Source organism: Zootoca vivipara, chromosome 4 (assembly GCF_963506605.1).
Source record: "Zootoca vivipara chromosome 4, rZooViv1.1, whole genome shotgun sequence".
Taxonomy (NCBI): Eukaryota; Metazoa; Chordata; class Lepidosauria; order Squamata; family Lacertidae; genus Zootoca; species Zootoca vivipara.
The window spans coordinates 81,543,146-81,805,096 of record NC_083279.1 but is presented as its reverse complement, the minus strand read 5'-3'; the positions used below and the strand labels follow the sequence as shown (position 1 = coordinate 81,805,096).

Genomic DNA, 261,951 nt, shown 5'->3' with positions numbered 1-261,951 from the left:
AACATTTTTGCTTAAACAAGCCTACCCAGCATGACTCTTCCCTTTGGATGTTGTATTGCTGGAATCATTCTCTGGCATCAATCGCTGGCTTAGCATCTTGGTTTGGGTAAGCATGATGAAGTGAATTGGTTTTTCCAAGTCCTGCTCCTGTAGAGGCTGTTTCCAGCTTGCTTTGAAGTGGTTCATGAACTGCAGAATCGTCATTTTAAAAATGCCATCTCCTCTGATGCCCTACAGTGAAACTTATTCATCCAGAGACAGTATTCCTTAAGGACTTCTGCTTTTAAAACTCCCCCCCCCTCCCAAAACAAGCTGACTACTAACATGTTTGGATATATTTCCCAGACTCATTTAGACACATAAACATGAGTGGTCATTTTGATTTCACTTGTATTCTGTCAAGCAACAAAGACGCTCTTTTGTGTGTCATGCATAAAGTCTCTGCACCTGGCCAAAAAGAAGGGGGGGGGAAGCCTGACTGGGATGGTTACCACAGCCATAATTTAATGTTGCTGGTGGCAAGTCCTGCTGACACATATAGTTTTAATGAATGGGAAGATGTGAGAAGTTCTTCAGCTACCACTTTGTTACGTTGCTCGCATGTTCACATACAGTGCTATAGCGTGGGATACTTTAAACCCCCTAATTCTCAACGAGTGTTTTCAAAGTTGTTTTTTTAAAAAAAAACAAGCTAGAAGGTATGTTTAAAAAATTAAGGCAGAGTACAGGAAAGTGTTCCAAAATAATCGGCAGGATCTTGCAGCAATTAGCCCAGAGGCGCTGAAGAACTGTAGGATCAAGTCTGTTCCTGTTTGAATTAATTGCTATATGAGATGAACTGTGAAGATTAGCAGGTATTATGCCAGGCAAGTTTAATTAAACCCATGCATTAAATTAGATGGGAGAAAATCACGCTGTGGTGCGGATGTAAATACAAAGCATTTCCTCTGGATTGGTGTGCTCAGCTGTGAATTGGAATGAATTTATACGGACTTTCCCCCACCTCTAATAACTAGCTCATGCCAGGGGAGAGGGTGTTCAAATAGTAGTAATAATAATAATTATTCATGTGTTCAAATAGTAGTAATAATAATAATTATTCATGTGTTCAAATAGTAGTAATAATAATAATAGTTTGGATTTGATATCCCGCTTTATCACTACCCGAAGGAGTCTCAAAGTGGCTAACATTCTCCTTTCCCTCCCTCCCCCACAACAAACACTCTGTGAGGTGAGTGAGGCTGAGAGACTTCAGAGAAGTGTGAGTGTGACTAGCCCAAGATCACCCAGCAGCTGCATGTGGAGGAGCGGGGATGCAAACCCAGTTCACCAGATTACAAGTCCATCACTCTTAACCACACCACCACACTGGTGTGGTGCAGCGCAGAGGGGCCAGGGGGTTGCACATGCCCCACCTCCAACATACCTCTCTCTCTGTCTGCTGCATCCTCACCTTCCTGCATTAACAGGCTTCCCAGGAAGGCCTCGAAGCACATTCAGCCAAACTTGCTTAGAAATCCCCTTTTCAATGTGAGAAGGTCCGTATTGGAGTGAGTGGGGATGGGGAATTGGGGGTGTTGGACAGATTCAGGGCTCTGCTCCTGAGCTATATTGGGAGCTGCCCAGAGTGGCTGGGGAGACTCAGCCAGATGGGCGGGGTACAAATAATAAATTATTATTATGTTATTACTTTTAACTATGATAGAACCCTCACTAACACCTATATACTTGGTGGAACAACTGGAATGGACTGAGTCATGGGCTGGTGAGGCTCGAACCCACAACCCTGAGATTAAGAGTCTCATGCTCTAACAACTGAGGCAGGCATGCCCAAAGTCCATTTTGGGTGCCTAATCTGTTCCGCTGGTCGGTTTAATCTGGCCCCTGCGGTAGTCTATTTCCTGGAGTAAAATCCTAAAAAAAAAAGGTAAACAACTTTGGGGTAAAATCATAAAAAAGGTCAACAACTTCAATCCAACAACTTTGGTCGGCCCTCATGCATGTTCACTTCATCAAATCTGGCCCTCTTTGAAAAAAGTTTGGACAACCCTGACTGAGGTACCTCAGCTTGTCCATGGGTAAATAGCCCTTGCCTTGCCCTAAAAAAAGTTTAGCCAATATGATCTAAAATGTCCGAAAGCAATTGGAATTCCAGGGAAGGGCAAAGTTTCAGCAGGTACCAGCCCAGCCTTTGTTGATGCCAAATCACAAAAGACAGAGTTGAAATGTAGGTCATTAAAAAAAAAAAATGATGGCCTCTGAAGAACATTCTGATCTGCTGGATCACGAGGTAGGCAAAAACAGCATTGTGGAAAAATTAATTAATTGGATGTATTACTACAATGATATATGAAATGCAACACAGCCCACAGCTGGTCCAATCATTACTCCAACCAGGAAAAAAAATCCAATTTGTATGTATCCTCTCATATCTGATGAATGTAAACATTGCAATGGAACCTACTGAAGAGGCCGACCAGGTGGGTGGGTGGGTGGAGGATGTCAATACTCCACATCTGATAATAATTATTCCTAAAGTCACAATAATTATAACTCCCACTATTAACAGAAAACAGTTTGTGCTCCCAGCTGAGTTCTGTGTAGGCGTTTGCCTCTATGCACTCTCAGAAAACATGCACTGGTTAATCCTGCTGTCCATTCTGGCTTGACTCCCAGCTTCTGCATATTCTTCTGAAAGCAGAATTTTCACTCTGTCTAGCTGAATGCATTTCAAAACAACACTTATCTGGTACCCACCCACATCCACACTTTGTTGTGAATGTATTGTATTCATTTTGAGATGAAATGATTTTTTTCCCCATTTAAAAATTGGTACCACGGTTTCCTGAGAAATCTCTATGTGGGACAAAAAGCTACAGTTAGAACTGGATATGGAATAACTGATTGGTTCAAAATTGGGAAAGTAGTACGACAAGGTTGTATATTGTCTCCCTGCTTATTTAACTTATATGCAGAATTCATCATGCGAAAGGCTGGACTGGATGAATCCCAAGCTGGAATTAAGATTGCTGGAAGAAATATTAACAACCTCAGATATGCTGATGACACAACCTTGATGGCAGAAAGTGAGGAGGAGAACCTTTTAATGAGGGTGAAAGAGGAGAGCGCAAAATATGGTCTGAAGCTCAACATCAAAAAAACCAAGATCATGGCCACTGGTCCCATCACCTCCTGGCAAATAGAAGGGGAAGAAATGGAGGCAGTGAGAGTTTTTACTTTATTGGGTTCCATGATCACTGCAGATGGTGACAGCAGTCACGAAATTAAAAGATGCCTAATTCTTGGGAGAAAAGCAATGACAAACCTAGACAGCATCTTAAAAAGCAGAGGCATCTCCTTGCCGACAAAGGTCCGTATAGTTAAAGCTAGGGTTTTCCCAGTAGTGAGAGCTGGACCATAAAGAAGGCTGGTCGCCAAAGAATTGATGCTTTTGAATGATAGTGCTGGAGGAGACTCTTCAGAGTCCCATGGACTGCAAGAAGATCAAACCTATCCATTCTGAAGGAAATCAGCCCTGAGTGCTCACTGGAAGGACAGATCCTGAAGCTGAGGCTCCAATAATTTGGCCACCTCATGAGAAGAGAAGACTCCCTGGAAAATACCCTGATGCTGGGCAGGGCTGTCTCAAGCAGGTCGGGCGCCCTGGCGTCGTGGTGCGGAGATTGCTCTGGCGCCCCCACCCTGGTGGGCGGACGCAGCACGGCTTCTGCACAGATGATGAGATGGTTGGATAGTGTTCTAAGCTACCAACATGAGTTTGACCAAACTGCGGGAGGCAGTGGAAGACAGGAGTGCCTGGCGTGCTCTGGTCCATAGGGTCAAGAAGAGTCGGACATGACTAGACGACTAAACAACAACAACAACAAGTCAGGAATTTGTCCTCTCAGTTTTACCCTGGCCAGAGCCACAATAGACTCATGGATCATTATCTTATGATATTTATTGCCAATCCCCACAGTGCAAGAAGGACATTTGAATGGATGTAGATTTTCTGCAAGAGAAAGATCAAGCGAGCAAGAATAAAAGGCGATAGCTTTCCAGTGCCAAGTCTGGCAATACAGTTCTGTTACCAGCAATTGTAAATATTTGACGTGGGCCACCTATGACTGCTGACTACCAGAAAGGCAAATATTTAAGAAATCCTTGGTATACATTAGCAGTGACTAAACTACGACAAGCCTTCTGATGTATATTTTGCTATAGGAGTCTTGGTTTGAGTACCCAAATGAAATGAGTACAGTGGTACCTCGGGATGAGTAACCAATCAGTTCCGGGGTGCCGTTCGCACCCCGAAAAATACTCAACCTGAGCGGCGTTTTAGCACCTGCGCAAAGAACAATTCTGTGCATGCGTGAAGCACACAGAACGCTTCTGTGCATGTGCGCGCGGCGGAACCCGGAAGTAAACACTTCCGGGTTTGCCGTGTACGCAACCCAAAAGTACGCCACCCGCAGCATACTCAACCCGAGGTATGACTGTATACACTTCCAGAGTTAACACTAAATGCATTACTTCTGGTAAATGAACCACCATACCTGCTAGAGCAGGCATCCCCAAACTGCAGCCCTCCAGATTTTTGGCCTACAACTCCCATGATCCCTAGCTAACAGCACCAGTGGTCGGGGAAGATGGGAACTGTAGTCGAATACATCTGGAGGGCCGAAGTTTGGGGGTGCCTGTGCTAGAGGGTCCCGGAAATTTGTGCCCCTGGCTTTTTAGACTCGTCTACCCATGTACTATCTGAAACCAAAGGGGCACATTGGTGCCAAATGTGTATTTTATTCCAGTTCTCCTGTCACTGCCCATGAGTTCTAGCAAAGGAGCAATTGGGAGCTCACTTTAAGCTCCTGATTGGTGTTTTGTAGCCACTTAGATTACCTGCTACACACCTGGTGCCACATATGATGATGTCAGGTGTAACGCAGGTGGGTTTGGTTTGCAAGGAATGAGCCAGAGGTTCCCCACTCCTTGTTTACATGGCATTTCCCATTCTTGTTTACAGAAAGGTGAGTTCCATCACAGTTACAATGAGGGTCCAAATACTGCTCTCATTCATTTCCCTAAGGATACGATAGAAAATAACTGAATGGAAGAATACCCTTTTCCCATTTGGTCACAGAGAAGTGGTCTCGGGCATATTTCCCACCTGCAAAACCCACCATTTATTTATTTTTTTGATAAGTATCTATCAACATTATTGATTGTATACCAGTTTATCTGCCATGGAATTGTGAGTTTCACAGACTGGTAAGGGTGCTGAGATTATCTGAAATAAATCACTATCTCCTCCACAGAACTACGATTCCCAGGGTTCCCTGGGAAGAGGGACTGACTTAAATAGGTTCTCGCCTCTTCTCGTTCAACTTTCTTCCTCACCACTCTTTTGACATTACTGGTTTGCATCTTTTTGCAGCTCTTGCTCTGTTAGTGAGGCACAACCATAGTTTGCACCTAGCCAAAGGAGGTAAAAAAAAAAAGTTGTGTAATAGGCTCAAATCTGGAATGAACTGAAGAAACAGGAACCCAAAACAATGGGTTGGTTCAGGCTAAGGCTATATTACTGCTGGCACTTAATTGTAAGCCTACCTACATATATCTGTTGAACAACAAGTTCCATTGAGTTAATTAAACCCAGATGAGTGAGTACAGGATTTCAGCTTAAGACTGCAACCACACTGAACCCCATGGGGCTTGCTTTTGAGTAGGCACTAATTTATTTCTTTATTTAAATTGTACAAACCTGCCCTTTATCAGTTGATCTCAGGGCAGGATACATATTGCATGAAGCAACAATTCAGCACATAAATACTGCTTTGCGGTCATAACTAATCCGGGATAAAGCCCTAAATGTGCCAAACAGATAAAACAATACTGCACTGTAGTCAACAATCCCCATTGCCTGAGTAAACAACCAGGACTTAGCCTGGCATTGAAATGAACTCACCCACAGGCACCAGGCGGGCATCCAAGGGGCGGGCATTTCAGAGCTGCGACACCACAGCAAAGAAGACCCTCTCTCTCATTGTCATGTAATGGCTGGGCAGGACAACAGAGGAAGATATGCTCCCTCAAATATCAAGTTCCCAAGTCATTCAAACTTTAGGGCTTTATAGGCAATTACGAACAGCTTGGAATTGGACTGGAAGTATACAGTATTGGGAGCCAGCATACTTGCTTTAGAACTGGTGTTATACATTCCTCTTAGCAACCTAGCCACAGTATTCTGCACTAGCTGCAGTTTCTGGGTCATCTTCAAGGGCAGATCTAGATACAGCACAGTATGGTATTCCAGTCAGGTTTCCAGAGTATGGACTACTGTGGCTAGGTTCACCCTGTCCAGGAATGGTCATAGCTTGAGGGCCAACCAAAGTCAATGAAATACAAACTCTGCCAGTTACAAGGTTGGATCTCACCATACTCTCCCGTTCCACACTATGCACCCGTTCCTTTAGTGGGAGTGCAACCCAGCCATTAACAGATGGCCTTTCTCATTACTGGACACGGGAACTACCAACTCTTGTGTGCTCTTGTGTGACCAGGATTCAATATCTGTTTATTGGCCCTTGATCCAGCTAATTACAGTTTCCAGGCAGCTGTCAAGGACTTGCATTGCATCACATGCGTAAGATTCCACCACAACTGAGTTCCATTTATTTGGTGGGAACCAAATTGTTGTGACTAGGCTGTCCCACTGACTCCAAGGAGATCTGGCAAAGCCCTCTAAACCCTGATCCACCATACAGATGGAGTGAAGGTGTCCCTCTGCCCAGCCCTGCCTGGCTGTGCCATCGCAAGGAAGCCCTGCTGGCGAGGGGTACCCCAATGGGCCTACACAGATGGGGAAGGGAGGGGGTGCAGAAGCTACTGCCGTAAGCATCTCCCAAAGCAAATGACAATGGGTCTGTGCTGGGAGTTGGCACAGTAAATGGGCATTTTTTTGCTCTGCAACTTCTGATCTGGCTGGTGTGAGTGACAGGGCTGCATAGCTCCATCAAGCTCACCCCTGTTGCCCAGAGGTTAGGACTGTAGCCAAAATTCAACTAAGTTACAGCACAATCCTATACAAGTTTTATCCAAAGTGTAATTGAATGAAGTTTGTTCCCAGATAAATGAATCTTAGTTGCAACCCTAGTTCTGGATGCAACCCAATATGTTTCCCCTGAGAGTAAATTTACCTATCCCAGGAGCTGTATCTCTGCTTCCAAACACAAGCTTTTTTTAAATTACTGGTTAGATCCAATTAAGTTCTACTCAGGGTAAATACACTGAAATTAGTGGAGCTAAGCAGTGTCCATTAATTTCATCGGGTCTCCTCTGAATAGGACTGAAACTGGATGCAACCCTAAATTTTCCGTGATGAAGAACTGGCTTGGGAGTTGGGTGTTAACTGGCATGTTTTAAGAGTTGGTTTCCTGTCTCCCTTCCTCCCATTCCAATCAACTCCATTTCGAACAAGTGTCAACTGATGAGAAAAAACGCAGGACCTATGCTGCTAAAGGTACAGGAGCCCTGTTCTCTTTTTCCCAGCTAGCTAGCCTAATCTAGGACAAGACTGCCATTGTCTGCTGTAGTCTAACTGGTATACATAGCTTTGCCAAGTCTCCTGCAAATGCTCTCACTAGCCTTGCTTGCTACCTGATCACCTTTTTAAACTGGGGATGCTGAGCATGGTATGTGCTTTAACCACCTTTCGTTTCATTTTTTCAGAAATGTCTATTGGCTTGGATCATGGATGTACTCAGTACTACCCTGATGTTCCTGGGTTTCTATGCAACATTATCAGCTTTCATGGACAAACTAGCACATTACCTATACACTCCTTGCCTTTCAATATTGCAGCTAAGCACACACCTCCGTTTTGCATACTCCGCCAAACCCTTCCCTAATGTGGGTTGGTTGGTGGCATGGATGTAAGATTGTTGTTTATGTATTCACAGACAGAACAATTCAAAACAACCAAATTCCCCGAAACTGTAGCAAAGAACAAATGACCAGACAACACACTGTACTGTACCAACAAACTGGATGGCCGTAAGCAGCGCTTACTTCGTTTATTTAATTTTGAAACTGCAAATCCAACTGCTCAGTCTCCAAAACAATTAAATTATACTGAATTTTGGTATCATATATTTGACAGTATCAGAGGAACTAATGTGTAAAACACACACAGCCAAGCGCTATGGCAGTAAAGATCAATTCATTCTTGTTTAATGGACCCAGGACGGCTTTACTTTTTAAACAGGTCAACTTGCAACTTCTGGTTCAAGGTACTGCCACCCAGCAATGACATCTTCCATTATATTAAAAACTAGCATATGGTAGGTAGCTGAAATATATTAATTGTGCGGTAGTGACTATCCAAAGAAGAAGAGGACGACTAAGAAAGGCCATGAGATTTAATGATCTGAGCCCTCTTCAGAGAATACCATATAATTTCAATACCTCTAATTGCCATCAGGTTGCAAAGCATGAAGAACAATTGCTAAATTAACCACACCAGCCAATGCAGTTGCTTAACCACAAAATCCTGAATGGCATCTGAGAACAAACCAATGTGGGCTGCTGGTCAAACACCAAAGAGAAAATAATGTAGATAATATTTGCTACACCTAAGCCACGTTTTGGAGGGGGAGGCATAGCTCAGTGGCCAAATCCATATTTGGCATCTAGGAGACCCCAGATTCAGTCCTTAGGATTGCTACTCAAAACATTTTAGGGAAGGCCAGGAAATAGGCATTCTTAACAACCTGGAGAGCTGGGTCTAATCAGATCATCCTGGCCTAAATAGATTAATGACTCAGTACAAAGCAGGTTCATCTATATATATCAGCTGAAATATCAACATAATATTTAAGTGTATCTCAAAGGAGGAGACTTAATTTCAATTGCTGGACCTCATGGCTGCAAGAATATGATTATCACCGTTTTTGAAACTTCCAATGGATTTATTTTAGGGTCTGACTTTTATTTTCCTATAACCAGCTAGTGCCTCCTCAACCTACAAAGCAAATATTCCTACTTTCTAGTACTTATCCAGTCTTAACCCAGCTTCTTAGTTTCTGGAGGATACATTAGAAAAGGAACTAGAACAAACCTTTCTCTGTCTTTTGTGAACATCCAGAAATCAAATTGCAGAAGTCAAGTTGGGTCTTCTCTGTACTCCTTTCCCCATCAGATAGATATCCATAGCGAGTATGTCTGCCATCAATATTCAGCTCTTCTTGGCATGATTTAAAAGCTGAAACTATTGAATTAAAGAGACTCTCAAACAGGAAGTATTAAGAGACATGGGAGAGAAAGTACTGGGCGGAGCAACACCCTAAGACAATGCAAAAGTAGGTCATTGTAAGAATGGCAATTAGGAGATGAATCAATGGGTTTGGCTTCAAGTTCTGCCACTGTGGAAAATATGATTAAGGAAACAGATCTGTGTTTTGATAAAGTGGCACTTGATTCTGTTGTTGCTTCTTGAGAATATTTAAGAAGCAGAACGTAGACGTTCATTTCAGGTTAGTCCAGCTTTTTCAGCATCATGCGTTAAGTTTCTACCAGCTCTTTCAAGTTTTATTTGCAATTAATGTCATGTCATGCCACTTTCAGAGCTTTTATGAGTTTTTGAATGATAGAATGTGCTCTAGCCATTCATTTCTAACCTGCAGGCTCAGGTGTATTAGAGGAGAGAGGAACCCGTGGTCCCCCAAATGAACCCCCAGCTTGGTTCTTTCCCAGTCAGCATAGACAGTGTGGCCAAACCTGGATTTCTAGAGCAATTTCGCAATAAGGAATAGGTGAATCACTGTCCCTAAATACTGGTAGCTCACATCAGGTCATCTTGAACAATTCGAAGGTAAACCATACAGTGGAACCTCTGTTTACGAACGCAATCCGTTCTACGGAGGCGTTCATAAACGGAGGCATTCGCTCCCCGAAGGCACGCTTTTGCGCGATCTGCGCATCCGAAAGCTTTTACCATATTGTTTTTCCTAATTTTTATATTATCTTTTTTTAAATTATATTTATTAACATTTTCAACTTAAAATTTCCATTCACATCACCGTCTTACATCATATCATAAACGAACATCAAAAAAGAAAAAGGAAAAAAATACAAAAAGGCAAAAAACAAAACAGAAAAAATAAAAAGAAGGGAAAAAAACAAAGAAAAAAGACATAAAAAGAACCAATCTAATGTTCATAACTCTATAACTTTGACTTCCTCGCTCCTCCCTTCCCGAATCTAATTATAACCTCTGTTTAGCAATTTTTCATAATTAACCAATTCCAAACATCTCCATTTAATTCTTAAAATAATACCTTATATAAAAATTACTTATACCACATAACAAATTTCTTATTACTCTAATTATTCCCTTCAGCCTCTTAATTGTTCACTAAAATTATTCTAACTTATACAATTAACATTCTAGCATCTCACTTATCCACTGTTCTAAAGTCCCCCCTCCTCCGCCCGGTGACCAGCCTCTGGAAATCCCAAACCAACTCCTGTATGCAGTCCAATTCCAAACCGTTTTATCCATCCCTTATTTGCACTACATCTCAACCCACTCCATCTCTCACCCACTCCAACCCAACTTCTTCCATCCAGCACCCCCTCTGCCAACCCCGTCTATTTTTTCTTTTTCTTGTCCCCCCATTTAACAAGTCCTTCGCCTGGATCTCGCCTCCCTTCTCTCACTAAGGAGGTTCGAATCCAGGCCACCTCTTTGTTCTTTGACACAGCTTGGTTGTTGTTACCAGGAACCCGCTCTCCCTCTCTCACTGAGAGAAGCAGTTCCTGGAAATCTAAGTCCAATACAGCTCTTTTATCATGGCGCAGGTCCCGTGCAGCCTCTCCCACCGGTTGCACTTTGTTCAAAATATAGAGCTCCTCTTGATCATCTTCTTCTAATAAGTTTAAGTTTTGGTCCTCTAAAGTTTCAGGCTGTGTCTCAAAGCTGTCAGTTGGAAAGAGTTGGTGCTGGGGTTCAGTCAGTAACTTTGTAAGTCTTTGGTATTCCTTTACTCCCGTCCATACTTCTTGAACTTTTTCCCAGACACTTTGTATCTCATTCTCACACATCTTGTCAAATTGTTTTGTCTATCTATATCCTTTGTCTTCTCAAGTTACAATATGGCGAATAGGCTGTTGTGTCAGAGACGGAATCCAAGCTAAGCTGGCCAGTGCCTCCAGGTTCCTGTCACCGGGCTACCGGAGAGCTCGTTAATAGTCAATTCCAAATTTTGCAGAAATCCACACAATAAATCCTTCACCTCCCCTTGGTTCCGCTACCCCAGGGAGAGATTCATTTTTTTTTCTTTTAGCAAAGTTCAGAGTCCCATTCCAGCATAATGGCTGCAGGCTCGGCAATTGCGTCTTAGTTTCTCGGTAAGGGGGGGGGGGAACAACCTCCGTTATCTTTTAAATTCCCCTCCCAGGTCCAAATTCTTTCCAAATTGTTAAGATATCTTACTTGGTAATCCAGATCATTTCTTTAAAAGGTATCTAGCGCATGATGTCGCCGGCACGGAGCTTTATACCTCAGAGTTAGTGAATTATCCCACGGCTCCGTCCCGCTCTGCCTGCGCACGTCACCCCTAAAAAAAAGGGTTAACAGGCGGCGAACGGGGCTCAAAGGAGCGCTGCTGGGTAGCCACGTCCCCGAAAAGCACAATTCGGGGGTTCTCCGGGTGGCCGCTTCGCCCAAGCGGCTCTACCCCACTTCTGAGGTGCCGGGAACCTTGGACATCGAGAATTCCCCGCCGGCTTCCAATGGCGCCAGACCGGAAGGTCCCTGATTGTAAAGCAAGTATGTCTTGTTGTGTCTATTTTTATGTGTATAAGAGCTTAAAGCTGAAATAAATCTATCTATCTATCATTTGAAATGCCTCCCTTTGATTAGGTTATCCCTACCTTTTCCTCCCTGCAGCTAAAATGAAGAAGGATGATCTTTACAGTGGTGCCTCGCAAGACGAAATAAATTCGTTCCGTGAGTCACTTTGTCTTGCAATAATTTCGGCTTGCAAAGCGCAAAAAAAAACCCATCTCGCAAAGCACAGCCATAGAAAACTTCGTCTTGTGAGTCACCAAAAACATCACAAAACGCTTTCGTCTTGTGAGTTTTTCATTGCGCGAGGCATTCGTCTTGCGAGGTACCACTATACTGTGATCTTGCTCCACACCCACCCACATCCACTTCGGTTTTCAAATGGACACACTTCAGGCATGGGCGGAACCAATATTCATGGGGGGGGGGGGTCCAGGACACCCACCTGTCATCATCCTCTGTCTGGAAGATTCGGAATGAAATGTCTCAAAAACAGTTATTTTAAATTACTTTCTTTTGATCCCAGAAAAATCTGTCAAAATCTTTCTACAATTTCTTAGGTGTTTCCTGCTTGGCAGGGGGTTGGACTGGATGGCCCTTGTGGTCTCTTCCAACTCTATGATTCTATGATTCTAAGTGCTTAAGAAGCACTTTTCAGAGCCAGAAATATGCAATAAAAATAAAAATAATTAATAACAATAACAATAATAATAATACATTTTTATTTATACCCCGCCCTTCCTGGTTCAGAAACCTGGGCTCAGGGCAGCTAACAACAAATTTAAAACACTTAATTGTTGTTGTTGTTGTTGTTGTTTAGTCGTTTAGTCGTGTCCGACTCTTCGTGACCCCATGGACCAGAGCACGCCAGGCACTCCTGTCTTGCACTGCCTCCCGCAGTTTGGTCAAACTCATGTTCGTAGCTTCGAGAACACTGTCCAACCATCTTGTCCTCTGTCGTCCCCTTCTCCTAGTGCCCTCAATCTTTCCCAACATCAGGGTCTTTTCCAAGGATTCTTCTCTTCTCATGAGGTGGCCAAAGTATTGGAGCCTCAGCTTCACGATCTGTCCTTCCAGGGAGCACTCAGGGCTGATTTCCTTAAGAATGGATAGGTTTGATCTTCTTGCAGTCCATGGGACTCTCAAGAGTCTCCTCCAGCACCATAATTCAAAAGCATCAATTCTTCGGCGATCAGCCTTCTTTATGGTCCAACTCTCACTTCCATACATCACTACTGGGAAAACCATAGCTTTAACTATACGGACCTTTGTCGGCAAGGTGATGTCTCTGCTTTTTAAGATGCTGTCTAGGTTTGTCATTGCTTTTCTCCCAAGAAGCAGGCGTCTTTTAATTTCGTGACTGCTGTCACCATCTGCAGTGATCAAGGAGCCCAAGAAAGTAAAATCTCTCACTGCCTCCATTTCTTCCCCTTCTATTTGCCAGGAGGTGATGGGACCAGTGGCCATGATCTTGGTTTTTTTGATGTTGAGCTTTAGACCATATTTTGCGCTCTCCTCTTTCACCCTCATTAAAAGGTTCTTTAATTCCTCCTCGCTTTCTGCCATCAAGGTTGTGTCATCTGCATATCTGAGGTTGTTGATATTTCTTCCAGCAATCTTAATTCCGGCTTGGGATTCATCTAGTCCAGCCTTTCGCATGATGAATTCTGCATATAAGTTAAATAAGCAGGGAGACAATATACAACCTTGTCGTACTCCTTTCCCAATTTTGAACCACTCAGTTGTTCCATATCCAGTTCTAACTGTAGCTTCTTGTCCCACATAGAGATTTCTCAGGAGACAGATGAGGTGATCAGGCACTCCCATTTCTTTAAGAACTTGCCATAGTTTGCTGTGGTCGACACAGTCAAAGGCTTTTGCATAGTCAATGAAGCAGAAGTAGACGTTTTTCTGGAACTCTCTAGCTTTCTCCATAATCCAGCGCATGTTTGCTATTTGGTCTCTGGTTCCTCTGCCCTTTCGAAATCCAGCTTGCACTTCTGGGAGTTCTCGGTCCACATACTGCCTAAGCCTGCCTTGTAGAATTTTAAGCATAACCTTGCTAGCGTGTGAAATGAGCGCAATTGTGCGGTAGTTGCAGCATTCTTTGGCACTGCCCTTCTTTGGAATTGGGATGTAGACTGATCTTCTCCAATCCTCTGGCCATTGCTGAGTTTTCCAAACTTGCTGGCATATTGGGTGTAGCACCTTAACAGCATCATCTTTTAAAATTTTAAACAGTTCAGCTGGAATATCATCACTTCCACTGGCCTTGTTATTAGCAATGCTTTCTAAGGCCCATTTGACTTCACTCTCCAAGATGTCTGGCTCAAGGTCAGCAACCACACTACCTGAGGTGTACGAGACCTCCATATCTTTCTGGTATAATTCCTCTGTGTATTCTTGCCACCTCTTCTTGATGTCTTCTGCTTCTGTTAGGTCCTTACCACTTTTGTCCTTGATTATGGTAATCTTTGTACGAAATGTTCCTTTCATATCTCCAATTTTCTTGAACACATCTCTGGTTTTCCCCATTCTATTGTTTTCCTCTATTTCTTTGCATTGCTCATTTAAGAAGACCCTCTTGTCTCTCCTTGCTGTTTTTTGGAAATCTGCATTCAGTTTCCTGTATCTTTCCCTATCTCCCTTGCATTTTGCTTGCCTCCTCTCCTCCGCTATTTGTAAGGCCTCGTTGGACAGCCATTTTGCTTTCTTGCATTTCCTTTTCCTTGGGATGGTTTTCATTGCTGCCTCCTGTATAATGTTACGAGCCTCCATCCATAGTTCTTCAGGCACTCTGTCCACCAAATCTAAATCCTTAAACCTGTTCCTCACTTCCACTGTGTATTCATAAGGGATTTGATTCAGATTGTATCTTACTGGCCCAGTGGTTTTTCCTACTTTCTTCAGTTTAAGCTGGAATTTTGCTATAAGAAGCTGATGATCTGAGTTACAGTCAGCTCCAGGTCTTGTTTTTGCTGACTGTATAGAGCTTCTCCATCTTTGGCTGCAGAGAATATAATCAATCTGATTTCGATGCTGTCCATTTGGTGATATCCATGTGTAGAGTCGTCTCTTGTGTTGTTGGAATAGAGTGTTTGTGATGACCAGCTTGTTCTCTTGACAGAACTCTATTAGCCTTTGCCCTGCTTCATTTTGAACTCCAAGGCCAAACTTGCCAGTTGTTCCTTTTATCTCTTGATTCCCTACTTTAGCATTCCAGTCCCCTGTAATGAGAAGAACATCCTTCTTTGGTGTCATTTCTAGAAGGTGTTGTAGGTCTTCATAGAATTGGTCAATTTCACTTTCTTCAGCACCGGTAGTTGGTGCATAAACTTGGATTACTGTGATGTTAAAAGGTCTGCCTTGGATTCGTATCGAGATCATTCTGTCATTTTTGAGATTGCATCCCATTACAGCTTTTGCCACTCTTTTGTTGACTATGAGGGCCACTCCATTTCTACTACGGGATTCTTGCCCACAGTAGTAGATATGATAGAAGGATGAAGAAGGATGATCTTTACAGTGGTGCCTCGCAAGACGAAATAAATTCGTTCCGTGAGTCACTTTGTCTTGCAATAATTTCGGCTTGCAAAGCGCAAAAAATTCGTTCCGTGAGTCACTTTGTCTTGCAATAATTTCGGCTTGCAAAGCGCAAAAAAAAACCCATCTCGCAAAGCACAGCCATAGAAAACTTCGTCTTGTGAGTCACCAAAAACATCACAAAACGCTTTCGTCTTGTGAGTTTTTCATTGCGCGAGGCATTCGTCTTGCGAGGTACCACTATACTGTGATCTTGCTCCACACCCACCCACATCCACTTCGGTTTTCAAATGGACACACTTCAGGCATGGGCGGAACCAATATTCATGGGGGGGGGGGTCCAGGACACCCACCTGTCATCATCCTCTGTCTGGAAGATTCGGAATGAAATGTCTCAAAAACAGTTATTTTAAATTACTTTCTTTTGATCCCAGAAAAATCTGTCAAAATCTTTCTACAATTTCTTAGGTGTTTCCTGCTTGGCAGGGGGTTGGACTGGATGGCCCTTGTGGTCTCTTCCAACTCTATGATTCTATGATTCTAAGTGCTTAAGAAGCACTTTTCAGAGCCAGAAATATGCAATAAAAATAAAAATAATTAATAACAATAACAATAATAATAATACATTTTTATTTATACCCCGCCCTTCCTGGTTCAGAAACCTGGGCTCAGGGCAGCTAACAACAAATTTAAAACACTTAATTGTAATACAACATAAAAGCAGCATAAAATACAGTATAAAAGCATGAATAACAATAAAATTCAAAAATCAATTTGGGGGAAGTCCATCCAATAAACATTAGATAGTCACCAGGGCTAGCTGGCTAAATCAGTCCTACTTGGGCCAGTGAGGAGGCCAGGGGAGAATTAGTTGTGGGGTCCCAGAGCGGGTAATCTTCATAAAGGGGGGGGGGGAGAGAACGGAAATAAAAAATCAGGCTGAGTTCAAATTAAAGGCCAGGCGGAATAGCTCTGTCTTACAGGCCCGGCGGAAGGAGGTTAAATCCTGTAGGGCCCTAGTCTCATGGGACAGAGCATTCCACCAGCTCGGAATCATCACTGAAAAGGCCCTGGTGGAGGATAGTCTGACTTCCTTAGGGTCCAGGACCTCTAAACTATGGTTATTTATGGACCTTAAGGTCCTCTGCGGGGCAATAGATCTAGATGGTGTGAGTACTACATAAAAAACACACCCACGTACTCGGTTTCCGTTGGTTCTATAATAAAATGCATGTACAGAGCCTTGGATTCCCATCTGGAAGTAAGTTTAGTTAAATACAGTGTAACTTTCTGCACTGTAAGAAAGGCTGGATCTAGACCAGGCATCCCCAAACTGCAGCCCTCCATATGTTTTGGCCTACAACTGCCATGATCCCTAGCTAACAGGACCAGTGGTCGGGGAAGATGGGAATTGTAGTCCCAAACATCTGGAGGGCCATCTGAACTAGACACATGAAAAAAAGTGTTTCAGGAAAACGCTTGTAAGCTTCATAAAGGGAAATCATGTTGGCAAAAGACGGGACTCCCCAGCGCCATCTGGTGTCACAGTGTTATAACGCATATAAAGCGCTTTTTCTTTACAGTACTAATGTAGCTGAAAGCCCCGATCAGAACCATGCAAATGTGATCCCCCATGGTCCACAATAGCCCCCATTGGTTTCTCTGGAACAAAATTTATCTTTATTATTATATATGGCGCCTTCAGAGCCCATGATGGAAAAAAGTTTATAAATAGTTTTCTTCTGGATTTCAGGTACTAGGATCTCAGCAGTTCTTGATACTTTATGCATGCTATCATGGGCTTTCCCATAAAATAATGAGCATGATCAGCTGATGTTTTCCTTCTCTGTGTGCATGGGGGAAGCTTAACGGGCAACCTTTCTAAGAGTGCAAGGATGAATTGGGATGAGCTGTGCAGGAAAGGCGCTCTGCACATGTACAGAAATACTCTTTGTCATCCTATACTGTATGCTCCAAACTTCAACTCAGGTTTTGGAAACTCAAAGCTCAAGTCACTTCTGTCAGCTATTATGCCTGTTCCACATTCATGAGTACAGTATTACTGTATACACATATGCAAGAGTTACGACCTCTAGTGGTTTTTACCGCACAAACGTAACTTAAGCTCAAAGGTAAACCTGATCGAACAGCAACAATCGTCCAGGCAATCTGCGGGGGGCAATCCATATGTTGCTGGCTTTATTTCAAAACGCGAAGCAGGCAGTCTCCTCTTTATTAACGCTACACATCCCCACAGGGATGAGCTCAAACCACTTTGAGGTTGCCCCCCCCCCCCAAATAAAGCAGCAGTGTATAAATTTTGTGAAAGCAGGTTTGGATTGGATAGCCCAAGTCACGAGGGCACAAGACTCTTAATTTCAGGGTCGTGGGTTCGAGCCCTACGTTGAGCAAAAGATTGCAGTTTCCCAAACTTGGGTCTCCCGTTGGACTACAACTCCCATTATCCCTAGCGACCGGGACTAGTGGTCAGGGGATTTGTAGTCCCCAAAACAGCTGGCGACCCAAGTTTGGGAAACCCTGAACTAGGTGACCCTGAACATGATGATTCCAGGGGGCGGGGGGCGGGCAAAAAAAGCAAAAAATAAGGTTCGGATGAAGCCTCGCTCTGCTGCCTGTCCAATAATTTCTCTTTCTGCCCCAGCCACCCCCGCTCCCTGTTCTCACGGCTTTTAGCAAGCGGCTGCATAGAAATATACCGCACATTTTTAATATAAGTTATCCAGCGCAAAGACAACCATTTGGAACGAATCAATGGACGCATTGAAATCAATGGACGAATCAAAGGATGCATTAAGCCCACGCGGGGCAGATTCCCTCGCAGATCTGGGGATCTGCGGGGAGCTTCCCGTAGGGCAGGCTCCTCTCCCGCCCGCGGAGGGGTTGGGCTTTTCCTTCCCGTGGGGCGGAGACGGTGAGGCTGACGCGCTCTCCGTGCGCCCAGCTCCTCCTCCGGCCGCCGCGCGTTACGCTGCCAGGAAGCGTGTTTGCCGTCTCTCCCCACGCCGGCTGTTTCCGAGGTGGGATGGAGAAAAGCCGGGGGACCTTCGGTGGGCCCGGCCCGGACCCGGTGCGCAACTTCGAGCGCTGGAAGAAGAACTACGCCAAGCGCAAGGACCGGCTGCGCCAGCAGCGCCAAAAGCAGAAGCGCCCCGCTTGGGAAGTGGAAAAGGAAGGCATCGCCAGACTGCAGCAGAGCTACTCGCAGGTAAGGGCAGAAACCCACCCACCCCGGTTCGGTTCCATTCCCAGTAGAGCTGGGAGAGACCCCTGGAGAGGCGCTGGCAGTCAGTGCAAGCAGTACGGAGCTAGATGGACGAATGGTCTGAGCCGCGAGAGAGAAAGAGAAGGGTGCTTTGAAAGCGCACCCCTTCCTTCAAAGGATTCTGGCCCCTCGCGGTGTTTAAGAACTACAGCACCCAGGATCCTTTGAGGGAAGGAGGGCGCTTACTCCAAATGTGTTTTGGAGTGGTTCTCAAACTTACCCCCCTCCTCCGGCCACACTTTCAGAATAAAAAAATGCCTTGGGGATCGAAAAGAAACAACAACTTGATTTGGAAAAAAGACATCTATCTATATTCTGCAAATAAAATTATTTTGATACTAGTATACTACACTGAAATGTTCAAGTGTTCCAGAAGAGGCGGGGGGGGGGACCAGCAACCAATAAACGCTCCTCCTCCAACAGCAATATAAATGTAAAAAGCTACATTTTAGCAGTTACTGGAAGGCATATGCTGATGTTGGGGGCCAGGCGGACTTCCCTGGGGAGGGCATCTAGTGCTAGTACCAACCTGGCTTGCCTCCATTGGAAGGCAGACTCAAAACCGGATGTCCGATTACATGAAGTGTAGAGGGTTGGAAAAGGTGTTCCTTAGGGTTCTCAGGCCTTGTTTCTAATGAGGGTGCAGAAGGATGGAGTGTAGTTCCTAATAGGGAAGTAGAAATACAGATTGGATCACATACATTCGTTTTTTGAGGGTACTGCTTGGTACCAGTGTTTGAAACTCCCGTTGTTGCAGGCCAGGCATCCCCAAACTTCAGCCCTCCAGATATTTTGGACTACAATTCCCATCATCCCTGACCACTGGTTCTGTTAGCTAGGGATCATGGGAGTTGTAGGCCAAAACCTCTGGAGGGCCGCAGTTTGGGGATGCCTGTTCTAGGCGCATTTTGCAGCAGGGAATTTCATTAGCGCAAGCAGTTTCTGAGCTTTGGGTGCAGTACTGCGCTTAAGATTTCGGATTAAAACTGCAAAGTGGAAGGAAATGAGAACCTTTTTCTGCCTCCCCACTCCCCAGCTACTCTCTGAAGACTGGAGAATAGACCCTCTTAAGAATATTAAGGGGGTGGGCAGGAGAAAGACACTAGACCATGTGAAAAATGAACATATTTTAGCTGCAGTTCATTCATTTTCAGCTTTGTATTCTTGTTATTAAAAAGTGTGCCTAGACATTCCGTTGTTGCACCCTAACCTAGGCGTAAGGTGCCATTTAGCTCCTAGCTTTCATATCTCAGTTTGTAACACTGCTTGATACTGCTGGGGAAACCCAGTCAGATGGGCAGGGTATAAATAAATAAAAAAATATTATTATTAGGTGCCTGGAACCCCTGGATTCTTGTGTCGCTCGGAGATTGGAGTTGGGTACAACATTATAAAAATGTGATAGAGCACTCTGTGTTCCTTGCATGCCTTCATGTTGTGAACCAAGAAGGTCTATGTACACATGCAAATACTTTGAACAAATACAGTTGTGCAATTTCTTTGTGAAAGGTGTTAGTGTTTAACAGTAGTGGCCAGTCTTCTATAACACGTGAGCGAAATCTAAAGCACAGGGTTGTATCTAATATATATATTTTCCTCTTGCCTCATTTGCTGATGTCATGTGGTGTGGAATCCACCCCCTCCCCCGAAACCTATGTTTCAATCAATACATCATTTTATTTGTATGCCACCTTTCCATAGTTAAAGGCATGCTTGAGGCAACTTACTACATGGGAAAAAAACATAATTTAAAAGATAACGAAAGTAGTCATAAACAATAATAACACACCGATAAACTATACCACCAAATTGAACAACATAAATCATACCATAGATACAAACAATTAATATCTTTTAACAACAACCCCCACCAACAAACCCCCTAAGCAGCGCCTCAGCCCAAGAGTCTGTTCGGCAGCCTCAGCTAATAATTAATAATAATAATAATAATAATAATAATAATAATATGATCTATGGGTCCTCCTGCACTTTCCTCTCTTTCAACTACAAATCTCTCCTACCTGTAGCATGTGAAGTGGATGGAGTTCGACTTTTCCTCTAGACTAGAGGAAGGAGATTTTGCTGCTGGGTCATGTTCACCTGGCTCTCGCTTTTCCTGTCCTGTGTGCATGATAGAAAGCCCGTTTGCTGGCTCCCCATGCCTGCTGGCTCCCTTTTACAGCGATTTTATTTAATTATTTACCATACAGGGGTACCTCGGGTTACAGACACTTCAGGTTACAAACGCTTCAGGTTACAGACTCCGCTAACCCAGAAATAGTACCTCGGGTTAAGGACTTTGCTTCAGGATGAGAACAAATTGCGCGGTGGTGGCAACAGCAGTAGACCCCATTAGCTAAAGTGGTACCTCAGGTTAAGAACAGACCTCCAGAACAAATTAAGTTCTTAACCCAAGGTACCACTGTATTACTGTTTTGCCCAATAACAAGAGTTCTCTGCGCAGCTTCCAGTAACGTTGAAAGCATTAAAATGCAATTCTGCACCATAAAACAAATAAAAATGCAGCATATAGCTGCAGCAGCAGCATCAGGGAATGAAATCGTTCAGTAACAAAACTCTCAAAACGCCACAGCCAACACATTACAGTGGTGCCTCGCAAGACGAAATTAATTCGTGCCACGAGTCGCTTCGTCTAGCAATAATATCGTGTTGCGAAGCATGGGTTGCCGCTCCAAAAAAACAAAAACAAAAAATAATAATAAAAAACCGCCGAAAAACTTCGTCTTGCGAAGCGCGGCCATTGAAAACTTTGTCTTGCGAGTCACCAAAAGCATCGCAAGACGCTTTCGTCTAGCAAGTTTTTCGTTGCGTGAGGCATTCGTCTTGTGAGGTACCACTGTATTTAATTTAGCTCAATTTTAAAATGAAAAATCTGGGTCTTTAATAAAGTTCATATCTTGTTGCTATACAGACCACAAATCTTTTCCCACTCTTTTTTTCATGGGAGGCTGCTGATATACTCAAAGCACCCTATGTTTACCATGAACTAATGCTACTGTCATTTCAAATACCAGTACATTAAGTTTTTTTAAATTATTGAGTTATATTGCAAATACATACAAATCAAAACTTTTAAACGTGAAAAGAAGAAAAAAGATTTAAAAAGGTTACAAAGAACAAAAGAAGAAAGAAAAGAAAAGCAGAAATCTAAATAAATTACATAAAGTAATACAATTAAATCTTAATGAAGATAAGAAAAAATCATAGATGGGACAGCGTTCATTCATTATTAAATTAAGACTTTAATAATGTACAAACAGTTACCTTTTACATACCGTCTGTTTTCCTAAGAAGCTGACACTTCTTAGGTATTTCATTTTTCATATTATTTTGTTCTTTGGGCTTCCGTCAGTCTCATGACAGTTCATTATTCCTAATTAATCCCAACTTATCTGTTTTTCAGTACATCTTCATATTGGTATCAGGGAGTTTTTTTTTTTACCTTTGCAGGGTTATTCTAGACACAACCAGATCCTCACTGCTGGATCTTGACTCATCAGATATTTATTTAGGTACTCCCATTCTTTCTTAACTGTCTTATTTGACTTGTCTCTTTTTTCATCTGTCAGCTTTGCGAGTTCCAAGTTCTTGCTCAGCTTACACAACCATTCCTCTTTGGTGGGTATGTGTTCCTCCTTCCAATATTTAGCCACCTTCTTGCTGCTGATGTAGCATAGAGAAATAGTCTTATTTTATCTTTAGGGAAATTGTTTGTCAAAATTCCCAGAAGAAATGCTTTGGGGTTTTTGTAAAATGTGGTTCTTAATAATTTTTTCAATTCCTTGTAGGTCATGTCCCAGAATTTCTTTATCTCTTAGCATGCCCACCACATATGGTAGCAGGTTCCTACTTGTTTTTTGCATCTCCAGCACTTATTGCATTTTCATAAAATTCTCAAAATTCTATCTTATTCAATAACAAGCTGTAAATTTTAAGTTTTAAGATCTAGTTTCCACCACTCTTCATGTACAGAGTTATTCAAGCCAGTATGTTCTCAGCCAATGGTTCTGAAATATCCCTTCCCTTAACCCAGCCCCTCTTTTTTTGAGACAAACTTTTTTTAAAAAAAAATTCTCCCACTGAAATGAAAGCTATGTGACTAATTTCCATTTTGATGATTGCTCTGCATGCCAATAAACCAGTTTTGAAACTGTGGCATCATGAGAGATGCTGAGAGAAACCTGTGGAGTGCAAAAACAGCAGCCGCTTTTATATATATATATCCTTATCCCAAGAGTTAGAAATGATTAGGCAAATTTGTAATGAAGATATAGATGTGCCCGTCAAGAGTTCTAAGCGAGGCAGGTCTGTAATCAACTTTTTTTTAATCTCTGCAGATAGACTCCTAATGCAAATTAGACGCCTCATTTCGGGGGAGGGAAGTAGCAGGTTGAAAAATGTGGAGATAGCATCGCTTCCTCTTCATATTAAAAAATCACACATAAGACGTGCACCCTCTCATCTCATTACTTTCAGGGAAGCTGTGAATATTAGAGTAGGGTGCAGTTACTGTAGGTATATTTAGATGATGGCTTTGATTGAAGTGAGATCTCTGGGTTGTATGTACAAACCAGGAACAGGTGGCCTCTGGGTACATGGCAAGAGCTATATAGTATTCCTTCTGATTGCCATATTTCCCCCCCCCCCAAAAAATGTTGGCTTTACATTTCCAAGTGTCCTTTCACAGCCATTAAATAGGGAGCTGTAATTTTGGGCTGGCCTAAGAAGCAGGAATTCGAAAACCAATGACAGACTGACTAGCAGGCTGCTTGTTCCCAAATAAACTGTGACAAACCAGCAACGCTTTTTTCAACTCTGATGTGAGAATCTTTCTCACAGCAGCTAATTCTGTGTAATTAAGAAATTTGAGAGGGGAGTGAGTTGACAGATCCTCTTGTTCAATCATCTAAATGAGATCCTTTCAGATTTCACTTTTCTTTGCTTGTTTTCAGATAAATGCAAATGAGGTTGTAAGATTTTCGGATTTTCCATTATCTAAGAAAACACTGAAAGGTAAGCACAATACTTTAGCAAGAATCTCTATGGCAGTTATTAGCCTACAACCTTATGCCAGGCATTTTCTGCTCCCAAAAATATTTTATAAACGTTCCTTTCTTAGTTGCATAGGGGTGATTTTTTTTTACTTGCCTATAAGTAACCTGGCAGCAGTTATGTACAAGCCTGCATGATTAGCTGGTTGAAGAAAGCATATTAAGAGCAAAATAAGAAATGCTGGCTCAGTCCAGAATGAAATTTCCTGTGTGCAAGTCTCTTCTGAATAGGGTAGAAACCTCCAACCCACAAAAGGGTCCTAATTAGGCCTGCAAGCCTGTTTTCCCCAAGCCACTGCCATCTGCCATCATAAGTGGCATCAGGTATGTGTCAGGAAAAGACGTCGTTGCAAAAATCTTCGGGCTGAAGGAAGACTCCACGCAGTGATGGAAAAGGAAAGGTGTTTATTTAGTGCTAGCTAGCAGAATGTGTCAGAGGAATTATTTCCAAAGTCTGAGCCCAGAACACAGGGCTAAAATACCTTTTATAGTTCACTATGTATCAATTAAATCATGCCGTACATTATCCAACGAATCACTACCTGCCCAGTAATACCTTAACTGTTACTTTCCAACTAGGTATCACTTTTCCAACAGTTTTCCTAACATGTGGTACCCTTATTTGGTGTCCTAGGGTACGTGTCAACTTCATATAATTGCCGTATATTCCGGCGTATAAGGCGACTGGGCGTATAAGACGACCCCTAACTTTTCCAGTTAAAATATAGAGTTTGGAATAGACTCGCCGTATAAGAAATACGACCCGGCGTAAAAGACGACCCCCAACTTTTGAGAAGATTTTCCTGGGTTAAAAAGTAGTCTTATTCGCAGGAAAATACAGTATATATTCTGCACTAATATTCTCAACTTGTTAATAACTTTAAGTGATATCGCTGCCTCAATGTGACTAGGATCAACTGCATGTGGAGAGGTACAGTTGGACAATGGGACAGATCCAGTTTCCCACCCCCCGGTGTAGCACCTTGCAAGAATCCCATGTGGAGTTTGCCGTGTGTGACAAATGCGCACATCTAAGGTGCACATGTGGGGTGAATTGGGCCCTTGCACATTGATTACACATGGTGAACCATGTGCGAGATCTAGTGAATGTTCTTTGCCTTCAACTATAGCCATATTTGATACACAGGCTTGCAAAGCAGTTCACATAAATGTTTACCAGTATGCATGCCCTTCAGTTATTTTTAACATCCTGAAACCCCGAAACTGCAGCCACCCACCTCTCAGGTCTTTTTTCAGTTTATAAATCGTCCCTTGCCTTAGTTGTTAAGAGATCATTCTTTACTCATCTCAGGTCATTGGAGGATGGGAAATTCAGATGAACCTTCTCACATGTTGGGTAGAGGTTGAAGTGCCCTTCAGATGTTGTGGACTGTAACACTCATGATCTGCAGCCAGGAGTGATGGGAGTTGTAGTCCACAACATCTGGAGGCAACCATGTTGGCTACCCTTGTGTTAAAATAACAGGCTAGGGCAGTGGTCCTCAAACTTCTTTCTCTGGGCCACTTTGTTATCTTAAAGGTAAAGGTAAAGGGACCCCTGACCATTAGGTCCAGTCGTGACCGACTCTGGGGTTGCAGCACTCATCTCGCGTTATTGGCCGAGGGAGCCGGCATACAGCTTCCGGGTCATGTGGCCAGCATGACAAAGCCACTTCTGGTGAACCAGAGCAGCACACGGAAACGCCGTTTACCTTCCCGACAGAGCAGTACCTATTTATCTACTTGCACTTTGATGTGCTTTCGAATTGCTAGGTTGGGAGGAGCTGGGACCGAGCAACGGGAGCTCATCCCGTCGCGGGGATTTGAACCGCTGACCTTCTGATCGGCAAGCCCTAGGCTCTGTGGTTTAACCCACAGTGCCACCCGCGTCCCATCGTTATCTTGTACCACACCAAATTACCGGTACTGTACAATAAATACACTATACCTATCGGATCTATCCATATTCTGAAAATAAAGAAATATTTTGATTTTAATACAATACTGCACTGAAATGTTTTAATGTTTCTTTGATTGTCCTTGAATCTTCCCGCCACCCTTGCCATCGTCTCCTGCCACATCCTTGTGGTGTGCCTCACCCTTTGAGAACCACCAAGGGCTTGTGGGGTTACAAGGAGTAGCCCCGGAACCCCATCAGCAATTGTGAGAATGGTCCTTTAGCTGTGTACATTGGGCTTCTCCATTTCAGAGCTGGGGTGGCGGTGGGGGGCTTTAGGTCAACCAGAGTCCCCTCCTTGCACAGAAGAGCAATATTAGTACTTCTCACAGCGGCTGAATGCAGTCAGTGGTGGCGGCACTAGGTCGCTTTTAACATGAGGATTCCCCCCTCCCCATGAATGGTTGATTCCAAGCATGTTGATATATATGGTCTTCCTCACACCAGGATTGCAGGAAGCTCAGTATCGCATGGTGACTGAAATCCAGAGGCAGACCATAGGTTTGGCCTTGCAAGGTAAAGACGTATTGGGAGCTGCGAAGACTGGATCTGGCAAAACTTTGGCTTTCATTGTACCTGTAAGTAATGTATCTCATAATTTCATATTCTACTTTCGGCCCAGGGGGAGCCAATATGACGAAATTTATAGGGCTTCTAACTGGCATTTTTGTCAACTGTCCAGGCTCTGGAAATCTTATACCGTCAACAGTGGACTCCCATGGATGGACTGGGAGTTCTGATCATATCGCCTACCCGAGAGCTGGCATACCAAACGTTTGAGGTTCTGCGTAAGGTGGGGAAGAATCACGAGTTCTCGGCCGGCCTTATCATTGGTGGAAAGGTTTGTTCCCTCCTTTAAAAAAAATAAAAACAAAAACACAGGATCTCCCCCCCCCCCACCGCTCCCTCTATCTAACCCATGATTGCTTATGGTTTGAAAATTATCCTGGGGTGTTGTACGAAGTGACTGGGAAGTAATTTTCTTAGAACTCGGTGCGACATATTTCCAAGGAAATGGGTTCCAAGGAAACAGTAGCACATACATACCTCCATTTAAAAGGCATGAGCCACCTGATGACTGAAGTATGCAGCCTTTCAAGAAAGCTCTGTATTGATTTTCCGCCATAATGGCACATATTGCCCATTGAAAGCTGTCCCAGTCAAGTGAGTTGTCACAGGCTTGCCTGAGAATGCTTTGATTCTGATTTCGGTGTCCCTCTGGGTGATGGATGTCCCACAGAGACTTGATGCGTGTAAGCAAGCTTTGATGGAGTCACTGAAAATGTCCCAAATAGAGGCAGTGATTTGGTTTTACTGGAAAACTCTGGATTTGAAAAAGTTCAGTCTGTATCGGAAACAATTCTGATGCCTTAGAGAACGACCTAAACATGTTCATTTACTTGGGAGGGGTGGCTAATACCCCAGAGGACAGGATCACACTTCAAAATGACCTTAACAGAGTAGAGAACTGGGCCAAAGCAAACAAGATGAATTTTAACAAGGAGAAATGTAAAGTACTACACTTGGGCAAAAAATAAAAAAATGAAAGGCACAAATACAGGATGGGAGACACCTGGCTTGAGAGCAGTACATGTGAAAAGGATCTAGGAGTCTTGGTAGACCACAAACTTGACATGAGTCAACAGTGTGATGCAGCAGCTAAAAAAGCCAATGCAATTCTGGGCTGCATCAATAGGAGTGTAGCATCTAGATCAAGGGAAGTAATAGTACCACTGTATTCTGCTCTTGTCGGACCTCACCTGGAGTACTGTGTCCAGTTCTGGGCACCACAGTTCAGGAAAGATACTGAGAAGCTGGAACGTGTCCGGAAGAGGGCAACCAAAATGGTCAAAGGCCTGGAAAAGATGCCTAGGGAGCTGGGTATGTTTAGCCTGGAGAAGAGAAGGTTAAGGGGTGATATGATAGCCATGTTCAAATATCATGTTCAAATATATAAAAAGATGTCATATAGAAGAGGGTGAAAGGTTGTTTTCTGCTGCTCCAGAGAAGTGGACACGGAGCAATGGATTCAAGCTACAAGAAAGAAGATTCCACCTAAACATTAGGAAGAACTTCCTGACAGTAAGAGCTGTTCGGCAGTGGAACTTGCTGCCAAGGAGTGTGGTGGAGTCTCCTTCTTTGGAGGTCTTTAAGCAGAGGCTTGACAGGCATATGTCAAGAATGCTTTGATGGTGTTTCCTGCTTGGCAGGGGGTTGGACTGGATGGCCCTTGTGGTCTCTTCCAACTCTATGATTCTATGATTGTACTTAAACAAATCGAAGCATTTTGAAGCTGCCACTTTCGCCTAATAATGTATTTGCAATTGGCGTTCATTCCCAGTTACTTGCAGACTTGTGAACTGGAAAAATAAAGCACTGGGAAATTTTCTTCCTTGAATTGTTAGCTAGAGGCTGCTACATCTCTAAAGGTGCCTCTGGGTTGTGGCTTGTCGTGTCGATAGAGTTTTTCTGTGTGCCACAAGACACATAAATACACAGTTTGAAATCGCTTGGGGGGCAGGGGAAATGGTTAGATCATACTGCGATCTGCTACACCTGAATGGGCTTGGAGAGGAGCTCCCTGCTTCATAACCATGTATTCTGAAATCATGCCCTCAAACCTGCCTGATATTTCAGGACCTGAAACAAGAATCGGAAAGAATCCACAATATAAACATACTGATATGTACTCCGGGACGGCTCTTACAGCACATGGACGAAACATCCTATTTCCATGCCTCCAATCTGCACATGTTGAGTAAGTGAAATGCTTCAATTTATCTTTTTTTTGCTTTTACTGAATAGGCTTAATCTGAAATCTGAATTTGGTCCAAAATGCTTGCATTGGAAGCCACTGCCCAGAGCTGAAGCTCCATTAAAGCACACAGAGGATGAAGTGGGGTTGTCGCTTCAGTGCTTGGTCTTTGTAACATACAAAAGCCTTTCCATGAATTGGAAGTGAATGGGAAGAACCTGTTTGTGCTCCATTATTTGGTTCCATTTTTCTTGATCCGCAGACAGGACTTCTACTAAATGCATTGCAAATAAAGACATTAAACATTGAAAAAGTGTTTGGTTGGTGGGCAGTGGAGAGGTGAGCAGGCAAGAAGACCAAATCAATGCTCAGATATGGTTTGGTGCACTTGGATAAGCTAGTCCTAATTTATTTATTGCTTTTGTAGTCTGCTTCTTCGCCAGCGTGTCAGAGTTGGCCTGTCGTTTTAGAATACAAAAAAATGAACAAGTTCAATAAAAGCAGCAGAACAATAGGTCAGGCTGCTGTAAGGTTCCCCGCCTTGGGAGCAGGTAATCTTAAGTTATTGTTCTAGGCAGGCACGCACATACTTAGAGCTCTTGGAACAGCCAAGCATATGAAGCTTCTAAGATCACTGCCCCATTGAACCCAGTACTGTCTACTCTGATCGGCAGCAGCTTTCCAGGGTCTCAGGCCCTCCCTTACCCTGGAGATGCCAGGGATTAAACCTGGGACCTTATGCTTGCCAAGGATGTGCTGTGCCACATCGCTGAGGCCCTTTGTCTCTGTCTGTTACAGATTAATAATAATAATTTATTATTTATACCCTCCCCATCTGGCTGGGTTTCCCCAGCCACTCTGGGCGGCTCCCAACAGAATATTAAAAACATGATAAAACATCAAACATTCAAAACTTCCCTAAACAGGGTAACCTTCAGATGTCTTCTAAAAGTCAGATAGTTGTTTATTTCCTTGACATCTGATGGGAGGGCGTTCCACAGGGTGGGCACCACTACCGAGAAGGCCCTCTGCCTGGTTCCCTTTAAGTGAGGGAACTGCCAGAAGGCCCTCGGAGCTGGACTTCAGTGTCTGGGCTGAACGATGGGGGTGGAAACACTCCTTCAGGTATACTGGGCCAAGGCCGTTTAGGGCTTTAAAGGTCAGCACTGGCACTTTGAATTGTCTTCGGAAAATTACTGGGAGCCAATGTAGGTCTTTCAGGACCGGTGTTGTATGGTCTCGGCAGCCCCTCCCAGTCACCAGTCTAGTTGCCGCATTCTGAATTAGTTGTAGTTTCCGGGTCACCTTCAAAGGTTGCGCCACATAGAGCACATTATAGTAGTCCAAGCGGGAGATGACTAGAGCATGCACCACTCTGGCAAGACAGTTCGCGGGCAGGTAGGGTCTCAGCCTGTGTACCAGATGGAGCTGGTAGACAGCTGCTCTGGAAACAGAATTGACCTGCACCTCCATGGACAGCTGTGAGTCCAGAATGACTCCCAGGGGCGCAGTTACCCCATTCAGGACCAAGGAGTCATCTGCACCTGCCCGCCCCCTGTCCCCCCAAAAAACAATACTTCTGTCTTGTCAGGATTCAACCTCAATCTGTTAGCCACCATCCATCCTCCAGCCACCTCCAGCCACTCACACAGGAAAGCTATGATACGTGAATGAATTTTCAGATGTGGAAGTAGGCTTGACTGGGGATATTTGAACAGTGGCTGGACGGTCTTCTGTCAGGGATGCTGTAGTTTGCATCCTGCGTTGTAGATCGTGTATTGAGCAGCGGGTTTGATTAGGTGACCTCCCAAGGCCCCGTCTGTGAAGGCTGAGCCCAACAAATCCCTTCTTGTGTGTATTTTGGAGCAATGCCTTTCATGCGGCTAAGCCCCTGCTATCAAGTGTGGAAATTAGTCTCACACTCTTTCTGAAGGTTAGAAGCTTGGGGGGGGGGGGAATCCAATTCCCTTCAGCTGGCCTTTCTCATTCCAGTACTTGATGAAGCTGACAGAATTCTGGACATGGGTTTTGCTGATACGATGAACGCAATCATAGAAAACCTTCCCGAGATGCGCCAGACTCTGCTTTTCTCAGCCACGCAAACCAAATCGGTGAAGGACCTGGCCCGGCTGAGCTTGAAAGATCCAGAATATATCTGGGTACACGAGAAGGCAAAGTTCAGGTAGGAAAATTCTTCTTTGTCTAGACTTCGAAGGAAATAAAGGGTAGCTCTTTTTTACTCCATTATGTGCCTGTTTTTTAGAAGGGGGCGGGATGGAGAGTCATGTTATTCAACCTGAGGCCTTGGGGTAACACAGGCTAGAAAATTGAAGGCACACACACACACACACACAGAGAGAGAGAGAGAGAGAGAGAGAGAGAGAGAGAGAGAGAGAGAGAGAAATTAATTGGGTCAGTGGAAGTGTGGTTGTAGAATTCTTTGCTTCAACTCCTGTTCTGTCATTTTAAGTACTATGTGTGCTACAAATCACTGTGATCTATAACTTTTTGGCCCTGCGGCAGGGAGCTGTAAGCTGAAGTAAGTATATAAAATAGCCAATTTAAAATAGATGAAACTGGCTTAACTGTGTGACTGTCAAAAGCCAGCCTTAAGTAATTCTTGATTTGATACTCATCTCTCTCCATCACCAAGGCTTCAACAGGTGACCAGAAAATTTAAAGATGCAGGATTCAGTTTGTAATTGAATTAAAGAATTATAGTGGAACCTCGGTTTATGAACACCTTGGTTTACGAATTTTCGGTTTACGAACGCCGCGGACCCATCTGGAACGGATTAATTCACTTTCCATTACTTTCAATGGGAAAGTTCGCTTCAGTTTATGAACGCTTCAGTTTATGAACAGACTTCCAGAACCAATTGTGTTCATAAACCGAGGTACCACTGTAATTGAATTAAAGACCAGCCCGGCAGGTGAAAGCAATAATGCATACTTATGCATGCTTAGGACTACAATCTGTGTTCCGTGGCTTTCAATAAATCAGGGGTGGGGAACCATGTTTGTTTATTTTTTGCCAGAGGGCCGCATTCCCTCCTGTGTAAACCTTTGAGGGCCACGTGGCAGAGGTGGTTGGGATCAGAGGCAAAATGGGCAGAGCAACAAATTTATTACTGTTGTTATTTATTACATTTCTGTACTGCCTGAGGTTCACAGGGCAATTTACAATATAAAAACATGAAAATACATAGCATAGCAACAAACAAAAACAGTGCCCCCCCCCCAATTTAAAATGCCAATGATAGCTCAGTTGGGCAAAGGCCTGGGAGAAGAGGAATGTTTTTGCTTGACATCTAAAGATAGGTAACAAAGGCAACAGGTGAGCCTCCAGGGGGGGGGGAGCATTCCACAAGCAGGGAGCCACTGCAGAAAAGGCCTGTTCTTGTGTTGCCACCCTCTGGACCTCTCATGGCGGAGGCACATGAAGATTGAAGCATCGAGGCCAGTTGTTAAGGGGAGAGGCGGTTCTTGAGGCATGTGGTCCTGAGCCGTTTAAGACTTTACAGGTCAAAAGTAGTACTTAGAAATGGGCCTGGAAACTAATTGGCGGCCAGTGCAGTTGGGCCTAGATTGGCATTCTATATACCCCCAAGCTACATACCTGCTCCTTCCTGTGGGAGTGTAGCCTCATGAAGAGCAGGTCACCTCCCATCCATTCTAGTCCATGACCACCCACAAAGAGTGCTTCAGTCTTATCCTTCAGTTTGTTGGCTCTCATCCAGTCCGTTACGCAGGCAAGACAACGGTCCAGCACTTCCACTGCCGCACCTGCGGGATGTAAAGGAGAAATAGCTGTGCGTCATCAGCATATTGCCTACAGCGTACTCCAAAAGTCTGGGTTACCCCACTCCGGTGAAACAGCATGGGGGGATAAAACTGAACCCTGAGGAACTCTACATTGAAGGCTCCCTGGGGAACTACTGCAAAGCAGTGGAAAAACGTATATTTTACCATTGTACACTAGGCTAGTTTCTACACACATTCAGAGACCCCTTTCTAAACTCCATCCAGACAAGCATGAGGTGCTTTTCATAGATTTCACAGAATTGCAGAGCTGGAAGTATTACCTTGAGTGTCATCTAGTCGAACCTTAGTCTGATTTAATGTGCACTCTTGCAGGGTAACGCCTTTGTGATGACACTTCCGTACTCTTTGGAAAAACCCAAGCAGCTTGAATTGGGACGATAAAACAAAGCACGGATATTTTTAAACAGGAATTACTGCTTTGAGAAATAGTATTTCACAGTTTACCAGAATGAGGGGGCGGGGATTCCGAGCAAGATGACAAGGCAGCGATGTCAGCTGTGTAATTTACGGAGCAATGGGCTGGATCAAATTATTACAGATCACTGCAATTTCGGCAGAGCAACAGCCATCTTCAAATAAAACACCGGGGATTTTTTTTTTTAAGGTTTCAGGTTCAACCATGGCCAGTGTATAATGAAGTATTTTGCATAAGCTTTGAGCGTGCTGGGGGAGCATTAATTTAAGGCACCTGTATCTCAGCAGTGCACAATCTGATTGGAAGGTACCCTTGCATAGGTTCACTGTGAGTTGTATTGATTCTTTCTGCCAGAGATCAGTGAGAGAGGGTATGATTTGTGCGAAGGAAACCCCTGACCTTTCCAGTTAGAAAAGCATCTCTAGAAAAGACTTCTGTTCCAGACGCTGAAGAGCAGGGGGCAGCAAACTTTTTCAGCAGGGGGCTGGTCCACTGTTCCTCAGACCTTGTGGGGGGCCGGACTATATTTTGGGGGGCGGAAATTATGAACAAATCCCTATGCCCCACAAATAACTGAGAGATGCATTTTAAATAAAAGCACATCTTCTACTCATGTAAAAACACCAGGCAGGCCCCACAAATAACCCAGAGATGCATTTTAAATAAAAGGACAGATTCTACTCATGTAAAAACACGCTGATTCCCGGACCATCCGCTGGCCAGATTTAGAATGCAATTGGGCCGGATCCGGCCCCCGGGCCTTACCGGTAGTTTGCCTACCCATGCTGAAGGGCACTGCCGGGTGGAGTAGACAAGCCTTCTCCATCCTGGTGCCCACCACATGTTTTGGACTATAACTCCCAGGCACCACATGAATAGATCTATATGATTTAATATTATTTATTTCATTTGTACGCTGACCTCTACATACCTTCTTTGGTTTTAAGTTCTTTGGTTTTAATGACTTATGCCTTGTTTATCTACCGTATATTTTGTTCTCCTGTAGTTAATTTATGGGTTGTGACTGAGATAGATAGGGTTGTGTATGTGTGTTCATATACGCACTCACATTTATACATAAACATACATATTTCATTTTCTACTTGTATTGGCCACCTTGTGCACCATTTGGTAGAAAGGCAGGATGATAAATTGTGCCCAATAATAATGATGATAAATATGTGATTATTATTATTTTTTAGTACTCCAGCAACTTTGGAACAGAACTACGTTGTTTGTGAACTGCACCAGAAAATCAATATGTTGTACTCCTTTTTGAGAAGTCATCTGAATAAGAAAAGTATTGTATTTTTTGCAAGCTGTAAAGAGGTATTGAATATCTATAATTCTGTCTCTTAACCATTTATAAAAAAATGCTTTCACTTTTTCTTTTCTTTTCAAATATCAAGTTAATACCATTCCTGCCAGGACTTCAGGCAAGGGTCTTGCATCATAAATTAAAGCACCTGTGAAATATTCTCCTGTGCCCAGCAAGCAGGAATATGTTAATAAATACTTTAAAACAGGAGATATTAAAAGTTTGCTATAGCGGGTAAAGGTTTGTGCAGAAGTCCAGCGAAATTTCTTCCTGTTTGAGTCCTGAAGCTGAACATGCAGTTCTACTAGAGATTACACTTAAGTGTCCTCAAGCCAGTGTTTTTCTCTCTGTGTGTCTCTATATATACCTATCTAAACTTTAGGCCTAGTTCATTTACAAGCAGAAGATGGAATGGTAAATATGCATCCCAAACAGGTACAGCAGGGATTCTCAAACTTCTGTTGTCATAGCCCACTTGAGACGGCTGAGAATTACAGTGGTACCTCAGTTTACGAACTTAATCCGTTCCGGAAGTCCATTCTTAAACCAAGGTGCGCTTTCCCACCGCCGGTGCCCTTCCACCGTTCAGATTCTGTTCGTAGACCGAGGTAAAGTTTGCAAACCCGGACACTACTTCCGGTTTTGTAAGTTCATAAACTGAATAGTTCATAAACAGGGCTGTTCATAAACTGAGGTTCCACTGTACTGAGGTCCATCGGTTAAAAATAGTGCTGTGCAGGCGCATAGCCAGGTATAAAATGGTAACCGCTGCAGGCAGAGTTTGGCATAAGCATTTACTGACTACAGTGGTACCTCGACTTACGAACGACTCGACAACCGAAATTTTTGACTTATGAATGAGGCAAATGGCCGCACGCTTACGATTTTTTCGACATCCGAATGGAAACCGCGGCGGTTTTAGATAGGGTCTTTTCGACTTACGAATTTTTCGACCTACAAAGGTGCCTTCGGAACTGATTAAATTCGTACGTCGAGGCACCACTGTACTTTCTACTGATAGGTTTTTTTACCACAGCATTTTCCTTGTGGTGTTTTCTTTGTGTCGAGCTTTCCTCACAATGAATACAGACCTTTGCAATGGAGGTATTGTGACTCAGCCTACCTGCTGTTTCAAATAAGTGTTGAACACACAAACACACCAAATGCCCCTGGGTTAAAAGAGTTTTGGAAAAAGATACTGCTGTTTTTGTAATTACGAAGAGGTAGGATCCTCTTCCTCTGATACAGTATTGTTGAACTTAAAGAAAATAATTTTTTAAAAAAATCACAGCACCTCTGATGTCCGTAACTGTAAATCTGTTCGTGACACTGGATTGTGATTAAAAGCCTGGAAAATTTGTTAAAAACATGAGAAGAATTCTGCTGCATCATACCAAAGGCCCTTCTAGACCTGAATTCTGTTCTCACAATGGCCAGCCAGATGGCCATGGGAAGTTTGCAAACAGGGCAGGATTCCTCAGGGATTCCTCATGAACCTTAGCAGCTGAGTTTGAAATTTCTATTCAAACTGCTCCCTGGTAGATCGGGATGCCTTTTTTGGTCATTTGGAATATTTTAGTTAATCAATCAAACTGAATAATTGAAGTAAGGACAAACGAACTATTTAAGCTGCAACTTTATAGTAATAGTGATTGCTATTTCTGAATTCACTCATCCCTTCCCCCTCAGCGTAGAGCTACCACAGCTTTGATGATAAGATTGGAAGGAATGGCATGTCAGCGGCAATGGGCTTGAACACCCTCCCCTCCCCACCCAACCCCAGTGCCTGGCTAATGTTTTTCAGATGCAGAGCCCTTTGCTGCAGCTAATAAATTAAACACTGGAAGAGTCAGTCAGGGTTCTCCTCCATCATGTACAGTTTGGTCCTATCGCCCCATTATTGTACATGGCACGTTATAGAGCAGCATAAGCATAAAACAAGTCCCTGCCCCAAAGAACTTACAGTCTGAATTGTTACTGGTTTCTAGGTCCAGTATTTGTTTAGAGTCTTCTGCCGTCTTCGACCCGGGCTCCCTATACTGGCTCTTCATGGCAAGCAGCAGCAGATGAAGAGAATGGAAGTCTACACTGACTTTGTGCGCAAGAAATCGGCAGTTCTCTTTGCTACGGATCTTGCGGCTCGGGGCCTTGGTAAGCACTCTCAAGTTCTTCCACCTTTATATAAAGTTGCAGAACTACCTGTACCGAGGGCAGGTGCCCCTGATTGTGAACTTACATTATATTAAAAAGAAAAGAGCCTATAGTTTGCTAGAAAGAAATGTATAGAGCAAAATGTGCTGGTACCTCCTAAACAATGCCCGTGAAATGAGAGTTGCAAGATTACATTGCATATTTTTTCCGTATACTGAGGATTGTTCCCAGTTTCACTAGACAGCAACAGCATCTATGTTTGTGTTTGTGTCTGCGATCTCCATAATCAGCAGGACATAGCTGACCTTCCATGGTAAACATAAGGTTGTTGAGGAATGGTTGCTTCTCTTAAGTTTGTGTTCTGCCATGCTCCCCATGGCAGCCATTTGTGTTATGCCACACCCCTCCATGGCAGCCATTTTGTGACTGGTGCCCCAGCACTCTCAAAATTCAAAATGCACCCAATCGTCCGAAAAGTTTGGTGACGCCTATTTTAGCCTGATGCTTAAAAGTAGATAACGATGGTGGGAGGCATTCTTCAAAGGTGAATGCAATAAGGATATGCAAGGGGAGGAATTCAACATGGCGCTGAGGAGATTTGCTGCATCAGTGCAAACATTTTTGCTTGCTTGATCGAAAAATTTTCTCTTTCCACCCCCTCACCTTGTTCTGGGAGTTTTCCAACCCCATCCCTGAGGCGACTTGTGAGGGGAGGGCAGGAGGGGAAACCCCATTGCACCAGAAGAAGTCCTTGTGCTGGCTTTCATTAGTAGGACTCACTATTTGAAACCAGCCCAAGATAAACAATTAAAAAGTAGGCTCAGGTGGCACATTTGGGTTAAGGGTGGTTTCTGGCTATTGAAGGGTTGAAAGCCAGTGTTTTAAATCGTGAAAGATTTAACACTGCTTTTGAATTTGAAACAAGCAAATTATCTGCCTGTCCATGTTCAGGTATAAAATTACACTGTCATTACTTAGGAAATAAATATGCTATTAATTTTATTCCTATCTTGACAAATAAATGAAGGTGATTGATTCAGCTTTGAACAGGCTCTGCTAATACAGCACAATAAAGCAGAACTGAATTTGTAGCAAATTATACAGCCATTTTCTCTGTGGATGGATTTTCAGTGTTTCCTGAACTCAAGGTCTGTCCCTTTCTCACTTCTTTGCAGATTTCCCTGCTGTGAATTGGGTCATTCAGTTTGACTGTCCGGAGGATGCAAATACTTACATTCACAGAGTTGGCAGAACAGCCAGGTATGTTCTTCAGTGTTCTGGGATTCTGTGTGAAAGCAGAACTGTTAATGGCTGTAGAAAAGATGACAGGCCCCGTGTTAGGTTAGGTTAAAGGTAAGGTAAAGGGACCCCTGACCATTAGGTCCAGTCGTGACCGATTCTGGGGTTGCAGGGTTCATCTCTCTCTATTGGCTGAGAGAGGAAGCGTACAGCTTCCAGGTCATGTGGCCAGCATGACAAAGCCGCTTCTGGCGAACCAGAGCAGCACACGGAAACACCGTTTACCTTCCCTCTGTAGCGGTACCTATTTATCTACTTGCACTTTGACGTGCTTTTGAACTGCTAGGTTGGCAGGAGCTGGGACCGAGCAACGGGAGCTCACCCCGTTGCAGGGATTCGAACCGCCAACCTTCTGATCAGCAAGCCCTAGGCTCTGTGGTTTAACCCACAGCACCACCTGGGTCCCTAGATTAGGTTAGGTTAGATTAAATGTCATGTCTCTGTCTCTCTTTTGGTCCAGTACCCCAACCAAGATTATATATTTTATTGAGGAAAGGCTACACAATGCCTGTGTTGGACCTTCACTGTTGGAGGCAATATATCCCTTCAATAAATCCCTCTGAGCACCAGGTGCTGGGAGTTGCAAGTGGAGAGTTTTCTTGCACTTTGGTCCTGTTTTTGTGGGCATGCCATAGGTCAGCCACTGTGATAACAGGATGCTGGTATAGATGTAATAGGGATGTTCTTCTCATAGAATCATAGAGTTGGAAAGGACACTGTTTTTGGACTACAGCTCCCATCATCCCTAGCTAGCAAGACCAGAGGTCAGGGATGATGGGAATTATAGTCCAGAAATAGCTAGAGACCCATGTTTGGGAAACAATGATCTAGTCTACACCCCTGCAAAGCAGGAATATGCAGCTGGCCCTTCCGGGGATTGAACCTGCAACCTTGGCGTTGTCAGCACTGTGCTCAAATTAACTGTGCTACCGTGTTTCTCCGAAAATAAGACACCGTCTTATATTTATTTTTCCTAAAAAAACCACACATACACATGGTGGGTTATTTTCAGGGGATGCTTTATTTTTTAATTACATGTCCAGCCTAGCCTTTTCCTTGGCGCCCTCCAGAACTGCGCCTATCACTATGTCTTATTTTCAGGGTATGGCTTATATTGTGCAAATGCTTAGAAATCCTGCTACGGCTTATTTTATGTGTATGTCTTATTATCGGAGAAACAGGGTATCCAGCAGTTCGTATATTCTTAAAGCCATGGATTAAATTACAGTCAAACCTCGGTTTACACCTATCTCGGCAAGCGACTGCCACGGACCCGGAAGTGTTTACATCTGTGTTCCGCGGCGTCGGATGCGCAGACGCGATCTGTGCAGCTCGTGCATGCGCAGAAGCGATATGCACAGCATGCATGTGCGCAGAAGCGCTATATCGGTGCTTCGCGCACACGCAGAAGCATGCCTTCAGCGAGCGACCGCTTTGGTGAGCGACCGTCTCTGTGGAGCAGATTGCTGTCGCAGACCGAGGTACCACTGTACAGGAACTTTCACAGCTCATGGGGGCACAGCTGATTCCAATGTTCAGGTCTCAGAATCCCCTGCTCTGGCTATATTAAATTTGGCTGAAAATCTGATATGTTAGTATACCTTAATATAGCACATTCCCCTTCATGGATCAATGCCTTGTCGTGGCGAAGGGGCTTGAATAACTCGGAGAAGCTATGAGCTATGCCATGCAGGGCCACCCAAGATGGACAGGTCATAGTGGAGAGTTTTGACTAAACGTGATCCACCTGGAGAAGGAACTGGCAAGCCACTCCAGTATCCCTGCCAAGAAAACTCCATGGACAAAGACAACAGGCATATAAAAGTTATGACGCTGGAAGATGAGCCCCTCAGGTCGGAAGGCGTCCAACATGCTACTGAGGAAGAGCGGAGGACAAGTACAAGTAGGTTCAGAGCTGATGAAGCGGCTGGGCCAAAGCCGAAAGGACGCTCAGTTGCGGATATGCCTGGAAGCGAAAGGAAAGTCCGATGCTGTAAAGAAAAATATTGCATAGGAACCTGGAATGTAAGAACCATGGATGGAGGTAAGCTGGATGTGGTCAAAAATGAGATGACAAGAATAAATATCGACATCCTGGGCATCAGTGAACTAAAATGGAAGGGAATGGGCGAATTCAGTTCGGGTGACTATCATATCTACTACTGTGGGCAAGAATCCTGTAGAAGAAATGGAGTGGCCCTCATAGTCAACAAAAGAGTGGCAAAAGCTGTAATGGGATGCAATCTCAAAAATGACAGAATGATCTCGATACGAATCCAAGGCAGACCTTTTAACATCACAGTAATCCAAGTTTATGCACCAACTACCGGTGCTGAAGAAAGTGAAATTGACCAATTCTATGAAGACCTACAACACCTTCTAGAAATGACACCAAAGAAGGATGTTCTTCTCATTACAGGGGATTGGAATGCTAAAGTAGGGAATCAAGAGATAAAAGGAACAACTGGCAAGTTTGGCCTTGGAGTTCAAAATGAAGCAGGGCAAAGGCTAATAGAGTTCTGTCAAGAGAACAAGCTGGTCATCACAAACACTCTATTCCAACAACACAAGAGACGACTCTACACATGGATATCACCAAATGGGCAGCATCGAAATCAGATTGATTATATTCTCTGCAGCCAAAGATGGAAAAGCTCTATACAGTCAGCAAAAACAAGACCTGGAGCTGACTGTAACTCAGATCATCAGCTTCTTATAGCAAAATTCCAGCTTAAACTGAAGAAAGTAGGAAAAACCACTGGGCCAGTAAGATACAATCTGAATCAAATCCCTTATGAATACACAGTGGAAGTGAGGAACAGGTTTAAGGATTTAGATTTGGTGGACAGAGTGCCTGAAGAACTATGGATGGAGGCTCGTAACATTATACAGGAGGCAGCAACGAAAACCATCCCAAGGAAAAGGAAATGCAAGAAAGCAAAATGGCTGTCCAACGAGGCCTTACAAATAGCGGAGGAGAGGAGGCAAGCAAAATGCAAGGGAGATAGGGAAAGATACAGGAAACTGAATGCAGATTTCCAAAAAGCAGCAAGGAGAGACAAGAGGGTCTTCTTAAATGAGCAATGCAAAGAAATAGAGGAAAACAATAGAATGGGGAAAACCAGAGATCTGTGCAAGAAAATTGGAGATATGAAAGGAACATTTCGTACAAAGATTACCATAATCAAGGACAAAAGTGGTAAGGACCTAACAGAAGCAGAAGACATCAAGAAGAGGTGGCAAGAATACACAGAGGAATTATACCAGAAAGATATGGAGGTCTCGTACACCCCAGGTAGTGTGGTTGCTGACCTGAGCCAGACATCTTGGAGAGTGAAGTCAAATGGGCCTTAGAAAGCACTGCTAATAACAAGGCCAGTGGAAGTGATGATATTCCAGCTGAACTATTTAAAATTTTAAAAGATGACGCTGTTAAGGTGCTACACCCAATATGCCAGCAAGTTTGGAAAACTCAGCAATGGCCAGAGGATTGGAGAAGATCAGTCTACATCCCAATTCCAAAGAAGGGAAGTGCCAAAGAATGCTCCAACTACCGCACAATTGCGCTCATTTCACACGCTAGCAAGGTTATGCTCAAAATTCTACAAGGCAGGCTTAGGCAGTATGTGGACCGAGAACTCCCAGAAGTGCAAGCTGGATTTCGAAAGGGCAGAGGAACCAGAGACCAAATAGCAAACATGCGCTGGATTATGGAGAAAGCTAGAGAGTTCCAGAAAAACGTCTACTTCTGCTTCATTGACTATGCAAAAGCCTTTGACTGTGTCGACCACAGCAAACTATGGCAAGTTCTTAAAGAAATGGGAGTGCCTGATCACCTTATCTGTCTCCTGAGAAATCTCTATGTGGGACAAGAAGCTACAGTTAGAACTGGATATGGAACAACTGATTGGTTCAAAATTGGGAAAGGAGTACGACAAGGTTGTATATTGTCTCCCTGCTTATTTAACTTATATGCAGAATTCATCATGCGAAAGGCTGGACTAGATGAATCCCAAGCCGGAATTAAGATTGCCGGAAGAAATATCAACAACCTCAGATATGCAGATGACACAACCTTGATGGCAGAAAGCGAGGAGAAATTAAAGAACCTTTTAATGAGGGTGAAAGAGGAGAGCGCAAGATATGGTCTGAAGCTCAACATCAAAAAAACCAAGATCATGGCCACCGGTCCCATCACCTCCTGGCAAATAGAAGGGGAAGAAATGGAGGCAGTGAGAGATTTTACTTTCTTGGGCTCCTTGATCACTGCAGATGGTGACAGCAGTCACGAAATTAAAAGACGCCTGCTTCTTGGGATAAAAGCAATGACAAACCTAGACAGCATCTTAAAAAGCAGAGACATCACCTTGCCGACAAAGGTCCGTATAGTTAAAGCTATGGTTTTCCCAGTAGTGATGTATGGAAGTGAGAGCTGGACCATAAAGAAGGCTGATCGCCGAAGAATTGATGCTTTTGAATTATGGTGCTGGAGGAGACTCTTGAGAGTCCCATGGACTGCTAGAAGATCAAACCTATCCATTCTTAAGGAAATCAGCCCTGAGTGCTCCCTGGAAGGACAGATCCTGAAGCTGAGGCTCCAATACTTTGGCCACCTCATGAGAAGAGAAGAATCCTTGGAAAAGACCCTGATGTTGGGAAAGATTGAGGGCACTAGGAGAAGGGGACGACAGAGGACAAGATGGTTGGACAGTGTTCTCGAAGCTACGAACATGAGTTTGACCAAACTGCGGGAGGCAGTGGAAGACAGGAGTGCCTGGCGTGCTATGGTCCATGGGGTCACGAAGAGTCGGACACGACTAAACGACTAAACAACAACAATATAGCACATTAGTAGCAAAAGTATACTTTTTGCCTGGATTTTTAATTATTTATTGCTCCTGCGAGAGAGACTGTTGCCTGCCATTTGGATTACTGTGCAGGTTCCTGGCTGCTTAGCTTCAGTAAACATTGCTTCTGAATCTTGTTTCCAGACCCTTCAGTGGGTCCATTATTAGTATCTGCTTTGCATTTAAATATTGTGTTCATCATTGTTTGCTCTTTCATAGCTAATTAGAAACAAGTCGGTTCAGTTTACAGCGCAATATTCCAAATGCCTACTCACGTGTCAGCTTAGTCCACAAGTAAGTGGGCACAGGATTGCAGCCGTAGGCTCTTATTTTTGTTAACATTATTCCTGAAGGTTGTCTGCAGGGATAAATAAGCAGCTGCAGTTTCTTAAGCACTCTGCGGTTGCTTGTTAGGATACTGAGAATCTTGTATTTAATTTATTAAGCTTCTAGTGCTTGTGACAGCAGAGCAGAGTGACAGCAGAGGCTCCCCGGAGAATTTGGAAAACTAGGCTAGAGGTGTGAAATTGAATTTCTAAAGGCATCATTAAACTATGTTGTTGGGTATTTTGTAAGAAGACGAAAATTTTCAGCGAAAAGCGCAGACACCTGCAGTATTTATTGGTCTATCCATATCAAATATAGTCTTGTTACTTGGGCTCCAAAACAGCACATGATATAGACCAGACCTGACCTGGCATTTATTGTGGGTTGTGCAAAAGAATACAGAGAATCGTTTGGGAAATATTTTATACACTCTGATGCATTTAATTTACTCATTCTTGCTTCTTTCCTCATCGTACGCAAAAGGTCCTAGGAGGCTCATATTATAGACCTCTTTCTTTTGGTGCTTTTTAAAAAATACTATTAACAAAATACAAAAAAAGCAGGTAGGTAGCCGTGTTGGTCTGGGTCGAAGTAAAATAAAAAAATTCCTTCAGTAGCTTATTAACTTAGTTGGTCTTTAAGGTGCTACTGAAGGATTTTTTTTATTTTACAAAAAAAGCAGACAATCATTTTTCTGTGCACCACCCTGAGATCTACGGATGGAGGGTGGTGTACAAATGCAATAAATATATACACCATCCTGCACCAGCCATTCCAAATGAGAGTTATATTCAATTATGGGAGTTATACCCTGTGATACAAAAAAAGCTTGAAACTAATCATGTAACAACAACGATAAACTGCTGGGCTACTTGACGGAAGGGCATTACGGGAAGGAACAAGGCACAGAGTTACAGAACAAATCATACAATCTGTCACAAATAGCAGAACCATAAAAATGTCAGAAGCAAATACGAAAAGCCATAAAGAGGAATTACCATCAATGTCAGCAAAACGGCAATACTTTCGGAGGCTTTTTCCTCCCCCACCCCCAATGCCTCTCTGTAACCCAGGAAGGAAATCAAGAGGTATGGCTTAATTGTGGCCTTGATGGATGTGAAAGTATCTTGAAAGTAACAGATTGAGGTTGAATCCTGACGAGACAGAAGTGCTGTTTTTGGGGGACAGGAGGCGGGCAGGTGTGGAGGACTTCCTGGTCCTGAATGGGGTAGCTGTGCCCCTGAAGGACCAGGTGTGCAGCCTGGGAGTCATTTTGGACTCACAGCTGTCCATGGAGGCACAGGTCAATTCTGTGTCCAGGGCAGCTGTCTATCAGCTCCATCTGGCACACAGGCTGAGACCCTACCTGCCCACAGACTGTCTAGCCAGAGTGGTACATGCTCTAGTTCTCTCTCGCTTGGAGTACTGCAATGCGCTCTACGTGGGGCTACCTCTGAAGGTGACCCGGAAACTACAACTAATCCAGAATGCGGCAGCTAGACTGGTGACTGGGAGGGGCCGCCGAGACCACATAACACCGGTCTTGAAAGATCTACATTGGCTCCCAGTACGTTTCCGAGCACAGTTCAAAGTGTTAGTGCTGACCTTTAAAGCCCTAAATGGCCTCGGTCCAGTATACCTGAAGGAGCATCTCCACCCCCATTGTTCTGCCCGGACACGGAGGTCCAGTACTGAGGGCCTTCTGGCGGTTCCCTCGTTGCGAGAAGCCAAGTTGCAGGGAACCAGGCAGAGGGCCTTCTCAGTGGTGGTGCCCGCCCTGTGGAACGCCCTCCCATCAGATGTCAAAGAAAAAACAGCTACCAGAGTTTTAGAAGACATCTGAAGGCAGCCCTGTTTAGGGAGGCTTTTAATGTTTAATCGATTATTTTATTTCATTTTTCTGCTGTAAGCCGCCTAGAGTGTGTGCCAGTTCGCTCAGTATGCTCCGTGGCATTTTCCTCTGCTAAAACTTCAGAAACCTTTATTTCCAGTTCTAATTTGCAGAGCTTGATGCGCAGCTAGAAAAGTAATTCAGCTTCAGTGTCTAGAAATTACTTTTGGTGACTTCTCATTAAAACTCAGATGTTTATTTTAAGGTAAACTCCCCAGCCGAGAGATGCTTCCTCTCGGCTGTAAGAGCCACGGCACACAGATACAGACATAGTAAGGACGTTTCATATTACAGAGAATTACAGCAGCAACCGAGCACATCGCATTCCTGAATGAAACGTCATTGGCCTGCGATTGCAGGGCGAACGCTGGGCTGGCTATCTCCCACAGCTCACAATGGATCATTGCCCTCTCTCTGCTAACATCATGTTTTAGGCATCAGCCTTACTTCCCATGCCTTCCCTGGGTCAGATACTGTATTTTTGTCCATGCCAATCTATTTATATACCGCAAAGTCCGTAAGCAAATCTGTGCTCAAAGTGCTTTGCAGAAAAATTGTAGTCTTAACACATTATTCATTAACAATTAATGTAACACATATTTTTATTTATTAATTTGTTATTTTATTTATTGAATGTCCATACCAGCCTTCAGCCGAGGAACACAGGAGTCTTTTACAAGATGGCAGTCACAACACCTAAAAAACCCCTACCCAGAGTAATAACCATAAAATTCCAGACATATCAGACCTTGGGACAAATGATTGACATTGCAACCAAATAAATAAAAATAAAAAACGATGCAGATTTTTTGCAGCTGGAGAATGTCGAATTCTCCGGTATGGTGTTTACAAAGTACCCCTGCCTCTTCCATATCATCCGTAATGGGAAAGTCGAATGTGGGCTGTGGCATGAGTCCTAATTTGGCCTGTGAAGCTGTTCCCAGGCTGATGTCAGGTCTGTCTGTGGCAGGTAAAGATGGGGCTCCCTGCTAACAGTGGAGTTTGCAGACTGATTAGCTGATTGGCCATGCTTGTTACAGGTAGGTAGCCGTGTTGGTCTGATGTAGTCGAAACAAAAAATAAATAAATAAATTCCTTCCAGTAGCACCTTAGAGACCAACTAAGTTTGTCATAGGTATGAGCTTTTGTGTGCATGCACACTTCTTCAGATACCACACCATGCTTGCGAGCCGCTGGGCCTTTGCACAAATGTTTTTGGTTTCAGAAACCCCCAGGCAGAGAAAGGTGTTTCACCTGCTGTCCTGATGACGTTAGGTGACTTGTGGTTTGGTGGGTCTGCTCACCTGTCAAAATGGCCCTGGGGGTTGGAAGAGGTCAGCTAAATCCAGTTCCCCATCCCAGAGCTCCCACCATCCCTGTATTACAGAATCCACTTCTGTCAAAGAAAACTGCTTTTGATTTCCTTCGACCTCATGTTTCTGACCTCTGAATTGCATTTGAAAAGAAATACTGAGAAATATATTCACGCAGTGCTGCTGTGGTATGTGTTTGCTGCTGTTCTTTGATTGTAGGTGTGTGTGTGTGTGTGTGTGTGTGTGTGTGTGTGTGTGTGTGTGTGTGTGTCTAAAACGGGTTGACAAGAGGATCAAACAAGCTTTCTAAGTATCAGAATTTTGATGGAAAGGAGTGCGTTTGAGACTTTCAGATTTTATTTCCAGAGACATAGCTAGGTTAGTCCCCATGCATCAAATACAAGAAAATTCCTTGCAGCACCTTAAAGACCCACACATTTATTATGGCGTAAGTGTGGATTCAAGCACACAGATGAGCCCATGAAAGCATATCACATAATAGCTCCAGCTTTTAAAAAAGAAATTCTCTTTATTATATATATTTTTAACAAGTTTCAATACATATTACTTATACCATTACGTTTTAGAGCAGAGTTTCCCAAACTTTGGTCTCCAGCTGTTTTCTGGACTACGACTCCCATCTGGCAGGACCCAGTGGTCAGGGATGATGGGAATTGTAGTCCAAAAACAGCTGGAGGCCCAAGTTTGGGGAACCCTGTTTCACAGCAAAAAGTAGAAGAAAATTTGAAAGAAAAAGAGGAAAACATGCCCCAAAGAATCGACAAGTACATGGATTTACAAAATCAAAACAAAGCTACATTTTATCTTTTTCATTATATAAAGACATATCAGTCATAAGCCACAGAAAGATTTACAGTATAATTGACTTAAGCAGGTAGAAGAAAGCTTATGAGTTGTTCCATATACATAAATGATGTATCGGGATACAGTTTTTGTGTGAATCACTTATCATATGATTGATAAAAGGCCACCAAACATGAGTTGCTGCCTTTGTGAGCTGAAATGGCCTTGGGGGGACAAGACCATTTAAAGGAAGCGGCCTATTGAAAAATATGGTCACAACTTCACAGTGTTGATTTGCATGCATACATCAGTCCCTGTTCAATATGGAGCCATTTTAAAACATCTGTGTGAATGTGACAAAAATTTTGGATTACTTTATTTCTCCATCTTTTTTTAAATTTACGAACTCCATTGACAATTTTAAAAACAATTACCAAACATAAAGTGTAGTATTGCAGGAGAAATACATGGACATATGTTTGAGTCTTGTAAGCAGTCATCTACATGGCATCTGTAATGTTTGGACGATTTCCCCATTTTTTGAGGTGGCCGGGTTGGAATCTATAACAGTAGTATATTTTTATTAGGACCAACTAAATGAAAAATAGCGAACAAACTATTTGTAGAAATGCTTCGTCAGATGGGATGTTGAGAAGAACAGAGCAAATCAATGGCAAAGGATGGTAGTAAGGAAGTTGAGAAAGCCCTAATTGATGTTGTAATATTTAAATAGAATTGGTGTGGTTAGTTATAGACTTAATTGGATTAAGCTGTGCTTGGAGGGTGGGGGTGGGGAGGTGGGAGCTTAGGTTACAACAAAGATTCCAGCAGGGATGGGGTGTCTGTGGCCATCCAGATGTTGTTGGACTACCATGGGAGTTTGTAGTCCCACAACCATAGCTGCCAAGTCTCCCGTTGAAAAATCCGGGATCAGCAGCGGCGCAGCACCGGAAGTTGCTTCTACGCATGGCTGGACATGCGTAGAAGCGACTTCCGGTGCCGCTCTGCCCAATTTCCGGTGCCCAGACATGGGCAGAGGAGCACCCGAAATCGGTTCTGCGCATGTCCAGACATGTGCAGAAGGAGCCTCCCTGGCAGGTAGGAAATCGGGGGATTTACGGGATTTTTTTCTATTCGGGATAGCAGAGGGAAACAGATTAAAATCTGGGGGTTTCCCGCGAAAAACGGGAGACTTGGCAGCTATGGTAGTCCCACAACATCTAGAGCAGGCATAGGCAACCTTGGCTCTCCAGATGTTTTGGAACTACAACTCCCATGATCCCCGACCACTGGCCCTGTTAGCTAGGGATCATGGGAGTCGTAGTTCCAAAACATCTGGAGAGCCAAGGTTGCCTATGCCTGCTCTAGAGGCTGCCGATTTGCCAGTACTGGTCTATGGAGAAGAAACGTGACTACTTTTGCTTTGAAATGATGAAATACAATCTAGTCATTGTCCTAGATCTTATTTTGTTGACTTGATAATGATTGTGCAACAAATCCCCATGGTCAGCAGCTAATCAGGGGTGATAAACCAGAGTTTTCCCCTCCAATCCCTCATCAGGCACAGAACATGGGCACAGCTACAACTTCTTCAGTAAATTTCCCCTTGCTTCAGAGTTGGCAGCTGAACACCAGATTTGGCTCAGTGCAGCCCGTTGCCGCACCCTAGGCCAGTTTTTGGCTTTTTTTATGTCTTTGTGTTCCAATACTGACACTCTTCACTCCCCGACAGGGCTCGAGACAAGATGAACTCTAAAATAAATGAGAGTATGCTTGGCTTCCCCCTCTCCATATTTTCCTATGCATATGGGTTTTCAATTAAAAGCATGATGTCAGAGAGGTTAATTGCTCAACAGAAGCCAAATAATATTAAACATCCTTAAGTGTCATTGAAATATTGAGCAGCCTGGATTGCACCTCTTCATTTATTTTGCAGGGTAGGGTTGGGGGGCGGGGCGGGCTCTTCATCCGAGTCTAAATGCTCCAAATACCAGACTGCATCTCTTTAATCCACTAGAAATTAGTGAGCGAGGTTGTGGTGTAGACTTTCAAAAACTTCATAAAAATTATATCGACAGTTTTAGTGGCCGTTAATGAGGTTAGAGATAATTAGAAAGTTTCGAGAGCCGTGAGAGTGCATAACTGCGTAGAACGAAAGCCAAGTTAAATACCTTACCTAATTAGGAACCTGCGTGCTCGCAGTAATTAAAATAGAATGGACAGATACTATTCTAAGTCTGAAATCAAATTATTAGTGCTGTGTGAAAACTTGGCTAAAATAGAAAATGTCCTAAACATTTCCTGAAGGAGTAGTGTTTGGCATTTGTATCCCACCTTTCTCAGAAGGGAGCTCAGGAAAGCGTACACTGGCCTCTCATTTAATCTTCTCCAAAACCTCATGGGACGAATTCTTCTTTTCCCTCTTTTGCAGCGCCCAACGTCCATCTTTGGATATACAGTGGTGCCTTGGTTCTTGAACTTAATCCGTTCCGGGAGTCCGTTTGACTCCCGAAACCGTTAGAAAACCAAGGCACGGCTTCTGATTGGCTGCAGGAGCTTCCTGCACTCAAGCGGAAGCTGCATTGGATGTTCGGCTTCCAAAAAATGTTCGCAAACCGGAACACTTACTTCTGGGTTTGCGGCGTTCGGCAGCCGATTTGTTCGGGAGCCAAGACGTTCTACTGTAGTACCAAGGTACCACTGTATACTTCTTCAGGTTCTCACTAATAATAATAATAATAATAATAATAATAATAATAATAATAAATATCCATCCAGCTGACTGGATTGCCCCAGCCACTCTGGGTGACTTCCTTCATCCATGTAAACTCCACTGTTAGTTTTAAATTGTCCACCCATCGCACAGGTGGTCGTCCACCTGGTCTTTTACAGTTGTAGGGTCTGAGTGCCACATGTCCTGCACATGTCCGTTTTGACTTCACAGCCTTTTCCACTGCATCCATGACTCATGCTATGTTGTTCTTAAGCTGTTTGTGTTTCTGTGTTATGGTCCAGTTCTCTGCTCACAGGCACTATGCACACTTTGAATACTTTAGTTTTCAAATCTAAGGAAATACTTTTCTTTTTCTTTATGATATGGATAATGGGTTGATCAAAAAAATCGTGGCTCTATTCAGACATCAGCCTGACCACGTTTTGTGCTAAACATGGTTTAAAAACCCAAACCATGGTTATGGCTTGCATTAGGTACAGCACGCAAATAGTGCTTGTTGGCTTTTGTGTTGTCTCAGTAGTAGTAATTTTTGCCACACACCAAAGGATAGTCTACAAATGTAGGCAAGGGTTATTGATCATATATATATATATATATATATATATATATATATATATATATATATATATATATATACAGTCATACCTCTGGTTACGTTCGCTGCGGGTTGCGTACATCACGGGATACGAACGCACGGAACCCAGGAGTACCAGAACGGCTTACTTCCGGGTTCGGTGATTCGCGCATGCGCAGAATTGTGCAGCAAGCATGCACAGATTCAGCGCTTCAGGTTGCGCACTGCTCAGGTTGCGAACGGGGCTCCAGAATGGATCCCGTTCGCATCCAGAGGTACCACTGTACACCCCAAAGAGCAGCCGGACATCGTTTGATGCCTAACCTGTTTAGATTAGCATGGCTGCAATCCTGTTCCGAAAGCCTGTCCACTTCAAAGGTGAACAAAGCTCTGTCATAATATGATTGGTCCAAAATGATAAAAGTAGGGAAAAAGTGAACCTTTTTTTGCTTGCATTCCATACTCATTCTGGTTTGGGGCTAGTTTGAAAGCTATGTCACAGCTTCAGTCGTTGGGGAATAATTCTGCTTTAAAAATGGTAGCAAAATTTCCGCCTAGCCTTCTGACATTTTAAAGAAAATGAGAATGCTAGGTAGTGTTTAAAAATAAAATCCCCCAATAAGGTTTCCACTGAGTTCTTATAAATATTCATAGATTTCGACCATTTTTCTCTAGACAAGTTACCATTAACATTCTGTGGAGTGTCTTCATGCAGAAACATCTTTAAAGATACACTCGTCACCCCAAATCTGATTATCTTGTTGCTCATGTGCCTTCCTCCAGCCCATGAAGCCTATTTTGATCATGTGTGATATAATATAATATAATATAATATAATATAATATAATATAATATAATATAATATAATATAATGGAATACAATGCCACTAGAGGACAGCAGTAGTTAGCTTTCATTTTTGGAAAGTTATGCTAATGTATTTTTGTCCAACTGTTTCAGGGCTTCCTCACACATTCTATATTTTTAATGCATACTTTAAGGGGAGACTTAAAGCTCAAATGTGTGGATGCAGCAGCTGATATTTGAAATGCTGTGTAGCATAAAATGCATTGTCCTTATGGTGGTTCTGAATGTTTGTGCGATTCAGTTGCACACTTGCCTTTATTGCTTTATTTCCATAATTTTGTTGGGTGCATATGAGAGTTCATGGTTGTTGGTGTTCACATTTTAAAAGTTATGCTGTGGGCTGGAATCGACTGCTCACTCTTCCATGAACACTTATGGCAAATTTTAGATCGCTGCTCTGTAATGTGTGAAATGATCCTCAAAGACCGAGGTCTGATTCGAAAGTAGCCACAAATAATAAAATACATAATTGTAAGAATGAACAGGTACAAGCCTCAAGCGTGTATGGTTCTTGCCTGCCTCCACTTACCAGGTTATGGTGTAGCTTGGTAGCAAACTATACTTGAAAATGGTTAGGCTCACCGCCTGCTGCTTAACGGATAGGACAATTACTCAATTTTACATACACATATTTTGCATATATCAAAACTTCGCTAACAGCAATTTTTGAAGAATTTTGAATGAAGAGAATCTGGGGCATGAGATCTAAACTTGTAAAAATCAAAAGCTGCTGCTCTTTTGCACAAAGAGTGGGAAGTTGTCTATAGGTTATTTCTGTAAAATAGTGGTGGGGGGACCTGTGACTCTCCAGGTGTTGTCGCACTTTCAACTCACAGCAGACCTTAGTCAGCATGGCTAGTGGTCAAAGAGGATGGGAGTTGTAGTCCAGCAACTTCTGAAAGGCCACAAGTTCCCCATCTCTGTAGGAAGCCGTGTCCCTAATCTCTTTGGTTTGTGAGTTTTTAATGGGTGGTTTTGGAAGGCATCATTCCTAATTGTCCTGTATTCTTCAGTCACAAATGTGGTCCCCAGCTTGCCCCTAGCAAGCATATATTTTGGAGATTTGCTGTTTTCCATACCTCAAAAAATGCTGTTTTGTTGTGCAAAGCCTTGGGTAGCAGCAAGGTATTTTGCTGTTTTCCCAGTCCCAGTTTGGTAAGGAGGGAATGGATGGTCATGTGACAAGGAGGAAAAGGGGGAGCTTGGGGGAGTTGGAGGAGGCCAAACCAGGAAAAGGTCCTTCTGGGTTGGAGGTGGTGAGAACTAGGGAACCCCAGAAGGAGACCAACCTAGGGGAGGGTCCCAGCGGATGGGGAGCCAGGAGATCTGGAAACAGGGCGTAGTGGTTTGTCAGAAGAATGTCTCATCTCTGCAATACCAGACACCCCAAGTGCTATGTAACCATAGTCTAGATGACTTCATTGTCTCCCGCTATAAGAATCCAAATCTTTTACATTTCCATTATATCTAACATTGAACATTAAACGATATGATACGATACGGTACGATAATCTTTATTGTCACCGTCCCATGCAGAACAACGAAATTGAAAATCTACATCAAACTTACAACAACCACCAGCCTTCTATCCAAAAAATGCATATTGACTTACTTCCCATCCCGCTATACATAATTAACCCCCTAAAAACTCTTAATACCCCTCCTGATTTACCCCCTAAAACTCAGATGCCCCACAACTGAATACAGACCCTCCCTCACAGACTGCCTTTCGCTGCGTTCAAAACCGAAATCACTCTTGGATAGAAGCTATTTCTCAGATGGCTTGTTCTGGTCTTTATAACCCTATACCTCCTTCCAGAAAGCAGAAACTGAAAGAGATCATTTCCAGGGTGCACACTATCCTGCACAATATCTGCAGCTTTCTTATAGCACCTGGAGGCATAGATTTGATCCAAAGCAGGAAGAGAAACTACAAGTGTTCTTCTAATTCTACTAATGATTTTAGCTGTTTACAATGGTTTTTAAGATAAAATATAGATTTCCCCCATTCCCTATTAAAATTTTGGTCTTCCTGATTTCTGATTCTTCTGGTCATTTTTGCCAGTTCGGCATAATCCATCAACTTAATCTGCCATTCTTCCCTGGTAGGGACATTGTCTTCTTTCCATCTCTGAGCCATTAACATCTGAGCAGTTGTGGTCGCATACATAAATAGCCTTTTCTGCTCCATTGGGATTTTGGCACCTAAAATTCTGAAAAGAAAAGCTTCGGGGTATTTTTTATAGAAAAGGTTAATTTAAACATTGTTTTCAATTCATTATATATCATTTCTCAAAATTCCCACTATCGGCGGAGAGCCTTCCCTTTCAGGGGAAGCATTTGGGGATAATTCCACCTCTGTCTCCAAGGACATGGAAGCAACAGTGTGAGCAAACTGTGTGTGCCTTTTATGGAGGAATACCCTGTTGCTTGTTGTTGTTGTTGTTTAGTCGTTTAGTCATGTCCGACTCTTCGTGACCCCATGGACCATAGCACGCCAGGCACTCCTGTCTTCTACTGCCTCCCCTGTTGCTTGCCCAATCCCAAAGCTCGGGATGTAACTTGCGAGAATAGTCATTCCAGCTCGGCTCTTCAAAAGGTGTGTGCCTGATGTTTGATAGGCTTAACTAAGACACTGATCCGTGTCTCTTGGGTCTCTGTCATGCTTTACCTGCCTGTAGCCTGTAAACTCATGTTGGGATGCAAATAGCTTCTGCTGGCCAGGGTGGAAAACTCTGGGGATCCCAGCTGGTGTGATGGAGGAATTGAATGCTTTCTTCTTCTGCCACCACCTTGAGAAAAAGCCCCTTTTTTGCATTTTAAAGAAAAACAGCAACCTGCACATTAGATGTGAAGATGCAATTAATGCCACGTTTGGTTTGGCCCTTAGAAGAGTCTGTCAGTTTTTATTTACCATCTGGAAACCTAATCAGGAAACATTTTGTTTTCTAATTCCTTTCTTAGGTACAAAGAAGGTGGGGAAGCTCTCCTTGTGCTGCTTTCTTCGGAGGAAAAGGGAATGATGCAGCAGCTGTCACAGAAGAAAGTTCCCATCAACAACATCAAGTAAATTCTTCAGCTCTTTTTTTAATAAAAAAAATCAGTGCTTTTTTTGTGAAAACGAGGTGCCAGTACTCATTTATTGATAAAGGTGCCAAGGGGGCCTGCACAAAATAGCAGCCATGGACAGCAAAAGGGGGGGAAAGTTGCTGCTATTATGCATTATTGTCTTATTTATTGCATTTACACAACACTTTTCTGCCAAGGCACCCAAGGCAGTTTACAATTTTAAAATGCTTACATTCTGTAAAATGTAGAGTGGCAGAGTCCTCTCAGGCCCACTGATGATATGTGGTCTGGATTCCTTTGCTTCTACCTTCCCTGGGAGCACACAGGTCTTTCTTAAGCAGCCCCAGGGAAGGTGTTGTACTGGTGAGTACTGTCACAAAAAGGCCCTGGTTGTTGTTGTTATTAACTATGTGGCTTGAATTAGACTTCCTTCCACCCCCCCCCCCAAAAAAAACACCATAATTAAGATTAACCACGGTTCACTGGGTGTGGTCAACACAGTAAACTGCGGTTAATCTAAAGCAGACTCTTCCTATGCAGGCAGGTAAGCCTCCTCCATTCTCTGCATCAGATGTGAATGGAACGTCCAATCTATTCCAATACATAGATGTGATAGAATTGCCCATCCACAGAAAAGACTTCCTGTTGCACCTCCTGCATGGATTGCTACCCTGCTTCATTCTCGCAGAATGAATGTGGGACGCTTCCTTTAAGCCAGGCTAGATCACTGGCCCATCTAGGTCCATACTGTCTGTGGCAGGGGCAGAGAAGCTGTTTGCTTCAAACGCCACAACAGCTTTCTTTTCGGATGCCTTTCTAATGTTCACTAGTGAAAATAAAGGGCGAAAAGGAACAGAGAAGACTCTATCCCGTGCTAAACTCCCCCATAGCGACCTTCCAACATTTCCCCCTCCCTCCTTTTGAAAAATTGCAGAAACTTCCCATCCTTCTGGTGAATTTAGGACTTAGGCAAAATGCCCAATTCTTCAAAGAAAGGAAAAAGGAAGTGTGCTTCTGGTTTTAATTCAGGACAAAAGCATCTCGGAGTTCACAAGTTTGAGGAACACTGCTTCTAATACACAGATTCCTGCGTTGCTGTATTAAAATGCTAATCTGAAACATGGCAGTGCTAAGTCTGTAGTATTAGTTACAGGTAGGTAGCCGTGTTGGTCTGGATCGAAGTAAAATAAAAAAATTCCTTCAGTAGCACCTTAAAGACCAACTAAGTTTTTATTTTGGTATGAGCTTTCGTGTGCATGCACACTTCTTCAGATACTGAAGTATCTGAAGAAGTGTGCATGCACACGAAAGCTCATACCAAAATAAAAACTTAGTTGGTCTTTAAGGTGCTACTGAAGGAATTTTTTTATTCTGTAGTATTAGTTCTGTTTCCAGCCCTTTTCCTCTGAGGAAGGTTCAACTGAGTGCACTGATAGTTTCCTTTCTGTACTTGTAATGACATCTGTTTCATACCTTCATGCATACAGACCTAATTACCATTTGGTGCCTAATATCTCAGTCACTCAATATGCGTTGAAATCGGTTCACATGCTCCACTGAAGTAGTTATAGGCTTTCAGTAATGCTGTTTACAATACTGTTCTAAATCATGGGTGATAATGTGGGGATGCAGTAAAGCTTGCAAATCCTTGTAAATGGCCCTTTTTAGCCTTTGTTTTTCTCTCTCTCTTAAAGGGATATAATGACTTGCCAAGGTGGTTTAAATGGTTTACTGTGGAGAGGAGCTCATTTTTGCTGTGGAACTGATGAGCCGTGGAAAACACTGTGGGGGTGGAATGGGGAGAAAAATACAGATCATATTTAGTGTTGGTTGCAGATCTCATTTGCTTTGAGAGAGAAGCTTCTGGTCTATGTGGCTGTGAAGAGATAGGCATAAGAATGTTCAAGTCAAGTTTGGGGAAATCTCAGAAACCGGAAGAGAGCTCAATAGGATTTCCAGGGGTCAGTGCTCCACATAACTCATTGCTAGCAGGAGGAGATGTAAATTGACTTAGCTTGCAATATTTATATGGGTAACAGGCAAAGTTCAACCTGTACAGGAGCCCTATGGGCCAACCTGTCCACTTGGCATCTCACCACATAGGACACCTGTGCACTGAGATGTGAATTTCTGGTTCAGGTGTGCAGTTGGCTGCTAAGGGAGGCAGGAGTTTCTTCCTGTTCCATCCTTTTGTCTTGCACCAGGAGCTAGGCTGGAATACCCAGCCTCCTTTCCCAGTTTATGCCTTGACAAGAAGGAGATCCTAGCTCTTCTCAGCCAGCTTTTCCTTTGTTGAACAACTCTTAACAGAACATGCCCCCAATATTTAACCAAGATCTACCTTGGTGTGATTTTAAGCATAACTTTCAGCTGGCTCGCATGTGATGCTCAGCCAAACCATGCCTTTCCGCAAATGGGAGAGTTTCTGGAGGAAGATTTTGAAGCTGTTGTGCTCCTGCCCCTGGTCCTTCTGCAGCTGCACTGGTGTGAACAAAGCTACCCAAACCTGGTCTAATAGTTTGCCCAAACAATGTTTGGTTACAGTTCATGGTTTGTCTGGAGTGAGACAAACCATGATTCCGGGTTTGGACACCATGCTTAGCTTAGCTCACAGCAACATGGCAGGAGGGAAGAGGACCATAGCAGCCACAAATTCCTTTCTGGGAGCCCACATGTTCATACTAAGCTGTAGTTTGGCTGAGCGTTGCTTGCAAACTGGCTGTATGTGGCCTATTCAGAGCATGTTGGGTGGAAACACTCCCTCCTCCACCTTCTTTCTGATAGTTTTCCAAAATCTGAAAAGGATATTGGCATCTCCATCTCTGCTGCCTGCGCCAGTAAATAATGTTTCCTCCTCTCTAGGCTAAATGCACATAGCTTTCTTTTTCTTTATTTCTTAGCTACATAGGATTTCCGTCTCAGCCTTTGCATCGTCCTTGTACCTCTCTGCTGAATCTTTTCCTGCTTGCCAGTATCTTTTGAGACACCTGGTGCCCAGAACTCACAGCAGCATTCCAATCAGGTCACACTAATGCTGAATAAAATGTCATTATTATTCCCCAGTTCTTGGCAACCATTCTCCGGCTGATAAAACCTAAAAATGGCACTGGCCTTTCCAGCCACAACATCACATTGCTGACTCATATTCAATTTGTTTATGTACACTGTAGATTCTGAATGCTTCTGCCGCCTAGCCAGTTATTTCTCCTTTTGGGTATTTTGTTCCCCTTCCTGTATTCATTACATTTAGCCTTGCTGGATACCATTGCGCTGCTGCTTTCTCCTCACTTCTCCAACTTATTAAGAAAGAGCAGAGTTCTTTTGAGCAGCAGTGGGGAAACATTTTGAGCCACAAAATGCCTTCTGGGCAATTTTCTGAGGGCAATGCCTTCTGGGCAATTTTCTGAGGGCCTCATGCCAGCAGTGATTGGGGCCAGAGGCAAAAGTGGGTGGAACAGCAAATGCAGTAGTCGTTTCTACACATGTTTACAAACACCTCTCTGTCCTCCATGTATACAAACAAGAGGCATTGTCCAGTCCACCACTGGATCCAGGCATTTGTCCCGGGCTTGTACAGCCTCTTCTGCCTCAGATGTACTAGGGAAAAAGAGCTGGGTCTCATCAGTGTACTGTACTGATGACACCTTGCTCCAAAACTCCTAATGACTGGCTCCCAGTGCCTTCATATAGACTAGGGCAGGCATCCCCAAACTGCGGCCCTACAGATGTTTTGGCCTACAACTCCCATGATCCCTAGCTAAGAGGACCAGTGGTCAGGGATGATGGGAATTGTAGTCCAAAACATCTGGAGGGCCGAAGTTTGGGGATGCCTGGACTAGGGTTTCCCAAACTTGGGTCTCCAGCTGTTTTTGGACTACCACTCCTATCATCCCTTGCTAGCAGGACCAGTGATCAGGGATGATGGGACTTGTAGTCCAAAAACAGCTGGAGACCCAAGTTTGGGAAATACTGATACAGACGTACCTTGGAAGTTGAACGGAATCCGTTCTGGAATGTTTGGCCGGATGTTTGGCTTCTGAAAATCATTCAAAAACCAGAACAACCACTTCCAGTTTTCGATTGTTCGGGAGCCGAAACGTTTGATTTTACAGGCATTTGGCTTCCGAGGTTCCACTGTAAAGATGCTGAATATCACTGGGGACAAAATAGTGCCATGTGGCACTCCTAATGCTAATCTGTGGACACCACATTGCTTTTTTTAGGGGAGCCACAGTTGTTCAGCTTCTTTTGGGGGAGCCAATGATCTACCAGAGATCTACCGCAGACGTCCAGTGATCTACCGGTAGATCACGATCTACCTGTTGGACATGCCTGTTCTATAGCTTTTTAAACGTGTTTGTGGGAGGGGGGATGGTTGTCTTGTTGTTTTGTTTTATTTGTGGTTTTACCATGTATTTCTTTCTTGTGAATTGCCCTGAGATCTTGTGAAGAAAGGTGGTATAATAATAATAATAATAGATAATGGCACATGGTGGGGAAGAGGCAGGATGAGCAAACACAGCCCCTCTCTCCTCCCTCATGCAATTATTGTTGGGTATTATTATTTTTTGAATAATACAGCTTTAATCTCCACATCAGTTGGTGTACTACCTATCTGCGAAGCCACAGTTCTGCAGAAATGCCTCAGGCTCTGGAAATTCCCAGCAAGAGTCTTATTTAAGTGCTGGGGGGGGGGTTTGAACCCTCATACTGTTTTCTCATGAGAGATACCGTGTCAATGTGAGGTATTGTTGCTGTATATTTTGCTCCCCCCCTCCTTCAGTATGAGCTCAATTTTCCACCTTTTTATAAGCTCAAGAAGCAATTTAATGTTAATTGTGTGGCTTTACCTTGAAAAATCGTTGGCTCTTCCAGTTTAAACTGTTCTCTAGATAAAAGGCCTGAGCTTCTGTTTGCTTTCCCTGCATTATTCATGGGAGGAGAACGGTCTTCATGCCTGACATAATTTCAGCTGAGTTTTGTTCAGATGGGCAGTACCTTTTAACTATTTTGAAGTAATGCTTTTAAAAAAATAAAAATGAAATGAATTTTTTTTTGAACCTGTTGAACAGGAGTCTGTGACCCTTTAGGAGGAGATATTTATTCATTTGAAACTGTTTTATACCATCTTTCAACAAAACTACCATCAATTAAAAAGCAGAATGAAACTTTGTTTAAAAATAGTCTGGAATGAAGCCAAGCAGAAGGTCTGCCACAGGGATGGGGCCATGATAGAGAAAATCCTGCCACTTATATCAATCTGATCTCCCTCTCCCTCTCTCTCCCCCCTCCATCTCCCCCAACCCTCTAGAATCAATCCTGAAAAGCTTATGGACATTCAGAAAAAGATGCAGTCCTTCTTGGCTCAAGATCAAGAGTTGAAAGAGAGAGCACAACGGGTAAGCTGTCTATTATGAAACTTTCTTAGTATACACCTTTGAAGGTGACCTGGAAGCTACAACTAATCCAGAATGCAACAGCAAGACTGGTGACTGGAAGCGACCGCCAGGACCGCATAGCACCTCCTGTCCTAAAGGATCTTCACTGGATTCCAGTGCATTTCTGAGCACAATTCAAAGTGTTGCTGCTGACCTTTAAAGCCCTAAACCCAGGGGTCAGCAATCTTTTTCAGCTGTGGGCCGGTCCACTGTCCCTCAGACCATGTGGTGGGCCGGACTATATATTTTTTTAGGAGGGGGGGAATGAACAAATTCCTATGTCCCATAAATAACCCAGAGATGCATTTTAAATAAAAGGACACATTCTACTCATGTAAAAACACGCTGATTGCCGGACCGTCCACAGGCCGGATTGAGAAGACAATTGGGCCGCATCCGGCACCTGGGCCTTAGGTTGCCTACCCCTGCTAAACGGCCTCGGCCCAGTACAGTCATACCTCGGTTTAAGTACGCCTCGGTTTGAGTATTTTCAGTTTAAGTACTCTGCAGAAATGTCTGGAACGGATTAATCCACTTTCCATTACTTTCAATGGGAAAGTTCGCTTCAGGTTAAGTACGCTTCAGGTTAAGTACGGACTTCCGGAACCAATTGCACTCATACCTCGGGTTAAGTGTGCTTCAGGTTGAATACTCCGCGGACCCGTCTGGAACAGATTAATCCACTTTCCATTACTTTCAATGGGAAAGTTCACTTCAGGTTAAGTACACATCAGTTTAAGTACAGACTTCTGGAACCAATTGTGTTTGTAAACCGAGGTACCATTGTATACCTGAAGGAGCATCTCCATCCCCATTGCTTAGCCTGGACACTGAGGTCCTACTCCGAGGATCTACCGATGGTTCCCTCACTGTGAGAAGCAAAGTTACAGGGAACCAGGCAGAGGGCCTCCTCGGTAGTGGCGCCCTCCCACTGGAAAGCTCTCCCTTCATATGTCCAGAGGATAAAGAACTGCACAACCTTTAGAATACATCTGAAGGCAGCTCTGTATCAGGAGGTTTTTAATGCCTGGTGTTTTTTATTATGTTTTTAGACATGCTATAAGCCGCCCAGAGTGCCTGGGGAAACCCAGCCAGATGGGTGGGCTATAAGGGAGCCTGTTGTCCTCCAGATATGGTTGGAGCTTTCATCACCCCTGACCATTGACCATGCTGCCTGAGGCTGGAGAAACTTACAGGCCAACAGCATGTTGGTATCTCAACTATGGTGTAGAACAGGCATCCCCAAACTGCGGCCCTACAGATGTTTTGGCCTACAACTCCCATGATCCCTAGCTCACAGGACCAGTGGTCACAGAAGATGGGAATTGTAGTCCAAAACATCTGGAGGGCCGAAGTTTGGGGATGCCTGGTGTAGAAAATCCCACGCAATTTTCTATCTATGTCAGTTCTGCCACGCCACGGGAGGTTCTGCGTGAACCTGGGCAGTCAGGGTCTTCTGTGTATTAAATTGGACTTTTATCAAGCTTCCTAGTTTCCGTGGAACATCTGCTAGAGATGAAGAGAGGGATTTTTCATGAACTTTAAATAAGCTTAAAAATACGGAGGAGCATTCAGAACCTGCAGCCCCTTTGGCTGCTGTTTATTTTAAACTTTTTGCCTGGGTTTCTGCAGAGCCAGGAATTCTGGAATGAGCTACAGTGCTGGTGGGTAGTAATAGTGATCAGGAACGCCAGCATCCTCTCAGCTAGTACCAGCTGCCAATTTTAGTGGTATAAATCCAGCTCTTTTGGTGGCAATACCTTATCTGTCAACAGCCAAGGTAAAAGAGGTGAAGAGGGCTAACATCTAATACAGTAACCGCTATGCCACACTGCCTTTTTCTGAGGAATAATGAATGGGCAGTGCAGAAGTTCAAAGAAATAAAATTAAATGCCTCTAGTTCCCAAGCCTAGAAAGCTAGATTAATGATGTGGTGATAACTGAGAAATAGGAACATATAGTGCCTGAACAGCTCATTATGTAAAATGACAATACTTTTCAAGATAATTTTGCCTTTGTGGAATGTGCCAGATTGCTCACTGGCTGGAAAACCCTTTGTTTATTACCTTATTATAATTTACCGTGTTTCTCATATTATAAGACATGTCTTATATTAATTTTTCCTCAAAAAAACACGACATGGCTTATTTTCAAGGGATGTCTTATTTTTTAATAAAGTGCACGCGGGCGCTGTTTGCCGGGCTTGTCAAGCCCAGCAAACAGCGCCCGCCGATCTTCGGTGACAGGCGGGGGTGGGCGGAGAGCGGAGAACGATCTCCGCTTCCCCCCCACCCCCGCCTGTCACACAGCACAGGGCTGAAGATCGGCGGGCGCTGTTTGCCGGGCTTGTCAAGCCCAGCAAACAGCGCCTGCCGATCTTCGGTGACAGGCGGGGGTGGGCGGAGAGCGGAGAACGATCTCCGCTTCCCCCCACCCCCGCCTGTCACACAGCACAGGTCCGAAGATCGGCGGGCGCTGTTTGCCGGGCTTGTCAAGCCCAGCAAGGAGCGCCCGCCGATCTTCGGTGACAGGCGGGGGTGGGGGGAGAGCGGAGCACGATCTCCGCTTCCCCCCCACCCCCGCCTGTCACACAGCACAGGTCCGAAGATCGGAGGGCGCTGTTTGCCGGGCTTGTCAAGCCCAGCAAGGAGCGCCCGCCGATCTTCGGTGACAGGCGGGGGTGGGGGGAGAGCAGAGAACGATCTCCGCTTCCCCCCCACCCCGCCTGTCACACAGCACAGGTCCGAAGATCGGAGGGCGCTGTTTGCCGGGCTTGTCAAGCCCAGCAAACAGCGCCCGCCGATCTTCGGTGACAGGCGGGGGTGGGGGGAGAGCGGAGCACGATCTCCGCTTCCCCCCCACCCCCGCCTGTCACACAGCACAGGTCCGAAGATCGGCGGGCGCTGTTTGCCGGGCTTGTCAAGCCCAGCAAACAGCGCCCGCCGATCTTCGGTGACAGGCGGGGGTGGGGGGAGAGCGGAGCACGATCTCCGCTTCCCCCCCACCCCCGCCTGTCACACAGCACAGGTCCGAAGATCGGCGGGCGCTGTTTCCCGGGCTTGTCAAGCCCAGCAAGGAGCGCCCGCCGATCTTCGGCTCTGTCCCCCGATGCGCTACGGCTTGGGGAAGCAGGCAGGGAGCTCCTGCTGGGTCCCGCGCCTTCGCCTCTCGCTCGGTCGGGGCTTTGCGATAGTGCTTATTTTCGGGGTATGTCTTATTTTTCACCAACCCTTTGAAATCCTGTCATGGCTTATTTTTTGGGGATGCCTTAAAATATGAGAAACACGGTATTACGGATAGCACCTGCTTTCTTCGCAATATTTTCTTGTTGAGGTTCAAACCAGGAGTGCTTAGCTATGTCGTGTAAAAGCACGTAGCTGTGTATTTTTGATTTTTGTCAACTATATAAGACAGGATCATAAGTGTGTAGCAACAACAGGAAAATGTGAATGGAAGAACGGAATAGAATACTTTGGTTTGTGCTGAAAAAAAGAAGCAGCAATAGCCTTTTCTCATTTAACAGCTTTTGTGTAGCCATTTTTTAAAAACCCTTCTAAAAAGATAGATAAAATTAAATTGAGTGGAGTGAAATAATCTTGGAGTTTTGGGATAGCAATGGAAGGAGCTCAAACAAGAGCTTTTGTCACAGCTGACAGATCCAGTGATGAACCTGCCTTGTAAATCCAATTTTTATTGTTTTATTTAAACTGCTTTTTGCTGCTGCATAGCACTGCGAAACATAGGGATGCGAGTGGCGCTGTGGGTTAAACCACAGAGCCTAGGGCTTGCTGATCAGAAGGTCGGTGGTTCGAATCCCCGTGATGGGGTGAGCTCCCGTTGCTTGGTCCCAGCTCCTGCCCACCTAGCAGTTCGAAAGCACGTCAAAGTGCAAGTAGATAAATAGGTACCGCTCCGGCGGGAAGGTAAATGGCGTTTCTGTGTGCTGCTCTGGTTCGCCAGAAGCAGTTTTGTCATGCTGGCCACATGACCTGGAAGCTGTACGCCGGCTCCCTCGACCAATAATGCGAGATAAGCGCCGCAACCCCAGAGTCGGCCACAAATGGACCTAGCACTGCGAAAATATAGTCTGTTCTTCCATTCTGTTGAAGGCTTGTGGTCAGTTTCAAATGGCTTAAATGAAGGCAGAGGGGAGGGGAGGGGAGGGGATGGTTATGATAAATGCCGTGAAGGCACCTGCTTGATATCAATAGGCAGGGAGTTCCAAAGTGCCGCATCAAATGATTTGTGTTCTTACTACAACTCCCACTATCCCTGCCATTGCCCGTGCTTTCTGGGGCTGATGGGAGTTGTAGTTCAGCAACACCTGCCTTATGACCTTGTGCCTACTTCACAGGAGTGAATTCTCCCCGTCCTCCTTTAATTGTGTTTAAAGACTTCATACATACACGCTGGCACTAACTGCAGTTAAGTTTGACGAGGTTTCCCTGTTAACCGGACTTTGGTTGAAAGAGTCCTGGTTAAAGCAGAGCGTTTATCTACTTATCTAGCTATAGTTAATGTTGGTTCCCATAGCTGCAGCTAAGGCTGTAGGAGTAGGAGCAGCAGCCCTGTTAAAAAAAATCTTTTAACTGTGGTTAAAAGTGGCCTGATGGTATATCTCTGCAGCAGCCCACAGAGGAGTAACTTTTATATTATCTCCAACTCAAAATGTCTCTCCTGCGCAGGAGTGGATTGCTATATTTACTGCCTCTTCTGAGTCTGTTCTGTCTGTGGGAGCCTTCGGTAGTCGAGTAGCATGTATCCATCACTTTGTCATCAAGCCCTGCGGCACTGTTAGAGATATTGCGGTGGAATAGCCAAATTGGATTTTGAATTCAATCAAGCTTTATTGCTTCAACTTTGGTTATAGCAACCACATTAAAAGAAAAAGCAGCACGTTGTTGCGTAAGTGCATAAAATATATATATTAAGTGCATCATCCCATGAAAATATAAACACTTTCCTCTTCTTTAAATACTGCAATAGTATTTTCCCTTTTTAACCATTATATACCAGTTGACTGTATGGGGTTCATGTTTAATACCAGCATTTTCAGCAATGAACTTCTGCCTACCATGGTATAGAACGCATCAAAATTCAATCTGGCAATGCTGTAGGGAATGGTTAGAGTTGTAGTCCAAATATGGTATCTGGAGGGACCACTGGTTCTCATTCCTGATCTAGCAAGCAGAGGCCCTTCCCAGTAATCTGTTATCTGGAGTTTAAGGGATTGAACAGAAGACTTTATGCCAGGGGTCCCCAGACTACGGCCCGGGGGCCGGATGCGGCCCAATTGGCCTGCCAATCTGGCCCGCGACGACGCCCGCCGCGCTCTTATGGCGCGCAGCGTGGCAGCTCTCTTCTGGGTCGGGAAAAAAGCGCCGAAAATCCTTTGTGCGCATGCGTATGGGCCTCTCCCGACCTGGAAGAGGTCATTTCTGGTGCACTTCCGGGTCGGGGGAGGCCCATACGCATGCGCACAACGGATTTTCGGCGCTTTTTCCACCCTGGAAGCACGCCGCCGCGCCAGTAAGCGCCCGTACGCATGCGCACGGGCGCGCACTCCCCCGCCCGCTGGCCCGCACAGGCACGCGCTCCCCCATCCTCCAGCCCGCTGCGCGATCGGCGCGGTGGGAACCGGCCCAAACGCCGGTAAGTCTGGGGACCCCTGCTTTATGCATATGCAGGAGATGTAGCCCGTTCTGTAAAACTGCTCCTGCTGGTATCCTTGTGTGTCACTAAGGGAAGACAGTGCTAATTGGATGGAGACACTCTGCTTGACTTCCCAGTCCTCAGGGCCAGCTCGTGCATGAGGCAAGGTGAAGCGACCGCCTCAGGCGGCAGGACCACAGGGGCAGCAGACCCGGCCTCCAATGAATGCTGCTGCCACACGTTCCTTGACAGGAGGGTCTGCCTCCTCCTCAGCAGACACCTGTCCATGCCACCTCTAGAGCGCCCCCCCCCCTGATTCCTACTTCAACCATTGGATAAGGTTGACTTGATTTGATTCCCTCACTTGTTTCCAATGTAGATCTTCACTCACCCTGGTGAGAGAGGAGCACCGTTTTGTGGTTTTCCTTGGGTACCAAAATGCTGGGCCTGCCAACCCTTAAATGCATAAGTTTATATAACTTATAAATAAGTTATAAGGTGGGGATGAGAGGCGATGAAGAAGGAAGGAATTTTGACGGGGTAAAAGAATGGAGCAGCTTCAGGGGACTTTGGAAGGTGCATAAGATGAGGCTGGGGGCTGTAAACAGGATGTAGCCACCGGCACTAATGGTTGTTACATAAAAGCAAAACTGCATCAATTTAATTTGACCGATACTCTGCAAAATGCAAGCAGAAAGGTGGTTGTAGTGCAGGATTTTTGTATAGTGTAGATCAAGGTTCATGTGTGAGAGAGATGGCGATTGAGTAAACAAACAGCAGTGAGCTATTGTAAATAATAATTTAATAAATCTATTGGGTGTTGTTAAGATTGGAAAAATTCAGCAGCAGTTTGCAGGCAGTGCAAGAGCAAATGAGGATTCCGTACGTGAGCCAGTGAATATATCTGTAAAATGGTTTCCCGCCCCCCTCTCCTTTCCCAAACAAAAATTACAGAACAGTTCTGTGGAAACATAAACAGTATGATTTAATGAATGATACACTTGAGTTACCAGCCAAACGAAAGGGCATGCTGGTAGCAGCAGGTTATTCGGTTTTATAGAAGTGATTTTCCAGTGTTTTATTGCAGTCTGGGTAACATGAAACTACAAGCAAAATCTGTTACTACAATTCTTCTTGTTGTTGCTTCAAAAGATGGGTTTTAACGGCAAAGGCATCCCATACCACAAGTTCTATTAGCAGTTTAAAAGGGGGTTTCAAGGACGGAACAGATACCTTCAATTTTAAGAAATACAGGAGAGGAAAAGGTTATTTTGAAAGGCAAGGAAAGAAGCCTGCTATAAGGCCAGTGGGCATTGAGTGAGAGGTGGATGAGAACATAAAAATGTGCAGAGACACTGAAAAAGAGAATTGAGGTTTGAAATGTCAGCTAGCGGCTGGGAGTAAGTTCCAGTGGGGCTTACTCCCAAGTTACTGTGTTTAAGGTTGCAGCCATAGTTAAGCTTACCTTTCAGTAATTTAATTGGTGTTTTCTTAAAATTGCATTTATATCTGTACCTTTGATGGGCTCTGAGCACACGGAATCCATGATAATTCACTTGGCTGTCTCCTTGCCTTCAAATTCTTAGGTTCACAGTCTGAGTCCACAAGCCCTTGATGTTGGCCTCCTGATTTTCCATGTACTCTTTAGGTTCCTGTGATTATGTTTTCATATTTAATATGTAGATACCATAACCACTGAGAGAAGTTTGGAAATGCAACACTCCCCAAAGCTCAAAACGCATATAAAGCATAATTGAAAAAAGAAACAAACTCTTAACTTTGGGACTCATAATGCAATAAAGAATAATCTGTTTTTATAAGACTAATTAGTTTTAGCTGAAATGCAGTGTGCTAATTTTGGTTCTTTAACATTTTGGATCTCTTTTTAGATGGGGAGTGTATCTGTGTGCCTTTTTTTTTTTTACTGTTTTTAAACAAAAACCTCTTTTCTCTTTTTCTGGTAGTGTTTTGTTTCCTATCTGCGATCGGTCTACCTAATGAAGAACAAGGAAGTGTTTGATGTATTCAAGTTGCCCATTGCTGAATATGCCCTGTAAGTGCTATTATCCCTAATCATTACGAAAAATGCTAATTTAAAAAATTGGATTGGGTGGTGCTGGGAGGGAGTGTGTGATTTCTTTTGAACTGCACAAACCAATTTTCATTCCGTGTTTTGAATTAGGAATGAAAGATTGAGATGCATACATTTTATTTATTTCATTTTGAAATAGATATATGCCACCTCTCATTAGAATAATATGAAAGCTGCGCTTATGAGTGCGACACTTGTATAAATATATTTTATGGAATACGAACCCTGCCTACTCCCATTCCCTTTGTACCTGACCAATGCTCCCCTCCCTTTACATCTCTCCACCCTATCTCTGTGACTCAACAACTGGGCTGCTTCCCTGCTCACATCTCCATCCTTCAGTTCCCCATTCCTCACCTTGCCTGGGTGCTGCTCTCTTGCCTGTATCTCCTGGTTCCCTCCCTAAATTGCCTGGGCTGCATCTCTTTCCTCTGGATCCCTTCTCCTCTCCTTGCCTGCCCACCAGAGAATTTCATTGATTCCGTATATGTGCTCATAATATGGCCCTTTTGGCTAACTCTCCTATCAGGGTTGCAGTTGGGATCATTTTTCATGCCTTTTTATCAGCAATCCTTAAGGTGGCCTTCTAAAGAAGGTCACTGTTGTCCCCATACTGCAAGTAGGACATGTGTGCTCAGAAAATAGTATGAATTTGTGGATTAAGACAAAATTGAATTGGAAAATCTCTGGCTCTGAGGTCACACCATCTACATCACACGTATGACCATGGTATTGGAAGTTTCCTGGTTCCTTTTTGTTAAGAATCATGACCTTTCATTTGCCTGCTTGGTGGGAAGCTGCCCAAAATGCTAGAATCTGTGTTGCTTGGGCGCAATCATGGCTGCGGCAGTTGTATTGCCAATTGTGCCTTCATATAGTTTGTTCATGGGCATTTCCATGTTCAGCCCAGATCAGAGGAAGCACGGAGGAAATCTCACATTAAGAATGGTCTCTTGTTTTCTGGTTCCAGAGGAAAGGGACTGCACATTAAGAGCCATTCTACTTGAACAGCATAAATATGTACCTGTGGCTAAGGCAAAAAAAATGTGCTTCTTTCATTGTAACCACAGCCCCCATTCTACATAATGAATCCTAATGGCTCAGTCAGTTCAGAAATCTAGGTCTGAAGTCAATGGGCTTCCTCTCTCTACGAGCTTTATCAGAACTGCTTACTAGGTCGATTTTTTTTGCATACAGTAGGTATTAAAGCAAAGCCTGCGTCCACCTTTAAACCCTGCCGTGCCGTTCCTGAATACCAATGTGAATCTTTACCATTACATTGTCATTAATAAGTCTGAAACCTGGCTATGAGAGACACTTTGGAGGAATTGGGATTATTATAGCAAATTGCTTTCATGCAAAGAACATTTGTTAAGCGTTTTTAAGGCAGGGTGGTAGAAGGGCAATATCTACAAACTGCCAAGAAGAAAACATAGTGGACACATCAGATGGCATTTCAAGATACGATGCGAATCAGATTATTCTCGGAAACCAGAATTAAAATTTTGCCCTTCAAAAGACTCGTCCATTATTCTGGTGTTGACATGCCAGATAAGGATGCTTGATGTAAGCTTGCTTCCTACAACTCAGCAGTTAGCACTTTGAAAATGCAGCTGCTTGAGGGACAGATTTCAGAGGTATCTGTTACAAGATAGTTTTATGGTGTCTTAAACTGAAACACACAAACACACACACACACCAGACTCTCCCTTGTGTCTAGCAATATGTGTGCATAGATAAGAGGGACCAGTCTGGAAAACCTCTTGCACGCAAGATCGTGTGAACCATGGGATGGATATTGAAAGGCACAGGATTGGGTCCTTAGGCCCAGTTCAGATGTAACATTCCTAGTTTGCTGAACCACAGCATAGTTTGGAGAAGATAAGCTTAAGGAGAGATGCGAGAGCTGCATTTAGATATCTGAAGGCTGTTGCATAGAGAAGATGCAGAATTTTTTTCCCCTGTTGCTCCAGAGGGCAGGACTACAAGCACAGGTGGAAATTGTAGGGAAGCAGATTTCGGCTAAATGCCAGAATAAACTTCCTAATGGTAAGAGGTGTTAGATAGCAGGAAAGATTGCCTCCAGATATGTTGGGTGTTCTTTCACTGGAAGTATTCAAGCAGAGGCTGAAGGGCCTTCTGTCAGGAATGGTGTAGTTGCATTGCAGATCCTGCCTAAAGCAGAGGGTTTGATTAGACAACCTCCCAAGGTTCCGTCCAACTTTGTGATTCTGAATCTGGAATGAGAACTATCTTCTCGTTCCTCAATTCATGCACAGGTTTCTGTCCCAGCGTAGATTAAAAACTCTGGGTGGAATTCAACACCACACTCTTCCAGTCGTTCTGTCTGCACAAGCGTCGCAACATCTAGATGGAACGGCTGATAGGGCAGGAAAAGTCAATCTCGCCCTTTGGTTTCCCATTGTGTTCGAAGTAAGGAACAGTGATTTGATGTTGGTTTACTAACTAGGAACTTAAAAGCACAGTTTTGACAGAATGCACTCCAGTTACTGAAAACAGACACGTAAATAATGTTTTTCTAAATATTTTGAATTTGGGTCATAGAATCATAGAGTTGGAAGAGACCACAAGGGCCATCCAGTCCAACCCCCTGCCAAGCAGGAAACACCATCAAAGCATACTTGACATATGCCTGTCAAGCCTCTGCTTAAAGACCTCCAAAGAAGGAGACTCCACCACACTCCTTGGTAGCAAATTCCACTGCCGAACAGCTCTCTCTCTCTCTCTCTCTCTCTCTCTCTCTCTCTCTCTCTCTCTCTCTCTCTCTCTCTCTCTCTCTCTCTCTCTCTCTCTGCCTGTTTGTTCCTGCAGCTGCACCCACCTGTTCCCGGCCCCCCACACAGATGAGTGCTCAGTGATATTTAGACACAGACCGTATGTGTGCAACTTACTGTTCTATTCAATGCATAAGTCGAATGCTGGCACAGGAGAAAGAATAAAGTAGGGCGTGTCTAATGCTCTCCTAAACATAAACTTAGATCTAAGCATTAGTCATGGGTGGGGAGTGTTTGGCCCTCCCAGATAAGGTGGGCTCCAACTCCCATCAGCCCCAGCCAATGTGGCCAATGATCAGGGGTGATGGGGTCCAGCAACATAAAAAAGCCACAGGTTCCCTACTGTTGCCTCAGGTCTCATGGAGGAAGACATCTCCCAGTCACCCCAGAATTGTCTCCTTCCCAGGAATTTCACACCTCACATCCAGGTGGTTTTCACTCCAAGATGTGGGTGCCATCTTCCTCAGTGGTGGGAACACCACAAGGGAGAGCAATGGTGTTAACTCAGCATAAGTCAGTTCCCTAATACCCTTGCTCTCCCTTGTTCCTTATTGTTTGTACTGTCTGGGAGCTGCTTTGTATGGTTTCAGACATTTTGAGATTCTGGGAACTGAACTCGGAATCTTTTGCATGCAAAGCATGAGATCTGCCACAGAGCTACAGCCCCCCAAACCTAGAGCACACTATATATTGGTCCAGAACATATGAGGTTTGTGTCAAAAGGTAATACTGTCAAATTCTCCCGGCTATGTGAATCCCTTGTTCTAAAAAGTAATGTGTGACCATTTTATTATCAGCTAATATTCTTTTGCCTGCCAGTGTCCACATTTAAATTCTGTATAACCTCATACTCGGTTCTAATCATTACGCTCTTGGGGATTAGCAAGAGTTTATCTTTTGATATTAAAATGGTTCCAAATTCATTGTCTTGTCTCCATTTCCTGAAAGGGTGATGGTTTCAGTTGCCCATATGTGTTCTCTCTCTCTCTCTCTCTCTCTCTCTCTCTCTCTCTCTCTCTCTCTCTCTCTCTCTCTCTCTCTCTCTCTCTCCTGAAATAGCGAGCACAGTTCTATCAAATTGTGCAGAGACTATATGCAGTTCTGCAGTAATTAATTTGAGAGTGGAGCCGGAGAGAGACCAATAGGTCTGTGGCAGATAAGTGCCTGACGAAACATTTCAGGATTCTTCTCATAGAAATCTAATTTTGAACTCCCTCACCCTTTTCTTTGGTTTGAAAGCATCTTGCTATTTTCCATCTCAGTTTACAAATGAAATGCTTAAAAAATGTGCCCAGTAGCGCTTGAAAAGATTGTGCACATAGCAAAGCGCAGTTTCATTCATGACTATTTTACACGATTCTTCCACTAGAGGGGAATGGGAAGCTATGCTCCATAATTATTGAATTAAATGGTGTCTGGAATATAAAATAAAGATCCTAAAGAAATTTTGCTCTGGCCTTTTCCTTTTGTTAAAAGGGAGAGCTGAAGGGAGAAAATTAGGTTGGGATTCCAAAGCATTCACTGGTCCATTAGAGTTCAGGAAATCAGTATGGCGCCTCCCACAGTTCTCCCCAGCTGTGTATGGCCTTGAGCATTGTGGTGTCAGTCTGAAACAGCCATCTGGTTATAGTTTATTATAGGATTAAGCTGATGCAGGAGCTAGTTTCCCTATCCTGAAGCTTGTATGCCAGCTGCGGACCCTGCTCCGTGAGAGAGGTTTCCTGGCCACAGTTATCCATGCTCTGGTGACTTCCAGGTCAGGTGTCCACCTTTTCAGACCCAGGATCAGATTTTAACCCAAACATGCCTTTGGGGTCCCATCTCTTAATCTTTTAGATGCATGTATTTGCGTGGTGGTAGTGCTCCTGCTGCAACCCACCTTGGAAGAGCCAGCTATTGAGTCGCGACCGACCAGTTGAAAGCCAGTGCCAGGTGCTACTGTGATGTGTTCTACACTGGGCTGCTTTTGAAGGTTGCTCAGTTCCAAATAAAGCTGCTAGGCTACAATTCCCATTATCCCTGACCACTGGTCCTGCTAGCTAGGGATGATAGTTGTAGTCCAGAAACAGCTGGAGACCCAAGTTTGGGAAGTCCTGCTGTAATGTAGAGGAATGCATTTTAAGCTTAAGGTAGGGAGCCCCGTTCTTAAGTATCATGCATCTCTGTTTTCTAGCTCCCTCGGGCTTGCAGTGGCCCCTCGTGTACGATTTCTTCAGAAGTTGCAGAAGAAAACGCCTGAGAATGAGCCTGAAAAAGAAGGACCATTGCAGCAAACAGATGAGCCCCAAAATGCCCCCTTTTCTGTAACCAACGATGATGTAGAGAGATGCAGAGCACTCTTCAGCAAAACGGCTGTGTTGGGCGGAGATGAGGACATAGAACTCTCCAGCAAAGATAGTGAAACTGAGGACGATGCATCGCAGGCTCAGACTGAGACTGAAGAGGAGCCCATAGCGGTCAAGGGTTCGGAAGCTGAACGCCTGCAGTTCTTTGAAGAGAGCAATAGTGATGACGATGACACTAAGGACCTCGATGTGCTGACGGTGAAACGGCGGAATGTCTTTGGCTTGGAACCAGGAGAAAAAATAGCACCAGTAAGTTTTCCCCCCTTTCCTTAAAAGTTCGATTTTGTTGCTATTGTTGTTGATGTAACTCAGAGTTGATGTAACTCAGCATGGTGCCCTCCTTACATCTGCCATCATTCCTGACGATTGGCTGGGCTAATGGGAGTTGTAGGCCAAAACAGGGAAGTGTCTCCCATGCCTGTTTTTGGGTGTGTAAAGGAAACCACAGAAATAATTGGAAGGACCATTCAACAGGTTATTAGGGCTGGAGGACAATTTAATTTGGTCCGCATTTGAAAGCAGACTGACCAAATTTGCGTTCACCGGACTAGAAGATACACAGCTATCCTTCAGATTGCCTACACCTCTGGGTTTTGTGGTGCAAGCCCATCTCCCCCCCCCCCATTAAAGTTCCTTGAAACATCACTGAATGAACTTATAATTGGAAACATGCAAAGCAGACATTGCTGTGTCCATCTCTACATATTATAAATTGAGAATGATGCTCATGGGCCTTTCCCCCCAACACCTCCAGAAGTGCTTGTTCAAAATCTTTGTTCAAAATGCTTTCTGTGAACACATGAACTGTGTGTGTGTAAGACAACTCAGATTTTTCTCTGTGAAAATCTGGATTTGGTGACCTATATAAATCATTCAGACTAGTAAGATTTGCATATATTTTCTCATTTTGGTGACTTCATTCTGCATGTGCTAATCAGAGTGGCAAAGGCTACAGCATCACCTACTGCTTTCAAGTCAAACCTCATTGCTTTAGTGGGCTAGAAACTCCCTTTTCCCTGCCCCACCTCAAAAAATATCAGGTTCCTCACAAAGTTATGGTGTGACATTTTCTGGTTTAGGAACTCTGGGAGCATTCCACCCTGGAAGCACATTATCTAAGCCCCTTCCCATCCAGGTCGTTGGCTGATATGGCTCTAAACATAATTTCTCTAATCTCTGATATGGCAGCCAGCCAACCAGCCCCTAGCAAAACTTAATCACTGAGCCCTCCTAGGGAAACACTACTTGCATGTAATCCATATTATCCAGCATTTGGCTATGACAGTTCCCAGTGGCCAAGAGGAAGAGTCGTGAGGAAGCTCATAAGAACAGCTTGTTGATCCAAGGCTAGTGGTCAATCTAGTACAGTCATACCTCGTGTTGCGTCCGCTTCATGTTACGTCTTTTCGCGTTACGTCCCGCAGCAACTCAGAAGTACTGAAACCAGTTATTTCCGGTTTTCGATGCTCGTGCATGAGCTAAATCGTGCTTCGCGTATGCGCAGAAGTGCCAAGTCGTGACGCGCACCTGTGCAGACACCGCGCTTCGAGTTGCGGGCATTTCACGTTACGGATGGGCTTCCAGAACGGATCCCGTCCATGAAACGAGGTACCACTGTACAGCATCCTGTTCTCACAGTGGCCAACCAGATAACTGTGGGGAGCCGGCAAGCAGGACATGAGAGCAGCAGTACTCTCCCCTTCTGCCACTTCCAAAAACTGGTACTCACTGTCCCTTGGACAGTGGAAGTAAAACACAACCGTCATGATTAGTAGCCACTGATAGAATTGCCCTCCATAAATTTGCCTAATCCTCTTTTAAAGCCATCCAAGTTGGGGACCATCAGTGCCTTATGGGGTACTTTTTAAAAAAAACTCTTTCCAACAGCTCAATTCTGTGGCATAACATCTCAAAATCTTATTTGTGTTAATATAAGTATTCATCATAGACTTTGTTTTTTCCAAGACTTTCGCTTTCAGGAATTCTTCCAATAACTGGGTGGGATATTGCTTTTTAAAGCACAGTGTTAATAAAGGTTTATATTCTCCTATTTCAGCATTCTCATAGATATTTGGATCTTGGTATTGCTTTAAGAATGAAGAGATGATACAGCTTTTATTTCATTAGAGAGAAATAGGCACTATAAGATTTGATGCGTAAAAAGCATACAACGTAAGTTATACTTTGTGCTTTCAACTTATGATTATTTTTCCCTTTTGAAATGTTTTAATTGGCGGTATGTATTGGTGAGAACATTGACCCACTTTATTTTTCTTGAGGTAGATGATTGCATGGAATCATATTCGCTGAGAAAAAATAATTGTCTAAATGGGGAAAATACGTATTATGAAATACATAAAAGGCCAGAAAAAGGTTCGGCTCATGAGCTTTCACTGAAGGATTAAGGAAGAAACTCACGCTCTTTATGGCTTTTTACTATGGGAGAGTTTGGCTTAGCTTTTGGGTGCTCGCCTCCTAGGAATGAGAGCAAGGAAAGAAGGAAGGTTCAAAATGGTACTGAAAATAAATAAGTGCAACTTTAATGATGCAACAGGCTCAACATGTGTCCCTGGAAATGTTTCAGTTACTTGAGTTCCAGAAAACCAGCATCTAATAAGCTTGAGAGAGTTTTTCAGTGGAAATCACACAATAAATTGATATTTTTTGTGCACCTGGGGAACGCTTCATTGAAACTTGCTGGACATTTTACCATAGGATCATTTTGCGGCTTGCAGCTTTGAGGGGGGGGGTTATACTTGGTATCTCCCACCCTCTTTTCCCTCTCCCTTTTTCATATGAATGACACAGTCATCTGAACCTATGCCTATCTAAGGTAGGGGTGAGAAATTGAGAATACAGATATTTGGGGGAGCCTATTTACCTTATTGAACAGGGATGGGGAATCTTCATCTCAATCCTGTAGCCTACATTTGCCCCACCAGCCTTCCCCATTTGACCCGTGAGACTGTTTCCCCTAAACCAGGCACCCCCAAACTGCGGCCCTCCAGGATGTTTTGGCCTACGATTCCCATGATCCCTAGCTAACAGGACCAATGGTCGGGGAAGATGGGAACTGTAGTCCAAAACATCTGGAGGGCCGACGTTTGGGGGTGCCTGCCCTAAACCATACCTGCCTCCCTTGCATCTGATATCATGTTGGGTATCACGCTTGGTCGCCATCTTCCCCTCATCCCCAAGGGCCAGCTTTAACAGGTGGCTAGGATGACTTACCTGTCAATCACCTGATCTCATTATAATACCAGTTGATTGGCAGGTGAGCGGTTCCACCAGTTTGTCAAATCTGGCCAAGTAGTGGGAGGTAAAGATCTGGTCTGCTGGGCTAGAAACATTTCCCGCCCCCTGAATTAAAACTTCAGAACAGGGAAACAGAACAAGGTAAAAATTCGATATCTTCCTCAATGATTTTTCACGAAATGTCTGGCCCATGAGGTAGAATCATAGAATCATAGAGTTGGAAGAGGCCACAAGGGTCATCCAGTCCAACCCCCTGCCAAGCAGGAAATACCATCAAAGCATTCTTAATTTTTACATTGCAGAGTGGGGTCAGGTGGAGAGCCTTGACATTTCTTTCAGAAGTAAGAGAAATTGCAGAGATACGCTGCATGTCAAAACTAGCTTTTTCTAATTTTAGCCTTTAAGAAAAATCAGTTCCATTGGGCACATCTTTTTCTTACATTGACAACTCATTTACTAAGTTGTCATGGAAGCAACAAGTTGCTTTATTTATTTTGAGGGGTTTTAAAAAGTCTGCACTATCTTTCCCCACCCAACAATCTGTTGGAATTGGTCTTGAAGTCAACACTATTATGGGTTGCCATTGTTCTGATAGTCTGCTGAGAAAAGCATAATTTTGTCTCTATATGGATTTGGAAGGTGCTTCTTTGTTAAAGGGACCCAGGTGGCGCTGTGGGCTAAACCAACAGAGTCTAGGGCTTGCTGATCAGAAGGTTGGCGGTTCGAATCCCTGCAATGGGGTGAGCTCCCGTTGCTCGGTCCCAGCTCCTGCCCACCTAGCAGTTTGAAAGCACATCAAAGTGCAAGTAGATAAATAGGGACCGCTCCGGCGGGAAGGTAAACGGCGTTTCCGTGCGCTGCTCTGGTTCGCCAGAAGCAGCTTTGTCATGCTGGCCACATGACCCGGAAGCTGTCTGCGGACAAACGCTTGCTCCCTCGGCCTATAGAGCGAGATGAGTGCCACAACCCCAGAGTCGGACACAACTGGGGTTTTCTTTCTTTCTTTACCTTTTTTTATTTGTTAAAAGGAGAGCTATTTCCTCTGTTTCATGTTGGTTGTTATGTGTCAGGAAGCTCTACAGTTGGCCAGCTTATTTACAAAGAGCCCTTAAAAGTGTTCCAGTTCAATTTTAAGTAGTTGTGATAGTGTATTGGTTAATTTACATAATATTAAAAGGTAGAACCAACAAGTAAACAAAGAAACAAAATAAACGCCAAACCCCATATCATAGTTTTTCTGAAGGAAGCATGAGGCAGCCAGAAGGAAAATTCCCCACCTTCCTTGCCAGCTCCAAGCTGGGCCCTCTAATCACCCCTGGTTTTCAGGCTGTGGATCTTTACAGCATTAGTTATGTCCGTTCTTCAAAATTTAGGTAATAATGACCCTAGGAATCGCTTACATCAGTTTCATTTCCCCTCATCTGAAAATATCCACTTTCTTCTATAGTGGATTTATCTCAAGGACTTTGCCTTTAGATCGCAGTGCTGACTGACTTCATTTTCCTGTAATAAGGGAAATGTGATTACTTAAACTGCACTGTCCAAGTCTATCACAAATTGGAGTTGGGTATGTGACTTTCTTAGAACTACTTGTCTGTGTTATTGAATGTTGAATTTATGTAAGTTGACAGCTAAGGTTAGAATGCATATGGAAAGAGACAGTTCAAATAAAATGAACTATTTTATTAGTCACAGAGCTTCAGCCAGTCCTTTAAATTTAGCTATTGTATGCCCTTTCCCCTCTTTTTTGCATTCCCTCTCTCCCTTTTTTTGAAATAACAAACGAAGACCAGAACTGTGGCTCTCCCTGTTGGAGCAGAGACCCATGACTGAAGCGAGAAGGGTCTGAAGTCTTGGGGGACAGGTTTAAAGCTGAGATTGAATGCTGTAAGTGGGGGGATCAGCTACATCTGTCTTAAATGACATAGTAAGGCAGTAAAGTGGTTTGGATGTAACACCAACCCATAGTTTAGTGCAGGGGTCGGCAAAGTTTTAGTGGCTTGGGCCGGTTCACGGTCCCGCAGATGCCGCGGTGGGCTGGAGTGTGTGCGCGCATGTGCCAACGTTATTTTCGGCGTGGAGGAGGTGTGCACAGCTTCCCAGCCAATGGGAAGCCGGCCAGCGTAGTGGAAGGCGGTCCCCGCTCTGCTCCACACCAGTTTAGCGCAGCGCACGGGAGCCGACCAAGCGGGCGGCGGGGGTCCCCGAGCGGGTGTCAGGCGTCCATGGGCCGGTTAAACGGCCCCCATGGGCCGCTTAGGTTGCTGACCCCTGGTTTAGTGCCACAAGGATGAGTTGCAAGGAACTCTTAGTTTTTTCACTCTCCTCGAGGAAGAGGAGGAGTTCAGAAGCTTTTGCTTCTATTTTACATTACCTGTAGGTTGCCTTGTTACCTGAATCTGACAAATTGTATTTAATCTTTAAATGAACAAACTACAAACCATAGTTCAAGAAGCTGACAACAAACCACAATTAAGATTAATATTACATCCTAACCTCAACTGTAGTTAATCGAAAACAGAAGGATAAGTTTCTGATTTCCTTGAGTTTTGGCTTGGCTCATCCTTGTAATGTTAATTCATAGTTTACCATTTTGTGGAAACTGTGCTGATGTCTTGCTTGGACATCAACAGGAACATCAACTTGATAACTATACAGAATGATTGGTTGTTAATTGTGTCTGAGGTGGAATGGAGAGGTGTTACTTTTGGGAAGGCCAATTCACACAATGCCAGTTAACACTGATTGAGAACGAAGTGATGAAAAGACAGGTGTTGGTGTTCAGTAGTTTGCTTGGAAATGCTGCTTATAACTTTACATTTAATGATTCCTAATGGACCTATTTGTTTCCTCTTTTGAAAACTTTACAAGAACACACAAGTTCCATAAAAGTGTTATGTGGGCTTTGCAAATAGGAGAACTCGTTCTTTTGAAAAGGTGGCTCTGCGGCTGTGCTGTTTTAATTAGAGGACTTATTGCATTGCTGAAAATCTACAGAGTGTTTTTGTTGTTGTTGTCATGCTTTTTATGCTAAATAGAAATTATAATGGAGTGGTTTATTTCCTAAAAAGTACAAATCACTCAAACAGTAAAATGTTAGCAAAAAGAATCTGTCTTGGATTTTTTGTGGCCTCGTAGTTAGATGCAGTTACAGCTGAGCATCAGGAGGGGTCTAAGGCTCCAGGCAGATATCCTCAGCTCAGTTTCAGGCTCTTGAGAGGGATGGAGGAGCATGTTAATAGTCTTCCAAGACTAGTAAATTGTGGAGGTCGCCAGCTAGTAACAAAAGTAAGCTTTCAGAATGGTGGTGGTTGTATAGAACGTAGTTTGCACCCAGAAGATATATGGTCTGAAGCGAAAGCGCTGAGGGTTACTCATCTGAATAAGATGGATAATCAAATAAAAAAGGAGTCATGCTCTCCTCTTTGATGTGGTTCCACCCCCCTACCCTGCCATGTGGGAATCCCTTGCAGACAACCGTATTGCCTAGAGACAGCCAGCCAGGTTGTGTATCCATAGCAGTGACCAGATCAGAAATGACTGCTAGGAAGAGTGCAGAGAGAAGAAACACCATGGTGTGTCTGCACCAGCAAAATCAGGTGCCTTCATCTGCCCCGGCTGCAACAAAGCATGTCTCTCCCATATCAGCCTCTACAGCCACAGCAGGTGCTGTAATTCTCGCAACAGTGTGACTTAACTCCCAATGGCTATTCCATTGTCTCTCGAGACAGACGGATGCTGGCAATACTCCCTTGAGTTCATTTTTTTGGAGGCCGTATGTGTAGGAACCTGGCCCATCAGGCTCAGCATCCTGTTCTCACTGTGGTCAATCAGAATGAACTAATGAACTGAATTACTTTTAAAGCCACGTAAAGTCCCTCCCCGACTTTGGTTCATCCTGATGCCGTTTTGGCATACCATGCAAGTTGCACCAAGCCCTTTCAGAATTCTGCTACTTGGATTGTATATAAAAACTGCCAGAACCAAACACACAGCCTCCTTGACCAGCATCACAACAACCTTGGACACAGCAGCACCCATACAGCTGATGATAAGTGTAAGCCGGGCCTAAGTTTCTGGATAAGTGGTAAATCTTAGGATTTGTCCTCACTTGTGGAGGACCTTAATGCTATTTATATTAGAGTCTTTTGGTAAAAGTATAACAATGGTGGTGAATTTTTAAAATGGCAAGGGAAATTACTAGGAAGAAGTAAAGATAGGAATGCAAAGCCTTACGGCCTTTTAAATAGGCCGTGAGTGGGGCAAAGGATGCAACAACAGTATGTAGGAGGAATGCGTAGGACTCGAACAAGAGGAGCAACTAATTGAAATGTTGAATGGGGAAGATGTGATGAAGACAGCCCTAACAATTAAATAAAGCTTTAAAAAACTTATGAAACACGTATTTCCTTGACAGACTTTCTATAACTCTATTAAATATGGGAAAGAGAGAGTAGGAGTTGGTGATGTATTTTGATGGAATAATGAAAAGAGGGAAATTGTTGGCTTAAATATTGGGCATACAATCTAACAGGCAAGTGATTTTAATTTTTTTAAGCAGGCAGAATCTCAGCCTGCCACATCAGCGTGTGGCTTCTAAACCTCAGGTTGTACACAGCAATCTATTGGCATCCGTCTGTGTTAAGAGACAGTGGAAGAGTGTACAAGGAAAATTGAAATTTGTATATAGGGAATGAAAGTAGGATTAGAACCTGCGATGTTTGATATGCAATGAACCGTTAGAGGGGGGCCCTGTGGAGGTCCATTATAGATACTATAGAAATTTTGAAGTATGATGTATTGTTTAGTTTTTTTTGTTTTTTCTTTCTTTCTTTTTTTACTTATTTTTTTATTGTTATTATTATTTGTAAATTGGATGTGGTAATGGGACATGGAATTTGAAGTGTATTGGTGTGTGTTCATTTTTTGTTGATTCTTTGTTTTTGTATTTTTTGTATTTAAATTTCAAAAATCTTAATAAAAATTAATTTTAAAAAAAAGAGACAGTGGAAGAGTGTGCCTTCAGGGGTGAAGTCAAACTGTTGGAGAATCCCAGCGCCTGCTGTGGCTGCAGAGACCAATATGGGAGAGACATGTTTTATTGCAGCTGGAGCAGATGAAGGTGTCCGATTTCGCTAGTGCAGATGCATCATATTGTTTCTTTTCTCTGCGCTCGTCCCGGCAGTCATTTCTCCTCTGGTCATTGCTGTGGATACACAGCAAACAACCTGTCTCCAGGCACTGTGGTCATCTGCAAGGCAGAGTTAATGTTGCTAGCCTTCGGGTCATGTTTGCAGACATCGTTATAACACAGAGTTGGTCTGCCAACAGGCCTGGTGCCCGGAGCCAGCTTCCTATAAAGCCCACCCTTGGGGATCCTGCCATCTTCCATTCTATGTACATGACCAAGCCAGCCGAGACATCATTGAGATGGAATTGTGAACATGCTGGGAAGGTGGGCTTGTTTGAGACCCTGTCCTGCCATGTGATGCCTCAAATCTTCCCGACACAGTGCAGATGGAAGTCATTGAGGGTTCGCTTATGGCGGGTGTAAGTTGCCCATGACTCACTTCCATAAAGCAGCATTCTCAACTCACAAGCCTGGCAGACCTTCATCTTGGTATTGGTCATCAGCATCACATTCTACCATATTGTTCTGATTGCTGCCTCCTGCGTTGTTTCTGCTGCATTAGAAGCACCAAAGTGAACTCTCCTAGGTGCAAGCCTGGGCAGTGAGCCCAGATGACAAGGCACACACCCCGTTTCGGCCTTGTTGATGTAATCCGAAGGAAAGCAAAACAGAACATTTGGCACCAGCTTGTCTGTAGGAGTTGCCGGAAGGAGGTGAACAAGGCACCATCCAACTGCTTCATGCACTCCACTCCAGATTTAATAATAATTTTGATCAGTTTTCAATTGCAATCCAATAATATCCTTTTGTAACAATACCAATTTATAATAAAATTATTAATACCAATCGCTCAAATACCGAATTACGTAATTTAGATAAAGTTGCCCCCCCACGTGCTAGATTTGATGGATTGATTATTTGATTTATTTCTGCATTCCAAAATATTATCAATTTCCATTACATTCCAGTCAATAATAATCCCTCATACAACAGCTGCAATATTAATAGCTTCTATTCGTGTTGACACATTAAATGATTTATAAAGCTACAACTGAGAAACTCAAACTATATCCTTGTTCTTCCTCTGTGTGGCAATTATTCTGTCCATGGTGTTTATTCCTGTCCTTGTAAGATCTTATGTCTTTCTTTCCCCTGGTTGTTGCTGTTATCCGTCATGCCTTGGGCGGAGCTGATATCCCATTGTTGTTCCAGAAATTTCTCCATCGCTCCATCTGGTGCTTCGTGGTTTTGCAACTTTAACAATAGCTGCAAAAGTCACTCTGTCCCAATATCCTCTGCAGATTTATGTAGTGTTTACTCCTCGGCCTTTTATTCTCCCAAAGATGTCCTGCAAGGCAGTGGATAGAGATTATTCCTCTGGATTTACTCCCAAAGCCTTTCCTACAAATGCAGATAGCTGCAAGATAGTGGGGGGGTTTAAGGTCAGAGTTTTCATTCTCCTAGGTGGGCTACCTTTCCAGGTAAATGAGCCCCATCTACAGGGAAATAAATTCCCTCTACTTCAAGAAAAAACCCTCCTTAGAATGAATCTCCATCTTTCAAACCATCTGTGTTGGTCCCCCCTTTCATTTTTGATCAAATATTTTAGGCACTCCTGCTTCATCTTTCTCAAGAAAGGGAGCTTGTTAAAGTTGGCTGCTTTGAACCCTGCTACCTGCAAAAAGTTTGTAGAAATAGATGGATGGATTGGTAGATGGTTTAGAGGTTTATTTTTCTCTCTCCTCCATGCTGTTAGATGCTTGGTTTGGCCAGCAATGTTAATTGATCTTACAATCAGCCTAGCTTTTCTTGCCTCTTATGATGTGGAAAGAATAATTCATATTTATTTCATTTCATTTTTTGATATCTTTATCAAAGTATTTCTCAAGCTGTGTAGTGTCCTTTGTAGAGAGGTTCAGTTCCTACTGTGGAGCAGATACTTGCTGTCAGATTAGATAAAGCTTTAAGAATGTTATCTGCAAGCTGATGGAAAAAAAGATTATTTCAGGCAATAATTCATCAGGTGTTTTTGTATGTGTGAGAGAGAGACTGAAAGAGAGTGGTACGTCTAGACATCGTTAAAACATAAGAATGTGACTTCTTAACGAGTGAGGTTTTGAAAAATAGTTCAAAATTACAGGAAACTCCATGTATTCTGGGTCATCGTTCATCAGCAGTCGCGCATAAGCCCATTCTGCCCCTGCCCCATTCCTCTGCCTTCTGTGGCCGAAAACAGCTTACACATGGTGATGGTGTGCAAAATGGTTGTTCCCTGTATGACAGATTGCATCCAATGTTAGCTTATGGACATGACTAACTTAGGTACCGTACAATGATTTCAGTGGATCTAGCTCTGAGTAGAACTTAGTTGGAAAAATCATTGTATCTTGTAGATGGAATCATAATTAGCTTGGAACAACCTGTTTACGACCACAGTTGGGATTTAAGGAATAAGAATGTATAAGTTGCCTTACTGCGTTTGATGAAGGCCTATCTAGTCAGGCATTAATCTTCTGCCGTTGGTCCGTCATTTGCTTCCAGAAGCTGAAAGCAAATCACAATATGGGATCCCAGTGGTATGGGATCCCATTCTGTTATTTAGTCTTCTCTTAATACTTTGCAAATGTGTCCAAGATACTACAAAAAACTGTATTCTCTCAAAGGCCTTAAGGTGTGATACTTCCATTTCACTAAATCCATATACTGTAGTGAAATCAGCTGTCATCGTTGTTCAGAGAGGCCAAGTACTGTAGGGAGATGTGGGTTGGGACATCAAACTCAAAAGAACAACTCTTGTTGTTCAATTAATTTGTATTTTTGATACTGTTTTGACATGAATTTAGCTTTGACTTGAGAGAGAGAGAGACTTCTCATATTTTGTATTAATTGAGTTGCTTTGGTTGAATTGCTTTCTGTTAGCATATTTGGACTTCCCTTGCAAAGGAAAAGCAGGATATAAGCAATGAATGAAATGAAATATATAGACTTGATTTAGGTTGCTCACAAGTAGTATATACAATCTGCTTTGTTGTTTAGTCACTTAGTCGTGTCCGACTCTTCGTGACCCCATGGACCATAGCACGCCAGGCACTCCTGTCTTCCACTGCCTCTCGCAGTTTGGTCAAACTCATGTTCGTAGCTTCGAAAACACTGTCCAACCATCTCGTCCTCTGTCGTCCCCTTCTCCTAGTGCCCTCCATCTTTCCCAACGTCAGGGTCTTTTCCAGGGAGTTTTCTCTTCTCATGAGGTGGCCAAAGTATTGGAGCCTCAGCTTCAGGATCTGTCCTTCCAGTGAGCCCTCAGGGCTGATTTCCTTCAGAATGGAGAGGTTTGATCTTCTTGCAGTCCATGGGACTCTCAAGAGTCTCCTCCAGCACCATAATTCAATTTGCTAGGTTGTTTCAAATGTATTACTATTGTCTAATTATATTTAGATGGTCGTGAAAGGAACAAATGAGGATCCTCTCTCTCTCTCCCCCCCCCCCCACTTTGGGGACCTAGGTTTTAATATGTGTTCTTGTTCTCACTTTTAATGTGGCACTGCAGCTGAATCGTGTTAATGTCTCAGTAAATTACTGTAGCGAGTGCATCACACCATAACACAAGAGGACAATTAATGTGCTACTTTTTAATTGCTTAGTGATGATTAATGGGACGCCTATATATTGTACTTGGCTTGTTCTGTAGTTGGGGGCAATGCAATTCTGCTTACTCCTGCCTCCAGAAACCCACTAGTTCATAATGCAGTGTCACATCTCCCACCAGGCTAAAATTGGGCAGCTGTTTAAGCCTTCCATCATAAGGAAGATAGCCTACCCTCCCTATCAGAGGGGAAAGCACCAGAAGTTCTGAGTAATGGGACTAGGATTTGACTGGCCAAGGGGGAAGCCACATACTGTGGGATTGCTACTGAAAATGTTTCCCCAGACACTCTGGGCGGCTTCCAACCAAATATTAAAAACAGTACAGCATCAAACATTAAAAACTTCCCTAAACAGGGCCGCCTTCAGTTGTCTTCTAAAAGTAAAATAGTTACTTATTGCCTTGACATCTGCTGGGAGGGCGTTCCACAGGGCGGGTGCCACTACCGAGAAGGCCCTCTGTCTGGTTCCCTGCAACTTGGCTTCTCGCAACGAGGGAACCGCCAGAAGGCCCTCGGTGCTGGATCTCAGTGTCCGGGCTGAATGGTGGGGGTGGAGACGCTCCTTCAGGTATACAGGACTGAGGCCGTTTAGGGCTTTAAAGGTCAGTACCAACACTTTGAATTGTGCTCGGAAACGTACTGGGAGCCAGTGTAGATCTCTCAGGACCGGTGTTATGTGGTCCTGGCGGCCAGTCACTAGTCTAGCTGCCGCATTCTGGATTAATTGCAGTTTCCGGGTCACCTTCAAAGGTAGCCCCACGTAGAGCGCATTGCAGTAGTCCAAGCGGGAGATAACCAGAGCATGTACCACTCTGGAGACATTCTGTGGGCAGGTAGGGTCTCACTCTATATGGGGGAAGAGGGGTGCTGGTTTGCAACACGTGACTTTACTCCAAAACTGATTTAACTGTGTGCAGATAGCGGGGTTTCTGCTGTAATAGATATTTCCTTCCCCTGTGGTTTGTTCTTTCCCAATGTTTTTGAGAATGCCACTGAGTCAGTATGCCTTTGAAATCTGCAGCTTGTTTATTAAGTCGTTTTAAAAGCAGATCTGCTTTAACCTTGCAAATATACTTAGCGAAATGTCCTTGCTTACGTATCGTTTTTAATAAGCTCAGCCACAGCAGCAAGGAATAAATAGGTATGATGGAAATAAACTGTGCTCTGTTCTTAGACATCTTCCTTGCTCACCCTCAGTGATTTTGGGGGGCAGAAAAAGTAGAAGTGTGGTTGACCTTGTGTGCCTGCAGTTCACACAGAAATTTCTGACCTAGGCCAAAGCATGCTAAAAGCATTTCTTCTGCAAAACCAGCTTCATAAAATGACAAATGAGGCACTCGGTATTTTCATCCGGCACTCATAACTGGGCCTTTTATCTGATTGTAATCTCCCCTGATTTTTCGGTTCTGGTAGTCAAGCTACCCTTGCATCAGTTTCCTGGATGACACCCCCCCCCCAAAGTGATATTTGTGAGTGAAGCAGATGCATTATTGCATTCTAGTGCCGCCTCAAACGTGCACCGGTTTTTAGATTGGTGTACAGTCATACCTCGGTTTAAGTACGCTTCAGTTTGAGTACTTTCAGTTTAAGTACTCCGCGGACCCGTCTGGAACGGATTAATCCACTTTCCATTACTTTCAATGGGAAAGTTCGCTTCAGGTTAAGTACGCTTCAGGTTAAGTACTCTTCAGGTTAAGTACAGATTTCCGGAACCAATTGTGTACTTAAACCGAGGTACCACTGTATCATTGAGAGAGAGAGAGAATGCTCATCCTTTTCTTTGGAATAAAGATACATCGAGTCTCTTACTAGTTTTATTTAAAATATATAACCGGCTGAACCTAGTCCCACCAGGCTCCTGAATTAGTTTACAACAGATGCCTTAGGGTCGCATCCAACGTTGTCATTCTACTTGTGCAACAGACTTCTGCTTGCACAATGGAGGTTTCCCCTCCTTTTCTCCTGCAGCTCCCCCATGCCTTCTCAAAATCTACTCAAGAGGGTTGGAGAACCCTCAGGAACATACTGTACTTTTGGGGGGGGCATGTAGGAAGAGTAAGGGGAACTCCCATGGCACAACTGGAACATAACTCATGCAGCATTGGATTCTACCCAATTTTTTTTAGTGCATTGCTGCCCTACCCCCAAATCATTTTTTTCCATTTCATTTTCATTTAACTTTTAATTTGTATACAGTCAAACCTCGGTTTACGTCTACCTCTGTTTGCAACTGCTTCGGCGAGCGACCGCCGTGGACCCGGAAGTGTTTACATGCGCAGAAGCAATCTGGGCAGCGTGCGCAGAAGCGTGCGTTCGGGGAGCGACCGCTTCCGCGAGCGACCGCCTCTGCGGAACGGATTGCGGTCGCAAACCGAGGTACCACTGTACTGCCTTTTTACATTACTGTACACAAGGTGGTTTGCAAGCTGAAGAAACAGCAAAACTTACAACAACACGCACCTTATAACAATCTGATCTAATACAAAAAAGTCAAAAACATAACTTTAAAATAAACAACATACTATATATAAGATACAACAACAACAACAATTTATTATTTATACCCCACCCATTTGGCTGGGTTTCCCTAGCCACTCTGGGCAGCTTCCAACAAAATATTAAAATACAATAGTCTATTAAACATTAAAAGCTTCTTTAAACAGGGCTGCCTTCAGATGTCTTCTAAAAGTCTGGTAGTTGCTTTTCTCTTTTGACATCTGATGGGAGGGCGTTCCACAGGGCGGGCGCCACCACCAAGAAGGTCCTCTGCCTGGTTCCCTGTAACTTGGCTTCTCGCAGCGAGGGAACTGCCAGAAGGCCCTCGGCACTGGATCTCAGTGTCTGGGCAGAACGATGGGGGTGGAGATGCTCCTTCAATAATATTTAATACTCCATTAGAACACAATAAAATAAAAATATCAGCATATAATAATTAAACAGAAATTCATAAACCTCCACAATACACACAAAACCATGTAAAAGGAGCAAATTGAGAAACAAGGACAAACAACTTATAAAATTATTTTTAAAAGTCATTAGACAATATCTATGCAGGAAAAATGTATACTATTGTGTCATAAGCCTTTATTTTGCATTAAGTACATAGATTGGGTTTCCTGAGAGGATGACAAAATAAACTCAGTGTAGGAACAAGCTTGTGTATGAAAGAGTCTATTTTGCTTCCCGAATTGCAAATTGAAGTAACCTATATGCAGAGTCAAGTGGGGGCAGTTAATAAGAAATTATTGATGCCATTTTTATAAAGTGCTTTTAAAAAAACACTTCCATATTTACATTTCCCTTTGACCCTTGTCTTTCATCCTTGGGCTTCGTTTTCTTAAAGCATGAGCCATGTATGTCAGTTACATTTAAGATTTCACACATCATATAACTAGCAACTTTGTGGAAGTGCTCCCATCAGAAGACACAGCTATTTAAAACTGTGAAGTAGAAAATTGGGTTTAGCTTTATACTTTTAAGCCACTCTGTTGCTTGGATTAGCATTCATCAAGTTAATATTGGAGCAAAACCATTTGGCAAATGTCTCCAGCATAACAGTGGCAGGAAAAAGAGGGCATATCTCCAAGAGCCCTTTCCCAGATGTGTTGGGCCTGGAAGAAATCTTACTGCAAGGGCTTGAAGATTTTTCTTCCACACCTCGCCAGTCAGTGGTGTGTTCCTACTTTTGCGGTTAGAAACATAATATTTGCCACAAACGTTCAGTTCCAGCTCCCTGGTTAGTGGAACTGGGAAGTGTTACAGGGGCATAAGTTCTTAGTTTAATATAATTAATGTTGAAAACAAGAAGCTGAAATCTGTCTTGATACTTGGAGTAGAATCTGGCTCTTCCACATAGCAAGCACATCATTGTCTGTTTGTTTTGCAGGTTAGTCATACCTAAAAAATATTAAATACATAAGTTTTTGTTTGTAAAAAAATTGCTCGCCCCTTTACTTCGACTTCACTTAACCACAGCTCTATCCTTGACTTGCAGTGAGAGTTCACACAGGATAATTTAAGGGTCAGCTGTCTAATGCAGCCCAAGTTGTGGTTACGTTATTAGGCAGCCTCGGGTAAATTCTGTCGCTTTGAGCTTTTGTAGGGCAGCTATTTAAATTTTGCAGAACATTGCCACTTTGACACTTGGCCATGGAGAAAATCTAAATTGAGCTGCACTTTTGGGAAATGAGCAGTTCTGAAACTCCCTCTTGAACGAAGGCATCCTTCCTTAATAAGAGAACCCTTTCCCAAGTATTCTCATTTTTGGTATGTAAAGGTTCCTAGTCTAACTAAACAAAATGGGCTTGCAGTTGTTTTGCTTTTATCATAGATACCTAGAGGTGATAGAGATAGCCTTTACTAACAAAATAATCTACCAAATGGTGAGATTGCAATGTGAAATAACAGTTCTTGTACCCCTTTGTCTCTGCTTCCATCTGTGTTAAGGTTGTCAGTAGCCTGGTTCACACACAACACTAGGCCGCTGTTTGTTTAACAAACAACAACAACATCAACAATTATCATCATCATCATCATCATCATCATCATCATCACCATCACCATCACTATCATTATTATTTCTGTTGTAAAAAAGCAAGGTGCTTAGACATTGTGGCAGCCATAACCTAGGTTTAAGGTGCTGTTTGACTATTAGGTTATTTATCTGAGTTTCTAACACTGCTTCTTAGTCATAATTTCACCGCCCCCCCCCTGACCCATTTCATTGTACCATGACAGTCCCTACCTTGAAAACCATGACATTGGGGGGGGGACCTCTGGTCCTCCATATCCTGTTGGACTACAACTACCATAATCCCTCATCATTGGCCAAGCTGGCCGGAGCTGATGGTTGTTGTAGTCCAACAATATCTGGGGAGCTCTAGGTTACCACCTCTACGTTATGATCATCTGAGCTTCATTTTGTGGGTGTGCTCTGTGTGGGGCTGTCTTTGAAGGTGATTCAGAACTACAACTAATCCCAGAATGCAGCTGCCAAACTGGCAACAGGTAGCAAACTCCGGAACCATATAACAACAGTCTTAAAAGATCTACATTAGCTCCCAGTATGTTTCTGAGCACGATTCAAAGTGTTGGTGGTGTCCTTTAAAGCCCTAAATGACTTCAGCTCTGTATACCTGAAGGTACACCTTCACTCCCATCGTTCTGCTCAGACACTGAGATTTAGCTCCGAGGGCCTTCTGGCAGTTCCCTTCCTGCGAGAAGTGAAGTTACAGAGAACCAAGAAGAAGACCTTCTTGGTAGTCACACCTGCCCTGTGGAACACCCTGCTAGCAGACGGCAAGGAAATAAACAACTCTCTGACATTAAGAAGACACCTGAAAGTGGCTGTGTATAGGGAAGTTTTTAATGTTGTATATTTTAGTGTGGTATTATAATTTGTTTTATAATTTGTTGGAAGCTGTCCAAAGTGGCTGGGGCATTCCAGTCAGATGGGTAGCATATAAATAGTAAATAATTGTTGTTGTTTTGTACCAGCAAAAACATATAGCCCCAACAGTTTTTTCTTCTAACTATTGGCCTTCAAGGCAAGAAAAGATGCTTAACTTTCATGGACCATAATTGTATAATCCATTTTCCTTCTCTGAAATTCCATCAACATATAGTGCTACTAAGCTTTTGAATGTCCAGAGCTTAAAATGGCTTCAGTGCAAAATTGAAATTCTGCGCTTGTGCCGTGAGACGTGGGGCACCTGAATGTCACATTGCACACGAGGAAATTGTGTCCTTCCACTTCAGTAGGATTGTGGGGATAATAAAGTTGCGATTTATAGTTGTCACAAGGAGAAGGTCAGCAGGTTGCTCAGAGATGAATTGAAACTGACCCTGTTTCCTCATCTGTTTGAATTAATTTGCTGGCCTGTCGGATTACTTAGCCTTTCCAAAGAACCACATTCACTTACAAATTTAGAACTTTTCAAGTTGCCATGAAATCCAATTTTGGGGGGAAACCAAGATTGTCTTAGGTAAGTCTATGCTCAGTAGCCAGCTTTCCATAGTATCATTCAGCATTCTATTTCCCTATGAAAACCTAATGCTAGATGCATACATTTCTATATATATATGGATTTTTTGAAATACAAAATACAAAAATTTTGCATCGCCAATGATTGCAGAAAAAAGGACAAAAAAGAAAGACAAAAAAGACAGAGCAAAAATAAAATGAAAATGAAAATGAAAATAAAATAAAAAGAAAAAATAATAAAAAAGAAAAATACTCATTCTAATTAATATCACTTAATTATAACCATTCCGACCTCCCCGTCCCATCCTTCCTGAGTAATTTAATCCCCAAATGCACAGCTTCCATGTTGCTATAAAAAACAACTTTTAACACATCATTATTCATCTCTATCACATCAATATTCCACCTCTTCTTATATAATCATTTTAATCTTACTTATCTATTATTTTTCCCCTTAGCCTCTAATTTCTCCTCAAAAATGTTCCACTTATTATCAATTCTCATTTTACTTCCCTCGTTTTTTTCTCTATGTCCAATCCCCCCCATCCCTGGTTTTGGTTTCCCCAGATGCCTCGACTAGCTCCTTAGAATTTTCCAATTTCAAACCTGTTTAATCCGTCCACAAATTAATCAGAGATCATTTTCATCCTATCCCTGCTCTGGCCCATTCCAGTCCAGTCTGTTTCCCCCCCAACCCCTTTTTCTTCATCCCATTCATCTTTATTACATATTTTCCAACTTTCCAGACTCCCCCCCCCCGATATATTGTCCGCTGCCAGAACTGAGCTCCTCCTCCTCTCACTGAAGGAGTGCAGCTCCCAGCCATCTCATTTTCGGCTTCTGGAGCTCCTTGAATTCCGCTTCTAACCTGAGCTCCCCCTCTCACGGGCAGCTAGATGCATAAATTTCTACAGCAGGCTGTTCAGTACTTTCTCCCATCTGTCCGACTATGAATAAGGGGAGGTGGGGGGGAGTGATGTAGATAGAATTGAGTAGGTAAAGTCTATTCCCCATCAGAATCAGAATGTGTGTCCCCTCCTGCATGTCTTTGTGGGAGAATGGGTCATTGAGAGCAGAGAGATGGATCTTGCTCCTTCCTTCCTTTCTCCATCAGCAGAACTCACACTCTGCTCTTCATCTGTTTCTTCATAAGAAGTTAGACTGCAAAAAGAATAGCTGGGGAATTGCTAACCAGCAGGGTTAACAAACTCACTTGCTTAACCCTCATAACAATGGACCTCCTCTGGCATTTTGCTTTGAACAAAGATGGCGCCATTCGCTTTACAATCCTAAGGCTCACATTTCTGATACTAGGAGGGAAAGTGTAGGGTGGTTGTTGTTTTTTAAAAAACAAAACCCCACACATGTCACATTTAATGCTATGCTGTACTGCAGGGGCGACAACCTTTTTGGCTCCATGGGCAAAAATGGCTAGAGAGAAGTTCACACTCCCCCTCAATTATACTAGACCCAAGGTCATACTGAATGTGGCAATATTTGGTTAGACAAAAGGAGGCACACAGCACATAGTTAAACTAAGGAGCTGACTGTCACAAGATTCATCAATGGTCACCAACTTGGATGGTCCCAAAAGGGGTTGTAGATGACTTCATGCTAGCCACGACTTCATGCTAGCCATCCCCGCTGCCTCTGAATACTAGTTGCTAGGAATCCCAGAATGCTAGACTAGATGGCTTTGGTCTGATCCAGCACATCTTCCTTATGTTTATAATGGTTGTAGCTGCCTTGGGGCATGGGGAATCTTTCTCACGTAAAGGCAAGGTGATTTTTTTTTTAAAAAAGGAAGTGAAATAAAACATTTTTTGAACTGTCAAGATAGTGAGATTTTAAAATGGAGCAAATCTTTTTCGTCATTACTTTCTGTGCTGGCATTTCCCCTTCATATAGTTAGAAACCTAGCCTTTAGAACCTCCACCTTTTGTCGGTAATAAAACATTATATCCTTAACTTCTTTGAATTGGCAAAAAAAGTACATTCCATGAGATGATAAAAGCTTTTTGAATTTGCTCCAACTGTCGTGTGGGAGATGGGCTGGGCAAAAGCTGCAAAAAGGTCAGTTAACTTTCAGAATGTTGCAGCCCTAGACTGATGATCAGAAGCTTCAAATTCTATCACAGGGCTGAAGAGATATTTTTCTTGCTTCTGAAAAATGCTTTTTTGGAGGGAGGGGAAAAAAACCAAAGCAAGTTTTCTCTTTGGGCTTCTGATTGAAAACAAAAAACCAAAAACGCTGGGAGGCCCAGCTGTGTATTAAAGTGTAACTTTAACAGCTGTCCTAAAATTGAGTTTGACAGCTGATTTGCTACAGGCTTGTCTGAGGCAGCAGGGTAGGCAAGCAGACAAGGAATAGTTTTCTATACTGTTTTTTCCCCTCCCTGAGGTCATTCAGAACAGATTGATAGGGGGGAAAGCAAGGATTGCATCTTGCACCAGTGGTGCAAATGATGTGCATTGTGATGATGGTGGGAATAATAATAGTAAACAAAGTTCTTTTTATGGTGCTTGCTACATATTTTAAAATCCCTTAGACAACCGCCATAAACATAAAGCAGCATATATGGTGATCTGGTTTTCCTTCCTCTTGTAATGTCAGTTGCACTTCTCGGTTCTTATTTAATATATCTCTGTATCTTTTCAAGTGTCTCGCAGTTTTGAGGCTTCACTGGTAGGAGAAAGCACAGCAGAACTGAGGCAATGGAGGTCCAATGAATGTTATATTGGTACAGAAGAGACATGTGAAGTGGCGGGATGGAGGGAAAATCACCTTGACATGTGGGAAGACTAGGGTTATTGCAGAGCATAATGGTTGAAGACAGGAATGGGGGGGAGGAAAGAAAATGGCTTAATGCTAGATGACCTCACGGGGAAACGAGTAAGAAAGTACTATGGGAAGATGAGATTAAATTGTAGTCAGACAAATAAGAAGAGAGCCTAAAAGTGCAATCCTGTATGTATGTGCTCAGCAACAAGTTCCTTTTGGGTTTCTATGGGGCTTGCTTTGAGTTAAACAAGTACAGTGGTACCTCGCAAGATGAATGCCCTGCAAGACGAATTTTTTGCAAGACGAATGCATCTTGCGATCTGATGGTGACTCGCAAGACGAATTCGTTTTGTGAAAAATTCGTCTTGCGAATCGCGGTTTCCCATAGGAATGCATTGAAATTTAATTAATGCGTTCCTATGGGCAAAAAATAAATAAATTTCAATGCATTCCTATAGGAAACCGTGATTTGCAAGACGAAATTTTCGCAAAACAAATTGACTCGCGGAACGAATTAAATTCATCTTGCGAGGCACCACTGTATAGGACTGCAGGCACACATGCGAGTCCTAGGATTCTAATGATGAAACTGAAAGAAACAGGGAGTTCACAAGAATTCATGGAAATTCATGATGCTCGGCTCTGATCATGACACCCAAATGTATTTGTTGCAGCAGCGTCTTCTTAGAATGTTATGTATTCTCCGCTCCTTTTCGTTTTAATTAAAATGTCAGGGAAGCATTAGCCTATTGATTGAAGGCTTTATGGTGCAATTCTTACAGCTGGAAACCCCAAAGGTGCTCGAACACGTATGTGCAATGCCAAGGGGTGTCCAAGTGAAAAATTCCTCACATCACAGCGTGAAGGTTATCGTTATAAATGAAGAGAGGAGGCTGCAGGCTGAGGAAGAAGTATGCAGAAGCAGTGGCTAGTGGCTATTGCTGTTTGTTTAGTGAGTCTGTAGCTGCTACAGCTGTGCTATTTTGTGATGGATGCAGTTGTGTTTCTCGGATAATCACATATTTATTGCTGCATTTGCTTTTCTTCCACCAGTAAGAAGTTATTCTGCATAAATGCTGAAATGCTCAGTGATAAAAATGTTCAGGTCTGTTGGGAAGTACGTAACATACTTCAGAGTTTCAAACGTCCCTTGTTTGCCTACCTGTATGCCTGATGAGATAGCAGTGCTGCAAGCAGCCATATCTGTTTCATCGAGCTTCAGTGTCTCCTGTGTTTAGTGAGTGCCTGGACTCTAAATTAGTTCATTGATTTCTAATATTTTTAGTTTAATCAATGCATGTAACTTTGTACTGCTTGAAATACTGGGGAGATGTTGCAGATGCCGTAAAATGATGAGCATGGGTACCTGAAAAATGAATCATAGTAGACCAAGCAACCATTATTAACGTAGCTCAGTTGGTTAGAGTGTGGTGCTAGTAACGCCAAGGTTGCAGGTTTGATCCCCATATGGGACAGCTGCCTATTCCTGCATGGCTAGATAATCCTCAGGGTCCCTTCCAACTCTACAATTCTAGGATTCTAACATACAAAGTTTAGAACTTTTAAAGGCATGCCCTTTCAAATGGATAAGGAAATAGACAGGTAACAAGTACGGCTCTTGAAAGGACTGGCAAATGTGTTCCTTGCTGGCCTACTTGGCAAGTTTCTCTTAGAGGTTCTGGCTGGCCTGTGTTGGAAACAAGACTCTGGACTCCAGTGACCTTTGGTCTAGGAAAGGGCTGTAGTTCAGAGGTAGAGCATCTGCTTTGCATGCAGAAGGCCCTGCCCTGGTTCAATTTCTGGCATTTTAAGGTTGAGTTGGGAATGTTCTCTGCCCAAAACCTTGGAGAGTTGCTGCTGGTCAGTGTGGGCAGCCCTGAGCTAGATGGACCATGATCTGACTCTGTATAAGGCATCTTCCTATGTTGATCCAACATGACTTTTACGTTCTTAAGTGTCTGCAACAAATTCTCTTGAGCTCATTTTTTGTCTGAAGAAGCTCCTTCGTATTTTTGAAGGCGCCAGGGAAAAGAGGCTACCGGAAGCCATCATTTTCTTTGGAAAGTTGTAATTAAATTTAGGTGATTAGAATTCCATGCAGTGGGTGGCATTAGGAATCCTTGGCTAGATGACCTTCATCAAAGGACTCCAGGGCAACTTACAGATTTGTGAACCATTTTTCCCCACACACAATGTACAATACAAAAACCCAACAAATAAGCACAACAAAGGGACAGGCTGAAAATCTATAAAGAGGCAAAATCTGGACTATAATATCTAAAATGACATTGAGCATGCAGTGTTATGGGCACTGGTTGTGCCACAAAAGCTTTGTAAATATGCCCACAAAAATTACTGGCATGCACAAATAAATAAATAAGTCATTGGCTTGCCATAAGTGGTTTGTAGCCTGCTTTTTTCTGAACACAGAAATGAAGCAGGCTGGCATAGGAGGGTGAGAGCAATCCGTCAGTCTCTGACAGCTTGCTTGCTCGCCTTCATGGAATTCATGGAATTGGCTATGGCTACCAGGCAAGTTGTTAAATACAAGGCTGCTGTGCAAATAAATTAAGGTTAAACCGTTATTTCCCTAAAATGTGAATCAGTTCTTTTTTTAATAGCTCTGTTCCAAATCCAGCGGAGAATATAGCAAATCCCATTTCATACATAGATGGAAATAAATTTACTTGATCATAATGGAAGCATTAAAATTTGTTTCTACATTGGAGTATATTATGTACGCCTATTCAGACTGATTTAAAAACATGCAAAGCAATGTTTGTGCATCTGGTCCAGATATAAATTGACAGATGCTACTGTAAGAGGCCTCAGGAAGCCAATATGGATTTTTTTCCTTTTTGGCAAGCAAAATTAAATGCTCATACCATAAGTAAGAGGATAAATACAACTTAGAATCTTCCACCAGGCTCTTGAATAATTATTATTATGCTTGATCTAAAATTACCCAGTGTATCTTCCTTTTGATAGAAAGTGCAGCTTAAAAAAATCTGTAGTATGGAATTGTTCAAAGTGGAGATAGAATCATATATTAGCATTTCAGTGAAATAATTTGAAACAATAGTTTCAAGTGCACTTTTTAATTTAAAATCTAAGCTGTGCAGTTTGATGCTATTTAAAATGAAATTCTTTTAATTCAGTAAGTTGTCATGCAAAGCCTTAGCTTTATTACAGCTGAAAGCATAGAATGGGAAGTCACTTTCTGCATTTATCCTGCTGCAAATGTTCCAGGAATATTGGTGAAACTCATGGCAGCAGGTGGGAAAAGCTGTGCAACAAGTCAAATAAATGTGTTGGAGGAATGGAAGGACAGAGATTTTGTTTGAAAAGTTTTACATTCAAACGTTTCACAAATGTGTAGAATTGTGCAGCTCTACTCATTTTAACAGCTCTTCCAACGCTTAACAGCTCGGAACACTCCTATGTTCATAACATTTCAGTTCTTATACTGGTGACACCACACTCAGGCTCACACTCTCCTTGGATGCTGGTACACATTGCTGAATGCTTTCCTCAACTTGCTGAATACCATTGTCATCTACTCTGTAGTAGCTTACCCTGCACCGATCTAAAAGTAGAAAGGGTTCGTGTGTGCATTTTCAGCTATATATATTTAAAAAACAAACCAACATGGTATCTTAACACCTGAATGGGTCTTATGTCTGTAACAAAGGTATTGTCTTGTGTCTTCTCACAGTGTTCTAAGTGTTTTACTTAGAAATTGCTCTTATTGGAATACTTGCATGGCAACCCAATAGTGTACACTTCCCTTATAATATACTAGCTGGCCCGGCCACGCATTGCTGTGCGTCAGTCTGTTAAATGGACCCTCAGAGTGCCCCTTCAGATTCCTGTGACCTCCAGAGCCCCCCTTCATTTTGTTGAAATGTTTTACGTGTGTTCTGTTTACACAGGCTCATACCTGTGACCCCCCCCCACCCTGTCCCGAACCATGAACTACCTAAATATTAGGAAGAACTTCCTGACAGTAATAGCTGTTCGGCAGTGGAATTTGCTGCCAAGGAGTGTGGTGGAGTCTCCTTCTTTGGAGGTCTTTAAGCAGAGGCTTGACAGGCATATGCCAAGAATGCTTTGATGGTGTTTCCTGCTTGGCAGGGGGATGGACTGGATGGCCCTTGTGGTCTCTTCCAACTCTATGATTCTATGAAATGAGAAAGAGCCAGCAGGAAAGCTTTTTTTTAAATAGATATTTATTGATTTTCACAGTAAAAAAAAGGGTTTACAGAAAATTAGAAAGGGTGGGGGAGATATGAATACAAAAAAGCAAAAATACACAATACAAAAAACAGGAAAAACAGAAAAAAACCACAAAGTAAAAAAGTGAAAAACTGTATAACTTATCTTTATCACAGTGTATATTGGGACCTCCTCGGGTTCCCGTCCCTGTGTTTCTCAAACACACTTCTAATTTAGCAAGTTCTACCTCTAATTATTCACTTTTAATACTAAATTTCTTATTTTCTATTCTAAAATAACCTCTTTTACCTAATCCACAGATTTATTTACCACTTAATTTCTATTCTTAAAATATTACTTTAGCATAATTTTTTAAATACAATTTAAAATCTTTCCAGTCTTCTTCAATTGCTTGTTCTCCCTGGTTGCGGATTCGTCCGGTCATCTCTGCCAGTTCCATAAATTCCATCATCTTCATCTGCCATTCATCAATCGTTGGTAACGTTTGCTGCTTCCAATATTTAGCAATCAAAAGTCTCGCTGCTGCGGTGGCATACATGAAAAAAGATACCTTTCTCTTGGGAATCTCCTTCCCTACAATGCCCACTAGGAATGCCTCTGGTTTCTTCACAAATGTGCCTTTTAGCACTTTCTTAAGTTCATTATAAATCTTATTCCAGAAGTCATTCACCAGTGGACATGTCCACCACATGTGGTTAAAATGAACCTATTTCTTTCTTGCATTTCCAACATTTATTATCGTTGTTGTGGTAAATCTTTGCTAGCTTTTCTGGTGTAAGATACCATCTATACATCATTTTCATTATATTCTCCTTTAATAAACTACACGCAGTAAACTTAATATTTTCCTTCCACAACTTCTCCCAATCCTGTATCATAATATCATGTCCCACATCCTTTGCCCACAAAATCATAGCATTTTTAGTTTGTTCATCTTTTGTATGCCATTCTAGCAGCAATTTGTACATTCTCGAAAGTATTTTCGTCTTAGGTTCTAGCAATTCTGTTTCCACCTTTGACCTCTCAATTTGGAAACCAATTACTCTATCCATTTTAAACACTTCATTTATCTGATGGTATTGGAGCCAATCATCCAATTTACCTTTCAACTCCTCATATGTTTTTAATTTAAATTGGTCTCCATCTTGAATCAACAAATCTCTATATTTCAACCAACCGGTCTCCATATTTAATCTTTTACGAACCTTGGCCTCCAAAGGCGAAAGCCAATTTGGCGTTTTTCTTTCTAATAAATCTTTATATCTGGACCAAACCTTGAACAATGAATTTCTAACAATGTGTCTTTTAAAACTTCCATGGGCCTTAACCTTATCGTACCACACGTATGCATGCCAACCATGGACATTATCATAACCTTCTAAATCCAAAATATTAGCATTTTCCAGTGTAAACCACTCTTTCAACCAGCAAAAGGCAGCTGCTTCATAATAAATTTTAAGATCAGGTAGAGAGAAGCCTCCTCTTTGTTTGTCATCAGTCAATATCTTATATTTAATTCTTGGCTTCTTCCCTTGCCATATAAATTTTGATAGCACCTTTTGCCATTCCTTAAAACAAGTCAGCTTTTCAATTATTGGCAGTGATTGAAATAGAAACAACATCTTTGGCAATACATTCATCTTAATCGTTGCTATACGGCCCAACAATGACAATTTCAGGTTGGTCCACATTTCTAAATCCTTCTTAACTTCATTCCATAATTTCACATAATTGTCCTTAAACAAATTTAAATTTTTTGCAGTCATATACACACCAAGGTATTTCACTTTTTTAACAAAAGATAAACCAGTTGTTTCTTGCAATTTCTCTCTCTCTTCCTTATTCAAATTTTTATCTAGTACTTTAGTTTTTGATTTATTCAGTTTGAAACCTGCTACCCTTCCAAACTCTTGAATAACTTCCAGAGCCCTCTGTACACTGGACTCTGGATCTTGTAAAGTTAACACCAAATCATCCGCAAAGGCTTTAAGTTTATATTGTCTCTTCCCTACGGTCACACCTTTTATTTCATCATCTTTTCTAATCCTTTCAAGTAGGACTTCCAGGACCGATATAAAAAGCAAAGGAGAGAGAGGGCACCCTTGTCTTGTACCTTTCTCAATTCTAATCTCATCTGACACCATATTATTCACGATTATCTTAGCTTTTTGATCTGAATAGATTGCTTTTACTCCATTCAAAAATCCACTGCCCATTCCCATTTTTTCTAAATTTCTTTTTAGAAATAGCCAAGAAATATTGTCAAACGCCTTTTCCGCATCTATAAACATAAAAATGGCTTTTTTGTTTATCTTCTGCTCCAGCATTTCCAGCATGTCAACTATATTCCTAAAGTTGTCTTTCAAATGTCTCCCCGGAAGGAAGCCGGCTTGATCTTGATGAATAAAGTCTTTCAAAACCCTTTTCAATCTGGAGGCTAAAATGTTTGCAAATATTTTATAATCCACATTAAGTAATGATATTGGGCGATAGTTCTTAACTTGCGTTCTATCCGTGTCCGGTTTTGGTATCAGAGTGATGTAGGCCTCTTTCCAAGATTCGGGGGCCTCTCCTCCATTCAAAATTTCATTGCATAAATCTTTCAAAGGTTGTACTAACCAGTCTTTCATTGTCTTATAATATGCATCTGTCAAACCATCCGGTCCTGGGGTCTTGCCCGACTGCATTTGTTGTATAGCATATTCCACTTCTTGCGTTGATATCTGTTGGGAAAGTAGGGATTTATTCTCTTCTGGGATTTTATGCAGCCCAAATTTGTCCAAAAATTGCTCCACTTCCTCTTTATTTTGATTTTCTTGTTTGTACAATTGTTTAAAATACTTCTGAAAAGATTTTTGTATCTCTGTCGGATGTTCCAGATGCTTTCCATCTTGCACTAGACTTACAATAGTGTTCAGTTTCTGCCTCTTCTTCAATTGCCATGCCAGTAACTTTCCACATTTATTTGCTGACTCAAAGGATTTCTGTTTCATCCATTTAATTTTGGATTCGATTTCTTGATTCATCAATTTAGAAAATTGGACTTGCAATGCCTTAATTTTTTTCTGCACCTGTTGATTTTTAGGGTTTTCCCTCAATTTCCTTTCTTTTTCTTTCATTTGATTTAGAATCTTTTCTTTATTCGCATTAGATTCTTTTTTCTTTATTGCATTCTGTTGAATTAGAAATCCTCTCATCACTGCTTTACTGGCATCCCAAACAATTTTTTTCTCAGTTGTAGTCCTTAAATTTATCTCAAAATAATTTTTCAAAACTTTTTGAGCTTTCTCCACTATTTTCTCATTTCTTACTAACGCATCATTCATTCTCCATCTGAAAGTTCCCTGGAGAGATATCCTTAAGTCTAATAGTACAGCATTGTGATCAGAGCAAGTTCTTGGGCAAATCTCAACATTATTTATTCTTGGTCCTAGCTCTCTTGTAATCCATATGTAATCGAGACGACTCCACGATTGTTGAGAATTTGAAAAAAAAGTCTGGTCTTTTTCCAATGGATTTTTCAATCTCCAAGTATCAATCAGATCAAAATTTTCAATCAAATCAAAGAAAGACTTTGGCAGTCTTCCTTCTTTGGTACAGGACTGTCTTTGTGATCTGTCCATTAATGTAGAGACCACTCCATTCATGTCTCCCATTAAGCATAATTTGTAATCCAAATAGTCCAAGAGTTTATTATGTAGCTTCTTAAAAAATTCCGATTTTCCATCATTTGGTGCATAGACTCCCAGAATTAAAATTTTTTCGCCTTGCGATGAAATTTCCACAGCGACGTATCTCCCTTCTTCATCTTTAAATATTAACTTTGGCTTTAATTTTTCTTTCACATAAATCACCACACCTCTCTTTTTAACATCATCCGAAGAGATGAATTCTTCACCAAACTTGTTGTTCTTTAAAAGTCTTTGATGTGCTCTTGTAATATGAGTTTCCTGGAGACATATTATGTCTAATCTTTGTTTTGCTAAAATATGATAAACTTCATTCCTTTTCCGTTTCGAATTCAAGCCATTCGAATTCCATGACAAAATCCTCAGTGACATCTTCAAATTGCTGCCGCAGCTCCTGCTCCCAAGAAAGAATCTGAGTCTAACTCAATCGGGTGTCCTGGTTGGCCTGGAGTGGAGGTTGCTAAGCCAACTCTTAACAACTCTCTCTCGTGGTTCTGAAGGAATTCTCTCTTCTGCTGATCTGACCTGATCTTTATCTTCTTCTGTTGAAATTGAAAATTCAAGCCCTCCGGTAATTCCCACTTGTAATTAATCCCTTGCCTCTTCAAGATGGCTACCAAATCAGAATATTGGGATCTCAGGTCCAAAAAGAATTTTGGTAAGTCTTTAAAAATTATTATTGGCGTTCCTTGGACCTTTAAGGTCTTCTCGTAGTGTAGGCCCAAAATTCTATCTCTTTGTTCTCTTGTTTGAAATGACACCAAGCAGTCACTAACCAATTTCTTATCTCCTTTTGATTTTGCTCCAAATCTGAAAGCTTTTATCATTTGTCCTTCCAGCTCTTCCTTTGATAGATTCCAGGCCTTCACAAATTCTTCAATTATTGCCTCTTTCAGGTCACTCTTCTCAATGTTAGGGAATGCTCTTATCCTGAGATTTCCTTCTCTTTGACGTAGTTGTACAAAGGCTAAAGCCACCTGGGTCTGATAGGCTTGCTTCTCTAAGTCAGGTACTTTTTCCTCCTCGAGATGGTCCAGTCTCTTCTCCACACCAGTCACCTGTGCTCTCACCTGCGCAATATCCTTAGATATTGCTCCCACTTCCTCCCGCAGTTGCCGAAGTTCCTGAGTAGTCCGTTGTTGTTCTTTCGTGTTTCGATCAAGAGCACTTAAGATTTGCTCCTCCAAAGTAGCAGAGATGGATGATTTTTTCTTTCCTTTGCCAGTCTCTTTGCCAGTCTCTGTTCCAGCCATACTTCCAGTCAATTCAATCTCAAAGCACACAGTTCAGTAAAAGTTTCCACTCAGATGCTAATCCCAACTTAGGCCTTAAGCCCTCTGTCTCAGCCAGTAGTTCAGATGTCTTTTAATCAAAGCAACAAAGTAAAATATAAACCATTCAGTCTAGTGAAAGAGCAAGCCGTTCAGCGGAAAATTCCACTCAATAGATTGCTTCAAGTCAGTCAGTGAGAGCTCTTTCACCGCCAGTAGTCCAGATGTCTTTTTATCAGTGGAAAGGTATAAACAAGTGTAAGCTAGCAGTCTTTTCAAGGTCAATGCTGGCATGAGACTTCCGAACTGCTAACTTATAATACAGTCTCTGTATGCTTGCCTCAATATTGAAACTGAAACTGGCTTATTAAAATAGTCCAAGGCAAAGGAACAATATTTCACGCAATCACTTTATAACTCAAAAGTCGATACGTAGCATAGTCTATAGAAGAAGAAACATCCTTAAATCCTCAAAGGAAGGTTGCAGGCAAATCAAAGCCTGTCAAGGGGCAAGCAGAAGTTCATATGGAAATTTCTTATATGCCGTCACAATGGCGATCGGCTAGAGAGATCAGAGCGAAATCCCGCTTCCAGATTGAGCAAGCAGTCTCAGATATAGATATTGCTGTCAACTGCAGGGTATTTTCCAGAGCCCTGCTCTCCTTTAGATAATACTAAGTCCAAGAAATAAAGTTACAAAGCTTTATATTTAAAAATGCTGCGGAGACTGTCTTTGCTTTCAATCTTCCACAGGGGGGAGGGAAGAACCCGACCTCCGTATTTTTAGGTTCCCCTTTGGCCAAATCCGTCCAAATTGGAAATTTTAGAAGCTTTTTAAGTTCACTACTCACAATGGCCAGATGGTTCCATGTTGATATTGTAGATTTTGAAGGAAATTGGTTGCTGTTCCGCCGCCAGTAAACGGAGCTTCTCCTTTAAGGGAAAGCGCTGTACCCGCTGTGCCGTGCCTTCCACCTTCCCGCTCTCGCGCTCTTATTAGAGCTCTTCGGGGGGAAGGGAGGCAAAAAAAAGACATCTGCCGGGTTCCCCAAGTCTTCGGAACTCTCTATCCGAAGTTTCGGGGGGCTGCGCGCTCTGCAGACCCCCCAGAACCCCTCAAAGGACCGGGAGGAATCTCTCCCGCAGCCGCCGGCGCTCGCAACCAACCCGAAAGCTATTACATATGTGCATACAATTTTTTCCATAGGATATATTGACAATAAACCAGTATTAGTTGCTGGACTATCAATGAGATCAATTTAGCAGAATGCATTAAACACTGGGCAAGCCCACCACATATTGTAAATTCCATTTCATATTGCATCCCCTCCAACAGGTATATGGCAAGTTATTATTGATTTAATGTAGCTTTACCGACATGAAATACGCACCGGTAAACAATTTCCAGCATAGTCTCTTGCAGGCATCCCCAAACTTCGGCCCTCCAGATGTTTTGGACTACAACTCCCATTTTCCCCAACCACTGGTCCTGTTAGATAGGGATCATGGGAGTTGTAGGCCAAAACATCTGGAGGGCTGCAGTTTGGGGATGCCTGGTCTCTTGGATACAAGCAGAGGTGGTTTTGACCACACCAGCCTCCATTGGGTACCATCAATGTGCACAGACAGGTCCCCTTCTTGGTCTCCCTACCCCAAAAGATTTTGTTGTACTTCTGCAAACCTCAGATTTCTTCCAAGCCTGCTAATATCTCCCTCTTGACGGTGCTCATTTGGCTTCATAACAGTCCATGCTCTGAGAATGCATTTGCAATTAGTTTATAGGTTTTGGAACCAAGTTTTGAAGCTACTTTGCAAAATATTATTAGTGTTAGTGCAGATGTCACGCTGCACTGTGTGGTTAATGCTCAGGAGTGAACAGGGCATGAAAGGTTCACAGTGAACAGCAGCCAGATAGCTTGGAGCATGTTTGCATTCGGCTGAACTAAACAGGTACTCCTGCCTGGAGCTTTCTGTTGTCACCCTGATGCTCAAACCCACAGCTTGCTCCTGCCTGTGCAGATTACTAATTTTTATTTAGTATTTGATTCAAACACGAATGCAGATGAGGGATTTATTTTGGTGGCATGATTGCTGTGACAATATGTTTAAAATACTTATTGGATTGAGTCTTCAGGGTAGATTCAGAACTTAAGAAATAGTGTGCATGTGTGGACAATCTGCCACATTTAAACTTATAGATGCTGTGTTAGTTTCTGCATTCTGAGCATTTTGCAAACTCCCAGATTTCACGAAGCTTTGCACAGACAAATCTTTATCAAATAATTGGATTTATAATTTGTCAGTTTAGGAGAAGGGCCACGAGTATCATTATTTTATATGTGTGCCTCGAGAGACACTTCGGTTATGTACTGGATGAATATAAATATCTGTACTCTTCATAGCCATACTAAGTGCATTAAAAAAAACCACACAACAACCACCACCACCCATTGCTGCTATTGACAGCTTGTTCTGTTTTGCTTTGGTTAGGGCTGTAAATAAAAGGTGCTTAATTTACATAAGCCTGTTAAGTGGTATCCCCAGGAGAGGAAGTACTAATAATTTCAAATGCTGTATGCAGTGTTTTGACAGCTTGATCCATTTACAAATTAGATTGCCCGGGAGTAGGTAGTGGAGGGCATGGCATGTTCTGAGTATGCAAATAATTCTTAAACTTTCGGAGTTGCCAAAACGGACAGCTCTGAACAAGAGAGGTGGTGATGAGATTTTGGAAAAAGGAAATGTGAAAACTGTTGGAATGCACCTCTGCAAGGAGTTTTGATGCGTTTTATCCATTCTTATTTACTTTGCAAAAGAAAAGCAAGGTGGTCCCAATGCAACAAAAAAGAGGCAGGAACAAACATGTTTGTTGAGCCCAGCATGTTTTGAATAGAAATCCTCATTCAGGTGGCACAGCCAACCTGAGTTTCTGGTTTCCAGTCTGCGTACCTGGAGCCTTCCTTCTTTATTCCTTCCTCCTATGGGAATCATGCAGGCTCACACAACTTGCGGCCCACCAAGCAGAACTAATTCCTTTTCTCTCCGTAAACAACTGGGAAAATCAAAATGCCATTTTTTTCCAGGGGAACACAATCCGGCAGACACATATATTTGGACAATGGCAGCTGATCTGGATGCAGGGACAAACATTGGTGAGACTTCTTAGTGTTTTTAAGTGTCAGGTGTAACTTCAGCCTGAACACAGCAGAGTTTGCGCAGGTGTTTCCGGAAGCTTCTGGCGGTAACTTAAATGACTAGACATCTGGACGCAGAGTAAACTATATACAGGGTTTATTAAAATAAAAGAAATCCAGAGTTTCTATGTACAACTTTAGAACTCAAAAACAAAGTAAAATAAATCCTTTCCTCTCTGTCTCTCTCTCACAACCGATACAGCACCTCTCCTCCTACACTGACCACACTCACCACACCACGTACTGTGCTGATATCAACAGGTCTCAGTGCTGATATCAACCAATGAGAGCGCAGTTACTATGGCAGAAGTAGACCTTGGCTTTCCTAGAGTTGCTTGTCCTAGAGTTGATTGTGTGAAGAAGCAATCTGGTGGTTTCTCACGCTACTAATTTAGCAAAAACCCGAACAAGGCTGAGGAGGCAGAGCAGCTGGGCTAGGTGGAGGAAGAGAGCCATGGGTGAAGCAAGCAATAGGAGCATGCAAATTATAGCACTTGAAAAGCTAGATCAGCAATGGGGAACATTGGCTCCCTCCAGACCTTTCTGTCTGGCCCTTGGGATTCTGTTCAGGCCATGTCTCCTCCTTTGATTTATCTCCCCCCCCCCGCTGCCCCCACAAAAAATGCTGACCTTGCTCTGTGATTCTGGCTAGCTAGAATGTACACTTATACTGTGATGATGCGTGATGCTGTTGATCAGGGTGTGCTGTTAGCAGGTAGCAGGTGGCTGAACCAAATCTTCCAGTCCTTGCCACAACAACAACAACAACTTTATTATTTATACCCTGCCCATCTGGCTGGGTTTCCCCAGCCACTCTGGGCAGCTTACAGCATATATAAAAACACAGGAAAACATCAAACACTAAAAACTAAATAAAGATTAAACCAGGAGTAGGCAACCTAAGGCCTGTGGGCTGGATGCAGCCCATTCGCCAGATCTTTTTAATTATTATTAATTTTTGTTAAAGGACTTTATTGATTACTTTCCAAACAGAAATATAAAACATACGTAACATAAATATACACGAAAATCAAATGTAAATCATATATACACTGAAAAATCAAATCAAAAAACATATACAGTATAGACATTTTGAAGCAAAGAGAGGAAAAAAAGAAAAGGAAAAAAAGAAAAGAGAAAAAATATTTTAAAATATAAGATAATCTCATTTGCAATACAGACATGAGAGATATAGCAATGAAAAGACGAAAACTAACTATATACAACAAATAAAAAAAATTGAACCCTCCACCCCACCCCCTCCACCACTTGTGACTTCCAGCCTCTCCTATATTCTGGTTTTAATATCCTTGACAGACTGCATACTTTTTACTATATTTCTTTTCCTTTATGCATAAATAGAGAAAGAAAGACAAAAGAAGAAGAAAGAAATGCATAAAAAATGCAAAATGCCCAATCGCCTTCTCAATCCGGCCCACGGACGCTCTGGGAATCAGTGTGTTTTTACATGAGTAGAAAGTGTCCTTTTATTTAAAATGCATCTCTGGGTTATTTGTGGGGCATAGGAATTCGTTCTCCCCCCCCCCCAAATATAGTCCGGCCCACCACATGGTCTGAGGGACAGTGGACCGGCTCACGGCTGAAAAAGGTTGCTGACCCCTGGATTAAACTATTTACAATCTGCTGTTTAAGGCTTACACCATAAGAGTTAATCTTCCACCACAATTGTTTCTAATTCAGAGTTAGAGAGGTTGACCAGCTATCTCAAACAGGCATGGCACGAGCACAGGTTTATCCCTCACTTTGTTTCTTGCTAGTTCACAACCAAGAGGAAACTCTGGACTTCTAAGTCACAGAGTGCCTTAGTGTTCGGTAGGCTTACTGAAAAAGGGTTGCATGCTGTGAAAATTTATTGATTGATGGTCTCACTCAAGGCAAGAGAGAAGAACCGCTTTTGTCACCAGCAACCTAATGTAGAGCTATGCTGGCTGTGAAGACTTTGACACTATGCAAAGTTGTTATCATTGCAGTGCCATTTCCGTGTGAGTCTATCTCTAGGGTACATAAGAACTCCGGAGAGGTTTCACTTGTCTCACTTAGAGCTGTCCATGGTCTCTGTCTCCTGGGCTCCTTCTCCGGACCAGAGCAGAATAGTTAGCCCTCGGCTAGCCTGTTGCGCTTCCTGTCACTGATTCCACATACCAACAGGTATGAGATGAAAAGGAGAATTAAGTATCATTAGAATGTGGATGACAATGTACCCCAAATATGCAGATGATTTGTACTAGAGGGTCAATGTAGGGGGGCAGGACTCATCCCTGCAAAACACTGCAGGCCAGTGGCCAAGGTTCTGACCAGGAGGTTGCCCAGTGTGCCGGAGGCAAATCCCTGGAGAAATGTGAGGCACAGAAGCAGGACTGTCGGGAGCCATGCTGTGTTGCTGGAGCTGCAAAATTGATTCCATGCCCTTACCCCCGACACAGATTATTGTCCAGAAAAGCAAGGACAACAGTTGCAGACCTCAGAACACACCGAGGTTGTTGTGGACGGTGCAGTATACAGAATGATTCCTGCCGCTCCCCAGAGGAGGAAGAGACTAAACATCGGGAAGACGTTTCTGATGGCAAGAGCTATTCAGCAACGGAGTGAACTGCTTTGGAAAGTGGTGGACTCTCATTCCTTGGCACTTTTGAAGCATTGGTTGGATGGCCACGTGTCAAGGATGCTTTAGTTGAGATTCCTGTATCACAAGAGTTTGTACTAGACCAACAGGTAGATCGTGATCTACCATTAGTTCAGTGAATGTCTGTGGTAGATCACTGGTAGATCACTGGCTCCCCACAAAGAAGCTTTACAACTTTGGCTCCCGCTCAACATTTTCACCCTGCACCCCAGGGTTACAGGGTTTTCCTTCCCAGAAAAAGCTCAACAACTTTGACATGAACCCCCCAAAAGAGGGTAGATCACTGCCAGTTTTAAACTCTGTGAGTAGATAGCAGTCTCTTGGGAGTTGGCCACTCCTGTACAGTCATACCTCAGGATATGTCCACTTCATGTTGCATCTTTTCAGGTTACGGACGTGCCGAACCCAGAAGTCCCGGAACGGGTTACTTCCAGGTTCGGTGCGTCTGTGACCTGTGCGCATGCGCAGAAGCGCTGCATTGTGGCATGTGCAGATGCGGCGCTTCATGTTGCGGCCCTTTCATGTTGTGAACGGGCCGCTGGAACGGATCCCGTTTGCAACATGAGGTACCACTGTACTAGATAATCCTTGGGTCCCTTCCAACTCTACAATTCTGATTCTGTGATTCTATTATTCTAAGATTCTTACATGTTTACTCAGAATTAATCTTCGTTGACACAGAGATCAATGGGACTTCATCCCATTAAATGTGTATAGCACTGTGGTCTTAGGACATGATATATGCACCCTTAGTAAATGATATATGAAAACCGAAAGCCTAGGAGGAATAAGAGAAACCAGAACAAAAAGCAAACAAACAAAAATCTTCATATAGGCTATGAAAAATTTATTAGATGTTTAAAAATATAAAACCTTATTTGCAACTGGGGTTACGATTGGGGGTGGGGTTGAGAATATTGTTGGAATGGTACTGTGCGATGAATTCAAATGATTGCATAACGCTTTAAAATATTGTTTCTGAGAAGTGAGAATTGCAAATGAAAACTAGAGCGGAGGCAAGGGAATAGTTCTGGAGGAAGAGTTATTTCATATCGCTTGAATGAATACCTCTAACCTTTCAGCAGAAGCAACAGCTAAATGTAGTAAAAATATATTTTAAAAATAAAGGATTTAAATGGGGTTATGTGTAATCTGCAGTGAAGGATGCGTACACAAGCAGTGCAAATTCTGCAACATCTTTAAATGGGGCTAATTATGCAGATATGTATTCCCAGTTGCTGGGAATGCCAAGTGGAGGAAGTTGCACTCGAGTCCTGCTTGCAGGATTCCCGCTGGCATCTGGTTGGCCACTGTGAGAACAGGATGTTGGACTAGGTAGGACTTTGGTCTGATCCAGCAGGGCTGTTATCATGTTCTTCTGCATGGTTTATGTTGCTTTGCATAATTCATTGCAAAACATTTTGCTGTTTTGTATCTTTCTGGTTTTGCAAGTTATGGGGAAGAACAAGGAGATATGTTGAGGTGCAGCCCCAACCCCAAACAGAGAAAATAAATTGTGGGCACTTCTGCCTGGTTCGTTCAATCTCTGCACAACTCATTCCTCAGCTCCTTTTCATTCCTACAAACACTCACCTTCCTGCCTACACATTCACCCTGCCTATCCTGGTATTGAGCTGATAGTAGAGTCTTGAACCCTCGTCCCGCACTTTAGAAAAGCTCGTCCCTTATCTGTCTTAAATCCTAATGCAAAATGTTTGTGCCAGCCTGCTGGTACCGCATTTACCTCTACTCTTTAATTCTGCTTTCATTGTTTGGATAACATAGCAATTTATCATTTTCTTGATTTTTGCTTCAATAATACATTGTGCAAATCCTCATCCTGGTTTCCAAGGGTATAGTTTTTCAGATCTTCGCCAAATTGCCTTGAAGATGGATTTTAAAAAATAAATCTAGCACTTATATCTGCTGCACACAACCGATTCCTTCTGAAGCATTTGCTGAAACAGTGGCATTGACACTTACCGATGTTTTCAAATTATCATAATTGTTTAGCGTTGTGTTGAACAAGCAGGAATTTCTGTAAAAACGCATTCCTCTGGATCTGCTTATGGCAGCTTTAACATGCTAGGATAACTCGCTTGAAATGAGAAAAAGATCAGCGTGTTTTGAACTTGCTGCCTATTCATCTGGTTTTTAATGAAAGAGTGTGAAACTGCAGTTGAATGAATATTGAATTGTGTGTGTGCGTGCACACACATCTCTTTGTGTGGGGAACAGCTATACACTAGAGTTTGTTACTTTGATCATAAGACAGGATTTTCTGTCCAGCATCTACCTGATTAATTCACACCAAAAAGTGAAATTTAGCCCCGACCCTCAATCCTATAGAGCACCAATAGGAAACCTGTGACCCCGCAGGTGGAATTTGTTGGACTCCCAGCTCCCATAAGCCACAGCCAGTATAGCTAATGGCAAGGAATGGTAGCCCAACAATGGCTGGAGGGGGTACAGGTTCACCATCCCTGCAGTAGGGATTCTCTGCTGTGTGAAAAGCTCCCTTCTTTTAGAATACAGTCGTACCTTGGAAGCCGAACAAAATCTGTTCCGGAAGTCCATTCGACAAGCAAAGCGTGGCTTCCAATTGGCTGCACGTTTGGCTTCTAAAGAACGTTCGCAAACCGGAACACTCAATTCCGGGTTTGCGGCGTTCGGGAGCCAAAACGTTCGACTCACAAGGTGTTTGGCTTCTGAGGTACGACTGTACTAGCATGTGAGGGAGAAAGGGTTGAGTGTAACCTTCTCTGTGATGTGCTGCTTCCTATGTGAAGTCATTGGGGCACGAAAGGCTCAGTTATATTTTGCATGCAGCATTATACAGTATTTTTCAGGCAGTTGGTTGCATGTTGAATCCCTGGCATCTACAGGTAGGACTGATAGAGACTCCCTTCTCAAACACTGGAGAGCTACTGCCTGCCAGTGTAGACCAGGGATAGCTAATGTGGTGCCCAGGGCTGGGCGATACCTGCTTTTCAACATTGTGATATATCACCAGTTAAACATTGCAATATACTGATATATTACAATGTTTGAAATAAGGATGGAGCTATGTTGAGGTATTGGCTGGCTTCATGGTTTCCCCCACACACAGAGACACAACACGATTCACAATATATTGCCAGGTCAAAAATTATGAAACCAATACGGTATCATGATATGTACTTGAAACCACTTTGGGATGATATTCCGTGTTTCTCCGAAAATAAGACACCGTCTTATATTTATTTTTCCTCAAAATAACACACACTATGGCTTGTTTTCAGGAGATGTCTTTTTTCCCCCTCCTCCTGCCGCAGCCGGCATTGCTGCTGCGTCTATCACTGCATCTTATTTTCGGGGTATGGCTTATATTCCTTGAATGCTTAAAAATCCTGCTACGGCTTATTTTATGGATACGTCTTAAAATAGGAGAAACAGGGTATCGCCCAGCCCTAACATACACCATGATTCGCGATATATTGCCAGGTCAAAAACTATGAAACTGATATCACAATATGGACTTCAAACCAGTTTGGGATGATATATCAGTACAGTAGTACCTCTACTTACGAATTTAATGCGTTCCAAACGCACATTTGTAAGTAGAAAAAATTTGCAAGTTGAATCCCATAGGAATGCATTGGGAGAAAAAAATCGTAAGTAGAAGCAACCCTATCTAAAAATTTGTAAGTAGAAAAAATCCTATCTAAACCGCATCCAAGATGGCGGACGGAGCTCCATTCGTAAGTAGAAACATTTGTAAGTAGAGTTATTCGTAAGTAGAGGTACCACTGTATATCATCCAGCCCTAGTGGAGCCCCCCAGATTTTTTTGGATGGCCTGTCCCAGCATACCTTGCTGGCTGGAACTGAGGTTGGTAGTAGTCCAACAGCATATGGAGGGCACTCTGTTGGCTATCCAAGGTGTAGGCAGAACTGAGCTAGATGGACCAATGTTCTGCCTTAATATAAGGCAGTTTCTTATGTTCCTATATGCATTGGGGAGCTTTCAAGCATGTACACTTACATCTGAATTGTGAAGCAGTACAGTCCTAGGAGGTCTGTACAGATGGCTGCCCCCCCCCCCCCCCGCTTCAAACTTTTTAATTTTATTCCTTTTTTTGATAACAGTAGAGAGTAACAATACCCATAACCAACTGAGAACATAGTTGTGCTTTCTTTAGAGACACTGGGCTCTTTATCATGACAGTGTTGTCATATCTGACTGGCCTATTCACATATGGGCATAGATTGTTCCAAAATAACTTCTTTGCGCTCAGTGGAATGTGCCTGGGGGACAATGAAGATATCTTTTGCTTTTAAGAAATGGGGATAAAATAGCTGAAAGTAGCAATAACCTGGGAACTTTAAGTAAATTGATCATGTGAAAGAGGTAATTATGAAAAAGTAATCTTGCAATGTCTGTATATTCAGGTGCCTTTAGAAGTTTTTATAGCTGCTTTATTTTGCCCCGTGAACCTTGCATTTAAATTGTATGTATGGTACTTGATGAAGAATCTTCAAAATACAAGTTACTTCCACATCTTGAAGCTTCTGAATTGGGGTAGTAAGTTTGTATATTTAATTGGTAGTAATCTCAGGAGAACAGAAAATATACGAAATAGCCTTCAGTTTTTGTTTTGAAATATTTATTTTTTACAAGCTTCGGCTGTGAAGCTGAATTGAGATTTCATATCCGTAATAATATGAAAAAAACCAAGATCATGGCCACTGGTCCCATCACCTCCTGGCAAATAGAAGGGGAAGAAATGGAGGCAGTGAGAGATTTTACTTTCTTGGGCTCCTTGATCACTGCAGATGGTGACAGCAGTCACGAAATTAAAAGACGCCTGCTTCTTGGGAGAAAAGCAATGACAAACCTAGACAGCATCTTAAAAAGCAGAGACATCACTTTGCCGACAAAGGTCCGTATAGTTAAAGCTATGGTTTTCCCAGTAGCGATGTATGGAAGTGAGAGCTGGACCATAAAGAAGGCTGATCGTCGAAGAATTGACGCTTTTGAATTATGGTGCTGGAGGAGACTCTTGAGAGTCCCATGGACTGCTAGAAGATCAAACCTATCCATTCTTAAGGAAATCAGCCCTGAGTGCTCCCTGGAAGGACAGATCGTGAAGCTGAGGCTCCAATACTTTGGCCACCTCATGAGAAGAGAAGAATCCTTGGAAAAGACCCTGATGTTGGGAAAGATTGAGGGCACTAGGAGAAGGGGACGACAGAGGACAAGATGGTTGGACAGTGTTCTCGAAACTACGAACATGAGTTTGACCAAACTGCGGGAGGCAGTGCAAGACAGGAGTGCCTGGCGTGCTATGGTCCATGGGGTCACGAAGAGTCGGACACGACTAAACGACTAAACAACAACAACAACAACATCCGTAATAATAGGAAATTCATTTTGTGTAGTGTATCTGTGGCTGGGCAAGAAATGAGAATTCTTAAATTATAAATGTTACCCCTCTAATTGAATAATGCTCAGGTAGGTAAAGTAAATCGAGCTTTCAAGGTTAAGTGCTTGATTTAAATGCTTGACACAGGGCAGCAGTTTGCTTGCTTTAAGAGGCCACAGTGAAAAGCTGAGTAGATGTTCCTAAGGCTTTATAGAACATTACAACAGCAGAGCTATTATTACTGCATGAGTTTTATTGCTCATTTTCTTTTTCCCACTAGCTAAGCATTTTAGCAATGAAAGTTATTGACAAAATGATAGGGTAATGCCAAAGGCCAGGATTCAAATACTCATGCTACAAGATTGTTCTTTGGACTGGTGTTTTTTGAACAGTAGCTCTTCTTCAACACATTTCCCACCTGTCAGGATGATGGGCAGATTGCTATTAAATCGTGAAAAGGTTTTTGGAGGATGCCTTTTGAACTACACTCCCCCCCCCCACCTCCTGGCATGACTCCCTGTGTTTTTATTTGTTTTCATTTAATGCCTTTTGTTCCTGTCTTAGCAGCCGACAAAACCAAAACGATAAAAATGTGTAAAACCAAAAAAACAAACTCAAAAGTATCCACATTTCTCATTATCGTCTTCCTATGCAGAATTTTCTGCATGAACATTCCTTCTCCTTCATATCTTGGTTGCAGACAGCGATGCTCAGTGTTCCCTCCTTAGCTTCCTTCAAGTGCCCCCCCCGCCCCCGTTCCATTTTTTTTGTCACTTCTGACATGCTCGACAGCCTGACTAGCTGTGTGAGTGGATGATGATTTCTGTATAACCATTCTGGAATGAAAGACATCGTTTTTAATATCCTTTTATTTTTCAGTGTTTTAACTGTTTTTAACTGGGTTTTGTCAGGGACCCAGGTGGCGCTCTGGGTTAAACCACTGAGCCTAGGGCTTGCTGATCAGAAGGTCGGCGGTTCGAATCCCTGTGATGGGGTGAGCTCCCGTTGCTCGGTCCCAGCTCCTGCTAACCTAGCAGTTCGAAAGCACGTCAAAATGCAAGTAGATAAATAGGAACCGCTATAGCGGGAAGGTAAACAGCGTTTCCATGTGCTGCTCTGGTTTGCCAGAAGCGGCTTTGTCATGCTGGCCACATGACCTGGAAGCTATACACCGGCTCCCTCGGCCAATAATGCGAGATGAGCGCGCAACCCCAGAGTCGATCACGACTGGACCTAATGGTCAGGGGTCCCTTTACCTATAACTGGGTTGTAAGGGCACTTTGTGTGGGATGTGCCTGGGAGGAGAGGAGTGGGGGATGGCAGGGGGAGACCCAATTACAGTGGTTCTGTGGGCAGGGGGAGGTATGGTGTGGGAAGTGGGGCAGACCAGGCAAGGGGCACACGGCACAGGCAGTTTAGTGTCTGTGTCGTGCGCCAGCCCCTCCTGCAACCTGGGGAATTGTGGCTGTACTATCAGCCAGCCCTTGGGTCTGTGTACTGCTGCTGTTAAATGCCAGGTCGGCCCAGAATAAAATCTCCCTCATCCATGATCTGATTATGAATGAGGAGGCTGATCTGGCATGTATCACTGAAACCTAGGTGGGTGAACAGGGTGGTGGTGTTCTCACCCAGCTGTGCCCACCTGGGTACTCAGTGCAGCATCAGGCCAAACTTGAGGGTTGGGGAGGGAGAGTTGCTGTGGTCTATAGAGATTCTATCTTCAGGCTCTCTGTCCAGTTGAGGGGTGGGTGGGAATCTAGAGTGTATGTTCCTGGCGTTGGGCGATCGGGACAGACTAGGGATTCTGCTGGTTTACCACCCACCTCGCTGCCCAGCAGTCTCCCTGCCTGAGCTGGCAGAGCTGGTCTCGGAGGCGGTGTTCTGGGAGACTTCAACATCTTTGCTGAGGCAGCTGGCTCAGGGGCGGCTCAGGACTTCATGGCCGCCATGACAACCATGAGGCTGTCCCAACATGTCACCGACCCAACGCACATGCTCCGGACCTTGTTTTCTCAACTGGGCACAAAGAGGATGATTTGAAGGTGGGGGACATTGACATTAGTCTGCTGTCATGGTCAGATCACTTCCTGTTGAGATTTAGGCTGTTGGCACATTTTCCCCCTCCACAGAGGCGGGGGAGCTATTAGGCAGGTCCACCCGTGGAGGGTGTTGGATCCAGTGGGATTCCAAATAGCGCTGGGTGGGTGTTCTGGCTGATATGATGGTGCCCCTGTCGAAGCCCTGACTGACCTCTGGAATGCCCGAATGGCTCGGGCTATTGACACAATCACCCCTGAGTGCCCTCTCCTACTTTGTGGAGCCTGTTTGGCCCCTGGCGTACTACGGAGTTTAGGGCAAGGAAAGTAGATGGGAGACAGCTTGAACACAAGTGGAGGAAAGATCTGAATGAATGCAACCGAACACTGGTAAGGGCTCATTATTGAGTCTACCTAGTAGCATTGAAGGCAGCCAAGAAGGCATGCGTTGCTGCCTCCATTGCATCCTCATTATGTCATCCGGCAGAGCTTTTTTGGGTTGTATGGGGCCTTTTACAGGCTGGCCCAAAGAAGGTGGAAATACATCAGATGTGCTTGCAGAGCAAGTAGTTCCAGGTGACTCAAGCAAGCAAATCCAATGCTTACAGAGCAAAAGTGTAAAGCAAACTGGCATGGGATGTAAGATTCCAAAATCCTACCTCAATAGATCTGCCCTTTTGCAACTCTTTATGACAAATAGTTTGGAAAGCTTGCAATATTGCAAGGGCTACTCAAAAATGGACAACCTTTTATCTGCCGAGGGGGTAATTTGTCAGGGGCTGCATGTCAGTGATGGGAAGTGAGATTTCTTTGTATAGAATTGTAGAGTTGGAAGGGACCTCAAGGGTCATGCAGGAATCTCAGAGCTAAAGGATCCATGACAGATGGTCATCCAACTGCTGCTTAAAAACCTCCAAGGAGAGTCCACCACCTTCTGATGGAGTCTGTTCTTCTGTCAAACAGCTCTTACTGTCAGAATGTTCTTCCTGATATTAAATCAGAATCTCCGTTCTTGTAACTTGAATCCATTGGTATGGGCGCTGCCCTCCAGAGCAGGAGAAAGCAAGCTTGCTCCATCCTCCATGCCATGTGACAGCTGGGCGACATGGATCATATTCTTGAATTGTGTATGGCTAATTACGAATGATTGCATTCCAGATTATGCTCTTTCCTCAAAAGAAATTTTCACTTAACGTTTTTGAAAGCTTCTTGTCCAGTTACCATTCGAATCAATATCATAGCCTAGCTGAGAAACCTGAATATGATTAATGTAATTTTAAGGTCAAATTGGAATTGGCTGTGTTAAAGGCTGCTCTTAGAGGTAGACAGCAGGAGGATGCAGTTAATTAACTGCGGTGGCTTATTAAATTCAAGAGAAATTACTCTCTTCACATTTGACGGGAACTTTTATATTATTATTAAACTTCATCCCATTTGCTTGGTTTGGACATACCACTTAATCACAGCTTAGTGTTACACACACAAGGTTTGCACACTACTTCTCTTCCCTTGTGCACACAAGAGGAGGAGATGAAAAACCTCCATTTTTAATATTTAAACTAACCAGACTTCCTTGATGCATCTGAACTTGGGGAGCTCTGGTTGGTTTACTGTCTAGTTAGTTCAAACAAACCAGGGTTAAAGTGTGTGTTTTAGATTCTGTCTTGTTCACTGTCTGTATCAAATAGGCACAAACTGCTTATGATGGTTGAGGTCTATCCATGCAGGTCCCTGTCAGCAGTGGACAGTGTGCTGGGGCTGTGCTGCTCACCTGACCTTCCTCTACCTGAGTTGCTGCTACATACTGGGACATTGAGAGGGTGGAGTAAGATGAACGTGCTGGTAGGAGCACCCAGTTAGTTGTATCTGCTGATGCGTTTACACAGTGCCAACTTTGCAGCAACCGTGGCCCTCCCACTCTGTTTCCTACTGTGCAGCAGCGACTCAGCCAGAGGGAAGTCAGGTGAGCAGTACAGCTCCCAGTGTCATCCATTGCTATCCCCCTATGCCAGAGCTTTCCAAACTGTGTGTTGCGACACGTTAAGCGTGTCGGTTGCAGTGTGTAGGTGTGCTGCACGATATGTGTCCATATCTCTTATAAAGGGGTAGTTTAACCTCTGGTTTGCAAGTAAAACTGAAATACTGTGTCGCAAAATGATGCAAATCTAAAAAGTATGTCACCAACACGAAAAGTTTGGAAAGCTCTGCTCTGTGCAAATATACTTCCCAGTAATCAGTCCTGGAGACAATATGTCACCTGCATATATACAAATAACTGCACAGTGCTTTCTTATAGGCTGTGTGCAGCCTGAGCTTGCCCAGTTTCCACTGAGCCTCTCTTAGAAATAGTATAATCTACACGGGCCAGTAGCATCTCTTTTGGATTTCAGACAAATCTGGAGGGCTATAGATTCCCTGCAGATTAAGAGGACAGGAAGGAATCAATCAAGTTTGAGCCTACCATGGTTTTTTCATGGGCAGGGGGAATTGTCTAAACATTGCCAATGCACTTCTTGCTTTGGCTTTCAGAAAGCAGTTCTTTTTTAAGAGGCAGCCACCCTCAGTTTTAAGAAACAAGCATCTCTAAATGCGGGTGAAACAAAACAATGCTGCCCAGCCTTTCCAGGACTAACAAAGCGTCTGTCTTGGTGAAACAGAAGATTGTTTTCTGCATAAATATGCTCAGCATGTATATGTTAACCAAAGTAAATACACTCTCAAGATCCTTCGTGAAAGCCTGCAGAATTCCCAGGGCAATCAAATCGAAGGCTAACTGCAGATTTCCCTTTTACCTTATGTGGAAGATTTAGACTGCTTACAAAGCAATTTAATGTCAATTATTTTACCAAATCAGCTAATACGCTGATATATTCTTTGCTTAAAGAGTCCATTAAATGCCACAGTGACAAAGTTAATTGCATAGTTACATGCTATGAAATCTCACAATAAAGCCCTTGACTAAAAGACCTTTTATTGCCAGCTGTACCCAAGGCTGTGTGTACTCTGTGCCAAGGAAACGCAAATTGTGTGCTGTCATAAATTATGCACATTTGCATCTCGTTACTCCGTCTCTTTATTTAGCGTACTCTGTCTTGCTTCCAAGGTTCAGATTTTTAGACCAGCATAGGCTGGTTTGGTAGAGGAGGAAGGGAAGGCATGTTGATTGGGATACCAAATATGTGGGCCCACTGGAAACCCTCTCAATGCATGGGCATTGCTTTGCTCATGTTCCTGTCCCATCTTCCTTCCATGACAAAGCTCAAAATGAAAATCATGGGCACCATGTTGGCAGGGGCTGATGAGGGTTGTAGTCCAGAACACATGGGGAGCCCCAGGTTGGTGATTGCAGCCGCCACCTTGCACTGGAGCCCTTTAAAGTTAGCAACTCCTTGCTTGTTTGGGCTGGAGAAGCTTTGTCTTCTGCAACAGCACCCCTGTTTTGCTCCTGCCTTTATTTGAGAAATCAAATTCTCTCAGAATCTCCATTTCCAGGTATGCCATTGTACAGTGTCTGGAAGAAGGATAATGAGGAAGTGTGAAGTAGTGCGATTTTTTCTGAATTAATGATGTGACACCATTCAGGTGTGCTTTAATACCACAGTCTCGCACATACGCAAGCCGAAACGTTAGCAGCTCTGCTCCCTTCAATGTAACTTAATTCAAAAAGGCATACATTTGCATTTGGGACTGTATAGATAATTATTTCCCCTGCCCGTTGTTTTTCATAATTCACAATTTGCATTTGTCAGCTCGACAGTATAATAAACTAAAATCCTAGCAGGCCACCTTTGTCAAACTAATAGCAGTTGTACAGCAATTCAAACTACAGTGGTGCCTCGCTTAACGAATGCCCTGCTTAATGAAATTTCCGCTTAACGAAAGGATTTTTCGAGCGGAGGTTGCCTCGCTAGACGAATTCGTTTTATGAAAAATTCGTCTAGCGAATCGCGGCTTCCCATAGGAATGCATTGAAATTCTATTAATGCGTTCCTATGGGCAAAAGAAATTCAAAAAAATTCAATGCATTCCTATGGGATTCGCTAGACGAATTTTTCGTTATAAGAAAAGACCCATGGAACGAATTAAATTAGTCTAGCGAGGCACCACTGTATTCAATTAAACCCTTCTTGGCAATGTCCTCCCAGATATTTCATCCGCATGCCACCATCCGTACTCACTTTCATCTATCTTTCCTGGTTGTATCATGCTTTCTAAAGTTCTCCCTTTATCCTTGGGGGCATCTGCTCCATGAAACCTCTTGAGACCTACCATCTTACCTATTATTATTATTATTATTATTATTATTATTATTATTATTATTAATACCCTACCCATCTGGCTGGGTTCCCCCAGCCACTCTGGGTGGCTTCCAACAAAATATTAAAATACAGAAATCCTATACTATGTAAGATTATGTACCTTCTGAACCACAGTGCGGGAGATTGGGGGCCGAGGGTGTGTGTGATATTTATGAGGGCCTAGGGGAGCGGCACTTGCCGGAATTACCCCTATTGTCTTCGCCCACTGTGAACTTTCACATCTTCAGGCAAATTCTTCTGCATGCCGTGTGTGTGTGGGCGCGCGTCTGTGTCTGTGTATCGCAGTTCTACTAATTTTGCGAGTGGAAATGAACTTGTCAGCATTAATTGGCATTACATATAGCTTGCAGCCTTTCATCTCATCATAGAGATGCCCTTTCTCCCATCAAAAGTACTTTCCCCACAACTTCGAAAGCAAAGGTTTCTGAGGGTTGTGGGGCAGAAAGAAACATTTTGTTAATGTCAGCAAAATAATGTTCTTAGTTCAGCATCAAAGCTCATACCTGCCCTTGGTAAACGCTTTTCTTCTTTTAACTGGAGGCACAACTCTTTAAAAAAAGAAAGAAAAAGAAGATGAAACATCAAAACAGCTGCTTCGTATTTTTCTCCCAGCCGTTTTTATGTCACACGTACTGGAAACACAGACCCTAAAACAGATTTTTCTGCAGTATTATCCCTCACAGAGGCTGTTTTGTGTGGGTGTGGAGCGGATGAGGGAACCATTGCCACGGTAAGACATTGGTCAGGCACATCCACTGCCTCACCTGCAGATGTAAAGGAAAAGTAGAGCTGTGTGTCACCAGCATATTGCTGACATTGTACTCCAAAACTCCAGATGACCCCACTTGGCGGTTTCATGTAGATGTTAAATAGCATAAGGCAGTGGTTTTCAACCAGTGTGCCATGGCACCCTGGGGTGCCTTGAATGATGGTTAGCGGTGCCAAAGGCAACAATGGCCTCTTTCCTCCTTTCCTTCCCTCCCTTCCTCTGTAGCCCTCTTGCGTCTCTGCCTCCCAAAGGTTTGCACAGCTGTTTGTTGCAGCAGCCCTGGCTACAAGCTCCCCAGGCGAATGGTGCCTCTGGGGCTGGCCAGGGGGTGCTTCCCAGGCCCCTGTGGAGGAGTGTGATAAGGCACCTCTCTTGGGGTCAGGAGGAGGGCAGTTCAGAGACCAGGGATGATAGCCGAGAGGATTCCCAAGGAGGGGGAGAGGAGAGGAACACTCCACAAGGGAGAGGGTTCAAAAAGGGGTGAGGGGCTGCCGGCTCTGCAGGCAACAGGTGACATAACTGGGCTCCTGAGCTTCACAGGGGTACCACAGAAAGAAGGTAGTTGGTCAAGGGAACCGTGTACCAAAAAAAGGTTGAAAACCTCTGGCATAAGGGATAACATTGAGCCCTGAAGAACTCCACATTGAAGGCTCCACAGACCTGAAAAAGACCCCCAAAGCATCACCCTCTGGGAGTGGCCATCCAAGTAGGACCGGAACCACAACGAAGTAGTGCCACCAACCCCAAACTCAGAAAGCTGCTCCAGATGAATACCATGGTTAATGGTATCAAAAGCTGCAGAGTGGTTGAGGAGAATTAACACGGATATATTTCCCCCGTCTCCCTCTTGATGAAGGTCATCATACAGGGTGACTAAGGCAGTTTCTGTGCCAAAACCGAGCCTAAACCCTGATTGAAATGGATCTGGAGAATCAGTTTCCTCCAAGAGCACCCGGGTCTGGTCCATAACCACCCACCCAAGAACCTTGCCCAAGAAACGGAGATGAGCAACTGCCCAGTAGTTGCTTAAGTTTTTTTGAGTCCATGGAGGGTTTCTTAAGGAGTGGTTTTAGCACTGCCTCCTTCAAACAGGCAGGAACCAACCCCTCTTGTACGGAGGCATTGATCACCTTCCTGGCCCAGCCAGCTGTCCCCTCCCTGCAAGTTTTTTTCAGCCTCAAGGGTCAAGAGCGCAAGTGGTTGTCCTGACCGATCCAAGCACCTTGTCCACATCCTCGAGCCTTACCAACTGAAACCCATCCAACACAGCAGGACTGTACTAGGATGTGAAGTGCTATAAAGTAGAACCTCTACTTACAACCGCCTCCACTCGCGGACGTTCCAAGTTGCGACCACGGCAAACCCGGAAGTAACTGGTGGGTTTGCTGCCATTCGCACATGTGCAGGAGCGGCGATCGCTGTTCACGCATGCGCAGGAGCAGGCAATTGCCGCCCACTCCTGCGAACAACAGCGCCTCTCCCAGCGACCCATTTCGCCATAAGGACAGGCCTCTGGAACGGATTGTGGTTGTGCGTAGAGGTTCCATTGTAGATGCTGAAATGTTCCTGGAACAGTTGAAATAAGCCACTGACTCCCTGCTCACCTGTTTCTGGAAGGCAGCAGAGTCTCTTCCAAAATGTTCAAAATGGAATCAATATTGCCCTTGCTGAAGACCTGGATGAAATCTGAATCAGTTTTAAACCCTCCCCGCCGAGTTGCCTCCGGCTGCCTGTTTTCCTAATGTTAGAGGTAGTTATTGAAAGTGGCAGGTTAAAAATTGGATTCCAGAGGGCAAGATATGATTGACTATGTAATTTTCATTAAAGCCCACAAGGAAATGTATATTCATGCCTTCATTTCTCTTCGCCCCTTATTTTGGATGGAAATCATTGTGGAGAGCACACTTAACGATATCCATTTCTTGCTTACTAAGATGGAAGCAATAGAACAGGAAATAAGGAACAATTTTCTCTCCTTGTTTAATTTCATTGCTCTTGGCCTGGGGGCATGCTATGCATCTATTTCAAATGATTCCAGCAAAAAAGGGTTTGGCATGCAAGATACCTATGCTAAGTTTGTTTGGTACCTTTTAGTGTTAAATTTTTCTTCATCTTTCTTCTTCTTCTTAGTTTTACTTTGAATATTTTGTGTTTTAGTGGTCTGTAAGAAACTTTAAAAGAGTGGACACTTTCCATGCCATACAGGTGTCCCATAGCACAAACTTTTCTTCACATTTCAGTAGTGGAGCTGCTACTTGAACGTGAAGGCAGTTTTTCACTGCCTCTGTAGTGTCTTAGAGGGGTTCTTTTGGCAACAGAGGGCTGCTTGGCAAAGTTATAAAACTTTACTCTGAAGGCGATTCTGATGTGTGCACATCAGGCAGTCTTCAACACCTTTGGAAGCTGTGTCCAGTTGTGAAATCCCAAACCCAAACATATAAGACGTGGCAATCAATTCTTGGTTTACGTATTAATTCTTTTATGTTAAAGGCAGCATCTGAAGATATATTCAGAATTCCTTTCCCCCCACAAGGTTCACTAAAGGCTGAGCCTGAGCGTCTTCTCAAAGCAATGTAGCTTCTTGTTTTATGGGTTGGGCATCAGCCGGTGGGAATAAATGTGAGGTGATTTAGACTTATTTTTGCTGCAGTTTTTAAATGTATTTGTGGGAGGGGGGGTTATTGGTTTGTGTTTGTTTTTGTCTTATTATGTATTTTGTGTTCTTAACTTTTTTACGTTGTGAACCATTGTGTGATCTTTGGGTGAAGGGCGGTATAAAAATTCAACAAATTAATTAATACAACAACAACAACAACACACCTGCTCTTTGTAGCACAGATGTGCCTTTTGGTTGGTGACAGCAGCGTTGTATTTTCATCCTTGTCCTGGAATCCCTCTTTACGAAATGTTAACCACGCTGTCTTTCTTCTGCTCTTCTTTTATAGAGTACATCAGATTCAAAGCCGAAGAAGAAAATAACTAAAACAAAAGAAGCTAAAAAAGTATTGAAGAGAAAATTTAAAGTAAACACAAAAATTGTGTTTACTGAAGATGGGGAGGTAAGATCTAAGAAAACTGGCTGGCTTATACTGAGAAGAGCCTGTGTGTGTGTTGGTGTTGGGCCTAGAATACTAGCTTTCAAATTTTGGCACACACTTCCCACCTTGGGGTCTGCCAATAAATTCTGATCTGGCTTTGGAATACTGAGACCTTGCAAAGGATTTTGGTCATATTCAGTTGATACTGTCCTTGCCGATTAGAATTCCACCGGTGTTCTCTGCACACTGTAGGGAAGATGGATAATGGTTGTCAGGCTCTTTTTCAGATATATTTGTCATTAGTGATCTTATTCTCGTTGAACGCCCCCAAAGAAAGTTCCCAAGAGGAACCCCAGAGTTCATCACGGTTTTGAAAACTATCAGTTTAGCAAAAAAATATCTATTGTTCTTCATGAGCCTGAGCAGTGTGTTTTCACTGGAAATATAAAAAAATATAGCCTAGTCTTCATTATCAGGCACTTGGATGTGTGATTTGTAAACTGTTAATTACCAGGAATGTGCTTTACAGGGGTCTGCAAAACCACAATAAAACTAAGAGGAAGAAATACTGGTGGCCTTTTCCATAGCAGATGGTGACAATTGTCAGTTTCAATTCCTTCTGCAATCTAATGTGACTATACAGTAACATGTAGAGTGGAAGGAAAGAGGAAGTGTTGCTAGGTTGCAGGTAAAGGTAAATGGACCCCTAACCCATTAGGTCCAGTTGTGACCGACTCTGGGGTTGTGGCACTCACTCATCTCGCTCTATTGGCTGAGGGAGCCGGCGTACAGCTTCCAGGTCATGTGGCCAGCATGACTAAGCCGCTTCTGGCAAACCAGAGCAGCGCATGGAAATGCCGTTTACCTTCCCGCTGTAGTGGTACCTATTTATTTGCACTTTGATGTGCTTTCGAACTGCTCGGTGGGCAGGAGCTGGGACCAAGCAACGGGAGCTCACCCCGTGGCAGGGATTTGAACCGCCAACCTTCTGATCAGCAAGCCCTAGGCTCTGTGGTTTAGACCAGAGCGCCACCTGCGTCCCATAGGTGTTGCTAAATTTGCACATGTTCCTTACCAGTGAAATAGTGGTTAGTCACAGTATGGTTTGGAACAGAGGCCCACCTCTCCCTTCCTGCATGCAACAGCTTTTGACCCCCTTCTATAGTCTCAAGGGCACAATGGGCCAAATGCAGTCTTTGAGACTACACTGACCGATGGATTATCACTGTGGCCATGTTTGTGGTACTGAATTTCTATGGAAATGTATCGCAAGCAAATTACAATGGCCCATGATTTCTTGCCTGAAAACGAAGCATTTAGTTTGGCTGCACAGAAGGCTACGACAAACGCTCTGATTAAGCTGAAGTCGTAATGCTTTGCTTCTTAAAATAAATATAGCGCATTGCTGTTTCAAAGGCTAATTTGAAACTGCAGACGATGGATAAGTGAGTATAGTAGCTTCATAAAAAGTTGCCAAGGTTTTCCCCCTTCTTTTTAGGAAGCCCTATAATGTGTTTCTGTGGCAGCCATGGATGCTGAACTGTCAGTTTCTATAATTAGGTCGATGTATTAAGAGTGGTTTTTATGAATTTGTGTGAGGAATGATCGTGTTGGGTGCGACGCTGCGTTCAGAATGTGAAGTAGCAATATGGGCTTTGGTGATATATTCTGAGCTGATCTCAGAGGGAGAGAAATATGAAAAAAAAAGACTTTAAAGACACAAGGATGGCCTTTTCAGAAGCCTCTGCAGTTGAGATTATCAGTTTGTATAATGCTTGTATAACTCAACACATACTTTAGACAACACATACTATATGCAGCACCTAGTTGTTGTAGGTGCTTAGGAAGTACGGTATGAGATATCTTATGTCCATGTGTGCATTTCTGCGTGCCAGCTCAGTGCATGCTGCATTGCAGATCCTTCACTGAGGAGCGGGGCTGGACTAGCTGATTTTCAATTACTCTTCCAGGTCTATAATCCTATTGTTCCAATGTGCCTGAGAGACCTTGCATTCACCATTGCACATCCATTGGTTCTTCCTTCCCCACTCTCTCTCTCTCTCTCCATGCAGTAGACCTTGAGACTTTTGATTCTCCAAACTAACTCACCATTTCCCAATGATTCCAAGAAGCTCATCATCCTGCTGCGCCCACTTTGCCATCCCTCCATGCTGCAAAATCCTTTTGCAATTAAATGTTCAATTACATTGAATTGAATTTACCAGTGGGACCTGCAACAAACCTGCAGTATGGTGTGCTCCTGTCCATTGTTATCTACAGTGGTACCTCGGTTTATGAACACAATTGGTTCTGGAAGTCTGTTCATAAACTGAAGCGTTCATAAACTGAAGCGAACTTTCCCATTGAAAGTAATGGAAAGTGGATTAATCTGTTCCAGACGGTCCGCGGAGTACTTAAACTGAAGTGTTCATAAACTGAAGCGAACTTTCCCATTGAAAGTAATGGAAAGTGGATTAATCCATTCCAGACGGGTCCGCGGAGTACTCAACCTGAAGCGTACTTAACCCGAAGCATAGGTGTAATTGGTTCCGGAATCTGTTCATAAACTGAAGCGTTCATAAACTGAAGCGAACTTTCCCATTGAAAGTAATGGAAAGAAATTAATCTGTTCCAGATGGGTCTGCGGCGTTCGTAAACCGAAAATTCATAAACCGAGGTGTTCGTAAACCGAGGTTCCACTGTACTGCCCCAACTATCTAGGGTTTTTTGGGGGGTGGGTGGGAGGCATTTGGTCATTATTCTATGGCCATTGAGGACACTCAGTGCTCACAGGGCTATTTTCAGGGTCCCCCAGGTTAGATTTCCTAATTCATTTTACTTCTGGACCTTGAGGTTACTCCAGCTCTGTTGACACCTCTCTTGCTGTGTTGTGGCTGTTCCTGTTTTGGCTACATAAGTGACAGCACTTGTGTACATCAAGCCTGATTCAAGTCTTGAATCAGAATTAGAATGTAGGGTGATGCAATGATATTTTTCATTGTTCTTTTTAAATCCAGTTAATTCAGCAGTGGCCACCCGCACAAAAATCTGTCCACGATGAAGCAGAAGATGACGACGACAGTGGTGGAATCAGTCTCAACAAAGCAAAAGAGAGGCTGCAGGAAGAGGACAAATTTGACAAAGAAGAATATAGGAAGAAGATTAAAGAAAAACACAGGGTAAGTTGATTTCCCTCCATTTGTCAGAATATTTGAGACAAAACACTGTGAAATGCTGACATGTGTACCCTGGGGAATGAAGGATTTTGCACGACATTTATCCATTTCAAACATTTGGATTTTTAAAGCATTTTATAGAGTCTGGGTGATGTTTTCCTGTGCTTCTCCACTGTATGAACTGGGGAGATGAGGCAGTAGAAGTGGGCAACATGACTGCTTCTCACACCACCATTGCTATTCCCTGGGGACAGGAACCATGGCTGACAAGTGACTGTGTTGGCCTGCCACTCGCATTTGACCTTCTAGCTTCAATTATTACAAGTGACACGGAAGCCAATATGCAACCAAACCACGCTGGTTAGTTGCCTAACAAACCCTTACTCTATTTCAGAAATGAGGAAACTGTGTCCCTTCCAACTGTCATTGAGCTACAACTCCCATATCCATACTGACTTGAGGCTGAGGAGAGTTGTAGTCCAACAAATTCTAGAGAGCCAAGGTTTCCATATTCTGACAATGTTAAATTTTGGTTTCTTGGTGCTCATAGGCAGAAAGCAGGGCAATGTTTGAAGGGTCATTATAGCAGAGGACATGATATTGTAAACCACCAAGAAGAGACCACTAGAGAGTCCTGTATCAATGAGGCCTTCGGCATAATACATTTTATTTAAATGCCTACATTTTTCATAGATGTGATTGAAACTCTAATGAATTATTCAGGAAGTGTCATAGCTATAGTGTGATTGATTTCAGCTATAATGTAAAGCTTTAATGTCGGTACTTTAAACTCCATTTTTGGCATTGAAAAAAAAAAGTAAACGGTAGGTCATAAAAATGCAAAGATTGTTTCTGGACCATTTATTTGTCATAAACCAGAGCTGAAGGTTTGTGAACTTGACAGCAGAGAATAGTTACAAAGGTTACTCTATCTCTATAATGCTCATTGATCATTCTCCTCATTATTGTTATTTATAGCATTTCTGTTGATAGGGCTTAAAAATCTATAACAGGTCAGAGCCCTGTTCAAGATAGATACAAGAACAAATAATCCATGTTTCAAAGAATCTAAGGAACTATTAAAAGTTTACTGAAAGGTTCCTGACAAGGAGAGGCTGAAGAGATGGTAGCAGAATGTTTTATTATTTGCCAGGGGGTGGAAATAGCATGCCTACTTTTCTCTTCTGTAATTAGGCAAGGTACATCAGCTGCAATTTAACATTGCATGTTGGTGTTGTGCATGTGGGGCTTAAGGCTAATACAGTATATCATTTTTTATTTTGCTCAAGCTAGCCCCACACCCCAAGCTCTTGAACTGCAGAGTTAACATAATTTTTATTTTCCTTGATTCCTCATTTATTTTACTCACATCTTCCTGCTTGCCTCTGCTCCCTAAGTAGCCATGGACCAGTGCACGTCCAGTGTTGGGATCCTTGTTGACTACAGTTTTATCATATCAGGAGCCAGGCTCCTCCTTGCACTCTCTCCCAAAAATGAATTTACCCTCTCTCACATTTATACATTTATAGAAATGTATGATGATATCACCTCATTTTATGTTCCTTCTCCCCTCTGCCCCTGTAGAGGCAGTCAGTAATGTGGGGTATTAGTGGGAAAACTGAGAATGTGATAGTGGCCTATCTTCATAACTATACATTAGGGAAACAGGAGGAGAATTTGACATGAAGTTGCCATTCTTGGCAGCAACCCCATGTATTGCTGTCTAGAATCCTGGTAATCTCTGCTGGCAGAGATTATGTGAACTATATCTCCTGTCATCTCTGACCGTTGACTGTATCATTGGAGTTGATGGGAGTTGAAGTCTAGAGGACACCATTTTGGCTGCCTCGGCTGTTGGGTCTTAGTACCTCCTCAGGTCTTTCCCCTTTACTTGCAGACTGCTCTGTAATTGGCTGGGGGCATATGACACATTCCCCTGGGACTTAGTGATCACTTTCTCAGAAGCAAGTTCCTTGGACTTTTGTGAGACTCCCAAGTACATATGTAAGGTTTCATAATGAATCACAAAATTGCTTAGCAGAATTGTCGGATGAGAACATGAAAATGCAGCCCACAAGTTCTCCAGAAGGAATACTTCTGCATCTCTTTGAAACAGAAGTAAATTGTCTGATCTGTATGTAAAAGCTGCAATTATACAGGAATCCTCAAATGCAGTATAAAAATTGCAGTCGTATTCTAAATCAAGAGTCACTTAGATTCTTTTGTCAATACTCCTGCTAATACTATTTCATTACCGTTTCAAGTTCCTTTCATTTCATGAAGGATAATGAAGTCCATTGTATAAAAATAAATACCCTTTGAATCCAATAATAAGGGTGCTAATAACTTTGATTTTTTTTTAAAAAAAAATGCTTTTCATTGTGAAGAATGTACTATAACACCATTCTTCCAATGTAACTATTAGCTGGTTTTATTTTTTTAAATAAATGTCAGATTAATGTGGGTTGTTCACTTATGCATTTTTAAAAGTCTGAAGGAGTGGCTGATAAAGTATTTTGTAACTTGGCAATAAAAGTACAAAAAACTAATTTTCAGAGTTCATGAATTTGTCAGTGAACTGGTTCATTGATTTATAATACTGCAGTCATTCACCTCACACTTCTTAATTACCTCTTATCCTTGGAGTTTAATTGCTTTACTTGTATTTTCAAATGATTTTTTTATGAATTGGGAGTTTGTATTTTAATGAATTATATTGTTCTCGGATTCCCCATGCTTGGAAAACTGCGTAATTGGCCCATTTTCCATACCACAGCTGCATGCATAAAGCTATGAGCAAACTAATACTTGACATACCAAAGTGCTAGAAATTAAGAGATAGTTACACTGTGTAGGAGACATTCAATTATGTGCAATAGAAATCCTTCAAAATTATCCCCAAATAGTAGATGTTAAACAAAAAGGCGTCAAATACTGAATTTCCTGGTTTTAAACCCAGATATATAAAGTTGGAAAAAAAACCAAGCAGCTCTTTTACCAAGCTCTGAAGAGAAGGAAAATGGAACTTGTATGCAAATCTGGTGTCTCGAATTACTTAACCTTGAAAGAAGAGTTAATAGATTTGACTTAGGTACTTAAAATTATGAAGAGCATAATAAAACGCAGATCGATCTTGCTTTCCGTACTTTCACAGCATTCAAACAAGAGGGAGCTGAAAGTTAATGGCAAATGCCTTGTATCAAAAGGGAAGGATGAAACTATTTTACCCAGCAAGGCACTGTCTGCAGTGGGGGGTGGTTGACTTTAATATTATGCAGTTGTAAGTTTTACAACACCCTTACCAGGCTTACCAACAACAGGAATGCTTTTTAAAAGATTAACGGTATATATATATGATACCTTTTTGAGTGCCCAGAGTACTTCACACACATCTCATTAATCTTTACAACAACCTTGCAAAGTAGGTCAGTATTAATTCCCCATTATTGCAGATGGGGAGTGAGGGTAGAGGCTGCAATTTGATGGCAGAGGTGAAATTTGAGCGGAGTTGCTTTGCCGTTCTAATGCAGGTAGTATGTATTTATAGTACCATTCTGATCCCACCCTAATGTTGGTTGGTCCCCTGAAGGCAGAAATGTTCCTCATTTAAAGTAGGTAAAGGTATAGTTAAATTGGGGAAAGTGAGATTTTTCCTTCTGAATCATTGAAAGTTTTTCTATAGAAGTTACTCATTAGAATTGCTTCGCCACGCACTTGCCTCTAAATTACTTCCTTAGAACTTGAAATGGTCCGATAGTTAGGTGAATATTTCTCTTGGTCTCCTTTAAGTATTTGACTGATTTGGATATAAATTCGAACTGGGATTAATTAAAAACAAACACTTTTGCTCAACAAGAACTTGGAAAACCACTGTTTTGGAAGATCTGTCTTTAAACAGCACCTAGTATATAGAGTGGACTCTTCGTGACCCCATGGACCAGAGCACGCAGAGACAGGAATGCCTGGCGTGCTCTGGTCCATGGAGTCACGAAGAGTCGGACACGACTAAACGACTAAACAACAACAGCATATAGAGTAATAATGTACAGCTGCATTCTCCTACCTGGGATCTTCCAGACATTTTGGACTACGACTCCTATCACCCTTAGCCAGGATGGCCAATAGTCACAGGGGAGTTCTGGTCCAAAAAGTCTGGAGGACATGAGGTTGGGGATGGCTGGCATGCAATGATGCAAGGATATATGTTTGTCTGAAAATTGCTGCCGTTCTAGGCAGCAGTCCTACATGCACTTACTTTGGAGTAGTAGGCCCCATTAGACATACGGTTGTTGTTGTTTAGTCGTTTAGTCGTGTCCGACTCTTCGTGACCCCATGGACCATAGCACGCCAGGCACTCCTGTCTTCCACTGCCTCCCGCAGTTTGGTCAGACTCATGTTGGTGGCTTCAACAACACTGTCCAACCATCTCATCCTCTGTCGTCCCCTTCTCCTTGTGCCCTCAATCTTTCCCAACACCAGGGCCTTTTCCAGGGAGTCTTCTCTTCTCGTGAGGTGGCCAAAGTATTGGAGCTTCAGCTTCACGATCTGTCCTTCCAGTGAGCACTCAGGGCTGATTTCCTTCAGAATGGATAGGTTTGATCTTCTTGCAGTCCATGGGACTCTCAAGAGTCTCCTCCAGCACCATAATTCAAAAGCATCAATTCTTCGGCGATCAGCCTTCTTTATGGTCCAGCTCTCACTTCCATACATCACTACTGGGAAAACCATAGCTTTAACTATACGGACCTTTGTCGGCAAGGTGGTGTCTCTGCTTTTTAAGATGCTGTCTAGGTTTGTCATTGCTTTTCTCCCAAGAAGCAGGCGTCTTTTAATTTCGTGACTGCTGTCACCATCTGCAGTGATCAAGGAGCCCAAGAAAGTAAAATCTCTCACTGCCTCCATTTCTTCCCCTTCTATTTGCCAGGAGGTGATGGGACCAGTGGCCATGATCTTGGTTTTTTTGATGTTGAGCTTCAGGCCATATTTTGCGCTCTCCTCTTTCACCCTCATTAAAAGGTTCTTTAATTCCTCCTCAGTTTCTGCCATCAAGGTTGTGTCATCTGCATATCTGAGGTTGTTGATATTTCTTCCGGCAATCTTAATTCCGGCTTGGGATTCATCTAGTCCAGCCTTTCGCATGATGAATTCTGCATATAAGTTAAAAAAGCAGGGAGACAATATACAACCTTGCCGTACTCCTTTCCCAATTTTGAACCAAAATTGACATACGGTAGCTGAACTTAATTCTTCTGAGTGTGTTGGCCATAAAAACAGGTGCAGCTCTTGCATATTAACTGATGTGGCTATACATAATGTGTGCAAAATGCTCAGAGCAGAACGTTCGCACTGTTGTTCATTACTGCAGTAAATAGAATAACCTCCTTCATAACTGTCAATATGTCTTTTCCTTCCAAACAATGCAGGAGCAGCTGCAATTTTCATTTTCTCATGCACATATTCATAATCTTTCCTGTAATACTTTTCACCCACTTACTCTGGTTATTTCTTCCTCTGTCGTCTTAAGGTTCTCCCCCCCCCCCCACTTTTGACAGTGCCCCAAATGTGACATCTTGGCAGGCATATTAAAATACTTAGGAAGTACAGTATGTCTTCAAAGTATTGACTGTCAAGAGTCTGGAGGTTTGTCTGAATCCCACTTGCCTGTAGAGTTTTGACATTATGATAAATGTCCCAACCTACAGCAGCCTTTCAGTGAATAAATCTCATACTCTTTATTTAGGAGGAGACTTTGGCCTTTTCTCCCCACCCCCCACCCCTTTATGACAAGAAAATTAAACACATTTTAAAAGTAATACTGTTCCCCCACACGCACATACCTTATTTCACACAGAGATTTTTAAGATTCTCCCCTCCCTCTTTTTAATGGAAAGCTAAGGTTGACAAATCTGTAGGCTGCCTAATTTGCAGGTACGGTCTGACAAATATCCCCAGGCAAACAGTAAGGTCATATATTAATTATGATTAGAAAATTACATTTTCCCTCTCTTCAAATAGTGAAAATTTACTATGTGCATACAAGAGAACATTTATTTTTAAAAAAATTCAGTGGACGGGTAATTTATTTTGCATCGCAAACATCCACCAATTTGCCCTTAGGCTACAACGTCTACATATAATGGAAAAGGTTCTGCAAGTCATTCCCCATGTGAGTTGATACAGAGCTAGTTATGTAATGTGTGAAAGTCACTCTAGAGAATTCTGCAGCTGAAATGCTCAGCCAATTCAGTGCAGAATGTTACTCTGAGAACGAAAGGTGGACCTGGAAGCAGTAGCTTGTTCCCTGTAGTACCTCTATAATCCCCACACCCTGCGATTCCAATGCCTGCTAGTTTGGCTAGTCTTAGCTAAAATGCTATGCCATTCTGATCATGGAATTAGCACCTGTGTTTTTATATATGTAGAATCTAAGCTTAAACTTTGAGATCCAAGGCTGGATTCTAGCCTATCCAACTGCACTAGCTACCGACTAGTTTCTGGGCCCAATTCAAAGTGCTGGTTTTGACCTATAAAGCCTTAAACATCTCAGGACTGTGATACCTAAAGGACAACCTCTTTTCGTACCCTGAGATCATCTTCTGAGGTCCTTTTTTGTGTGCTGCCTCCTCGAGAGGTCTGGAGGGTGGCAGCATGAGAACGGGCCTTCTCTGCAGTGGCTCCCCATTTGTAGAATGCTCTCCCCAGGGCGGTTTGCCTGGTGCCTTCATTATATACCTTTAGGCCCCAGGCAAAAATGTTCCTCTTTAACATACCCTTCGGCTGATTGTCATCCAAAGCTCTTTTAAAATGTGTTTCTTTTGGGGGGATATTATACGGTTGTTTCTGTTTTTGTTTTTATTTTGATTGTGTATTGTTTTTTATATTGTGATTTTACCCTGTGAACAGCCCTGAGGCCTGCAGGTGTAGGGCACAACAACAACAACAACAACAACAACAACAACAACAACAACAACAACAACAACATGATAAGGTCTTACCGACCTCTTCAGCCCAGCAGGATATTGCAGTGCCTTACAGTTAGTTGCTGCTTTGAATCTTTCCTCAAAACTGACCTTCATTTGGCAATGCCACAATTTCACCTATGTTGCACCAATGCTACTTCACATTTGTCTTGCCAGTCTTACTTGGCTCCCAGCCAGAAATTTCACAGTCTTGTGCCATATTCATGTTCTGCTAAGTACCTAGCTAACATTTTTTGCTGTGGAGAAATATCTAGTTCAGCTGTTTGGCTGGGTTCCCCTGATTTTGAGCTGAGTGGTTTCTTCTTAACAGTCATGTTGTTGTTGTTTAGTCGTTTAGTCATGTCCGACTCTTCGTGACCCCATGGACCAGAGCACGCCAGGCACTCCTGTCTTCCACTGCCTCCCGCAGTTTGGTCAAACTCATGTTGGTAGCTTCGAGAACACTGTCCAACCACCTCGTCCTCTGTCGTCTTCTCCTTGTGCCCTCCATCTTTCCCAACATCAGGGTCTTTTCCAGGGAGTCTTCTCTTCTCATGAGGTGGCCAAAGTATTGGAGCCTCACTTAACAGTCATAGGAACGAAGGAACTTCTTGTTGGCTAATTAGTTGCCATCAATTGTGAAGACATCAGTCAGATACAGCCTTTAAAAGCAAAATATAATACTTGGCCAAAAAAAGAGCAGTGTGGGTTTAAAAACCACCTCCTTGCTTCTGCTATCTGGCCAGGTGGCTTCTGGTGCAATGTGGTCATGTGTTGTGTGCTCATTGAAAGCCTAGAACGAATGCAAATGTGAACATAGAAGAAGTGATCCGTGGGAAGGCCCCCCACAGAAAAGAGTTGATGGCCCAAGCGAGGGGGGATCAATAGTTCCTGGTTCCCCAGAAAGGCAGGAGAGAGAGACAGAGAGGGGCATTATCCACACAATCTATTGAGGGTTATGGACTTACAATGGGGACGGGTGTGGAAATGAAAGCAGGCAGAGCTCGTGGTGAGTAAAGGGTAAGTTGTGAATGAGATATTTGACACAGAAAAAAGAGCTTTCAAGAATTAGCAGAAGTGGCAGAGATGACCCATCACACTAATCCATTTTACTGAGGGGACATTTCATTAGTTGCAATATAATGGGGGGGATATAATTTGGGTTGCTTTTTGCAAATTGTGAAACATAACAAGGTTTTAATAACCAACCGAAAACGTGGTGTTTATAAAATTTACTGTTTGTATTTTGACATTGTTACATATTTGCAACGGGCATGCAATGCCCCCCAAAATGAATTACTTACAGGGACTTTGTTGTTGTTGCTTTTTTCCCATTAGAGATGTGTAACATGAAAAGTAGAACTGCGTATCAGAGGACATTAGCATGCCTAGCGTCGTTTCAGAATAAAACACAGTGCTTCCCTTTAAGGCACAATAGCTCTATTTTTCAAGCGTACAAGTCATTTGATTTTAATCACCAATTCTTTCCATGTAAATGGCTTATGGTGAAGCAAAAGCAAATGATACAATCTCATATTCTTAATGTGAAATATGGACACGCAGCCTCCCAGAAAGCACTGCCTCTTGAATAAGTTATGACGGTTTAGCAAAATCTGAAAATCTGAGTGATAATCGAGCATTGTGAAAGCCTGCAGATAAAAGCCGAGTCGTAAAATAAGAGCTACCCATTGAAGCAAAAATAGTATGATTATGATTAGTGTTGTTTCTTCATTGTGTTTCCCCCATTTTTGTTTCTGGCACCACACAGCTCTGATTTTCACTTAGGAGCTTCTGCATAACTTCCATCACACAAATTGCAGTTTCAGTTGCTTGGAGTCCAATCTTGCCGAGGCGGATTTCATGGGTGCTCCCTTGAATAAGGAAGCTGAATAAAAGAAAGCCATGTTATTTTCTGTTTCGAAGCGTTATTCATTCTTTACCTTTTGCCCCACAAATTACATCCGTCTCACACGAACTGGGACCTGGTGGCAGTGCCTGTCCTTGCATAAACCTTTCCTCTGAAATGCCACTTGCTATAAGTTTCTTCAAAAAGCCTTCTGCTCCCTTACAAGCAGGCACATAACCCGATTTCTATTAAGCCTGCACCATCCCTTTGTGTCTCCCAATCTTTCCCCCCTATAAATTATTCCATATATTATGTTGCCATCTGTCCTCCTATCTAATACATTGCCCTGGTTCTGCATGTGTTGCTACCACTCTTCCATGAAATGTGATTCCATCTCCCTTTCCCCATCAACCATCTTCTCTGGGTAGTATTGCATCTTGATGGATAAAATCTACAAGAGGCTCCTGCTTTGTAACTTCTACGCAATTCAGTGGGATTTGCACCTGAGCTTGCAGAGGAGCAATGCCAGTTAACTTGCTCCCTGCCATTTCCATATGACTCAATTATATTTGGTTGACATGAAATGGGAGACAAATGAGTGTCGCCAAAATAGCAAAGGATAACAAAATAACCCGGTGCCTAGAAGAATCTTTCCTCTGTTGAATTTTTCATGTTGTCCTCTTTCAAATCTGTTTTCAGCTTGTTCTGGTTTGTCAGCTGTCTGAGTTCTTCTTCTTCTTCTTCTTCTTCTTCTTCTTCTTCTTCTTCTTCTTCTTCTTCTTCTTCTTCTTCTTCTTCTTCTTCTTCTTCTTCTTCTTCTCCTCCTCCTCCTCCTCCCCCCCCCCAGGTCACTGTTAATGTAGCTTGACTCCCCCTCCCCCCCCGCTCCTTTTTCAAAGGTAGCACTTTGACAGAGAGCAGGTAGTTTTTCAGAGAAATGGCCAAGTGACACAGGTTGACGAGCTACAGCAAAGCAGGTCACGACAAAGTAGTTTGGAAATTGGATTGGAGGAGGTAGAAAATTGAGTCCTGCCTTATAGAGGGGCCAGGATCGTGTACAAAATGCACCAGAATTGAACAAGTCACAGTTGGGTTGCTGGGGCAGTAAGAAATGACCTACATCGTGGGAACACATTGGTGGAGAGGCAGGGAGGAATGAGTGGGTTTGCTGCTTGTATTTGCCGTTTATTCTCAGTTTGTTTCCTCCTGCTGCTGCGTTATCGAAACAAACACGATCTTCTTAGAATAACTTAGATGAATTGGGTGTTCCAGGCAGTGATCGCTTAGGCATGTGCATGGATGTGTCCATATACATTAGACAGGTATAATGTCTCTTCTTCATTGCACAGCCGCAGAAGAGGGGTTTTTGTAGTTACATTATGGAGTTCCACAGCATTATCTCTGGCTCAAAATGGGCAGCATTTTTTGCAGACCAAGGATGGGGAACCTATGGTTCTGCAGCCGCTATCAACTCAGACCAGTGGCCTTGCTGGCAGGGGTTGATAGGAATTGTAGTTAAGCAACACCCAGAGGGCCAAAGGTTCCCCACACTTGCTGTAAATCAAGGACAGGGAACCTATGGCCCTCCATAGGTTGTTGGGTCATGGCTCCTGTCAACTCTGTTCATTGGGCACGCTGGCTGGGAGTTGATGGGAGTTGGAGTCCAGGATTTTGCACGGTTACAAATTGTGACAACTTTGCTCTGTTCAGAGGACAAATCTACGCTTGATTTCAATGTAGCGGAAACGGAGTCCGGCAGTTAAGTTTTGCACCTTAGTTGCCTCTGCAACGACTGCCATGTCGAGGGTGGATGGGAATTTAGTGTTCAAGGATGAGTCTTCGGGCATATACATTTCCTTTACTTAACTTAAAAGTAACTTAAGCATTACAAAAAGAAGATAAATAAGGTGAATAACATTAAAAAAACCTTATAAAATGCTAGTATTACAAATCTAAAATACTGATTATTGATATACAGTTGAGTAGCTCTAATTAAATCATAATTATTTGAATCAGCAATGCAAAAATTGGGCTGCAAGCAAAAGGTGATATGAAAGGGTGATATACGCTGAGAGAAAGGGATATTTATACCCAGTTTTTCCTTTGGGAGAAAGATACTTTTCTAACCTTTCTCGGTTAGCAAAGAAAACCAAGACTACATTCCACAAAATATCCAACTTCATGAAAAGGTTTGGTAAATCAGATGCCCAAAATACATACACTGCAACTTCTGCAATAATTTTGATTAAACATAATTTACTATCATCAAAGCAAAATAATTTCAGCAGCATCTTATAAAACTGCATCAATTGCAGACAATTTCTGTTTTTTTAAAAAACCTACCTGGGTAGAGGTTACACAGACCTGAATTATACAAGGATGCGTTTGGCTCACATCTGTGCATACTTGAAGTATAAATGTATAAAAATAGCATTTGCCTTGAACACCACTTGCTTAACTAACCTATAAAGGCTGATTGATTAAGCCAGCCAAATTCAAGGTTTTCTTTTTATAAAAGGCAACAGAAGCAAGATAGGGAATGGAGAAGTCGTGATGTGTTGCATTGGAGTAAGGAAAAATCAGCAATAGGGCCTGTTCCTAGCCAAAATGGATGCATAAGTGGGAATATGTCAGGGTCCTCATCACTGTCATACTTAGTATGCAGAGGTTAATAATAGACTGCTGTAGACTTTCCAAGATGTCAAATATGGGATCTGCCCTGCTAGAGCTGCAGCTTATCAGTTTAAACTTCTGTAGCTGAAATAGACTAATAGGAGAACATTGAAGAAGATTTTCCTCCATTTCTGCCTTGCTTGGTGATATGCATTGAAGTATCCATGAAAGTCTCACCCCTGTCCTCTTGTCCCTCCAGTGTCCAACTTGAGTTTATAATCTCTTGATGCACCTATTTTAGCATCCCCTGCTGAGCAATGGTGCAGGGGGTCTTTGAAAGATCTACATTGGCTACCAGTACGTTTCCGAGCACAATTCATAGTGTTGGTGCTGACCTTTAAAGCCCTAAATGGCCTCGGTCCAGTATACCTGAAGGAGCGTCTCCACCCCCATCGTTCTGCCCGGACACTGAGGTCCAGCGCCAAGGGCCTTCTGGTGGTTCCCTCGATGCGAGAAGCCAACTTGCAGGGAACCAGGCAGAGGCCCTTCTTGGTAGTGGCGCCCACCCTGTGGAATGCCCTCCCATCAGAGGTCAGAGAGAAAAACAGCTACCAGATTTTTAGAAGACATCTGAAGGCAGCCCTGTTTAGGGAGGCTTTTAATGTTTTATCGATTATTTTATTTTTCTGTTGTAAGCCGCCCAGAGTGGCTGGGGAAACCCAGCCAGATGGGCGGGGTATAAATAATAAATTATTATTATTATTTCATCTGCAGGTTTGTCACCTGAACATGTGCACAAGTGAAAATTCCATCACCAATGGAAGCAGCACAGGCAGAGCTTGTTTATAAAAAAGAAAAGTTGGCATTGGGATGGGAGAGTCTTGTTTAAATGCCTTAGTTAGACATCATGTAGGCTTTGGAATCGCTGCTGCCGCAAGATCATAGACTTGTAGAGTTGGAAGAGACCACGAGGGTCATCTGGTCCAAACCCTTGCCATGCAGGACTCCTCCACCCAACAAACTCATGACCCTGAGCTTAAGAGTCTCATGTTCTACTGACTGAAATGTCCCAGCTCACAGACATACTAAGTTGCTGTTGGTTGTGTATGGTGGTGGGCAACTACCGGTATGTGTTGAGAAGGCAGGGCAGCTGCAGTGTTTGGGAAAAGTGAGCTTTTGTTAAGGTGAAAATACCAGAGACAACAAAGCTGAGTTGATGGGAGGAACTGAATTGCTCATAAAGCATCAGTCTGGCTAAATCCATCGTAGAGTGTAATTTTTATATAAACACAGGAGGTTTTGCAGTTCCATAGTGACTGTTCTTCCATTTTAAAAGTTGAATGTGTAATTTGCTCTACAGGACATACTTGCTGATGTTGAAACCGCTTAAGCTGCTCCATTATATACTTACTCTTCCCCATATAAACCAACCTGGACCCTGAAGGCCCACCTGAGGTCCTTCTCAGTGTCTCCCCTCCACAGATGGTATGGAGGATAGAAACACAAAAACAGGCCTTCTCAGTGGTGGCTCACTGCTTATGGAATGTTCCGCCCAGGAAGATTTGCCTGGCATTATCTTTATCTATTTTTAAGTGCCTGGCAACAAATTTTCATTTTATTTGAACTTTTATTTGGCCTAAATTTGAAGGGTTTCCAGTACTTCTGGCCTTTTAGAGTGGCAGGACGTGCAAGACTTGCCTTTTATCTCATTATTATGATTATGATTATGATTATTATTATTATTTCTATGCCGCCCATCTGACTAGGTTGCACTAGCCACTCTGGGCGGCTCCCAACAGAATATTAAAAACATGATAAAACATCAAATCTTAAAAATTTCCCTAAGGAAGGCTGCCTTCAGATGTCTTCTTTTTTTTAAGGTTTAAAATAAGCTTTATTGAAGTTCATATTAAAATACACTTTCTTAAATTCATACATACCCAAGCAAAACAATAATATAAATAAAGAAATCATAACACACAAAATCATATATAATGAAATAATATTGAAAGTATAACATATAATGAAATAATAATGAAAATATAACATAAAAATTAACCTCACACCACGTCAAACTTAGGTTAAACTTAAATAATCACAATACTCATGATCGTGGCGAAATCAGGATAACAAAAGGGAAAGAAAAAAGAACAAAAAAACAAAGAGAAATTACACTCAAATACTCATTCATTCCCATAATATAACATAACACAAAGGAACGTAAAAAGGGGGAAGAAATGTAAGAAAAAAGAAAGAAAGAAAGAAAGAAAGAACAAAACAAAAGCATTTAAAATTAAACTATAAAAAACTTCCGATTGTCGACTTAACGCTTATTCATCCTTTTCCTCCTTTACTTGTTTTCGCCTAATTCCCTAGAAATAATACCTCTTCTCCTTAACTTTAATGATTCACTCTCTTCATGCATTCTTTAAATTAAGCAAATCACCAACTCTGTTTTAATGCCTTCTTTTTTAAAATAATCTTCCACTAATTGCCATGGTCTGCAAGAAGATCAAACCTATCCATTCTTAAGGAAATCAGCCCTGAGTGCTCCCTGGAAGGACGGATCGTGAAGCTGAGGCTCCAATACTTTGGCCACCTCATGAGAAGAGAAGAATCCTTGGAAAAGACCCTGATGTTGGGAAAGATTGAGGGCACTAGGAGAAGGGGACGACAGAGGACAAGATGGTTGGACAGTGTTCTCGAAGCTACGAACATGAGTTTGACCAAACTGCGGGAGGCAGTGCAAGACAGGAGTGCCTGGCGTGCTATGGTCCATAGGGTCACGAAGAGTCGGACACGACTAAACGACAAAACAACAACAACAATTGCCATTCGTTTTGGGTCTTTTGTCTAGGTACATTTCTAATTGCTGCCATCATTTTGGCCAGATTCATGTATCCCACCATTTTAATTTGCCATTCCTCCACCCCTGGTAATTCTTCACCCTTCCATTTTTGTGCTAGCAATACCCGGGCTGCCGCCCCACCATACATCCGTCTTCTAAAAGTCAAATAGCTGTTTATCTCCTTGGCATCTGGTGGGAGGGCGTTCCACAGGGCGGGTGCCACTACTGAGAAGGCCTTCTGCCTGGTTCCCTGTAACCTCACTTTTCGCAATGAGGGAACTGTCAGAAGGCCCTCAGTGCTCGATCTCAGTGTCTGGGTTGAACAATGTTTTTTTTTTTCCTTAAGAAATGTTTCTATTTGTTGTTATTGGTTTTAGTGTTAATAATGTGTTCATCAGTCACTTTGGGTCACTTTTGTGAGGAAAGCAACTAATAACTATTGGTAATAATCATAATCATATTTAATTTTTCACCCACAGGAAAAACGACTGAAAGAAAAGGCAGCAAGAAGAGAAGCCAGAAAGAAAAATTCAAAAGTAAGGCTATTTTTCATTCTTTCACAGAAAATTTATGACCTCTGCATACTATGAAGTGTAAGAGGAAACTATCTTATTTTAGGAATCTAAATAGGCAGTATGTATCCTGGAAAAGAGATCATTGTAGAAAGTTCACTGAAGATGTCAACTAAGTGTTCTGCCATGGTGAAAGCGGGAGAAGTTCAATGCTGAGAATTGCTGGAGAAGGCGCTGGAAGCAAAACAGCAGATATAATAACATGAATTGGCAAAACAATACAGAACTATACAAAACTGCATGGTAATACACTGTTAGAACCAGCATATGAAGATCTCCCATCCTTCCGCGCCAGTCATAATTGTGTTTAAGTGTTGGTTAAGTGTTGGCTTCTACATTAACTGCAGCCATCACTAATGAAAGTTTCCTCTTAACCTGGTTTTGAAGCTAGGTAGCGTTCCCGGATTGAGAACCTTCAAGACAACTTGGAAACTTCACCTGGTTTAAAATGCAGTGGCCAGTGTTCCATTTAGAACTCTGGAGCCAGCTGCACTGGTGACCAGTTCATTTCCAAGCCCAAACCGAGTTGTTCACATGAATGATGGGAGTCCTAAATTGCTTAGGCCCCCAAATATCTAAAAGACCTCCTCAGACCCTTTCAGGTGTTAAGATTGACAGAGGGGGCCCTCTTTGTAGTTCCACTGCCCTTGTGTCAGGGGGAGACAGACAGACAGACAGACAGAAAGAAAGAACTCTATTAGGGCATTTTATTTTATTTTTTGTTATTTTGCCATTAGTACTGCTTCATTATTTCTATCTTCCTTTGTACATTATTTCTATGTTCTTTGCACGACATGGGTTTTGTCTCTCCCCCCCCCCCCCCCCAGAGTGTAAATTTTCATTTCCCTTGGATTATGTATGAACCCATTTGAATGTAATGTAGCCATGACTAAAGGAAGTGCAGTGCAACGTTACTGATTTAGTGTTCAGGAAGAGTTTTCTTCTAAGTGAAGTTTGGAATCCTTATGCCACACATAATTCCCAGGAGCCAGCCTTCCAAAGAAGATGTGAATGCAAACCGCATGTTTAGCTGTTAATTTTGCATTGGCATATTTATTGGGGCAAGATGTTCATCCTGTTCAAGGGACATACTGATTTTTTTCCAGGACGAAGGTCCAATTGTGTGTGTCATTTCGTTTACCTGAATAACCGTGATTTGTACTTGACACTTAGCAAAGATTAGTTTCCTCTGAGAACAGAATCAAGGTGCTGCTGTGCTGAATCCCCTTTCTGCATTCTCTTCATATTGTCAGTGGAACTTGGAGAACTGGACTGGGAAAATGACTTGCATTGTAGTCTAGAAGTTGAGAAACCAGTGCTCTTCTTTAAGAAACAAAGACAGGCTGTGATGAGTAACTCTTTATTAAAATGTAGCTTTCGGAAATAGCATATTGCAGCATGGCGTACAAATCATGTCTGGGGTTGTGGGTACTGGTCCTATAAGCTAGATCTCAAATATGTTTCTATTGTCCAGCCCAGGGCCCTCACAGTCAGGAATTGAAGCCTGATTATAGCAAGATGTTTCTCTGTGCTGACCAGGAATGGGCAGAAGGCCAAACTTATAGTATTTACACTTCACCTGGCTAATTCAAGCACTTCAGGTAGTGCAGAATAGTGACCTATGTATTAACAGGGACCAGCCACAGAGGGCCTTCGAAACCTATGTTAGGGGAAGGGCCATAGCTCAGTGCTAGATCGCATGGTTTGCTGGGCAAAGGTCCCAGATTTAATCTCTGGCATCTCTAGGTAGGACTGGGAAAGACTCTTGACTGAAACCCCAAAGAGCTATTGACATTTAGTGTACACCAAGGATGGGGAATGTCCTTGACTCGATGGACCAGATTCTTACCAGCATCGGCCTTGTTGGCCAAGTGACATCAGGTGGAAGATGCTTTGATTTAACCCTCTGGCCCATCAGCTGATGTCGCAAGTGGTTGCCTGATGGGCCCAAGGACTCGAGGCTCCCTACCCTTCTTATAGACCAGGGGTAGGCAACCACATGGACACAAGTACAACTCCCATCAGCCCTAGCTGGGATGATGGACAGTCAGGGATTATGGGGAGTTGCTGTTTACCAACTTCTGAAGGATTACAAGTTCCCCTCTCATAACCCTCTCTTTGGGAACTGTTCCTCTGTTGGCATCTTCTGCCAGCACCATTTTTTCCTAGTAATTTATATACCACCTGATTTTAGTGAAGCCTTTACTGAAACCTTCAAGCAGTATTTAAAAACAACACATTAAAATGATCGATAAAAGACAGTTAAAGCAGGTATTCCATTCCTAATTAAAATGAACAGTAAACCATGCACAGGTTAAAACACATGTAACTTCTGCATGTCCAAATGTGCTTGTTTTAAATGCACATTGAACGGAGTATTGAACTGCGAAGGCGCCTGCCTGACGTCAGTAGACGGAGAGTGTAGCCCACAAGGTCAGTTTTTTATCATTTATATCTTGTAAGTTTATATTTCTTTCTCTCCTGTTGGAATGTTGACGGAATGGGGTCAGGGCGCTTGCTGGGAAGTTGACCTCACTGTGGCCAAGTTCCAGAAATGCCTCAAAAGCACTTCTTCTTTACCTTCTTTTTCTTGATCAGATCCCAATCCCTACCTCTAGCTTAACAAAGACTGTTTAGCAGTGGCTCACGGTGCAGTGACTGGCATATTGTTTTTTTGAGGTGTTTCCCACTCCCTGCAGAGCCCTAAAAAGAAACACCACCTTCATCTTTGGTTAGGCGTGAAAGAGAGAGCACAAGAATGGTCAGCCCTTAGTCAAGAGATTTTGACAGCTTGGAACCAAGAGTCAAATTCTTGTGAGATTCCTGGGGAGCCAACAGTGATGTGTAGAGAAGGCAGTCCCAAACTGACAGGAGCCCGAGGGATTCTTTTAGAGCTTATCCTTGCATCAGAAATCAGTCTAGTTTCAGCACCAGTGCCTGAAGACTTTCACAAGTTCACCCAGGGTCAGGATCAAGGAGTCCCATGTGGGCTTTCATATTTAACGCTCCGGAAAGAAGCTATAAAACCAGCACTGACTCTTACAAAAGAAACTGCTGCTGCTGAATCAAAAATACAGGTTTTCTCTTTGCACCTCAGAACTCTAAACCTTTGTTACATATCTTTAGGTGCCAGGCAAAAAAAAAAATCCTCTTCTCCCAAGCCTTTGGCTAATTAAACTTTTAAACTGGGGAGCAGAGGACGGTATTGTTTTGTTTGTTAGTTACTATGTTGCACGTTTTTGTGTTTTTATATTGTAAAACGCCCTGTGATCCTTGGATGAAGGGTGGTATAGAATAATAATAATAATAATAATAATAATAATAATAATAATAATAATAATATCATCCAATCATCCACAAACAACAAAACATTGGTTAGTGCAAATGATTAAGCAATCACTGCTGTATAAGGTTGTGGGCACACATCCCATTCTGTGTAATTTGTTAATTTGGAACAATTTCAAAGGAAGGATGCTTGAATATTTTTTTAAGTTTACATGGCCGTCCATCAATCATATTCTCTAGGCAGCTTACACAATAAAAATAAACATTTATGCAGTGTTTAAAAATACAAAATACGACAATTGAAACAAAAAAGATAATGTAACAACATAACAAAATTCCCTAATTGAGACATAAAGAATTTGCAGCTCTGTTTAAAACTATGCTAAATGAGTGAGAGCATAAAGTTTTAAATCTGAAAACAGATTAAAACAGAAAATAAGCCTAGGGTTTGTTTGGAGACACAAGTGTAAAATGGCCTTCAGCTTAAATCGAGTTTAGTGCAATTTCAGTTTCGTAGCAATGAAGGAGTCGTGCCTAAGTACAGTGGTACCTCTACTTACGAATTTAATGTGTTCCGAACACACATTTGTAAGTCGAAAAAAATTGTAAGTCGAATCCCATAGGAATGCATTGGGAGAAAAAATTTGTAAGTCGAAGCAGCCCTATCTAAAAATTCGTAAGTAGAAAAAATCCTATCTAAACCGCATCCAAGATGGCGGACAGAGCTCCATTCGTAAGTAGAAACATTTGTAAGTAGAGTTATTTGTAAGTAGAGGTACCACTGTACCAAATGTGTCCTAGGTACCATTTCCTTTCTTTGCAACCCTAGTGGACTGCAGAGTGTCTTCTGCATCCAGGAATCCTTATCTGGATGAAAACATATTTGGGCATAAAGCGCCACAGCATTACAAGATGTTTTTGAAATGGCTTCTGTGAATAGCTGGCTCTGTAGGTCTGCTTATCACCACTTTGTGATTTGTGAAAGCATGCACAGTTAGGGCTAGGATCCATGCCCTTATCTTGAACTTCTTTCAGACATTTTGCATATCACGAAAGATAACATTGCACACAGAATACAAATCATGGCGGTCTTATTAGAGTTGGTGGTATAATAAAGAGGAAAGAGATTATCCCAGCTCAGTGTGAAACTGGAGGCGAAAAGTTATATTAGGTTCAAGCCAACAAAGAGAAATAATAGAGATCTCAGAGTCTGTTTTTATGCCACTGTGTATATAAAAAAATTGTGCTTAATCTGCATTGACTTCCATAAATGATCATCGGTTTACATTTTCCTTTCAGGCTCATGGCTCTGAAATGTTCCACATTACCTATTTGGTGTGTGTGATGATATACCACAAGGGAGAAATGCAAAAATATATTGGGGTGGGGGGTGTCAAGTTGGTCCAGTCCTATTATCATACCTTTTGAAAGAGGACAGATTTGTGGAAATTGCATTAGGGCAACACAATAAAGAAGAATGGGAGTGGAGAAAGGGTAGGGAAAAGCTTAATCTTTCTGCCTCTGCAGCTGCTATTTAAAGTTTAAAAACCAGTCACATTACTTGCACTCACACAATTCACATCAAACCTAGCTTGTTTCTTTGATATTGCTGGGATATGCAACAGGCTTCTCCCTGATGCTCAAAAACTTTCTGTAGTTATATAACACTTCCAGATATTCAAAGCATTTTGCATTCATTATCACGTTGCATTCTTTAGAACAACCTGTAAAGGTTGGTCAGTTGCCCAAACCTTAGTGTTGTGTTATTGGGGTTCTCATTGAAAGTGTGGGCCTGAGTTAGACTTGATGCTGAATGAGTTAATGGAAACGGTGATTTCAAAACCAATGACTTTCTGAATCATAGCTCAAGCCATTATCCTACACCAGCTCTCACCACTGAAAACAATGACTTTCTTCAGCCCCTTTTTCATTTGGTAGAATATGAATGGAGTGACCTAATCTTATATTCCAGGTCTTTCAAATATTATTATGTCCCTTTTCATCAAGCTGTTATTATTCCCCTGCCCCATGCTCTTTGTTACATTGCCCATTTCAAAAGCATTTCTTAATTTATTACCTGCCACTTAGTGTTCATGGTTCATCCATGCAAATCAATATTCCTGGTTCTTGTTTGGTTATCTCATTAATTTTGGAAGATGCAACTGTCTCAAGCAGCTTCTGTGTTTTTAAAAATTTTCAGTACTCGTTGGCCTGAGAAACTACTCTCTCTCTCTCTCTCTCTCTCTCTCTCTCTCTCTCTCTCTCTCTCTCTCTCTCTCTCTCTCTCTCTCTCTCTCTCTCTCTCTCTGTGTGTGTGTGTGTGTGTGTGTTAAAAGTTAATCAAACTCCCAAGTCAAAGGCTTCCAGCATTGGCTACCAACCTTCAGGGCTGCTTTGTAGTAGTCCATCTCTCACATGAAAGGTGTAGGGTCTTCTTCCCTGATCATAACAAGTTCTGTTTGGACATAGTCTGCACTGCCCCTACCCACTTCTGCTCAGGGATCGAAGGAATGAATGGGAAGGGGGCCAGGCTTGGGTCAAAATGGTCACCACCAGTTTACAGATGGAAAACTGGGGGAAGCCATTTTGATTCTGCTCCAGGGGCTCACAATTCATGTTCTGAAACTGTTTTGGATGGGAAGGTTCTAGCATCCAGAAATAATGATAGTGACCAAAGCTCCACAGTGGCAGTCATGTGTGGTATCAGCATGCCCTGTCAGTACAATTATTTCCACTTGAGCAACAGGACTGTTCACATACACCAGGCACCCCCCAAACTCGGCCCTCCAGATGTTTTGGGACTACAACTCCCATCATTCCTAGCTAACACCCAGTGGCCAGGGATGATGGGAATTGTAGTCCCAAAACATCTGGCGGGCCGAGTTTGGAGATACCTGACATACACCCTCTTGCGTGCCCTGCACCCTCTCCAAATCTGCTCCAGAGGTTTGGAAAATTTAAAGGAAGGAAAGGGGAAGAACATTCCATTGTGCAAGCAAAAATCCTTGCTTTGGCAGAACATTGACATAGTAGTACTCTGGATACAAATCCAGCAGCTTTGAAAATGATTTTATTTTATTTTATTATGAAAAAAGGGTTGGGAGAAAGGGGGAGCCTCGCCATGCCACAACTCTAAACCCATTATCTTCCATTTTGCTTGGGGTGGGGGGTTATCTTAATGACATCGGCCCCCAGAAAATTGAGGCAAATCTGCCAGAACCAAGGGAGAGTGGTCCTAGTTGTCATTAGCCCATTTCAGATGACTAATGTGGGTGGGTGTGATGATCATGGCTGTTAGCCCTGACCAACAAGCATCTATTGAAATGTCCCAGCTGATCCTATGTGTGTATGCATGTGTAGATTCTGTTTAAGAGGATAGGAGACCTGTGACCCCCAGCTTGCATCAGCCACGGCAAGTACATAGCCATTGGTCGAGTATTGAGCCCAGCAACATTGTGTGTGTGGGGGGGGGAATGTGACAGAGGCACAGATGTCCCATTCCTTGTTTACACAGATAGCTGAATGCATGTAGGTTGTTGGTGTGTCTGGTTGCCATGACGTACACAGAATTGGTACACAACATGATGGTTGCCATAGTTCGGTATTCCCAATTAAGGTTGTCTGAAAAGGGCTGCAAGTGGTCTTGTCCTTGAAGGAGCAAGACCCTTCTCCCCCCCCGCTCTCTCCAGCCGCTGGTCAGATCTGTGGCTATTGAGCAAATCAGTGTTTGGGGGAACTTTATTTAGCAGCCTTTAAGAATCCGAGCTCTAAATCTTTCAGTGAAGTCCAAGAGAGGATTTGAGAATTAACTTGCCTTGAATGAGCCTCACGATCTCTCCTCTCTAGCTATTTTTCTTTGGCTGTGTTCAGCAGTTTTGTAGATCAAAGAGCCTTCAAGTTTTAAAGCAGAACACTCCACTTACTGCTCTTTTCCCTCCTACCCCAAAGTTGTTTGTGGCTTACATTTCTACATGACCTACTGCCAGCACGCCTCCCTATGCCATCATCGATGCCTCAGAAAAAGTAATAATAGTTACAATCAGCAATCAGAAAAACATTGTCTCTGTGTTGGTTAATTATTTTAGGAACGATTATTCAATTTAATTAAGGCTGTGAGGATCATTAAGATTCCAGCTGCAGGAAGGGTTTGCTGCTGAACCTTTAAGCTTCTCCTTTTGAAATATGTTAGGGTTGTTTCAAAGATTTTGAAAGCACAAAGCACCCTCGTTTCTTCACCATTATGCCCCATTCAAGAAGCAGTACACAACTGCTTGGTGGTTCAATCACAGTGGTTTAGTGCCTAAGTATAGAACAAAAGAACCAGAACTTGGGAAACCCTGAGAAGATTTTGTTGAAGATTTATTAAGGTTGCAATCTTCACACCACTTGCCTGGGAGTAAGCCCTATTGAATTCAGTAGGAGTTGCTTCTGAGTAGTTACGGTTAGGTTTGCGCTGTAACCTGTTACTCAAAACTTCCGTTTCACCTACAGCAGGGGTCCCAACCTAAGGCCCGGGGGCCGGATGCGGCCCAATCGCCTTCTAAATCTGGCCCGTGGACAGTCCGGGAATCAGTATGTTTTTACATGAGTAGAATGTGTCCTTTTATTTAAAATGCATTTCTGGGTTATTTGTGGGGCCTGCCTGGTGTTTTTACATGAGTAGAATGTGTCCTTTTATTTAAAATGCATCTCTGGGTTATTTGTGGGGCATAGGAATTCGTTCATTATTATTTTTTCAAAATATAGTCCGGCCCCCCACAAAGTCTGAGGGACAGTAGACCGGCCCCCTGCTGAAAAAGTTTGCTGACCCCTGACCTACAGTATGCAACACTCACCAAAACCTTTTTTGTTTTTGGACCTCTTTTGTCCTATCCATCAGTTTTCTCTCCCCCCTCCCTCACCCCCCCCCCATAATGCTTTTTCTTGCGAGATTCTTTTCTTTTAGAGGTGAGCTATACAATCAGCAGAATTATATGGCAAGCTCTTTCTAGACTGTCCTGCTTCAGCTTGTAAAGTGGGGTGGGAGCTTCCCCCCACCACCACCATAAAAGTGTCTGGTGCATAAAACGACTCCTTAATAAACTACAAATTGTGATGAAGGCAGATTTTTAAAGCAGTGTTTTTTATAACAAAAAAGAAACTGTTACAATTATAATTAGTACCCAGAAAAACCAGCCATCGCCTCCCTTCTTCTAGTTGGTATAAAATGCTTCAGAAACATTTCAGATCGCAACTTGAATATTCAACATCTGAATAATTTTTTACATGTTCTTCTAAGGCTGTGGTGCTCACTGCTTGGTGCAGAGCTCCTTAAAGAGGTAAATCATTTTGAGCTCTAATGAGTGTAAGCATGGCATATGAAGTGGGATTGAAGTAAGGCCTGTCCTTGGCCCCTCATTCTGCCGTTTGTGAGCTTTTCACTGGATGTTCCATTGTTAATATAACACATTCTGTTTTCAGTGGTCTTCCTGCCCATCTCCTTTCCTTATGAATGGCGAAGTTGTTTGCATATTTGTACTGCAGCATCATTAAATATGGGTACGCTTGGGAGCTTCTTTGACTTAAATGACTGGTTGTTTGTGCAGGGCCGTTTGAAGTTGTGTCAGCAAAGCAGATCACCTATAGATAAGAAAGAATGATCACTAATTGTAGCCTGAGTCAACTCATGCTTATACAATTGATTTACCATTTAGCTGCTCTTTGAGATGGAAATCCATAAAGAACATTAAGTTTCTTTTTAAAAGCTCTCACACAGTATCATTTTCTCGGTAATGAATGTTAATTGCGTGATACGGGGGGGGGGGGGAACGTACAACTGTTGTTTTTAAATAACCCTTTCCTGAGTCTTTTAAATGGGGGACATTTGCAGTGAGGGTGATTTTTGCTGTTCACCCTTGACATTAGTTGTTTTGGTCATGTGTCGATGTACCCCGGTCCAGATTCTGCAAGGAACTGCCACAAATGCCTACAACCCAATGTTCAGGTCCATCTTCCACACACTTACCTCTAGGCATTTCGGTAGTAGTAATAGTAAACAAATTTTGAGAGTAGGCTGAATACTACAACCAGTAACCTGTAATCCAAACCTCCACCATCATTTTTCATTTTTTTTGCCGGGGAGGGTAATGAATGTAGCTTGTAAGCAATCTTAGCAGGGAACCCCCCACCCCCCTTGGTTTTCCCTCGGAGTCAGAATATGTGGCAGAGTCCACTGACGTACTATTTGTTTTTCAATGGGAAAGTGGCATCTGCTTATTTGGAAACATAATACCCCTGGCTGTTTGGTTTCCTTCAAATACATTTCTAAGCAGCTAAACTGCTTTGAGTCACAACTTTTTTTTGTTTTTGATTAAACAGCCATATGCTTCCGAATGGAACAGTCTCAGTTGTTATATTAAATTTGTAGATGACTCGCTACCTTACCAAACTCAATTACCTCACATCCCCCCATCAGCCCTTTTAGGAGGGAACAGATGGAAGAGTTCTGCTGCCCTGTCATGTTTTTCTTGACTTACGATCAGAATTTCTAAAGATAATGTGTCACTCGCATGTTTTGTATTTCTCCCCTCTGAAGATATGCTTTTGATTGCTCTCTTCCTTAGCCTGCAGATTTTACGCAGCTGGGGTGCCTTCTGGCTTATGATATGTAGCTGAAACCAGCATCAGTTCAAGACTGGAGAAAATGGATCTTAAGTTGGCTCTTTCTGAGACTGATCACCCCAACAGTAATTAAGCCCCCCCTACCCACCCACTGGGCTCTTTGGCTGGTGGCTTTTGCTCTCATCTCCATGTCAGGGCCACGTAAATAAAAATAAGATATGCAGGCAGAGGAAGGCCTGTTGAATTTGGCTGGGGCTCTTCACACATTCTGCATTCAGGGCACACATTCTGTGTTAACCATTCTGTGGAGGAGCCTCTACCCAGCACATCATGGTGGTTCCTGCATTCTAAAACACGAGTAGGCAGACTTTAGGCTTGCGGGATCTACTTTTTTAAAAAACCCATCGGATCCTGAGATCCACCAGTCAGAGCCAAGGGCAAAATAGTAACTCAGGAAGGTGACGATTATCCTAATACAGTGGTACCTCGACTTACGAAGGCGATCGGTTCCGCGGCGCTCTTCATAAGTCGAAACCTTCGGATGTCGAAGCGTCCATTTTGCGCATGCGCGAAGTGAAAATACTTCCGGGTTTGCCGACTTTGTAAGTCGAAACTTTTGGAAGTCGAGGCATTTGTAAGTCGAGGTACCACTGTATTAGTAGAGGGAGCTCTCTTGGCACTTCCACCACCACCAGAAGTTCAGGAATGGTGGCAGCTGGGGAGTGGAATCTCCAAGGTTGTGGAATTCCTTCCCTACAATGGTACATATGTCTTGCATATGTACTTGTTGTACATGTAGTTTTCACCTTGCTTTGGACATCTGAGTTGTGTTCAGGTCCCACTCACACAATTATTTTGTTGAATACTGCCTGTTGTTGTTGTTCAGGTACTGATGAGCACATGCTCAGCCCAGGACAAAAAGAATGTGTCCCACTGATGCTTCTTAATATAGTTCCTAAACAGTGGTGCAAATGTGACCACTGAACCAGCTGTATAGAGTGTTACTTACACTGTTGTTTCAGTCTTAAAACCAGCCCCCCCCTTGCATCTCTTTGTCACATAATATATATATTTTGAGTGCTTTCTTTTTCACATATAGAGGAGATGCCTTTGAAATAATTTCCATATAGAGTCTTTCCTTCAGCACTCAACATAGGTAGACCTTTCCACAATATTATCCCACTCAAAAGATGAGAGCCGCCAAGGAGAACACCTCTCCTTTCTGGTGTTCCTAAGTTCACTATGGCGACATGCACGAGCAACATAACACGCATGCAGTTTGGTGGAGGCACCTTCCCTCGAGGTGAGCAATATCCTTAAATAGTCATGATAGGAAACGACTAAAAATAAAAATGCAAAGTTCCCCGGTTTCCACGATTTGGAATTGCTAATGCTACTCTCAAAACTAAAAATAAGTATTTGCGTAGAACTTAGTTTTGTCAGGTGATGCCTATGACTCACTAACACACATTTTACAAGTTTGAACTATTGCAACCTTTTCTGCTGCTTTTCATAGAATGGATACGCCATATTGAATTGTAGCTTCAGAGAGGGAGGCAAAGGGTCACCCAGTCCAACCTCTCCCCCCCCCAATAGTCCAACATCCCTGACAGATGGCCGCCCAACCTCTGTTTAAAAAACCTCCAATGAAGGAGGGGAAAGTGAAAGGTATGAAATAAAATTGGTTGGAGGGAGATCTCCCCCCCCCCATTTCATGGTTTGAGGCAGATAAATACTTTGGCTTTTCTGGTTCTTACCTGCCCAGTTCCCTCTTGATACACAGAGCTGCAATGAATGCTGTCCTGTGTCATCTTTATTGCTCTTAAGGGTATAGGAAGCTGCCTTATATGAAGTAAGTCCATTGGTACATCTAATTTGGTAAGATCTACACCAGGCATCCCCAAACTTCGGCCCTCCAGATGTTTTGGACTACAATTCCCATCATCCCTGACCACTGGTCCTCTTAGCTAGGGATCATGGGAGTTGTAGGCCAAAACATCTGGAGGGCCGCTGTTTGGGGATGCCTGATCTACACTGATGAGCAGCAGCTCTCCGGGGTGTTCAGCAGAGACTTCCCCCAGCAATTTCCTAGAGATGACAGGGATTGAGCTACATTTCCCCCCTGCCAGGTTGATCTGCTGCCACTGAAGTTGTCCTGGGGCATAAAACAGAATATTTTTTGACATTAAAGAAATATGGCCTAATGGCGGTGGCAGAGTTTGGGTGGTTCTCTGTAGGTACATGTACTGTTGGGTGGTTGGAAATAATTTAAAGATCTGTTTTATTTTACAGTGGTACCTCGGGTTACAAACGCTTCGGGTTACAAATGCTTCAGGTTACAAACTCCGCTAACCCAGAAATAGTACCTCAGGTTAAGAACTTTGCTTCAGGATGAGAACAGAAATTGTGCTCTGGCACCACGGCGGCAGCAGGAGGCCCCATTAGCTAAAGTGGTACCTCAGGTTAAGAACAGTTTCAAGTTAAGAACTTAATTCATTCCGGAGGTCCGTTCTTAACGAATTAAGTTCCGGAACAAATTAAGTTCTTAACCAGAGGTACCACTGTATTTGCAATGTGCTGCTTAAAACAGTTTTCTCCTAACTGAAAGTCCACCCTACAGAGTTAATCAACTAAGATTCAAAGGGTCTGGGATATGACTTTATAAGAAATGCATGAAAAGGCCGTATAGTTCCAAGTCTGCTCAGGAAAATATGCTATATTGTATTTTTTCATATGCATTTGAAAGACAATTCCCAGTGCCATTAATTAAACATTGCCTTTCCAAGTAACCTTCACTTAATATTTTTCATATTCTTGCACATTGCTAATTGCATTTGACTGTCAGTCTTTCTGGTGAATTAAATTTCTGAAAGCCATCTTGGTAGGAATACAGAAGGGAATTAAGAAGATAAATGCAAACCTGTATAAATGTTAGAATGGTCTGAGACGGTATCAAAATAATTCAAAATTCTTGGCATGATATCTCTTCTCTTTACTAACTAGTAAATTTGACGGAAGATTATTATCTGCATATAGGAGATAAAAAGACAAATGAGCAGTGTTACAGACTAATGCAATGTTTAACCAGAGATAATTCTCTCCCAATGTTCCTATCCAACTTGGTCGTGATTTATCACCTAAGCCAGGCATGAGGAACCTATAGCCCTCCAGATACTGCTGGACTCCAGTTCCCTTCAACCCCAGCCAGCAGAGTTAATGGGTATGAAGCAGAGCCAGTTAGGGATGTGGCCTGGGGAGAGGAATGGTAATCTAGTAAAAGTGTTGAGGGCCAGATAGACCTGGAGGGGCCACATTTGTCCCTCAGACCTTAGAGTCCCCGACCCTGCCCCAAGCTAAGGAGCTAATGTCCCTCGAGTGTAATGAAAGATCTATCATATCTCCAGTGTTGAAATAAGGATTACCTGCAAGTCTGGTCAATTTCTGTACATGGTTGTGTGTGTGTGTGTGTGTGTGTGTGTGTGTGTGTGTGTGTGTGTGTGTGTGTGCACGCACACACACACACACACACACACACAATCTTGTCCTTTGTCTGGACCACCTCTGTTCCTAGTCTTAGACTGACTAGCTAATCGCTACACAATACTGGCTATGTCACCATATGAAAATTAGGATAAGTTATGAATGGAGACTGCCATTGTGCAAGCTGTTAATATTTGTCACTTTTTACTGTAACTAATAAAGGGTGAAATACACCATCTTGCATAATCCTGCAGGTCTAAAAATAAAACAATTAGCCAGTGTGGTTGAGTCATAAACCATTCATATTAAAATCTGGATGTTGGTAGCTAGCCAGACAGTGTTGGCTACTCTGCTGATGACTGCATTGTGATTTTTTTTTTAAAAAAACAACTATCCAGCAAAAACTCAGACAGTCTGTCCAATTACAAATGTTACTGCTCATAAAATCTATTCAGAAACCTTTTAAAAATGTGCTGTGTTTGGCTTTAATGTTTTGCTGCTCATGAAGAAAAGTATAGCTAATGTGATAGCAACTTTTTACTAGACCAGCTTCTGTGGGTTTAATTACAATGTTTGAGTTGCGTGCTATTGACAATGAAATGGGAAGGAAGGAATGGAGCGGAAAGGCAATTCTCACCTCTATACTGATGCAACTCCTGTCTGCTACATCAAACCAGATAATAGCCTAGTTGAACTATAAGGTGTCTCCCTGCACCCGGGGTGCCGCGGGGGCGGGCGGAGAGATAATTTTTTTTAATGGCAGTACAATATGGAGTCTTCCCATAAATACATGCGCTACAGACTCCTATTTCACAAGTCACAAAAATGTTGCTACAGATGCAACCTGGCAACACATTTTTGAGGGGGCAGGTTGTGTTCACATCAATTGCTATAGCACAGGGGTGGCCAACTCCCAAGAGACTGCGATCTACTCACAGAGTTAAAAATTGGCAGTGATCTACCCCTTTTGGGGGGGTTCAGGTCAAGGTTGTTGAGCTTTTTTTAAGGGGAGCCAAAGTTGTTGAGCTTCTTGGGGGAGCCAGTGATCTACCAGTGATCTACCACAGATGTCCAGTGATCTACCAGTAGATCACGATCTACCTGTTGGACGTGCCTGCTATACCATGTTCAGGGAGCTTGAAAAATGAGTAGTGGTTCTTGTGGGAACCCATCCCTAGGAAGCTAGGGCTGAATCTCTGACATGATTAATCCACACGTTACAGTTTTCAATGTCACTGGGTCCTTGGGAACTCTGAGCTTTGGTGTTTGCAGAATGGGAGAGGTGATGCCTGCGAGTGCTTTTGCCAGCATACATTTCTGTTTGCTAAGCCTCTGAAGAAGAGTGTGGCACAGTTAATAAAGGTTGGTGCTGGTGATGTTCAGTAAACATGACCGACTGCTTTGCTTATTAGGTCTGCAAATCTTTGTTTATTTGTGCTCACATTACCTGTATTCAGTACATTCACGTGTACCAGAACAGTCATACATCTCACTGCTCTTATTGAATCTGTTTCTCTTCTCCTTGAATTACTGATGATTTAGTGCAGGACTTTCCAAACTGTGTGTTACGACATGTGGGTGTGTCAGCTGCAGTGTGTAGGTGTGTCGTGCGAACGCTCTCCGCACTGCTCCTGGGGCTGGAAAGGGCTTAGTTCTACCTTTGGTTTGCTAGTAAAACTGAATTACTGTATCACGAAATGATGCATGTCTAAAAAGTGTGTCATCAGCATGAAAAGTTTGGAAAGCTCTGATTTAGTGTGTCAAAGTGACCTGCACCAGGCACGTTTATTCATTCCAACTTACAATTGACCCACAGAAGTATGGTTGAGTTTCCCCCATTAATTCTTATATCTTCTGTTACTTCTAAACAGCTGTTTGTTGCTGAAGCATGGGTATGGAGAGATCAATCACATCTTTCAAATTTTAGTGAAAGGATGAAGACCCATCTCACAGCTGCAAAAAAAGAAAAGCTAAGAAGAAATAAATGCTTCTTAGCTATTTATGAGCAAGCCTAAGTAGGACAAAAATGATTAGATTGAGGATGTAAATCTAAGCATAATTGTATGAAAATAGATTCCATTCAAATAGATGGGATTTCTCTCCCATGGGACTTACGTTCATACACACACACACACACACACACACACACTAGCTGGCCGACCACGCGTTGCTGTGGCTCATCCGTGTGATTCCCCCCACTCTGTGCTGATCCATGATGTATCCCTCCACCTCCCCCCACCCCGGCTTTTCCCTGTGATACCCCCCACCCTGTCCTGATCCATGACGTATCACACCCCCTCTTCCCCCACCCGGCTCATCCCTGTGACTGTTCCCACTGTGTCCTGACCTATCCTGTCCCCTCCTCCCCCCAATCCCCATCCAGGCGAGTCAGTACCTCCATTCGGCCTAGTCTGTAAAGGCTTCGGCCTAGTACAGTATGTAAACAGGAGCTGAGGTGCTGTTGAGAGGGAAGGTTTTATGGGTGCAGTACCAGTGTAGCCGCTAGAGGGCGATGGTTTGCAACCTGGTTCTTTTCCCAGCATGCATTTTCATCTGAGTGGTGTGTTTTGAAACACGGATTTTGGTTTTTTTAACCTGGCACAGGTGTGACATCTGTCTTTGAAAACGGTATGGGGTCACTCTCATATTCACATGCGGCATTGTGTCAAAATTCGAATGCAATCAGTCAAGCGGTTTTGGTGAAAAGTGGATACTAACGGACATGGCCAGTTTACATTTTTATATATATAGATGAATAAAAATGACATATTGTTCACAATGACAGCTAAGATTTCCTTTGCATTTCATGCTCCTCCCTCAGCAATTCACCCTTTAAGCAAACTGCAGACTTTGTGCCTTCCAAAATGTTCAAAAACCAAGGTGCGGCTTCCGATTGGCTGAAGGAGCTCCTGCAGCCGGTCGGAAGCCGCATCGGACATTCGGGTTCCCAAAAACGTTTGCAAACCGGAACGGTCACTTCTGGGAGCCAAAATGTTAGACTTGCAAGGCGTTCGGGACCCAAGTTACAACTGTACATAACTTATGATGTATGTACCTTAATAAAGTGTTTTTTTTTTTTACAATGGCTTCACTCAGCACTTGTCAGAGAAAAGGCACGTCTTTATTAGGTCTCTTTCTCTGCTCAACACAGAATTTGGGCCCTCCCTAAGAGGTTTATGTCTCCGAGTTGCATGTGGAAGCCAAAAAACTTGTATGTTCACTGTGACTCAGTGCTAACTGAAAAATTTCCTCTCATGAAGAGAAGTTCAGGGCTGTTTTCTCCATCTGCCAATTTTGTTTCATTATGGGAAATCTACACAGAGCCTTCAGTTATGTCAAGCGTTTCAGTTAAACCAATTGATTTAATATGGTCAGACAACAATGATACAAATTGACCTACCAGAATTACTCTCCGTGTTTCACTGTGTGTATTATTTATTTACTTACAAAGCTTATTTATTGCCTTTCTGCCTGTGGAAGACTCAAGGCATTGTACAGTAACAGTTGAAATTGGAGTTCTTGGTGAAGTCCAGAAATAAACAGTAAATGGTCATACTTGGTACACTCTGACCATTAAAACATTGCTGATGAAGAATTAGCAAAATAGGGCCTTGTCCTGGGATTTTTTTCACTGGAATTAATTTTTATTTGCCTCTCTATCATACTGGAATTGATTCCTATTTGAATTCATCCTATCATTGCATAAATTAAATCTTTTGAAGACTTACTTGAAATTCATCTTCCTCCTGGCCCGAGTTCTTGCATTGTACAATAACAGCCTACCATGTGTCTCCTGCACAGGGTTGTCTTCTGCACACAGAAACACAACATTAAATAAAATTATGGTTGTCTAATGGTATAGGCAGGCTAGGCCTTGATTTGGTCCCCTGGACTATATCACTCTCCACTTGTGTACTTTGAACTTCTGTTGGGCTTTCCCCTTTGATAAAGCAGGCTCCTTCCTGAAATAGTATGTCTGTGGCCTTGTGTCACCTTTGGCAAAAGCATAAAAATATTTGTATAGTAGCTCACAGTAGATTTGTAATGCATAAATGATGCCGTGTGTCAACTTGAGGGTTTTGTTTCCGTGCTAGAATAATAATGTTTTTGTAATTCTAGCAATTGTTACAGATAAAATTGGTACTTACAGTTGCCTGTGCATTAAATTAAAATGGCCTCCAATCTTATTGTTGAATCTAGCATTACAATGCAATTAAACCAAAATGGTAAGTAGCAGCAACACTGCCTTTGCTCAGGGGTAGTCTTGGCTTCTTTCCCAGAAACTATATTTGACATAATTCTAGATGGGCCTTTCCACTCCACTGTAATTTTATAAAGTCTGATTGCTAAAAGTAATATATATATATATTGAAACCTCAGGTGTTGATTACCTTTGCAAACTTCCTTTCTCTGCCCACTGAAGTGACTGGTTTATATATCATAGGATTTCTGCCCATTTCTTTGGCGTATGTGGGAGAATATTTGATCACAGGCATCCATTCCATTTCCTATGTAATTGTAGAACTAAATAATACTTTGGCTTTGCCAGTTGTACAGCCATCCGCGTCCACAGGTGTTGCGGCATCTCTCCCAATGCAGGGAAGCAGGAAGTGGAGTCCCCCAAGAATCAGCATTGGGATCTATTAATTCTAACTTTTTCATAAATGATCTAGAGCAGTGTTTCCCAACCTTGTGCCTCCAGCTGTTTTCGGACTACAATTCCCATCATTCCTGACCACTGGTCTCGCTAGCTAGGGATGATGGGAGTTGTAGTCCCAAAACATCTGGAGGCACAAGGTTGGGAAACACTGATCTAGAGCTAGGGGTAAGCAGTGAGGTGGTTGTTCATGGTGGTTTAAAAAAAGGAAAAGATAATGAGGCGCATCAAAAGGCTCTTTCCAAAAAATGGTAAACATGCAGTAAAATGGCAAATGCAATTCAGTTTAAGCAAGTGTAATGTGATGCATATTGGGAACAAAAACCCAAATTTTATATATATGCTCATGTTGTCTGAACTTGCAGTGATTGCCTATTCACCCAATGGCCTTACTCAGTATAATTATTGCAACTTCTTGTGTTTTATGAGCTGCTGTGTTGTAGGCTGAAATTATTTAGACCCTTTCAATGAAACCTTGCCTAGATTGTTTTCTGTTTTAATTCCCCCCAATGCACTTTCATTGATATCTAATTGACCTCAAATGCCATTTTAGCTAATTACCCCACATTAAAAACAACCAACAAGAGTGGAGATTTGGGTGTGTGGAGGGTTGAAATGGCACAGAGCAGTTGAACCACCTCCTAAAGAAAAAAAATAGATGGAATATGAAAGTGCTCACCTTGGAGTGAGATTTCCAAGGTTTTTCTCTTATCATTTTGTGATTGCCCTTAAGTCTAAATATCAGCTTAAGAAAAATCATTGCTTGGTATGAATAGTAATTGTAAAACCAGACTTTTCTGTAGGAGGTGTTTTCAACAACGTTGTGCTTATCCGCTCTCTGAAAATCAATGCATTTCCAATGAAGAGAATATACTTTAAAATCTTTCCATCTTCCTATGCAATGTGGTTAGCACATAATTAAGGAAAGTGCAACTAAAAAATAGCAAACTGTCCTCCTCCTGAGAAAATAAATGTGTGACTTTTGTTATGCAGACACTAATAGAAAGCACCCAAGCAAGTTGAATAATAAAATAACTGTTAATTAAAAACAATAAAGAAACACAGTTCCTGGCAAAAAATAATTTGATTCCCAACAGGTAAATGCCGTAGATCAAATCTAGTTACACTGCTATAAAACCTTTTCTAATTTACTGCACCATGATAGTTAATTCTTCTGATTTAGTGCTCCATATTAGTTAATTTTATACAAGGTGGATACTTGGGTCAGTCTGTCTGAGCATATCTACTAACTAGAATAAAATTACCATTGAGAGAAATTGCTATTAAAACCTCATCTCTTTTTTAATTGTTGCTGAAATAAAAATTGTGTGGTACTGGGATGAGTTTCTTGTGTTCGGGGGTAGCGGAGATAGATGTTCATTAGATTACAGCAAGAGACCATTTTTCATGTGTGAGCAAACTGACTGGTTCTTTTTTGTTTTTTTGTTTTTTACGACTGATCACTTAAAGTGTTCATTTTGCCACAAAGATATTCTGAACAAGGAGAAAGGTACACAAGTTACTTTGACTCCAGCGACTTGATGTATTTGCAGTAGTTTTCCGGCAAAGGGGGGGGGGGGTCCCTTCTAAAACTATTATGTACTTTAAGGATTTTGTGGCAAGGCTATGCTGACTAGGGCCAATAGAGAGTTGTACTCCAAAACATCTGAAGGGCAGCAGATTGGTGAAGGCTGCGCATGAAATATTTTATTACAAAGTACTGATGGATTATAATGGTAACGAGGGTTTTTTTTTGTTTTGGTTCATAGAGTACTCTGTATTTTTATGTAACAGTAGCGTACTGATGTCCTCACAGTGGGGAGGGAATACCTTTCAGTGAAGACTGTGTTGCCTAGCATATTTGGGGAAAGGGGAGAGTTTTCGCTCACAAGGACAGTGCTTGAAATTTCCTCTATTCAGTCATTCCATATCAAGTGATCCAACTTTTTTTTACTTCCAATTTTCATAATATTTTGTACACTTGTTGAATGATCAAAACTAAGTTCAAATCTAAAATTTTATCTCATCCCTTTTTTGAGTTATGAGGGTTTGATTTATTTATTTTTTAATGACAATTTTGGTCTTCGGTCTACACAAAACCTTTACAAGCTCAGCCCATGATTAGGATACGTCAAAACAAAAAACACCAATCTCTTTAGGACTTCATGGCCTTTCATATGATATGTCACATAATAAACCTACACTAAAATTTAAATTTAAGTTATAAAATTTAAAAAGTGGTCAAAAATTAATATGATTTAAAAATTCCAAAAAATTTATTGATTATTTAATATTTTAAAGAGCTACCTGCAAAATTTCATCTTAGGATCTCAATGGGATCCCATTTAAAAAATATTTTGTACATACATGTCTGCCTTATTGGTTTCTATGTAGGATAAATGGGTCTTCATGGAGTAAAAGAACAACCAAAACTTTGATTATAATATAAGTTGCTTCAGGCATTTCTTTAGAAAGTTACTCAATTAAAGGAGGTCTGAAAAGCTAGTCAGGCTTTTCTTTTAAAAATGTGTTCCAAAGTCGAGTAATAGCTTGCTATTGCTTTCAATGAATTCTTGTTAGTACGTACTTCATTTCATGAACGTTATACCAAATGCATAGCAAACAAAATTATTTTTTGGGGGGGGAACCTTACACGTGAAATTGAGCCCAATAAGTTAGGGTTGCCATATTTCAAAAAGTAATATGTTAAAAGGAAATATGTTAAAAGGAAATAATATGTTTAAAGGAAACCACCAAAATTTTTGAGCTCCCCCCCCCCACCAAAAACCCCCCAGTTTTTTTATTGACTTGCCTAAGATCCAGGACAAGGTGCCACCTTTCTGAAATTCTACCTGGACGTCAATTCCGCCTTTGAAATCCCAGTAATATCCACAAAAATCTGGACGTATGGCCTAAATATGTTATATGCTTCAAGCGTGATTTCAGGGGAGGAATTAATTATTGGTACACACAGCAGTTATAATGATCATTGAATAATCATATATGAGAGACATTCCTCCCCCCCTTTCCTTTTTAAATGAAGCTGAGATTTTCAAGGGCAAGGGTTTGGTTTCTTCAATGCCTGAAGAAGAGATTTAAGACTGGTTAGGTGATAAAAGCTCACCAGATTTATTCCAGGGTGTTTATTTTTGCATAGTGCATATCTTTATAAAATTACAAGTTATCTTTAAAACATTCTCCTCTTTAAAACGTTCTCAACTTTATTCCAGACACCGGAATTGCTGCTACGTAAAAGGAGCCAGTGCCAGGGATAAATGTTTACCCCAAATTTAGTTTTTGCTTAAGTTCAGTGGCCATGTTTAAAATGCAGGAAGGTTATTTCATTTCGGTTCTCATTATTTCCAAACCTTACAGTCTGCAATTTGGATATGTACCCGCCAAATAAAACATCCTTTGGCAAATCAAAACCTTCCCCAGTATTTCTTATGCAAACTAATGCAAGTTTTGGGATTGAAAAAGGTTGGGGGATAGAGAGGGAGTATGAGAAATGGACATAATGATTATCCTGGAGAGGGAAAGTTGCATATTCTCCAAATACAAACACGCCACATTGTTAACAGTGCTATAAAAAAACCCAGTTTGAAAAATATTGCAGGGAAAATGAGATCTGACTACAGTTCTGTGTCTTTATCAAGCTTTTTTATATGTAGCAATATGGCAGGACGTCTTAGGAAAGTATAGATAGAGGAGCTACAATCTCCTATTTACTATTTATCCCAGTGCAGCATAATATGAAGGCTACTGGGATACCGGTAGTTCAGTCAGAAGAGCACGAGACTCTTAGTCTCAGGGCCATGGACTCAAGCCCCACTTTGGGCAAAAGATTCCTACATTGTAGGGGGTTGCACTAAATGACTAGCCTCTTTCAGCGTATGATTAATGCATGAAAGGGACTTCTGCCATGCCATCTTGTTGACTCTGCCAGTCTTTCTCAGCTAGTAGCAGTCAGCACAGTGCTTTGGTCCTATTTTTCACTTGGGTGCTAAGATTGGCAGAACTCTTGGTAGTTGCACCCCCTCAGAAACATTCTCTGTGGCCGCCCCTAAGTCGTAGAACTTCCTCCCCACAGAGGTGCAACTGGAAACTTCACTATTCAATTTTTAGAAAATGCTGAAGACTTATCTCTTTACCCTGGTCATTAAACACCTGAACTGTATATTTTCAGGACCATCCCAATTTTTCACAATCGCATGTTTAGTAATGTTGCGTCTCTTAAAACTGTTTTTAATGTTGTATTTTATATTGTTGTAACCTGCCCTGGGACCTTAAGATGATGGGCAGTTAATAAATTGAACTAAAAATGATAAGCACATTTGCACGTAAGTTTAAGCCAATGTGTGTGGTCTGTTGCAACCATGAGAACCCACCTTGGCTTTGCATTGTGGTTTGTTTGGAAAGAAACAAGCCAGGAGTGATGGCTAAAACACATGATTTGTTGTTGCTGGTTGAATGAAGGGAGGAGCAAAATGGAAGCACTTTGGTTGCATATACTTGTGGTTTGTGCCACATTATAGTTTAATTGCCCGGCTAGCTCAGAACTGCCCGGCTAGCTCAGTCGGTAGAGTATGAGACTCTTAATCTCAGGGTCGTGGGTTCGAGCCCCACATTGGACGCACACTTTAGGGCACTGCGAGTTAAACCACAGAGCCTAGGGCTTGCCGATCAGAAGGCCGGCGGTTCAAATCCCTGCGACGGGATGAGCTCCCGTTCCTTGGTCCCAGCTCCTGCCAACCTAGCAGTTTGAAAGCAAGTCAAAGTGCAAGTAGATAAATAGGTACCGCTACAGCGGGAAGGTAAACGGCGTTTCCGTGCGCTGCTCTGGTTCACCAGAAGCGGCTTTGTCATGCTGACCACATGACCCGGAAGCTGTATGCCGGCTCCCTCAGCCAATAAAGCGAGATGAGCGCCACAACCCCAGAGTTTGTCGCAACTGGACCTAATGGTCAGGGGTCCCTTTACCTTTACCTTTACAGTTTAATTAAACCATTACCTTGCCTCCGCAGTGCATGCAAATAGAGCCACTGAGTTGAGGGAGACCTCTAGGTGCGCAAGAATTTAAATTATTATTATTTTAAGGAGCCCAATGTATCAGGCATGCTAAACCTGCAGAAACATCCCTCTAGAAGCACCGTATCTGTTTACCTTTTGAGGCCAAGTCTGTTGTTCATACAACAGCATCTGTTCTTGTAACTAGTTAAGAACATAAGAAGAGGCTGCTGGATTAGGCCATTATCCCATCTAGTCCAGCACCCTGTGGCCAACCAGATGCCTGTAGGAAACCCATAAGCAGGTCTGGAGCGCAAGGGCACTCTCCCCCTACTTCTTCCGACCGTAGAGGTAGTTGATAGTCTAGTAGTTTAAGCACCCACGTGTGTTTGTCCATGCAGTTCCAAGATAAATTTCAGTTCATCACCCAGTTTTAGAAAGTTCACTTTCATTTTTTAAAGGAGAGAAAAAGATCTTTTTGTGGTGAATAGTTATTAACAAAATTATGGGCATTCAGTAACTGATGATGAAAACACAACTCAAAAGAATGCTCTTCCTCGGCTCTTTACTTTGTCACAATATATAAACATTGTTTTGGGTAGGTATTGGATTATTCAGAAGATCCATACTGAATATTTCCCATTTTGTGGGAGGGGAAGAGTTTTTGGCTTGCTTAATTTTTGTTGTTGTTGTTGTTAACTTAAATAGGCTTTTTTCAGCTTAGCTCACCAACACCTCCCAGGTGGGCACTATTGCCATTCTAAGAGAACAAGGGAGAAGTTCTTGGTGAGCTCCAGCACCTCTTTTTCTAGAAAAATAGCACTGGTGTTAGCTATTCCATGATCATTTCATCCCACACTCAAGAGAACCAAGCTGTTGTTTACTTCCACTTTGGGCATCCTTTTCTTTTTTTGACAGTCCTGTACCAGCCCACATATACCCCTTTCAAGTAAGAAATGTTTGAGATGACTTTAACAAGTCAGTGTTGAAATGTGGTTCAATTCCCAAGTGACTTTCTGTTGGGAAATCTAAATCTCCCAGACACTTATTAAATTGTTCTTTTTCCCCCAGCTGTCGCTGAATCTCCACACTGTTTCTTTGGGTTGAACAACAACAGTAAAAAGCGATATAAGATACCATTCAGGATGGATTTTGTTTGGTCTTTTTCCAGTTTCGACTGCCTCCCACTTTTCAACTGCAGTAAGAAGCCACTACGTAATAAGATCTGAGTTAATGGTAAAATCAAGATTAATACTGAGAATTAATTAGGTGGATCTATGATCATAATTTCATGCTATCCTCCTGCCTTTTGGAGATTATAGTTGAGTTCTCATGTAAACCACAAATGGTTAGGTTTTTGACCTCAGTATTTTCTTTCCTGCATGGATAAAAACTTTTTGGGAACACTATTTCATTTTGTTAAAATAAGAAAAGAAAAGAATTCTGTGCTCAATTACTCAGAACAAAGCTACTTGTTAGCTAGTAATGCGCACACTTATACAAGTAGTCCAACCTAGATATTTCAGGAAATGACTGCGATTTTAAAAAGCAACAAAAGCAAAAACAACCAACAGCTGATTAGGTTGGAGACATCTAATTTAGATGGACATGTTATCATACTTATGTGTGTTACCATTCTCTGCTGAGCACAAACAAATGCAAGCCTAGTTACATTGGGACGGTGGTTATAAATTGACTTTAAAGAAAAACAAGTTTCACTCCTGGCTCTTCTGAAGGCATAATTCCAACCTGGGGGGAAATGCCACCCATGCTGGTTTAACACAGATCACACTCACTGGATCTCTGGTCTGAGTTGCGCTCCACAAGAGGGTCCTGCCTAGACCTTAGTGCCTCATATTTGTGTGTTTGCATGTGCAAGGACATGTGCGTATTTATTTGATTTGTTGGGTGTTCATCCTATTCTAAAAAGAGCACAGTGAAGGCAGCTGCTTGATCTCAATAGGCAGTGTAAGTTCCCTACTGTAAGCGCTGCCATCCTAAATGGTCAAGTTCTTACAAATGCGAAACAGGTATTATGTGGCCACCTTTAGTAGTGCCAATTCCGCTGACCAAAGTGGGCACGTGTAGAATAAGGTGGCCTCGTAGGTTGTGGGACAGCCACTGAAAATACATATATTTAAGTGCCCTTGCTGTTCAGAATTGATGTGTCTATGGCAGTGTTTCCTAACCTTGGGTCTCCAGCTGTTTTCAGACTACAATTCCCATCATCCCTGACCACTGGTCTTGGTAGCTAGAGATGATGGGAGTTGTAGTCTAAAACAGCTGGAGGCCCATGGTTTGGGAACACTGATCTACCGTATAGTGAAGAAGGCACCTTTCAGGTAATCCTAGATGTTGTGATGGTACAAAGGAGATGGTGGAGCACCAATGTATTCTCCAAGACCTACCTGAGAAAATAGCCCCAGGTGGCCAAAGAATGGCAGAGGCCAGACTGGTACATAATAGTTTGCATTTTCCATTTCCCCTACCAAATTGAGACAAATGTTTACTCATTTTCCATCTGTAAGAGATTTCCTTGGCACGCTTGACAGATAACTACAGGGAAGGGATATGAACAATAAAACAAAGTCTTGTATCAGATATCATTACTTTTCACTAAATTAATTTAAGATGTTTCAATTGCATAAGACTTGAAGTATAATATATAGCATTAATAACTGCAGCCTCAACAGCCCTTTGGTTTGATCACTCTTATCCGCATTGTCCCCAAATGTAATCTTCTAGGAGTTGAGAAGCCTTGTTTCCTATTTTTATGAAAGCTAGACACAAGTCATCAATCACAGAATGTATTTCATCTTGCTTGCTGTAGATAAGTTACACTCTTTACACAGTATAAGGATTTGTCAAGTATTCCTGTAATAAAGAGACAAATGAATGAGCAGCTTGGAAACGTAATGTGCTAGCAGATGAAAAATTGGTGTTTCATAGACTACCGTATTCTGCAGAGACAACTTTTAATACCTGCATTAAAAAGAGAGATATGAAACTGACCTTCTGTAAATGTGGGGACGGTTCACATGTTACAAGAGGGTCATATTTGCATGGAGAACTGTAATATGTGGACTATGCTATGCACAAAAACAGCTTTCCGGCAGCAGTTTTTACACTGGCTGAAAAAAATGCAATATGACCTCTAAATGAGAGTTTACTACGGTTGTTAGAGGAATTCCAAATGGGACATTTCAATGGTTGCTGTGGAAGGCTTGGTTTTCAAGCTAAAGTGGTCCAGGCAAGTGCATTCCATGGAAACATTTAGGGAACCCTGTGAGCAATGCTTCCTGCTCATACATTTCTTATTGGGGATTCAGGAAGGTCACATGCAAACCAAAGACTTGGATCTCACACATATATCAGATACAGGAATGTTTGTCCGAATATGTTTGGAGTGTTGATCTTGTCAGCTTGCTTTTCTCCATAGTAAAACAGATATTCTTGTTATACAGGCATGTAACAACGGTTGCATGCGAATTGATCGCGTGTAAAAGGGCAGAACGCCTGTATATTCAGAATTATAAATTACTATATCCTCCAGGTGTCTTTGGCTCAATTTTTGAAGATTTTGTTCTGCTGAGGTTTGAAGGCTGCAGGGGAAAAGTGGATGCCTTGAAAGTCTCCTGGGTAAACAGGGTTACCTATCAGGTCACATCTTTTTAAGCATGTGTCTTATTAAGTCAAAACCAGCGGAAGTTCCTTGTGGGTCTTGCTGTCTGGAACTCTTTCTCCTGCAAACATAGAAAGTTGCTTTACACTGAGTTGGGCCCTTGGCCCGTACAGCTCAGTATTGTCCAGACTGACTGGCAGCAGCTCTGCAGAGAAAAGTGTGTTTCAGCCCTACGTGAAGATGTCAGGGGCTAAACCTGGGACTTAGCTGTGCTAAGACTTTTCCCCAGCGCAGCTGTAAAGAGATGTTGCTTCAGCAAAGAGCTTGAAGTCTTATTACACTGACAAGGGATGTGTTGTCGTTGACCTTGCCTTGTTGCAGGAACCAGCTGTGTGTTTGTAAGTGGCACTACCTGGTTTTGTATCCATCAGCTCCTGCAAGGTTGGGGAGGCTCAGGTGCTGTTGGGGGCTCATATTCTGAGTCCGAGGACAAGGGTAAGGATATGGGAGAACATACTGAAGGTTCTCCCCTGTATGGAGTAGCCTCTACCCTATATCCTTGTGGTATTGCAGCCCCTACTGAGGTTAGGCGCCATGACACTGGCCCGTAACGAATCAGTACTGGTATCTGGAAGTGTGCTATTTGAATATCCAGGAGCTTAGTTTATTACTTCCAAAATCTTTTGGGGGGAAATGTTTTGGGACCTCCAGTATATAACACATAGCACGCCACACTAAACTTTAAATTTCATGTTGCGTGTGACATTTTCAGTATCTATGATGAGCCATCCTTATTTTATGTTCAGGGCCAACATAGGAGGAGTGTGGGCGGAGGGGGAAAACCCTCATTTTTTAATACCAAAGGTCAAAACCATAGTGTGAAATTAGATATTTAAACTTTATGTTGTTGAGGTTTTTTTAAATTGAATTTTATTTTCCTTGGTTTAAGGACTTTGAAAAGTCAAGTGTGTTTTCCAAGTCACAAGGGGTCAGAAAACTACATATCTGTTGAAAATAAAACTCAGCTGTATAAAACACAAGATAGTTGATTTATGTGCCACACACAGAGTAAAGTAATACACACAAGGATAAAAGAAAGAGAATAAAATCTTAAAGCAGATTAAGATTTTGTCAGATGCAGTGAATTAAAATCTATTGAAATATCCAGATACAGAAAAACGTTTTGCCCTGTATCTAAACTATTGCAACACTGCTGCTAAATAAACCTCTTTGGAGAATAATCAGGGCACAAATAAATCTGAGGAACAAGGTACATGGAGAAGCGCCTTGGCAGAAGATATTAGAATATAAGCAAGTTGATTTGGGAATAGGCACTACTGCAGGTGTTTGGTATGCAAACTGTTTAAGGTTTTAAAGATACACATCACCTTTTGCAATTGATGAGAGCTGTAAGTTTGTCATATGGCATAGGGAATTTGTTGTATAAGGAAAAAAAGCAGTTTTTTAAAAATATCCACCGGCTAACATAAGTCCTTTTAAAAGTAGCTGTTCCCAGATATTGTTTATCCATATAGTATTCCTTAATGGGTTTTCTTAGCACTGAAAAAGAGAGGGAAATGTGGCATTTTCTGCATCATTTTCCTTCCAACTGCAATGTAAGCAAAGTTACTGAGAAGTTCCATAGAAGTTACATAAACCCATTTCTCTTGTGCACACATTTCCCCAGGGGGCAGATATTGAGCTCCCTCCCTGAAGGAGGCTGATGTGTTGAAATGTTTGAACGCAAGAGACTACTTTTGAGAATTACGTTCTGTACATGGGCTGACAGCCGTGACCGCCGTGACCCCTGAAAGTGACAAAAGGGTGTGTGAGATAAGAGAATGTAGGCATGTCAAGTACATTTTGTGTAATGTGGAAGAAGAATAAGAATAAGAAAGATTTAGGCTCTGGGTGGTTGTGCTTTTCTGCCTTAAAAGGAAGATAATTTCTCTCTGCATTTGTTTCCATGTCTTTACTTGTCAGTTTTGTCATATTTTATGTTTCCCTAATCTTACTGAATCTCATCAGAATGAGGCACAGAGAAGAGAGAGCTTTGTTTTTCAGCATCCTGTATTTTGGTATACAATAGATTGGGAAGGTCCTCATAAAACTTAGACTTATTACTCTGATCATGTTTATTTGAACGTAGACTCCACTGAAGTCAGTGCAAATTAGTTTTCAAAACAGGGTGTCAACATTGCAAAGGTTCTGAATTGCAGAGTAAAAGTATTTTGTCAACTCTTTATTGAAGAGACCTGCAATGGCTTTTCAGCTATCCTATTTTTTTTTTAAGCAGTGCTTCCTGAAGATACCAGAATATTTTCTCCAATTTCTTTTAAAAACAACACCTTAAAATATGTAAATGCTAACACACATCATTCCTCCCTGCTCCCCATATCAGCTTTAGAGTTTCTATGGTCTTCCAGCGGTGATCCCAGCCAGTCAGGAATTATTTGGTGACATGCTCCAGAGCCCATCGCAATTGGCTGTTGCTAATGTCACTGAGGGCAAGCGAAAATTATTTGACTAGAGCAAGGTCAATGCTTTGTGATCTAGTCATAGAATCATAGAGTTGGAAGAGACCACAAGGGCCATCCAGTCCAACCCCCTGCCAAGCAGGAAACACCATCAAAGCATTCTTGACATATGCCTGTCAAGCCTCTGCTTAAAGACCTCCAAAGAAGGAGACTCCACCACACTCCTTGGTAGCAAATTCCACTGTCGAACAGCTCTTACTGTCAGGAAGTTCTTCCTGATGTTTAGGTGGAATCTTCTTTCTTGTAGTTTGAATCCATTGCTCCGTGTCCGCTTCTCTGGAGCAGCAGAAAACAACCTTTCTCCCTCCTCTATATGACATCCTTTTATATATTTGAACATGGCTATCATATCACCCCTTAACCTTCCCTTCCCCAGGGTAAACATACCCAGCTCCCTAAGCCGTTCCTCATAAGGCATCGTTTCCAGGCCTTTTGGTTGCCCTCTTCTGGACACATTCCAGCTTGTCAGTATCCTTGAACTGTGATGCCCAGAACTGGACACAGTACTCCAGGTGAGGTCTGACCAGAGCAGAATACAGTGGTACTATTACTTCCCTTGATCTAGATGCTATACTCCTATTGATGCAGCCCAGAATTGCATTGGCTTTTTTAGCTGCTGCATCACACTGCTGACTCATGTCAAGTCTGTGGTCTACCAAGACTCCTAGATCCTTTTCACATGTACTGCTCTCAAGCCAGGTGTCTCCCATCCTGTATTTGTGCCTTCCATTTCTTTTGCCCAAGTGTAGTACTTTACATTTCTCCTTGTTAAAATTCATCTTGTTTGCTTTGGCCCACTTATCTAATCTGTTAAAAGTCATTTTGAAGTGTGATCCTGTCCTCTGGGGTATTAGCCACCCCTCCCAATTTGGTGTCATCTGCAAACTTGCTCAGGATGCCCTCAAGCCCATCATCCAAGTCATTGATAAAGATGTTGAATAAGGCTGGGCCCAAGACAGAACCCTGTGGCACCCCACTAGTCACTACTCTCCAGGATGAGGAGGAGCCATTGATGAGCACCCTTTGGGTTCGGTCAGTCAGCCAGTTACAAATCCACTGAATGGTAGCATTGTCTAGCCCACATTTTACCAGCTTCTTTACAAGAATATCATGTCACGAGGGTCATGTAGTGATATTGTGATAGCATCACACAGGGCAACTAAAACCTACTCCGAGTGATCTTGAAAAACCATGAGGGCCGGGGGATTATGCCATACAGATGATGATGATGATCATCATCAGGTGTAAAGAAATAGCAATATGGAGAAAAACAGAATAAATACAAAAGTCTCTTTCTACTATACAGTAGCCTCTGCCAACCCAGTAGGACTGTTTTGGCTGGTCCTGATGGGAGTTTTACTCCCAAATGTCTGGTGAACATATGTTGGCGAAGGCTGAACTATAGGTTATATAGCCATAATGAACCCGCCGTACTAAACCTGCCATATTTCAGGCAGTATCTTCCCCTCTTGTTGTGTTCTGCTGGGCAAAATATTCATTCAACAGAAGCGACTTTGAGGTGAACGAATATCTCACCTCTATAAATCTTTGTCGTTTTGTCTGCAGAGTTCTGTCTTGGGTGCATTTCCCTCTTTGCACATTGCTCTTCCTTTTCTTTTTAAACTCTCTCTCTGCGTTTTGTGGTGAGGTGGAGGTAGGAAGTGTGACACTTCATCACACCAGTGGGAAAGCAGATGGCTTCGCTTGCTTTGCACCTGTACTGTAACCAGAATGCCGGGTGACAAAATTAGCTGTGGTGTTGTACTTCACACGTTCACCTCTACGTGTGAGGTTGGTAGGGAAGAAGGAAAAAGGCCAAGCAACCAATCTGTCAAGCTGCCCTCAGTAAGGCATCTGTCTGTTTTGTTCCCCTGCCCCCACTCCTCCCTCCCTCCTCTTTTTGGTAGTTTGCTGTGTAGAGTGAATCTATCTCTTGGTTTTATTGATCGTTATGAGCCATGGTTTACTGTTCTTTGTTGAGAGTGAACGTTCCAGGCTTAACTGCCCCCCACCCAACTTTATATATTGGCTTTTTATAATAAATCTGATTTCCTCCTCCTTCTCCTCTTTCTCTGTGACCTTTAAAATAGCACAAGAGAGGGGTTTTTTGGGGGGGGGAGCAATAAGGGACTCTTGCAGGAGTGTCAAAACCATAATTCACCTCCATGTCCCCTTGCGCTCTCCATGACTCCAAAGGTCAACCAGAGGAACTTTGCAAGAAAAGCACAAAATTACTGTATTGTTGGCTCTGCTTGTTCATAATGTAGAAGCAGAGGGAAGAACACATTTTTATTGTACTGTCTTGCTGTTTTATTGGGCTGCTTTGGAAGGATAGAAAACTAGTAAATAAAAACAAGTTGATTGAAATGAAGTTTTCTCTTAAAAAAAGATTTTGTAATCAGAGATTAAGGCCATTGGAAAGAGATAGTTATCGTAAAAAAATAAAATAAAAAGTTTTTTTAAATATTAAGAGATGTAGGTGAAACACTCTTCTTTTTAACGTTAGAGTATGCTCGCAAAGTGCCCATCATAACTGTTAGTGGTAGATTTGGACAAACATCTTGTCTTCTTCAAGGATCCCCGAGGGGAGTAGCGGTGAGTACATAATGGGCTGGTTTGCACATAGTGCTAAACCATGCTTTAGTGCTATGTGAATGAGCAGGATGGAGGCTGTAGCACCCAACCGAACCATGGCTTGGTGCAAACGTGAGGTCTTTGCTCCTCTTGGGTCCTTTTAGCTCAGCACAGCAACTAAGTCAAGGTTTGGCTGAGCCTGTCAACCACACCCGGACTGGTGGTTAAGCTCTCCTCTGATGCATCACCAGCTGTAGCCAAGTCTTGGGTTAATTGCTGGGCTGAACTAAAATGACCAGGGAGGAAGAAACACACCGACACACACATTTTTGAAGGAACATGAAATATGGAGGTGTCTAATTCTGTACATTGTTTGTTTCACTCAGGTGGAAGAGGAATGTGTCGCCTTTCTGGATCGCAGTGAAAGTGATGATGACTTTGACCCAAGCATCCTTCCAGACCCTGACAGATATACAGACTCGGACCAAGAGGCTGATCCAGAAAGCCATGAGTACGTGTTGCATCTTGATAATATGGTCTCTCTCTCCCTCCCTTTGTCTTCACCCTCCATGTTATCAAAACCCTTAACCCAGTGTTTCCCAACAGGTGGTCCGTGGACCCCCAGGGGTCCGCGAGCTATGCCAGAGGGGTCCGCACCGCTGCCCAGCGCTGCCTGGGGCTGCTTCCCGCATCCGCAGGGAGGGCGTAGTTCAGCACGGCTACTGATTGGCTGCAGGAAGTGCCAATCAGAAGGGGCAGCCAATCAGAAGGGGCAGGAAAGAAGTCTCCGCCCAGGCGAGGGAGGGGAAGGCTGGCCGGCAGGAAGAGCGAACCGGAGCGTGGGAGTGTGCGGAGGAATACAGCGCCGCGCCCCGCCGCGCTCCAGAGGACATTTCCTGGCGCGCGCCTCCGTCCTGGCTCCCTTGGGGATGATGGGGACGAGGGAGCGCCCTTCCCCGCCAGGGCCTGCGGGAGCTGCGTGCCGGTTCGGCTGCCTTTGGTCCTCGCAGAGGCTGCAATGCACGGCCTGGCGCGCGCGGCGGCGGCTCCGCAGCCTCCCTCCCACCCGCCAGCTGCGTGCCTCAGCTCCCGCCAGTAGCAGACAGAGCGCAAAGCTCTTCCCGGCCCCGCATCACTCTCCTCTTCCCTGGTAGCTCCCGACCCTCTGCAGGAGACTCTCCCGAAGGGGCAGGAGGAGCAAAAGGGAGCCCAGCGCCCCACTTTCCTGGGAATGGAAGAAGATGAGTTCGCCTTCAAAGTGAGCACTTCTTCCATCTTCCATTGCTGCTCCTGAGCCGTACAGAAAAAGTTTGAACGCCAAGAAGGTTTAAAAAATGTATTCTGTGTTTTTACTTGTAACCAGGCAGTTTATATTTTCTTCTGTGGCTGTTCTCCTATGACAGGGTGTTTTTATGTTAATTTGCACATGCATTTCCACCAACTATGAAAACTATTTACTGTATGATATCATAAATACTAATGTCGATCTGATTCTCAGGGAGCTGTACCACTACAGGAGAGTTATGAGCTGCCTTGCTGAAATCTAAGTAAAAAAATTCCTTCCAGCAGCTCATACCAAAATAAAAAACTTAGTTGGTCTTTAAGGTGCTGCTGGAAGGAATTTTTTTTATTTTGTTTCGACTACGTCAGACCAACACGGCTACCTACCTGAAATCTAAGGTTTGTAGGTGCACAAAAATATTTTGAAAACAGCTGCCTTGGGGTTAGAATCATAGAGTTGGAAGAGACCACAAGGGTCATCTAGTCCAACCCCCTGCAGTGCAGGAACCATCTCTAAACAAATTAATGGGGGTCCTTGTCACAATAACAGCTCGGTGTGGGGTCCTTGAGAAAATTTTGTTGGGAACCCCTGCCTTAACCAATCAAAGGCTACCCGTGGCGAATAACTATTCTGCCACAATCAAATAAACCCATGATCTGAAGTTCCTTCAGGTTTGCTGCCGTTTGGATGTTCAGCTGGTTTCATTCATGTATCTTTATGAGAATATGAAAACGGCAGAGAGCAATTTTGTGGTGTTGGACCCTTGAAGAGGTTGTGGAACCTAAACTGTGCACCTTGCTTGACTAATCATGATGGTGTCTTCAGCACCAATACTGGTTCATTTGGTTTATGTGCTGCTATGGCAATTTACCATGTATTTGGGGATCAGGTTTGGAAAATCCCAATTGGCACCTTATGCTAACTGTTACTTATTTGCTTCTGTCCCACTCTTCTCTTAGAGCAGCTTATAAAAATGGTTTTGTGCCAAGTAGCCTAGCTTGAAAAATAAGATGAGCAGCATAGCTTATCTGTCCATTGTTCCACAAAAGCATGTTTTCCTGTCCATCTTGCATGTCCCTAAAGAACAGAAATTTTGCTCAACCGGAACCATTGTCAATTTCCATCCTTAAACCATGCAATGTATCAGTCGGCCACTATGTTCTTTCCTACCAAGTTCCTAGCTATTTAGTAAGCAAGTCAGATTTAAAATCCCTGCAGCATAGCAGTGCTTTCATGGTCTTGGTAAGGATTTGCTTGTTCATATATTTATATTTATTTATGACATTTCTACACAGTGCTGCCCATTCAACGAAGTCCTCTGGATGGTGAAAAAGCCAATACACTTTTCAGCTTTGTTTAGTTAACTTTCATCATATTGAGCACCACATCACTGACTGCTGGTTTGGGCTCTACCCCACCCCCTGCAAAAACCCTTCAGAAAAGGCTTACAGTGTCAATTTTTGCCCTTATTTTTTGTTCATTACCATACCATGGAGATCAAGAAAGACCTGCAGGCCAGTGGCATGCTGTCATTTCTGAGGCTTTCTGCTTTCTGTAGCTGTGGGAACAAGGGATTACAAGTGGACCTTGCACGGTTCAGGAATTTGCTGCTACTAAGAGCCCAGTGGAGTCTGTTGGCAGGCTCCATGGCACAGCATAAAAGCCTTGTGGTTGGCTGGGCTATTGATTAACTGTAGAATAAGAGGGAGTAAGTCCACATCAAGTGCTTCTTCTCTTCTGTGTGAAATATAATTGGGTCACACATTTCTTTTTTGCACACACCATGTTGCACCGAATCGTTTGTGTGGAAGCTCAATCGGAGATATTCGAGATATCCAGTTTGTCATTATTTTCACAAAGCTTGAGGACCTACTCTTGGAAAGAGTTTGCCTCCTGGTTAGGAGAATGCATATATGTAATAAAAAAAGGGGGGAGATTATAATGTATTCACTTCCTGTCCATCTTCACAATTGAACTAAGATGTAAGATACAAGCACACCATCAGTCTTGATACATCTAGCCTACCTCTTCCCCCCTGTGGTACTACTGCCGCCATGGTTTCCTCCCTCCTGCCCTGGTCAAAGAAAAGTAATATAATTTCCTGCATACAAATGCCTGAATCCAAGACAAACCTATTCCAAGAGTCCCATTCCTTTATGTTAAATTAAAGGTAAAGGTACCCCTGACCATTAGGTCCAGTCACGGACAACTTTAGGGTTGCGGCGCTCATCTCACTCTATAGGCCGAGGGAGCCGGCGTTTGTCCGCAAACAGCTTCCGGGTCATGTGGCCAGCATGATCAAGCCACTTCTGGTGAACTAGAGAAGTGCATGGAAACGCTGTTTATCTTCCCACCAGAGCGGTACCTATTTATCTACTTGCACTTTGATGTGCTTTCGAACTGCTAGGTGGGCAGGAGCTGGGACCGAACAACAGGAGCTCACCCCGTTGCAGGGATTCGAACCGCCAACCTTCTGATCGGCAAGCCCTAGGCTCTGTGGTTTAGACCACAGCGCCACCCGCGTCCCATTACGTTAAATTAAGACAACTTAAATTTCCCCCTTTCCGCACTCTGCTCAGGAGCAAGGCTGCTACCAGAGAAGAGGAAAACAACCCTTGAAAACAGAATTTGACTTATGCCACCCTTTTCCCTGACCCAAGTTTTGTCATGCTGCCAGGTCATGAGACCAAGCGGAACAGAGTTCGGATCCAGCAGAAGTCCTCCCTGCCCTACCCTGCCCTGCCCTGCCACTCCCCTGAAACACCCATATGCAGGGCTTATGCCAGTATAAGATCTACTGATCTCTGGCTGAACCAGGACATGGGGCCTATGTCAGCATAGTCCAGCTGCATCAGGAATCATCTGGTTGAGCCAGGAATCAACTGGACCCTAACTTGCCCACCCTTGTAGATCTTGGATACGGATTGCTTCCTTAGAAGCTTTGTATGAAAGAAATAGCAAAAGGTAAATGATCTGTCTCTGGTTGTGGAAAGCTTTCTGTTCTTTCCTTTAAATTGCTAATTTTTTCAGCCATACTCCTCTCCCCACCACCACCTCCTGCGAGGGAAGCTATATACAACCCACTCTCTTAAATTTGCCTTTAAATGAAAACGCCTTCGAGCCATTCCCTCCACCAGATGAGTAATTAAAGAATCCAAGCATGTAATGTAAGATGAATTTTTGGTATATCTAGGAACATTTATCATATTTCTGTTTAAGGCTATCATAATGTTAAATAGTTAATGAGACAAAGCATTTGTCGGGGGTCGAGTAGGGTATGGAAGCAGTAGGTGAGTGCCCTAAATATTCATTAGGCAGCCAGATTGAATTCTTAATAGATCCAGTTCCTCAGCTATTTTTGAAAAGAAATTTTGAATTAGAACGAAGTTGTGATTGGACTTTGCATCACCTTCTTATGTATAGGACTATTCATCTCAGCATTCACTTTTAAATGTGACCGCCATGGTCTAGGCCTCAGATTTGTCAGTTCTTTTAGGGTGAATTCGCATTCCTGACTATCACTAACTATGTGGTTTTAATTGTGAGCAGTTAGAGGAGTTATTATATAAACCAGGATTATTATTTTTTTACAAGCTACAGTTTGAGAGCTGTTATCCTATGGCACTCATATGCAGATTGCGCCATAATCCCTGTTCATTCTCAGAATGGACTGGTGAAGTGGTCCTCTGCTGTTTTCCTACAGTGGAGGAGGGAGGATTTCCTCCCCTAAATTACTTCTTCCACTTGCTGCAGAAGGTAGGGCCTGAAACCAAGGAAGGAAGGCTAGAGGAGGTAGGTGCTCCCTTCTCCTAGAATCTGGAAGCTCTGGGTGGCCTTCTCTGACAGGACACCTCAGGGAGCATCTGTGGGGTCCAGGGAGGGCATTGACCCAACTGCTGGGGGTGTAAGAAGCAAAGTCAGAAGGACAGAGTGCTGCCAAACCACCCAAGACTCTGCAGCTCTTCTGCCACTGGGAGTAGACCCATTTTCCTCAACATAATGCATATCTGAATGCTAAGCATTCCAGTAAAGCACAGGAGACTAACAAAGGAAATTTGCTTCACCTTGCCTTTCAAAGCTTGGCAGGCAGGTGTGTCAACCTGTTGGGACTGCTCCATTGCTTGCAAGCAGTCCTGATCTTGGACTGCTGCTTCTAATCTAGCTAGTCCGACCTTTCCTGTTGCTTAGTCTGAGCTTTGGGGCTGCTCTGACTCTCTACCCATTGCTGAGCTTGTACTTTTAATCTGCCTCAATAAGGACCTCTTCCTTACTCTCATTGTGGTCTGAGTGGGAGACAGAACGCTGAGCTTCTTTGTTTTCTCCATTTATCCCATGTCTTGTCTGTTGCTTTGTTTATTTATGGTGAAGCTACGTCCAATAGGCAAGGTGCAAGGGAGCAGAGGCTCAGGAGGCCAGTGTTAGAAATGCTCTGGCCTCGTTACAAGTTGGTTTCAAACATGGCCTCCATCCTAACACCTTGAAACAGGGTCCCTTCCAACTCTACAATTCTATGATTCTATGCTCTACCAACTGAGCCATCCCAGTATATCTGCCTTCCTCTAGCTGCACTGATTAAGAAGAAAGGTGAAGGCAAACCTGCTTCCAAGCCATGCCCAGTAGCATTTTCCAAAAAACGTGTGAATAAAGGCATATGAGGACTGTGGATTGAGCCCCATGCTCAACACAGAATGCAGAAGCCCTGCAATGGAGTATATTATTTTTATTTATTAAATTTGTATGCCGCCCGATTCCAGCAGGCCTCAGGGCAGTTCACATAGTACTTCACTTATCTCTAGTGCCTTTTGTAGTTGGGGCCCACGTTTTTTAAGTGTGCTTAGCCCAGAAGTAGGCACTGCTCCAAAACAAGCAAAGGCCAGTTTTGCTGCCTAGATTGCGCTGAGATACTGAGATCCTTTCTGATAGGATGTAAAGGCCTTCTTTTCTAAAAGGCCTATGCTGGCTCAGTTTTTATGAAGCTAGCTAGCTAGCTTATTTATTTATTTATTTTTGCAATTGCCCTTTTGCAAATGTTACTAGTATTGGGTCTTTTGTTTTAATAGGGTCCCATTGCAAGCCACTTTGAGCTTCAGAGATGTGACACAGATCTATCTGTTTAAATATATAAAGTAAATGCTCCGTGATGGTTCAGAATAAGGCAGGGAGGAGGGAGGGAAGAAAAACAAGAGACGTAGCAGAGAAGACAGGAGGAGGAGGAGGAGGGTGGGTCCTAGGAATGGGTAGAGGTGGTTTGAGGTCTTTTAAAACATAGGCTGCTGAAGGACGTTTTAATCTCGTGTGCAGCGCGGTGGAGAGGGCACAAACTGCGTAGCAGTGAATGATGAAGAACGAAGACAGTTTTGGCAGCTGCAGTTTCAGTGGGCTGGAGATGAAGTTTAGTGCCTGAAGGAATTGGGAGATGAAGGTTTGGTGACCAAAGCAGAAGGTGATTGGTTACTGGCCTCATTATGAGCTAGTGGCACATTATGGTTTAGGTTTCAGTATGTTTGCTGCTGCTTCTTTTTTGTGGGCCATTGTTTTTATTCAGCCTTGATTTTTTTGAACATATGCTATATGTGGGCTTTGCTATTTTTAAAGGTTTAAAACCAGATAGACCTTTAGTTTCTAAAATAATGAGATCTGTTGCTGGAAGAGATTATCAAAGGGTGAGGAGCATGGTTATTTAGTAAGTCTTGGTGTAAGTAACATCTAGAAGTTCACGAAAGGTAAGTTTTCCATCTTCTACTCTCCCACACCTCATCCCACGTTATTTAGGTGAGGACCCCCCTTAAAAGGAAGAAGCACTTCCTTTTAACCCCCCCCCAAATTTCCAGCAACATCTAAATTTGGGGGGTTCTGAGCTAACCACAGTTCAAACTAACCAAGCAGGTCAGAATCAACCTGAGCTTTATGGACCTGACTTGTACATACCTGCCATGTTGTATATGGCTATTCATTCGTCTAATTTTAGTTTAGAATTAAGGGAGGTTGCCCTCCATTAAGCGGTAGATGTTGAAGCGTTTCCCCAGCCTCAGAGTGCTAAGAGAGTATACTTGAGATGGCTGAGAAGCAAATTTGCTTCTGATCCATTCTTGCTTGGCTTTGAGGCTGAAAGACTTTATACATTACCAGTGATGACTGTGTGCTTGCTCCTGCGCCCCTCCAATATCTGCTCAACCTGTGCAAAGGAACAAATGATTGCAAATACACTTCATGTCTCCGGTGCTTTCCTCCAAAGGAAACTAATCTCGTAAAGGCTGCCCTGAACTTTAGACCAAGCAGGAATGAGAGAAGGAGAGAACGAAGCACAACTTTAGGGATCCCACTCTGACTTTTGCCTGGGACTAGCAATGCAAGCTGGCAGATGACAACAAGATTGCTGATGCTGAAATAACTAGGTTTGGTATTGCAGAGGAGCCCATTTGAGAGCAGCTAGAGTGAAAGCAGACATAAAACAGCCACGGTTTAGCACAATCTAGGTACTCAAATACCCATTGATTCTCAGTGGGCTTAATTTGTCAGATTGTGCTCATTAAATCCATTTTAACATGCCATTCTGATGCAATAAGCATTGCAAACTACAGTGGTGCCTCGCTTAACAAACGCCCCGTAAGACAAAATTTCCGCTTAAAGAAAGGATTTTTCTAGCGGAGGTTGCCTCGCTAGACAAATTCGTTTTGCGAAAAATTCGTCTAGCGAATCGCGGTTTCCCATAGGAATGCATTGAAATTCAATTAATGCGTTCCTATGGGCAATTTTTTTTAAAAAAAAATATTCAATGCATTCCTATGGGATTTGCTAGACAAATTTTTCGTTATAAGAATAGACCCGTGGAACGAATTAAATTCGTCTAGTGAGGCACCACTGTATTTTAAACAGTCACTGATAATAAGAGTGTAATAATGTGACATCACCTGTGCAACTGAATCATACTGGTAGGCGAGTAGAATTTGTTGTTGGCCGTTTAATCCATTAAAGGAGAAACAACCTTCATTTTGCCCAGATTAATTTAATTTAATTTCCATTTTAATTGACTTTGGCTCGTCCTGTGTTCTTGTTACTTGAGTTTGCCCAAAACAGCCTCATTGAGTCTTCTGAATTCTGGGGTACTTGAACCCAGGCAAGATCAATCTTATTCCTTGCTTCCTTCATAAACCTCATTTTAGAACTTTTTCAGTGTGCGTTAGGGAGAATGGCTGGGGGGAAAAAGAGAATAACACAACACACAGTGTATTTTCATTACTACCGCGGTGTGCAGTCAACATTCTGACACTGAGTGAGGAAGAAGCAGCGCAGGGGCTCTGCAGAAGGGTCTGCATTAATTAATCTTCATTAGAATTCTTGCCGTGGCCTTGCAAATTAAAATGTATGTGTGTGGCTTGCCGCCCAGTGTCCTTGATTAGCAAGACGGCAGTTCTTAAGGGACCGGCTATCCCTAAACTCCCTGTTCTGCGTGCTGCTGGCAGATCAGCTTCCTTAAGAACCAGAGGAGTAGCCATGTTAGCCTTTTGCAGTGAGAAACAATGGAAACTCCTGTGGCACCTTATAAACCAACAAAAGTATTATGGCATAATCTTTTGTTAATTACAGCCCACCTCATCAGATGCATGAAGCGTTATCCTGAGTTGCAGGTACCCCTATGCATAGTTGGGATGTAAAGAGTGAGGTCATAGGGAAATGAAATGCACAGAAGGGAGCGGAAATTGCATTTCATTTCCCTGTGATCTCACTTTTTGCAATCCACACGCACACACCTTCCCCCATGTGTATGCATATCTGCAGTTCAGGATATCATTTCACGCATCTTATTAAGCGGACTGTTGTCCAAGGAAGCTCACAAAATAATAAATCTGCTATTCCTTAAGGTGCCACAAGACTCATTGTTACTTATGAAACTAAGGGATATCAGGCCGGAAAGTGCATGACTAGTGTTACACGTAAACGAGGCTGTCTTTTGCAATGCTGCCTTTTACTGGTTTATTGTATTTGTTTGGGTTTGTTTGGTTTTTTTAAAACAACAACAACAACTGTCCCATGAATCCAGGAGGAAAGTTTGAGGGACCATTATCTATATATGTGCTGGAAAGAAATTTTGGTTTTGATTTAAAAACCAACAACACAACACAGCTCAGGAGGAGGTCAGAGCTTCACTGGTGGTGCCTATATTTTCACCCTGCCTTGCAGACAACAATTGTCTCCCAAAGCAGCTCACATCAGTTAAAAGAAAGAGAGAAGAGAGAGAGAAATGGACCCTGCCATCAGGTTTACAAACCCTAAGTGATGTCTCCTCATTCTCATCATCCCTGTCACTGCTCACACACTTGGAGAAGGACAGCAGGTGGACAGGCAGGAAGAGTGAGGAGAAGCAGGACCTGGGCTCCAGGGCAGAGATTTGCTAGATGGGCCTGATGGGAGTTGTAGTCTAAAATGTCTGGAAGGAACCAGGCTGAGAACAGCTGCTCCAAACTATGCAGTTGAGGATTGTCTGTGCTTGTGGATTTTGCTGCTCCACTGTTCGCTACACAGCCTTGAAAGCTCTTTTCCCTCGCTCTTTGGTTCTGTCATCTTGCTAGTGCTTAAAACCTTTTCTTCCAGATTCTTCCATTCACCTCTTTTTCACTTCAAACGCTAAGCACTGTGCTCTGGGCCCAGGACTTCTCAAAGCACGTCTGTTCTGAGACATGCCAGAAAGGCTGATGGACTTGCTATTCATTCACTATATTTTCATCCCGCTTTTCAGGCAGTGATTGGAGAGGGGAGGGGAAAGGCAGAGGAGGGAGCGAGCAGTGTTTCAAAGCAGTGAGCCATAAGAGGGCATTGATTCCCAGTTCAGCCCTGCTTCATCTTTCCTTTGCTGCTGCTGCTGCTTGAATAATGGTTGGTGGCTCTTGTTACTCCACCCAAATGCCCTCTTCCTTCTGCAGCCCCAAGGCAACTGTCCGTTGGAAAGGAGTGTTCTTTTAGGCAGCAAGAAGCAAGTTCCTCCCTTGGTTTATGGATGGGAGACAGCTTGGTCTTCCTGCGGGGCAGGGGGAGCCGACACCCAGTGGCCTTGGTCCCCTGACTGGTGGCAGAGATAACAAGCCCTGGTCATTCTCTAAACAAGCCAAGTTATGGGCGAGGACAATAACCTTCTTTTATAAACCACAATGTCTGGTTCATCTGGTTGGACCTTGCCCTGGGACTAGTCGGATGCACTGCTCCCTGGGCTCCGCAAATGACTACAGTTTGACCCTCTCTTGCAAGTGGCTGCAGCAGCAACTTAGCACAAGTAGGGAAGGGAATCAGGCTTCCCATCTTGTGGAGGGTTGTTTCCTTTTCAAAAAGTGGCTACAGCAGCCATAGGAGGAACCTGTTGTGATCCTCTAGTGGCGGGGGGTGGGGTGCGTGTTGTACTCTGCAAATTGCTGTTTGAGTGCCTGGCTTGGACCAGTAAGTAAGTATTCTGTCTGCATGCATGGTGTTAGAGTAGCAGCCAGGTTGCTTCTGTTGCCACTCAGGGCCGGTCCTACCATTAGGCAACCACCTCACGCTGTTACCCCCAAATCTCTTAGGCATTTTATTCTATTGCCACACAACCTGCCCTGTCAATCCTCCACTACCTTAGGTGCAGTGGAGGATGCTATCACATCACCTGTGTTCAAGGAAAGTTCATCTGCAATTCCATGTGGCTTCTGTACCTGGAATGGAGAGGGTGCCACCTTGTCCTTTGTCTAAGGTAGTAAAATGTCTTCAGCTGGCCCTTCCACCCTCTCCTGATACTCTCCAACTCATCAGCAGCACCCAGTGGTAGGAACTGTAGCAGTTGCCACAAGAGCTGCCACTAATGTCTGGTCTTCACGCAGCTTCATTATGTGAACCTCTCAACCCCAGAGTCCCAGCAGTAATGTAGGGATAGCAGATACTTTGATTGATGTGCAGACAATCTCAAGAGCTGGGTGTAAAAAGTCTGCATGTCTCAGTTTTTCCTCTTAAAAAAATGTCAACATTAGATCAGTGATATATTAATAACAATCTTCTTATCATTTTGCCACCCATCCTCTGCAAAGATGAGGTTCTGGGCTTGCACAGAGATCTTTCTTTAGTTTACTAGAATATGATACGATGTGGTCTTGTCGACAAAAACAGCTCAGGTAGGCAGAGCATATGGAATGCCCACCTGCAATCCCACTGCAAAACAGATAGGTCTAATTTTATCTTTTTTGACAGAGACAGCAAAATGAAAATATTTTCCCCCAATTTTGTTTATTTGGGGAATGGGAAGTTTTACTGTGCTGATACTGCTTCGCAAATTCACATTTTAATATGCTGTGTTATTATTGTTAAAGCCCTGCTAGGTGTTACATAATAGTGGGCACTCTGTTGCCCCTGCAATTATTTGTGCTTGCAATAAAGTCAGTATAAACAGTGCTGACCTAAAGAAAACACATTTTAAATTTTGGTTTTATAAGGCAGGCAGGAGGATGCTTCTCTTAAAAACAAAAACCTACCTATACACCAATGAATGGTTTTCAGATCAGACTGGGAGTGAATTGCCCGTGCTGATAGCATAACCAGACCTTCTTTTTTTTTTTGAAAGATTACCAACCCATGATAGACAGTTGCCCTCCAAAAATCCAGAGAAAATTCGACCAGCTTCCTATTAATTGATTGCTGTCCCCCTCCACTGTGCTTACTGAATTATTACAGCAGAATATCATCCCTAATATAGATGTTGGTGCTGGAGGAGACTCTTGAGAGTCCCATGGTCTGCAAGAAGGTCCAACCTATCCATTCTGAAGGAAATCAGCCCTGAGTGCTCACTGGAAGCACAGATCCTGAAGCTGAGGCTCCAATACTTTGGCCACCTCATGAGAAGAGAAGACTCCCTGGAAAAGACCCTGATTTTGGGAAAGATGGAGGGCACAAGGAGAAGGGGATGACAGAGGATGAGATGGTTGGACAGTGTTCTCGAAGCTACCAACATGAGTCTGACCAAACTGCGGGAGGCAGTGCAAGACAGGAGTGCCTGGCGTGCTATGGTCCATGGGGTCACGAAGAGTCGGACATGACTAAATGACTAAACAACAACAACAAATATAGATGTTAAAATATTAAAAGCAGTGTTTGTCAATAGAATCCAGGCAGGAGCAAAAACAATAGTCCTTCTGGACCATGGGGTTTTTATTCACAAGGAGTGGATAATTTAAGAATTTAAGATTGGTTGCCAATGTTTGACAAGGTTATTGCCAATTTGCTTTTGTTATTTTGTAGAAATTTAAATTTGGAAAGTTGGGAATAGACAAATTCAGAGGCTAGTTCTATCACTTGGTGATAGCTGTGATGGTTGTGTGGAGCCTGTATGTTTGAAAATGGTATATCACGTAGCAACTGGTTGCTTAGAGGAGGAAGAGTGGCCAAGGACTACTACATTTTAGCTCTACTTATGGATTTCTCGAGGGCACCTGGTTGTCTACTGTGGACTAGATGTTGCTTTGCTGTGATTGACCAGAGCTCTTCTTAGTCGAAGTCACACGAGTCACAACGCATATCTGATTACGAGGAGCAAGACATGTTTAGTCCACAATATTAGCGAGCGTTTAAATTTACACGTGTTCATATTTGTTGCTTGCCAACAACAAACAGTAATAGTAAATCTGTGTTTCTTGCAACTAATTACACATTTTCCTTGGTCAGCGGAATTGGTCTCAACTTTTGAGCTCTTCAATCTACGGTTCCTCTTTTTACAGCCATCAACGTGCTTGTCCCTTATCTGTGCATAAACCTGCCTCTGTTAAAAATGAATTGTGTGCTTGCATGATGCTTAATTGGTTTAAATGCACTTATTAAAAGGGTGATTTATTTGTTTCTACAGTGGCCCTGGGATGGACAAACAACGTTCTGGTGGAAGCACATCAGCGGTAGAAACAGTGCCAAGAAGAAAGAAGATCAAACTCAGCAAAGAGGACTCGTTTGCAACATTAGATACAGGCCTTTCCCTTGCGGAAGATGAAGCACTAGTATTACATCTGCTCAACAACCAAAGCTAATTTCCCCCCTCCCACTCTTATTTCAAAGCTATTTTTGTCTTTGTATCAGAAAGGCACCTGGCCAATTTGGTTGCCAATAAATAAATATTGCTGCAAACATTTCTGAGTTCATGGTCTTTCCAGCGAGTGGCTCTTGTCCAGGTTTGTTAAATAATAATAATAATAATAATAATAATAATAATAATAATAATAATAATAATAATAATAAATTATTTATACCCTGCCCACTCTGGACGGCTTCCAACTGAATATTAAAAACAGTACAGCATCAAACATTAAAAACCTCCCTAAACAGGGCCGCCTTCAGTTGTCTTCTAAAAGTAGAATAGATGCTTATTGCCTTGACATCTGCTGGGAGGGTGTTCCACAGGGCGGGCGCCACTACCGAGAAGGCCCTCTGTCTGGTTCCCTGTAACCTCACTTCTCGCAATGAGGGAACCGCCAGAAGGCCCTCGGTGCTGGATCTCAGTGTCCGGGCTGAATAATTGTCTTACTTTAAATGTTGTGAGGATCCTATCCCCCTTTAAAATGTGTTTTTTTGGGGGGGGGTTATAGGGTTGTTTTTATTTTGATTATATATTTTGTGCTTTTCTATTTTGGTTTTATTCTATGAACTGCCCTGAGACCTCCAGGTATAGGGCAGTATATAAATTCAAATAATAATAAGAAGAGTTTGGATTTCATATCCCACTTTATCACTACCTGAAGGAGTCTCAAAGTGGCTAACATTCTCCTTTCTCCTTTCCCTTCCTCCCCCACAACAAACACTCTGTGAGGTGAGTGGGGCTGAGAGACTTCAGAGAAGTGTGACTAGACCAAGGTCAACCAGCAGCTGCATGTGGAGGAGCGGAGACATGAACCCGATTCCCCAGATTAGGAGTCTACCGGTCTTAACCACTACACCACACCACACCACACCACACCACACCACATAATAATAATAATAATAATAATAATAATAATAATAATCTTCTGATATTTCCTAAACAACCATGCATGGCGCTTTGAAGATGAGAGGGACATAATTGCAAAGCAGCTTTCCCCTAACCTGGTGGCCGCCAGATGTTTCGGACTGCAATTCTTGGGCCCAGCCAGTTTCCATTATCCCCAGCTGTGCTGGCTGTAGCTGATGGGAGTTGTAGTCCAAAACATCTGGGCATGTCAGCTTGGGGAAAGGTGAAGTGCAATGCTGGTTTGCGCATGGAGACCCATCAGAACAACAAGACTGCTCCATGCCAGACAGCTTTTTCAGAAGGTAGAGAGACCAGAAAGGGCTTCATGAACGAGCGAATATTTTTGTAAAATTTTAATTGTAATGAGCAATACCATTTTGTTCTTTTGCAAAATAAAACCAGGTATGGGTTCCGTGTGCTGATTTGCCTTATAGGCCTTTGATTTGAAATTCTGAAACTTTGGAATAATGTTTTCACTCTCTTCACTCTATTTAATATTCTCCATCATTTTAAGACATTGCATCTTAAACTGTGGGCCCTTTCACAGTGGCATAGACCACCTGGAAAAGATGCATGTTAGAAGTTCCAAGGAATCCTGAGGAAGGCCATGTCAATATCTGGGTGGTTAGAATGCCCCACCGGAGGGTCTTCACTGATCCACCTTGGATTTGGTGGTTGTGGGCACAATGGCACCGTCCCATTTATCCCAAAGTTTTTTTTTTTTTGAAGAAAGGAAGCTCAGAAAGTCCTGCCGGTTTCTCCTAATAATGCTTCCATGTGTGTGATTTCCCCCCTATTCTTTTTCTAGTGCCACTGTTGGGATTAGTTCTCCAGTCCATAGATGCTTGTATGTTGCAACAGGCTCTGTTCATTCACTGGTGTGCAAATATCTCTACATTCTCAGAGGTAAACATAGATGGTGGGTTGGGAGACTACAATGGTATTTGCATGCCAAAATTCCTGCTTACTGTGTGTGTGTGTGTGTGTGTGTGTGTGTGTGTGTGTGTGTGTGAGAGAGAGAGAGAGAGAGAGAGAGAGAGAGAGAGAGAGAGAGAGAGATACTCAGGTGCAAAAATATTTAAAACAGCAGAGAGTAGAGATTGAATTTTCATAGCCCCAACTAATCCCTCTCAGCCACTGGCTGAAAGGTTGGGGTTAACAAAGATCAGAAACTTCCAGAATCACTGTAGTTTGTCCTGTTCTCATCCTGCCTAGAGGACTTAAGTTTATTAATTAGAGCATTTGAAATTTGAAATACAGGTAGAGGATAAGCAGGTGTATTTGGATAGTGGCGACAGCCTTGGTGATTTTCTACTGAAGCTTATATTTTCCTGTAAGCCTCCTGAAGTCCTTAAAAGTTAGGGATCTGGAAGCGGGGATGCAAGTGTTAACAGCATCCTAAGGTGGCATTTCAGAGGCCTGGCTTTGATGCCCTGTTGATTGGAGTGAGCTGCTGAGCTTATCCCTGGGTCTGTCGCACTTTTAACAAGCCCTATTAGGTTTGATGATCCACACCATGAACACGAACAGCTGCTGTCTCTCTGAATCAAGCTGCTGCCCGCTACACTTCTGTGAGCACAGAAGATGCGACCAGAAAAAGAAAGGAAGGAAATGCAAACAGTAAAGGAGGTCGTAGATGCAAAGACTTGCTGGTGGAGGGAATAACAATTACCATCCTATTCCGTTTCGCACCTCTACAGTGCATCATTTTTCTTACTGGTTAAAAATAAAAAGAGTCTCCTGGAGCCTTTCCTCAGAAGATCGGCTGCTGATGATAAGGGAGCAAATTTGCAATTTTGGAGGAAGATGGAGCTTAGAATGTATTTATCATTTACATATACAGTGGTGCCTCGCTTAACGAATGCCCTGCTTAACGAAATTTCCGCTTAACGAAAGGATTTTTCGAGCGGAGATTGCCTCGCTAGACGAATTCGTTTTATGAAAAATTCGTCTAGCGACTCGCGGTTTCCCATAGGAATGCATTGAAATTCAATAAATGTGTTCCTATGGGATTCGCTAGACGAATTTTTCGTTATAAGAAAAGACCCGTGGAACGAATTAAATTCATCTAGCGAGGCACCACTGTATATCCCGCCTTTCCTGCAAGGAGCTGTTAAAGGAGGTTTGGTTGAGAGAGTGTGTCTGCCTCAAGGTCACGCAGTGAGTTTCATGGAGGACTGGGGTTTTGAACCTGCTCTAATTCAACACCCTCGCCAACATACCGCGGCATCCGAATATGCACCAGCTATTCCACCCCCTCACTTAACAGGGGGCTGCTTAACAAAAACATCCTGAAGCTTATCAAAACTGTGTTGTAAAAGGGATTGCTAAAAGGGATGGATTTGAGCCTTTCATATCCTGTGTCAACAAAGATGGGATGTCTGTTGCAGCCTCCAGCAAGCCAAATCACGATGTGGAGGGGTTATATCAACAGACTACGTTCTGAGACATGATTTATGAAGTCCCCTTTAGTGCTTCTCTGCTCAATATTGTCATGAATGGTGCGGTAGGGTACTTTGTCAATTTTGCTTTTCTGTTTTATTGTTTTGACATGTGACCAAACCAGGCTAAGGAAGAAATTATCCCCTTGCACCTATATGCCCTGGGTATCCTGAAACCCAAAGTGGCCCTGCATAACTGTATAATGGACATGCTTGCAAACATGGATTGGCCAGCTGCACTCTCCCATCTTTGTTTCTTTACATATCTGCCCATTCTCTTCTAAAACAGGAGGTGTTGGGGATAGACTTCAAACCAATGAAGCACTTGAGCAAAGTGAACTGAACCCAACAGGTAAAGGGCCTTCTCGGTAGTGGCGCCCGCCCTGTGGAACGCCCTTCCATCAGATGTCAAAGAAATAAACAACTATCTGATGTGTAGAAGAGATCTGAAGGCAGCCCTGTTTAGGGAAGTTTTTAATGACTTATGTTCATGTATTTTAAATCTTTTGTTGGAAGCTGCCCAGAGTGCCTGGGAAAACCGATTATTATTATTATTATTATTATTATTATTATTATTATTATTATTATTATTTCCCTGATCTCAATTCCTGCAATCGTTTTGGAGTTGTGCTATTGAGAAAAGTGTCTGAAGTAAGGATGCAAGTTCCCCTTTGCTGTAAATAATTTTTTAAAAAAACCATCCTCAATTTGCTGGGGGTTTTTTTTAGAAAAAGAGGGGCCAGACTCAACAGGAACACCTCCCTTGTACTCTTATAATGACAATGGTGCCTACCTGAGAGGTGCTGGAACTGAGTTCCGGCTGAAAAAAAAATGCCCTGCTTGGTAAAAAAGAAAGATATAGACCCTTGGATGGTTAAGTCCAGTCAAAGGAGACTATGGGGTTGCGACGCTCATCTCACTTTCAGGCAAAGGAAGCCGGCATTCGTCCACAGACAGCTTTCCGGGTCATGTGGCCAGCATAACTAAACCACTTCTTGTGCAACGGGACACCATGACGAGTGCCAGAGCACACGGAAATGCCGTTTACCTTCCCGCCGCAGCGGTACCTATTTATCTACTTGCACTGGTATGCTTTCGAACTGCTAGGTTGGCAGGAGCTGGGACAGAGCAACAGGAGCTCACCTCATCACGCGGATTCAAACTGCCGACCTTCTGATCAACAAGCCCAAGAGGCTCAGTGGTTGAGACCACAGCACCACCCACTCCCTGCTTATAACAACCCAGTGAGGTAGGTTAGACAGAAACAGTGACAGACCCAAGGTCACCCAGTGAGCTTCATGGCTGAGGGGCAGGATTTGAACCTTGGTCTCCCAGGTCCTGCTCCAACACTTTATCCACTACAGCATATGTTGTTGCGATTGTAATTTGGTATAGATTTTTTTTAAAAAAACTATTATTAATCATGGAATTGTAGAGTTGGAAGGGACCCCAAGGTTCATCTAGTCCAGCCCCTTGCAGTGTGGAAATATGTAGGGGGAAGCAAACCTGCGACATTGGCCATTATCAGCGCCATGCTTTAACCAACTGAGCTAACTGGAAAATCAAGTTTGTATTTGCTTTATTTCTGCACACTGCCTTGTGTAAAGTGAAGGGCATTATATAAATCTCCTTCCCCTCTCTCTCTCTCTCTCTCTCTCTCTCTCTCTCTCTCTCTCTCTCTCTCTCTCTCTCTCTCTCACACACACACACACACACACACACACACACACAGCCTGGGTGTTCCCCAGGATTGAACCCAGACCCTCCGGCATTCAAAGCATGCGCTCTACCACTGAGCCTGTCTTCCAGGAATACTATGTTTTGCTACTACATATGGACTGTTTACTTCATTTCAACCCGCTGTTTGCCATTTTTGGATTACAGCTCAACTATGCCTTTATCCTGCTAGCATCTGATATCAAGGGACGCTGCATGAGTGACTGCAGTAGAAATTCTTCTTTTGTCAGATATTGAGTGTTCTTTAAAAAGCAAAAATACCCTCTGGCTTGCAAAACGATCTACATGCATACATACATAGCTGAAAGCTTAACACTCTTATAATTTTTCTCCATTTAATACCTTTCCCTGCAAGGGTGATTTGACAGATGACAACAATGTGGATGAGAGCTGGACAGGGTGGGGTGGGTGGGGGTAGCTGATGCTCTTCCTCGATCGATCTTCTGGGATTTAAGTCCCTTCAAACTGGGTAGGGTTGCCAGGATGATGAAAGGACGTTGCAATCCTTGACAACAACAGCAAGAACCAGCCAAAGGCAGAAATAAACTAATCTATAAATTAACAGCGTGATCATTGACTGCTCACCCAGCCGAGCCCAAATACTATGATCTAGTGAGAAATAGAGCAGCTTCTGGATATATTGGCTGAAAACACCCTTTTGCTCATATAATAAGGCTTACCTTTCAAATGACAGAACTTGGTTTATACGCAGGACAGGAAAAAATGATTCACCATCAGGTACAAGCCGACACTATTTTGAACAGTTTATTCTGAACACAACCCTTAGTTCAATCTGGCATTTTATGCACACACAGCACTGGTTCACAATTGGCTATCCAAATTCAATTTGCCAGGCATCAAAATGGCTAGTGAATGTCATTCTTTCCCACCTCTGAAGCTTCCTAGTCACGTGAACGTCCTCTCTGCCTATTTTCCTTCTTGCTAGGCATTGCATTGTGGTGCACAAAAGGGGGGGATCACAGTTGAGCAGAACCCAACACTGTCTGGCTCCATTTTTCTGATGCCATGTCCTGAACCTCGGCATACCTGACAGCAACCTGGTCATGACATGGCAGCACTGCTACCCTGGGTACCAGCTGGCCCAGAGCAAGAGACCAGCCGTGGCTGCTCAGCAGTTACAATAAGAGAGTGGAGCCACTATTTACAATATGGGTTGGGGCCTGGGAAAGGTTGTTGCTGGGTGGGACCTACCAGTGGCATTAGTTTGCCTGTCTTCCCAAGTGATGTGTAAAATTTTTCAGAGACATCGCTGATGGAATCTTTTGAGAAGTTGGAGGTGGTGTTGATAAATGGTCTATGCTTCACAAGCATAGACTTGCTCTCTAAGGTGCTACTGGGAGGAATTTTTAAAATTTTGTTCCAACTACGGCAAACCAACACGGCTACCTACTTGTCACAAGCATACAGTAAGGTTGGTAGTACAATAGCTTTGTAAACAAGCATTCTGGCTTCCCTGCAAATGTCCTGGTCCTCAAGCCCTGTGGACTTCAATCGGGAGGAAGCTGAGGCGATGCTGGATTTCGGCATCAACGTTAGCCCTTGTGGGAAGATAACTGCCCAGGTAGGAGAAGTGATTGACATTTTCCAACGTTACACCATTGAGTTGGATTTGTGGCACTGCAGAGGCCAACCAGATGCCTCTTCTGGGAAACCTACAAGCATGGCCTGAGCACAAGGGCCGTCTCCCATCCCATGGTTTGCAGCAGCTGGCATTCAGAGACATTGCTACCAACTGAGGACGCAGAGTAGCCTTTGATAGCCCCCTCATCCATGAATTTGTTTAATGCTCTTTTAAAGCCATCAGAGTTTGTGGCCATCGCTGCATCCTGTCAGAGTGAGTGCCATAGTTTAACTATGTGCTGCGCTAACTTTATTTTTCCTCTGTCTTGGGGTCTTCCAACATTCAGCTTCATTGGCTGTCTGTGAGTTCCAGTCGGAACAAAAGAAAAAAAATTCCTTCCAGCAGCACCTTAGAGACCAACTAAGTTTGTCATTGGTATGAGCTTTCGTGTGCAGGCACACTTCTTCAGAGGTGAGTTCCAGTGTTATGAGAGATGGAGAAACTTTATGCATCTCTTACTTGCCTTCTCTCATAACTAAAAAGTCCCAAAATGCTGCAACCTTTTCTTGTAGGGGGGTCGTTTCACATCAGCGTTACTTGAAGTCTCTCCCCCAGGCTCCTCTGAGCTTTCTTCCTCACGAAATCCCATGAGATCTCAGTGGAACCCACTATTGCTGCCACTGCTTTGTGGGTGTCACCACACAACCCAAATAAGAGAGGCTTCGGTGACGGGTGGGGGGTGCAGCACATTCCTGTTTCACCTCAGATGATGAAATGGGACGCACCACCCCTGCCTTGTCCTTTATGATGTCATAACATTTCTTGGTGATAACTCCCTAACAGTGGTCGGTGCCTCAAGTTTATTATTCTAACATCCAGAGTTTGTGCAGCAATAAAAAATCTCAGCAAAAAGAGTTTTGGAGCATGATGAACATTTGCAGAAGATTTTTTTTCTTCAGAGCTGATAAAAGCTATCTAATCATTAATGCCATTAAAACTGCTGTATCGATCCCTATGTCAGGAAAATAAATTGGTCAGAGGCCTGCATGATACAAGCCTATTGATTCCATGGACGTTGATGAGATGGATGCTTTCATCACAAGATAGTATGTTTATACTTTAATTGATATAATCTGTAATTTAATTATAGAGCTGTTGGGTTGGTTGAGGGGGCAATATTTCTTTTTGTTGTTGATGAGCGCACCAGAATACAAAGACATATAGTTGTGAACGATTCAAAGTTGGGGGGGGGGGGTAAAAAAAGAGCCCACTACTTCAGCGGTCTGTCAGACCTTTGCGATTTCCTTCATTAAATCTACCCGGCAACAAAATACAAAATTGTAAGTTCACTGCTGCCGTCTCCAGGAAAACTTTCTGTGGCACTCTTTCCAATCTCCAGAAAGTTTATCACATAGCTGTTTAACCAACCTGCACTCAAGTATGGCCTCTGCAGTTGTGAATGCTTTGGAAAAGCGATGATAGCAAACTTCTTAGGATAGCAAACACAGAAGGTGAGTGCCATGAGGATTTCAAGCAAATTGGTGAATGTTTTTTTGGAAGTCAAACATCTAGCACAGCTTCCAAATGAGTGCAGGACGCTCCTGCAGCCAACCGGAAGCAGCGCCTTGGTTTTCGAACTGTTTCAGGAGTCAAATGGACTCCCGGAACGGATTAGTTCGAAAACCAAGGTACCACTGTAAATAACAAAGTTGTTGTTGTTGTTGTTGTTCCCCTGGTCAGGCTCTCTCCCAGTCCTCCACCTTGTACAAAATCAGTCATAGTGACTTTTTATGAAGTTATGAAGTAGGGGTTCCAATACTCTCATTTTGTCTTTTCTTATGTATCACACACACGCCAAGTGTTGAACTCCAGCATCAGATTTAGGGCGTTGCAGGCAGTTCTTCTGCACAGGTTGCTGAGCCGAGGGGCTACAAAATCGAGAAAAAAACATAACTGAGTTGGGGGTTGCCAAATTTTGGGCTTTGCTCCGGGCACCATATTACCAAAGACTACCGAAGTCCACCCTTGCATGCATGCATCTAGAAAAAAGAAGCACGTATCTCACAAACAGCCTCTGGATAAGATTCTGATTCAGAACCTATATAGATCCAACCCTCCCCGCACCCACCTCAATATTGCAAACACTATTTCACAAAAGTCTTTTCTTGACCGCCCATCAAGTAAAGTGTGTTCTTCTCTCTTCTGCTTTGCCGCTTTTGAATTCTGTCCACAGAGGATTGTTGGACAAAAGCCTTGCTAGATCTCTGTGCAGAGACCCCTCTCCTTTGTCTCTCTCAAACGCAGTTGCGTGTCTCTTTGTCTCTCTTAAACGCAGTTACTCTCTTAATCTTTTACATGTCCAACCCTGGAGAGGCTCTGATGGATGACATACAATTCAAGAGCTGATGTACGTATAAGGTCCCTCCAGAGCTTTCTGTGCTTCCTGGCAAAAAAAGAAAATGAAACCCTGCATCTTCATCTCTCTGCATTCCAACTCCCGCCCTCCTTTTAACAGAAACAATTCTTCCCCACTGCCAATACTTCTTTGAGCATTCCACAAGAGGATTTTCTTTTTCTGCCCTGGCGCTGTGTATGCTACTGGCTGACAACGCTGCTCTTTATGACCGTTGAAGGTCCTGACCTTTCTTTTCCATTTTCTTTCATCGGCAGCAGGTACCAGCCCTATCTCGTTTGCTATAATTGATTCCTGCTCTGATCTTTGCCTTTAAATTAGCTCTCGCAGCTTGCCCATTCCTGCACTCCAAGGAATTTGCCCATAGCTGCTGCTTTTCTGGCTGGCAGGATTTCCCCAGTTGTTTACTTGTGATTCTTCAAGGATATATGTATATTGGGGTGTCCCTTGGTGATGTCATGGGGTTGGGCCCTGATGATGTCACTAACATACCCTGCAACAATTTTCCAATGAAAATAGAGACGTCCTATTCCACCACCACCACCACCACCACCATCGTATTATTATTATCATTATCATCATCATCATCATCATCATCATCATCATCATTATCATTACTACTACTCCACCCATCTGACAAGCTCGCCCCAGTCACTCTGGGTGGCTTCCAACATATATAAAAAAATAAAACATTAAGCATTTCAAAAAACTTCCCTATATGGGGCTATCTTCAGATGTCTTCTAAAGGTTGTATAGTTACTTTATCTCTTTGGCTTGGGGGTCACATAACTCCATACTCTCCAACTTTTCTCCAACAGAATTAGAGACGTCCTATCATACCCACCGACACTTCTCTGATGAAAATAGGGCTGTCCTAAGGAAAAGCAGGACATTCTGGGATCAGCCCCCTGCAACGCAAGAATCTGATCCATGAAACCTCCAAGAAATGAGAGTCCGCAACCTCCCAAGGGTGTCTGTTCCACTGTCGAACAGCTCTTACTGTCAGAAAGGTCTTCCTGATGTTTAATCAGAATCTCTTTTCTTGTAACTTGAAGCCATTGGTTCACATCCTACCAGGAGAAAACAAGCTTGCCCCATCTTCCACACGACAGCCCTATAGATATTTGAATATGGCTGTCATGTCTCCTCTCTGTCTTCTTCTCTTCCAGGCTAAGCATACTCAGTTCCCTCAACTGTTACTCATAAGGCTTGGTTTCCAGCAGACCCTTGGTCATCTTGGTCACCGTCCTCTGCACACGTTCCAGCTTGTCAACATCCTTCTTAAACTGTGGTGCCCAGAAATGGGTGCAGTACCCCAGGTGTGATGACATATGATGTCAGGGGTATGACAATTAAACCTTCAGGGTCTCGGACAGACAAGCTTCTTTTCTGTGCCGTATTATCCTGAGATCTTTATCGGGAAACACACAAGGTACTCCAGTTTTCCCCTTGGAGCCCTTTTGCAAATAATCCACCAGGAGGCTGAAATGGGATCTGTCTTCATGTTTATATTAAGTCTCTAATCGGGCTTAAGTCCCTTATTAATAATGTAAAAAGCCCCCTGCTCCTCGAACATATGAAATTGTCTTTTTCACAGGGGAACCAAAGACGCAAAATCGCTCTGATAGAAATCTTGACTTGCCCAAGCAACTGCTCTTGATACATTCCATTAGCAGGGCCTGGCCCTACCATTAGTCATGCTGAACAGCTGACTCTGGGTGCCCTGAAAGCTCAGCGACTTGTGTATCACATTTCATTCCGACATCCCAAGGTTCAGAGGATTTATCACAGCACAAAGTTGCAGTCAGGATGCCAAACAGAGCAGCACATAGAAACATAAGGCATTGCCTTCTACTGAGTCAGGCTGTTGGCCCATTTAGCTCAATATTGTCTACACTGACTGGCAGCAGCTCTCCGGGGACTTCATGCAGAGAGTCTCTCCTGGCCCTTCCTGGAGAAATTTTGGGATTGAACCCCAGACCTTCTGTCGCTGAGCTACGGCTCAGCCCCCAAAGCAAGGCCAGTTAAAGAATGCAACCCTCAGCCATGTGGGGATGTGCAGAGCCCAGACAGAGAAGAGGGGAATTGAGGGTTACCAGACTCAATAGACAGACCTCATCTGTCTCCTGAGAAATCTCTATGTGGGACAAGAAGCTACAGTTAGAACTGGATATGGAACAACTGAGTGGTTCAAAATTGGGAAAGGAGTACGACAAGGTTGTATATTGTCTCCCTGCTTATTTAACTTATATGCAGAATTCATCATGCGAAAGGCTGGACTAGATGAATCCCTAGCCGGAATTAAGATTGCCGGAAGAAATATCAACAACCTCAGATATGCAGATGACACAACCTTGATGGCAGAAAGCGAGGAGGAATTAAAGAACCTTTTAATGAGGGTGAAAGAGGAGAGCGCAAAATATGGTCTGAAGCTCAACATCAAAAAAACCAAGATCATGGCCACTGGTCCCATCACCTCCTGGCAAATAGAAGGGGAAGAAATGGAGGCAGTGAGAGATTTTACTTTCTTGGGCTCCTTGATCACTGCAGATGGTGACAGCAGTCACGAAATTAAAAGACGCCTGCTTCTTGGGAGAAAAGCAATGACAAACCTAGACAGCATCTTAAAAAGCAGAGACATCACCTTGCCGACAAAGGTCCGTATAGTTAAAGCTATGGTTTTCCCCAGTAGTGATGTATGGAAGTGAGAGCTGGACCATAAAGAAGGCTGATCGCCAAAGAATTGATGCTTTTGAATTGTGGTGCTGGAGGAGACTCTTGAGAGTCCTATGGACTGCAAGAAGATCAAACCTATCCATTCTTAAGGAAATCAGCCCTGAGTGCTCCCTGGAAGGACAGATCGTGAAGCTGAGGCTCCAATACTTTGGCCACCTCATGAGAAGAGAAGAATCCTTGGAAAAGACCCTGATGTTGGGAAAGATTGAGGGCACTAGGAGAAGGGGACGTCAGAGGACAAGATGGTTGGACAGTGTTCTTGAAGCTACGAACATGAGTTTGACCAAACTGCGGGAGGCAGTGCAAGACAGGAGTGCCTGGCGTGCTATGGTCCATGGGGTCACGAAGAGTCGGACATGACTAAACGACTAAACAACAACAACAACAACAGACTCAACAGAGGACAGGACTTCTGTGCCTTTAATTGCCCTGCTCTATTTTGAGTCTGGAAACCTTAAAGAGAAACCAGAAGACCCTTTGCTTGGAAATTAAACAAAGGGTGGAAAAAGCAAATCCCCATGGTTTAAGTTCCCATAAAACCTGGATTGGTGGGAGCTCTCAGCAGCCAGCCAAGCCGAGGTCAGCATCTATTTGGGCTTCTGACAGCATCTTGTCCTTTTGCCCAGCCTACTGAGATTTAAGTGTGAGTGTTTATGTTAATTAGCTGGAGAAGTTAGTGTTTTGTTGTTTTCTTGCCTTTTGAACTATTTTAATCTGTGTCATTATTTGGAGCTTTTCTTCCCTATAGAGTTTTCATTTTTTTTTAGTGAAGTCTGTGTATGATTTTATGAAATTTGGTTTGGTCTGAGTTCCTGAACCCTTTAATTTTGACCTCGCTTTTCGGAGAGCAAGGGTCATCCACCACACCCTCCAGCAGATCTTTTTGCACCAATTTTTGCAGGGGGAGAGGGCTGTGTGTGAATGCAACAGTGTGAGGTGGCCGCCTTACCACTGTTGGCATGCGGCCCTCCAGAGTGTTGGCCAAGGGTGAATGTGGCCCTGAAGGCAAAAATAGTGAGCTGTCTCTGCTTTAGAACTATAGAAATCCAGATCTCCAGCTTTCGCTCTGAAAGTCTGAACAGCAAGAAGAATCTCATTTCCTGCCAGAACTTTGATGGATTTCTTCCACACCGAACGCTCTAGTCTACTCTTTTGTTTTGGGTTGGGGATCATCTCAAGAAATATTGGAAATGCACCATGTCTCATCAATTAGATGTATGTTGTTGTTGTTATTGTTGTTTAGCCATTTAGTCGTGTCCGACTCTTCGTGACCCCATGGACCAGAGCACGCCAGGCACTCCTGTCTTGCACTGCCTCCTGCAGCTTGGTCAGACTCATGTTCGTAGCTTCGAGAACACTGTCCAACCATCTCGTCCTCTGTCATCCCCTTCTCCTAGTGCCCTCAATCTTTCCCAACATCAGGGTCTTTTCCAAGGATTCTTCTCTTCTCATGAGGTGGCCAAAATATTGGAGCCTCAGCTTCAGGATCTGTCCTTCCAGTGAGCACTCAGGGCTGATTTCCTTCAGAATGGACAGGTTTGATCTTCTTGCAGTCCATGGGACTCTCAAGAGTCTCCTCCAGCACCATAATTCAAAAGCATCAATTCTTCGGCGGTCAGCCTTCTTTATGGTCCAGCTCTCACTTCCATACATCACTACTGAGAAAACCATAGCTTTAACTATATGGACCTTTGTCGGCAAGGTGATGTCTCAATTAGATGTATATGTTAACATTTTATAACACTTTGATCTGTGCTACTCTTGAGCCAATGCCTCTGATTGTGGATTATCCATGTGTGCTTGAGGCAAGTGACCTCACCTCACAAACTTCGGCATAAGCGGCATAAGCGCAGATCAGAACAAACACCCATCTTTGTGTTTCAAAGAAAAAGGAGGCTTTTGTGGGCTGAGGACATTTCGGCTCTTCCATCTCCTTGATTTGGGATTTATTCATTTGCATCTTTCCCTTCGAGGCAGTTTCACGTCTTCACCTTCCTCCCAGCCAGAATCAATTCTGAGTTTAGTAGTTCAGAGAAACATGATTACAAAATGAGAGACATAAATATAGACTTTGGTGTAAAGCTAATGTGCCTCCAAAATGTTTGCCTGAAGTAGTTGAGCAATGAAGCTTTTTTTGAAGCCACAAGGTTTCTAGCTTACATATATTCACAGAATTGGAGAGCTGGAAGGGATCCTGAGGGTCATCTAGCCCAACCCCCTTCAATGCAGGAATCTCAACTAAAACACCATGACAGTTGGTGGAAATATGTATTAAATAGATAAATAACTGATGTGTTTGTGTGAGGGGAGTTATTAATTTGTTTTTGTTTTGTTATGTATTTTGCATTCTCATTCCATATTTTTATGTTGTGAACAACCCTGTGATCCTAGGAGGAAGGGCAGTCTTCGATAAATAAATAATAAATAAATATCCAAAACAAATTTACTCAATTCTCTGTTTAACGGCATTACCAGACACTGAAGTGGCTATTATTAATCTCTCACAGATTCATGATTTACGTTTCCTGCTTCATTGCAACTGGTAAAATATCGAATACAGCTCGAGTCCTTGATAAGGGTTGTTTTTGTACCATTGTATATCTTATGGAACTGAAATGTTCATGTTGCCTTTCAAAACATGCAGACTAAATTAAGTGGCAGTGGAATAATTTAAAGAGATTGAGATGCGCCCTTTATAGCAAGAGTATGCTCAAGAAAATTATCCAGAGGTTTACCAGCCGCTGTCTCTTGATTAAAGTAAATTGGAGATTACCCTCAGTAATTTAGTGAGCACTTGAATGGTATAGCCAATTAGAAAATCTAGATTTTGGGCTCCTGGTTTCTTTTTTTAACACCTGGATGCATATGTAGTAGATTTTGAGACATCTGTGCGTGGAGGATAGAAGTGAGACCTGCAGCAAACATGGTCACAGGGTTGAGCCCTCCTGTTCAGGTTAGGGATAACTGAATCCACCTCTGTCTCACAGGTGTCCGTCCATTTCATCCTGCATATGCTAAACTCACTGTATTCTGAATAATGCGTTTTGCTCCTTTTTTTCTGAGCCAAAAACTGTATCCCAAAAATCTGAAGGAGCGCGAAATGGATAGGATAAGTACATTCTGCTCAGCGTGTTAGTTTGGGAGGCGTAGATCAGGTCTGTTCGCTTTAGTGTTCACCAAAATCGAATCCCTCAAGCACCCCTAGTTTGGACCTGTGTTAAGTCCTCTTTTTTTACTAACTTGGAGGTAGGGAAGATGTTTCTGGTTTATTCTTTATCCTGCCTAGCCCAGCCCTTGCCTGAACCCCATAGCACAGCTCCACGCACTTTGAAAACAATAACCAACAAAGCACTTCAGAAATGTTTACAGTACATTGCATTATGTAATGGAGTTATTAATGCGCTTGTCATCGGCTTAGAGGACCAGAGAGCATTTCAGTGGCTTGCAGCTATAGCATCTTTGGTCTGCCAAACCTTCCTGTCCTTATCAAGGTAAGTGCAGCTGGAATGGGGACACCTCCAAGGAGCAGCTGGTCGCTGCAGGAAGTCAAGTCTGTGGCGCTCTTCCCGCTGAGGCATCACTGAGCCAGCACCCTGGTGGATATTGTCTTTTTGCTGAGCACTTCGATGGCATCAAAAAGAACATTTTGTCAGATACCAATTAAAAATTGTACCTCTGCCAAATTTGCACAGTATGTTTTTCAGTACATTCCTTAGCTCCTTCCGTAGGCTCAAATGAAAGGCGCATTGAAGGGGAGGAGAAATTATTTTAAACAAGAAGAACCTTCAAGCAGGGTGTGAAGAAAGTTATGAATAAAATGTAAAAGGATTATTGCCGTTCCCACATGGCAACCGAAGCAAGCACACAAGCGAGGCTTTTCAACAAAACGTTGCAGCGCGAAGTGCTTCTGTTCAGTAAGTCGCTATTCCATGACTGAGCCCTCATTCAACTGTTTTTGAAGAAGAAGAAGAAGAAGAAGAAGAAGAAGAAGAAGAAGAAGAAGAAGAAGAAGAAGAAGAAGAGGAGTAGTAGTTTGGATTTGATATCCCACTTTATCACTACCCGAAGGAGTCTCAAAGTGGCTAACATTCTCCTTTCCCTTCCTCCCCCACAACAACCGCTCTGTGAGGTGAGTGGGGCTGAGAGACTTCAGAGAAGTGTGACTAGCCCAAGGTCACCCAGCAGCTGCATGTGGATGAGGGGAGACGCGAACCCGGTTCCCCAGACTGCGAGTCTACTGCTCTTAACACCACACCCTTTTTGTTTTTTGTTTTATTTAAAAAATAGGCATTAAATATTGCGTAACCAACTGCCGACATACATATTAATTTAGAAATTTAAAAATTCAATAAAATATTACAGACAATCGCTTCTCTGAAAGCAACAGATATGATAACACACCCAATAGGTAATTCCATTAGGCCAATATAAACAGTAATATTGCATCACCTCCAATGTTACTTTTGGGGTTTCCACCTCCTGTTTTGGAGGGGGGGAGTCAGCTGTTTTTCCCTACACTGAATTGTTTAATTTCTTCATTGGTGTTTATGGGCAGTGCCGCCTTCCATTGCTGGGGACATTTAAAATAGCTGATCAGCATGAATGAGGATGTGACCTTTCAAGACAACTGTGTGGTTCACACAACACAATAAGCTTACCAGAACCATGTCAATGTGAGGATTCCCAGAGAGGACTGAACATTGCTCCATTGCAGGTGGTTTTTTACACTCCTGTGCTGCGCTAGTTTGTCATCCGAACCAGGGTTTGTGGTTAAGTTTCTTTCCTCGTCAACAGGTCCCCTACCCATAGTGAATGTCAAAGGGGCAAACTCTGCAATAATCTCCAGGAAGACTAAACTTTCGTTTTCATATCACATATCACATATACCCCCTTTCTTTGGGAGCTGCCAGCACATTGCCCTCTCTAAATCAAACCTCTTTGCCCTCGGCGACATAGGTCACCACATTTGACTATCTGTGAGGCAGAGTCACTGTTACTAGGTGGAAAAGGCATCTTCGAAACAAAATGTGGCACAGAAACTGCTGCGGATCACAGCTGCAGGGATTAAAAAGAAGAAGCTTATTTTGGAACAGTGCCAGCCTAACGAACAACTGCACAAAGCGGGGAGGAAAATGTGGTGTTGCCTGGTTCCCCTTGAGCAGGGAAAGGTGGGTTTCCTTTCCCTGCTCAAGGGGGGGGGGTGTATGTTTCCATGCCTCTATATGCTTTTTTTCTCAGGGGTGATACATTTCACAATAAGTGACCCCCTCTGTTTTGTGACAGCTCTAGTTTTAAATGCACCCCCCTTGGTCATGCTCACCTTTCCTACGAAAAAAAAAACAAAGGAAGCCCCTGTCATTCAGGAACCCCATTTACTGTGGAAATGCCTCTGCCTCTAGAAGTCTTCCATGGCTTTTATTTCCATTGCTTTTTGTGAATTGCTTTCATTAGGTCTGACAGGAATGAGATGGGGCCAATACATTTCCTTGAAGGGGGAAAGGGATTGTCTCCTTGTCGGGCGCGCGCGGGGGGGGGGTAACTTGGCAAAGACAAGACAGAAAGTAGAAAGGTGGATGCTGCTATTCAGAAAACATGTTTTCTGCCGTGAGAAAACCACTCCTTTGAACAGCATAATATGAGTGTTTTGTGCTTGCATGAACCCATGTAGGCCCTATACGTTCTTCTACTAGTGTCAAATTTAGGGCTGTGTCAAATGTTTTGCACCTGAGTATTTTCATGGTGAAAAACAACAGGCTTTTGAGGGATGCAAAGAGCCCCCTGGAAGCCTTTCTGCCTTTCATTGACACAAATGGCTGCTTTGCTGCCATTTCAGAGTTGCCTCCCCCATTGTGTGATCCCAGCCAATCAGGGATCACTCGGTGAATATGAAGACGCCACAGTGCATTGTAGCCAATCAGGTAAGGGCTTGTGACAGTGGCATTGTGGGTAAATGGAGCCCTGCCGCTGAGACAATTGGTCTGACTCTGACACATCCCTTTCTGCTGCCTTGAATCAGAGCAGTGCAAGTAAGGAGCACCAGCTCCTGTTGCCTTGGAATGGGGGCTCTTAGCCCCCCACAAATCACCCCACAGGGGCTGTTTCTAGGGGAGCAAAAATGTTGGTGGAAACCTGCCTTCCGTTTCAACTCTGTTCTTTTGCAAACCCAAAGATCAATGCAGGGATCTGATTTAAAAGCCTCATGATTTTCTAACTATTTTCAGGGACCATGGTTGTAATTTAGATCTTAAAATAATTTGACAGCATCTAATGTGTTTTAATAGAAGTCAGGGATATATTGAACATCTCCCATTATATTACATTTCCATGCCAGGGAAATTAATTATCCTCCAATTCTCCCCCCTTTTTTTTCTAAAAAGTTTTTTCTCAGCTACTTCAGAAATTGACTTTTAGGAAAAGCAGTTTTGTAAATAACTCATAGTTTATTCAGTGTTATTGGTTTGGCAGAATGTGATAATCTGACACTGTCCTATAATATTTTTTTAAACTCCTTCATTTAATTGCAGTGATTTATAAAGCAATATTTATTTTATCCCTGGCATTGGGTGCTGACATTTTAAAATGGTTAATCTTTATAAAAATCTAAGAAGCCCATAACTTATAGGGATCTTTAACTTTTACACCAAATCAATGTAACAGCGGTAGGGATTGCCTGTACAGTGGTAACTTGATTTACAAACTTAATCCGTTCCGGAAGTCCGTTCTTAAACCAAAGCGTTCTTAAACCAAGGCGAGCTTTCCCATAGCAGTAGGGGACTCAATGTACAAATGGAACGCACTCAACAGGAAGTGGAACATGTTCTGCTTCCAAGGCAAAGTTCACAAACCAAAACACCTACTTCCGGGTTTGCAGCATTCTTGACCCAAGTTGTTCATAAACTAAGCTGTTCTTAAACCAAGGTACCACTGTACTATTTTTCCCAGGGACCTCATCTGCAGGAGCCCTGAGCTGGATCTAGACACTTCAAAGAAGCGTTTCAGTTAAACGCGTTGCAAACTTTGCATGAGAAATCAGGTTGGCAAAAACGGAACTCCACAGCACCATCTGGTGTCACAGTGTTAGAATGCATAAATAATGCACATAAAGCGCCTTTGCCAATGTAGCTGAGTCCCTGTTTCTTTGTGCACCACTAGGGGGCGCTCTGTGCCAGTTATGAATTGTCGGGTCTCAAATTTCAGCGGCTCCCAGTATCAGAGCAGGAGACAACTGGGCATTGGTGGGTGTGGGGTGTGAGAGAGATAAGAGGGACTTTATAACATCACATTTCGTTAATCAATATGTTCTACTGTACTAAAGACAGGACCTCAGCTATGGGGCTGTGTGCTCTCCTGAAATTCGTCCTTAGAGCCATAATTTTAGACGTCCATTCAAATGCTCATTCCCCTATTTTGCAGTATTAATGGTGCTAATTATTACTTTGTTTAGTCAATGGCAAAAATCCTGGCTTCTACAGCGAGCCTTGGCTGCAACCCAAGCAACTCAATCAGTGTTAATTTGCCCTCCCTGCAATAGATACAATAGCTAATAATTTTAGTATAAGTTTATTTAATAACGGCAAAAATGTTCAGAATTGAGAATATTCCTCACCCAAATTAAATTAATTAGGGAGAGCTCTACTGCAGAGGATTTGTCCAAGCACACAAAATCAATAAGATGTATTGCCTAGGTCAAAGGGTTTCCTTGATACACACCAAAGAAAACTGATATTGGGTGGTCAGTTATGTACTTGGTGTTGAATTGCTATTGGCACAATGGCGTACTCCAAAGGATTGCTGCTGCAAACCATGAACTTCCACTACCACAGAACCTGTCCTCCAATTGTTTTACCTCAGCTCACCCTGTTGAGTACCTGAATGAGACTGAGCTTCAAAAACTTCTCTTATTCTTTGGAGGAACATGTGTCTGAAGTACTCAATGTAGGGAGACAGGAAATTAGATTTGTGAGAAGACTTTTATACTGGAAAGAGTAAAAAAAGAAAAGAAAGTAATTTCCAACACTACTTAAAAATGTAAGAACGAAGGCCTATCTAGTCCAGCGTCCTGTTTTCCACAGTGGCCAATCAGATGACTTTGGAAGGCCCACAAGCAGGACGTTGTCCTCTCAGTGTTGTTCCCCATTGACTGCTATTCATTGGTAAGCTGCCTGTGATCCTCAAGGGAGCATATAGACATTGCAACTGGTAGCCATTGACCTCTCTTTCCTCCATTTTGTCTATTCCTCTTTTAAAGCTAAGTTGGTGGCCGTCACCATGCCTTGTGGAGCTGAATTCCATTGCTTTAGCTATGTGCTGGGTGAAGAAGTCCTTCGTTTCTTCACGGTGCCTTTCCACAGCGACGTTTACCTTGGGTTACCTGGTCTGGGTTCAGCTATGTCAGGTATGGGACGGTGAACTCAAGTACGTTGGAAAGAGGAGAGTAATCAGGTCCTTAAATGACTCTTGCGGAAGAGGGCGAGAAAGGGTAATGAAACAAAATTAGGAAGCTTATTAGCTCTCCAGCTTCAGGGAAATACTCCGATCCAGATGGACTCCTGACAGAGCCCTATCAAATTTTCATAGATGCAATTAGTTTACTCCATTTAAAGACATTCAATTAGAGGTTTCCAATTAAGTTGCAGCCCCTTTCATTAAAACATTATTAACCCTCCCCGGCTATACAAGTAACATGAAAGACGTGCTCGGTAGAGATGGGCAAATTGGTTTGTTTAAAATGAACGTCTCTTACCTGAAGCAGATGTGCCATTTATTCAGGAATGTCCTCTCACTGTACTGAAGGGGCTCTGAGAAGGTTGTCGCCCCTAATTACGTACTTATTTGTTTATTTGCCATGGGCCCGTTGGGCAAGTCCTATGGTGCCTAGTACCAATACAAAACGAAATGTGGTCCTGGGATAACACACTGAAAAGGCAAGAATTCTAATCCATGTTCGGATCTTGCATCATAAGTGAGGGCGAGTCACAGTATCCCATCTGTAAAATGGGAACAACATGCCACTTTCTTCAGGTCTGTTGCAGGACTATGGGCAAAACAAAGGAACAGGCATCTCTCAGAGACTTCGCAATCTAAATAAATAAGAATAGTGGCGCCTTATTTAGGAATTAAGTGCTCCCTGGAAGGACAGATCGTGAAGCTCAGGCTCCAATACTTTGGCCACCTCATGAGAAGAGAAGAATCCTTGGAAAAGACCCTGATGTTGGGAAAGATTGAGGGCACTAGGAGAAGGGGACGACAGAGGACGAGATGGTTGGACAGTGTTCTCGAAGCTACGAACATGAGTTTGACCAAATTGCGGGAGGCAGTGCAAGACAGGAGTGCCTGGCGTGCTATGGTCCATGGGGTCACGAAGAGTCGGACACGACTAAACGACTAAACAACAACAAATTTAGGAATTATTTTAGTGAGAAAATTCATAGACCGCTTGCTAAAATAAAAATAAAAATGACAACCTCTAAGTGGTGTGCAGTTTCCGTTATGTATAAAACATGACTAAAATTCACAGACCCATTAAAAACACATATGCATAAAACCATCATGGAAAACAATAAAAAAACCAATCAAACATTGAAAGAAATGAAAGTAAATTACGTGCCTGGATAGGCTTTTCTGAAGCAGAAAGGTTTTCAGCGGCAGCTAAAGCAGTACAGTGCTGCCACACTGAAGGAATGACTCATTACACATGGTAGAGATGAACCACAATGCAGCCCAGACTGAAGAGCTTTCTCTTTTATTATTATTAATTTTTATTGAGTTTTGCTTTACATTCTTTTTTATTATTATTAATTTTTTATTGAGTTTTGCTTTACATTCTTTATTATTATTATTAATTTTTTATTGAGTTTTGCTTTACATACATCCACAAAAAGATCAAACTAAAAATAAACAAATACATAAAGATACATAATAACTAAATATCTTTCCCTCCACCAGTTACCCATGATTAGTATTCTGCATTATCAAACCTAAGCACTCTAGTCTTTTGAGTTGACTTCCGTCCACCACCTCAATTTGAGTCATACTTTTCTTTCCTTAACTGCCTTCTTTAAATGTTTTTTTTTCATTTCTTGGTATTAACTTATTTAATTATAGTAACCGTTTTGTCTTTTCCAAAAATTAAAACTAATCAAAGCATAATAAAGGTTTCATTTGAGAACCATGTTTTTCTAGCTAATTTTTATAACACTCCCATTTCTTACTGAACTTTTGGCTTGTTCGGTTCCTAATTATTTCTGTCAGATTATTATTTTTAGCCATCTCAATGTATTCAAATAACTTTGTCTGCCACTCTTTCTTTGTTGGAATCTCTTTCCCCTTCCATTTTCTAGCAATTAGCATTCTTGCTGCTGTGGTGGAGTATAAAAATATCCTTCTTTTATCGCTTGGAATTTCTGATGATAGTAAACCCAAGAGAAATGCTTCGGGCTTTTTGACAAAAGTTTGTTTAAACATTTTTTTCAGTTCTTCATAAATACTATCCCCAAAGTTTCTAATTTTCTTACATCCCCACCACATATGTAACATTGTTCCTTTTACCCACTTACACCTCCAAGATTTATTTGAGTTTGTTTTGTACAACTTTGCTAGTTTACTAGCTGTTAAATACCACCTGTAAAATTGCTGACTGAAGAGCTTTCACAATGCTGCATTTGACTGTGGTTCAGAATGGACAGAATGTTGGATTGATCTGAGGAGATCTGTGGTCCTATTCCTGCTCAGCCATGAAGCTCAGCCTAACCAAACCTCACAGGGCTGCTATGGGGATGAAATAATATATATAACTTCATTTTGTTAAGGCATTTATATACCGCTTTACAAGCAGATCTCGCAAAGACCACGTAACACCGGTCCTGAAAGACCTACATTGGCTCCCAGTACGTTTCCGAGCACAATTCAAAGTGTCGGTGCTGACCTTTAAAGCCCTAAACGGCCTCGGTCCAGTAAACCTGAAGGAGTGTCTCCACCCCCATCATTCTGAGGTCCAGCGCCGAGGGCGTTCTGGCGGTTCCCTCACTGTGAGAAGCCAAGTTACAGGGAACCAGGCAGAGGGCCTTCTTGGTAGTGGCACCCGCCCTGTGGAACACCCTCCCACCAGATGTCAAAGAGAAAAACAACTACCAGACTTTTAGAAGACATCTGAAGGCAGCCCTGTTTAGGGAAGCTTTTAATGTTTAATAGATTATTGCATTTTAATGTTCTGTTGGAAGCCACCCAGAGTGGCTGGGGAAACCCAGCCAGATGGGCGGGGGTATAAATAAATTATTACTACTATTATTATTATTATTATTATTATTATTATTATTATTATTAAAAAGGTAAAGGGACCCCTGACCATTAGGTCCAGTCGTGACCGACTCTGGGGTTGCACACTCATCTCGCATTATTGGCCGAGGGAGCCGGCGTATAGCTTCCAGGTCATGTGGCCAGCATGACAAAGCCGCTTCTGGCAAACCAGAGCAGCACATGGAAACGCCGTTTACCTTCCCGCTGTAGCGGTTCCTATTTATCTACTTGCATTTTCACGTGCTTTCGAACTGCTAGGTTGGCAGGAGCGGGGACCAAGCAACGGGAGCTCACCCCGTCACAGGGATTCGAACCGCCGACCTTCTGATCAGCAAGCCCTAGGCTCAGTGGTTTAACCACAGCGCCACCTGTTGCCAAAAGACCATTATAAGAATGAGCATCAATCTGATTTTTAAAAGCAAAATCGCCATATATGTTGCAGTCTTAACCATGTCTACTGAGAGGTAAGTCCAACTGAATTCAGTGGGCCTATTCCCAGATAACTAGAGTTGGGATTGCAGCCATAGTTCCTTAAGAGTTTAAGAGGAATAATCTGCTGGATCAGGCCAATGGCCCATTTAGTCAAGCATCCTGTTTTCAGAGCAGCCAACTAGATGCCTATAGGAAGCGTCCAGGCAGGACCTGAGTGCAACAGTACTCTGTTCCTCCAGAAGTTTCCAGGAATTGATATTTTTAGAGACAGTATTGGAAGCAGAACATAGCTGTGGTGGCTAGTAATCTCCTAGGAGGAAGGGTGGGATGCTAATATGATGGGAAAAATAATGATTGATGTTTAAGGTATTGGTACAGGTTTGCAAGTTCTGTGTGTGTTTGTCTGAAAGCAAGCTGCTTTCAATTATTATTTCTTTGCTTACAAAAGGTCCCCCCCAATGTTGATTAAAAATCCAGAGCATATCAGTTGCATATAAAATGCTAATTTGAATCATTCAGGCTATATTAATTTATAAACTTTACTTTTCTGGCACTGCTTATGCATTCACTTTTTAATAATTTTGAAAAAACAGGGGAATAGGATATGCAGAATTATCTCTTGTAGGTGAACAGCTTATTGAGAGATTATAAAGCTGCTATAAATCTTTGGAGCCAGGATGCTTGAAGGAACTACTTTTGAAGGAACAGGCACTTATAGGCAGAGGAGGCTATTAATTGAAATGAGCTAATAAAACATAATACAGTGTAAAATGTCACACACTGCCAAATCCTTCCCATAATCTAGCAGTTGTCGCTTTCAGACTGTCAGTGTTTTACAGGGATTCAAGAGCACACTAGGAATTTTGGTTTGCACAACTAGAGTGGATTAAAATGCTCTGTTGCCCTGCCATAACAAACCCACTTTAAAAATCAAAGCAAAGCCATACGTTTTGCAGTTAGGGAAGTGACAGGGAAAGCAGGGCTGTAAAATGAGATGAAACAAATGAATAAGGGGAAGTCGTGCAAACACCCTCTAAGCAAATCAAGAGGAATGCTCAAGAAAGATTGCACATTGTTGAAACTCCATGTAAGCTTTATGCAAAAGAAACAGGATGAAAGTGGAGTAAATCCATCTCTCAGTATCCCTCGCCAATCAATCCATGCTTATATCCCAGTATGTCCCGGTTGTTGCACTTCACTTCTTCAGTTCCATTAGCCTCCATCCAAAGGTCTCCTGCTTCCTCCAAAGTCTCAGCATCTGGGCAATGCTATCTCATTCGAAGCCATAGTTTTACTTCCTTCAAGGCCATGACAGCTTTTAGAACTCCACTGTTGGAGAGATGAGAGGTTACCTTGGAGCTATCTTCAGAGAGGAGCAAGCACTCGATCTTCTCTAGATTTGCTTGTTAGGTTAGAACTAGAAACTTTTATATCCAATTTATATAAACCAAGCCTTATATATAAACCAAGGGTTGAAGGAGCTGGGTATATTTAGCATGGAAAAGAGGAGACTGAGAGGAGATATGATAGCCGTCTTCAAATCTCAAGGGTTGTTACATGGAGGAGGGAACAAGCTTCTTTTCTCCTGCTCTGGAGGCTAGGACTCGAACCAATGGCTTCAAGTCACAAGAAATGAGATTCCAAAGGCTTCAAGTCACAAGAAATGAGATTGGGGGAAACTTTCTGCTAGTAAGAGCTGTTTGACAGTGGACCGGTCTCCCTTGGGAGGGTGTGGACTCTCTTTCCTTGGAGGTTTTGAAGCAGAGGTTGGATGGCCACCTGTCATGGATGCTTCAGCTGAGATTCCTGCATTGTAAGGGGTTGGACTTCAGTAGGTAACTGGCCCAGTTAATCTCAACAGAAAAATGTGTAATGAAGATGCCAGATGCATCTCTGTGAGATCAGACGTACATCTCATGTGGTTGTATGTGATGTGGCGTCTGTCCACGGAGAAGTACTTTTTCACTAGCAGCTACCCCACGGAACCAATCCATAAAATAAAATAATAAATGTCAACTGAACCTCCATTTTGTAAAGAGACCTTTAACCTGGTGACATATCCTACACTTTCCCACCAACAACCCTTTTATTAATCAGGCCATCTGTCATGGATGCTTTATATGAGATTCCTGCATTGCAGCAGGGGGTTGGCCTAGATGACCCTTGGGTGCATTCCAACTCTAAGATTCTATGATTCTTCTGAACAACAGCCCAGCTCTCTGAGACTTCACTGGAACAGCATGTTGAAAATCCCCCAGGACTTAGACTCTGAAACCTAAGATCTAATCAAATACAGAATGACTTATCTTTAGGGCATGCTAATTCTCCCCTCCCTTTTTTGTATTATGTTTTTGTGGAAATTGGTATTTTATCTTCATGCTAATTAAAACGAGGCCTGGAAATAAGCATTTGTTAAAACCAGGACTTCAAAGGAGGGTGGAGGGAGAAAAAGTGTATGCTTTGAATTTCAAAGGGATGTGGGTTTTTCTTTTTACTGTTTAACATGGTCCACTGACACTTGTTTGCTGGTGAAACAGAGGGTTGTGACAGTTCGTGCCCAAACCCCAAAGGGCCCTTGCACGTTTAGAGTGCCCTGAATCACTTTCTCCCTAGCTATAGAAATTCAGAGTACAGATTTGGTACTGCACAATAGTTTGTGTTTCTTCCTTCTGGTGGGCTTTGAATAATTCCATTTCCCCTTTAAAACAAGGGAGAGGAACCTGGTATCGCCCAGCTCTTGTTGGACTTCAACTTCCACCAGCCAAAGATCAACTTCCGTCATGGCCAAAGATAAGAAATGATGGGAAACATAGTTCAGGAACTTCTCGAGGACCTTGTCCTTGCGGGAAAACATCTTCTGTTTGGAGATTCAGAATTGGAATTATGCTTGTGCCCCTTGACCAAATGAAATGTGCCACTGAATCTTATTTATTTACTTGCTTGCCTGCATCCTTATTCATTTATTCATTGCATTTGCATCCCACCTTTGTTCCTCCAAGGAGCTAAAGGTGGCATTCTCCTCCTCCTCATTTTATCCTCAAAACAGCCCTGTTTTAGGCTGAGAAGCTGTGACTGGCCCAAGGGAGGTTCATGGCTGAGTGGGGATTTGAACCCTGGTCTCCCAGGTCCTGGTCCAACACTCTAACTGGCTGTCTTGCCAACCATTATCCACAGGACTCCTCTGGCCATGAAGCCAGGGCAGTGAAATGGTACTGTATATGGTATATATACATGGGTATATATATGGGATCAGACTTAGTCATAATTAGTGGAGACCCTTTGAAATCAATGGGACTTACGTTAGCCATGATGAGCAGTGAGAGTCTCATTGATTTCAGAGGGTCTAGAAGTCCATGTATGGCTAAATCTGGATCCTATTCCCTTCTCCTCCTCCTCCTCCTCCTCCTCCTCCTCCTCCTCCTCCTCCTCCTCCTCCTCCTCCTCCTCCTCCTTCTTCTTCTTCTCCTCCTCCTCCCTCCCTCCCTCCCTCCCTCCCTCCCTCCCTCCCTCCCTCCCTCCCTCCCTCCCTCCCTCCCATCTGACTGGGTTGCCCCAGCCATTCTGGGCAGCTTCCAACATATATAAAAACATAATAAATCGTTAAACAATTTTTAAAAAAATTCCATATATATGGCTGCCTTCAGGTGTCTTCTAAATGTTGTATAGTTACTTATCTCCTTGGCTTGGAGGGTTGCAAAACTCCATACTCTCCAACATTTCTCTGATGGAAATAGGGATATCCTAAGGAAAAGCGGGACATTCCAGGATCAAATCCGAAACCAGGATAGTTTCTGTAAATCAAGGACTGTCCCTGGAAATTAGGGACACCTGGAGGGTCTGTTAGGGGTGGGATCTGGTCAGCAGTGGTGTGCAAAGTTGTCTTCTTCCTCTCCTCGTCTCTCTCTATCATTTGAGTCCGAAGTGGTGGCAGAAGTCTGCAGGCAGCCGCCATGTAAACTGGCACTGCGTCTTGGTGTTATTCTGTGATCTCGATTATAGCTTGCCTTTATCCTCTTCTGACAGTACCTGTCGCTGCTTGTTGCATACCAGTGGGAGCGTCAGTTTGAGGAGGCAGCTTTTAATTTGCAGGAGGGCAAAATGTGTCAACTCCTCCTAACTACTCTATTATCTTCCATTCCTTCAACCTCAAGGAAACAAATGAAATGGCTTTGCTTCACTATCTCCACCTCCCTTGCTGTTTGCACTCAGGTGTTGCAAATTGAGATTTGGCCGACAGGAGATTTACACGACAGCACTGTTCTCATGTTGCCAATGCCCATGGAGTTGGCACTCGAAAAAGGGCCTCAGATGTACATGTAGATTCCTGTAGGGAGAGGCAGTCCTCATATGCACCTCTGAACTGTGTGCGAGGAAGGGAGTGGATCTTGCCCATTGTAAGCAGACCCAGCCATGCATTCTGTAAAGTCTTGCCTGCCTTTCATTCATTTCCCAGGGCTCATCACGGCTACGGTTTGTAATCCTATCTCCTGCGGGAATTAACGTCATTAGAGAATGTCACAAAATGTGTTTAACATTTAGAATATTCTCCTTTCCTGTCACTTCCTCCCTCCAACAGGTAAGTGCTCCCCCGTACGAGCTGTAACAGAAAGCCTCTCGCAGAGATACCCAGTAAACCATGAAAAATCTTATTTAATGCCCCTGAATTGGAAAAGCAGATCATGTAGCAGGCAGAATTAAATATCTGTTTTTCTGTCTGGGTATTCTAACTTTTTGGAAAGAGCTACAACTTTCTTCCCTTAGCAGAGAGAGAACAAAAACTTTTGACCCGGCTATTTAGGAGTTTTATCGTTAATTCTTTTATAGGTCATAATTATCATAATTCAAATTGGTATTCTCTAATGTTTTGACCCGAGTGAACTTCGCTGTAACGCTTAAGAACTTTGGATGCAATCCAGCAAGCTCTCCTTCTGCCCAAGACCCACTGAAGTCGGCAGGTGCTGTATACTGGATCAGTTCATTGTGGTTTATTACTAAAGCTTGAACAGGAGAAGAGACTATTCTGAATGACTTCTAAAATTAGTTCCAGCCAGTGCTATCTTTCTAGAAAAGAGGTGCCAGAACTCACCATGAACACCTCCCTCATTCTCTTAGAATAGCAATGGCGCCACCAGAGTAGCAACCCTCGCTGGCGCCTGGGGTTGGGGTATGTGCGCATGCGCACCCCCCACATCATGGGGGTGGGGAATCTGAGTGGGCAGTCAGCGCTGGGCCCGCCCACTGGAGGGCCTCCTGCAACCCATGGCACCCCTTCCTCTGCTACTGAATAGCGCCCACCTGAGAGGTGCTGGAACTGAATTCCAGCAAATTCCAGCTGAGAAAAAGCCCTGGTTCCACCAATTAAAACCATCAGATGAGGGCCAAAGTTTTAAAAGCCTGAGGTTTTATTGTGCTTTTTATATTTTGCCGGAAGCTGCCTAGAGTCGCTGGGGCATATAAATAATGATATTATTATTAGTATCACCACCACTACCACCATCATCATCATTACTTGTCCCAATCTGTTAAGAGCTTTCTATTCCACCAGGAGCCCCTTGAACTTGGCCTGTAACAAACTGGCAGTCAAGGCAGATCTCTGAGCGGAGGTGATTTACGCTGATGGTAAGGAGTCTCACGCTTGTCAGCACAAGGGAAGCCCCACAGAGAGTGCATTGGGACACGGGTGACGCTGTGGTCTAAACCATTGAGCCTCTTGGGCTTGCTGATCAGAAGGTCGGCAGTTCGAATCCCCACGAGAGTGAGCTCCCATTGCTCTGCCGCAGCTCCTGCCAACCTAGCAGTTTGAAGAGTTTGGATTTGATATCCCGCTTTATCACTACCCGAAGGAGTCTCAAAGCAGCTAACAATCTCCTTTCCCCTCCCCCCCCCAGAACAGACACCCTGTGAGGTGGGTGGGGCTGAGAGACTTCAAAGAAGTGTGACTAGCCCAAGGTCACCCAGCAGCTGCATGTGGAGGAGTGGAGACGTGAACCCGGTTCCCCAGATTACGAGTCTACCGCTTTTAACCACTACACCACACTGGCTCTTTGAAAGCACGCCAGTGCAAGTAGATACATAGGTGCCACTGTGGCAGGAAGGTAAACGGTGTTTCTGTGTGCACTGACATCCATCACGGTGTTCTGCTGCACCAGAATCAGTTCAGTCATGCTGGCCACAATGCCAACTCCCAAGGCCTGAAAGTGACATGAGTGTCACAACCCCATAGTTGCCTTTGACTGGATTTAACCATCCAGGGGTCCTTTCCTATTTACCTTTTTGCCTTGCTGCACTCCAGCCTTGACGTCACCAGTGCCTGAACTACAGTGGTCAAGCTCTCATGGTCTGGAGGGACCCCGAGAGTGGTGTGGATGTTGACTTCTCCTGCCCCAAGAGAGGATCATTGTATATCACAGGCATGTCCAACAGGTAGATCGTGATCTACTGGTAGATCACTGGACATCTGCGGTAGATCACTGGTAGATCATTGGCTCCCCGCAAAGAAGCTGAACAACTGTGGCTCTCCTAAATAAAGCTCAACATTTTACCTCCTCCCTGAAAAAAACTCAACAACTTTGACCTGAACCCCAAAAAGGAGGTAGATCACTGCCAGTTTTTAACTCTGTGAGTGGATCGCAGTCTCTTGGTATATCACATTTCTGGACATTCAGGAAGTCGGTTGAAACTTACCTAGGTGAGTGAGGGGAGACCTCCATATTCTTCACACCTCTCTCTCTCTCTCTCTCTCTCTCTCTCTCTCTCTCTCTCTCTCTCTCTCTCTCTCTCTCTCTCTCATTCTTTTTTAAATACCCAAAGGTCTCAACTACCCAAAGGTCTCAACTACCGGTAGTTGTGCATCAATTCTCCTGTTTGCATGTGGTCAAGGCCTTTATCTTCCCTGGTGGGTTCTGCTGCCGCCGATCCATCCCTCCTCGTTTGCCCAGATGGCTGTGCAATCGTATTGCACTGAGTCTGTGCTCGCTTAGCAGCTTGCCGCCGTCGGCTCACAACACTTCCCACCTGTGAATGGCTCCAGCTGGAATCAGGGGAACAGCCCTCCTCCACATGCCACCCCTTCAATCCATCATGTCGACATAGGAGAACAAAAAGTACAGTTAATAGAAATGACGAGCGAGACCAAACTGTTGCAGAGCGGAGTGCCTCCTATTCAGCGTTTCAGCCGGCTACACCCTCTCCCAGGACACTCCATCCCATTCACCCTCTCCCCTGTTCTTCTCCTGCTGACCCTGGCAACAACCACTCATAGTTGCATGGCTTGTCCTCACTAGGCTGTTCTGGGGTCATTCGTCAGAACAGGGTCCTAGTGCAAAAGATCCAGGAATCGGGCTCCACAGGCTGCCTTCTCACAATGCCCCTGATTGTGCAGTGGTTGTTTTCTTGCCACCCTTTACTTTTTTGGAATTGCATAAGTGGCTTATGCAACACCTTTAGCACCCTAACTAATGCTAATGAATTCCAAGCTTCCTATTGTTTGCAGTCCTTAGAGGGAAAGCTAACCTGTAAGCCTTAGGAGAATTTAATATACTTCAGCAGATGCCTGCGCCCATTCCTCCTCTCCCCCTCTCCTCATTTACAAATCCAAACAAGGAGAAACATCCAGTTAATTGGCAGCCTGTCATTATATGCTCATCCAGTGAATTTATGGAATTACTGTCTGGTTCTGCATCCTGGTACATCTGCTCTTTTTCTTAACGCTCTATAAAATGGCATGGAAATGTTTCGTTGAGTGAAAGGACATGCTAAAGAAAAAGTTGTGGGTCTCTTTTTGGTGGCAGGGCACAACCTAAAAGGGTATTTAAAACATTTCTTTAAAAGAGTATTTGGAAAGGGAGAAGAGCTGGAGCTCAGCTGTTGAGCATCTGCTTTGTAGGCAGAAAGTCCCAGGTTCGATTCCTGGCATCTGCAGGTAGCGCTGGGAATGTCCCCTGACTGAAGTCATGGAGGGCCACTGCCACTCAAGCTAGACAATGCTGAGCTAGATGGAACAATGGCCTGGATAAATATAAGCCAGCTTCCTACATTCTGGTAATTCTATCCAAGGAATTCTATCCCTTGGAATTTGCTGCCAAGGAGTGTGGTGGAGTCTCCTTCTTTGGAGGTCTTTAAGCAGAGGCTTGACAGCCATCTGTCAGGAATGCTTTGATGGTGTTTCCTGCTTGGCAGGGGGTTGGACTGGATGGCCCTTGTGGTCTCTTCCAACTCTATGATTCTATGATTCTATGATTCTATCCCAAAAGGACAACCATTTTTGAATTACGAGCATCCCCTTTCACCCAAGAAAGCATTGCCAATGGATTAGGAGGCCCAAACAAGAATTGTTCAGCCCATTTAAGTATCTGATAAAATATTCTGATGACAGCCTATATTCTGTCCATGCTGATTGCCAAAAGTTTTGCTCCCCTCCTTTATTTTATAGTAGTAGTAGTTTAGTCATTTAGTCGTGTCCAACTCTTCGTGACCCCATGGACCAGAGCACGCCAGGCACTCCTGTCTTCCACTGCCTCCCGCAGTTTGGTCAAACTCATGTTCGTATCCTTTCTTGTAACTTGAAGCCATCGGTTCGAGTCCTACCCCCCCAGAGCAGGAGAAATCCACAGCATCCTTTTCTACATGCTCATATACCAACCCATCTAGGACTTCTCCTGGTGTAGCTGTCAAGCTCATTATTCGGTAGCTACCTGGGTCTTCTGTTTGCCCCGTTTTGAAGGTGGGGACAGCATTTGCCCACCTCCAATCTGCAGGGACCTCACCTGTTCTCCAAGAATTCTCAAATTTGCACAAAATTGCACCGTATGTTCTCTGACTCTAGAATGTGTTGGTCACATAACCACATTGTCAGTGTAAAGGTAAAGGGACCCCTGACCATTAGGTCCAGTCATGGACGACTCTGGGGTTGTGGCACTCATCTCACTTTACTGGCCGAGGGAGCCAGTGTACAGGTCATGTGGCCAGCATGACTAAGCCACTTCTGGCGAACCAGAGCAGCACATGGAAACGCCTTTTACCTTCCCGCCGGAGCAGTACCTATTTATCTACTTGCACTTTGACGTGCTTTTGAACTGCTAGGTTGGCAGGATCTGGGAGCAAAGGGAGCTCACCCTGTTGTGGGGATTCGAACTGCCGACCTTCTGATTGGCAAGCCTAGGCTCTGTGGTTCAGACCATAACCACATTGTCAGTGTACAAGCATGCAATAAGCAAGACACCATAACATTTGAACATTTTAGTCTATCATAAAAAGTTTTTAGCATTATTATAGTTTTCTGTAATAATTTCAGCCCTGAGTGCTCACTGGAAGGACAGATCGTGAAGCTGAGGCTCCAATACTTTGGCCACCTCATGAGAAGAGAAGACTCCCTGGAACAGACCCTGATGTTGGGAAAGATTGAGGGCACTAGGAGAAGGGGACGACAGAGGACGAGATGGTTGGACAGTGTTCTCAAAGCTACGAACATGAGTTTGACCAAACTGCGGGAGGCAGTGGAAGACAGGAATGCCTGGCGTGCTCTGGTCCATGGGGTCACGAAGAGTCGGACACGACTAAACGACTAAACAACAACAACATAGTTTTCTTTCTTCAACATACTGTAGTCCAATGCATAAGAAGGAGCTACAAGATTTTTTTTTTAAAATAGCATCTCCTTCCAAATATTGTTTAGGAATTCGCTTTTGACAAATGTAAGTCGTCTTCTGAAAATATTATTGCTGATAAAAAATTCCAAGCAAATCATTTGCAGAACAAAGTGTTCTGCCTGCGGCCTGTGCAAAGCATCATTTTTCAGCTGCTGACCAGACCTTGAACATTTATGTTATATACAAAGTTTGAAAACTACCTCATCACTGTTTTTCTGGGCCAGTTCTGTTATACGTTTTTATGGTCCCCTTCCCTATCCACAGGAAATGATTTGTGGTAATGTTATGGTTTTCTGCAATCTGTTGGTGCTTCTGAGAAAACAAGCTGCACTGATCTGTTCCACACGCCCCCATCCTGCACTCTCAGGTGCCAATTTTGAATCTTTATGCTCCGAGGTAAAGGTCGTGTGGAGTAGTAAAATTACTGCATGGAGCTTGTGTGTTTAAGGTGTGTTTCGGAAAGCATCAGCAATGGTTGCAAAGGTCAATGGATGAATGCAACCATTGCCACCAGCAGCAGCCCTAGCCAGGTATGGCCCGACCAGTTCTTTCTCTTTATACTGTTTACTGTATGGGCATACTCACACTGCACGGTCTCACACATAACAGATGTTCCCCAAAAGATCACTGCCTGTACTGAAACAGATTGGCTCTTCACCTGTTTAACTTTCATGGTTTCCTCCAAAGCATCCTTGGAGTTTGAGGAGGGTACTGAGAATTTGATTAACTAGGGAATGAGTTTTAGGTCCGTTTAAGTCTGTAGTGCAGATATGCACCCCAAAACTCTAGGTTTCCTCCTCTACATCTCTCCATTATCAATGGAGACTTCTTTGGATTTCTTGCCCAGTGTGGAACTCCTGTAAAGATCACATCCCTCAGGACAAGCAATTACATCTATTTTATTGCATTCATATCTCACTTTTCTTCCATGGTATTCAAGGTGGTGTACATGGTCCTCACCCTCCCTACTTCATCCTCACAACAGGTAGGTTAGGCTAAGAGACTAGACCCAAGGTCACCCAGTAATCTTCATGGCTGAGGGGGCTTGAACCCCAGTCTTCCAGGTTTATACCATGATACCACACTGGCTCTCAGAAAATGTGTTGGGCTGTGAAATCTTCAGCACCCTTCTTTTGAAATCAATTGAGCTTACTTTGCAATCATTGCGAGAGGCACAGACATTGACCTCTCTTTTTTGGTACACTTGGTTATGGTCAGAGAGGCTTCACATTTGTACTGGCTTTATCCACTATCCCCCTGGCAGAAAAGAGAATTCAGCCTCTGCAGTGCAGAATGTTGCATTGCTTTGCACTGATAGCATATTGGGAAATTGCACAGGTATCACAGGTATCCTATAGGGCAGGCATGTCCAACTCCCAAGAGACTGCAATCTACTCATACTGTTAAAAAACTGGCAGTGATCTACTGTTTGGATTGACCAAGTTGTTGAGCTTTTTTGGGGGGAGTCTTCGCCAAAGTGGTTGAGCTTTTTGGTGGTTTTTTGTGTTTTTTTGGGGGGATGAACGATCAGGATCACGCGATCGACCAGGATCGACCAGGGATGACCCACGATCGACCGGTAGATTGCGACCGACCAGTTAGATATGCCTGCTATAGGGGATATGCCATTGTACACATACAATAATCTGACCATCTTGATTTCATCTGACCTCCCTGATGGCAAGTTTAGCAATGCAGCAGAGCTTGTGTCAACATGCTCGTAAAAGCACTGGAGTGAACAAACATATAAAATCAGATTAAAAGGTGGCAGCATTTTTATTATTATTATTTCATAAAATTTATACACTGCTTGATTGAAAACAAAACCAAAACTACAGAAACAGAAAACGCCCTCCAAGTCATTTACAATGATCTCTTCTTACTGACATACAGCAAGGGCAGGGAACGGGTGACCCCCTAGATGGCATTAGGCTATGCCTTCCATCAGTCCCAGTCAACGTGGCCAATGGTCATGGATGATGGGTGTGGGAGTCCAGCAACACCTGGAAAGCTGCAGGTTGTCCATCGCTGGTGTATAGGATTGCTCTGTAAATGATGTAGCCAGAAAGACAGAAAAGGCATGTCCTTCATTCAGCATGATGCATTTCAAGTGATTTGTCCTCGCAGTTCTTCTTGAATAGCACACTAATGATCCATGCGCTGTCCTTGTATCTAGATCTCTCTATTCGAGCCAAATTTCCAGTGAATATAGAGACAATGGTGTGAGCCACATGAACCCTATAGTTATTAGCCACCTCACATTAGGATTGCAAATACATTATTCTGGCAGGACTCTCCTACCTTTAATAGCTTCATGGCAAAGGGCAATTCAGCAACGGAATTTCCCAACAGTGGTGCAAAAGGCTTCTTCGAACTGACTGAGGAGGCATCAGACATAATATTACGTGTGGCCATATAGCAAAGAGGATCATGATCTATTTTGGGAGCTGTGTCCAAAAGGCAAGGAAGGAAACTTTTACACAACAGACAACAGGTGCCAAGTGCTTAGGAATTCATTCCTCTTTAAATCCACAACTATACAAAGGGGGGCCATTCTTACTTTGCAGATCTTTAGCTGCAGAGGCTTGCATCTCACTTGGAGAATTACGGCCATGGTTGGTAGATCACCACCAATGGATCCTGCCTTATGCTAAGGTTACAGTGTCTTCCCCCTCCCTTTGTAACTGCTTCCACCAGGCAAAGCCTCCAGTGGATTTCCGTTATTTACATTGCAAATGCAAACACCCCTGCTGCTCTGGAGCATAGCAAGAGCTGTCAATCACTTGCCCCTACAGCTCATCAGTTTGTCCACTCATTAATTACACATTTAAGCCGCTCCTTTAGAGCCTGCAGCCCATTTGATTGACAAGGAACCTCGCTAGGCTAGAGGGACAGAAAGGAAGGTCTTGTTGGGTGTTTTTTGTTTTTGTTTTTAAACTGCAGGTATCAGCTTAGTTTAAATATGCTACATGCAACTAGGATGGGCATATAGATATTGATATATCTATCTATTCTGCTAGCTCATAGAAAGAATCTGATGGCTCTGACATTTCAGATGCCACCTTAAGTCATTAAATGCCCACGCAAAACACCTCCTTCCTACTGACTGATTGCAGCATCGCCTCAAACTCACAGACTCCTTTCCGCTGAATTCCTGGACAGCTCCTTCATCCCATCTTCTTGCTTTTTATATCCCTGCACCCAGGGACCAAACCATGGTTATCAAATGGTGTTTCCAGCGCTCTTTTGACTTGGTGGCTTGGGGAGAGAGGGTGTGGGTCCCAAGAGCCCGTCCAAATCTGGAAGGCTGCGCTTGACTCCCCCAGGCCTAAGGTTCTCCACTCCTGTGGTAGAAGGTTGAATCCTGTGCTTCTATGTATTCACTCTATGTTAGTTATTTTTGTGCCAATATTCTCTCTCTCCCCCCCATACCTTTCTTAACCCACATTATTTAACACAGCATCTGTCTTTTCTTCTCCTGGCGGAACCTCTGTGCCTTTTTGCAGTTGCACAGTGAGTAGAATTTCAGAAGATATAATGTTTCTTATCACGCCATCTTTAATTTCTCTCTGCCATGGAGCTGTTAAAGGCATAGATCTTCAGCCAGGGGAAAAGAAAAAGAAAAACCCACAAGAGGTGGCAGCCTTATAATTTTAGAAACAGCAGTCCTTTCGGGGAAAACTATGCCAGGATTTGCATTCTAAAAGCACATGGAAATGTGTTAAATACTCCAGCATTGTGAGATGGGAGGGAGAGTCAACTGTAAAGGGATTTGGAAGAAAATGCATTTTATCCAGATAACTGTTACGGTAGTGAATTCATAATCGGAAAGATGCAAGGACAACTGAAAGGTGGCTTAGAACAGTCCCACAATCCATTATAATACAAGAGATAAGGAACATCTGCTAACAGAGGGAGGGGATGAAAAAAGACCTGCTTGTGAATGGACATAAAATATTAATATTCGTATCGTATCTGAGCCCCGCTATGCAATGGGGAAATAAAGGGCAAAGCAAGTCCAAGCATGACTTATGGGGGGGGGGGGTTCTTATTGAAGTAGCCCCCTCTGCTGTGTGAAAAATTGATGTTCTATTTCGAGACAAGTGGGGATGCCATGAGAAATCATGATGGGTGATGGGGCAAAGGAGAGGGAGGAAAGTTTGTCAGTGTTTGAACTGCCTTTTGTAAGATGCCGGTCCCTTTAAGAGCTGCTTCATCTGCTGAAATGATGGGTGTTCCCTGTTCAGCAGCCACCTGGAAAAGGCTTCACCTGGTTATTTCTGCACCACGGGTTTTCCAACCCTGATGTAACAGCAGTCAGGGGTGGGGAACCTGTGGTGTTCCAGGTGTTGCGATTGTTATTGGGTGGGATTCAACTAAGCTTTACTTGGAGTAGACCCACTGAAATTGGTGGACATGACTAAGCTAGGTCCATTAATTCCAGTAGGGTCTGAGTCAGTTTTACTAAAAGTAAGCTTTGTTGTTACTCAATTTATTACGTATCCTTCATGATAAGGTCCAAGAGAGGCATACACCAATTTGAAATACAATATTTAAAACAGTTTGAAATGAATTACAGTCACAATAATACAGTGGGGCACATAGAATCATAGAACAGTAGAGTTGGAAGAGACCACGAGGGTCATCTAGTCCAACCCCCTGCAATGCAGGAATCTTTCACCTAACATGGGGCTCGAACCTACAACCCTGGGATTAACAGTATCTGACAGTCTTCTGCAACCTGGTTTCAAACTATAGCTCCCATCATCCCTGGGCATTGGCCATGCTGGTTGGGGCTGATGGGAGTTGCAGACTTCAACATCTTGGAGAAGGCTAATGTAAGGTAATGCTTTTTAGAGCAACACACCCCTTCTTAATCACTTTTTGCTGCAGATATGCAGCAAAATACAAGCCTGGGAAAATCTAGGTCTTTGAAGGCAAAGGGGGAAGGATATTAAAATCTTATTTTCATATTTCCCACCTGCTATGATTTTTATTTTTTTGCCTGAGATGACTCCTGCGTACAATCTGAAAAACCATTTGTTTCAATGAAGACCTCCAAACACTACTAAATTCCTTTACAGAACAAAAGCTGACAGTGGCCCAAATGCATTTATTATGACTGTTTCTTTGCCAGTAGGTTGATCCTCGGGAGGAAACAGTAGTTTCAAGTCGAAAACAAAACAAACAAGCGAGAATGTGGCACAACTCCACAGAGGAGGTGTGTGTTCGTGTTGTGCTGCTTTCCATTATTCCGTTTCAGATTGCATCGGAGTCTTAGAGGCGATCTACATGTTGAGGGAGGGGGAATCAACTGGTTCAGTTGTGCGATGATATACCGTACCACTTAGGTATTCAGGTGGTGGGTTTAATTGATGCTCAAAGCACCCCCACTTGTGAAAAGCAGGAGAATTGGGAAAGAGTATCCTTTCCTAAAGGACGCAGGTGGCGCTGTGGTCTAAACCACTGAGCCTCTTGGGCTTGCTGATCAGAAGGTCGGCGGTTCGAATCCCTGCAAGGGGGTGAGCTCCCGTTGCTCTGCCCCAGCTTCTGCCAACCTCACAGTTTGAAAGCATGTCAGTGCAAGTAGATAAATAGGTATCACTCTGGCGGGAAGGTAAACAGCATTTCCGTGTGCTGCTCTGGTTTCAATGCACCAGAAGTGGCTTAGTCATGCTGGCCACATGACCCGGAAAAACTGTCTGCGGACAAACGCCGGCTCCCTCAGCCTATAAAGCAAGATGAGCGCTGCAACCCCAGAGTCGTCTGTGACTGGACTTAACTGTCAGGGGTCCTTTACCTTTCTTTTTCATCTTTCCCTAAAACTAGTGATGTTCTAGCCTCCTATGTGCACATAATGTGCACAGATATCATTCAAACTGACTCCCCAACCTTCAACAATATAAACATGCAATCTCCCACCTGTGTCCTAAAATGGCTCGTTCTCAGGAAGGCGATGCCACATGTGATTAACTCTTACTTAGTCACCTTGGCAGCCCACATTTGGAATCATTGCTGCTGGGGTTGCAAAGTGTGATCCATTAACCGGATTAACGTGTTTAAACCTTTTCAATTACTACAAAGGCATCCCCAATTAATTAGGCGGCATCCCCTTGAAAAAAGAACACACACTGGTAGATGTCAGAGACCATCTTACAAGAGACATGGTCCATTTTTAATTGCATGCATATTCTAGTCTAAGAAAACCTCTGCCAGCCCTACAATAAATTTGTTATGCTGTTATGCTTGTTCTGTTCGTTCCTCAACATTTCCAGTTAGGACTGGGAAAGGCCTCTGTGCAAAACCTGGTGTAAGTCAGTGTAGCATATAGACAATATTGAATATGATGCACCAATGAAGTTTTAGCTTTTTAGTTTAAGTAATCCAGGATGTTTAATGCAGACTGGATTTTCCTGCTCGTTCTGCCTTTAAAACAACAATCACACAAACAGTCTTGTAAAAGGCAACAAAAACATTAACTGGCACAGAATGCTTGTTGAAGAGTAACAGACACAAGCAGATTTGTTCAGGCAGGCTTAAAATGGTAATTCGGTTACAAAGACGTACTTAAGTCATAGCTGTCAACCCTTCCTTTTTTGTGGGAAACTCCCTTATTCCAAGCCACAGCTGTCAACCTTCCCTTTTTTTTTTGTGCTGGAAATTCCCTTATTCCGGCACCGTTTCCCGCTGCTATCCTGGATTGTTAGATATACCGTAGACTGACCCCGGGAGAAGTGAGGCTGCTGATCCCTAATTTTCAAATCCGAAAGTTGACAGCTATGACTTAAGTCTAGCTTAAAATCATAGAATTGTAGAGTTGGGAGGGACCCCAAGGATCATCTAGTCCAACCCCCTGCAGTGCAGGGATCTTTTGCCCAACGTGGGGCTTGAACCCATGACCCTCAGATTAAGAGTCTCATGCTCTACCAACTGAACGCAGTCTAAACTTTGAGCTCAGACTTTGTAGATGTTCTCCCATTGCTGGCAGAGCAGGAAAAGGATGAGGAAGAGAGTCTGTTCAGGCAGGCAGGAGAATATATATATATATAGCCACTCCTTCCCCATGTCAGGGCACAGTGGGAGTGTCTCTCACAGAGTTCTCTCTAGCAAACTTACAGGAAAACTCTGTGAACTTCAGCTCCTATCATGTGCCTATCTAAACATGAATTGTTGGTTTTGACTGCATTTTATATATCCCACAGTAGTGCAAAGCCATCTGGGAACGGGGGGGGGGGGGGAGCTTGCTAATGTAGGATTCACATTGCAAAAATTAATGCTGTTGTGTATTTAGTCATCTTCAAAGTGCCATGGGATTCTTCCCACTGCTGCTGCCCTGAATAGACACATGCCTTCTGAGTCTTAATAATGGAGTTTGTTAAATTTTTACAGACTCACTCCTTTTCTTCAGCAGCCTATCAAAATGGCTGACGTTCTTTTGATTCCGTTCCAGGCATAAACTGGCAGTGAGAATAGCAGCAATGATCTTCCATGATTGATAGCAGATTAGGGGGACTCTTGATAGTGAATGGATGTTTCCCAATTGCTTTCGGCTCTTTGTTCTCCTGCATCTGAGCCAGCCACTGAGATCCAATTTGGCATCTGGTTTGTTTGTGCTTCGACTCAAGTATCAAGGCTTGGAGGGTTTTGCTTCTGCTTTTTGTTTTGTTTTCAAATTCCTTCTGAAAGCGACAGCTGGATTTGAGTGCTCCAGCTTCTTCTTGGGTGCATCTGGACTGGGTGACAAGTTGGTTGGGGTGACTCTGTGGGTGGCATTTGCTTTTATGGGGGCTTTGCTTGCTTTACTTAATTTTCTTAATTTCTTAGGGTGCTACCTTTCCCAAAGGAAGAGATCCCAGGTCTATGAGGAAATACATGCATTTGTGTGCAAAGTTGAAATTTTTAATTGCCTGGCATTGAAGGGAATATTGGAAAAGGAAAACATCTGCCAAAGGCAAAAAACCAAACAAACGTGTGAATGAAGTTGAGAAAAGGAAGGGCGGTTAAATTAAAAACTTCCCAAGGTGGTTTACAAAACATAAAACAACACTATTTCAAATGATTTGTTAATGCTGTGTCATATAACCCAGGTCCCGCTTTACGAAAGTTCTCTGTGCAAAAAATTCACTTATCCAAACACAAGGAATTAGAGCCCTCACTATACACACACCACAGATTCAGTTATCCAAACAGAGCCTTTTTTATTTCTTTGTTTGCTTTCTGCTGTTTGGCTGATGAACGGAGGGAGAGACAATTTTGAGAACATTTTTCCTGGATTTCCCTAGGTTTTAAAAAAGCTTTTTGGGGTTGGAATTTTGTGGTCAGAAATACATTAGAAATTTCCCCATAGGAATCGATGGAAATCGCCAACCCGCTATGTGAATGCTCACCTAACAAATGATTTCCAGGGAACATAATTTGCAGGTGCTCATTTGGCACTTGAGCTCTGTCCTTGCACGCTCAGTACAGTTTCTGCTATCCCAGAGGGTGAAAAGGGCAGTTAGGAAGTCGCTTGGTGCATATTTCTAAATATGGACAATGCTGTATAAAACTGGAATTCAGTAAGCAAGATCTGTCCCATTCAATATAACAATCTGTCTCTGTGTGTGCAGAATCTGGCTTTCCTTTGAATTCCTTCAGAAGGCACGGTTAATTTTGAGACTACTACAGGTTTCATATCTCACAAATTCTCTCTCTCTCTCTCTCTCTCTCTCTCTCTCTCTCTCTCTCTCTCTCTCTCTCTCTCTCTCTCTCTCTCTCTCTCATATTTGGGTCCTCGCAGCCGAGTGGGTCTGTTTTGCCAGCATTTTACCAGCAAAGAGCCAAAGCCATTGCTCTAATCCAGGCACCCCCAAACTGCGGCCCTCCAGATGTTTTGGCCTACAACTCCCATGATCCCTAGCTAACAGGACCAGTTGTTGGGGAAGATGGGAATTGTAGCCCAAAACATCTGGAGGGCTGAAGTTTGGGGATGCCTGCTCTTATCCCAAAGAACTGCTGAACCCAAAGCCCCCTGAACAAGCTGTTGCTTCGACACAATATTTTTTATGCCCCGTGGTAAAGCTGGAAATAATGTGTTTACAGACCACAAAAGTCTCATTTATCTTATTGATGTTCGGCTCTTTCCATAAAACATCTTTTTCAGTCAGAAGTCTCTGTGTATAATGCTATTGACATAACATTTCCTCAGGGTCTACCAACAGAAATGACAGCTGGAACGCAGAGCCCTGGAGTGCTGTGTGTGTGTGTGTGAGAGAGAGAGAGAGAGAGACATCAAGTTATTTATGAGTATCTATCTATCTCACAGATATCATAATCAGAAGCTAAGACACTTTGTGTAGCATATGAATAGAAAGCTAGATTTTGGTACAAAAATGTCTGGAGAACTGGAATTGCGAGACTGGGAAAGCTGCGCATCCAATGGGACTATTTATTTATTATTTCATTCCATTTCTGACTCGTTTCCCATAAAATTTCTTGAAGCAATTTCCTAATTAAAAAAGTCAGTAATAAAAATAGTCACAACATTTCATACAGAAACATTATGTATATCTGTATATGTATCCATCTTACACTTTCATATGTTCAAAACCATTTCAAATCCAATATTAACATAGACTGGGATAAACAAATAAGAGTAATTAGGGCCAGAGGCAAACCGGAACCCTTTTTTCTTTCTCTCTTTTTGCATCTCAAAATCCTTTCATTTACAAATCCATCTAACATAAATTATCCTCCATCATCCAACACTTTAAAGATATGAGCCTCATCATAAAGGTTTCTTGACGACAGCTTTTAGTCCTGCCAGCTTTTATTTCTTTTAGAATATCTCCATGTGATATCTGATAGAAATATGTATGATTTACAAATAAGCATTGTATGAGCAGCATGATATTACTACTATTATACTACTGCAACGTACCCAAGAACTGCAGGGTTTGAACTATTTTTTATACCCCTTTTCCCTGTTATTTATGGTGTTTCTATTGTGTTATAACTTTTGCATATAAATAACATTCTGTAAAAAGCAAAAGGAAAAAAACAAAGGAGGCAATGTTTTGTCCTCAAACCCACAGTTTGTTTTTCACAATCACTCTTCATCATTCTAAGAAGGTTATTCTTTTTTTAATCCAGGAAATCACCGGCTTCCATGCAAATGAAACATACTTAGAATCATAGAACTTTAGAGTTGGAAATGACCCCAAGGGTCATCTAGTCCAACCCCCTGCAATGCAGGAATCTCAGCTAAAGCATCCATGACAGATGGTCATCCAAACTCTGCTTAAAAACCTCCCAGGAAGGAGAGTCCACAACCTCCTGAGGGAGACCGTTCCACTGCCCAGCAGTGTTTAGGGAAGTTTTTAATATTCTGTTGAAAGCTGCCCAGAGTGGCTGGGGAAACCCAGCCAGATAGGTGGGATAGAAATAAATAATAATCATCTTCCTGTCAGAAACTTCTTCCTGTTTAGTCGGAATCTACTTTCTTATAACTTGAAGTTATTTCTCGAGTCCTACCCTCCAGAGCAGGAGAAAATAAGATTGTTCCCTCTTCCATGTGACAACCCCTTACATATTTGAATATGGCTGTCATATCTCCTCTCAGTCTCCTCTTTTCCAGGCTAAACATACCCAGCTGCTTGAACTGTTCCTCATAAGGCTTAGTTTCCAGACCTTTGATCATCTTGGAGGCCGTCCTCTGCACACGTTCCAGCTTGTCAATATCCTTCTTAAATTGTGGCACCCTGAACTGGACACAATATTCCAGGTATGGTCTGACAAAGGCAAAATAAAGCAGTAATATTATTTCCTTCAACTGGACACTATACTTCTGTTGAAGCAGCCTAGAATGGCATTCACTTTTTTTGCTGCTGCATCACACTGTTGGCTCATGTTAAGCTTGTGGTCCACCAAGACTCCTAGATCCTTTTCACATGTACTACTACTACTACTAATAATAATAAATAATAAATTTTTATTTATACCCCGCCCTCCCCAGTCAAAACCAGGCTCAGGGCGGCTAACACCAATAAAAATACAATAAGACATAAAAGAAAAGAAAAGAATTAATTAAAATACAGATTAAAATACAATATTAAAATTTAAAATGCAGCCTCATTTTAAGTAGTCCATAAATCCTAACCACGAGGAAGGAAAGCACAGGGGTCAGACTGAATCTAACCCAAAGGTCAGGTGGAACAGCTCTGTCTTGCAGGCCCTGCGGAAAGATGACAAGTCCTGCAGGACCCTGGTCTCCTGTGAAAGAGCGTTCCACCAAGTCGGGGCCAATACTGAAAAGGCCCTGGCCCTAGTTGAGGCCAATATAGCCACCTTATGGCTCGGGATCTCCAGAATACTGTATTGTTGTTTGTGGACCTTAAGGTCCTCCACGGGGCATACCAGGAGAGGTGGTCCCGTAGGTACGAGGGTCCCAAGCCGCATAGGTCAAAACCAGCACCTTAAACCTGATCCTGCACTCTACTACTGGTAAGCCAGGAGTCCCCCATCTTATAATTGTGCTGCTGGTTCTTCCTGCCTAAGTGCAGAACCTGACATTTGTCCCTATTGAAATCCATTCTGTTAGTCTGGGCCCAGTTCTCATTTTGAATAGTGGACCACTCATTGGAACAGAGTCTTCTTAGGAAGGTTGCAGAACCACAATGTTTGTGTGTGTGCCTGCACTTTATAAATACTCCGGGTTGTGGTGGGGTTTCTGAAGAAACAGAAGAATCTATTTATACATAGGCTAACATGACGGGGGGGAGGGGTAGCTGACATTAATTAAACCTCTTTTCTCTTGATAGGGGGAATGATAGAGTAAGCTACACAGGCTGATTGGCTCATATATTGCAAGAATCCGTCTCATCCTTGGACAGAGGGCATATCTGCACTACAGACCTAATCTAATGTAATAGTAATTTCCACTCCCCAGAGAGCCCTGGCAATTGTAATTCTGTGAGAGAATACAAGCAAGCAGCACCAGCATTTTAACCACAGATTCCCTGGGTTTCTGTTATGAGAAGCCACGCAGAGAAACAGGTCTCCAACTGATACTGAGCTTTATTTAAGAATGGACGTAATACTGCTATGAGTTTGGGGAGGATGCAGGCTGCATGCCTGAGCTCCCTTCTGATTCCTGGATACAGCGTGGATTCAATTGCTGGAATAGCCAGGCCTGGTAAAGGCCCACTAATTATGGGTCATTAAGATAACAATGGGTCATTGATCCTTCATGGATCAATGCCTTGTCGTGGCGAAGGGGCTTGAATAACTCAGAGAAGCTATGAGCTATGCCATGCAGGGCCACCCAAGATGGACAGGTCATAGTGGAGAGTTTTGACTAAACGTGATCCACCTGGAGAAGGAACTGGCAAGCCACTCCAGTATCCCTGCCAAGAAAACTCCATGGACAAAGACAACAGGCATATAAAAGTTATGACGCTGGAAGATGAGCCCCTCAGGTTGGAAGGCGTCCAACATGCTACTGAGGAAGAGCGGAGGACAAGTACAAGTAGATTCAGAGCTGATGAAGCGGCTGGGCCAAAGCCGAAAGGACGCTCAGTTGCGGATATGCCTGGAAGCGAAAGGAAAGTCCGATGCTGTAAAGAAAAATATTGCATAGGAACCTGGAATGTAAGAACCATGAATGGAGGTAAGCTGGATGTGGTCAAAAATGAGATGACAAGAATAAATATCGACATCCTGGGCATCAGTGAACTAAAATGGAAGGGAATGGGTGAATTCAGTTCGGGTGACTATCATATCTACTACTGTGGGAAAGGATCCTGTAGAAGAAATGGAGTGGCCCTCATAGTCAACAAAAGAGTGGCAAAAGCTGTAATGGGATGCAATCTCAAAAATGACAGAATGATCTCGATATGAATCCAAGGCAGACCTTTTAACATCACAGTAATCCAAGTTTATGCACCAACTACCGGTGCTGAAGAAAGTGAAATTGACCAATTCTATGAAGACCTACAACACCTTCTAGAAATGACACCAAAGAAGGATGTTCTTCTCATTACAGGGGATTGGAATGCTAAAGTAGGGAATCAAGAGATAAAAGGAACAACTGGCAAGTTTGGCCTTGGAGTTCAAAATGAAGCAGGGCAAAGGCTAATAGAGTTCTGTCAAGAGAACAAGCTGGTCATCACAAACACTCTCTTCCAACAACACAAGAGACGACTCTACACATGGATATCACCAAATGGGCAGCATCAAAATCAGATTGATTATATTCTCTGCAGCCAAAGATGGAGAAGCTCTATACAGTCACCAAAAACAAGACCTGGAGCTGACTGTAACTCAGATCATCAGCTTCTTATAGCAAAATTCCAGCTTAAACTGAAGAAAGTAGGAAAAACCACTGGGCCAGTAAGATACAATCTGAATCAAATCCCTTATGAATACACAGTAGAAGTGAGGAACAGGTTTAAGGAGTTAGATTTGGTGGACAGAGTGCCTGAAGAACTATGGATGGAGGCTCGTAACATTATACAGGAGGCAGCAACGAAAACCATCCCAAGGAAAAGGAAATGCAAGAAAGCAAAATGGCTGTCCAACGAGGCCTTACAAATAGCGGAGGAGAGGAGGCAAGCAAAATGCAAGGGAGATAGGGAAAGATACAGGAAACTGAATGCAGATTTCCAAAAAACAGCAAGGAGAGACAAGAGGGTCTTCTTAAATGAGCAATGCAAAGAAATAGAGGAAAACAATAGAATGGGGAAAACCAGAGATCTGTTCAAGAAAATTGGAGATATGAAAGGAACATTTCGTACAAAGATTACCATAATCAAGGACAAAAGTGGTAAGGACCTAACAGAAGCAGAAGACATCAAGAAGAGGTGGCAAGAATACACAGAGGAATTATACCAGAAAGATATGGACGTCTCGTACACCCCAGGTAGTGTGGTTGCTGACCTTGAGCCAGACATCTTGGAGAGTGAAGTCAAATGGGCCTTAGAAAGCACTGCTAATAACAAGGCCAGTGGAAGTGATGATATTCCAGCTGAACTATTTAAAATTTTAAAAGATGATGCTGTTAAGGTGCTACACCCAATATGCCAGCAAGTTTGGAAAACTCAGCAATGGCCAGAGGATTGGAGAAGATCAGTCTACATCCCAATTCCAAAGAAGGGCAGTGCCAAAGAATGCTCCAACTACCGCACAATTGCGCTCATTTCACACGCTAGCAAGGTTATGCTTAAAATTCTACAAGGCAGGCTTAGGCAGTATGTGGACCGAGAACTCCCAGAAGTGCAAGCTGGATTTCGAAAGGGCAGAGGAACCAGAGACCAAATAGCAAACATGCGCTGGATTATGGAGAAAGCTAGAGAGTTCCAGAAAAACGTCTACTTCTGCTTCATTGACTATGCAAAAGCCTTTGACTGTGTCGACCACAGCAAACTATGGCAAGTTCTTAAAGAAATGGGAGTGCCTGTTCACCTCATCTGTCTCCTGAGAAATCTCTATGTGGGACAAGAAGCTACAGTTAGAACTGGATATGGAACAACTGATTGGTTCAAAATTGGGAAAGGAGTACGACAAGGTTGTATATTGTCTCCCTGCTTATTTAACTTATATGCAGAATTCATCATGCGAAAGGCTGGACTAGATGAATCCCAAGCAGGAATTAAGATTGCCGGAAGAAATATCAACAACCTCAGATATGCAGATGACACAACCTTGATGGCAGAAAGTGAGGAGGAATTAAAGAACCTTTTAATGAGGGTGAAAGAGGAGAGCGCAAAATATGGTCTGAAGCTCAACATCAAAAAAACCAAGATCATGGCCACTGGTCCCATTACCTCCTGGCAAATAGAAGGGGAAGAAATGGAGGCAGTGAGAGATTTTACTTTCTTGGGCTCCTTGATCACTGCAGATGGTGACAGCAGTCACGAAATTAAAAGACGCCTGCTTCTTGGGAGAAAAGCAATGACAAACCTAGACAGCATCTTAAAAAGCAGAGACATCACCTTGCCGACAAAGGTCCGTATAGTTAAAGCTATGGTTTTCCCAGTAGTGATGTATGGAAGTGAGAGCTGGACCATAAAGAAGGCTGATCGCCGAAGAATTGATGCTTTTGAATTATGGTGCTGGAGGAGACTCTTGAGAGTCCCATGGACTGCTAGAAGATCAAACCTATCCATTCTTAAGGAAATCAGCCCTGAGTGCTCCCTGGAAGGACAGATCGTGAAGCTGAGGCTCCAATACTTTGGCCACCTCATGAGAAGAGAAGAATCCTTGGAAAAGACCCTGATGTTGGGAAAGATTGAGGGCACTAGGAGAAGGGGACGACAGAGGACAAGATGGTTGGACAGTGTTCTCGAAGCTACGAACAAGAGTTTGACCAAACTACGGGAGGCAGTGCAAGACAGGAGTGCCTGGCGTGCTATGGTCCATGGGGTCACGAAGAGTCGGACACGACTAAACGACTAAACAACAACAACAAGATAACAAAGGGCTTGGCTCTGTGCCAGAGGACAAATGGGTGGTCCCCACTCCCTCAACTGTCTATTAGTTAGAAATACAACAGGCCACAGTTGAGGGTTGAGTTGGAATCATAGAACTGTAGAGTTGGAAAGGGACCCCAAGGGTCATCTAGTCCAACCCCCTGCAAGGCAGGAATCTCAACTAAAGCATCCATGGCAGATGGCAAGCCAATCTCTGCTTTAAAAACCTCCAAGGAAGGAGAGCCCACGACTCCACAGTCAAACAGCTCTTACTGTCAGAAAGTTCTTCCTGATGTTTAGTCTGAATCTCCTTTCTTGTAACTTGAAGCTACTGGTTTGAGTCCTACTCCCCCAGAGCAGGAGAAAACAAACTTCCTCCATCTTCCATGTGACAGCCCTTGAGATATTTGAGGATGGCTATCATATCTCCACTTGCTCTCCTCTTTTCCAGGTTAAACATACCCAGCTCCTTCAACCGTTCATCATAGGGCTTGTATTCCAGACCCTTGATTATCTTGGTTGCCCTGAGCTGAACTGGGCTCGGCTGGCATTGTCCCCAAGCCCAGCTTAGCTGAGGATACGCCAGACTCATCCCAGCTGAGCCACAGCTGGCTGATCCAAGGCCAACATAATTCCCGCAAAAGGAGTGTTATCAGGGCTGGCCCTAAGGCAAGGCTAGGTGGTGCAATGTGCCAGGGCGCCGGGCCGCCAGGGGGTGTTGCACTGCGCCCGCCAGACAGCCTGGCCACCCTGCCGCTTGCCCTGCTCCTTGCCTCCCTCCCTCCCACCGCAGGTTCGAGTCCCAGCCTCAGCCTGGTGGGTCGGGGGCATGAGGAGGACAAAAGGACAGGTGCTGCAGAGGCCTCCGCGCAGGAGGAGGCGGCGCCGGCGCCCCGGAGGACAACCACGCAGCCCGGCCCACCCGCTGCAGCGCCCCTGAGCCCGGCCCACCCTCAACGTCCGGCCCGCCCATGCCATGTCCCTCCTCTGCGTCCGCAGTGAGTTGGGGGCGGTGGCGGAGGGACCTTTGCGCCACGGCGCTCAATGTGGTTAAGACGGGCCTGGGTGTTATGGGTGTTTATTGGAGGTAGGGCTCTATTATATGACCTGGCAACCTCGCAGAGAATAGTCCTTTAAAGGCTTGATTTCCCTCTGCTGGGCTTAGGCAAAGCAACAGCAGCCTCATTTATGCTGACTTTTTACACCAGGATCCCTAGTTCTCCCCTGACCTCTTTCCAAAGGGAACCCAATGTGCCAGGAGCTGCACCCCTGGAATTCCTCGACTTAGAGAAGAGGGATGCATGTAACAACATTATTCATGTGGAGTGCTGAGCTGACATGAGAGGAGAAATACATATCTGGGCCTGGCAAAATCTTGTTCCCTTGAAAGAGCAATGTGGAGATTTCCTATTTAGCCTTCAGATATAGCGTGTTCTAAGCAGCTTGTATAGGTTATTATTTATGCTTTAAAACTGAATTACAGAATTAATAGACAAAGGGAAACTAACCCATTGAATAAGCAATTTGATGCAACTGGCTTACATGAAATTACACTCAAAATTAATTCAGATCCTCTCCAATATGATTGTTGTGAAATGGATTGAAAAATCTTTAAAGGCCGCGAACAAAAGAAATAGTTTCATTAGGAATCTGAATTGCAGCCATTGCTGCAGATGTGCTTTTCATCCTACACGACAGAATGAACACTTGTGTAATGCTTATAGCTGCCAAGTCTCCTGTTTTTCACGGGAAACCCCCATATTTTAAACCGTTTCCCACTGGCAGCCCGGATTGGAAAAAAATCCCGTAAATCCCCCGGATTTCATTACCTGCCAGGGAGGTTCCTTCTGCGCATGTCTGGACATGCGCAGAACCGATTTCAGGTGCTCTGCCCATGTCTGGGCACCGGAAATTGGGCAGAGCGGCACCGGAAGCCACTTCTGAGCATGTCTGGACATGTGTAGAAGCGACTTCTGGTGCCGCTCTGCACATGTCTGGACACCAGAAATCGGGCAGCACCGGTACCAGAAGTTGCTTCTACGCATGTCTGGAAGCAACTTCCGGTGCCGGCGCTGCTGATCCTGGATTTTTCTAACCGGGAGTTGGAAGGTATGGTAATGCTCTTCGTCTCATATGAGGAGGTTAGCCTAGAGATTGCTAACGGAGAATTCCCAATACTCCACTAGACTATAGTTTTTCAGAGGTGTCCTCAGATGTAGTCCTCCAAGGCTGACCCAAGTCATCAAGGCCCTTAACCTTTTTGAAGCTGGGTCTCTGGCAGGTTCCCTATGTTGGCCAATCAAACACCTCCCCTTTCCTTCTGATTGGCTCCTAGGGATGATGGAGAGGAGGCAAGTGGGGAGACCTGCAAAGGAAGGAGAAGTGGAAGAGAGAGGGGTTGGGAGCAGGCAGAGATGAGGACAAGTGGACAAGGAGGTTGGGGAGGAGAGAACTTGGGCTGCTGCTGCCATCCCTCCTTGGATGATGCTGAAGATCTGTGCTACTTTTGCACTTTCCTTTGAGGAATGTTGGCTTGGAAGGGGAAGGGTGAGAGGGAGAGGGGCAGGGACTGAGGGAGTGGGGGGGCAAAAACATAACTAAACCTTCTCTTCTTGTACATCCTATAGCTCGTTGGTTGTCTGAGAAAAAAAGGAGGTGGAAGATGTGTGGTTTTGATCCAGTCCAGGGTGTGGCCAAAAAAAATAGGTGTAGCCACCGCACACACTGAAAATCTGTGCAATTCAGTTGTAATGTATGTTTGTATTCAAGGGGGGGGGGCAGTTCCAAATGTCCTGCTCAACAAAAATTACTTTTGTCTCCAGCTTTGGTTCACTCTTTGTTTTCACACCTAGCACAACGGGATCCCTGTTTTAGAGGATGTATCATAATGTAAATAACAATAGTTCAAAGAGAACTCACCAGGGCACCATAATAGATTGATCCAGTTTAATTCCTTGTACTTTTAAGAATAAGCCCTACCGTACTCAACAGGGCTTCTGAGTAAGGATGGGAAAATCTGCCCATTTCAGTTCTTCGTTTTTCCAAAGGAAGGAAAGTTCTGCTGATCTTATCTCTGTGTTTAATGTTGATGGTTTTCGGGAGATTTGGTTTTGTTTCATGGATTGTAGCTGTGTTTTTTATCTGCAGTTTTATTTGTTCGCGAGCTCTCTGATTAAGTGCTTTAAGTGGTTGATTAAGCAGTTAGTGAAGTCTTTGATTACCGTAAGTGGTTTATAACTCTCCTGAATTACGTACAATATAAGCCATGGTACGGTACCCATTTTATTAGTATCATAGAATAGGGAGAGAACCAGAGGGGTGTAGGCAGACTTCGGCTGGGGGGAGCTGGAGTCAGACCAGCTCAGTCATGAAGTTCACTGGGCAACCTTGGCCCAGTCTCTTTCTAAGCCCAGTCTACCTAAGAAAGGGGACGCAGGTGGTGCTGTGGGTTAAACCACAGAGCCTAGGGCTTGCTGATCAGAAGGTTGGCGGTTCGAATCCCCGTGACGGGGTGAGTTCCCGTTGCTCGGTCCCAGCCCCTGCCAACCTAGCATTTCGAAAGCACATCAAAGTGCAAGTAGATAAATAGGTACCGCTCCAGCGGGAAGGTAAACGGCGTTTCCGTGTGCTGCTCTGGTTTGCCAGAAGTGGCTTTGTCATGCTGGCCACATGACCCGGAAGCTGTACGCCAGCTCCCTCGGCCAATAACGTGAGATGAGCGCTGCAACCCCAGAGTCGGTCACGACTGGACCTAATGTTCATGGGTCCCTTTACCTTTACTTTACCTAAGAAAGGGTTCATGCACCAAGACAGACTTCTCTCTTAAGTCCTCAGGTTCTCAGGCTCATTTCCTATCTGCTATTAAAAATTAAACAGCAGTTACTAGGAATGATGTATTAAAGAAATCAAATATTATTATTATTATTATTATTATTATTATTATTATTATTATTATTATTATACTGCCCTATACCCAGAGGTCTCAGGGTGTGCACAGAATAAAATAAAAATATAAAACCACAAAATGCATAATAAAAATAAAAACAACAACCCATTAGCTCCCCCCCCCAAAAAAACCACATTTTAAAAGGGCATAGGATGTAAATCGGATCAAATTGTGCACCTGTGTGTAGTAGAAAGGGTTAATCTCCAGTCCAGGAGTAGAGCTGGGTGATGTCATGAGGAGGTGACAACCTTGTTTAGGAGTAAATTGTAATAAAGCACTTGGGAAAGTCAGAGTTTGCCTCAACTCTGCTAGCAACACAGTATGTTTCCCATTTTCCACAATGCTTAGATGATGATGATGATGATGATGATGATGATGATGATAAATATAGATAGATTAGATAGAAAGATAGATAGATAGATGATAGGTAGGTAGGTAGGTAGGTAGACAGATAGATGGTAGATAGTCCCAAGCAACTTGGGTTCCAGAAGTTTTGTTTATCGTGTTTTGTTCTCAATCATATTGTGCAGACTGATGCAAAAGAGGACAAGGCTCCTGTACCTTTAGTTGTGTAGAAGAGAGACATTTTCTTTTCTGCACAATAATTAAATGTGCAATAGCCTTTTTCTTCTTTTGCATCTTGGCACTATAGTAGGCACCAGAACTTTGTTTTGCTTCTTAGCTAAATCCTTTTAGGTACCACGTCGGCTAAAGAAAGCATATCTCCCAACATCATTTCAGATGAGCTGCGGCGAATAACATGGTCTTAAATGTTGCATTTGAAATCTGCCAAAAAGGTTATTTTTTTGCTCGCAACATAAACTGTTCATCATGATGGTAATTTCCAAGTCAAAGGCAGAAATGCAAGCAAAGCTGATGGGAAGGAATAGCAAATGGCCAGCCTTATGCTTGCAGAAGAAGGCACAATACTGGTATATACTTAACAGCTTCCGAAGGAGCATTCAGTTTTGCTCTCGCTCCCTCTCTCTGGAGAATCAGACTGCAAGCAACAGCAATGTATAATTAAAGGATGGGAACTTAAGTGAATGGTAGTCAATTGTGGTTACATAATGAGATGCTCTTGTGTCACATGACATCGCAATGAAACAAATGCTCTTGAAGTCTTAAGAGTACGTGCAAGGCCTCTGGGGAGACACTGATTTCTCTATTTACCATTGCAGTATGTACACACTAGTAAGCCAGCCGTTTGAGGATGAATATGTTAATCGAGCACCAAGAAGAGAGGAAAGTAAAGGTGACACTGAGAGTTGGTGATTGATTATGTTCAACATGCAGAGGGCTGTAAAACTGCACTTGGATGCTCCAGGTTTGGGGGAGCTCTTGATCATGATGACGATGACAGAATTCGTTACCTGCCCCGAGAAAGTCCCAGGGCAGGTAACACTGATCTAAAACCCAACATCAAAAAGAGCTAAAACAGACCAGAGTCACAGGACCAGGGTGTCCTGAGCGGGACCACTTTTTCTGCTCTGGTCAGCCCTCACCTGGAGTACTGTGTCCAGTTCTGGGCACCACAGTTCAAGAAGGATACTGAAAAGCTGGAACGTGTCCAGAGGAGGGCAACCAAAATGGTCAAAGGCCTGGAAACGATGCCTTATGAGGAACGGCTTCGGGAGCTGGGTATGTTTAGCCTGGAGAAGAGAAGGTTAAGGGGTGATATGAAAGCCATGTTCAAATATATAAAAGGATGCCATACAGAGGAGGGAGAAAGGTTGTTTTCTGCTGCTCCAGAGAAGCGGACACGGAGCAATGGATTCAAGCTACAAGAAAGAAGTTTCCACCTAAATATTAGGAAGAACTTCCTGACAGTAAGAGCTGTTAGGCAGTGGAATTTACTGCCAAGGAGTGTGGTGGAGTCTCCTTCTTTGGAGGTCTTTAAGCAGAGGCTTGACGGCCATATGTCAGGAATGCTTTGATGGTGTTTCCTGCTTGGCAGCGGGTTGGACTGGATGGCCCTTGTGGTCTCTTCCAACTCTATGATTCTATGATTCCTCACTTCTGCTGCACGGATACTGTCTTTTCTCTCCTGGGCCCAATCCAAAGAGCTGCCCAAAGGAAGAAGGCAACTTCCTGGGTGTTTCCAAGCCGTATTTAAAGCGCTGGTACTGACCTTTAAAGCCATTAGTGGTTTGGGTTCATGTTATTATCTAAAGGGAAGCTACACCAGGGATCAGCAACATTTTGGCCCCAGTGGTCAAAGTCATGTGCATGGCGCAAAATGGCTATTTTAGGGTTGCAGTGGTGGACTTTGGGTTCTCTAAAACCCAGCAGTGTCTTGTGCAGCGCTAAAATTTGTTGCCTCCTGCCTCTTGCACTCCATTCTACAGCATTGTTGTGGCGCCCCCTGCAGCGTGGCACCCAGTTTAAGACTGTGTGTTCAATGGAGGAAAGGCCAAGTCAATACAAACTGGAAGTGAGCAGGAACAGGATATTGGATAATAATATATATATGATAAGAATAATATTGGAGAAAACTGGGTATTGAAACTTGCTTAACCTAAATCATATATCCCAGTTTTTAGTGGCCCTTTAAAGTACGCTTCACGCAGAGTATACGCAGTCAGAAGTTGACCTGGCTAAGAAAACACCACCAAGAGCGTAGGGTATTATTTCCCTTATATGAAACCCCTTACTAGCTTCGCACTTGTAAATGTATGCAGATGAAAATACGGTTGGGTTTCTTTAACTGAAAAACAAACTGACTCTAAAGAGACTTTAAACTAATAAAAATGCTTTCTCCCACATTCCAAACCTCCCACAAAACTCCCATTAAACTACCCGAGAATTAACAGCAAACTAGCATTATAACTAAGCAACTCTCATACTAAGATTCAACAGGGAATCTCTTAAACTGAGAACAACTGAGAGAGTGATCTACTTAGAGATGAATCAAACTGAAAGATCTAACTAAGAGATACAGAAGGCTTTCTGGCAGAGCCTTATATACAAGAAGCAGAGCCCACGCCTGTGAGCAATTAACAGAAACACCGGCACCTGTTTCTCTTAAACAGACAGTATTTACATTAGACAGGCTCTAAAGTAACTTGACTATTCAAAAAATCCAACACAGGAGTCTCTTGTGCACTGTGGATTTCTGAGGGGTTTTTGTTTGTTTGTTTGTTTGTTTTTACTGAGACCTTGGCAATCCCTGAACTATACCCATTTGAACATGCCTGCAGTATGAAATGGTCTGAGCACTGAACCAGTACGGGTGGTTAAATGCACAAGAGAGAGGAGCTTTTACTGCTTACTGGGAAGGAGAAGGACGGGGGGTGGGGGAGGCTGCTGCCATTCATCACCCATCGTTTATTAAATTTGCATATTCCCCTTCATCCGAGGATCACTGGGCAGTTTGCGGTATAAAAATACAAATATGCATAACACAGTTTAAAAGGCCATAATCAGTTAAAGGGCTGGTTGAAGAGGAACATGTTTGCCTGGTGCCCAAAGAGATGTAGTGAAGGCACCAGGTGCGTCTTCCCAGAGAGAGCATCCCACAAATGGGGAGCCACTGTAGAAAAGGCCCTTTCTTGTGGTGCAAGCACAGCGGCAGCAGCACAGAAATGGCTCCGCTGCTGTGTTCACACTGCACCAACCTCCCTGCCACCTGGCCACCTTTTCTCCTGGCACACAGCAGCTTCTCAACTCTTGGGGGTGAGGTCAGGCGAGTGCTGCTTCCCCACGATGCCGTCCACTCCTGCCCAAGAGCTCCAACTGGCTCCCTCTCCCTTTCCTTCCAGGAAGGCCCTGAAGATGTTTTCCTTTCAGGCTGCTTTAATTAGGAGTGGATTGTTCTTTTTCTTTTTAAACGTGCGTTGCTTTCTAAAGGCTGCGAGTTAGGATTTTATAATGGGGTTGCTCAGTTGAGAGCAGATGGCTGTGCTGCTCCTTCTGTTTAATCATATGAATTGTGAATGTTGGTGTTTGTTTTTAAAAGTTCTCCTTTTATATTTGTAGACCACTTTGGGGAAATATTTATATTTTGAAAGGCAGCGAGGGGGGGACTTAAATAAATAAAAGAAACAGGCTTCAGGATGAGTGGATGCTACTGCTGTTCCTCTTCATTCTTGCTGGTACTCCCTTCCTTTGAGGGGGCAGGTGAACAGGCAGCGACAGCAAGACGGAGAGCAGCTTATGCTAACATTTGCCTTTTCATGTGCATTTTACCCTCTTGTGTGCATTCTTGAGCACATTACTTGGCTGGGAATCTGCACTGCAAAATTCAGAGGACTACAATTTTCAAAGGAGGGTTGTGTTTCGGTTCTCAGATTGTTTTGGAAATCGAGGATTAGGTGAGTTTGCCTTTAACTGTGCACCGAATTGAATTTCTCCCCCACCTGCAGTAGCAAGTGAGTTTTTCATTATTCTTCCTCCGGCTGGAGGAGCACCATCGTTTCCTCTGAGGTGGATGGATTGATGGGAGCTGCTCAGCATCTTCCGCCTGCCATTCCTCCTTGAGATGGGCAGCAGCACGACACACAGAGCTGCCACTCTTGAAATTATTTCCCTTTCCAGCGGAGAACTCCTGATCTATTTTACGACTGCTTCTGCTGAGTTAGGATCTGAGACTTTCCTCACACCTGACCAGAAAAGAAGTGAGTCTGCTCTGTTTTCTGACTGCCGGCCCAAACAACAGAACGGAAAGTTGCTAACATTTCAGGTTGCTTGCCAGAATTATAGGAGAGGCCATGGTTCAGTGGCAGAGTGGAAAATGTCAGGTTCGGTCTCTAGCATATCCAGTTAAAAGGATATTCGGGAGCAAAAGAGCTCTCTCAGCCTCACACCTTGCTGCCAGTCTGAGTAGGCAAGGCAAAATATGGCACTCCAGATGTTTTCTTGTACTTGTTGGCATCTGTTTGTCTCAAGAGACAATGGAGTGCGCCTCCGGTGTGTGTGTGTGTGAGAGAGAGAGAAATCAAACCTCTGTGTTAGCAGCACCGAAGTGACCTCCCCAGGGCACAAATCTGGGCAAGGTGTATGCATGTACTGGACTGCCCAGACAACAACAACAACAACAACAACAACAACAACAACAATAATAATAATAATAATAATAATAATAATAATAATACATTATTTATACCCCGCCCATCTGGCTGGGCTTCCCCTGCCACTCTGGGCGGCTTCCAACAAACATTGTTGTTGTTGTTGTTTAGTCGTTTAGTCGTGTCCGACTCTTCGTGACCCCATGGACCATAGCACGCCAGGCACTCCTGTCTTCCACTGCCTCCCGCAGTTTGGTCAAACTCATGTTCGTAGCTTCGAGAACACTGTCCAACCATCTCGTCCTCTGTCGTCCCCTTCTCCTAGTGCCCTCCATCTTTCCCAACATCAAGGTCTTTTCCAAGGATTCTTCTCTTCTCATGAGGTGGCCAAAGTATTGGAGCCTCAGCTTCACGATCTGTCCTTCCAGTGAGCACTCGGGGCTGATTTCCTTAAGAATGGATAGGTTTGATCTTCTTGCAGTCCATGGGACTCTCAAGAGCCTCCTCCAGCACCATAATTCAAAAGCATCAATTCTTCGGCGATCAGCCTTCTTTATGGTCCAGCTCTCACTTCCATACATCACTACTGGGAAAACCATAGCTTTAACTATACGGACCTTTGTCGGCAAGGTGATGTCTCTGCTTTTTAAGATGCTGTCTAGGTTTGTCATTGCTTTTCTCCCAAGAAGCAGGCGTCTTTTAATTTCGTGACTGCTGTCACCATCTGCAGTGATCAAGGAGCCCAAGAAAGTAAAATCTCTCACTGCCTCCATTTCTTCCCCTTCTATTTGCCAGGAGGTAATGGGACCAGTGGCCATGATCTTGGTTTTTTTGATGTTGAGCTTCAGACCATATTTTGCGCTCTCCTCTTTCACCCTCATTAAAAGGTTCTTTAATTCCTCCTCACTTTCTGCCATCAAGGTTGTGTCATCTGCATATCTGCATTAACATTAAAATACATCAAATATCACAGATTAAAAACTTCCCTAAACAGGGCTGCCTTTAGGTATTTTCTAAATGTCAGGTAGTTGTTTATATCTCTGACCTCTGATGGGAGGGTGTTCCACAGGGTGGGTGCCACTACCGAGAAGGCCCTCTGCCTGGTTCCCTGTAGCATTGCTTCTCACAGTGAGGGAACCGCCAGAAGGCCCTTGGCGCTGGACCTCAGTGTCTGGGCAGAACGATGGGGGTGGAGACGCTCCTTCAGGTATACTGGACCGAGGCCGTTTAGGGCTTTAAAGGTCAGCACCAACACTTTGAATTGTGCTCAGAAACGTACTGGGAGCCAATGTAGATCTTTCAAGACCGGTGTTATGTGGTCTCGGCGGCCGCTCCCAGTCACCAGTCTAGCTGCCGCATTCTGGATTAGTTGTAGTTGTAGTTTCTGGATCTTGGCCTTGCTGATGTGGTCTGAAGGAAAACAGAGCAGTATGTTTGGCACCAGCTTGGCTGCAGGAGTTGCTGGAAGGAGGCGTACAAGGCACCACCCAACTTAAGGATTTGTGTAGGGTTTACTCCTTAGCCTTTCTTTCTCTTGAATATATCCCGCAAGGCAGTGGACGTTTAGGACCAGAGTTTTCCTTCTCCTAGATGGATTACACCCCCAGGTTGATGAGCCCCATCTTCCCCTCACTTCCCTCCACGGTATATGCAGAAACCACCTTCTTGACCTTTGGACCCATTATTGGTCTTGTCCGCTCAATCCACCAGAGCTTGTCCCTAGATCATTGAGGATTTGAGACCCACTGGGTACCCTTCACTTTGTTTAAATGGCCAGCCGAAGCTGTTCCCAGGGTATGGCTGCTGTCACACGCTGACAACTTCCAGGAGCCACAGGTGAGAGCTGAGTGCAAAGTGGGGGACCAAAGGTGGACAAACTACCCCAGAAGGAGCACAACGTGTCCCGCATCAGAGGTACTGCCCATCCCCTAAATCCCCATATACCCCCTGAGACCCATGGGCCACAGTTCAGAGAAAGAGTGTCCTCTTTGCTTGCAGAATGTCCCAGGTTCAATCTGTGACACTTCCAGGTAGGGCTGGGAAAGTCCCCTATTTGAAACTGTGGAATGACGCTACCAGTCCTTATGGAAAGTGTGGGGTGGGTGGACCAGTGGTCTGAGGTAATTTTCCTATATTCCTGTGCTTCCAGCTGTTGGGAAAGATAGGGGGAAGTGAAAAATTATTTTAAAAAGTAAAAAAAAAAGTGCAGTAGCAACTTAGAGACCAACTAAGTTTGTTCTTGGTATAAGCTTTTGTGTGCATGCACACTTCTTCAGATACCTGCCCACTGTGATTTTATCTGAAAAGGTGTTCCTTATAGCTTGTAATCCATCGTTGTGTGGGATGTTGGTGTACAGGGATTCCACATCCATAGTGGCTAGTGTACTATTGTTAGATAGATTGTTCAAAGATTGTATTTCCCTCAGAAAGTCTGTGGTGTCATGTACGTAGCTAGGAGCACTGATGGCATACGGTTTCAGAACAGAGTCCATATATCCAGAAGCACCTACTGTGATAGTGCCGATACCTGAGACCTGAAGATCGTATCTGAAGAAGTGTACATGCACACGAAAGCTTATACCAAGAACAAACTTAGTTGGTCTCTAAGGTGCTAATGGACAATTTTATTTTTATTTATATAGTATATATTTCGACTGCGTCAGACCAACACGGCTACCTACCTGAATCTTGAAAAATTATTGTACGTAAACCACTTCAAGACCTTGGAACACCAAAGTGGTCAATAAATGGAAATAATAATGACAGTGTTCTCGAAGCTACGAACATGAGTTTGACCAAACTGTGGGAGGCAGTAGAAGACAGGAATGCCTGGCGTGCTATGGTCCATGGGGTCACAAAGAGTCGGACACGACTAAACGACTAAACAACAACAACAATAATGATAGCTGTGAAGGCTGCTATCTACCTCATTCCTTCTCCCTGAGGAGAAGCTCAGCCCCCTGTATCTGCCAGCACCATCCATGAAGTAACAATAAACAGCTTACGCTGTTTGATGCATGTTTTCCCTCCTTAAGGTTTCCAACAAAGACAAATAAGCGAATTATTCATCTCGCTTCCTCCATCCTATGTACCTCATGGCGCTCACTGCTTTGCAAAGCTCAGCATTCCTCTCGGAGCCTAATTTCAATTTAATGCAAATGAAGAGGCACCTAACGGTTCAGCAGAATTAATTAGGCTCCGGTTATTGGCAGAGCCGTCAGCTGGGGCCTCTCTGGGCAGATGCGCTTTGTCACAAATGTTGTCTCCAACCCACTCAGCTGGGCTTCTGAGCACAGCAGACGACACCTAATGGGAGTAGACTGTTTTAATTTATAACACTGACCATTTTCAATGGTAGCTCTCCCATTCCCTGCCCAAGGCAACAGATCTATATAGGTCATAGAGGTGTCAAAATGGTATGGTATAAAGGTTTTACACACAAACACACCTAAATTATTGTCCGGCATAATGTCCAACTCTTTTTATACGATTTCAGCAGCTAATGAGACTTTGCTGTTGTTATGTCATCTGCTAGCTGTCCAAAAGAACTGTTGGAGATGTAAAGAAGGGGAAGGTACATATTACCATATGTGGTGGGATTGCAAGATTATTTTAAAAAATTGGGAAATGATATACAGTACAATGAATTGAAAAAAAATGTTTAAAATAACATTTGTTAAAAAGCCTGAAGCTTTTTTGCTGGGTATTTTCGGACAAGAGCTGCCGAAAGAAAAACGGACATTATTTATGTATGCTACAACAGCAGCAAGAATGTTAATAGCACAAAACTAGATGACCGGAGAAGTACCAACCAAAGAACAATGGCAAGAAAAGTTGATGAACTATGCAGAGTTAGCAAAATTAACGGACAAGTTGCGTGAAAAGGACAATAGTGACTTTGAAAAAGAATGGGAACCCTTTACAACATATTTGCAGAAACAACAAAAAAACATGGACTCACTGGCAGGATTTAAATAAACATTTACAATTTTATTTACAGAGAACAAGAAATATAACAATGGGAAAACATAGTATCTACACAAAGTCTAGGGCTTGCCGATCAGAAGGTCGGTGGTTCGATTCCCCGCGATAGGGTGAGCTCCCGTTGCTCTCTGAGGTTCTCTCACCAAAGAGTACTTATCTCAAACTTGGATCTTAGCATCCAGGGAATTCTCCTTTCTTTGTTATTTTTTTTCCTGCAACCAACAAAATTATCTTACAAAAGTACATTATATTAGGAGAAACTGCTTTTGCAAAGAACATGTATATTAGGGGATATTTGCACTGAAATCTGATGCGGAAATATGGACAGTTGAAGACGAAAGAAAAAGAGAGAAACTAAAACTGATAGATTTGTCTATCCCTAGTTAGACGTACAAGAAATAAATACATAGGACCGTTTTTAAATAGCATAACCCATCAGCACAAGGATTTCTGCTTGCGCAACTTTCTCTCCTCCCCTCCTGCTGCATTGCTATGCCTTCCCCAAATCTCCTCTAGAGGGTTGAGAGAACCCCCAGAATAGATTTTGGGGGCCAGAGGGGGACAAGAGGGGAGAACATTTGATTGCAGACAGAAGCAGAAATCCTTGCTCTGATGGAATGTTCATGCAGTGCTACATTGGCTGCAACCCATTGCCACAAAGCATGTTTCAGCACAAAATACCCTTTTTGGCTTTGAACTTGACTTTCACCATCCATTTCTTCCAGTTCCCTTAACTTTACAACAAAGACAGCTGTTAACAATTTATCCATACTAAATCTTGACATTTCGGGCTTTCACTTACGGGTACTTAATCCATTATTGCTAAAAAGAGGTTTCCATCTGCCCAAGTTTATCGTTCATATCTTAGAAACCTCTGCCCGCAAGTCTCAGGTCATCTGTATATATCATTTCCTTAGCAGTGTGCAGAATGGCTCGAATGGCACTCCAAATATAAAGGAGTTTAATGCATCATAAAAACCTTCACATTGAACAAGGTGATCAAAGTAGAGGATGCATAATTAAATGGCAAGGAGCCAAGAGAATGTTAATTGTGCCGTAGCCCAGCTTTTCACTTTGCACATGGCTTATTTGTACTGATCTAAATAGTTTAAAGTGACACATCCCCCACCTCACCCCAAGGATGTACTTGACAATCACAGCTTAAAATCAAAGCACATAGAAGTTATAGATATAGACCAGAATTTAAAGAGGGGGCACATGCAAATGTAACTGTGATGTATGGCCCTTGAAGTGAAGAGGGCTGTTGTATTTTTATTTGCACATGCTCAGTGAGATGTTTTGTTTTGACTTCACATTGTACAGAGATCAGGCCTACCTGTGGAAACAATCTGAATTTTAAAACTTGAACAGCTTGATTGTTAAATATTTGTAAATTATGAGGGGGCCAGATAATATTTATCTTGTGACTGGGCACATTGTGTCAAGTGTTGTTTTTAAATTGTTGCAGAGTTTTCTTTTCTCTCTCTCCCTGCCGTCTTGTGCTGTTTCTTTAATGTTTCCTTCCTCAACCAGTTGCTAATGGGAGTTGTAGTTCACAACATCTGGAGGGCACCTAGTTGGGGAAGGCTGATTTATGGAATAAGGGGGAGTTATGTCTCGCCTTTATAGTGCCATCTAGAGCATATGAACAACGAGTCCTTCTGGCCAGTAATTGCAAAACAACAACAACAACAACAACAACAACAACAACAACAACAACAACAATGCCTTATTATTACTGTATTAATGTTAAAAGAATAAAGGTCAAATAAATATGGGGACTTAAGGAATTTTCCAACCATGAGATATTCTTGCAAAGAGATGTGCCTGGCACCTCTTGTATTGTCCTTTTGGTGCTAGGGAAAAGAGCTTTTTGTTTTGCTAAGTTTTCCAGATGTGCTTTTAATCCTGCTGATCTTCTCATGTTGTTTTTTAAAATCTTATTTATTAATTTTTCACAAAGGGGGAAAAACTTTACAAATTTTAACATAAACCGTGTTACTTTATCAATTGACTTCCCGTCCTCCCCTTCCATGGTTTTCATATTTATCCTTGAATGCTGCATATTTCACCCATACTATTTCTCATGCTTTTTAAAATGATTTTGTGGGTTTTCAGCTTATTCTGTATTTTAATTGTTGTATTATTTTTGTAAACTACCCTGGGAATATTATTGAAGGGTTATATAAAAAGTGTGTGTGTGTGTGTGTGTACAGATATATAATAAATATTGTGTACTTCTGGTGTGTACTCTTACAAGAGTTCCTGTATTACAGTGATTGTTAAGATATATGTGAATGCCTTTTAAAATTGCCTCAACTCTGCTTCTGCACATGCGTTTCTAGCTTGAATCCTGGGGAGAAATAAGAGATTTTATAAGGATACAAAGTGGTTTGGTGAGGACCATGACACTGCGCTGGCTAAGGCAAAGGACTAGATTGTACCCCCACATACACAATCATAGAATCAGCTAAAGACAGATCTTGGAAAAGTCACAGTCCCTGTCCAAGACATAGAGGTGTTCATACTGGTTGCAGAGATATCAACATGCAGCCACATTCCCCACACTCTTCTAGACATACTGACTGTATACATCAGGGGTGGGGGAACTGCGGCTCATCTCATAGAATCATAGAGTTGGAAGAGACCACAAGGGCCATCCAGTCCAACCCCCTGCCGAGCAGGAAACACCATCAAAGCATTCTTGACATATGGCTGCCAAGCCTCTGCTTAAAGACCTCCAAAGAAGGAGACTCCACCACACTCCTTGGGAGCAAATCACATGTACAAAAGCTGATCCGACCAGCTATTGAATCTTACTTCGACAGTGGAGAGGGGACAGGATTCTCCATTACACCCACAGGAAGCTTAGGGGTGGGGGGAGTCAGCCACGGGTCACAAACAGCTCTGCCCTCCAACACTCTGCTGCTCCCAGCATCTACCATTGGAGACATCCACCTCAACCTGTCCAATGGTAGAGCTGGCCCTGAACCCTGTTTGGGTTTCCAGTTTCCCCTTTCCCAAATAGAATGTCAATCTGGGTGGTCGGTCTCCCCTAACCTTTGAAGGTGACTTTCAGGAGGCAGGGTGATTGGAGACCTAGAAAAAAAAAATGAAATTTCGTTCTTGGTAATATTGAGTTTCTGCCATGTATTTGTGGCTCCATAAAGAAAGAAGAGTACTGAAGACATTGTATAATCTTCTGACTATTGCTGTTCAGTCAGCTGCAGATGTGAGTGTGCTAAATTCCTTCTGTGCTATGGCTGACTCCTTGAGAATAAATTAGAATGCAAGACTCCTGTGTGGTGGGGACATCCATCAATAGAGAGCTGAACAACAGTTAAAAGTGGTACCCAATCCCCCCTTATAAATGAAAGGTACCCCTTAGCTAGCAGGCATCCTGAAGAGCACTGATGCCATGGGTGATTCACTGTCATTAAAAAACCCAGGGCTGTATATCTGGCGAAGATTTTATAAATTGATTATCTGTCATTTTAAAGGGAAAAAAACATTTTGTTTATTAAACTTATTAGAACACTCAGAGCGACTAACAATTTCAAACCATAATATAATTGCAATATCCCTTCCCAACCCTTAATATTATTATAAGTTCAGGTAAAGGTAAAGGGACCCCTGACCATTAAGTCCGGTCGCGGACGACTCTGGGGTTGCGGCGCTCATCTCACTTTATTGGCCGAGGGAGCCGGCATACAGCTTCTGGGTCATGTGGCCAGCATGATAAAGCCACTTCTGTTGAACCAGAGCAGTGCACGGAAACGCCGTTTACCTTCCCGCTGGAGCGGTACCTATTTATCTACTTGCACTTGATGTGCTTTTGAACTGCTAGGTGGGCAGGAGCTGGGACCGAGCAACGGGAGCTCACCCCGTCGTAGGGATTTGAACCGCCAACCTTCTGATCAGCAAGCCCTAGGATCTGTGGTTTAGACCACAGTTATTGGTAGAGGAACTCAATAATGGTTTGTGAGAGCCATGCAGCTGGGCTGGAGCAACCAGCAAATCAGCAAAGTGCTGAATTTCAAAGGATGGTGTGTATTAGAAAGTCAAGATTTAGAGAGTATGCTTTTAAGTGTGGACTTAAATTCTGTCCCCATCCATCTAACCCACCCTTGATTCACATGAATCCCAGGGTAGTTTACAAAACAAATCAATAAAGTATAATAGGAATGATAAATAAAACAAGAATTTAGAACTGTGGAAGTATACACCGCTTCAATAAACAGCATAGTTCAAATTTGACTTTCAAGGCATTCTTGTTGTTGTTAAGTCGTGACCGACTCTTCGTGACCCCATGGACTAGAGCACGCCAGGCACTCCTGTCTTTCACTGCCTCCCGCAGTTTGGTCAGACTCATGTTCGTAGCTTCGAGAACACTGTCCAACCATCTCATCCTCTGTCGTCCCCTTCTAGTGCCCTCAATCTTTCCCAACATCAGGGTCTTTTCCAGGGAGTCTTCTGTTCTCATGAGGTGGCCAAAGTATTGGAGCCTCAGCTTCAGGATCTGTCCTTCCAGTGAGCATTCAGGGCTGATTTCCTTCAGAATGGATAGGTTTGATCTTCTTGCAGTCCATGGGACTCTCAAGAGTCTCCTCCAGCACCATAATTCAAAAGCATCAACCCAGACTGCGTTCTAAGCTCCCCCCCCCCCCAGCTGCCAGGTGTTTTGATTCTAAGAGTTGGCAGCCTTATGCTTTTTCCCATTCTTTTAGAAATGTTGTTAATGCTGATGCCAGCAGGTCAGCCTTGTAGTTTTGCAAGTTTTTTCCCCCTTGGTCTCCATTCCGGAGATATATTCAAACATGCTATAAGCTTTTATTGATGTCTTACTTCTGGAAGCACTTAGGTGCACAAACACTGGTGTTTGGATGCTGCTTCTCTCTATATATAAATCTGTCCTGGCTTGCAATCAACCCTTTCATTAAGAAAAAAAATCTGCAGACAGCAAAAAATAAGAATGACAGTATTCCTTATCTGCAGATGCCAAACATTCTAGTGATGTAACCAGTTTAATCAAATTAATTCTTCCTGTTGAGCAAGCTGCATCTCTTGCCAGGGCCTTAAATTTACGTACAATTTCCTTTAATGGTAGCTTGTAATTATTTCGAACACAGCCAATCAATTCATTGTGCTATAATCTCAATTATTAAATAATGGGGAAAATCTTTTGAAGTGCTTAAGAAAAGAAGGCGCAGCAAAGCAACTTTTGAACAGTGTTTTAGCAGACAGGGCCGTCTTAAGCAGGTCGGGCGCCCTGGCGCTGAGGCGCGGAGATCGCTCCGGTGCCCCCACCCTCGCAGCACGCAGCACGGCTTCCGCGCGGCTTCGCCGTGCAGCGCCCCCCCCAGAGGAACCAGAGACCAAATAGCAAACATGCGCTGGATTATGGAGAAAGCTAGAGAGTTCCAGAAAAACGTCTACTTCTGCTTCATTGACTATGCAAAAGCCTTTGACTGTGTCGACCACAGCAAACTATGGCAAGTTCTTAAAGAAATGGGAGTGCCTGATCACCTCATCTGTCTCCTGAGAAATCTCTATGTGGGACAAGAAGCTACAGTTAGAACTGGATATGGAACAACTGATTGGTTCAAAATTGGGAAAGGAGTACGACAAGGTTGTATATTGTCTCCCTGCTTATTTAACTTGTATGCAGAATTCATCATGCGAAAGGCTGGACTAGATGAATCCCAAGCCGGAATTAAGATTGCCGGAAGAAATATCAACAACCTCAGATATGCAGATGACACAACCTTGATGGCAGAAAGCGAGGAAGAATTAAAGAACCTTTTAATGAGGGTGAAAGAGGAGAGCGCAAAATATGGTCTGAAGCTCAACATCAAAAAAACCAAGATCATGGCCACTGGTCCCATCACCTCCTGGCAAATAGAAGGGGAAGAAATGGAGGCAGTGAGAGATTTTACTTTCTTGGGCTCCTTGATCACTGCAGATGGTGACAGCAGTCACGAAATTAAAAGACGCCTGCTTCTTGGGAGAAAAGCAATGACAAACCTAGACAGCATCTTAAAAAGCAGAGACATCACCTTACCGACAAAGGTCCGTATAGTTAAAGCTATGGTTTTCCCAGTAGTGATGTATGGAAGTGAGAGCTGGACCATAAAGAAGGCTGATCGCCGAAGAATTGATGCTTTTGAATTATGGTGCTGGAGGAGACTCTTGAGAGTCCCATGGACTGCTAGAAGATCAAACCTATCCATTCTTAAGGAAATCAGCCCTGAGTGCTCCCTGGAAGGACAGATCGTGAAGCTGAGACTCCAGTACTTTGGCCACCTCATGAGAAGAGAAGAATCCTTGGGAAAGACCCTGGTGTTGGGAAAGATTGAGGGCACTAGGAGAAGGGGACGACAGAGGACAAGATGGTTGGACAGTGTTCTCGAAGCTACGAACATGAGTTTGACCAAACTGCGGGAGGCAGTGCAAGACAGGAGTGCCTGGCATGCTATGGTCCATGGGGTCACGAAGAGTCGGACACGACTAAACGACTAAACAACAACAACAAAAGTTTCACTGAACCCAGTGAAACTTCTGAAAAGATATGCATAAGCTCACACTTTGGATCAACTTGGAAACTCTTCGTTTTGATCACTTGGCCAGATGCATCACTGTACATACCAATGGCTTGTCCTTTTTTCTGGCACCTGCGTCTGGTACATCACTACCTATTTTGTCTCTTTCGGGTGCCATGTTAAAACCGTCTTGGCATCACAGAACCATAGAATTGTAGAGTTGGAAGGGACTCCGAGGAGCATCTAGTCCAACCTTTTGCAATGCAGGCACCTCAACTAAAGAGGGCCTTCTCGGTAGTGGAGCCTGCCCTGTGGAATGCCCTCCCACCAGATGTCAAAGAAAAAAACAACTACCATATTTTTAGGAGACACCTGAAGGCAGACACCTGTTTAGGGAAGCTTTTTAACATTTAATAGATTATTGTATTTTAATTTTTTGTTGGAAGACGCCCAGAGTGGCTGGGGTATAAATTATTATTATTATTTATTATTATTATTATTATTATTATTATTATTATTATTATTATTATTATTATCCATGACAGAATTGCTTCAGTTTTCTTCTGGGTTCAGCAGAGGTGCTTAGACGTTAAGTATTCAAGAATCATAAAGTTGGAAGGGACTTTAAAAGTAATATAGTCCACACACACACACACACACACACCCAAGCAGACACTGATGTAGAAAAAATGTTGTCTTGAAGTAGGAACCACAACAAAGGAAAGGAGAGAGGAGGATGCATCGCTTATGTTTCTGCTCCAGCAGAGGATGTCATGTGCTCTGCTCTGGAAAAAGTCTGCTGTGTTTCCTTTCCGCTGCATTACTGGCTAGCAATGGGAGTGAGAAGTGCCTCATGGGACTCACAGGAAGTTGCCTGAAACTGAGTCATACCATTGGTCTATCTTCCTCAGTATTGTCTACACTGATTTGTCTATTGCAGGGGTCAGCAAACTTTTTCAGACAGTGGCGGATGAAGACTTTCCACGGCCCGGGGCAGCACCAGGGTGTGTACCCGGGGGTGGGGCATCGCCCCCCACAGCGCGCATGAATTGCGTCACTGCACACAACGCATGCATCGTGTGCACACGATGCATGCACAGGAATTGTGTGATGCATGTGCCGTGCACGGTGGCTCTGCGCATGCATGCTGCTCGACGGAGCCGCCGCTGGACCTCGGCGCCGTGCGGGGATGCTGCCGCCCGGGATCCTCCGCTCGTGGCTGCAGCGGCTTCATCCCCACGCAGCGCTGGGCATGTTTGTAGGCGGCTCCATTGTGTAGCGGGGCATCTCCGTGATGGTGGTTGTGCTGCGGCAGCGGAGGCCATCGTCAGTGGAGGTGGGGAGAGGGCGCTGCCCCCCAGAGTGGAGCCTGGGGCGTCTCGCCCCTATCGAACCCTCTTGCTATGCCCCTGCTCAGACCTTGTGGGAAGCTGGACTATATTGGGGGGGGGGAATGAACGAATTCCTATGCCCCACAAATAACCCAGAGATGCATTTAAAATAAAAGGGCACATTCTACTCATGTAAAAACACACTGATTCCCGGACCGTCTGTGGGCCGGATTTAGAAGGAAATTGGGCCGGATCCAGCCCCCAGGCCTTAATTTGGCTGCCTATGGTCTATTGCAGGGGTCTGCAAACTTTTTCAGCAGGGGGCCGGTCCACTGTCCCTCAGACCTTGTGGGGGGCCGGACTATATTTTGAAAAAAAATACGAATGAATTCCTATGCCCCACAAATAACCCAGAGATGCATTTTAAATAAAAGGACACATTCTACTCATGTAAAAACATGCTGATTCCCGGACCGCCCACGGGCTGGATTTAGAAGGCGATTGGGCCACATCCGGCCCCCGGGCCTTAGTTTGGGGGGACCCCTGGTCTATTGCATCCCATGTCACTCATATTGATATTAGTCCCATTTCCCACGCTCCACCCCAGCATAGTTTCTCATAGATCTCATAGTTTCTCATAGATCTTGCCAGAAAATGAAAATGAGGACAGCTTGGATTGACAGAGGCAATTAAACAATTCTGGAAACCCAGCAGTCTTAAGGATAAAAAGAGAGCATTTCTCCTCATTCCTTGCCATTAAGAAGAAAGAGAAACTTAAAAGACAGTTAAATGAAAAGCTGTGAACAGGAGACCATGAGGAAAGCTGGCAGATTAAAAGAAAATCTTTCTGAGTGGATAGAAAATTGGTCCACCTGATTTGAAAAATAGTACCTTTAAGGTTCTGTGCTCCCCAGGGCTGGAATAGAAATCTCCCCCTTTCAGGGGTGTAACTGGAGTGGAGAATAGGGGCAAGTGACCTAGATACAAGCTGGATTGTAAATAAGAATCCAGATATCACCTTGTTGAGAGACTTAGGGCCCGTCTAGACTGGTTTCTTTTGTGGTCATATTCTGCAAGGGTGCAATAATGCAGAGGTCTGTAAATAAACACAAGCAGACGTTTTTCTTTTTGTAAAACTGACTCTTATTTATTTGGCAGTTTTAATGTTGTTGATATGCTTTTGTGGGAATAAGAAAAGAAAATAAAGAGAGAGGAGAACTATTGCTCTGAGCTTGTTGGAAGAAAGGTGGGATAAAAAATGTTCACATGTACATGCCGAATCCTTGCTAGTGCTGGCTGTACCTTAACAGAAAGCGCTTTATTTTATTGTCTGAAAAGACTTGGAGATTGCAGTGGGGCAGGGTGGTGGATGAGGCCAGGCATACAAAGCATTATAGCCAGCTTGAGCTCGATACAATTGAGTGTAATTAGTAAAAAAAAATGGAGAAGGAGATTACATTAAGTGGTTAAGTGATGAAGACCTTGATGGGAGAGGAAGCCGTTTCTGTGCAGAAGACAAATCTTGCCATAAGCGGGGACTACAGATCGAGACTGCAGGACAAAGCGAACAGGAGGGAACTCTCCTTGAGGTTAGATGCAAATGACGGTTGCAAATACTGGGAGCTAACTTCAAAGCAATCGTGGCCATAAATTAAGTGACTGTCAACATTCATATCAAGGCAACTCTCTCCAGGCATAAACAAGGGGGGGGGGGAGAGACAGATAGACACACAGAGAGAGAGATGCAAAAATTGCATCTCTCTCTTTTCATAGCTGTGAGGACTTCAGATTGGTATACAGTTGGCACTTAGATTCTGAATATATAAAATCAGGACTGAGGTCAGAAATAGACATTATTAAAGATTTTCTTGGTTTACAGAAATAGGTGCAATGTGTCTCGTAACATTTTTACAAATCAGTTAGACATTACGTCACTTGTTTGTGACTTTTGTAATTGTGTAAAACTTGTCATGTTGTAAGCCGCCTTGAGCAGTGTTTTTAACTGTGGAAAGGCGGCATACAAATAAAAAATGAAGGCCTGTGACCCAGTTGCTCCCTATATTATGAAATAGCCAGACAAGATAGAGTTTGGGGTTCAATTAGGCCACAACTTTATTGGTTACAGATGTGAAGGGATTGGCAAAGGCATAGGGTGAAGCCATTTAATTACCTCCAGCTCCTATACTGGAGGTGTATCTAAGGCACGCATCCCCAAACTCCGGCCCTCCAGATGTTTTGGACTACAATTCCCATCTTCCCCAACCACTGGTCCTGTTAGCTAGGGATCATGGGAGTTGTAGGCCAAAACATTTGGAGGGCCGCAGTTTGGGGATGCCTGATCTAAGGGTAAACCACACCATGGCTATGACCTACATCAAATAGGACCAATGGAACCCAGGCCAACTCAGCTCAGCCCCACTGCCTCCCATAGAAAGCCCTGTTTGGGGACTTTCCAGTGGCAGCTTCCAGAGGCACTTCCGATCGACTGCATGCTGAATAGGCAGAAGAAGGGGACTCAATGCCAGCTGAGTGATGCTGGCCTTGCTCTGCAGGTGGTGCCCTGGAGCCAATCATGCCCCCCTCCCATAAATTTGTATTGTTTTGTCATTGTGCCATTGAAGAAGACAAGCATTTGGTCAAAGCATATTTGGGGTTTTTTTTGTTTTTTGTTTTGGTCATACCTAGGTGCTTATTGTAAACAGGAGTTTGTCTACTGTTTGGCTCTTTTTCACATATCAAGGTGTTTGTTTTTAAACTTTTATGGACACCACAAAATTCGATATACATAGTTGCACAGTATTTCAGAAGTCAATAGCCACTGATTTCTAAAGGTAACCATTTGAAAGTTGTATTTCTCAACATAATAAAGATGTTGAATATTGTTAAATGGCACTCCTGGCTGCCATCACTGTATTCTGTTCTTCAATGCATTTCAACCCGACTACCTTTGTTACTCCCATGAAAGCGCCCAGGAAATTGGTATCACCTGGCCCAATTCCTTGACTTCAGGAGTGCTGTACTCTTTACAACTGGTCAGAACCTCACTTTTGCTACGCTATCAACTTCCTGCCTAGATTGCCCAACACACTAGAAAACACCCTTCAGGATTTGTCAGTTGGTGTTCATCTTTCGCATTTATTTTTCAGTAAGATTAAATTCTTACGAGCTCGGGATCCCAATAAATTCTGACAGGCATTGGTAATTCTGTGAATAAGGCGCTGGCTTGTTTCACTTTATAAAGTTGCTGGTTTATTAAAAACACATAGCATGGCTGAGTGGATTGGTTTTACTTGGCATAATCAGGTCACAGAAAATAATGTGCAATGAAAATGACTGTGGGTTCACAGCGATTAGCCGCAATCCCCTTTAGCTGTTCCCTTCCCACCTCTCTCTCTCTCCTCCCCCCCCCGCCCCCTTTAAAAGTATGTGCAGCTTATATTCCACTCCTGTACAATGGGAACATGGGGCTATTTGATATGATTGAGCAAAGATTCAAAGTAGTGAGGTGCTATCAAGTATTACTACTACTAATTATTTGTTTGATTCATATGCCACCCTTTATCAAATGATCCCAGGGTGGTGTACAACATTAAGAACACATTTTACAGGGAGCATCAATAATAATAAAAACATAATAAAAAGCATAACAGACAGAACAATAATAAGATAATCATAAGACCCACATTGGCTCCCAGCACATTTCCAAACACAATTCAAAGTGTTGGTGCTGACCTTTAAATCCCTAAATGGCCTCGGTCCTGTATACCTGAAGGAGTGTCTCCACCCCCATCGTTCAGTCCGGACACTGAGGTCCAGCTCCGAGGGCCTTCTGGCGGTTCCCTCACTGCGAGAAGTGAGGTTACAGGGAACCAGGCAGAGGGCCTTCTCGGTAGTGGCGTCTGCCCTGTGGAATGCCCTCCCATCAGATGTCAAGGAAATAAACAACTACCTGACTTTTAGACATCTGAGGGTAGAGGAAGTTTTAAATGTTTGATGTTTTATAGTTTTTTAGTATTCTGTTAGAAGCCATAAATAACAACTACTACTACTTCTATTATTACTACTACAGTCATAACTCGGGTTACGGCTGCTTCAGATTGCGCGTTTTTGGGTTGCGCACTGCTTTCGGGTTTCGGCGCTCACACATGCGCAGAAGCACTAAATTGCACATTGTGCATGCACAGAAGCACCGCATTGCGACCCACACATGTGCAGATGTGGCGCTGTGGGTTGTGAATGCTGTGGGTTGCAAACGTGCTTCCTGTACGGATCATATTTGCAACCCAAGCGTCCACTGTATTTTCTTTGCCCCACAGCTTTAACAGGCCATAGATTATTTAATGGCCAAAGACTTCGGTAAATAGGAATGTATTTGGCCGGCACTTACCGTAAATACCATGTAATGGTGGTGCCAGGTGAGCATCCTTGGGGAGAGCATTCCAGATAAATGCCAGACAAATAATAATACCACTTACTGAATAATTGCTGCTGGAATTTTTGGTGGTGCAAATGTTTTACTGTAACTGCTCTCGCTCATCTTCACAGTTGTTCAAACGGGGAAGAATAGTGAAACATTTCATAGGATTATTATGATAAGAACCAAGAGACAGGTAGACTGCTGGTCTGGATGTTGGATGCTTTGGACAGATCAAACCATTACATTTGTTTATATATCTTTATGCATTTTTATCCCACCTTTCCTTCACCCATTCTTCCAAGTAACTTGAGGTCATGTACAGTTGAACCTCAGTTGTTAAACATAATCCATTCCAGAAGACCATTTGACTTCCGAAATGTTTGACAATCGAGGCGTAATTGCCGGTCAGCAAAATCCATTGAAAAAAAATGGGAAAATGCACCTCAGAAGCCATTCGACTTCTGAGGCACGTTCGAAAACAGGAGTATTCACTTCTGGATTGCTGGTGTTTGGGTTCCAAATTGTTTGGGTTCTGAAGCATTGGACAACCAATGTTCCACTGTACATGGTTCCTCTAAACTCATTTTATCGCTGCAAGAGCAAAGTGTACTGTAGGTTTGGCTGAGAGAGAGAGGAATAGTTTCAAGTTATCCAGGGACCTTCCTTGCTGAGTGGTGATTTGAAACCTAGGTCTCTCTTGTACAGCACTGATACCATAGGTAAAGGTAAAGGGACCCCTGACCATTAGGTCCAGTCGTGACCGACTCTGGGGTTGCTCGCTCATCTCGCATTATTGGCCGAGGGAGCCGGCGTATAGCTTCCAGGTCATGTGGCCAGCATGACAAAGCCGCTTCTGCAAACCAGAGCAGCACATGGAAACGCCGTTTACCGTCCCGCTGTAGCGGTTCCTATTTATCTACTTGCATTTTGATGTGCTTTCGAACTGCTAGGTTGGCAGGAGCTGGGACCAAGTAACGGGAGCTTCACCCCGTCACAGGGATTCGAACCGGCAACCTTCTGATCAGCAAGCCCTAGGCTCAGTGGTTTAACCACAGCGCCACCTGGGTCCCCTTACTGACACCATATTACTTCCTATAGTACTGCAGGAGTACTGCATTACAAAATTTAGAGAAGTGCATTTTTGAAGGATGGCTGTGTTGCAATTTCAGCATTGTTTCAAAAACTGCAAATTAGAGAAGCCCACCTTTTAAATGTGAGTTGAATTTATCCACCACCCCTAACTGAGGGCAAATTCAGGAAGCATTTTCTTCCCTCTGAATGGGCAAATATTCCCCCCTCTCCTGTCAAACTTATCCTGGAAAACAATCATACTTTTCAATTCCGCTAAATATATTTGG

At 43.2% G+C, this 261,951-nt stretch overlaps 1 protein-coding gene and 1 non-coding gene across 2 annotated transcripts; both read left to right on the top strand.

Moving 5' to 3' along the window:
* Positions 1-18,359: 18,359 nt before the first annotated feature.
* Positions 18,360-186,813, top strand: DDX10 (DEAD-box helicase 10). Its single transcript, XM_035114420.2, has 18 exons — positions 18,360-18,614; positions 23,645-23,705; positions 26,148-26,278; positions 26,383-26,541; positions 28,338-28,458; positions 30,448-30,637; positions 33,898-34,024; positions 36,002-36,164; positions 37,340-37,424; positions 53,783-53,884; positions 59,199-59,286; positions 66,942-67,030; positions 72,038-72,458; positions 123,512-123,625; positions 126,622-126,783; positions 141,526-141,582; positions 173,767-173,891; positions 186,514-186,813. Exons 1-18 carry the CDS (start codon positions 18,432-18,434, stop codon positions 186,686-186,688), a joined length of 2,553 nt encoding a protein of 850 aa, XP_034970311.2. The 5' UTR covers positions 18,360-18,431; the 3' UTR covers positions 186,689-186,813.
* On the top strand, positions 164,202-164,274 carry TRNAK-CUU (transfer RNA lysine (anticodon CUU)). The gene has a single exon. It is a non-coding gene; the product is annotated as a tRNA-Lys (tRNA).
* Positions 186,814-261,951: the final 75,138 nt, after the last annotated feature.

Bases quoted from the DNA above. Each gene is read 5' to 3' on its own strand.
- DDX10 (XM_035114420.2), top strand. From the start codon at position 18,432: ATGGAGAAAAGCCGGGGGACCTTCGGTGGGCCCGGCCCGGACCCGGTG. The intron at 53,885-59,198 runs GTAAATTCTTCA...CCAACCCTCTAG, and splicing joins GTTCCCATCAACAACATCAA to AATCAATCCTGAAAAGCTTA. The intron at 72,459-123,511 runs GTAAGTTTTCCC...CTTCTTTTATAG, and splicing joins CAGGAGAAAAAATAGCACCA to AGTACATCAGATTCAAAGCC.